This window comes from Ceratotherium simum, chromosome 32 (genome assembly GCF_057802395.1).
Source record: "Ceratotherium simum simum isolate JZ-2026a chromosome 32, ASM5780239v1, whole genome shotgun sequence".
Taxonomy (NCBI): domain Eukaryota; kingdom Metazoa; phylum Chordata; class Mammalia; order Perissodactyla; family Rhinocerotidae; genus Ceratotherium; species Ceratotherium simum.
In genome coordinates this window covers 19002706-19259883 of record NC_141931.1, presented here as the reverse complement: position 1 = coordinate 19259883, position 257178 = coordinate 19002706, and the positions used below count along the sequence as shown (strand labels likewise).

The following is a 257178-nucleotide window of genomic DNA, read 5'->3' as shown; positions in this document are numbered from 1 at the left end:
GTATTTTACAATGATTAAATAAAAGAATGTGAATTCTATAACAATTAGAATTACATAAATGAATAAAGGAACAGTGCCATAGTTTCATCATGAGGTACTCTCATGACAAAATTTCTCACTGGCAATTCTGCAGTTATTTGAAAACCTACATCGCATAAGACTTTGTGCCATAAAAATGAGTGGAACATAATTCCCAACTACAGCCTTGACTCCAGGTTAAGTTAAAATCTCAGTTACTTACTGTTGGTGTCTCAAAAAATGTTTCCACGACTTGGTTCACTTTTGCTTCTGAAGCCATTCCCCTTCTGTTAACAAAGAATGGTAATGCAACTGGGTTTGAACTCTCCCCAATGAGTAGAAGTCTTCTCTCGAGACTTCAACAAAGTAAACAGCACTGTCGTAATTACGCACCACTGTGGGGGCCCACGCGCGCCCTCCAGTGGTGGTCTCAGGGATGCCACAGCTGTGGGTTGGTCTTCAGGACAATGTCGAGCTGGAGAAAGTGGCTTTCAGCTCCTTAGTGTAAATTAGGTCACCAGATTTTTTCTGTGAAGGGCCACATGGTAAATAGGGCTTTCAGGCCATATGATTGCCACTGGAACAACTAACTAACTGCCTTTTGTAGCATGAAGCAACCACAGGCAATTCATGAACGAATGAGTGCGGCTGTGTTCCAAAAAACTTTATTTACGGATGTTGCAATTTGAATTGCGTTTAATTTTCACACATCACAAAATGTTCATCTTTTGGTTTTTTCCCCCCAAACATTCAAAAATGTAAAAACCATCCTTAGCTCGTGGGCTGTACAAAAACAGGCAATGGGCTAGATTTAGCTCGTGGGCCGTAGTTGGCTAGCTCCTGCCTGGTATAAGATATGACTGGTTTCATTTGACACTTATAACCTGAAGGAAAGGCCATCATATTGTCTAAAATAATTAAACTTTTCTGGACAAAGAGCCGAGGCACTGGTACAGTAAAGGCAGGAAGAAGTATCTGCTTCGTGGACTCCGAGTCAGCTGACGTGGCCACATCCAGTATCTTTTTTTCCCCGTGGACTCTTGGCAATATATACACACATATGTACACGGAGGAAATGGTTTTTCAAATTCTAGATAAAAACACAATCAGTAACAAAATTATGAATACTTATTTACAAATAAGACATTTTCCATTAGCATGACAGCTTTCATGATAAATTAAAGTCAGCATAAAGGAATATGTGCAATTTTGCATAAGTAATAAAAACATTCAAACTATCAGTGTCCTGATAGCAGGAATAAATGCCACTGGGCATTTCTTTCGACTTGAGCACTTTGCTTTTCCTCACATATCCTTGCTGTTGCCGAGAAGAAAGGAGTTTGTGCCGCAGCAGCGAATCCTTGTCAGTCAGGGGTGTGTACTCCTTCAGAGAGCACACTCGATGTTTGCACAAAAGTTTGCTTTTGAACCAATCCACTGACCTGTTGCAGATTCAAGTACAAACCTGTGTGTGTACTGATTTGGCAACTCTGCTTCTAGAGAAATGAATGTACTAGTCACCAGTACGTTTCACCTCGCTCTACTCTCAAACATCCACCACTCGTCACTGAGTCACAGAAGCGGTGACTCCATGCATGTCCTCAATGATATCACGTAAGGTGACATAAGTAAAGAGTTTCCAAATGGATCCTTCATTCCGTTACACAGACAACAAGACCACCACTTCATAAACAGAAATGCCGCAGTTTATCTCCACACAATGGCAAAGATTTCCTTACACAATTCTGTGACTGCGGTTCAGTCCATAGAAGAACAGTCCCTTTTTAGAGAGTGGAAAAATACCTTCTCTTCATCAAGAGACAGCCAAAAGTGTGAAAATTAGAGGAATGTGCTCCTTGTACCCTTTCATCCCTCCTACAAATAAGTAAACAGTGGAACAAAGGATAAATCTTAATGTTCTAGCTAGAAATGTGGACTACTGGTCACATACGAATGTTTTTTCATCTTTTCTGATTGTTATTGACTACATCGATTTCACTTAAGTTGTGCTTTTATTTCTTCTTTGGAATGGCAGTTCCATAAATCATTAAATAGAATATTAACAAATGACGGTGTCAGAGTTCTAGAAATAGAAATATCCATCTATTGTAATACAAGTCCAACCTAAAGGGAGGGAAGAAATAGAACAGTAAGAACAGGTAAGCAAGGAAATTAAATTATAATGTAGTAAAACAGATCTGTATTTTTAAAAAGATACTAAAAATATAATCCTAAGGGAAGTGAATATGAGATTTCTTGGTAAACTTATTAAGTTTACAAAGGGTATATCAACTTCACTTACCTTTTCAGAGTCTGTTCCGGGACACCTCCAGTTGTACAAGTAATACTGTAAATTGCCATCTCCTATACCAAACTTGAGTTTTTCCAAGAATGTCTTGTTTTCCATCAAATCTAGTGCATTGAATACATCAAATCCTTTCTGCCAATGTAAAAAGGATTTAAAATTTAAAATTTCAAAGGACTAGCGTGTTTTCTAGATTACGTATTTCAGTATAACATTTAATTCCTCTATGAATATTCTGAATATGCATTTATAATAAGGTTTAATGTCTGCCATATATAGTATAGGTTAAGAATTCAGTTCAAAACTGTCTTAGAATACTAGAAGGGAATCTGAGGAGTCAGCAAGATTAGCTAGAAATGCTGAATCAAAAAAGGTAGTATGGGGCCGGCCCCGTGGCTTAGCAGTTAAGTGCGCATGCTCTGCTGCTGGCAGCCCAGGTTCGGATCCCGGGCGCGCACCAACGTGCCGCTTCTCCGGCCATGCTGAGGCTGCGTCCCACATACAGCAACTAGAAGGATGTGCAGCTATGACATACAACTATCTACTGGGGCTTTGGGGGAAAAAAATAAATAAAATAAAATCTTTAAAAAAAAAAAAAAAAGGTAGTATGCTGCCTAACACTGACATAAAATAATCCATTAAGATTTCAGAAGATATTTTGTCCCTATTTTAGAAGGAACAGTTGCCTAGATGGCTCCATCTCCAGACCTGTTAGTTATTGGCCTTTCTAAGTTCTGACTTAGCTGAAGCTACAGCTAAGAAGCCAAAGTTGTAAAGACTTTAAGTAGGATATCTGTCTTGGCCTGATAATGTGAAATAAATTAGTAAAATTTTATTAGTAAAAATTGAAAGTCTTTAAAATGTTACATAATAATACTATACAAAATGTGATTAGATGCAGCAGCTAAATTTCTATTTCTCTGGGTTTTTACCTTAACTTTTTACTGGCCTTTTTTGGAAAGTAGTTCAAAATGAACGATAGGATCAAGGAATCAGAAGATCACGTTGATTTTGGGATCCAAGAGTAATCGATTTTTTTAAAAAAATGTTTTCAATTACTAAATACTAGATAAATGAAAGGAAAACACTTTTGATGTGTTCCCAATTTCTTATGAACAATATTTTCTCCTATTTGATAATTATATCAGAATGTATCTGTCAGCTGATTTCAATCTCTTTTCCAAGGAAAATGTTTATTTGTAGCAAGAATTTAACAATTATCCTAACTACTACACTGAGGCAATAGAAAAATAATGTAAATATAGTAAGGTGCGATTTGAATTTAATTCCTTTCATTTTAAATTCCTTTAACACAATCCTCTTAATTTTAAAAATAAAATTTAATTTTAAAATTCAGAGACTATTTAGTTGAATCAAAAAATGTATTGTTGGGGCCGGCCTGGTGGCGTAGTGGTTAAGTTTGCCCGCTCCGCTTCAGTGGCCCGGGGTTCGCAGGTTTGGATCCCTGGCACAGACCTATGCACCACTTATCAAGCCATGCTGTGGCAGGCATCCCACATAAAATAGAGGAAGATGGGCATGGATGTTAGCTCAGGGCCAATCTTCCTCAGCAAAAAGAGAAGGATTGGCAACAGAGGTTAGCTCAGGGCTAAACTTCCTCTCACACACACAAAAAACGTATTGTTGCTAATTATTCCCTACAACACAAACACTCATGTATTTTCCTTATATCATGGGATCATGTATTTTTCTTACATTCCCTATGTTATAGATTTCATGTATTCTTATATAAGATTTAAAAGTTTCTAATTTGTATAAAATGTCTTTTTGGTTATGCTGCAATAGAATTAATGATGAAAACAGCCACTAATAAAAAACTCTTATAAAATTCTTCCTTTGATTGATGATCAATAGTAAAAAATATATCCCAAATAAATTCCAGCCATGTGGAAGAAAATACAGTAAGATGTTTTATATACTTCAATGTACATATTTGGAGAAACACATGGGACAAAAAGGAGTGAGTCTCTCACCAATTTGGCTATAATGAGCGCATCATTCATGAGGTCCAGCAGGGGCGTCTCCGTGTGAATGTTGTAGAAGGAGTAGGCAGCTTTGAGGCTCTTGTGAGCAGGGTGGTGCATGACTGTGGAGGGGAGTGTGTAGAAGCTCAGGAAGTCAGTTAGTTTACCACTGGAGTTCTAAAGAACAAAGGTAATGTCAGGTAAATGCCTCCTTGAACAAATTTCATCCATGCATTTAAGCTAACTCTTTGATCTTCGACTTGAACCATAACTTTCTGTTAGAAGGAAAAGCAACAACTCACACTTCTCTCACAGCAGTCTGATTCAGAGCCCCTCAGAGTGTGTTGGGTAGAGCCTGAGAAAAGCATGGAGTTGTTCCTTAGCCCAGGCGCTAGTCAGCAATTTGCATAAAGTTCTTAAGTAGAATGTTCTAAAAGGAAAGCATCCCTCGGGTTGACTAATGAGTCTGTCCAGACTTAGGGAACAGTGATAAAAGAAGACCATTGTTGGGCTGCCCCCGTGGCTTAGCCAGCACTCCGCTGCTGGCGGCCCAGGTTCGGATCCCAGGCACGCACCGACGCACCACTTGTCCGGCCATGCTGAGGCTGCGTCCCACATACAGCAACTAGAAGGATGTGCAGCTATGACATACAACTATCTACTGGGGCTTTGGGGGAAAAAAATAAAAAATAAATAAAAGAAGACCATTGTTTCTGCAGAAGTAAGAGCGCTAAGGATAGAAGGCTGCCTTCTCCAACTAAACGACACTGTGTAATATCTCACATCTTCTTGGCATAAGGCAAGAATTTTATCAACTTTAAAGTAAAGTTGGATAGTGTCTGGAAGCTGTTTTTGAGAAACTTGTGAAAAGCATTGGTACTGCACCAAAATATACATGTGTGAATAACTGAGAAAATCTGAAGCTTTCAAAAATCAAAAGAGACACAAAAGATGATATTCATTTCATCATCACTGGTATACCCTTAGATACAAGAAATTAGCCAGTATTGTTTGGGTTGTTTTAATTAGCCATGGTGGCCTATGCAGTTTGCATATAATCCAAACCATGACATATCTGAATGATATAGCTGAGGATGCTAGACCACATGCATGCCATTAATAGTATTTCTTTCAGCAGAAAATTCCAAAAGGATGGATCATCTAGTTTTTGAGCATTTCTGATTTATTAAACCTTTTTTTCAGACATTAAGGAATTGAAGACATTAAGCTGAAGTGATTCTCTACTGTTCTGTATTAGCAGCTTAGTATTGAAATGAATTCAAGACCTAAACTTTAAGCTTTAATAAGGATTTTCAACTTGAAAAATACCATAACAGAAACTAAACACAAAAACAAAAAACTCACTGTATGGGCTCAATAGTAGAGTGGAGATGACAGAGGACAGAATCACTGAACTTGAAGAATTCAGTAGAATTTACTCATCTGAACAACAGAAAGAAAACAGACTGAAAAAAAAAGAATTAAGTCTCAGGGATCTGTGGGGCAGTAACAAAAGAGCCAACATTCAATCACTGGAGTCCCAGAAGGAAAGGAGAAAACTTGGGGCTGTAAGAGTACCTGAAGAAACAGTGGTTGAAAACTCCCCAAATCTGGCAAAACTCACACAGTACATTCAAGATGCTGAGTGAACCCTAACAGGATAAACCCAAAGAAACCCACACCAAAACGCATCACGATTAACTTTCCAAAAACTAAAAACAGAGAAAAATCTTGAAAGTAGCCATAGAGAAAGAATGCATTACCTACAGGGGAATAGCATTTAGAATGACAGCAGATTTCTCATCTGCAACCACAGAGGCCAGAAGGAAGCAGCACAACATTTTTTAAGTGCTGAGAGAACAGAACATTCAACTGTGAATTCTATATCTGGTGAAACTATCCTTCAGCAATGAACGGGCAATAAGGACATTCTCAAACAAAATACCCTTTCCCTAAAATGAAAACTAAAAGAATTTGTTGTTAGCAGACACACCTTTCAGATTGGCCAAAAGAATTCTTCAAACAGAAAGGAGATAATAAAAAGAAGAAATCCTGGAACATCAGGAAGGAAGAAAGAAGGATAAAAAGAGCAGAAATTTGGGTACATACTATAAACTATGCTTCTCCTCATGAGTTTTATAAATCTACTTGGTGATTCAAATAAAAATTATAACACTATCTGATACTCAAGACACGGATACTTAAAAGTTGAGAAAGGAAAGGAACATAAATGGAAGCCAGGTCACTTGAAGTGGTGAAACATGGGTACCAGAAGGCTGTGATGAGTCCCATATGGACATTGTAAGACCCAGAGCAACCATCATGAAAACTACACAACTACACCCAAATGCACTACAAGACAGGATCCCTGAAAAATGTTCATGTCACCCACAAGAAGGCAAGGGAAAAAAAAATAGAGGAACAAGAACCAGAGGAAACAAGCAGAAAACAAATAATAAAATGGCAGACTTAAGCTCTAACATATCAGTAATTATCAGATGTCAATGGTCTAAATACATCAATCAAAAGAAAGACTGGCAGAGTGGATAAAGAAACACTGCCCAACTATATGCTGTTTACAAGAAACTCACTTCAAATTCAATGACACAGACAGGCTGAAAGTAAAAGGACTGAAAAAGATATACCACGCCAACATTAATTTTAAAAAAGTAGGCGTGGCTATATTATATCCGATGAAGTAGACTTCAGAGCAAAGAAAATTACTAGAGACAAAGGGGGATTACATGATGATAAAAAGATCAATCCACTGGGAAGACATTAAGGTCCTAAATGTGGAAGTACCAAACAAGACCCTCAAAATACAAGAAAAACTGATAGAGCTGGAAGGTGAAATAGACAAACCTACAATTACAGTTGGGGACTTCCACACCCCTCTCATCAACTGACAGAACTACTAGAAAGAAAATCAGCAAGGATACAGGAAATCTGAATAACACAGTCAACAGGATCCAATTAGCATATATAGAACACCTCACCCCAACATAGCAGAATACACATTTTACACGCACATGGGACATTCACCAAGATAGACTATATAGGCCTAAAACAACCTCAAGAACCTTAACCGAGTTGAAAGTATAGAGAGTGTGTTCGCCAACCATCATGGAATCAAACTAGATCAATAGGAAATTGCTAAGCACGTCAAAACTGAACAACAGAATTCTAAATACTGCATAGTCAAAGAAGAAGGGTCAAAGTAAATTAAAAAATACATAGAACTGAATGAAGATGAAAATATGACATACCAAAATATGTATGATGCAGCTAAAGCAGTGTAGAGAGGGACATTTACAGAACCAAATGCTTACACTGTTGAAGGAAAGATCTCAAATCAATAACCTAAGTTCCTCCCTCAAGGAACAAGAAAAAGAAGAGCAAAATAAGCCCAAAGGAAGCAGAAGAAAGGAAACATTAAAAATAAGGGCAGAAATCAATGACACTGAAAATCGGAAAACAACAGAGAAAATCAATGAAACAAAAGCTTGGTTCTGGGCCGGCCCCATGGCTTAGCGGTTAAGTGCATGCGCTCCGCTGCTGGCGGCCCGGGTTCAGATCCCGGTCGCGTACCAACGCACCACTTCTCCAGCCATGCTGAGGCCACGTCCCACATACAGCAACTAGAAGGATGTGCAACTATGACATACAACTATCTACTGGGGCTTTGGGGGAAAAATAAATAAATAAAATTATTTACAAAAAGCTTGGTTCTTTGGGGAAAAAAATCAATAAAATTGATACAATGCTAGCTAGACTGATAAAAATAAAAAGAGAGAAGATACAAATCATCAGGATGAGGAATGAAATAAGGGATATCACCATAGATCCTGCAGCCATTAAAAGGGAATACTATGAACAGCTTTCCTCTTATAAATTTGACAATTTAGAAGAAATGCACCAATTCCTCAAAAACCACAAACTATTAAAATGCAATCAAAATGAAATAGATCATCTGAATAGTCCTATAACCATTAAAGAAATTGAATTCATTATTTTAACAAAAAAAGAATTCTCTAAGGTCAGATGGTTTCAACTGGAGAACTCTATCAAACATTTAAAGAATTAACACCGATTCTATACAATTTCTTCTAGAAAACAGAAGAGGAAGTAACACTTCCCAACTCATTTTATGAGGCCAAAAACCAGATAAAGACAGTACAAAAAAAAAAAAAAAGAAAGAAAGAAACTGCAGACCAGTATCTCTCAACAACTCAACAAAATATTAGCACTCCAAATCCAACAATGTATAAAAAGAATTATACACCATAACCAAGTGGATTTTTTGTAGGTATGCAAGATGCAAGGGTGGTCAAACACTCAAAAATCAATCAATGAATATACCATATCAACAGACTAAAAAAGAAAAATCATATGGTCATATCAATTGAAGCAAAAAAAGCACTGGAAAAAACCCAATACCCATTTATGATAAGAACTCTCAGCAAGTTGGGAATTATCTCAAATTGATAAGAAGCATCTACAAGAAACCTTCAACTAACATCATGGTGTAAGACTCACAGTGGAAGACTGAATGCTTTGCCCCTAATATCAAGAACAAGGCAAGGATGTCAACCGTCACCACTCTTATTCAACAAAGTCCTGGGAGATCTAGCCCCTGCAATAAGGCAAGAAAAAGAAATAAAAGGCATACAGATGAGAAGAGAAAAAATCAAACTGTCCCTATTTGCAGATGACATGATTGTCTATGTAGAAATACCAAGACAGCTACAAATACACTCCTGGAACTAGAAGTGATTTCAGCAAGGTTGCAGGATATAAGATCAACACAGAAGAAGCAACTGCATTTCTATATACTAACAATGAATATGCAGAAACCAAAATTAAAAACATGATATTATTTATAATCATTCCAAGGAAAATGCAGTATTTAGGTATACACTTAAGAAAACATGTACAGGATCTGGATGCTGAAAATTACAGAATACTGATAAAAAAATTTTTAAAGATCTAAATAAATGAAGATATACCATGTTCATGGATTGGAAGACTTGCCAATTCTCCCCAAATTAATCTATAGATTTAATGTAATTCTGATCAAAATCCCAGCAAGGTTTTTTGTAGACAAACACAAGCTTATTCTAAAATTTATATGGAAAAGAGAGGGAAATAGATTAGCTAAAACAATCTTGACAAAAAAGAATAAAGTAGAAAGAATCACTCTATCTGATATCAAGGCATACTACAGAGCTATAGTAATCAGAACAGTGTGGTTTTGGTGGAGGAATAGACACAGAGATCAATGGAACAGAATAGAGACTCCAGAAATAGACCACAATACAAAGTATTAATATTCAGCATACAGAAAAACTTTTACAAATCAAGAAGATTACAGTCAAAAAGAAAAACAGGCAAAATATATGAACAGCAAACTCATATAAGAAGAAATAAAAACAGCTAACAGATTTATAAGGTGTTCAAATTCATTAGTAATAAGAAAACATATAAATTAAAAACAAGATACCATTTGATACCCATCAGACTGGCCTACATTTAAAGTCTGATAATTCTCAAGTGTTAGGCTGGGAGGATCTAGGGCCTCTCATGCACTGCTAAAAGATACTCTGGTGAGCTAAGTGGCAGTCTCCAGTAATGTTAAAGATGGGTCTGACTCTTAAACTCAGCAGCTTGACTTCTAAAGTCTGTACCCTAGGGCAGCAGTTCTCAAAATGTGGTCTGTGAACTCCTGTGGATACCTGAGCCCCTTCAGAAGTCTGTGAGGTCAAAACCGTTTCCATAGCAGCACTGAGAAGTTCTCTGCCTTGTCCACCACGTGGACATCTGCACTGAGAATGCAGAAGCATGGTGGGTACCAACCACTGCCGGTGCCTCAGCACAAAACAAGGCAGCAGCACCAACCCTATGGTAGTCAGTTTATTCTTCACCACCACACCCTCACGGTTAAAAAAGGTTTCGCTTCGGCATGTCCTTGCTTAAGAATGATTATTTTTATTAACTCTCAACCCTTAAGAACACATCTTGTTAATATTCTGTGTGATGAAACAGGAAGTACGCACAAGGCATTTCTGCTGCAGCCTGAGACGTAGGGCTGTCTCCAGGAGAAGCCCTCAGGCAACTGAGCTGTGAGCTGAACTAGACACTTTCTTCATGGAACACTGTGCAAAAGCAGGACTGGCAAACTACAGTCACTCAGACTTGGGTATCTGGTGCTTTTCTAGAAAATGAATGCTGTGAGCCTATCGCTTCAAGGAAAAAACTGGCAGGATTTGTTGCCAATGATAAAATTTGAGCTTTCAGGTGCAAGTTAAAGTTTGGAAAAACCTGTATCCTCCACTGTGAGCTACATCATATACTTTTCTGATGACAGTGGTGGTGAAATCAATGAATGTGATTTTTTGATATTATACAATGAAACATCAATATAGGGAAGATCTATGTAACTCAGTCAACCAGTATTTTCTAAATGATCAATGTATGATGTTGCAAACTCAGACGCTGGTAAAAGATTCATTCAAAGGACAAGACAGACCAATGGATTTTCACCTAACAGAGTATATAAAGTTCATTAATATGATTTCAGATAGAGAATATCCACAATTATCTGCAAAGCCTATTAAAATACTCATTCTTTTCCATATCTTCAATGCTTCATGCGAAGTTTTTTTTTCACATACTTTAACCAAAACAATATATCACAGAATGCAGAAGCAGATGTGGGAACCAGTTGTCTTCTATTAAGTCAGACATTAAAGAGATTTGCAAAAATATATAACAATACCGTTCTTTTCACTAATTTTGTTATTTTGGAAAAGTTACTTTTCATACAAAATAAGTTATTTAGGTAACATGTAATGGGCTTATGATTGTTATACTGTTATTAAATTAAATAATAATATTAACAATTTTTGTTTCAATTTTGAATACAGTAAATATCTGTAGGTATAATCCACAAAAATAAAAGTTCTTTGAGGTCCTCAATGATTTTTAAGAGAGTAAAGAAGTCCTGAGATCAAAAACTTTGAGGGCCGGCCTGGTGGCACAGTGGTTAAGTTTAGCACACTCCACTTCAGCGGCCCAGGTTCACGGGTTCAGATCCTGGGTGTGGACCTACACCACTCATCAAGCCATGCTGTGGCAGTGACCCACATAAAAAATAGAAGAAGATGGGCACAGATGTTAGCTCAGGGCTAACATCTTCCTCAAGCAAAAAGAGGAAGATTATTGGCAACAGGTGTTAGCCTGTTGGCAACGGGTGTGAGGCCAATGTTCCTCACCAAAAAAAAAATAACTTTGTGAACTGCTGCCCTGGAGAAATTTACACAGGAGCACTAAGATTTCTGCACAAAGATGTCCACTCTAGCATTCTTTTAGAAACAAAAATTTAAGCACAAAGACTGCTCAGTTGTTCTCCAGAAACATCCTTTGTATTTACCCTGTCCGCTCCCACCATTACTGCCCTAATTTGGCCATAATCCTACATCCAGACAATGTCTGGCAATGCTGAAAATATGCTGCTGGCTCAACGCTTATGAGTGAATAGTGAACGGACCACTACAGCAGCTCCAACAGGCCTCCTCGCTCTCTTCTCTCCTCCAGGTACTTACCAGAGTAAATCCCACTTCTTAACCCAATCCCACATCAACCAAAAAAGCTTCTAAGTGAAATGTCATTTGAACAACAGATTTAAGCTTCAAAAAAAAAAGGTTTAAAAAGTGCTCTGTTAAATTCATCTCACCGATAATCAGAAAATCCAGACTGTTACTTCTCCTTCCTTCCCTTGAACAAGGGTTGAGTGAAGTGGCTGAATTATGCCATCTCAACCAAAGGCAGTTCAGTACCAGTCAGTTTTGCAAAACCAAAGGAATGTTAAACTTTGGAATGTGTCTACCTCAGATGAGGTCATCCAAATAGGCTTTTTCAAAACTGCAAAAAGCAATTCATCACACAGGTGACAACAGAAAAGTATCCTGATTTCCCATTAATAAGTGGTAAAGTGTGTTCTATCCAGGAATGAAAACTGTAAGAAGAAAATCTGGTTCTACCAAGGTGAGCAGAAATCTGGTACAGAAGCAGTGAGTCGTGGAAGAAGGAAAGAGATGGGCACTCTATGATCTTTCTAGACTCCACTGTACGTGTTTTCATACTTCTCTGTACTATCTTATCACCTTATCTTTACCTCCACTACAAACGTGTCAATAATGTGCTCCTGGGGGAGGAACCAGTGGGCAACTTCCTCTTCATCCATCACCGGGGCTAGATGAAACTGCTTCAGGTAAGTGTTGGTTAATTCTCGAACTGCTTTGATATCTCTCGGTTCCATCGGTCTCAAGCCTGAAGTCTTTGTAACCTTGTTAGAGTGAAAACAAAACAAATTGGGAAGTTTAAATATAAGAGAAGCAAAAGTACTGTGCACTAAAGCGTGGTCCACAGACCATCTGGACCAGCATCACCCACGAGCTTGTTAGAACTGCAGAGTCTTGGCCCCGCCACAGACCTACCATGTCAGAATCTGCAACTTAACAAGATTCCCTGGTGATGTACATACACATAAAGTTTGAGAAGCACTGAGTTAGAATATATGCTAGACAATGTGTTGTATTTTGGCTCTGTGTACCCGGTCATTGGTTGGTATCGCCCACGACCCAAACAACATCAAAGGGAACACTCCAAGTTCATCTATATCCCAATGCCGAGAATTTTAGCAGCCTACACGATAGGACAGAAGAATGTCTTCTGCAGTACTGTGCTTTAAATCTGCCCTGTCTGACATTTTGAAAACAGCTGAGAAACTTATTTTATTCAATGGCCCATGAAAAGGATGGGGCTATTTTGTTCTCATGAGCAACAAAAACAAAAGTAAATCATATTGGTGAGAATGGGAAGGCAAGCATTTCAGTATACTGCTGACTATTTTCTCAAGACGAATGGCTGGCTACCAAGGACTGGCTCTGGCCTCTCATGCCATCTTTTGATTAAAGGTGATCAGAACAGGTATTTGAATCCATTATTGCAGAGCATCACAATTTTTACATTAGGCCACAGGAACACAATAACCTAAAGGTGAGGACAGGTCCCCATTTGGATTTGTTCTAGTGCCTGTCCTCAAAAGAGCTCCAGACATCACTGAGCTCTCTAGGAACTATCCAGACACCAGACACCACTTGAGACCGAAGTGAGAAAGGCCACCACATCTGCCTGTTTTACAGACGAAAAATTAAAAACTTAGGGGGCTGGCCCCGTGGTCTAGTGGTTAAGTTCAGCACACTCTGCTTCAGTGGCCCAGGTTCGGTTCCCGGGCATGGACCTACCCAACTCATTGGTGGCCATGCTGTGGTGGTGACCCACATACAAAACAGAGGAAGACTGGCACAGATGTTAGCTCAGGGTGAATCTTCCTCAGCAAAAAAAAAAAAAAAAAAAAAAAAAAATTAAAAACTTAGAAATACAACTTCATTTCTCCAGTTCACTTGACTTTTTTTCTTGAAGAAGTACTGGATAAATTTTAAGTGATAAATAATGTGTATATAAATATTGCTACTGTACCTTTTCTGTCCTGAATTATTTCTAAATACTTTAAAATAAAGAACTGCCTCTAAAATTAGCTCATTGCAATGCCTGCATGCCCTACACTAGTAGTATGGCAGAAGCCCGAGATGGAAACCAGGATTTCATCCTGAGCACCGGCTCTCATGGATGTTAGTGGTTGTGCTGAGGCTTCTAAGGTTCCGTGACAAAGAGTGTGACTGAGTATTGATCAGTGGGGTGGGGAGATGGGAGATGCGTTCTTTGTATTTACAGACCCAACAGCTAAGTATTTACCTTGTGCCACTCAGTTATGACTTATGTAATCTATAAAGACATAGTAATGCAGCTAATATATATTTTACTAGTCTAATTTGAGAGAAATTAAGTCCTCAACATCTAGTAGAGAACTCATACTTCTAGTCTTTCTGTGATCTCAAAGCCAAGGGACCAGAAATCCCCAGGTCCCAGCTTCCATCCAAGGCTTAACCCTTCAGGCGAGCAGTGCACTAACAGCCTGGATATGCGTTGAAGGAATGAAATGAATGTCTAAGTTCTGTACCACAATTATTTAGCCAATAAGGTGAGGTGAAGGCTGCAGACATGGTAAAAGTCACTGGCAGCTCTGGAAAGATGACACTTCTACGGCCTGGTATTTATATGCCAGCCAGGCATGAAACTATATTTTTCTTTTGTTTCCCCTGAGCCAGCCAGTATTTGGTAGCATTTCTATACTGCAATTGATAGGAAGAGGGAACCTATGTGATTTCCAAATGCTGTTAAACGTTAACAAATATACATTTCTAAATGCTAGTAGGAAGACCAAAACCATATAGAATGTATACTATGGTCATTAAAAAAAATTATTTTCTGACATGAGAATGATCTCGATAAATTTTAATTTTATTTATTTATTTATTTTTCCCCCAAAGCCCCAGTAGATAGTTGTATGTCATAGTTGCACATCCTTCTAGTTGCTCTATGTGGGACGCGGCCTCAGCACGGCCGGAGAAGCGGTGCGTCGGTGCGCGCCCGGGATCCGAACCCAGGCTGCCAGTAGCGGAGCGCGCGCACTTAACCACTAAGCCACGGGGCCAGCCTCGACAAATTTTAAATAGCATTTCTTTCTTTCTTTTTTTTTGTTTTTGCTGAGGAAGATTTGCCCTGAGCTAACATCTATTGCCAATCTTCCTCTATTTTTGTATGTGGGTAGCCACCACAGCAAGGCCACTGACGAGTGGTGTAGGTCTGCACCCGGGAACCAAACCTGGGCCACCAAAGCAGCGCACTGAACTTAACCATTAGGCCACCTGGGCTGGCCTCAGCCTTTCTTAATATTAGACTGTTCTTTCTTTTGATACTGGTTCAGTTAACAATCAACAATATCAAGCAATTAGATTAATTAATGAAAGCAACAGAATACATGATATCTGTTAATAGAGAATATTCAGAAATAAAGACGAAGCTTGCCAACTTCTTTCTAGAGCAAAATATTCTTCTGCAGCACAATTCTCATTCATTGAATATTTATACCATGAAATCACCAAAATCAACATCTTTTGCCTAGCAGACATCCTTAAAGCAGCAGTTCTCAAATATTTTGGTCTGGGATCCCCTTTTATGCTCTTAAAAATTATTTTGTACTCCCAAAGAGCTTTGCTTATGTGGGTTATAGCTATCCATATTTATCATGTTAGAAATTCAGTTAGAAATTTTCAAACACAAAATATATACATGCACACATTCCAGAGCCTTTGGAAGACTTCACAGTATACTTGTTAGCAAATAAAAGTGAAAAATGCAAATTACATTTTAGCGTTATTATAAAAATAGTGTTGACTTCACGGACTCCCTGAAAGGGTCTCGGGGACTTCCAGGGGGTCCCTGGATCACACTTTGAGAACTGCTGTCTCAAGTCTCCAAAGGTCATAAAAATGGGTAGTAGAACTTAGATAAGGAAGACTCAGTCAAACAGCCTGTGTGGGCAAAGAGGAAGGGAGAAAGTATATAAACTTGGCCATTTATAAGCACTTAAACAAGTTTTTACAGAAGCATTAAAGCAGAAGAGAGCTTCAGACTATATTAGCTATAAAAAATATAAGGTTCCAGAAGACAGGGGGAGAATATTTACTTTTGCTGACTAACAATGGCTCATGTATCTGAGCCTAAACTTGCTTCTTTCTAACATTGTGAAGTCACATACTCTCCAAAAAACCTATAGAAGCATGACATAAATTTTAAAATGTAAAATAAACACTCAAATTATAGCTGCTGTCTTCAGGAAGAGGTGGGAAGAACGTTAAGCCTAGATAAAAATGGTATGCTGTGGCATAATCTGATAGAGTGGTAACGTTTTCTGCGAGTTCAATAAAAAGCAAAATAACATTTCCAGTAACTGAGAAAAATCTTAAATTTCCTAAGCAAACTCTGTATCACCATCAGATACACATTCCCATGATCCAACTAATATGCATTACTCGCTGGACTCTATGTATACTGAAATCCGTGTAACATCTGCGTATCGAGGCATACAGATAAAGTTCAGAGTTCTATTAAAAAACAGAAGCAGTGTTCTTCTCTGTCAAACTATGTGGTGTGAACTGTTTGGAGCCAAGATTCCAGAGTAGAGATGTAAGCAATGATTACGGTTATTTATTTGACTTAAAAAGGAGTAGGACATTAAACGCTAAAAAAAATCATCTACTGCTACCAAATCTCACGTGTCTTAGCATGTCTTCACAAGCGTGTCTTTCTTGCAACCCGAGAAAGATGCTGGCAGATTAATGTGACTCCTGCTTTTTAGCCACTTCAAATTCCTTCACCTTTAAAGTACTCAACCCCGCCCCCAAAAAAAATTCCAACTTGTTTGGAAATGCTCAACACCAAATTAAAAACAAACCGACGTGTGTTTAAAGGTTAGGGAAACATGTTACTCTTGAAGAAACCTTAGTCTTTTAGATAACAGTAGCTAATGGCGTGGGCTCTGGGATGGCTCTGTCCTGCCTAGAGGACTCTGGGCAAATCAATCTGGTGTTTCAATGTCCTCTTCTGTGAAATGGGGTTAACGACCTGCCCTCCTATGATTGTTATAAATAATAAACGAGACTACGGATGTTCAATGTCTAGCATAATGCTGGCCACAGTAAATGTTAACTCTCATATTCAGAAGTCCATGAGAACATAAAGCAGGCACTGTAAGCAGAAACAGTAATGATGAATCAGAAAATGAGATTGATCCATACAGCAAAAGTTGTATTCAATACAGTTCTTCACTTTATGCTTAATGGTACAAAACTGTTTGTCAACGATATGATTGCTAGCGGTGGTATCATCCACGTGGGCCCTTGTGAGAGCAGGTGGTCTGGTATATGCTGCATTGTCCAGCTTCTAACTCTAAAGGCAGACACCCAGGAGACCGCGGTCAGCACCTTCCGATTTTCCGACATCTGTACTTTCATCTCCTCTCCCCACTCTCTCTTTTTGTTCATATATTTGCTCTTCGTTTTTCTTTCCTTCCCTACCACTTAAAAGGAGGAAGGAAGACTGGAACATGCTGACAAGAGCTGTTTGGATCTTGACAATCGCCCTTTCCTGTCTGAACCTATGCTCTAAGGACTGCACAGCGAGATATGGGGTGGGACTGGGCCACGGTGCCCCCACAGGGGGTGTGTTAGAGGTGATGGCAGAAGCAGACAGATCTAACAGAGGAAATATGGAAGACTGGGGTCTGCATCCCAAGTCCTCCACTTATTAGTGACAGGCCCTTGTCTAAGTGTCAACCTCAGTCTTTTCACCTGTAAAATGGGGATAAAAAGTACCAACTTCAAAAGGTGGTTGTGAGAATATATTGAATAATTATGTGAGAGCACTTTATAAATGTCAGTTTATTGGGGAAGAAAAAGGCAGTCACCATAACAACATGGCTGGATAGGACTGCTCTATGCAAGTAACCTAAGACCACCATAACTAAGATGCTGAAGTGTGGCTTCACAACCACTGCCTGCCCAGTGATTTACTACCAACTTGTCTAAACTTTTGTTATCTATGAGTTGATTGATTCCTTTATATTCCAAAAATATAAAGGCTGATGGACAAAGTCAAGTTAAAAGTAATTTTAACAGGGGCCTGCCTGGTGGCATAGTGGTTAAGTTTGTGCACTCCGCTTTGGCAGCCCAGGGTTCACAAGTTCAGATCCCAGTCGCAGACTTAAGCACCACTCAACAAGCCATGCTGTGGCAGGTGTCCCACATATAAAGTAGAGGAAGATGGGCACGGATGTTAGCCCAGGGCCAATCTTTCTCAGCAAAAAGAGAAGGACTGGCAACAGATGTTAGCTCTGGGCTAATCTTCCTCATCAAAAAAAAAAAAAAAAAGAAACATTAAAAAAAGTACATTCAGCACCTTAAATTCTAATCATCCTGAATAAACTAATGATAGGTACTAAAATTCCTATTCTTCGTTCCATTTTAGGCAACCTACATGTAAGTGGGTGCTTTCCTTACACACGAGCTGTTTTAGGTTCAATACACTGCAATCTGGGGAGACCAAAGTAGAACAGCATTAGCCCCTAGCAAAAAAAAAGCAGGCACCCTTGAAGTTTTTATTTCAACTTGCATATAGCAGAGTATTTAATGACTGGCAAGGAGGACACTGAGAATAAATGGTGCCTGCAGAGGCGGTGTTTCATCCTAGCTGTGTACTGTGCCCCTTTTTTCTCACTGCCATTTGTGCTCTGTGGGACTCTGTCCCTCTCAGTCACTCTGGGTCTTGGCCATTAGCAGAAATTGTCTCTAGCTTCAAAAGAATACTGATCAGTAACTGTTGTCACGATGATGCTGTGACTTCTCTGAACATCTCCCTATTTCTCCATTTCAGTGTTCACACCTCCATGCTCTCACCTTCATTTCTGTCGCCCCCACTTGAGAGGCCTGCTACTGCTTCCCCAGGTCACGTGGACCCTCCTTCGTCACATCGCCTGCGGTTCTATGTTCCCGCTCCCTCCTTGGCCTCACAGAGAGGTGGTGAGTTCCTCAGTTCGAGTGCCCACTGTCTCAACAACAGCTAAGACAGACAGGAAGAATGTGCCTTCCAATCCTGCTGCCAGGTGGCGAAGCCCAAGAATGATGAGCCTGACATCTCCAGCATCTGGTTTCCTTCACCTTGTCTTCTCTCCTGATTACATTCTGCCTCAGGTCAGAAATTAGCTGATTCTCGACTATCATCAGAGAAAAGACATCAATTCATGTAGCCACTGAAGACGTGCATTTGGTAAACACACAACTGGCCAAAAGACAAAAGGAACGGAGTCTGCTGCCCCTAGGAAGGCCACCACAGTCCTCACCACTTTCAGAGGAACATGGGTACACTCCATGTGAATCCTTCAATCAAGTTAAAATACCTGCTAAACTACTCTGTAACAACCCAAAAGAAAGAACAGCTCTGACGAAATCAAAACTTAAAATAGAAGATCCCATCAGTGGCAGACAGATTCTAAGATGGCCCCCAGTGATGCCCACCTCCTGGTGTTCATGCTCTCGTGATCCACTCGTCTTGAGTGTGGGTGGGACCTGTAATCTGCTCCTAACCAATGATATATGGCAACAGTGACTGGATGTCACTTTTATGAATTGGTTATGATGGTGCTCAGGGCAAGCTACCCCAGGAGGCACCACTCTGGTATGCGGATTATTTCGAGTTGAAGACAATAAGGACTCAGAGAACTCAGGAAGAATATTTGAGTTTCCCCTCCCAAACTGCCTAAAGAATTTAAAACAAAAGATCTGTTTCAGGAAAGAGTTATTATCATGATGGCTGTAAAGATAATGTAGGATAGAGGTTACAATAGGAAAGGCACCAAGCCCCTTTTATCAAAAAACTCTCTCTCTCCCTGACCACATTATCTATAGATGACCCTGAGAAGAGTAGTCAGGCAAACATTTGCATTTCTATCTCCATGTGAGTTGTCTTCTTGCCCTCTGAGGTCCCAGACCACTACCCACCCCCAACACCTTCCTCGCCTTTAGCTACAATACTTAAGCGGGCAGCTTAGACAGAAGGACGAGTTGCTCATTTCTGAGTTTCTCCCATGTATACATGTTATTAAACTTGGTAATATTTTCTCCTGCTAACCTGTCTTGTTGATTATTTGGCCAGCCATAAGAACCTTAAGGGAAAGGGCAGAGGGGGATTCTCCCTCTCTCCCCACATTACATAAGGTTCTCACTTCCACCTTGCTAGCAGATTCTCTCTATAGGCTCTCTCCTTACTGGCTTTGATGAAGCAAGCTGTCATGCTGTAAGCTGCCCTCTGGAGAATCCCATGTGGCAAAGAACTGAGGTAGCCCCTGGCTGACAGCCAGTAAGGAACTGAGGCCCTCAGTCCAATTGCCTGCAAGGAACTCATGCCTTCCATGTGAGCTTGGAAGCAGGTCCATCCCTGGTCAAGTTTTCAGATGAGACATCAGCCCTGGCTGACATCTTGATGGCAGCTTCATGAGAGGCCCTGAAGCAGAGAGGCCTCAGCCAAGCTGTGCCTTGATTCCTGACCTAAAGAACCTGAGAGACTGTAAACGTGTTGTTTTAAGCTGCTATGTTTGTGGTAACTTGTTATGCAGCAATAGATAACTAATACACCACCCAAGCCCCAAATAAAGCCAAGACTTTTAAGCACATTTAAGTTTTCCCCTATTAAGAAACAACTTTTCAAATTGGGAATTAGCTGGTTTAAAAAGAGGATAATTTAATGAGACATTATTTCCTCTCCCAAGGTCTCTCCTGTAAACCTCATTCTTTAGTTCCATTGTGTTAAGATATCATCAGAAGCCTGAACTTTTCTTCCCTCTTACTTAACAGACAATAAATACTCAAAATTTTAAAACTTACATGTCTTGAGTTCAATCCCATCCAACCATAAACTGCAGAACTTAAAAAAGCCTTATAAAAACCAAACTGGTATTTCCAAATGAACGTCCCCACTTTTCCTAGCCCCTGAGTTCCGTGCAGTCTTTTTAGCTACATAGTCACGTCTTCAGACACATGGGCCCATTTTTAGACTCTTGCAAATAATTCTTTTCTACATTAAAAGCTTCAGTTGTTACAGCTTCGAAAAGCTGCAAATAATCTCTTACTTACATCCGGTAGTCTGTACAGCTTCATTGTTCTCTGTAAAGTCATATTTCTACTCAAGTGAGAAAATTTCACTTCGACCAATTTTCTGGGGTTGAGCGATCGATGCCAGTATCTGGAATACAATAAAGGTTTTAAAATTGGATTGATTCCTAACTCTCCACATTTTTCTGCTTTGTCTCAGCTCAGCTGTTACAGAGCATTTAATGAACACTTATGTTGTATGTGGTACAGGGCTGAATGCTGGTCTTCTTCCTATGCAATTATTTTATCAGTCATTTTTCACCTCTAAAATATGTCCTGCATTCCTAGTTAATGTTCCTTTGTGACTTTTCACCTCTTTCAGTATAGAGAAATCTTAAAATTGCAAAAGAAATATTAATAATGCTCAGTTTGCAAGTATTTAATGACCATCACTGATTTTAAAAAAAGTTTAAAAACATGAAAATATTCCCCCTCAATCAGCAGCCTTCACATTTATATAATGCAAACCAAAGAAAACAACTTCTTGAGAAACTAGCTTGAATTTCGTAAGTGATTCCAGTTTAGGTACTAGGGTGAATGATTTGTATGAAAATATACCTGTGAAGTCTTACTTATTCTGTTTATTTATGAATAATTTAATAGGAGATAATAGTTTTACAATTTTATCTTTTATACTATGTTTACCTGAAAATTCATCTTATTTGAGTCAACGGAAACAGTGGAGGGAGATCAACTCTTTCTGATGCTTTACAAACAGGTTAGTCAAGTGACACCAGATAAACAATTTTCTTCCTAGATTAACCTCTGAAAGCTTGATAAGATCAGATGAAGTCATAAAAACTGAGCTGAAGCCTTCTTCTTATTAGCAAACAAGTACCTCTGGGCTTTTCAACTGATGTTTATCAAACTTTTGGAATAGTTCCTAATAGTGCTGCAGAGCACATATAAAACTGAGTGTCGGGGGAGGAAAGATGATGGTATACACAGCACAGTTCAAGATCACGATGCCCTGGGTTTCCCCGAGGTAGAGACAGCAGTCATCTTTCCAATGGAAGAGACACAGAATTGGAGGTCCAGCATTATTAGCCTACACGTGGCTGTATGGTACACTGGAAGGAATACTGGGCTCCGTGGTTCCAGGTTCGAGTCTCCACCTCGGCTACCAACCAACTACACACTCACAGTAAGCCAAAATCCCTCTGAGTTACACATAAGGAGAAGGATACTTCTAGCAACACAGCAGGGAGGCTCAACGCGTGAGGGACAAGTAAGATGCAAGGTAAGGGTGTGATGCTATTACCTGCACGTGGCCACTGGCTTGGGAAGAACCACTCCAGCGGTATAGACAGCCTGGAAAATCCCTTCCAAGTTCACTCTTCTAGTTATTTCTCGAATTAACACTGGGGCTACCCGTTTTGATCTCAACTTCTTATGAACACAAAGAAAGTTGATTTCGACCATCTTCTTCACACTAAGAAAGATGTCAAAAATCAGAGTGAATGTAAGATGAAAACATTTAAAAAAATAAGACAACACCCATCAAATTTCAAGACTAAGAAACTGAAGGACCTCCTTTGATACAATATTTAAGAAAAATATTCTATCATTTAGACATTTCACAAACTCAGATAGATACACTATTCCCCGTACTCCCCTGCCAGAATGATAATAACTCTAGGCCATGGAAATGCATACCCCCTTGTTCTAAATACATTTTAGGACTTTGGTCTTTTATAAGTTTTCAGTTTAGAACTGGATCAGATGTGCTTCTTAAAGCTTCTATATCTGTTTTTCCTGTAATGTATACAATTATGGCAATAACTGGGTCACCCAGATGCAGAATCTGATAAGACATTGCTTTGGAGTATAATGCAGTCCCCAGGACCCCTGAGAGGTGCCTGGACCAGGCCAGCTGGTGCTCTTCTGAGCTAAAATAAACCTTCTAGAGCTTCAAAGCCCATCCCCTGCTCTGGTTCCAGATATGCAGGCTTTTTGTTTAGCACACAAAATTCCTTGGGATCAAACACTTTTAGCAATAAATAAGCTAACCCAATATATTTAAAGGTAAATAGACCTATTATGCTTGAGATCTTTGACTTTCTGGGCTTGAGACCTAGAGCAAAAAATGCTACAAACTTATCTTATGGATAGAAAGTTTTTATGCCTCCTAAACTTTTTTTTCAGTATTTTTTCTCCCAGAAATAAACCTGAAATACCTGTTTATGGCTTTGTTTATTCTGATACATATATATGTACATGTATATGCATATGTGTGTGTATACATATATAATACATATCTGTGTGTATGCATGTATGAGATTGTGGGAGAGTGAGCAAAAGAGATAGAAAGAGAGAGAGAAAGAAAAAGAGAACAATCCTTTTTTTGTTGTTCACAGTCCAAGATTTTTTTCATTAATTAATAAACCATATATACATATATATATTTTTTCTTTTTTTGGCAGGGCAAGATTCACCCTAAGCTAACATTTGTTGCCAATCTTCCTCCTTTTTTCTTCCTTTTTCCCCCCTAAAGCCCCAGCACACAGTTGTATATTCTAGCTGTAAGTTCTTCTGGTTTTTCTATGTGAGCCGCCGCCACAGCATGGCTACTGACAGACTAGTGGTGTGGTTCCACACCAGGAACCACACTGGGCCGCTGAAGTGGAGTGCACCGAACTTTAACTGCTAAGCCATCAGGGCTGGCTCAGCAAACTTTTTTTTTTTTTTTTTGGTGAGGAAGATTGGTCCTGAGCTAATATCTGTTGCCAGTCTTCCTCTACTTTGTATGTGGGATGCCACCACAGCATGGCTTCATGAGCGATGCAGATCCAGGATCTGAATTCACAAACCCTGGGCCACCGAAGTGGAATGTGCCGAACTTTAATTGCTAGGCCACTGGGCTGGCCCCTCAATAAACTATTATTTAAAGCAGTTTTAGGTTCACAGCAAAACAAAGCAGAAAACGCAGAGTTCCCATATACTCCTGCCCCCACACATATACAACCTCCTCCACTAGCACCAGCCTGCATTAAGTCATTTTAAAAGCCTATTATAATTGCAATTCTCAGAAAAGCAACGAAACCGACACAGGCAAACTTCAATACGTACCTGTCGTAAATCCGAATGTTTGCCGGGATGGCACTTATGAACCCAACTAGCTTTTTGTTCGAAGACACTCTGACCCCACAGTGCCACTGAAGGAGCCAGCCTGGAGGACGCAGAGCCCTGGAGTCAACGTGGGCAAGGAAAACAGGCGCCAGTTAGTGTCCGAGAAGACGGGGACAGACAGAGACACGCCAGCCCACCCACGGCTCACGCGGCCAGCGGGACTCACCACAGCAGGAACTCGGGCGAATAGTCAAAGCGGAACATGTTGTCATCATCTTCCACGTAGTTCTCATTCAACAAGGTGTACAACTCCTTGAGCTACAAGACCAGAGAGTGTCCTGTCTCTGGTGCTCAGAACCAGCCCAGAGGCAGCGCGTGTGAACGCAGGTGCTGAATGTAAAAGTGCTACTCACCACTTCAGCGTCACCCAAGTCTAAAGTGTCCCACATAAAACCCTGCGGCAGGGAATACGGCTCCTGGCGCACATTGTCTTTATCTGCCTCGATGGCCCCGTGGGATGTTATGACTTCATCTGGACAGGGAGAGAGAGAGAAACACAAGGAGAGAGAATATTCAATTACAAAGTATTCAAAATGGTCTGTGACATAAATCAAAATCATATTTAGGGTCCTTGGGTTTAATATGATCTTTGAAAATATGCTGTTGTTCCAGCCAGCTCTGGAGTGAAACAGTGGTAGAGAAGAATTGCTATGTCACCAATTAAATAAAGAGAGAAATCCTTTGTCATCTGATGACAAAGTGTATATCATGAAATGATAGTGAGTTCTCCGTCTCAATCCCTAAATTACAGGTTTATCGCCCAGTGCCACTGTAGACAACGCACGTTTGATGACAGCCTTGGAGATGTTGTCTTTTGACTCTGTATTTCAACAAACTGGGAAGAAAGGGCTGCATTGACCTCTGACCCCTCCCAGCAAAATCTAAAGTTTATTTCAGGACTGTTTACTTCTCTCCGCCTGGACTGCTGGCAGTGCTGTTCCAGTCATCAACGTCTCTAGCGATTTCCACAAAGGTGCCCTTTTCTGATTCCTTCTCTGCAGCTTCCCAGTGTGGTTGGGATAAAACCCAGGGGTGGGATAAAACCCAGGCTCCTGACCATGGCCACTGCCTGCCCAGCCACCCTCGGCACCCACCCGCTCTGCTCACAGGCTTCAGCCACGCTGACCTCCCCCAGGCGGGCCCCAGCTCAGGGCTGTCAGGGCTTCCCTCTGCTCACAAGGCCCCACCTTCTCTTCAAGTGGCTGGCCGCTTGAGTTTTTTCGTTTATACACTTAGACATCAATTTCTCACAGCATCTTTGCCTGATGAAAGCTTTTTCCTACCTGGAGTACGTCCTCCCGCAAACCCCCATCTAGCTACCATTTATCCTACTTTCCCACCACTGTGTCCCTGGGATATACTCCACTGCCTGGCATTTAATACCAGACACTCAACAATTATCTGCTAAATATTATTCAGCCATAAAAATGAAGGAAATCTTGCCATTTGCATCATGGATGGAACTTGAGGGCATTATGCTAAGTGAAATAAGTCAGACAGAGAAAGCCAAATACCATATGATCTCACTTACATGTGGAATCTAAAAAATAAAAAGAAAAAACAAAAAAGAACTTATAGACACAGAGAACAGATTGGTGGTTTTGAGAGGCTGGGGGTGGAGGAAATGGATGAAGGGGGTCAAAAGGTACAAACTTCCAGTTATAAAATAAATGAGTCCTGGGCATGTAATGTATAGCATGGCGACTATGGTTAATAATACTGTCTTGTATATTTGAAAGCTGTACTGTATAGGTAAAAGTTGCTAAGAGTAGATCTTAAAAGTTCTCATCACAAGAAAAAAATGCTGTAACCATGTGTGGTGATGGATGTTAACTAGACTTATTGTGGTGATCACTTTGCTATGTAGACAAATATCAAATCATTACGGTGTACACCTGAAACTAATATAACGTGGTATATCAATTATACCATACGGAAATACAATAAATAGACAGACAAAACCAGAAGACAAACAAGAGAACAAATATCCACCGAATAAATGACCCTCAGGTACAAGTTCTCAGCATCACAGACCCTTTTACAGGCAGAGTCACAGGGTCTGCACCAGCGCCAAGGGGAAGGTTCGTTTTCTCTCCTTTCTACTCCCTGACGTTGTTACTTCGTCTTATCTCCCCTCTACCAGCTCATCTCCATGTGAACACCTCAGGCTTCCACAAGTCAGCCCAAGTGGCCCGAGTCCCAGGTGCCCTCTAGAGTCCCTTCAGAGCTTTACCTAGGGCTTGGCTGTCCCACAACATCAGGGGACCATCCCATGTAAGCAGCTCCCAACGGCTGGCTGTGTTAGGCTGACCTGGGACACCAAGCACTCTGGAGAGAAATTGAGAAGCAGAGTCCCCCTGACTTTCCCACATTCCCCCGACCTCAGGCTCCCTCCTCCCCCACTAACCTGGATGCTGCCTTAACTGAGGTGTGTACTAGAAGTTCTAGGAGCTGGAGAATCCTGCAAGGATTTAGCGGAGGGCCCAAAATGTGGTGAGCACCTGAGCTATCTTCCCAGAGAGGTGCGCTGGGGTTAGGTGCCTGCTGGAAGCGGCCTTCCTCTCTCCAGGGCAGGGACCTAAATGCCACCAGCAGCTTGCCAAGCAGCATTCAGCTAAACCCGATACGCTCAGATCAATAAATCTACATCCCTTCAGCTAAGGGTCACTCAATTCCATCTCATTTAAAATCCTGAAATTCATTCCAGAGAGTCTTCCTCCACTCCCAAATACACTCCTGGAGCCTGAAAGAAAACCCAAGTGAGGATAAAGTCTTCCTTCTTTCTTTCACACTCTGAAGCTTGTGCTTCTGAAGCTGCTTGGGGTGGGCGTAGGTGGGAGATGAGTGGTGACTTCAAGTCTGAAAACCATTATTTGAAGGCAGAGAGAAGGCTTGCTCCCTGATTTAGATGTGATAAAACTGACTATTTGTACATAACCGGGGCTATTAAACAGTTTTGTTTTTGTTTTTGTTTTGTGAGGAAGATCAGCCCTGAGCTAACATCCTTGCTAATCCTCCTCTTTTTGCTGAGGAAGACCGGCTCTGAGCTAACATCTGTTGCCAATCCTCCTCCTTTATTTTTTTTTTACCCCCAAAGCCCCAGTAGATAGTTGTATGTCATAGTTGCACATCCTTCTAGTTGCTGTATGTGGGACGCGGCCTCAGCATGGCCGGAGAAGCGGTGCGTCGGTGCGCGCCCGGGATCCGAACCCGGGCCGCCAGCAGCGGAGCGCGCTCACTTAACCGCTAAGCCACGGGGCCGGCCCGTATTAAACAGTTTTGAATGGCAATTACAGATTCTGGAACCTGAACAATCAAGAAAGAAAAATATAGAAATAATTATATGATAATCTATCTTCATGCAAACGTAATACAAACCATCAAGTTTAGCTTGTAATACATTTAAAACATTTTTATGTTTCTTATGTCATCATCTTTTTTTGCATAACAGGAAAGAAGAACAATTAAATGATGTTCATGGAAACTTAAGTGGTAAACGTCTTAGTGAAACGCTGGGGCTGGCCCGGTGGCGTAGTAGTTAAGTTTGTGCGCTCCGCTCTGGCAGCCCAGGGTTCGCAGGCTTGGATGCCGGGCATGGACCTATGCACCACTCGTCAAGCCATGCTGTGGCAGGCGTCCCACGTATAAAGAAGAGGAAGATGGACACGGACATTAGCATAGGGCCAATCTTCCTCAGCAAAAAGAGGAGGATTGGCAACAGATGTCAGCTCAGCGCTAATCTTCCTCACCAAAAAAAAAAAAAAAAAAGTCTTAGTGAAACATGATGGAGCAGACAAAGCACTGAGGGAAGAGGCCTATTACGGAGACTCTTAGATGACCCAAAGCCCTCACGAGGTGGCCCGGTTCCCTTATACACTGGAATGTTATTGCATTGGTAATAATTAACACCAATGGTGAGTATTCAGAATCCTACTGTTAAGCAGCATAAAATTTTCCATTTCAGTGAGATTTAATAGGGCAAATTTTCTGCGTCTTTCAGAATAATTGAGATGTGAGACTGCTAAACATTTATGTATAGAAAAAACAACTCCATGAAGCTCAGAACAAAAACGGGGAGGAGGAGACTCCCTGTTTAGATATATTTTTAATATGCTAATGTTTCAAGTTTGGGGAAACTGGATTTTTTAGAGGGATAGGAATTACACTAAAACTGTTGTTACTAAAAACCAACGTCACTATCCCATATTTATATTTTAAGAAGAAAAATGTTACTTTTGTGTAAATTTCTAATCTGTGGTCTGAAAACAAATTATATAAGTCAAGAAGAGTGTCTTCTGTGTTTTTTGTTTCTTGTTAATCCAGTTTTGTTTTGAGGGGGAAAAAAAAAGGCAGAAAAGCTTACTCAGTTTGGGTACCGGCTGCGTGTCCCAAAACTGGTATCTGTGTTTGGCAGCCTCATCGATATTCCTGGCAGGGCCCTGGCATGCAGATAACAGCTCCATGGCTCTCTGGATATCCTGCAACTTCTGCATTGGAATGGTGGGATTCTACAAAAGCAAAGACACACAGACACAAAATATAAGGAAGCTGCCACTGCTCCCAAACCTGGGGCGGGTACACGTGCATCTGCCTTGGCGATTACAACATCACAAAACGAGCAATCCTCCTCTATGCCCGGTCAGGGCCTTGGGCTCAAGTATGCTAACAGATGAAAATATAAGCAAACGTTTTGTTAAAGATAAACAGCTTTGAGTTTTAGTGGGGCTCTAAGAGTTGGGGAAATCTAACATAAATCAAACCACCCTTTGCTTCAGTATCCCACCCACCTGCCAATGGCCCCAACCATTACTCATCCTGGCGGAGCAGCAAAGAGGAGTGACATGCAGTACATGTATTACTGTCACACAGCAGCCAGTCAGCCACTAGCCTTGGTTTCACTGTTAGGGTTAATGCTCTGCGATAGCAATGTGGGGACAAAGGAAATAACTTCTAGAATGGAAACCAGGCAGAGAAGGGGAATTTTAGTTCATTAAAAAAAAGAAAGAAAGAAAGAAAGAAATCTGAATGTAGTGCTGAGCTGGGAAAGAAGTCAATCAAGAAAGGAAATCTCCAAGGATGCCTTTCTCCTGGACCACACGCTGCCCACCCCCAACGCTGACGCTGCTCCAGAGACAAACCTTCCAACACGAAGAATGAGCAGTTTCCACTATGAACTCAGATCCTTTGCAACCACAGCCTGTTCTCCCCAACCGAAGTGTTGGAAACCGACCTCCTTTTCAAGTAAAACCTATTCTCAGGCTAAATACCTTTAAATTCTAAAGTTCCTTCCTCAAAGCCAATATTCCTGCCATCTCTGAAGATTCCCGGCTCTTTTTTTTGGAAAATCCCTCAAATAATGTAATGCAACTTGGAAAATGAGACTATACTTGAAATAAAAGAGTAATATAGTATATAGGACTGGATGTGGAAATCAGGGAGTTTTTCCGGTATGTGAAATAATTGATTTGCTTTAGAATTGTGATGCCACACAAAGAGCACTCTTCCCTGTGGTTCAGAAGCGGTTAGAAGGAAATTTCAGAGCCCTTGGGTTTCCTGTATGTCAACACACCATGGGCACCAAGGAAAGGTACCATCGACCCTTGGTGGGTTATAAACAGCAGCTCTGAACTTCTGCTCAATTTTGAACCTGAAGTCTGTGGTCTGGAGCAAATCTTTTACCCTGGGAAGCTTACCCGTTTCACAGTACAAAATGGGGTTTAATTAATACAGCCAACCTGTGGTTGTGTCACTTAATGGGTTTCTTTAGGAATCTTGCCTCTAAAATGATTGAAGGAAACAAAGTACTGGAGACTAACCAGAGGCAGGTTAAAGTCTTAATGTCTCCACTTAACAAGTCTAACAGCATCGCCCAGGGCTGCCCAAATTTTTGTAAGCTGTTCATCTTATATTTTGATTGAGGTCTAAATCATAAGGTCATATCTCAGTTACACATACTAATTTAACAAAATACTTTCGCTGTTCTAATTCATCGTATTTTTAGATTTTTCTTGTTTGGGTCTCTTTTAGACCTCCAACATAAAAGGAAATGATGTCTAGCAAAATGAAATTTACACCCATTTGAACCCCCAACAACACAATCTATGAGGAAACCTACAACTTAAATAGGAACTGAGAGCACAGCATATCAGTCCTAAGGCCTGAACATGCATCCACTTATCTTTAAAAAGGCAAAGTGGAACCCAGTCTTACAAAAATATACCTACAGGATCTGCACTGAATTTGTCATGCTAATTCTTCTTTCCTGATATTTGAGTTAAATCCTCCAACACTAAAATATCAAACTCAGACTTCTGTAACAAACGTGAATCAGCATCTTTGCTCCAAAGGAGCCAATGATATCCCAACTCCATGAAGAAGCCCTCGGAGTGGATTCCACTCAATTGAACTGGCCTCATCAGGTTGACCAGCAGTCTTTACACGAAATCACCATTCATGAAACAGTTTATCCCAATAGTCTCTATTTCCATGCTTTCTTAAAGCAGATTCAAGTAAGCACAATGCTCAAATCCAAGGTGACAAAGCAGTAAGGAAAACTCAGCTATGACAGACTCGTAAACCTATCCATTCACCTTCCGTAGGAGCACCACCTGGGGAGAAATGAATTAGTGTTAGGAAAGGTGAGCACGTCTATCAACCCCACGTTAGCATCCCACTATTATATTCCTAAGAGCCAGGCACGCCTCTTCTCCTCCTCATTGCTCCATGTGAATACTAAACACCAACTCTACTCTCTACCCATTATTTTCCAAATTTAATACCTTGGAAAAAATGTCAAGTCCCCTACCACTAAGAAGTCTCCAAGAATCCAGACAAATATAATTTTATTTTGGTTCTTGAGTGTAGACCAGAACAGTCTCTAAAGACAGTCCACTATAATGTACCGTGTCACCCAAAGCTGACATTAGCTTAAGGGAAAGAAGCCTTAGTTTTAAAAAACGCAATGGAGAAAAGCTCCCATTAAGACAATTTAGACAATTAAAAAAGAAAAGAATTTTTGTATCATATAATGCTACCAGTTCCTCCTGCCTGGGCTGGCTCTAGTTTCTTCTAAGTGACGAGAGGTGGGAGAAGGGCTCAAAATGACAAGGGGTACAGAGATGGGCAGAAGCTGATGGTGATGACAGAAGCAATAAGATGTCACAACTGCATGTAAGTAAGGCCGCATTTACCTGATGAAGCAATGCTCAGAAATGGAGAGAATATCGGGCAAGCTCATGGTGGACCTTGTATGAGTTACCTTGGAAATGATGTCTGGTGGACAGAATATTTATTACCTGAGAACCAAGCTGAAAAGCTAGGGAGGAAGATTCCACTTTCTTCTCACCCCACAGAGGCAGGCAGGGAAAAATTGGGGCAAACAATGCTCCTTCTCAGTGATTCTTGGTCCTTACGTGTAAACAGGTAACACCAACAAAAACTACCTGTAAGACTCACTTCATGTGATACAATGTAAACTTTGTACAAGAAAAAAACTTAAACCCCATAAAACCTGCATCTTGCGAATAATGGCCACGGAGACAGTGCTCTGTAATATAAAAACCATTTAATAAAAATGATCTAACTATAACCTCATAACAGCCCTGTGAGATGGGGAGAAGGCATCATCCTCATTTTGCAGATGAGGAGACAGGATTATGGGGGTGCAGAACCTTGTGCAAAGGCACACAGCTTGAGAGCTATGGGGCCAGGACTGAGCCCAGGATGCTCACTCCACTTCCTGAGCCCTTTCCACTACACCACGCATTACCCAGGACCCCAGGACAACTTATTTGGAGCTTTGCTGTTAGTGCTCAGTCGATTCCAACTCCCAGCACAGCAGAGGGGACCCCTGGCCGTTCCTGCGCCATCCTCTCACCATCGGGCACTACATCAGACAATGCTCCGCTGCTATTCATAGGGTTTTCATGGCCAATTGTTTTGGAAGTGGGCGGCCAGGTCCTTTTTCCTAGTCTGTCTTAGTGTGGAAGCTCCACTGAAACCTGCTCACCCTGGGGGCCGATATTTGAAATCCCAGTGGCAGAGCTTCCAGCATCATGGCAACACGCAGCCGCCACAGTATGACACCCGACAGAGGGGTGGTGGGTTCCCTGACCGGGAAACAGACCCAGGCCAAGGTGATGCAGAGCTGGCTTATTTAGAGCTACGACCATCAAAATATATCATGTCATTGTACTTCTAACTCTACCCCTTTTCACTGCGAGCTGCTCACACCAAGAGGGCTCTGTGCCTCCCTGGGCCCAGCACACAAGGCCTGTGTTCACAGCCAGGGCGACTGGGGTTGGCCCACAGAAAGGGGTGCCTGCCCTCTGCACCACCACACACACACGAGGCCGGCAACCTGCCAACACAGGGCCCAGCCGGACAACTTCTGCTTTGGTCTAAAATTGGTGTGTTTCTTCAGGGGGATCGTTGGGAGCTATTTCCCACCCTTCATCAAGATTGGCCACTGAAGACCGGTCCGATTCAAAGTCAACGTAAGACTTACCTGGGGCTGCTCCCGCTGAAATCTGCTGCCAGATGATGATGTGCTATTCAGGTAATTAGACAGACACCCAGAAAAATTAAAACGTGAATATATTCTGAACTAAAAGTCATCAAAGATTAAGTGTAACTTCAAAAAAAAAGAAAAAAAAACTAACGAGCTCACATGAGACTTTCTTCTAGAACTACAATCAACATACTAATTCACCGAGAAAGGGGCAAAATGCAGGCAGAATCCACACGCACACACAAGCACAGTATGTACCTCCTAGTTATTCGGGTGCCAGCGTCAGTTTGAGCAAGGCCATAAATACCTCCAGTTATAGTGGCATCTATACACAGTCACAACACAACCCTGATGACACCTCTGAGCTGCACAAACCCCTCTCGCACGCACAAGAAACCACAGAGGTAAAAATAAACCGGGCCTCTCACTTTTGAAGGCTGCTGGATTTTAATCTCCTGGGAATCCGATGCCGAGTCGGACTTGGTGCCTCCGGAATTCGGTTTCTCCTTTTTTCTCTTCTGTTTCTTCTTTTTCTTTTTGGCACCCAAATCCCCTCCGGGACTTCTGTTAGTAAATTCACAGAGGGTAAAACAACAACAACAAATTATTATATAAGATTAATCATCTAGAACAACACACATTATACACAGGAGAAAAAAACTATGTTAGGATGTGCAATGCTGTGATTTATAAGAATAGATGTATATATTTTTGATCACTCAGATGACCAAATATATATTTCTCATATATTTGCTCTTTATCCATGGTTCCCGGCTTACAGCTCCCAAAACTTGGAATTTCCTAAGCGATGAGAGCTTAAAGGTGTCTCATGTTAATGAGGTGACTTTTAGAAAGATGGGGGCTGGTTGCCAGTAGAGCCAACCATGTGATTAGAGAGTGGGAACTTTTAGTCCCAGCCCCCAACCTCCAGGGAGGAGAGAGGGGCAGGAGAATGGCCAATGATTTAATCAACCATGCCCATGAAATGAAGCCTCCATAAAACCCAAAAGGAGAGGGTTCGGAGAGCTTAGCTGGCGAAGACGTGGAGGTACTGGGAGAGTGGTGCACCCAGAGAGCACGGAACCTTTACGCCCCTTCCCACATACCTTGCCCTATGCATCTCTTCCATCGGGCTGGTCCTGAGTTATATCCTTTTATAATAAACCGGTTATCTAGTAAGCATAATGTTTCTGAGTTCTGTGAGCCACTCTAGTAAATTAATCAAACCCAAGGCTGGGGTCGTGGGAACCTCTGATTTATAGCCAGTCGGCCAGAAGCACAGGTACCAACCTGGGCTCTTGACTGGTGCCTGAGGTGGGGGGGTTGGAGGGGGTGCCGTCTTGTAGGACTGAACCCTTAACTTGTGGAATCTGATGCTACATCTGGGTGGACAGTGTCAGAAATGAGTTGAATTCTCTGACACCCTGCTGGTGTCCAAGAATTGCTTGGTGTTCTGTGGGAAGCTCCCCCTCTACACACACACGTGTTGGAATTGGGTCCAAGAACCCAAAACAGGATGTAAACGGGGAATGAAATTTAGTCAGATTAGGAAGTTAACAGGACAAGTAACTCAGAAGAATATTAGCCTACACTCAGTCATACTGCAGGGTGCTTAGATGTCAGTTAAGCAGAAAAATTGTGGCTATAAACCATCTTTATAACGGAAGTCAAATAGCCTTCACAGTTATCATTGCTTCATGGATCTACTTTACCAGCCTTTTAAGAGAGAGATACATGTTGTAAAAAATTCCATTATAATCATCTCTCGGGTACAACAAACCACTAATTTTGACACCACAGAACCAAAGAAAATGCTTCTCTGCAGAGGGAGGAATTCTTTCTGATAAAGACTTTTACAAAAGGGGCCGGCCCCGTGGCGTAGCAGTTAAGTTCGCATGCTCTGCTTCAGTGGCCTGGGGCTCACGGGTTCAGATCCTGGGCACGGACCTACACACTGCTCATCAAGCCATGCTGTGGCAGCATCCTATATACAAAAAAAAGTAGAGGAAGACTGGCACAGATGTTAGCTCAGCAACAATATTCCTCAAGCAAAAAGAGGAAGATTGGCAACAGATGTTACCTCAGGGCCACTCTTCCTCACCAAAAGAAAAAAAAAAAACATTTTTACTAGAAGGATTAACAACTAAAAAAACTCTACGTGAAAAAAACATTAACTGGTAAAACATTTCTGTTTGGAACCCTCGTCATCCGATGGCAGTCATCTTCTGAAAGAGCAAAAGGAAAAAAAATATACAAGGAGACTTAAATTTTCCATTTGTTTGGGCCTACTCTACACAGTATTCCCAGAAGGTAAATTAAAATTTAGAGTCAGAGATTATTATTACATTATTGCCTGATATAGGGAAAAGTGATGGAAACAATCAGTTCTGTTCTATTGTTCTCAGTCATCTCTATCTGTCCCTATTTTCTTTCTTGAATTTTTACTTAATTATCAAATACATATTCATCACACAAGACACAAATGTCATTAATATATATTAACAGCCTTATAACATTGTCCCTCAAAGGCAGCCAATAGTTTTTCTGGTATATATTCTTCCAAAATTGTCTTTCTTCTCTAAGCATGCCCTCGTTTTTACTGTGAATAAGTTTTAAACAAAAACTGAATCTTAAACATACTGTTTTACAACTTGCTTTTTTTCTCCTTCCACTTAACAACGTGTCTTGAACGTCTCTATCTTTTCAAGATATACTGAGCTACTTCATTTCTTTTTAGCAACTGGATAGCATTCCATCGTGTAAATATACCATTATTTTATTTAACCCTTTCTATATTAAAAATGCTGCAAAAAAATATTCTGATACATCTTTGTGCATTCATGCTAATAGGTCCAAAGGTAGAAATGCTAGGTCAAAGGGCATGCACATTTTTAGTTTTAATGGATAATTAAGACTGCTTTACTAAATACTGTACCAATTTCCATTCCATCAACAGTAAATCAGTTTCCAGTTCTGCACGGTAAAGAGCATGGAAGTTGCCACTCCATCCTAACAACAAGTAAAAAGCTGAATAGACCGAAAATTCAACAACTCTTCTTGGATCCGTAGAGAGAGGAGGATGCAGGGCAAATTGCCGCCCCCAAGACTGGACAGAGAGAGATGAAAACAAGGAGTCACAGAGTGAGAGGAGAGACTCACGAGTGGAAACTTCTGTGGGAACCAGTGCCGGGGTAGGAAAACCTGGACTGTAATTGATGAACTGCTGTGGGTTGAGTGTGGGCAAGTCTGAGAGTTAAAAACTCCAGGGGGACCTGGTCACAGGGGTCTCCCACACTTTTGCGAGTTTTACCTCCAGGAGCTCAACCAGGTGCTCAGAGTAAATATTGGAGAAAAATCCCTTTGTACTTCTGGCAGCTGGAAGGCAAGAGGATTCATTTTGAAATAAGTCAGAGTGCTCTGTTCTTAACAAGGCTTGCCCCCAGGAGAAACTGGTTAACCAGAGCCTAACCTGCTGGAGTGTTATCAGAGTCTACCTGACCTGCGGAAGGGAAATACCCAACTCTAGCCAGCTCTAGCCATCCTGTCCCACCTACGGGGGGAAGAAAACTAAGAAGCAAGTGTGAGGTTCACAGTCCAGAGGCACTAATTCACTAAAGACTGGGACCTGATCATAAATTATGGAACGCTTCCCCTCCCCGCAGCACCTCACCACATGACTAAAGGCCAGTTTGCAGAAGTTCCTTTTACATGGTACATCATGTCCAGCTATCAAGAAAAAGTTACAAGGCACACTGAAAGGCAAAAACACAGTTGGAAAAGACAGAGCAAGCATCAGAACCAGCCATGACAGGGATATTGGAATTACCAGACCAGGAATTTAAAACAACTACGATTCACATGCTAAGTGCTCAAATGGATAAAGCAGACAACAGGCAAGAACAGATGGGCAGTGTAGGCAGAGAGATGGAAATCCTAAGAAAGAACCAAAAAGAAATGCTAGAGGTAAAAAAAAAACTGTAACAGAAATGAAGAAGGCCTTTGATGGGCTTATTAGTAGATTGGACACAGGTGAGGAAAGAAGTTCTGAGCTTGAGGATATAGCAAAGGAAACCTTAACAGAAACTGCCAAAGCTGAAAAGCAAAGAGAACAAAGACTGAAAACGCAGAGCAGAACATGCAAGGACTGTGGGATGACAGACAAAAGGCACAACATACGCGTAATGGGAAAATCAGAAGGAGAAAGAGAGGAGGAACAGAAGAAATATTTGAAACAATAATGACTGAGATTTTCTCCAAATTAACTTCAGATACCAAACCACAGATCCAAGAAGCTCAGAGAACACCAAGCAGGATAAACACCAAAAAAACTACATCTAGGCATGTCATTTTCAAACTACAGAAAATCAAAAATAAAGAAAAAAATCCTGACAGAAGCCAGAGGAGGGGAAGAAAACACCTCACTTACAGAGGAACAAAGAACAGAGAACAGGAACATCAATTTCCCTACATCTTTGCCAGCACTAAAATATTACCATTTTTTCCATCCCTGACGGTCTTACAGGTAGAAAAAAATCTCATTGTAGCTTTAATTTCCCTTTATTTAATCAGGAGTGAGGCTACACATGTTTTCTTATGCTTATAGACCATTTATATTTTTCCATGAATTGCTCATTCATATCCTTTATTAGCTGTCTTTTAAAAAAATTGATTTATAGGGGCTCTCTATAAAAGCATGGATAGAACTTGTCATTTATTAAGTATTTACTTTGGGCACTTTAATCTCATTTAATCTTTGAAATAGCCTTATGAGAGAGATTCTACGTTATGCTTATATTACACTGTCTAGTTTGTTGTCTATTATTTACATTGCAAATACTTTACCCAGTTTATTTTTTAGCTCTCGGCTTTATTTATGGTCTCTTTTCCTGTACAGACATTTAAAATTTTTATGGAGTCTAATATTTAAAATTTTTCCCTTGTGGCTTCTTGGCTTTTAAATCTTGCTTAGAAAGGCCTTCCCTATTCCAAGATTACCTAAACATCTTTCTATACTTTTTTCCCTATTAATTTTATGCCTTTTGGGAATAAAAAATTTAGTCTTCTAATTCATTTACAATAAAATGTGTATATTGTGAAGTACTGTGTCCCTACTTTTCAAAAATATATTATAAATACAAGAAAGCCCTATTAAAACTATTACAGGGGTCACACTGTATTGTCCAAAGACTAATAAGCAGATATAATCAAAGAGGCAGACATGCCTGCTTATTGGATGCAATTACATAGTGAGGTCCTCTTTGTGCCAGACACTGCTCCAAGTGCAAGCAGTTTCAAAACATGTCCAAAAATTCTGATACTTCTCCCATCGAAAAGTGGGATTTCTTCCCCTTCCCTTGAATCTGGGCAGCTTGTCACTTGCTTTTAATGCAGCAGAAGTGACACTATGTGACTTTCGAGTCTGGGTCACAAAAGGCCATGCAGTTTTTACTTGGCTCCCTTGGGATGGTCATGCTGGGGGCAGCCAGGAGCCATGGAGGAGGTCCGACTGCCCTGAGATGACAGCTGGAAGACAGTGAGGTAGACAGTGCAGCTGAGCCCAAGGCAACCTCTGAGTACATTTGCATGAGAGACCCTGACACCAAACCTCTTAATCTCAAGTTTGTGTGCCCAATGCACAATAAGCCAATCACTGAGACATCAGTGTTTGGAGGTGGAGAAAGGTTTATTGGAATTGGCCAAAATGAGAAGGCGGGAGGATAGGTTCTCTCAAATCTGCCTTCACAAGAGAAGAAAGCAAGGGGTCTTTATAGAGCTAAGGGGCTTGGAAGGAGGAGTTTTGAAGAAACAGGGGAAACCCATGTTTCTTTCACTCCAGATAAGCCCCTGGGCAATCAGACTTCTGGGCCTCAAGGCAGCTGGGGGCTGGTTATCTGGTGGTCCTCACTTCCTTAAAGGCACGCTTTTTCTTCTGCAAAACAAGCTCATAAATCCTTGTGACCCTTGAGTTACTCCTCAGGTTAAACAAGAAAACAGCAAATTAACAAGAGTAGCTTCTTTTCATCTGTGTCTGTGTTGGGAACCAGGTCAAAGGGTAACCATGTTCTTACTGAATATTTACAGTAACCCTCAGGTACCCTGCTTCAACCCCAAGTGAGAAACGGCCTTTTCCAACTTCTGACCCACAGAATCCGCAAGAACAATAGAGCGACTGTTGTTCTATGTCACCAAGTTTGTGATGATTTGTCATGCAGGGATAAAAACTGGAATGGAAATTCGGCACCTGAAAACGGAGGTGGTCTGTGACAAAAACCTAAAACATGTGGCTTCAAGACCAGGTGGAAAGACCCTGAGAAGACTTAGCAGAAGCCTGAGGGCCTAGAGGAGGCTGTTGGTGAGGGCACAAAGGAAAATAAAGGAAATATATTGGAAGATCCAGGGAAGGAGACTCTTTGTTATGTAACAGAGGAACGGTTCATAAAACTGTAGCCAGAGATAATGTGGAAAGTAGAAAATGTACCTAATGAGCGTGATGATCTAACTAAAAGGATTTCTGGGCAGAGGGTTGAAAGTGTTGGCTTCTCCCAGCTGTCTGAAATAAAATGAAAGAGGAGAGATTAAGGAATGAGCTATTCAGTTTTTGAGTGGAATTTGGAGAAAATATAAACCCAGCCTATAACCCAATCTATAAACTTGCTAGATTCAAAAATACAACTGTTCCTCAACCCCAGCATCTCCAGAAGGCAAAGCATTTGCACATTTAAGAAATGGCCTCAGTGTAGCGGTTCAAGTTCAAGATCCCAGGCGCAGACATACACCACTCGTCAGCCATGCTGTGGTGGTGACTCACATACAAAGTAGAGGAAGACTGACACAGACGTCAGCTCAGGCTTAATCTTCCTCAAGCCGGCGGGGGCGGGGGGGGGGGGGTAAGCAATGGCCTCAGGGCAAAAAGTCAAATCTGGGGTGGAGCTGTAGGACCGTTAGTCAGGGCCTCAGGAAGACCTAAGGTGGTGCCTCACTGACCATCCCAAATAGACAAAAGGCCTTCTAAGTTTCTGAAGGATGCGTCCTGTATATCCTCTCTCTAAACAACGTGGCTTCTAAGAACCCTTAGGTCATTGGGCCTCACAGGGAAGCCAAGGGAGAGAAAAGCTTACCTCGAAGACATTTGTGGCCGGGGCTTTTGTCTAAACCCATGACATTTTTGAAAGAAGTACCTTGAAAGAGACAGAGCAGAACAAAACAAAAAGAAGCCTCTGGAACCCAGCCTTTCACAGGCAGGAAGCAGATGGAGGTTACTCAGGTGCAAACTCAGTTTTCTTTTAGAAGGATGACTTCAAGGCGGAACCAAGAGCCCCAAAGACAGAGGCAAGAGCCACGGAGAACACCTCCTAAAGGGAACGCGTGAACTCAAGTCAAGGATCTGGCGACATGTTACTGGCTGGAGTTCAGAAGTGCTGTGGACCACTGACTGCTGTGTGCTCTCTGTTTCCCCCTTTTTGAATGGAGATATCTATAGTGGCTCTCCTACATCTGTCCACCACTTCACAATGGGTGTGTGGGGAGCAGACGATGTATCTGCTCAGTTCATGGATATTCATATCAACCTTGAGGGGTGTCATCCATACCTAGACTTGGTTTAGATGATGCGATCCTGGACTTCAAGCCTACGCCTAATACATACACCAAAACATGACACGATTTTGGGGACGATCTTAGGGAGGGTAAATGTATTCTGCATGTGGGAGAATATAAATAATTTTTGGCCAGAAGATGGACTGTGGTAGTTTTCAACATGTCCTCAAATTTTTTAAGACTCCTTCCAATGAAAGATGGAATCTAGTTCCCCTCCCCTTGAATGTGGACAGGCTTGTGATTCACAACCAATCATTTACAACAAATGTGTCAATATGTGACTTCTGAGTCTAGGTGAGAAAAGGCCACACAGCTCCCACCCACTTCTCATAGAATGTTCTCTCCATCAGAAGACCTCGAGACCCGCCATGCTGGTGAGGCCACGTGTAGGCATGCCCGATAAGAAACAAGCTGAGCTCCGGCCAAGGGCCAGCCATGTGAGTGAGCCACCTTGGGTGTCCACTCCAGGGGAGCCTTTGGTTGACTGCAGCCCCAGCTAAAATCTGACTGTGACCACATGAGGGACTCCCAGCAAGAACCCCCTCCAACTGTGCCCTTTCCAAATTCCTAACCCACAGGATCTGTGAATGTAATAAAATGGTTGTTGGTTTGTTACACAGCAATAGTTACTGGAACATAAGGATACAACCACGAACAAAGCAAAGTCCTGTCCTGTGGAACATAGAGTCTTAAGGCAACAGATAACACACAGATGGGAGGCCTACAGGAAATTAAATGAGACAGGGCCTGTAAGTGTGTAGCGTAGTGGCTGGCATGGAGTAAGCCATTCAATAAATAATAGGTACTGTTATTATTACACACTTAAGCATGTTGTTTCCTCTGCCAGGACACCCTTCTTCACTTCCTGGTGAACTGCCTGTCATTCAAGATTCGGGCTAAGAATTACCTCCTCCTAGAAACCTTGCTCCTCCCCTAATCTGATTAGGTGTCCCTAACTCAATGATCCCCCTGCCATCTGAGCATCCTTCCATCTAGCACACTCTAAATTTGGTGTTCTTATCTGCTTTTTCCATTAGAGTGTAAGCACCTTAAGAACAGAATGTCTCTCAATTCCCTATAAAATGTGTGAAATAATAGAAAAATATATATATTGGTCTCTGCCCCTGCTTCTGGCACAGAGCTCCTAAAACCCTTGGAATTTCCTGGTTAACAAGAGTATCTTTTGCTCTAATGAGGTGACTCTTGGTGGGCTCCTGGATGAGGGCTGATCACCAGAAAGACCAAGTCATGATTAGAAGCTTGGAATTTTCAGCCCCACCCCCCATCCTCCAGAGAAGGGAGAGGAGCTGGAAATGGAGTTAATCCTTGATCATGCCTACACGATGAAGCCTCCATAACCATCCCAAAAGTACAGAGTTCAGAGAGCTTCTGGGTTGGTGAACACGTGGAGGTGCTGGGAGGGTGGCACGCCTGGAGAGAGCACGAAAGCTCTGCGCCTCTTCCCACAAACCTTGCCCTATGCATCTCTTCCATCTGGGAGTTCATCTGCATCCTTTATCACATCCTTTTACAATAAACTGCTAAACAGTAAGTAAACTGTTTTCCTGAGTTTTGTGAATTCAAATTAATCAAACCCAAGGAGGGGGGCATGGGAACCTCCAATTTATAGCCAGTGGGTCAGAAGCACAGGGGACAACTTGAACTTGCAATTGGCATCTGAAGTTGGGGGGGAGGGCAGTGTTGTAGGACTGAATACTTAATCTGTGGATCTGACACTATTTCCAGGCAGATAGTGTCAGAATCTTATTAAATTGTAGGAAGTCAATCCTACAGCTAGTGTCGCAGAATTGCTTGGTGTGAAAATGCCCCCACATCTGGTGTCAGAAGTGCCGTGTGTGTGGTAGCAGTGTGAGAGTAGAGGAGAAACACAGGAGGAGACCTGGGTTTTTCCCACTCAGATGTGTAGCAAACAGTCGTGCTCACCAATATTTCTGAATCTCCTCTCCTGCGGGCACTTGAAAGTATGGGGCATACACTTCATGGCCCCCTTGATGTCAGGCACGGGCGGCAGTGTGCTCAGCAATGGAGGATGAGTAGAAGGCACAGGTGTCCCTCCCAGAGGAAAGCATCTGAGAGCCCTTACACTTTCCTCTGTGCTGACTTCCCTCACTTTCCTTCCAGCTGAGCCCTACAGCCTTGACAAGATGACGGCATCAGGAGGTGACAGAGCCTCCTTCAGCACAGGCAGAGTCCCCCTACATGCATGCAGTGTAGGTGGGAGACAAACCTTTGCTGACTCATGCAACAGAATTGTGGGGTTGTTTTTTTACCACATCATAACTCAGAGTATCCTAACCCATACAAAGTGCTGGTCTTTTCATCCAATACCTAGGTCATAAAGAGACTCCTCTTTCTGTCGGTTATTCACATATTAAAATCATAAACTTTCAAATTCAGAATGGATAATTCATTCCTCTGGGAAGTCAAAATAGGAAAGGTACGTTCAACAAGGAGAAAACTGTTTAAGAGACAGGCGCTTAGCTACAGATTCATAGTTCCCTGTTCCTAATCCTAAAATAGAAAGTCATGCTCGTTTTCGGAGACACATTAAGACCCTGCCAAACGGTACCCTAGAGGTCTACAAATAGTAAGGCATTCCCACCCCCAAAATGAGCAGTTTATATTCATCAAATCTGAGTAGAATCCAATCTGTACTATTGTGGTGTTTATATTTAAAATCATCTGGTGGCCCATAAATATCTGACTAGCAATCGGACTTAAATATATCACAGCCAGATCCTGGAGCTCGAAATATGCCATGGGTAGTATGGTTTTGTGCTTGCTCTGCTTTGGGAGTCTGAGTATTTCAGGCTCTCCTCCCTCCATGCTCCCATGGCTGGCACCCTGGAAAGCAGCAAACTTGCTGTGCTGTGATTACGTGATTTATGTACGCATTTGTGTCGGGGTGTGGGGGATACAGAAGAAAGCTATTCATCCTTGTATCCCTAAGCTCTCTAATGCTTCAGTGCCTGACACTAGTAGATTTCTATAACAAATGTTTGTTGAATGAATGAGTGAATGATTCTGGCTCTTGAGGGGGCTCCAATCACATACTGCCAGGCAGTAAAACAGCTCTGAAAACTACAACTCTCTCTACCTGGGTGGTGAAGCCTATTGCAGCCTAGCATCATGTATTTACACCTGCTCAGCACTGTGCTGCGTGCAGGGAGGGTCGCAGTAACTGAAGTCATTGAGGACATGCCCTTAGGTTTGCAACCCAGGGAATCATTCCTCGCCTGCCTCAATCCTTTAACTGCTGCTGGTTATGGCTTTTCTAGAAATCATTTGACCTCAGAGCTTTTCTGTCCAATACACCCAGTGTAAAATATCTCCAAATTTCCAAGAAGCTTCCATCCAGAGGGATATAGACCAAGAGGTTAGGAATGGTATGGATGCCTATCCAACTGGATGGAAATACGTCCACCAATGAAGAATCCAGGAATTTTTGTCCTGAGTGTGACCCCATTTTTTTCTAAAACAGACAAATTAAATTCATGGAAGCTGGAGTGAATAGAGAGGCATAAAAAATAAAAACAGCAGACTATCTCACCCAAAATTCCTTAAATATGTTCATACCACCTATCCTGTAACTTACAGGAGACCTGCACAATGAAGTGTTCTGTTAAGTTACATTGTTGGAGTTAACTGATAGTACACACCAACCTCTCACTCAAACTGTATTATTAAAATTATACTATCTTATTTTGGTAAAATGGAGAAACTGCAATCATTTTTGTTAACTCTAGTTCACCAAGGCATTTTTTTTTCTTTCTCTCCCTCTCTCATCTGAACTTTAAAAACAAACTGACAGGGACCTACACTGCTGATGGGAGTGCAAACTGGTGCAGCCACTATGGAAAACAATACAGAGATTCCTCAAAAATCAAGGATAGAACTACCATACGATCCAGCTATTCCACTGCTGGGTATTTATCCAAAGAACGTGAAAACACCAATGCGTAAAGATACATGCACCCCTCTGTTCATTGCAGCGTTATTCACAATAGCCAAGACTTGGAAGCAACCTAAGTGCCCATCAAGGGACGAATGGATAAAGAAGATGTGGTATATACACACAATGGAATACTACTCAGCCATAAGAAACAATGAAATCCAGCCATTTGTGACAACATGGATGGACATTGAGGGTATTATGCAAAGTGAAATAAATCAGAGGGATAAGGTCAAATACCGTATGATCTCACTCATTAAGTAGTAGTAATAACAACAACAAACAAACACGTAGAGACAGAGAATGGGTTGGTGGTTACCAGAGGGGAAGGGGGGAGGGAGGAGGGCAAAAGGGCTAATTAGGCACGTGTGTGGTGATGGATTGTAATTAGTATTTGGGTGGTGAACATGAGAACTTGATGTAATCCATGCAGAAATAGAAGTATAATGATGTACACCTGAAATTTATACAATGTTATAAACCAATGTTACCGCAATAAACAAAAAATAAAATCAAAAAAAAAAAAGTGGCAATAAATTAACCATCCCCTCCTCCAAACTCCCAGACACATGTCATCATTATATAATGATGAGAAGCAGAACTCCCCAACCCTGGAATGAGGGAGAGCTACTTTTCCATTTCCCAGAAGCCTCCAGGAGACGAGAATTTGGGAATGGGAGCTGATGGGGTACCCCTTCACACTCACTAGGGTAACAATAATCGAAAAAGGTAACAACAAGGTTGGTGAGGATGCGGAGAAATCAGAACCCTCGTATCCTGCTGGTGGGAATGGAAAATGGTGCAGTCACTGTGGAGAACAGTCTGGCAGTTCCTCAAAATGCTAAACATAGAGTTACCACAGGACCCAGCAATTTCACTCCTAGGTATCTACCCAAGAGAAATGAACACATACATCCACAAAGAAACTTGTATGTGAATGTCCGTCCATAGCAGCATTATTCATAACAGCCCAAAAGTGGAAACCACCCAAATGTCCATCAACTGATAAATGAATAAAGAAAATGTGGTGTGTATATATATATACACACAATGGAATATTATTCACCAATTAAAAAAATGAAGTGCTGACACATGCTATAACATGGATGAACCTTGACTTTAGGCTAAATGAAAGAAGCCAGTCACAAAGGACCACACAGTGTATGATTCCATTTATATAAAATGTCCAGAATAGGCAAATATATAGAGAGAAAATAGATTAGTGGTTGTCAGGGGCTGGGAGGATGAGAAGGGTTGGGAGTGATGGCTAAAGAATGAGGGATTTCTTTTTGGGGTGATGAAAATGTTCTAAAACTGATTGTGGTGATAATTGCCTAACTCTGTGAATGACTAACTGTATACATTAAATGGGTGGATTGTAGGGTATGTGCATTATACTCAACAAAACTGTTAAAAAAATTGACAGGTGAAATTCCTATCCCCGGGGGTGGCAAATGATGTTAAGGCCCGAGGAGATCAAGAGTTGGCTATGGCTGCCTAGTGAAAATCTGTGCTCAAGAAGACTCTTCTTGGAAATCCATCGAAGAAAAACTGACTCAGACTCTCAGGGCTTGAGGTCGTTTACTGAATCACTGAACTTTAGCCATGGAAATCACACAGCCCTTTTATAGAGATCTCTTGGTCTTTAAGAACAGAAGTCCACTTCCTGCTTCCCCAAGAATTCATATGAAAGATCCACAACAAAGAGCCTCTCAATTTCGCTACCCCAGGAAGGACAGATACTTTCGTCTGTGTCTAGAAAGAATCTCTGCCATATTCAAGCCCCAAGTGTAATCTAATAAACTCCTTTCTCGCCATGGAAATGTCAAATATTTAATAAGAACATCCAGCAAATCTCTTTGAAGTGTCCAAGGATTCAACAGACAGGACTTGATGGAATGAACAAAGGAACATAGCCATGTAAACATTTTACGGATGTTCCAGGAGAAAACAAGCCAGGCAGGGACTCCAGCTGCTCACAAAATCCATCCCCTCTTTCTCCCTGGGCTCACAGCTGGACTATATCTCCCAGCTCCTTGCAGTCAGGGATGGCCATGTGACTGAGTCCTAGCCAGTGGGATGGGAGTAGAGGTGATGCCTACCACTTCCTGCTGGCCCAGTGACCCTCTTGGGTGTGGTCCTCTATGCTCTTCCTTCCTCGTGCTGACTGGACACAGGTGTAGGATGAGACACTAGAGGGACGGCAGAGCCACGTGATGTGAGAAACCTAGCCTCTGATTGACAGAAGAAAGGCAGGTCCCCTTGCCATCCATCTGAGCACCTGTCCAAGACTGTCATATGGATAACAAGGAAATTTCCATTGGATTCAGCAATCACACGCTGGGTGATTTTGCTATTTGTTATAGCAGCTTAGCCTATCATAACTAATACATTAATTTTAAGAGCAACATCAAAAGAGCTCAATTTATGGTATGTGAATCCCAAGACACAATTTTAGACTTCATAGGATTCCACCAGAGATCATATAGCTCCTCCCCACAAGAACCATTAGTAATTTGATATAATTACGTTATAATTTTTCCCCCTTGATTTCCAATTTCATGCATTGAAAATGGTGAGATTATAGGTGATTTTAATCCTCATTGTATTTTCATGCATTTTCTAAATTGTTTACAATAATCACAACACCTCTGCAACTAAAACCTTATTAAAATACAACAGAGCTCAAGAACAGACAAACAGATCAATGAAATAGGACAGACAGACCAGTGCCAACCACGCTATACAGGACCCTGAGACATGATAATGATTACATCACCAAGAGTAGCAAAAAATGAACTTATTTTAATAAAAGTATCAGAAAAATTGACTTCTTATACGGAAAAAAATAAAATTAGTTTGCAACTTCCCACAAATTACAGAAACAAATTCCAAACGAGTTCAAGACCCAAACTTGGAAAATAAAACCTTAAAACTGAAGGCAGGGCTTTTCGGCAGTTTCCTTAACATCTCTCCAGTGTCTAGAACAGCGTCTGGCATATGGCAGATGCACGAGTAAATGTCTGTTGAATGAATAACCAAAAGAGTAAGACAATGACTCCATAACATCAGTGAAGGAAAGAATTCCTTAAACAAGGACCCAAAAGCACAAACCACAGATAAGAGATGATAACTTGACTACATCCAAGTTAACTATTTTGTGGCAAAGGGATTACAAACAAAATTTTAAAGCTACAGAACAAGGGAAGATATTTATAAAACACATGATAAAGTATTATTAATAGCCAGAACATACAAAAAGTTCTTTTTCGCTTCACATTTTATCTCCAGCTTAGTAGAGAGAGAGAACATAACATCTTGGTCAGGAGGCAGACATTAGCTAGAGTCTGACCACCTGGTTTTGAATTTCTGGCTCCACTACTTTCCAGCTGTGTGACTTGGAGTATGTTACTTAACCTCTCTGTGCTTCAGTTTCCATAGCTGTAAAGGATGAAGTTCTCAATAAAGAGTATTACAACAATTGTGAGGATAAAATGAGTGAATACATATAAGAACTTAGTATAATAGTTGGCACATAGAAATCACTCAATGTTAGCTATTATTATGACAGTCCTGCCTTACTTTTTTTCGTATAACTTATTGCTAGCTAAAATTGTATTATTTATTTGTTTGTCTTCCTCTAACTAGAACATAAGATCCATAAAACAGTGTTTTCCTTTGTATTCTTAGCACCTAAAACGGTGTCTGACATATAAAAAGTCCTCAATAAATATTTTCTGGGTGAATGAGAAATCAATTAAAAAAATCAATAAGAAAAAGACAAAAAACTGACAGAAGGATGGGCTGAGGATATGAATTAGCGCGTCACAACAGAGGAAACCCTAACAGCCAAAAAAGTTAGGAAAAGATGCTGTACCTCACCAGCAGCAAGGAAAATTAAAATAAAACCACCTAAGATTCGACTTTTTATCCATTGATCTGCCAAACACTTTAAAGTCTGAGAATACTGGAAGAATGTGAGGAATGCTCATATACTGCTGGTGACATGTAAACTGATACAACCACTTTGGAGAACAACGTGGCACTGCTGCCACCGCCACCACCATCACAGCAGCTAACACTTCAGCGTACTTACTATAAGTCGGGCACTGTCTAAGCACCTTACAGATTTCAACCTGGGGCACTGTCTCAACAACTTTGTGAGGTAAGTCCTATTACTACTGCTATTCCCATTTTACAGCAGAGGAAAATGAAATATAAGGAGGTTGAGTAACTTGCTGAAAGTCACATGGCTAATAACGCAGAGCCAGGACCCGAATCCAGCCACTCTGGCTCCAGAATCCACGTAATGACTACACTATATTGCCTCTCGCTTATGCATTTCCACTGCCTGAACATCTTTTTAGATACTTATTGGCAATATTTAGGTCTTCATTCTATTCACGATCTTTGAATATTTTTTATTAGCCTATTTGTGTTTTAATGATTGTAACAGATCTTTGGTAGTGTGTGTGTGTGTGTGTGTGTGTGTGTGTGTGTGTGTGTGTGTTCTGTTTGGGATACCAAATCACTTCCCTAGAAGGAATGGCACTACAAGGGAGAAATAAATGAGGAAGTTTTGGTGCAGTTTATGAAAAACAGTAAAGGTGACCCAAAGGTGCATGGCAGTGCCCTGCTGACGGAAGAGAATTCACACCCAAAGCTGTGGGAAGTCAGCCAAGGCAGAGTCAGATTCTCGGGATGTACTGGCCACAAGTCCATCCTCAGGCTGGACCCGGGGCACCCATCTTACATGAGTGCATCACGTAGCCACTCAGCTCAGTAATGGATTTCACCTGCAGTTCAGGTTCTTGAATAAGTCACATGAGTGAGTCTGGTTTTGTCAGCGGCTCATCTATCCCTTCTTCATCCTTTTTCTCCCCAAGTGTAATGCACAATCCAGAGCCAACCTTCCAGCTGTCATCATCTGGCTTCCTCCTGACCTGATCGAAAGTAAGATTTCAGTGGCTTCATGGGTTTGGTAGCTGCATCCCTTTCTCAGCACGTTCCTTCTCCTCTTGGGACTGACGTAGAAAATACCAGAGGTTCTTCAAAGCCACACCACCTCTGGCCAAAGCAGTAAGTCACGGACAAGCCCTCGGAAGGCTCAGAGTTCAAAGCTGCCCCCGAAGATTACGGCCAGTGAGGGGCAGAGATCATTACAAACGGCAGCCAAGGGGGCAGGTGGCTGCAGCTACTGAGGCTGAAGCGCTGGGTAGAGGTCACGGTGGGACCAGCCAACAATTTCAATATTTACATGGGTGTTGGCAGCAGAGAGTGGCTGGCTCTGGGCAGTGGCTTCAATAAGCCCGGGATTCAATCCAGGCCTCGCTGGAGTAGAAGAACGTGGATGATGCCCTTTGCCAGCTTCTGGTCTACAGTTTCTTAACCAATCCTCCTTTTTCAGTTATTGGGTTGTTTCCAAGCTTTCAGTCCTTTCAACTCTTGCCATAATCTAAACGTGGGAAAAGGTATCCTACCTCATTAGCCTTCTCTTTCCACAATTATTTCATTATTACCAATTTTCACGCCTACTTCCCATAAAACCCAATTCTGATGAGTTAATATTAAATTTTAATAAAACTTGATCAATACTCATTGGCCAGAAACTAGTCTAGTGTGAATTTTAGTTTGTGAAGTAAGACCTGTCATTGCAGATAGCCCAAGATCAGAATAAAGGAGGAAATATTTAAAAGGCAAAACAAAATTTGTTAATATATCTTCAAGATCATTACATATAATTGAAAGACTAAATGTAAATTGTTCAGCTATTCAACAAACACATTTCCTAAAGGCTTAATTCTTTGCCTCTTAGGTAAAATTGTTCTGAAAGACGAAATGATGAACAAGAAGAAAAATTAAATTTTTAAAAAAGGCTTGAGAGAGTTGGCAGAGTATATCCTTTAAGATACTCCAAATTAGTGAAAAATTACCCTATTTCCTACAGCCTTTTCTCACCCATGCTCACAAATGTTTTCCTGATAAAATAAGAGACATACAGTAGCTCCTACTCATATGTTTTTTCTCATTTCTAGGTCTTTCAGAGTTTACTAAAGGCAGATAGTTAACAAGTCAAAAACAAATCATTTTTCTGGCTGAGATTCATTTCAATATTGTATTAGCAATTCAGTATTGGATTTATCATTGTATTTAATAATATTAATATGTGTCAGTAAAGTTAACAATTTGATGTACTTTTCAAATTATATTCCTATTTCTGAATTCCCTTGCACATCAAATTTTCCGTTTTCACTTCTCTTTTCTATATCCCGATGCTGATCATGGACCTAGGCAATTCTTTCATTAAAGGAATGTTCCATATTTAGATGAAATCCTTGTAGTTACAGCACGTGGCAAAATATGCTCTTCTCACCCAGAAAAATCTGGTGAAGAAGTAAGGGCTGAGATCTCATGGTGTGGAAGGAAATCTGCCATCTCAGACAGTTACATCTGGGAGGAGGGGCAATGAGGCTGCAACAGCAATAAGGTAATCAAGCGTCAATTCCTAGTCAGGACAGAGCTGTGGTGGATGCAGGTTAAGAGACTCCGGGAGACTGATGGCTCAGAAGGAGTAGAAAAAAGAATAGAGAAAACGTGACAGCTCGATCCAAGGGAGAAGGGCTGAGAGATGAGTCTGTGACATGTGACCAAGAGCAAAGGCCAGAAGCGAGACAGAGAGAAAACAGGATTGCAATGGACGTAGTCAAGGGTCAGGGGCCAAGGTGAGGCTGTGCAGGGGCACCTGTCACCGGGAATCACCAAGGTGAACTGGACTTCTCACACAGAGGGATACGACCTCCCAAATCCAGAAGGGAGCTAAAGGTCATGGTCCACTTTGGGGTGCTAGAGGAAAGAGACAAGGACATTTTTTAAAAGCTCAGAAACACCCTAGAGCTCAGAGAAATTGTCTAAAAGGAAAGGAACAAGTGGTGGTGCCGAGAAAGAACGGCTTCAATCTGGGACAAGCCAGGAGAGGAGGCAGGACTGGGGTCTCTTTTTTTTGCCAAAATTTCTCTTTTCCCCTTACCCTTGGGCTGTGATAGCAGAAAGTTAATGCGAGGAGCCCACTGGGGCCTGATGGGCGCCTAGGGCACAAGGTCTATGGTCCCACTATCCCTGAGGGTAGGGACCGGGCTCAGGATAAGGTGTATACTTGCTAAATCATAAGACTTGGAGAGCCAAACTCTTCAATTTCCCGATGAAGATACTCACATCCAGAGAAGTGAACTGACTATTCCAAAATCAAACTGAGAGTCAGTGTCAGAAGTTTCTTGATTCCTGGTTTAATACCCATTTCAACACACCACACTGCCTCCCTAAAACTGGTTAGCTAAGAAAGATTTTAAAATATTCATTAAAAAATATTCTGGAGAAGTAATATATATACAAGGATATTAATTTCAGCACAAAACATTGGAAACAGCCTTAGGATCCATTAACAGGCACAGATTAAATGAATAGCAGCACATCCATTCAATGACATGACATACAGCCTTTAACAAACGAGGTTGGTCCACGTGTTCTGATACATATAATGATTTCCAAAATACACTGTAAAGTGAAAAATGCAGGTACAGCAATGGTGGGGCATGCTACCGTGTGCACTGAACGCATGTGCAGGCACATGCATGCCCGTGTACGCGCACATTTATCCTTGTATACGTCTGGAACACCAGCAGAAGGACACGCCAAGAACTAGCAACAGTAGCTGCTTATGGGAAGCGAAACTCAGTGCTGGAGAATGAGACTTGTCACTGGATGCCCTCTGGTGCCTTTTGAATTTTGTACCATATGCTCCTACTACCTACTTGAAAAATAATAATTAAAAAAATAATGCTGTCTACAAAGACAAAGCTAACATACAGGTGTTATATTAGTCAGCGTACAGGTCAAACTGTGTGGGGTAGAGGCTCAATAACAGCAGCATCGAAACACAGGAGCTCACTTCTTTCCCTCTGGCTGTCAGCTCCCCGCGTGGGAGTTCTGCTGGAAAAAGGCCAGCCTCCCTCTGCCTTGTTCTCGGCCATCCCTAGGGTGTCTGCTGGCTTTACCTGGTCCCAGGTGACTTCCCCTGACATGCACATCCCGGCAGTGGGAGGGAAGAGAAAGACACTCAAGTGCCAAGAAAAAACGGTGTTGCTTTGGAAGGAGGGGTCCAACAATAGGGCGCTAAATAGATGATGGTGCCATACACGGAGCCGCACACTGGACTAGCCAGCCACCTCACAGGACTCAGGGGAAGGCTGTGCAATGCCCCGGAAGGTCTTCCTGGTATATCAAATGACAAACAGGAATTTCCAGGACAATAGAAGTAGTATATTTGCATTTTTATAAATATATGTGAATAGAAAAAGGTATATATGAATATACCAAGGCATCATCTTTTTGCTTGATGACACATTCTAATGTTCTATATTAAAAAAAAAATGATGTGCTTTTGCAAAAAGAACTTATTTTTTTATTTTTGATTTATTTTTCTCTTTTGGGGGGAGGGGAAGAGGAGGCAAGACAGAGAAGAACAAGAATTTTTTTAAAAACTTCATTTGGAAAAACAAAAAGAACGCTGCTTCCACTAGTTCCTTCTTTGGTTTCTTTAAAATGTTAATAAATACCCAAAGGGTAGTGAAGAACAAGTATCCTTCCACTCCAAAAAAAAAAAAAACACAAATGAAGAAACTATGGGAAATTATCCTATTAACTGAGTCGTCATCTTTCTCTGGGAAAGCGCTATATGAATTTGAACACTGAGCGAACAAGCCGTGGGAATAAAGGAGCCCATATTCCCCGTGTGCGTGTGTGTGTGTGTGTTTCAGCCAGTAACAGAAGCACCAACGTGCTAACAAAACAGAAACTGTAAAGTTAAAATCCCAACTCAGTTTGAGACCCCCAGCGAGTGACTGTGTGCTGGGTTTTCTCCTGTGGCTGGGAGAAAGCACTTCCGGCCTCAAGCGCTACATAGGTGGGCTGTCGAGCTGGGTACCAGCATGCTAAGTGGATTCCTCCAGCAGCACTCTCATCCAGAGATGCGCAATACCAGATTCCTGCACCCATTCTGGGAAACTGACTCTGCGGACGCCTGAACCATGGCAGTGCTCGGGGGCTGGGGGGCACCAGAGAAAGGATGCTGATATGTATGAGGCTACAGTGGGGCAGCTATAGAACTTGAACCAGAAAGGAGATGAGACAGCCAAGAAAGAAATGTAAGAGAAAAAAATCTTATTGCAAATTATATTGATGCTATCATTAGAAGTCCTTTAAGAAACCTAAAGAGAAACCCAAAGGGTTCTCTATAATCAAATTGCAATATTTTTTTAAACAAGGAAATATGTGGATTTATTTACTTTTTTTTATGTATATCAAAGAACAGGATGATTAAGCAAGGAAGAGTCAGAGACTGGGGAAAACATATTTCTTAAAAAATATGGCCATTCTATTATTTCAGGGCTGCTGAGCCTAACAGAATACCAGGCCTCCTCTGAATTTCATAGTACGTAGCAAGTCAATTTTGGGTCATCCCATCCATTCTAAATGTAAGAAAGAACCATATAAGACATACAAGGGGGACAGAAGGAAAAATATTTTGGAATATATAAATGTTTATTAATATCAGCAGCAATATCCAACTTAAAATTTCTTAAATATGTAAATGCCAATTCCCAGTGTATTTCTTTGTTTTTAATTGAGATATAATTGACATATAACATTATATCAGTTTCAGGTATACAACATCATTATTTGATATATGTATATACTGCTAAATATCACCACAATAAGTCTAGTTAACATCAATCACCACACAGTTACAAATTTTTTTTCCTGTGATGAGAACGTCTAAAATCTATTCTCTTGGCAACTTTCAAATACGCAACACAATATTATTAACTATAGTCACCATGCTGTACAGTACATCCCCAGGACTTATTTATTTTATAACTGATTTATTTACTTTTAAATTCATTGACATTTAGTGTTCCCATTACACTGGTGAATTTTGGCTGCAGAGGCACTCAAGTTGGTAATGTACAACATACGAGGAGATAAGCTTGAAACATTACCAAACTAATTACTCTTTATTTATTTATGGTCCATGAGACCACACAGATTAGTGCAAAGGCAAGAGTTTAGAGTCAGACAGCGAAAGGCCCAAGACCTAAGTCTGTATCTGAGATGCAGCCTTGGCAAGTTATTTAAACTTGGATAAGCCTCAGTCTCCTTCAAAAAATTAGCTATTATTTTACAGAACTGAGAGCCCAGAAATAAACCCACACGTCTATCGACAGCTAGTTTTTGACAATGGAGGCAAGAACATACAACAGAGAAAGGAAAGGGTGTCCAATAAATGGTGTTGGGAAAACTGGACAGCCACAAGCAAAAGAATGAAAGTAGACTATTATCTTACTCCATACCCAAAAATTAACTCAAAATAGATTAAAGACTTGAATGTAAGACCTGAAACCATAAAACGCCTAGAAGAAAACATAGGCAGTACACTTTTTGACATCTGTCTTAGCAGTATCTTTTCGAATACCATGTCTCCTCAAGCAAGGGAAACAAAAGAAAAAATAAACAAATGGGACTACATCAGACTAAAAAGCTTCCGCACAGCACAGGAAACCATCAACAAAACGAACAGACAACCTACCAATTTGGAAAAGATATTGGCAGATCATACATCCAATAAGGAGTTAATATTCAAAATATACAAAGGACTCATACAACTCAACAACAAAAAAACAAACAACCCGATTAAAAAATGGGCAGAGGATATGAACAGACATTTTTCCAAAGAAGATATACAGATGGCCAACAGGCACATGAAAAGAAGTTCAACAACACTAATTATTAGGGAAATGCAAATCAAAGCCACAGTGCGATATCACCTGATGCCCATCAAAATGGCTATTATTAAAAAGATGACAAGAAATAACAAGAGTTGGAGATGATGTGGAGAAAAGGGAACCCTTACACACTGCTGATGGAGTGCAAACTGGTGCAGATACTATGGAAAACAGTACGGAGATTCCTCAAAAAAATAAAAATAGACCTATCATATATCTAGCTATTCCACTTCTGGGTATTTATCCAAAGAAGAGGAAAACACTAATTCGAAAAGATATTTGCACCCTTATGTTCATTGCTGCATTATTCACAATAGCAAAGACTTGGAAACAACCTAAGGGCCCATCAACAGATGAATGGATAAAGATGTGCTACATAACATACATGGGAATACTACTCAGCCATAAAAAAGATGAAATCTTGCCATTTGGGACAACGTGGATGGACCTTGAGGGTATTATGCCAAGTGAAATAAGTCAGACAGAGAAAGCCAAATACCGTATGATTTCACTCCTATGTGGAAGATAAAACAACAACAACAAACACATAGATACAGAGAACAGGCAGGTGGTTACCAGAGTGGAAGGGGTTGGGGGACGGCAAAAGGGATACATGGGCACATGTATACGGTGGGATGGCAGCTAGACTTTTGGTGGTGAACACGATGTGGTCTATACAGATGTTGAAATACAATGATGTACACCTGAAATTTATGTTATAAACCAATGTGACCTCAATAAAAAATAAATTAAAAACAAAATAATAAATAAATAAACCTGAATAAGCCTCAGTCTCCTTCAGAAAATTAACTATTATTTTACCATGTTGGGTCCTATACAGCATAGAACACAACTAAGAATTCTACAACCCAAATCCTTTCAATTAGAATTGGAAAAAAAAAAAAACATCCTTCACATATTCCTAATGCACATAGGGGAAAATTTTTTAAATTAGAAGTTAATTTGTCAATGGAGATTAAGAACCACTGGAATCCTGGGCCGGCACCATGGTTTATCGGTTAAGTGCACGTGCTCCACTGCTGGTGGCCCGGGTTCGGATCCCAGGCGCGCACCAACACACCGCTTCTCCGGCCATGCTGAGGCTGCGTCTCACATACAGCAACTAGAAGGATGTGCAGCTATGACATACAACTATCTACTGGGGCTTTGGAGCAAAAAATAAATAAATAAATAAAATTAAAAAAAAAAAAAAAGAACCACTGGAATCCATTCAACAAATCTTTATTAAGCTACCAACTGTGCAATGTACCAGATATTGCAAGGATTGGAGGCTGCAAATGTGGTCTCTGCTCTCACAGTCTACCTGTGAGCAGACAGGTAGGCAGACGTCCATCTTCTGCAGGCGTGTTTGGAGATGCCAGCCTTTTTCACTGTCTTTCTCTGAAAACTATTTTGATCACAGACCTCAGTAAAGGTGTGACCCTAAGTGGCCATGTTGTACCCCACGACAATCCCCTCTTTCCACCTTCCCACCCTCTGCCCCAGCTGACTGGACCCAAGCCTTGCTGGCCAGAAACCAGTGAGATCCTTTCTGGAAAATCCAAACTAAGAAACAGAAACTAAGAAACTGACAGAAGGAGGGAGAAAGGGAGGGAAGGCTAGAGAGACAGACAGACCTTATGCTTCTCACCTTCTGGTCCCCAATGCTAATAAAGCTCATTCACACTTTATTTTGTGATAACCTACTGTATGTTTAAAATAAAACCCTCCTTTATTTGAACCAGTTTGTAGAAGATGTTACACACGCACATTCAACAACAGACACAAAGAACTCTGTTACCTACTTACCAGCCACGTGACCCTGGACAAGCCACTTATCTCTATGAGCCACAGCTTCCTTCGCAGTAAACAAAGGTCTGCGTGAGAAGACAACTGGGGAGATGGGGGGGCGGGGTGACTGGTGGAAAGGTGCCAGGTGAAGGATACGTTCAGTAAGGGCTACGGGCCTTTGACCGGGGTTATCACCCTGGGTTATAATGACCATGGGAGGCCTCATGAAAGAAAAGGCTCTCGGAGCTGGACCTTGAATTTGGAGAAGAGGTGGAGGTGGGCCGATGAAGAGACCACTCTCAGAGGGAGAAAGGACTCCCAAGAACGTTGCAGGCAGCTGAGGCCTACGGAGGGCACGGACTGTAATAAATCCTTTTAGTGAACAGTAATGTCTGACATTGAATCTGAAGTTGTTTTCTGCCCTATGCAATGATCAAAGAGATGAAAGACAGCTAACTGTATTCCACCCAGGGCCAAATGTCTAAGGAGAAATGCTAAAGGACCCAACGTGTTAGGAAACAGTGATGGGGGAGCTAGTGGCAGGACCACGAAAACCTCAGCTCCCAAGACACCCCATCAATACGTATGAGCTTGGGCCACTGTGTTTAGATATTAAAGAAGAGAGTGATCCCAGGAGGTCAAGGATGTGGAAACCCTTGGGTTATAGAAAGATGGGAAGAAAATCCTACAAGCTGCTAGACTACAAACAAGTCAAAACAAAGAAAAAGAAGATGGTTACCTATAAAAGAAAGAGAAGCAGATTGGCAGAGAAACATCTGTACCACTAAATGCTAGAAGAAATAAAACAGTGTTTATGGAGTTTGAAGGAAAATAACTTATCAGAGAACTACACGCACACCCAGGCTATGGTTTATGCATGAGGCCGAAAGAAAGGCAGCTTCAGACATAAAAAAATTCAGAAAAAATATCATCTGCATGCGCTAATAAAAATATTAAATGAGGGGCTGGCCCAGTGGCGCTGTGGTTGAGTGCGGTGCACTCTGCTTCAGCAGCCTGGGGTTTGTAGGTATGGACCCCGGGCACAGACCTACACCACTCATCAAGCCGTGCTGTGGCAGTGACCCACATACAAAATAGAGGAAAACTGGCACAGATGTTAGCTCAGGGCCAATACTCCTCAAGCAAAAAGAGGAGGATTGGCAACAGATGTTAGCTCAGGGCCAATCTTCCTCACCAGGAAAAAAAAAATTAAATGAGAAAGTACTCAAAGAAGAAAATGAGAGGGTGTAATTTATAAGGAATAGTGGTAATCAGTAAAAACAGTAAAGTGTCAGAAAAGTAAAGTCTAAGACGTTTTTGATACTATGGATGTCAATATAATGTAATAGTTAAGGAAAAAAAGTTTTAACAAGGGCAAAAATAAAGAAGCCACATGGAATTAAAATTCCAGATTATTTCAACAAAACCTATGAAATGTAAAGGAAGGAGAAGTCAAAACATCCAACACATTTTGTCTTGTTTGGTAGTAGAATATTCCGGACAATGGTTAATTTTTAACATTGATAGAGAAATACAGAGAAAAGCATCCTTGTTCAAAATTTTTAAATAGTTCCTAGAAGAAGAAAAGAAGGATACAAAGCCTCCAAACTACTAAAGAAAAAAAAAAGGAAAAATGAAAACTTGACATTCTGCAAATCACAAGGAAAGAATAAGGAAATACTTTGAGTACCACGAAAGCTTATAAAATTCAAAGGCAGGATATGATCTGTGCTGTCCAATATAATAGCCACTACCCACCCTGGGCTACTTAAATTTAAATTAATTAAAATTAAACAGGGCCAGCCCGGTGGCTTAGCGGTTAAGTGCGCGCGCTCCGCTACTGGCGGCCCGGGTTCGGATCCCAGGCGCGCACCGATGCACTGCTTCTCTGGCCATGCTGAGGCCACATCCCACATACAGCAACTAGCAGGATGTGCAACTATGACATACAACTATCTATTGGGGCTTTGGGGAAGAAAAAAAGGAGGTGGATTGGCAATAGATGTTAGCTCAGAGCTGGTCTTCCTCAGCAAAAAGAGGAGGATTAGCACGGATGTTAGCTCAGGGCTGATCTCCCTCACAAAAAAAATAAATAAATAAAAATAAAATTAAACTAAATTAAATTAAATTTAAAATCCAGTTCCTTAGTCACACTAGCCACATTTCAAGGGTCTATTGACCTCCATATTGGACATTTCCATCATGGCAAAAAGTTCTAGCAGACAAAACTAATACTCAGTGAAAAATATAAGATAACAAATGAGTCCATGTTAAGTATGATCCTATTTATGTTAGATATACACTTCTATATATATATATATATATATATATATATATATATATATATATATATAAACGTGACCAGATTAAACTGTCAATGGTGGTATCTCTAAGAAATAAGATGACCAGGGGGTTCTCACTCTCTATACACTTTATTGCTTACATTTTTAATAAGCATATTTTATTCTTATAATGAGTAAAAGTCATTGACATATTTTCAAATGGAATAACAAACCAATCAACCAACCTCCTTCTTGAACTTGGTACAGAACTTGGTTCCAGTCCCTGAACTAACCAAGTAACTGACTTCAACTTGTATATATTTTACTGTGTACACCTGTATTAATGAACAATTTCAAGATGGCACTGTCTGTGTCCCGTACTTAGAAATTTTCTATAGTTTCGCCAAGCTCTGGAAAAAGTTTGTTCCGGGCCCCAGGGCGATATCACCATTTCAGATGAAAGTCTGAGCAGACATGTGATAATTTCAAACTGTATTTCTTGAATTGAGAAGGTTGCTTGGGCAGAAGCTGTGAACACACCATTCCATTTAGATTTATATAGTTGATAGATCAAACTTCAGAAAGGGCAGCTTTGAATTATCCCTTAAATTTTCCATGACAAGAAAAATCTATTGAGAGTTATGGCAATTTTTTGCATCTCCCCACCGATTCCACACAGTTGATGAAGAAGTTCCCACAGGGGCCGGCCCTGTGGCTTGGCCGTTGAGTGCGCACGCTCCACTGCTGGCGACCCAGGTTCAGATGCCGGGCGCGCACCGACGCACCGCTTGTCCGGTCATGCTGAGGCTGCGTCCCACACGCAGCAACTAGAAGGATGTGCAGCTATGACATACAACTATCTACTGGGGCTTTGGGGGAAAAAAATAAAATAAATAAAATTAAAAAAAAAAAAAGTTCCCACAGCCAATCTCAACAATACACAGATCAAGTCAGAAGCAACAACATACCGCACAGAGAATAACTTCACTTTTTTTTCCTAAATTGGGGGTGAGAGAAGAGAGGTTATCTTCTTTGTTAACAGAATTCCAAAGTTTTAATTTTGCCAAATACCAGATCTTTAATTTTTCTAAGAAAAAAAATATATTAAAAATATCTACTGAAACTACTTCATATCTACCCCAGGGAATAACTTAGTCATTTATCTGCCAACAAAAGCATATTCAGGGACGGCCCCGTGGCTTAGCGGTTGAGTGCGCGTGCTCCGCTGCTGGCAGCCCGGGTTCGGATCCCGGCCATGCTGAGGCCGTGTCCCACGTGCACCAGCTGGAGGGATGTGCAGCTATGGCATACAGCTATTTGCTGGGGCTTTGGGGGAAAAAAATAAATAAAATAAAATTTAAAAAAAAAAAAAGCATATTCATATATGCTTATTTTATTCCCTATATAAATATTCTTGGTGGCTGCCTCCTATTCCACCATAGTGAATATGGAAGATAAAAGCTCTCAGAGGAAAGGAGATGAACAACATCAATTTGTCTAGGAAATATGCATTCTGAAAATCAGTGTTGGTAAAGCAAGGAGAGAGATTTGATTTTGTTGCCAACTTGAACACTAATTTTATTTGGGGCCAGCTGTGTGACCCTGTTTCCAACACTGGACAATAACTATGCTTAATGTGCGATGATAAGCTGAGTAAGAGATGATGACCACTACCCATGTACTGCACAAATGGAAAAGGTGCATATCAATGGGGCAAGGATAAGAAGATAGTTAAAATTAATTTTTATCTACGTAGAAAGTCTTTGCTAAGAAAATAACAGTATAAACAAGATTATCTTAGAACTTTTAATTAGCTTGAAAGTTTTCAAGATCCTTCAAGCTTTTTACAAAGACCTACTTACTTCTCCCAAATGTAAATCAAGTGTTAAAGCAAGTTATTTAAAGAATCTTTCTGGGTAATCCTCTATTACTCTAGCTCTAATTGCTGCGTATTGTTTGAAGATAATAAAACTACACTTCCTTGAATATAGTTTCACTCAGTAAAATGGACAATCCTTCTCCTCCCTCATGTTTTTTGGAATTATGAAATTTTTGTAGTGGTATGCCACTTGTCAACCAAAAAGCTAGACAAAGAGCACATTTTCCATGAAAAATGAGATATAAAGATAGCAAGATGCAAGTATTCTATCATACTTAAGCCATTGCTTTTAATTAAACATAAAAGCCACTGCTTTTAATTGAACATAAATATTTCATTCATGGTTTTTCAGCATTATCCACAAAATGAAATACTCTTCTTAGCCCATAAAGAAAATTCTATGAAAATGAAAGAAAAACCTACACAGTAATAGTCACATTTTGGGGCAAAATCATCTAATTGGGTATTTTGTTTTTATCTGAGGCCGTAGTTTTAACTTCATATGTCTAAAATAACTAGTAAATACATTATACTCAATTATGGGGGTAAATTAATTCCTTCAGGCCACAAGGGTACTATTTAGTAAATTATTGCTTTATGCACTGACCAATACCTAGTGGCTTCAAAGCGATAATTCACCTTTAAAAGGTAAAGTGTTTACCTACTCATTCCTCCAAAGGCTCATTATTTGTCAATTCATTTAAATTGGTGGAGACAAAGAGGCCAAGCATAGAAAAGAGGAGTCTTTCAAATTTTAACATTTACAAACTTGAGCTATTTAAGAAAAAAAAAATCTAGGTTTCTACTGAGCCATACCATCAGTACACGAGCCAAATGAAACACAATTACTCCCCCAAATTTGGCGCACATCATCTAAATCCAAATCCAAAAAAGTAGTCCCACAAGCACAGCAACTTGGATTTTGACTAATCTCCTTACATTTTAACAGACTACAATAAATCCATTATATCCACCTCTTCCCACTAGGAGCTGTTATCATGTTTCTGCTCTTGGTTATAACATTTCAGTCCCCTGGGCGTCTCTAAATGTTGAGTAACTGTGCTAACATATAATTAATGTGCTGATGCACAAAACTGAAGGCCTCTGAAGAGCGCATGGAGATGCCTTTGGGTGCTAATCCGGGAAGTTCACACAGCCCACGGGCTCCTGGGGACAGGCCCGGATTAATGGACCCAGAGATGAGTAATTCTTTGTACCATAGACATTCTTGACTGTGTAAGCAAAGAAGTACTAATGAAATCTTCAAAAGAATGAAGAACGATCAACAGAAATTACAGTGAAGAAGAGAAAAGTCCAGGGTCTCGTCAGAAAGATAATGGACAGATGCTGAAATTATCTGGGTAATCCATCATATTTGCATCTGGGTCCATTTCTGGCACTGGTGCTATTGTTTCAAAAACATATCTATATTTAGCTACCTATCACAGGCAAATTTCTATCACTGCATAAACAGAACTTAGGCTCAGATTTCTGTAGAATCTCCTTTCCTCCGTTTTCAAAAAATATTCTAGACTTGAATTATAACATTCGGTACTTGAAGCTGCCACTAAAGTACGTATTCACTGCAAAAATAAAAAAAGCAGTTCGCAAATGCGAGATACATTTAGTCAGCTTTTTTCTCGATCTCTTTTAATATTTTATAACACGTTAAGGCTCAGTAAAAGTTCCTTTCTTAGACAAAGCTTCAAACAGATGTTAGAATGCAAACGCTTTACGCTTTAAATCATCAATCACTTAAAGAATCCTCTCCATGAACTGAATAAATAAGCCATCTGCGACTAAGGCCTCCCTATCATGTGTTTAAGCTGACCCACTTGATCAGTCACCACGGTTTGCAAAATCTCACTTCTAAGGGGCAGCATTAAGTGCTCCGTGCCAGCGCATAGTTAGAATCCAACAGGGCGAAAGGATAATGTAAAGACCTCTCTTTATTTAACATGACCCCCCTGCCTCTAAGAACAGAACTTCAATACCACCCTTAACCGGAAGCAATCTTTTCTCCAACAGGAGGGCAAATCAAGTCTGCGAGGGAGAAAGGGAGCCGGTGAATGGAGTCAGAAACCCGATCAGGTGTTAAAACGCACGGTGCGTCTGGCTTTGGAGACCAAACACCAGTTTTGCAAGCAGGATCTGGACAGGTCTGCGGGAACTGCCCCCACGACAGAGCCGAAATCAGCGGATCGGACCTGCCCTAGAAGGCTCTGCAGTCACCTCGGGGGTGGCAATCCTGCGCAGCCCCGGGAGCGGCCGGCCCGGGACCCCCTGGGCGCCCCCTGCCTGGCTGGCGCGGAGCAGGGTGGGGGCCGCGGCCCGGGAAGCACAACTTTCCGCAGGTCCCCGCCAGCAGCGCCGAAACGAGCGGGGACAGATACCAAACCACTCCCCACCATGGGCTCTTCTTTTTTCTGGTGGCGGCGGCGGCTGGGGGAGGGGTGGGAGGGTCTGGAGGGACTTAAGGAGAGGATGACAAGGAGCAGAGAGAAGGACGACTTGCCACCACCGCGGCCGCCACAAAGGGAAGGGCGACGCGCCCCTGCTCGGTCCCACTGAGTCACACGCCGGCCAGGGCAGCGCGGCGCACCCGCGGGCTGGGCGGGCGGGCGGCGGGGATGGGCGAGGGCCAGCCGGCCGCGCGGCAGGTGACAGCGGCGTCGCCTGTCCCCGCACCTCCCCGCCCACCCCGGGGCCTCGCTGCACCGCGCCGCTCCACCCGGGAGCTGCGCGACCCGGACCTCCCCACGGTCTCGGGGCCGGACGACCCCCACGCGGGAGGCTGCCCGCCCGCGCCCCCGAACCCAGCGCCCGAGCGGAGCCCGAGATGCGCGCGGTGCCCGCAGCCCCGTCGCGCCCCGTGGCGCCCGCGCGCCGCGCGCCTACCCCTTGGCGTGCTCCGTCTCCTCCTCATTGTCCCCGTCTATCCCGCACGTGTCCTGGTCGTCCAGCTCCAGGCTCTGCTGGCTGGCCGCAGACTCGCTGTCCTCCGCCATCGCGGCGGCGCGGACCCGGAGGCGGCGCTCGGCCCGGGCGTGGGGCCGGCGAGGCGGCGGCGGCGGCGGCGCGAGCAGCTCCCTCTAGTGCCGCCCGCCGTCTCCTCGGAGCCCGGAGCCCGGGGCGCCGCGCCCGCCCACCCCGCCCGGCCTGGGCCCGCCCACCGCGATCGGGGCGGGGGCGGGGAGGCGGCCGCTCATCCCCGATGGCCCGGGGGTGGGGGCGCGGGTGGCAGTGGGGGGTGGTCTCGAGCCGCGGCCGGGCGCAGGAGCCGAGCTCCAGACCCCGCAGCCTGCACGCGCCTCACCCTTGGGCTCGGCTCTGAATGCAGCAACGTGCACACTCCAAATCCGAGTCTTCATTTTGGGAACACAGGCCACGCGATTTTACATCCTTAATGTTAGGAAGCGCTTTTACCCAGTGGAGGGATTTTTTTTTACTCAGGAGTAGGCGTGCCAATGATTTCCAGAAGCTTCCCACACACACACATATGTACACTTTTTAAAAATTCCATTTCACGTGTCTACATCTATCTTTCCAATACACTATAAAATCAAAGTCAAAACAGAGTGCTTCCAACCTTTCCACCTCCCCGTTCCAAAGATGCTGGAGCTGCCCCAGTTTTCGATGGACACCGCACACAGTCGGCTCAGACCAGAACAATCATCTTGAGGGAAATGGGGGCGTTGTCCATGATTCAGGGGGATTTGACAGTGTCAGGTAGGCCACTCTGGCTTCCGCAAGTCAAAGTCATGACCTAGACCTCAAGCAACGGAGTGGCTTTGTGGGCTGAAATCCCGTGTCTCCAGGTGAACGGAGGAGGGGCAGGAGGCACTCCATGGATTGCCCAATAAAAGGCAGGGAAGTTCAGACTCATTTGCTCTTGCAGCCTGCACACAGCAGCGCTTCCTTTGCTGTCCTGTAATGGGTGGTGTTCAAAGGTCCCGCCAGGCCCCGGGAAGGTTTTACAAAGGCAGTGGAAAGTTACCAGAAACTGTTCAATGAGGAAAGTGAGACTAGAAAAAGCTGGCTGAAATTGTTGGTGTGGGTCCTATTTTTGCAGAAGGTGTTGGGAGCATTTTGCGGCTTTTTTTTTCCCATAAGGGAAAAAATGCAACAAGACAGAAGTATCTAAAGACAAAAATTGCAGAGCGATTTCAAAGTTCACCAGCCTTCTGTCACTGACTGATGTTGAGCCAGCTAAGTTTCTGTCAGAAGGGCAAAGTTGGGCCAAAACACAAAGGAAATACAAAACTTTCACAATCACAACTATTTCTGAGGCAGAAAGTCCCACGTGGCCTCTGGCTTCAAACTTTAGGATAAAGGTGGATAGAGATGAGTGAGTTTCCTGCAGCTCATCCCTATGAACATGAGGAGTTGGATAACTAACCTGGTTGGGTAACAGCAGGATCCTGACCAGGAGTAAGTCTATCAGATCAGTCACTATAACCAATTGAAAGAGTTCTCTAAAAGAGTTTTAAAAAACAAAGCAAAGGAAACTCAGCAGACATATATTTATTTGAATGTTTGAGAAGCTTTGACTAAGACCATCTGAAAAAAGAATGAGAAAAATAATTCTGGAGAAATAGAATGAGGGCATCGAAAACCAGCTAAACACTAGAAAACGATGACAAACAGGGAACATCTGTTCCCCAGAATGGAAAGAAGTTGCCAAGACGTCTGTTCAAGACTAGAGTGAGGTGTTATATAACACCAATGTTTGTCATTATTAATCATTGGAAGGTGGACAAAGTTTGCCAATGACCCTGGAGACTCCTAAATCCTATTGTCATGTATAGAAACTCGCTTTGTTTCTAAAAATGTTTGCTTTTTTCCCCTGGTTTAATCCCAGAGTTTGTGGAATTGGAACAAAGTGGTACCTTCTAGAATCTCAGATCTAAGATTTATTTGGGGGAAGAGAGTAGTGTAGAATGGCTACAGTGTTCAAAGAGGCCCTTGGGAATTTCCTATGTTGTCTGACTCATCTCCTATTACAGATGTAAGACCATAGTTGTATAATTGGTCTTGTTTGATTTAAACTATTATAACTTTTTTGCTTTTTTAAAAATTATGGTAAAATACGCATAAGACAAAATTTACCATCTTAACCATTTCTAAGTGTACAGTTCACTAGTGTTAAGTATATTCACGTTGTTGTGCAAGCAATCTCCAGAGCTTTTCTTATCTTGCACAACTGAAACTATACCCATTAAACACTCACTCTTCAGTCTCCCCTCTCCCCAACCCCTGGCAGCGGCCATTCTACCTTCTGTCTTTATGAATTGGACTCTTCTAGGAACTTCATGTACATGGAATCAGACAGTCTTTTTGTGACTGGCTTATTTCACTTATCAATAGTTTGTTTGTTTGTTTTTCCCTTTCCTGCACTTTAAATTCCCACTGTTATGTTTTAAATTTGCCAATAAAGAGGGAGCCCACAAAACCCTAGACCTCCACCCTCCACTCCAATAAAAGCAGAACCCCAGGCCCATGTACTCTCTCTCTCTACCTGCAGCTTTGCTGTGTGGCCCCAGGTGTGCTGTGTAATTTCCAGGTCCTGCAAGTAATCAACCTTTATCTTTTCCAAGTTTCCTGATGGTTATGTCACAGACTAGGTGCCTTGAGAAACTCAAAGGTGGGTTTGGAAGCAATTAACTGTTTTTCCAATTTGTTTCTTTTCCTTTTGCGTGTTAAGGAGATATAACCACCAGCCATCCTGAAACTGACCAAATGAGGCATTCAAGGGAGATGTAACCACCAGCCACCCTGAAACTGACCAAGCCTGACTAACAAGAGCTAGGCCCATGACCTTTGCCTTATTTTTAATACAAAGATCTCTCCAGGAGGAGCTTAGGCCTCACTATGTGGAAGTATGTTCTCCAACTGAGCCTGTGAAAGCGAATCCCCGTCTCTCCCTTTTGGATATTCGTTCTCCAACCAAGTAAAAGTTCCTGCTTTCCTTTGTTTGGGGACGCCATGACTTTGAAAATGATTCCTCATGGCCTCCTATTTGCTGCAAATACACTTTACTTTGTGAGACAACTTCCACTGGTGTAGAGTCTTATTTAACTCACCAGGAGGTGAACCCACTTGGTTTGGTATCAGTTATTGCTGAAGGGCGTCTTGTAATCATAATAAAAACCACAAGGGCCTGTCCACCCACAACATTGGTTATCAATAGGCTGAGACTGGCACAAAACAATACTGTATAATAATATAATTAATAACAGTAATAATTATATTTATAATTATTATATCAATAATTAAATTGTGTATATGTTAATATATAATAATTATATTATTATTGTGCACTTTTTTCAAAATACTTTCCCTTATTTTGTTTTATTCTTATAGCTCCTCTGTTATGTCTCTATATTAAGTTATTGAGATTTCCCCTAATAGGTGACACCACCAGGCCTGAGGGAAGTGACATCCCTCACCTGAGATAAACACAGACACATCATTGGTGAAACCAGATCCAGACTGTGGCATCCTGACTCCCAGAACAGCACTGTCTCCACCAGCCCAGGATGCTATTCGGAGCCCTCACGTTTATGAACTGGGATCCACCTACCTGTGTGAGTGGTATTCCCTGTCGTCGTCAACTCTCATGCCAGCCTTTGTTAACAAAGGTAGTGACAGAGAAAATGTGCCCCAAGTTCCATGGCTGTTAGTCTTGAATACACAATCAATATCATAGTGCTTCGTCTGACTAGCTGGAAGTTCAAGTATATCCTAACGGCCCCTTCCAGGGACTTGAATAAAAAAGGAAACTCTCCCCCCGAGAAAAAATAAATGCACTTGGAGCGGAGAAACACAAGCCCCCTTGCAGGTACTGCCGGTGCTGGTTGGAAAGGGGGCCCTGGGGAATTGGCACATTGTTATTTGGTGAAGACACAGGACAAGATTCCATGAATGAGCCCTTATAGAGAAAGGGGGTTGCCCAGGGGCTTAGAGGATGTCACAGATCCATGTCCAACCGATTCTGCACACACATTCTGTTCAAAGGGTGCCTCTCTCTGGGTGGGTGAGAACAGCAGTGCAGAAACAACATTCTGCTCTCGTATGTGTCACAGCATCTCTGAAGTTAATGTCATCACTGAAGGTAAGATTAGGAGGCTCCAGTTTCACCACAGTCGGCAGCTTTACACTACCTCACTCACAAGAGCCCAATTTCACCGTCTGTGACCCAGTGCTCTGGTCTCGTCCTGCCCATAAGGCAATTAGAGTTAAATCCAGGAGTCAGAAGACCACTGGAGTGCTGTGTTCAAGTGAGAGCTACCCTCTTCCCCCTTCCTCCCTCCCTCCTTCTCCCCATACCCTACCTCCAGAAGCCTGGTACTAGGCGCTTTGAAATGTCTAGAATAGCGCATTCATCTTGCCTTTTGACCAACTGATTTGGTTTCTCCGATCCAAGCTCTGGTCCCTGTTTAAGGTTGAGAAAATAGGATTATCTTTATCTTGATAATCATTCTACAATGTCTATGTATATCGAATTATCATGTTGTACACTTCAAATATATACAATTATATTTGTCAATTATTCCTCAATAAAGTTTTTTTTTTTTTTTAAAGGTTGAGACATATGTAACAGGTGCTGGTGAGGATGTAGGGAAATAGATGTGCTCCTGCACTACAGGTGCAAGTGCAAGTTGATGCAACCTTTCTGGGGAACAATTTGGAAATATCTATTAAAATACAAAATCCCATGCTGGAATTTACTCTTTGGACATACTCTCAAAAGCTCACAAAGATATGTGTGCAAGAATATCAACTGCAACGCTATTTGAGTGATGGGAGATTAAAGGGACATCTCATGTTGTCTCAGAAGTGAGGCTACAGCCCCAAAGCTGAGAATAAGAGTGTATAATCCCTGTATCTGAACGACCAGCTAAGAGGTGGCAGGACACATTCAGTGGCTGATACTGTCCTACCTCCTTCAGCTTATATGAACCCAAGTGCAGGGGTTAGAGGACCACTGGAGTGCAGTGTCTTCCCTCCCCTGAAGCCAAATGAGTGGGCTCCAGAGAACCTCCGATGGAGGCTGAGTGTGCCTGCAAGAAGGGAAGGCGGACATCTCACCTGAGCTTGCTAAGATGCAGGGATGCACGGGCCCACCCGGGCACTCCCGTTGTTGCAGAGCTTGGTGAGAGAGTTCTGGGGAAAACCAGCTATATTTCCTCAGAAGTTTGAGAACAGACATGAAGATAGAGACCAGTCCTTGCTTCTTGCTTGGGTAATTTTGAAATACAAAGCTTGCTGGAGCAATCAGAGTTGTGTGCATGTCCCAAGGGCTCAAGCAGAAACCAGGAATAGTAGCTGGGTTTGAGCTATCCTGCTGGTACCCTGCCCAAGAGGGCGGCTGTCTAGCTAGAGGGACCTCAGAAATAATAAGTGTGATGTGTACAACCAGGTGCAGGGGCTGAGGGGAGAGATTAGAGATCAGCTAGCTAGGAAACTTTTGGGTTGTCCAAAAGATTTGCGCAAAAGCACCATGAAAGAACCGACATCTGGACACCTGCCGCACAGCGGGCATCAACAACCATGAGAAGATTATATCTGCACCAATTAAATAAAACAGCTTACATACACCATTTTGTCCTAATCCCTCTTCCCTCCCATCTGGACTCTGGAGAAGCCAGAGCCCCGGAGTGTGAGGAGATCCTGTGAGCCATGGAAAACGCCAGAACCAAGGGTGGGAGTGGATTTGGCATTGGACAGGAGATTGAAGATTTAAACAGAATGTGACTGGAGTGAACTTTTTTTTTTGGTGAGGAATATTAGCCTGAGCTAACATCTGTTGCCAATCCTCCTCTTTTTGCTGAGGAACACTGGCCCTGGGCTAACATCCGTGCCCATCTTCCTCTACTTTATACGTAGGACGCCTGCCACAGCATGGCTTGAGAAGTGGTGCATAGATCCGCATCCAGGATCCGAACCTACAAACTCCGGGCTGCCGAAGCGGAGTGCACGAACTTAACCCTAAGCCACTGGGCTGGCCCCCTGGAGTGAACTTTTTAAAACCTGAAGTGCCGAAAGCTCTAGAATCTGCCCAAGATATCACTAAGTGTGGGGGAAGGGAGACTTGAAAGAGTATGATTGAAAGTAGTGATTAAAGAAAATATACAACCATCTTATTTTGTAAAAACAAAAACAAAGCTGAAAAACCCTATGTATCATTTTATTTACTTGTAAGTAGTATATCCAGGCAAAAACAGTATCATTCTTTTAAGAAGAAACTGTAGATTGATTCAGAGTCCTGAACCTTTTTATTTGCATTTATGGCCAAGGAAGATTCACATGTGCTACATGAAGCAAACTTCAGTATGAAAATTGGTTGGGATTATAGCCTGGCTGAATTTGTGAAAACTCTGACGTGAAGAATGGTTGTGGAAATTTGTGGAAAGGGATTTAAGTCATACTTTTTCATTAGACACATCCATTCGCCCACAAAGATTTCTGAATGTGACCCTTCTTGCCCCACCCACAAGGACAGCCACTTCCTTGTTTGCTCGGCAGTGGAAATGGATTGGTGCTGAACCAACCACATCCTCTCCAACTCATTTGCCTCAATCTTCTCCCCTTCACGTAACAGGATCTCGCCTATTGGAGGTACAGCTTGTAACCATCAACAGAGTAAACTGACTTGACCCTTGAGAGAAACCACTCCATAATGTTGGAGCTGTTTTGCCCCCATAGCCTAGCTTTTAGAAAAAGAAACAAACGAGGCAAAAAACTTAAAAGCTGAGCCAGCCCTGATGGCCTAGTGGTTCAAGTTCCTCGCTTTCACCCCGGGGTTTGTTTTGTGGTTTCAGAACCATACCACCTGTCTGTCAGTTGCCATGCTGTGGCAGCAGCTCACATAGAGAACTAGAAGGACTTACAACTAGGATATACAACCATGTACTGGGGCTTTGGGGAGAAGGAAAAAAAAGAGGAAGATTGGCAACAAATGTTAGCTCAGGATGAATGTTTCCCTGCAAAAAAAAAAAAAAAAAAAAAAAATCTATCCCTGTTCAATGTGGCTGATAAAAGTAAAAGTGATTAAATAATGAATAATAATAAAAAAATTTAAAAACTTGTTTCCAAAATAAAGTTACATATACTTTTTGTTCTTTTACTCTTCCCCATCTGCAATCTTTCTATTTTCTTGGCAATCCTTTATTGAATGGACAACTTGAATGGTGTCTGGCATATTATCATAAATTCCACAGTAGTGGATGTATTTTTCAAAATGCTGTTCTATGCACGAGAGAGTATGTTTCTCTCTTTTGCAAGGCACCGTCTAATAAAAAAACCAGATTAGACATTCTTGGCATATCTGTGTCACTCATTGTACCTAAGAGAGTCCATCTGTAGTGAATAGATTTGTCTTTCCATAGTAATAGAACCAAAAAGACAGAGAGAATAGAAGTAAACTCCAGTGAACAGTGATGTGTGGACGAATGTGGAAATCACGTCAGGAAGATGATTAAACAGTATCTGATCATCCTGAAAATCTTGCCTTATATCAGACATTCTGGTGGTTTTAAGATCAAGTAATTATACCAAAAAAAAATAATAATAATAATAACAATGTCGTGCTTCTATATTGTTTTCTCCCTCCATGATCTCTCATTGAACATAGATTCCCTTACCTCCTACAACTGGGCTCAGTTAAAATGAAGTACATATTTTTTGTGTTCAAATTTTTATTTAGCAACCGTATGTCAGAAAAAACAATGCCTTTCTCAGGAAACTCGAATAGGGTGGTGGTTGAAAGCATGAATCTGCAATCGTTTCTGGCTCAGCTGCTTATCAGCTATGTGACTTCAGAAAAGTTACCTAACTTCTCTGTGCTCATATTTCTTCTTCTCGTAAAAAAAATAAAAGGTAATGATTGCTAACATTTATAGATTACTGAGCACTTTCTGAGCACACGTGACTGTGCCAGTAAATCGGACAGAACTTGCTGATACATTGGATGTGGGTGGACACGGAGAGGGAGCAAGCAAGGACGACCCCCAGGATTATTTTACACAGAGGTAGCTTTACACTGAGTCAATTTCGCTAAGCTGGAACTACATTTCCCAGACTTCCCTTTCCGGTTTACATAGGCTCGGAGAGACATTTTGTGTGAAATTTGGCAGATGGACGTAAAGCAGCAGCCGTAATTTTTTACTCTCTGAAGGTGGGCGCAGGGCACCAGCCAGCAGGGCAGCGCATGCACGTTGTAGCTCACCTTCTAGCTCACCTTTCAGGCAGTGGGCAGCACCGGGACCCGCAGCATCTGCAGCATCTCCAGTCTCCTCCTGCAGCTTCTCCAGGCCCTGGGCCAGGTGCACGTGCAGCTCTGCAGCGCAGGGCGCCAGCTTCCCCTGCACATCACCCTTAGCAGTGAGGCTAGAGTGGATGTTAGTTGCTTATCCCAGCTAGTTTCCTGGTTTCCGGTTGCCCCTCACCGGAGCCCGTTCTTCCTCGAAGCTTCCGGGTTGTCCTGGCCCTTGCCGCATGCACCTTCCCTTCCCAATTGCAAGGCTGACTGACCTGTAGTCACTCCAGGCTTTACAGTCGAGGCAAAGGCAAGATTCTGCAGAGACTTCTCCCCTAAAATTCAGCACCCACAATTGTGTAAGGTCTAACTCCTGTAATAAATCTCTTTTTTATACCACTCATAGACGTTCTGCTTTTCTGATCAAACCCTAACACAAGATGTCTTGTCTCTTGATATTCCAAGATTACAGTATCAGCAGTAGGCAAAAGCATTCATTGTGTTTTCAAAGAAGCTAGTTACCTAAGTTTTCCTTATCAGTGGGGCAGGTTCCTAATGATGCTGGAATAACCTTATTCTAAAGGATCTAGCTGGGGCCATATAAATACGCAAAGGAAAGCCATTATGCAAATGTATCACCATTCACAGAGATTTTACCTTGAGAAGAATGAGAGGGTGATACTGTTATTAAGCGTCCTTTAAACACACACACGCGCACACACACACACAGATAGGTTCTCTATATGATATTCATATTATTTTCTCAACAGAATCTAGGATAGTGGTTAAGAGCAAAAAGGAGGAGGGGAAGGGGAGGGGAGCAGAACAAGGGTGAAACATGGGGACCCCAATGAAGGGGTGGGCAGAGGTGGCCTGGGAGGGAGACAGTGGAACATACAGGTAGATCTCAGAGAACCACGAAAATGCTGTATAACCTAGGAGGCAAGAGACTTTCCAGAAAAGACCAACCCGTCAGTGGGGAGAGAAGAGCAAGGTAAGAACTAAACGTGGGGTCTTACTGAGAGCAGTTTCCAAAGAGCGTTGAAGCAAAGGCTGGACTACAGAGGGATATGGTGCCACTGGGAGGTGAGAACTTTAAGACATGGAGAGGAAAGAGAATGAAGAAGGAAATGGAGCTGGAGAGGTGGGGTTGAGAGAAAGGAGGCTTGAACATGTTCATGGGGTGGATGGAGAAGGAACAAGCTAGGGCGAAGATGGTGAGGTCCAGGAGAGAGACGGTTTGCCTGGAGGGTGTGGGAGAGGATTAAGTGAAGGCACCAGTAGACCATGGGCCCCCAACCCAGCAGAAACACCCTTTCCTAGAAGAAGGAACAATGGGGATGGGTGTCGCTCACCCCAAAGTCCTCCTCATCCCTCTTTCCCTCTTCCTCTGCCTGCCCCATGAATGCATGTGTCCATCAGGGCTCTGCCCTCTTCCATGCAAACTCTACACCATCTCCCCAGGCAAGCCCTAACCTCATCTGTTTCTGCATCAGCCTGTCTCATTCTGAATGTCCTACGGAGATCTATACCAACATGTCCAAAACTATCCAATCCCAGCTAGCCCACCCAAAAGAGAACATTCTGTAAGTCCCCCTTCATCCTCCTACATTCTCTAGCTGCATTAGTTATCAGTCTTAGTAGCACCACCATCCATCTAGTCAACTGAACTAGCAAATTTGAACTAGCAAATTGGCTGTTCTTTGCTACATGGTTCCTTTCATTCCCCCCACATCAACCATTTACCAAGTCTTACTGAGCCTATCTCCTAAATCTCAAACGTATTTTCTCTCCATACCCAGTGCATCTGCCCTACATCAGATTCGCATCATTTCTTGCCTGCCTCATTCCCATCCAAGCTACCCTCCATATTACTCTAACCGTCTTTGATAGTTTTACTCCCTTGCTTAAATCCCTCAATGGTTCACCACTGCTTTCAGGATAAAATCCAATCTCCATAGCATGGGAAACAAATCATTTAATTCCTCCCTAACTTGACTTTTATTTCTTCCTTACCTTCTCTGCCTTTCTATGTTTGGTGAACACGCCACACAGTTTCCCAGCTCAGAATCTTTGCAAAGGAATTTTTATTGTGCCTAGAATATGTCCCCCATAACCCTGGCAACATTCCCAATTTTGAAATCTTTCAAAGTCCGATTTCCATGGAATCTTCCTTGATTTTCTCCCTAGAGCTGTACTCTCTGCCATGCTGCCTCTGGACTTGGTATATTTTGTGATCATCATACTCTGTTAAATTATCTGTCCTGCATCTGCGTCTCCTCTGGACAGTGAGTTCCTTAAGAGCAAGATCCATTGTTAGTCATCTTCGGTGTCTTCTTTCAGGCACATAATGAAATTGTGTTGAGTTGAATTGCATTTAGATTCCCTCCACTGCTGTGGTCTTTCCCAGGAATCACATGCACAATTTTCTGAGAGTGGTGTGTGAGGGCTACTGAGCAGAGTGTTCCAGGGCTGGGGCGTAGGCTCTGGGGCTCAGCACATACAGTTCTACTTCCACTTGATGAGTGAAATACAATAGTATGTGTCAACGGCTGGGAGGCATCTGAGATGTTACCTGACTTGCAAGCTAACAAGTTAGCGTGTCACAGTTTTACTGCTTCTAGAAGATGAGATTCACCGAGATTCCTGGGTGAGAGAGAAAGGACTTGGTCTTACAGCACAGCAAGCAGCAAGAGCATCAGCGTGTTTGTGTCAATTCTCCTTGTCCCCAAGTCCCACAGGGGCAATGAGGATACATGGCTGCACTACTCAGGAGAAGAACCCTGAGCTTAGGGAACCAATTATTTTTTTTATTAAAAATTTTTAAAATTGTGGTAAAATATAAGTAACATAAAATTTGCCATTTTAACCATTTTTAAGTTCAGTTCAGTGGTATTAAGAATATTCACATTGTTGTCCATCCATCTCCAGAACTCCTTCCATCTTGCAAAGCTGGAACTCTGTCCCCGTTAAACATTAACTGCCCATTCCCCCTCCCCTCAGCCCCTGGTAACCACCCTTGTACTTTCTGTCTCTATGAATTTGACTTCCCTAGGTACCTCATATGAGTGGAATCATATAGTATTTGTCCTTTTGTGTCTGGCTTATTTCACTCAGCATAATGTCTTCAAGCTTCATCTATATTGTAGCATGTGTCAAAAGTTCATTTCTTTTTAAGGCTGCATAATATTCTGTTTTATGGATATACAGCATTTTGTTTATCCATTCATCCATAAGTTTCTTCCACCTTTAAGCTATTGTGGGTAGTGCTGCTGGGAACATTGGTGTACAAATATTTCTTTGTACCCCTGCTTTCCATTCTTTTGTGTCTATACCCAGAAGTGGAATTGCTGGGTCATATGGTAATTCCATTTTTAATTCTTTGAGGAACCACCATACTGTTTTCCCTAGCAGCTGTGCTATTTTACATTCTCATCAACAGTGCACAAGGAGTAACCAAATCTTTTATAATGGGAAGTAAGCATATCTGCCCACTGCTCCAAAGCGAGACACTATCTCTATCTGTTCGCTATTTAAATACCCTTGAAAAAATAGTCCAGAACAAAGGGCAGTCAGTGATCACTTGTAAGACATGGAGAAATGAGTGACCCATGGAAAATTGTCTCCAAACACTGTGTCTTACCTCCTGAACTCCATTATAATCTTCTTGAAGTCAGCAACCGTGTCCTACTCTTTCTGTAATCCACATCTGTAGTCAGTTGAACAGTGGTCCCTAAAAGATATGTCCATGTCCTAACCCCCGAAACCTGTGAATGTGCCCTTATATGGAAAAATGATCTTTGCAGATGTCACTAACTTAAGGATCTCAAGATGAGATCATCCTTGATTACCCAGGTAGGCCCTAAATCCAATGACAGGTCGTTCTAATAAGGAAGCAGAGGAGATTAGACAGACAGAAGAGGACACACAGGCACACAGAGCAAAGCCCACATGAAGACAAGGGTACAGAATGGAGTCAGACCATCCCAAGCCAAGGAACACCAAGCCAGGGGAACACCAGAAGCTGGAAGGGGCTAGGAAGGATTCTTTCCTAGAGCCTTCAGAACGACTGTGGCCCTGATGACACCCTGATTTTGGATTTCTGCCCTCCAGAACTGTGAGAGAATGAATTTCTGTTGTTTTAAGCCACCAAGTTTGAGGTAATCTGTTATGGCAGCACTGGCAAATGAATACAACATCGCACTTAGCAGGGTGCTGGTCAGTAAGTATATGGGAGTGCAAATCATTATAACGGGCTCAGGAAAAGACAAATTAAAGAATGCAAGTGCTGGGGCCGGCCCTGTGGCTTAGCGGTTAAGTGTGCACACTCCGCTGCTGGCGGCCCGGGTTCAGATCCCGGGCGCGCACCAACGCACCGCCTCTCCCGCCACGCTGAGGCCACGTCCCACATACAGCAGCTAGAAGGATGTGCAACTATGACATACAACTATCTACTGGGGCTTTGGGGGGAAAATAAATAAATAAATAAAATTATTAAAAAAAAAAAAGAATGCAAGTGTTGATCTTCATCCCTCCCATGGTTGATAAGCCATTCTCAAGAATAAATTCAATGGGTATGGTGACTTGGCAGACATTTCCATGGGCCATGCATATACCACAGAGGGCAGCTGGGGTCAATAGAAAGAGTACTGGACTGCATGGTGGAAGGTCAACAGGCATTCAAGGCTCAGACCCTACTAAATGTGTGACCTTTGCAAGCCTCTTAAACCATAGAGTGTCAGTTATCTTAGCAAGAAAATGGGACAATATGATCCACTCTACCTGTACCATATGGTTGTTAACGCTGTCCAGCTCATACAAGAAGCAGTGCAAGAGAAAGTTCTTTGGAGATTTTCAAGCACAACATAGATGTATGGAATTATTACAGGCCAGGTGTCATATTGAGCATGGCAGAGCTTACATTCCAGGGAAAAAGACTGCCAGTTTATCACCACCTATTGGTTTCTCAACCTTGTTGAAGACCAAAGGTTCAAATGGTCTTGTTTAGTGAGACAGATATGACTTCACAGAATTGCTGGTATGAATTTCCTGGAGGAGGTCGGCTTTGAGATGAATTTTGAATAAAAGGAAGAGTGCCTGGATCTTGGGTAGAGAGCAGGGGGCTCTGATGACATGTCAGAGGAGAAAGAAGGAAACCAAACATCTTTTGCATAGTTGGCAGGGAAAGGATCCATGAGTGGAACTGCGAGGTGATATAATTAGGATAATTTGATAAAGAGTCTCGAAATCAAATGTGAATAAATCGAATCCACTGCAGAAGCATCCACTGATTATGTTGTCCAAGATGCAGGTGGGAGAAATGGATTTAACTGCAGTGTCTTGAACCTCTTGTAAGGATCAGAGTCTGGAGGCAAAACTGCCGGTTAGTGTGATTTATTTCAGATGAGAAATGACCCCAGACTGTCCCAGAGACTCTACATGGAGGAAAAAAATCAAACACACAAAACATTTAAAAAGCAATAAAAATCCCCCAACACTTTAGCAATGAGCCAGTTGCAGGAAGGAATGGAAAATTATTCAGAGGTTCCATGCCTGAGGGAGAGTGACAATGACAATCAGATGATCTCGGGGACATGTGGTAGATGCTTACATGTAGTTAAGCATTTACAAGAGCTTTCTTGTAAATACAATGAGGCATGATTGCATTTAAAATTAATTCCTCACATGCCAGCCTTTGAATTTTTTGTATTTACTTTTACTTTGCATGTCAAGCTGATTTTTTTTACAACAAATATCCAAAAAAATTCAAGAGGATAATGTTCCAGGTAAGTGATGTCTTAGTTGGTTAACAAGTATTTATTGTGTATTTCCTCTGTAGGTGATAGAGGATGACATGAATGTGTATTTGCTGTATGTCAGGTATCGAAGCAGAGACTTTCTTATTTCTTATATATTATTTGTTTCATGTCTACAACAGCCCTGTGATGTAGGTATTATTCTCATTTTCCATTTAGGAATCTGAGCCCCAAAAAGATTGTGTAACTTCTCCACAACCGTGTTTTAGCAAATTCTTACAGCACTACGATGCAGTTGCCTGTTTTCCTGTTAGAGCAAAAACTTGCCTACACAATGTGCTACCCTCTACCTGTCACCAGCATCCACTTGCCCAAGTTGACATTGTAAAAGCCAGCAACTCACTCTCGCTGCCCTTCTAGCAGCTAGAGGTGGCACTATGACCTGTTTTGTCAATGAGACAGAAAGACGCCTCCTGCCAGCCATTGGGGGAATCTGAATGTGTGATGCATTCACTGAACTGCTGTAATTACCCTCCAACCACTTGGCAGAGGGGAAAGATGTGAAGAACCCGGTCCTCAACAGGGTCACAGAGACTCTGAGCTCTAGGACCACCATCTGCAGGCTTCTCGTTAGGGCAGAAAAAGAATCTCCTAGTGTCCTCGTATTTGGATATTCTGTTACTGGCAGCCGAGAGCATTCCACCAAGAGAGGCAGGGCAGGCTTGCCTCAGTATGCGTGAATTCTCACCACCCGCTTGGAGGGAGTGGGCCCTGCCCAGGTCACCGCCAGGGAAAACAGGGCAGCCTGCCGAGGGCTGGCCGGACTATTACACTGACCTGCATTAAAGCATCCACCGAAAGCGGGTTTAAAGATCAAATCAGATTCTCTCTTTTGGGAATTTGAACTGGAGATATAGGGAGATGGTTGTTTATTTAGCAGAGGAGGGAAAAATTGAAAAAAAAAAAGAGAGAGAGAAAAGAAAAGCAGAGTCAAGCGACAAGCTGAGTCATATCACCAGGGTGGAGTAATACACTCCGGTGACCGCCATCCATCCATAAACTCCTGATGCCCAGGAGGAAGGGATAACCAGAGGGGACAACTCACGGTGTGCGCCAGTTATCCTTGATCACGCCACGTTCTGTAGAGCAGGCCTGAGGCCTCAGCTCCTGCCTCAGCTGAATTCTGCTGTTTAACGATCCTCTGTTCTCAATTTCATTTTTACTTTCTGGGGAGAATTGGCTAACGGGGAAGAAGGTAAGTGAACCCACGCTGAGAGTACTGTTTAGATAAGTTAGCTCTGCTGTTCGCTCCTTAAGTGTGGAAGAGCGTTGGAAATCAGGCCTCGGTGTCAGGAGCTCCCGGAAGGCCTTGGATTCTAGGAAAACCCCTGAGATCTGATGGATGCTGAGGCCACTGCAACCCAGGCCAGGGACTCGTGGAGCACAGAGCAGCCTAGCCTTCCTCTCCACCATCACAACCATGCTGTTTCCTTGCCCCAACCCTATGACCTCATTTAACCTTAATTACTTCCTTGGAGCCCCCGTCTCCACATACGGCCATATCAGACATTAGGGCTTCAGTATATGAATTTGAGTGGGAGGACACACAATTCAGTCCAAAGTGCCGTGAAAGTGGTAGCCATGCCTGATTCACCTTTTAATCCCCCATCAGAGCACAGTCGTGACATACCACAGTGTCAATAAATGCTAGTTCAGGGAAGTCATGAATGAAATGACAGAGCTGGGATTTTAACTTGGGTCTTCTAACCACCAACTCAAAGGCTGGGCTTCATAGCTGGACATCCACGGGGAGTTAAAGGAGGAATAAGACTTGGCTTGCTCACTAGGAGCTTAATCTTGTTATGGTGGCAAGCTATACAATTGAAATAAATTATATTGTGAAGCACCATACCATGGTGAGTGGGCCCAGTGGGAAGTACAGAAGAGGTTCTAGAAGTGGTGGGGCATGAGCTGGCCCTAAGAGGCTGGTTTGCTTTGGGACTTTGCAGAGTACATGGGAGGAGAAGGAAGGACACTCCAGCCAGAAAACCTGGGGACCTGAGATCAGAGATGGAGGTCTGAGATTCAGCATGGTAGTCTAGGATGCAGTGAAGAGACCAGCTGGGCTAGAAGAGAAGTGCAACCTGGGGTGAAAGTTCAAGAATAATTGGGGTGGGAGGGACCAGACAGTAGGATGAAGATCTGGAGAGTTTTGGAAGATTCTGAATGAAAGGATGACATCTTAAAGTCTCAAGTTAATCTCTCCACTCAGAACAATAGTTCTGACATTTTAACCAACCATTTAAAAGTTACTAGAAAATGTAATCCTTTCCCTAGTAAAAGGAATTATTTCATGGCCATGATAATTAATGAGGAATAGCTTAGGAAAGATTTTTTTTATCATATGGATTATTGATGTGGCTGTGCAGAAGATGCTACCATTTTAAAGTTAGAAGTACACCCAGGGCCGGCCCCATGGCTTAGCGGTTAAGTGCGTGCGCTCCGCTGCTGGCGGCCCGGGTTCGGATCCTGGGCTCGCACCGACGCACCGCTTCTCCGGCCATGCTGAGGCCGCGTCCCACATACAGCAACTAGAAGGATGTGCAGCTATGACATACAACTATCTAGTGGGGCTTTGAGGGAAAAAATAAATAAATAAAAATTTTAAAAAATAAATAAATAAAAAATAAAAAAGAATTGAAGGAAAAGAATTATTAAAAAAAAAAAAAGGAGTACATCCAATACTCATGAAGAAATTTTAAGTGAATTCTTTATACAACTAAGTATATCTTTTCATATATTTTTTTCACAATATATCGAATTGTATAACACCCACAATCATGCTTCATGCTTTAATTTGTACTTTGTTTTTCTAAAATTATTTACTGTTTGGGACAAGCAAACTCATGGAAATCTTTCAGAGATCAAGCCCAACTCCAGCATGTTCATATATATATTTTTCAGAGTTTTCAAGAGAAAACTCTAAGAATAGTATATTTTTCAAAACAGCATATCATGCAAGGTTGCATGTTCAACGACACACAACTCCTTAGCAAAACTATTGAAAACCACACCTACTCTTGGGAAAATATTCAGATAGTGTGATAAAACGAACTGCCTCTAAATGTTAAGAAATTCAAAGCTTGAAGGCCACTGCGCTCCCACCCCCCACTATTTACAGTGTGCCATCATCTCCGTTCCCCAACACCTCCCATGGGGCCGCCCATGGAGACGGAGATGTTTGAAAATTATTGCTGAGACATTTAGAGTCTTTAATAAAATTTTAAATAAGCCAGAAGCTTTTAGGAAGTGTGGGTATTTGAGAAAGCTCCTTCTTAGGTGGGTATGTGTATGTCTGTGACTCTTTTAGTGGTCTAGCATGAAGAGAAGTCAGCTTTTTAATTTTTCCATTGCTTTAAGATTATCCTTTTTATTTTATTTTTTATTTTTTGGTGAGTAAGAGTGGCCCTGAGCTAACATCTGTGCCAATCTTCCTCCATTTTGTATGTGGGACACCACCACAGCATGGCTTGATGAGCGGTGTGTATGTCTGTGCCCAGGATCTGAACCTGCAAACCCTGTGCCACCAAAGCAGAGTGCATGAACTTAACCACTACGCTACTGGACTGGCCCCAAGATTATCTTTTTTGATAATGCCCATATTTAGTTAATTGGTTGGCACATTCATTCTTCTATTTAATCTTTCAACATTCAAATGCATACCATCACCCCAACTTTGGGCATATTTGGGGTTTAGGAAAATAACTATTGGGACTATCAGAGTCAAGCTAAATCCCCTGAAGCGTTAAGTTGAGCAGTCAGTTTTGGATAGAATGTTCTACATCCCACAATTTTACATCAAGCCCTTTCTGGCTTTCATTCCTCTTCAAATCAGTGTATAGTTGCCCTGCCAGTCTCTGCCCTTAGCCTCCTCCTTTCTTTCTCTCCCTTTGGGGAAAGTAAAAAGAAATGACAGCTGGTGTCACTGTACGTTTTGGAGACTCTTCCCCAGAGGGCAAGTACAGTATGAGAGAGAGTGAAGGTCAAGTTGACTGTGGTGAGGCCTCTGTTTGGCCGTGCTGTGGGTTCCACCGTGGCCCGAGCCCTTGACTGCCGCAGCTCTTAGCAGAGGAAGAACAGCCTGGTCCTCGCAAGCCCTGCTGCTGCTTTCAACACAGACTAGCCTGATGGATGGACAAAGAAGAGCATGTCTGGGTCTCAAGGAAGCTGCATTTCCAGTTCCCTTTCAAACTTCCGGTGAGCCATCCTTTCTCCTTAGGTAGAATATTCCAGTATTCTGAGTCAGGATACTGAGGGTGAGGATAGACAAAGACATCAGCTCCCACTTCCCTCCTGCCTCCTGCCTCCTGCCTGAGCGCTCCGTTTCCTAACCAGGCCCTGGCTCTGACTTGACGCTTGAATCGGGACTGTTAAGTCAGGGTCATTTGATTCCTGCCTGTGAACTGCCTGCTTCTTAGTTGACCCTCGGCTGACGTCTTGCATCTGGCTTTGATCCTGGATTTCAGAACTGGTACTGCTTCCTCCCTTCTGATCTCCTAGCCTAGATTTATTCTCCCTGCTGTTCTGGATTCTCAACCTGGGTTTCTGACAAGACAGGGCTGGGAAACATAACTGGTCCTCGGGAAGGGAGCGGGTCCTGGGCTCTGTGTGCAATCGGCTATTGGACACGGCCAAGCAGACGCCGTTTGGCTCTGAGGCTCCAGTCTCCTCAAGTCCTCCAGGTGAGCTGCCCCACAAGTGGCTGTACTTGGTCATGGGCTGTAGAAGGTCTCAAAGGAGCCCTTGGATGAGGATTTGAAGGCCCAGCATTATCTGGGCAGAGAGAAAGTGTCAAGGAGGCCACAGAAGGCCTGGAGCTTGCCTGGTGGCGTGAGCCGTGAAGGCCATCCTTCTGATTGGGGTTGAGTTGTAAACAATGGCTCTTCTTGCTTGTGGCTCCCCCCGCCCCCGCCTCAGGCTTATGCAAAGAAGGGACAGCTTGAGCCTGCACTGGCCCCTTCCCACTCCCGGCATCCTGGATTTCCACCTTTGGATTCCGTCAGAGAGCGGCATCCTGGATTTCCACCTTTGGATTCCGTCAGAGACAGTACACCATCCCATCCCCCAGGACGCTAGAGTCCCAGAAGACATTTATCTCACTTCAGCTTTATAAAATAATGCCCTTCATCCCCAGGGCGTCCCCATGCTCCATCTCCCCCTCCACATGACATGATGAGCAGGAGCAGGTCTAACCTGTCCCTCTCTCTAAGCGGTTCTATGACCCACAGTAGCTCGGAGTCTCAGGACCCGGACTTGCCTGCCCTGCCCCATCATGCTGAAGGGGTGTTCAGACATTGAGCTGGAGTATGTTTCAACATCTCCTGGAAGCTGGTTACTTCAGAACAGGCTTTTCTGCTTCCACGTATACCCTGAGGGAACTCTGTTCTCCACTACTGCTATTGACAGGAAGGGTCTACACATGGGGTTCTCCCAGACAACCCCTTCCCTGGGGTGTCAGGCTGCCCCCAGAAGAGATTGTGGGGGCGGATAGATCTATTCCTGCCTTGATTTCCCCTCCTCACTCAGAGCAGTGGCCTACTCACTGGTCTCATTTTGTTCAATCCTCACAATCCTTTTATTTCGGGGATCTTATAGATCTTTATTGTTATTTTTTTTTCATTTGTAATGGGTCCCTCCACAGGTTTCCCTGACTTTAAGTACTGCAGAGAAGGGATTGGGGTGTGAGTCTCCACCCCGAAATGGCCCTAAGCACCTTAGGTAGATGGGACCACTCCCTAGGAAGACAATTTTGCCAAGCCAAAGACAAAAGGTCCTTCTAGACCTTTCTCCCAGGTCAGTGGATGCTGCTTGCCTCACATTTATGCAACTTAAATGATTCTTCCAAGAATTAAAAAGGTCTAGCTAGGTTTCCACCTTTAGATACTACCAGTAAGTAGGAAATTTAAATAGCAGCTTCCACCTTTATAAAAATTTGGGTATAATGTCTTTCCTTCTGCTCATTGCCAGGGAAGGGATATGAGAGCCTCACCTCCAGCATCCAGGAGCTCTCCATTCTACATCTTATTTTCAATTCCTCTCTCTTTGACAAGGCAGAGAGTGTTCCTCATGTCTGCCTGTGAGTAGAACAAATCCTTTGGGCTGTGGGTCATTAGAGATGAGGAAAGAAGGTTTACTTTCATCAAAATTTTCTAAATTCCCTGTTGTACTGAGAGCTCACATCACACCTCACTTTCTTTTAAAATAACTGTGACAGTGTGAGCTATCACACAGCACACCCTACACACCCCTACTTTGGCATTTCTTAGAGTCGTAACGCATTAGAGGTGACTTCTGGGGGCTCACGTGAAGAATCTACAGACATTCCGTTTCCATTCTCTCTCATAATCCAAGTGACTGATTCAATTAGAGCGTTCTTGAACACCAGGCTTTAGAAAACTAACAAGCCTATTTATGACTATGCGAACAAGGAAAAGATAAAAATTGCAAATGAAAACTTTGGCCCAATTCTAATTTCATAACCCTGGTCCCATGGTAGAAGGTTCTCAAAGGTTGGACATTTCTCTTCAGGAAAGATGTGGTGGGAGAATGATACAATGATGTCGATGACTTCCTCAAGCCAGGACTTGGCTGGCCCTGGGACTTCACTCCCAGTTACTTTTTTTGTTCTTATGTAAGTTTGGAAAGTGTCAAATTGGCCCTCAAGATGTCATCTGAAGAAGTAAGATGTCTTTGCAGCAGCCCCACACGGCTCAGCCCTCTTAAAGAGCTGTTCTCCCAGCCCAGGTCCTTCAGAGCATCCTACTGGTTCTAAGGCTGGCACAGCAGACAGGAATGTCTTGTCTTGTATTGCCCCATTTATTTTTACATAGGTATACAATATTCATCGACACCAGACCTCCATACATTTCTCTGTACATCTTGTGCTGACCTGGACATTCCATGGAATGTCTTAAAACATTTCTCCTGAACCCTGAACATCAGCACGGCCATAACAATTTACAACAGGAAAAGCCCCAACACACAGGAAAACTGCTTTAGCTCTCATGTTTCTAACAAGGTGAGATAATCACAAACAGAACTTGGAAATGATCTGCTACACTTGACATTAGGATTGCGGACAGAGAACGCTATCACATTTATCTCTGTATCCCCAGGACTGTGTTTGGTGCTCATTGCATGGTTAGTACTTGAGAAATAACTGCTAAATATCGAATGATATTGCGTGAACTAAACATACAGTATTATTAGAGAACTTGTCCTCTACTGCTTCAGCCGTCAAGGATGTAGACATGTGGAAGAGGAGTCAATAGAAAGAAGGGAAAGATACAGATGGACTAAATCTAACTCTTATTCAACAAGAATTATTGCTTAACAGAATTTATCCACCTTCTCCAGTCAAGAAGGCAACGGGGAATAGTTAATGCAAATTCACTTTTTTGTGTGTGTGTGGGGAAGATGAGCCCTGAGCTAACATCCGTGCTAATCCTCCTCTTTTTGCTGAGAAGACCGGCTCTGAGCTAACATCTATTGCCAATTCTCCTCCTTTTGTTTTTTCCCCCAAAGCCCCAGTAGATAGTTGTATGTCATAGTTGCACATCCTTCTAGTTGCTGTATGTGGGATGCGGCCTCAGCATGGCTGGAGAAGCAGTGCATCGGTGTGCGCCCGGGATCTGAACCCCGGGCCTCCAGTAGCAAGGTGAGAGCACTTAACCGCTAAGCCACGGGGCCGTCCTGCAAATTCACTTTAAAAATAGCAACGTGTAGGGCCGGCCCTGTGGCTTGGTGGTTAAGTGCGCGCGCTGCGATGCTGGCGGCCCGGGTTCGGATCCCGGGTGCGCATCGAGGCACCACTTCTCTGTCCATCCTGGGGCCGAGTCCCACATACAGCAACTAGAAGGGTGTGCAGCAGTGACATACAACTATCTACTGGGGCTTTGGGGGCAAAAAAATAAAATAAATAAAAAAAAAAAATAGCAACGTGTAGAGGCCAGCCCGGTGGCGCAGGTGGTTGAGTGCTCGCTCCGCTGCGGTGGCCCAGGGTTCGCAGGTTCGGATCGCGGGCGCGCACCGACGAACTGCTTGTTAGGCCATGCTGTGGCCGCGTCCCATATAAAGCAGAGGAAGATGGCCACGGATGTTAGCTCAGGGCCAATCTTCCTCAAGAAAAAAGGGGAGGATTGGCATCAGATGTTAGCTCAGGGCTAGTCCTCCTCACAAAAAAAAAAAAAAAAAAAAGCAACGTGTAATTTATGCATAGATATTTTTCAGCCATTACTCCCCAAAATATCTTTGGTGTTGAATGCTTTGGGTAGATTATGCCAGAGAATCCATATGTAGGGCAAATAGCAAGGGAAATAGTTTGCTAGTTATATCAAGTTCCTGATGTACTGTCTTTGAAGGTCCTCAAATAATTCTATCTTTAAAGAATATCCATTTCCAAAGGGCTCAACGTGGGCTGGCTGGCCACTACTGCCTTTCACGCATGTAGGTCAACTATACGTGGACAGTGAAACCAGCTTCACTCTAACTTTCATTAAATCTGCAAGTGAGGAGATTGGACTGGGTGACCCAGCTGAGTCATCCAGCTAGATCTGGAAGCAGCGACCCTCTGTCTGCATGTTTTTCTCCTTATTCCTCTGAGTTGCAGCTTTGAGGTTAACTTTTTAAAATCCCTTAAAAGGCTCCATTTTAGTAACTCCTGCTTGTCCTAATCCTTCCTTGAGAGCCACTGTAGAAATCTTGCTGCTCCCCAGCGGATGCTGAGTGGACAGGCCCCCACTTCCTTCCTTCCTCTGGATGTGAAACCCGCTCCACAGGCAATGACATACCCTCCTCTACTACGGAGGACCGCTGCCAGCCTCCACTTCCTGCTTCTCTCCAGGTCTCTCCTTCTGATACCTCTTTTTAAAGCCTAACAGCACAACTACTAGCCAAGAACAAATCCTTGTTGCCACTGCCTAGGACGATGGTTTCCAAACATTATTATTTTTTAAAAAATGGAAATCATTTTAGAAAAAGTAATTGCACACAACCTCTAATATATAAATCAATAAAGATCAGAAAATCCTGTCCAGCTGGCTTGGCCTCCTACCTCACAGAGCCCCGGGACACTTCAGAATAATTTAAAAACCAATTGCTTAGGGTATTGAAGCAGCAGAAATTGTGAAAAAAAAAAAAATCAGTAAAAACTCTTCCTGCTTCATTAGTGGATACAAATGTATGGTAAAAGGAAGTAAGACCAACTTAGGCTGACTTTTAAGAGAGCGTTCTTTTTGTTCTTTCATTTTCCCATTCATATTTATGGAGGCAATATGACCTGGGTCAACCAAATAAAGAAAAAAAAAATTGGAGGAGGAAGCCAAAGACTGTGAGTCATACAGAACGATCTCTTTACCAGAACTAGGTCCAATTAAAAGAATGATGAACAGGAAATGTCCAATATCATCACACGAGGTTGAAGTTAAAGAAACAAACTCTTCTTAAGTATAGCAAGAATAGAGTCCACTTCACGGGCTTGGAACCAAAGCCAGAGAGCATGTCTGTTGCAGCCTTTCCATCTGGAACTATCTTCCTGTGAGCTGTACTTTATCCATTCCTAGTCCTTGGTTCATAGCCATGCTTCCATCTAGGTTTCTGCCCCAGGGAATTCAAAAGGATGACTTAGGATGGGGAGGCACAGCTACTCTGTCCCCTGCTTCTACGTGACAACCCACCATCCATGCGACCAGAGTCACTGTCTCTATCTTTACGAGTAAGAATCACGCCTCCCTCAAACCCTGCTCACCTCCCCTGCAAGATTTTCCTCTGCTGATGTGATGTAAAGAGTTTGGCTTTTTCAACCATATCAGACTCCAGATTTTGATCCTCTCAGATATCTTGAATTGCAGGCTCCGTTAAGACATTCGCTAACATCATATTTTAGCAAAATGATTTCCTTTTCTGGTAGCCTACAGACATCTCTTGTTAGGATCTTATGGAAAGCTGCAATAAGTAATCAATACACCACAACATCTCGAATTTTTCTACCAAATCTTGTGTTAGATCTTGACAGGCACATTGACTGAGACCCAGTTTATTACCACAATACAAAAGGACTGTCAACGTCCTAGCCCAGTACAGAGTTGTGTTCACTGTCTTCCACTCTGCTTACTTCACTTAGCCAATTTCACATTTTAGGGTCTGTTCCATGTAATTTCCCTCGTCACGGAACCAAATTTTACAGGTCAGGACGGAGCAGAAAACACAATTCAAACAGACTTAAATAATAAAAGGAATTTATTAGATCGCACTCCAAAAGTCCAACGGCATTGGATGGCTTCAGGTTTGGTTTGATCAGGGCTCCAATTCAGTTTTCTCTGTAATTCCTCTGGCTTGCCCTCCTGCTTTTTGTCAGTTGCATCCTCTGACTTCCTTCCTGGTAGTGAGATGACTCCAGCAGTTTCAGTTTTCACTGTACAGAAAGAGAGAGTTTCTTTTTCCTCCAGTAGTTGAACAAGAGTCTTTACTTTCATTCTAATTAGACCCACTTAGACCATGTGCTCATTCCTCAAGCAATCACTAGGTGAGGAGGATGTGTTTATGTTCATTATCTTTGGCCAAATCAGGGCCCACCTCTACAGTCAACCCTACCCAAAGCTACACAGCTGCTGTGCAGTATAGTCCGGAAGGAATGGACCATGTGCACTGTGCCCCTTGGAGAATCTGTGGACTAATGGGAACAACGTTGTGTTCTACAAATGTGGCTGCCAGTTGCCCACTCCTGTGGCCTAGGGATGGGGTGCGATGTGAGAGCAGTTTCCAGAGAGAGGGGCCTGGCAGGCAACTCCAGGGGTGTCTGCTATACCAAGAGAAACCCACATTCTCCTGCTTCTTCTAAAGGGCGCCCTAAAATACCATACCTGCCAACCCAATAGGTGCTTTTTATTACTGTGGAAACAAACTTCTTGGGAAGAAAAAAAATTTTTAGCAGCACAAAAAACTAAATCTTGGAATTTGAAAATCATCAATTGGTGACCATCTCAGTCTGTTGCCTGCCTGCTGATCATTTCTTTGATTGCCCATCAGATCTTAAGGCCAAAAGTTTTCTCGCTATTGTGATGGTATGGCTCTCGATATGCAAACTTATAGAAGGAATATGTATTTCTTTATTTTTGAGGGCTCCTAGATGTGATTCTGAGACCCAGGCCCCTGGATTAGTGGGAAATTAGATCTCAGTCATTATGGGGACACCTCCCCTCCCTCAAGATTGCACAAAGATGCCCAAGGGTCTTAAATGGCACCAGTGCATTGGGGTGCCAATTGGGAACTCCTTTGAGGTAGTCTTTCCTCATGAGTTTCTGCTGGACACTTGTGGTCTAGGTTTATATGGCTCCTCTTGGTCTAGCGGCACTATTGCCTCTGAGTCTGTTAGGACAGGGGCATCTTGGGCAAGACTGGCCACTCTGGTGCCCAGGGCCCAGTATCCATCCACATACCCCCTGCCTTCTCTGTCTTGTCACATTTTCAGCCTCCCTTACCCCTTCTCTCTACTGTCAATCTTTTAGTCCCTAAAAATATCATTCCTCTTTCTTAACGACTGTCAAAGGCATTGTTAACACAATCTCTTTAAATTAGCTGACGCTTTTACACGAGATGTGAACCTAGATGCTCCAAAGAAATGGAACAGATTCTACCTGCTTGGAGAAGAGTGGAAGAGAAAATATAGGTCACACCAGCATACCCAGGATGTCAGAGAAGTCTGACTTGTCACACAATCAAACACAACTTAAACTTTTTCTCCTGCTGTCCTTTGATGGGGGCGGGGGAAGTTTCCTCTGTCCATCCATTAAAAACTGTCAGGTTGGTGACATTTCTGGTCACTCTCAAGGAACAACAGTCTTACAGACAATTAGGTGACAAAATGAGTTTCATTTATTAATCAGAATGGTCAGTCCTGTGAGTAATCTTCTGCTTGCTTTGGTGTTAAATCTTTTCTCTTCTTCCCAAGTCGGGCTGGCCATAATGAGAACATGTGGTCAGAGAGGAGGGTTGTGGTCAGAGCCTCTCCTCCTGTGACTCCAGCCTCTTTGCTCACAGAGGTTTCTGCTCACTCCCCAGGGTCCAGCCCTGGGCATGAGGGCAGACAGCTGGAGTTCACCGTTTTATTTAAAGAAATCCTCCAAAATGCTCCCATTCTCTTTCATGACCCTTTTACAGTTCCCAGACATCGCCTTTGTCAATTCTGCACACCGACGCTCCGCTACACCAGCATCAACTTCTGCCCAAGTCCTTTCTCTTTCTGATTCATTCAAAGCATTTTTCGCAAGACTAACTCATTCTTGAGAGAATAAGGCTGAAGTTTGTAGATTCATCTGTGCCTGACCCGTCTGACATCTCTGAACTCTGTGCCATGTGCAGCTGCAACATTATTTAACAAGAGGCTCCCTCCTCTGGGCGTCCACACAGAGGCAGCTGAGACTCCACTCTAAAGAATTCCATGGCATGGTTTTCTCTAACAGTCATAACTTGTCTTCCAAAGATGCTCACTCTGATCACAACTTTAAGATCTTGGACAGTTCTAAGGGAGAAGCATGTGGACTGTACCTGTTAACTAACTATTCCCACAACCTTCTGGGGTTCCAGGGCTTCAGTCCCGCAAGGACCTACACTGTTCTTTCCCTTTAGTTTTTCTGTGTGAATTAGCCTAAACTCAGTCATCCCTCGGGGTGGGACAGTTTCCTACACAGACGTCAAAGTCTTACATCCTGTCTACTTGCACTGTTCATTTCTGAAATACATATATTTGTTTCCCCAGCAAAACTGTAAGTTTATTGGGAGAACCAAGGGTGAGAGCCCCACATTCCATGGGAAGGAGCCCACTCCTCTTGCATCACAGCAGTTTTACAGGGAAAGTTGTTGGAGAACATTCCACAGAAGCAAATGCTGTGGCTGCAGGACTTTGGGGACCTTGGACTGGTCAGGAGTTCCACAACCGGAAGCAAGAATGTGAATTTCCTATTCACATCCATTTTAAACAACTTAAAAACTTTTTTGTTTTTTTGTGAGGAAGATCAGCCCTGAGCTAACATCCGATGCCAATTCTCCTCTTTTTTGCTGAGGAAGATTGGCCCTGGGCTAACATCCATGCCCATCTTCCTCTCCTTTATATGGGATGCCACCACAGCATGGCTTGATAAGTGGTGCGTAGGTCCGCGCCCAGGATCCGAACATGCAAACCCCAGGACACCAAAGCGGAGTGCACGAACTTAACTGCTATGCAACTGGGCCGTCCCCCAAAACTGGGGCTGATTACACTTGGAAGGAGGAGCCAGATAGAGTCATCACCCTGTTATGGTCTCAGCTCTCAGCACACTAGTGTAGGAATAGATGACAGAAGTGCAGTGATATGATTTTATCGGGAGATTCTCACATTGAAATAATCAGGAGTGACTTTATCAAAGGAAACAAATAACGGATCATCATCCTCGTGAGTAATCCCGCTGAGAATGTGGTGACTTCATCCATCCATGAAGCATTTCTGGAATCCTGAATTCCTAGGGCAGGTCAATGTTACAGCCTCAGAGGACAGAGGAAGAAAAAAATATCAAGTCATACCAAGGCATTTTTCTAATTATCCCAAAGGTTATTCTCAAATAAAAAAAATCATCATTACTGTGGTATTGCTGAAAACCAAGAGATTCTGACTCACCACAGATGCCATCATCTGACAGCTAATGTCCCCAAGGATGAAGTTAAATTTCCGTGTGTGTGAAAGGATTCCTACCATTTAGTTAACACATCCATCACCTCACATATTTATCTGTTTTTTTTTTTTTGGTGAGAACGTTTAAATTCTACTCTCTTAGCAAATTTCAATTATACAATACAGTGTTAACTATAATCACTATATTTTACATTAAATCTTCAGGCCCTACTCATAGCTGAAAGTTTGTACCCTCTTACCAACCTCTCCCCATTTCCCCCACTCCCAGCCCCTGGCAACCACTTTTCTACTCTCTATGAGTTTGACTTTTTTTTTTTTAGAATCCACCTATAAGTGATAGCATGCAGTATTTGTCTGTCTCTGACTTATTTCACTTAGCATAATGGCCTCAAAGTCCATCCACGTTGTCACAAATGGCAGGATTAAAATTTTTTAATTAAATTAAAATAAATAATTAAGGTACCGTTGAGAAATTCAAGATGTTGTGTGGTGGTGAGTTCAGCTCTCTATCTTCTAGGTACATCTATCTAGGGTCTTAGGCACAAAGAATAAACATTCAAAGACACACAACTGGGGAACGGGATAGCTGAGTCCTGGCGAATAAGATTGGAAGTGGACCTCATCCTACTTGGTCCGTTTTCTCACCTATCTCTGAAGACTTTCACACTTGACTTTCTAAACTGAGCAGAAGTCTAACCTCCTCCTTGGATCTTCCCAGATTCTCCTTATCATCTTAGCCCTTAACTATTTTACCTCTGGATTTTGGTTAAGTCTACTGGGCTTTGTCTCAGCAGAAAAGGTAACTATTCTTAAAGGACAGCTGTGATTGACATTGACATAGAGAGCTCCATAAGGGGAGTGGGTCATATGTTTATTTTCTGTCCTATGGGCTTATAGTATAGTTAAGGCAACATGCAATCATAAAGTCAGTCACAAATGGATTTGTCCCCATGCAAGTTTATGGATGTCCCTGCCAAGGTGTATCGAAAGTTTGATGTAGGGCTACAAGGAACAAAAAAGATGAGTTAGTTAAGGAAAAAAGGAGGAAGAGGAGATTTTTAAAATTAATTAACGGGGGCCGGCCTGTTGGCATAGTGGTTAAGTTCTCGTGCTCTGCTTTGGCGGCCTGGGGTTCGCGTGTTTGGATCCCGGGTGCAGACAAACACACCACTCATCAAGTCATGCTATGGCAGCCCCCTATGTAAAGTAGAGGAAGATGGGCACGGATGTTAGCCCAGGACCAATCTTCCTCAGCAAAAAAAAAAAAAAAAAAAAAGCGGAGGACTGGCAACAGATGTTAGCTTAGGGCTAATCTTCATCAAAATAAAAAAATAAATAAATAAATAAATAAAATTAATTTAAAAACAATTAAATCAACCCAAACACGGGATTTAAAAGACAAGTAAATTAATTTAAAAACTCACTCTCTGTTAATCAGAAAATTTCTGCATCTTAGCTTTGATGACAATCTTTGTTCTCACTCCCTCCTTAATATCAAGGACAGAGACTGTGTTTTTGTGAACTGAGTTAGAGAATGATTTTGATTACTATTCACAAAATTCATGATTCTTATGTACCTTCTCTGTATCTATCATGGGAAAACACTATAACTCAAAGGCAGGGAAGTCAAGAATGCTCCTTAGTTATCATTTACAGAATGGAGAGCCTTTAAAATGTAGCAAAATGGGAATCTGTTGTTTTGTCATGGTGACTTACGATTGCTATTGTGGTGACTTACGAGTGTAGTACTTGCATGGCATGAGTTATCTAGGACTTTATGAAGAACATTTTCATACACTTCCATAGAGGTCAGGTTAAAAGCTTCTAGAAGTATACATTCCAGTTTATTTACCTTTTTATGCACAACGTGTCTTCAAATATCTAAGTCATAACGTGTTGGCACAACTTAATGCAAATAGAGATCCCATTTTCATTGACTACTTTATTTCAAGAGCTGACTGCCAGGCATAGAGGTGCTCAATTAAGACCACACGCCAAACTGGAAGTAACAGCCAAGACTTTAATGACTTACCACTTAGTACAAGCAAGAGGTTAAACAGGAAAAAGTGCCAGCTCCTCCAATGTTCCATTTTTGCCGAGGAATGGCGCCAGGCGAGGCTCAGTGGGTCAGCAGAGACGTGAGGATCATCTCACTACAGAGGAGGCCCGAGCAGGTCCTGCATTTCATGGACCCGGGGGCAGGGGGCACCTGCATCCTTGACTGCAAGTCCCCTTAGAGACTGTGTGCACAGATGGGGCAGCAAGTCTGGGGTGGGGAGGGCAGCCTTCCCCCGTGAGGCCTGCCCAGTAGAGCTGTGTAATTGCCTGTGGTTGGACCTGAAAAATCACCCACAGGTTTTCAACCAGGAGCAGGACTTCTCAGTTTATTGGGGCTACATCGGGCCTGTAGGATGTTTTATTTTGGGGCTCGGTTAGGTACTAGTGACAAACTTGAACTAGCTGAAAACAAAGGGGACTTTATTGGAAGGTTATTGGAACATTTTAAATAATGGAAGGAAGGGGATGAATAATAAAATGAAGGGAATGACGGCGATACAGTTGAGCTTTGGAAGCAACTAGAACTGGAGTTTTGAACACTGCCAGGACTCTCCTCTCAGCGTGTGTCACGTTCATTCTCTCTTATTGTGGCCTGGCTGTCTTAGGCAAAATGGGAACTTCTCTGGAAAGTTAGTGCAGTGGCTCAGATAATTAAAAAACGTGACGATTAACAACGTCAGAGTCTCGTATATGTAGCTCCACTTCCAGCCCTACCCTTCCCAGCTCTAGTTTAAAAAAAAAAAAAAAGACAGAGAACAACTCTGATTGGCCCCTATTTGGATCAATCACTGCGGTTGTGGACCAATCACTTTACTCCCATAGTGGAGACATGGCCATTGGGTTCCACCCTGTCTGGAATTGGCATCATTTCCAGAGAAGAAGGAATTATTAGCCAGAAAGAGGCACAGAAAATTCCTCTTTAAACACATGTAAAGAATTATCATTTTGGTATGATGTCTGATAATTTGAAGGAAGAAGGATTATTGAGAAAACTTAGTAAACAGCTTTTTGTCTGGCAAATAACTTACTTGTTTTATAAATAGAGGAAAGAGCGAAAGTCACTACATGCTTCAGTAACTTTGTTTTTATAACTTTTTAGTAAATTCATTTATCAGGCAGTGTTTCTTTTGAGCTCTTACATACATTGTCTCTCTTCTCTTTTACACACACACACCCCCACATACACCCCACTGTGCAAGTCTCAGGATATAAAATGAATGAAAAGACGAGGTTTCTGCTCTTAGAAGCAATTACATTTCCTCTTTCCCTCTTGATTTGCACCTTCGCTGTGTTAAAATTTTAATTGAATAAATAGCCCATATCATTAATTCAGTAAAGGTGTCTCTGGATATATATGTGCCTTTTCCAACCATAAGATTTTCCTGAAGGTCCAAATTTTATTCTAACAGCCCAATGAAAAAGTCAAGTTTAAAACACCGTTGTATTCTTAATAGACCAGAAGGAACGACTATAGTTCTAGTTCATATTGAGGGAGAGCTGATACTCACATAACTTCAAACTTCATTGCAGTTAACGATGATATCCTTGGCTATTTATTTTTTGATACTCTGTCTGATTCGAGAGGATCTAGCTTCAGTATTATAGAACAACCTCTTATAAAACAACTTTCACATGAGACTCTGCTCTCTGGCCAAGAGTTATCTCTGCTCTGTGATGTTCCCTCTCTGAAGATGCCTTCTCCAGCTTTCTTTCACCCTCCAATCCAGAAAAAGGCAAACCTCCTCCCTAAGAAATAGTTTACATTCCTCTTCTCTCACTCAAGAAAATGAAAATATGTCTTTCTGGCCTCCTTGAAGGGAAAATGAAATTGATCTCCAGTGCAATTTGAGCTCTTCTCTACTTCCAAGTAGTTCTTTTATATTCTTCAACAACACGCCCCTTTTGTGTGTCTCCTGATATCAAACACGAAATTTTCCACTACTGGCGTTTGATTACACTGTAACCTACTTTCTACCTTGTCTGGCCTTTAAGGAGTGACTAATCTCAAAGGACTGCAGAATTTCCCACCCGCGGGAGTAAGTACCAAGTTATCTTTCTAAGGCTCACGGGATCAGTAACCACCATGTTTCTTGAAGGAATTTATTATTATGTCATACTATTTGTCAAATTGTTAGCATTCTTGGAAATAAAATTTTTAGCGTTCCATAAGAAAATAACACTATTTCACAAGCATTGCAGGATGGCAGAGAGCATAGGTCCATACAGTAAGTAAATCCACTTCTCTACTTTCCCTGTCTGTGCAATGACAGAAGTATTGATCTCATAGCTTATGGTGAGACCAAATGACTGAAGGAGTTGACCATGGGAAGTGCTTAGAACTCTGCTTGAAACATGGGAAATATTCAGTGTTAGGCTGTTACCATCCCTGGAATTAATTTCTGTGAGGCAGCTGGGTGTGGTGGGGAGAATATCGGACTTCTGCGCAAAGTATCTGGGTTTCTGTTCAAATCCTGGGTCTTTACCACTGTTTGGGCAATACACTTAATTTCAGTATCTTTGGATGCAAAAGTGAGTTAACATCACCTGCTTTAGCTATAGGATAGGGCAGTTGTGAGAATCTAAACAAGACAATGCATTATGCAAGCAGCCTGTAAACACGAAAACATGAAAAATAACCCCTTCATGGGGTTATTATTACATTTTGTCTTTTGTGCTTTGGTTCCCTTATACAATTCTGACCCTACTTCTGATGTGTGGGGGTTTTCCAACACCACCAAGCAATTCTCCAACACCAGCTGGGTATCCTACAGTTTAACTCAATTCCAACACTATATACCTGGAAGCCACAGGTTAAGGGCTCAGTCCCACAAGACTGCCCCCACTTCAGAAGCCAATCAGAAGTCCAGGTTGTGGGCCGGCTCCGTGGCTTAGCGGTTAAGTGCGCGCGCTCTGATGCTGGCGGCCTGGGTTCGGATCCCGGGAGCGCCCCGAGGCACCACTTCTCCGTCCAACGTGAGGCCGAGTCCCACGTACAGCAACTAAAAGGATGTGAACCTATGACATACAACTGTCTGCTGGGGCTTTGGGGGGAAAAAAACTGAATAAATAAAAAAAAAAATCTTTAAAGAAGTCCAGGTTGTCACCTGTGCTTCTGACCAAAGGGCTATAAATCATAGGTTCCCATGACCCATTCCTCGGGTTCCATTAATTTGCTAGAGTGGGTCACACAGAACGCTGAGAAACAGTTTACTATCTAAGTTACCGGTTTAGTATAAAAGGATATAACTCAGGAACAACTAGATGGAATAGATGTATAGGGCAAGGTATGTGGGAAGGGGCGAGGAGCTTCCATGCTCTCTGGGTGCACCCCTCTCCCCAAAACTCCACATGTTCATCAACCCAGAAGCTCTCCAAACCTGGTCCTTTTGAGTTTTTATGGAGGCTTCATTACATAGGCATGATTAATTAAATCATTGGCCACTGGGCTCAATTCAACCTCCAGCCCCTCACCACTCTCCAGAGATCAGGGGCATGGGACTGAAAGTCCCAACCCTCTAATCACATCATTGGCTCCCCTGGCAACCAGCCCCCATCCCAAGGCACTTTCCAAAAGTCACCTCATTAATTTCAACTCTGGTGTGGCTGGAAGGGGTGTGTTATGAATATCCACAAGTTCAGCTCTCCATCTTCTAGGTATATCTGTCTAGAGTCTTAGGCACAAAGAATAAACATTCAAAGAAATGCAGCTGCAGAATGGGATAGCTGAGTCCTGGCGAAAGATTGGAAGTTGACTTCATCCTACCTTACTCGGGTTATCATCTACTGTATACAGAATGTGAACAGACGGCAGAGGGTACGGAAGAACACAGGGGATAGAGAAGTGGCCTGAGGAGATGGACGCACATAGGGCCAGGTGGCAGGAGATGGGGCCCTATTCCATGCCATAGCATGGCGTCCCCCCAAATTCATATGTTGGAATCCTAATGCTTGAGGTGATGATATTAGGAGGTGAAGCCTTTTGGAGGTGGTTAGGTCATGAGAGCTCTGCCCTCATGAATGGGATTCGTGCCCTTATAAAAGAGACCTTACAGGGGCCAGCCCAGTGGCACCGTGGTTGAGTTCAGTGTGCTCTGCTTCGGTGGCCTGGGGTTCCTGGGTTTGGATCCCAGGCGTGGACCTACACTGCTCATCAAGCCATGCTGTGGCAGAGACCCACATACAAAATAGAGGAAGACTGGCACAGATGTTAGCTCAGGGCCAATCTTCCTCAAGCAAGAAGAGGAAGATTGGCAACAGATGTTAGCTCAAGGCCAAACTTCATCACCAAAAAAAAAAAAAAAAAACCAGACCCTACAGAGATCTCTCACCCCCTCCACCATGCAAGGACACAGCAAGAAGGTGCCAGCTATGCACCAGAAAAAGGGCCCTCACTTGATCACGCTGGTGCCCTGATCTTGAACTTCTGGCCTTCAGAACCATGAGAAATGATGTCTGTTGTTCATAAGCCACCCAGCCTATGGTGTTTTTGTTATAGCAGCCTGAATAGACTAAGACACCCCATGTGTTCACTTACTACCTGCATGGGGAGGACACCTCAACATTTTTGGCTTCAGTTTCCTCCCCTGTGAGATTTAAGGCTCTTTTCTGTTTCACATTCTCAGGTGCTCTAAGTCCTGTTCATCCTGATGAGGTGTAAATGACTACAGGAATGCTTATCAGCATTAAACAAGTCACAATCACCGTAAAGAATGACAAAAACATTTACTGGGGCTTTTGGTGTGTATTTATATCCACAGCTTTGAAAATACAGTTTTCAGGGGGAAAAAAAAGCTTGCAATTTCTCCTTCCCCTAAAGAGCTCAGCTGGATCTCTCCCTTGGCTCTCACGTCAATTGCTCCTTGTCCTCCACTGCCCACCTTCCTCTCCTACTCCACGGATCATGACAACCATCATGCCCACTTCCACAGGTTCTCCGTGACGCCAAGGGCTATCATCAAATCCCAAAACACATTTGCAACTTGCTTTAATTATAATCTTAAAATAGCAAACAAAAAATCATGGAAAAGGTGTAAACTTCCAGTTACAAAATAAATCAATAAGTCACGGGGATGTAACTTACAGCATGGTGACTGTAGCTAATAATACCATATTGCATATTTGAAAGTTGGTAAAAGAGTAAATCTTAAAAGTTCTCATCACAAGAAACAACATTCTATAATTATATATGGTGATGGATATTAACTAGACTTATTGTGGTGATCATTTTACAAATATATAAAAATATTGAATCATTATGTTTTACACCTGAAACTAACATAATGTGTCGTCAATTATACTTCAATTAAAAAAAAATCTAAAGACAAAAAAAGAAATTGTGGAATTTCAAAATAGCTGAAAATCACCAGACAGTTCTATCTATAACTGTACTCATTTTTATCTCCTTGTCCTCCAAATACAGAGGTCTGCAAAAGTAAAATTTAAGACGGTGAACACAAGAAATTGTAGTTTATCATGTTGTGGCCTGATTATATTTAGGTTTTTATGATATATATCCTTTTTGGTTCTGGTTTCATTTCCTTGGGTGTTTTGTCTCACTGTTTTAGCATTTATCTGTGTTCGTTTATACTAAGTAAAATTCCAAAGGCACAGGGTCTCTGTCATTTAATGATCTGCCTACCTCCTGGCATGGTTTGAAGAACTCTCTTTCATAAATTCCTCCCAAGTCCTGCAGCCACACTTGAACCACGAGAAGGTACGTGGTTCTTTTCCCAGCGAACACTGCCCATCTTGCACCCTGAGTGACACTAAAGCCTGGCAGGCAATTGCACCTCGATTTTTCTGTCCTAATTAAGGGTTTCCACGTGAAGCTTCAAAAAGCAAGAGACCAGGTTTGGAGCCAGGCAGACCTTTATTGCTACTCTGGCTCCTCCTAGCTCATCGCATGCCGGAGCAGACGTACGAGAGATGACTTGAAATGTCAGGAATTTTGTGAGTCAGTTGTTAGACAAAGCCATGAAAAATTATATTTTACAAGTTTACAATTACATAATAATTTAACCTTAAAAACATAGTAAATAAATTAATTTAACTGAAAAGAATAATTTAAGAAACAAAGGTAAAAATCACTTCAAGCTCATCACTTCCTAATTATTTACTACAGTCCATTCTTGTTATTCGCAGGAGTTATGTTCTATAAAGTTGCCTCAAACACTGAATTAATGAATACAATGCTAGAACCACTGCTCCTAGGAGAAATACAGGGTTAGGTTCCTGTGAGCCTCTGGTCACAGCATTTTCATCAACCCATCAAGACATCACCTTGTTTTATGTGTGTTTCTGTTCAAAGACACCATATTTAATACATATTGCTGATATATTAACAGTAAACTCAAGGCCAAAAGCACTGAAACTCAGGCCTGAACCAGCTGATCTAACACACATATTTTCTCCGTTAGGCATAGTACAGCTTTCTTGGCCTTAGGAACACTAGATAGCACTTCAGTACTATGCTTGGGGGCCATTTTAAACAGCAAAATCACCAACAAAAATGCAGAAAATATGGCAATAAATAAACTGCACAAAAGGGACTCTTGTGTACAGTATGAGAGCTGAAACAAGAAAGCAGAACATTGCCTAGTTCAGCCTCAGCTGGGAACATGCCTGTCGGGCAACTCAAATTTCGCATTGCTCTGCACATGTCTGTGAATGACCACGAAGGCACAATGAGGAGTGGTTTGGGGGTTACAAATAAATTTTAGCCAAGTAGGCGGATTCGCAAATATGGAATCCATAAATAATGAGGATCAACTGTATGTTTGACGATGCTCTTGAGGTTCCTTACCTTTATCGTATCTGTTTGGTGTAAACAGAACTGTGTGCTACTGCGCCTCTCTTCACAGCTCTTGTGTGTAGTAATGTCACACTGGTTGCTTGAAATTGCCCACATGGGGAGTATTTACACCATGGAAACTGGCAAATGCTACAAATCAAGGCTTGATTTGTTGCATGTCTAGATTTAAGAAACTGACAGAGAAAATGTTAATAATGCATATTAAACTCAAAGTTGTATCATGTCTGGAGCCATTACATTGAGAATAGCACAAAAAACTGAGAAACTATTCTTCCAGAATTCAAAAGCTATTATCTGCTTCAGCAAAGAAGTCACTCTGTGATTGATGAATGAGTGACATTCTGACATGTCTCTTCATTGTTTCACTTTCATCTTAATCATTAATAAAAAAAAAAAAATCAATGTTCATGTCAGAACTACACCCTTTTTTTTTTTTTTTTTTTTAAAGATTTTATTTATTCAGTTTTTTCCCCCCAAAGCCCCAGTAGACAGTTGTATGTCATAGGTTCACATCCTTCTAGTTGCTGTACGTGGGACCCGGCCTCGTGTTGGAGGGAGAAGTGGTGCCTCGGGGCGCTCCCGGGATCCGAACCCGGGTCGCCAGCATCAGAGCGCGCGCACCTAACCGCCAAGCCACAGAGCCGGCCCGAGAACTACACCCTTTTGTCAATTGCAATAACAGGTTGGCTATGAGAAGAATCAGTGAAAGCATTCTGTGGGAAGCAATTGCCAAATGCAACTTACAATGGAGTATTACGTATTTTATTATGATTTGTAACTTGTGCCCTACGCCTCCCTCATCAGGAACACTTATAACTTAAATGCACTCATTGCCAGGGAGCTGGTTGTATAGGCAGCCCACCGCTGCTTCTAGCTGAGTGACCTCAATTACTTAACCACCCAGCCTCGGGGTAAAACAAAGAATAAATATATCTAACAAGATTTTGCAAACTGAATGCCCTATTGTTCCTAATATATTGTTTCCAGGGTAGAGACCTCAACAAGCATCAGTCTCCATCTCCTCACTTACCTTACCTGGAGGACAGAAGCGGTGTCTGGATCGTCCCTGTGCACCCATCTCCTCTTCCCAGAGCTGGCCCTGGACTTCTTTGGTCTAGATCAGTCTCCTTAATAGGCAGGTGGAAACTCACCACTAGGTGGCATAGGCAAGATGCCTTTGGTGGCTTTAGTTCTTCAGACACTATAATGGATTCGGAACACTGTGACATATTTTACCCTCATTGGGCTAGAGAGAAGAGAAATGAAATATTTAAAACCCACAGTCATGGTGCTCTGTCCAGACAATTCTAGTCTGGCGATCAGTGTTGGCACCCTGTGCAAAAATGTTAACCTCTGAGCCTCATTTTGGATGAGTGTAAAACAAGTTAAGCTTCGTCTTTGGCAGAACCAGTTCCCCTTTGGCAAACCCACTGCCTTGTCTTCCTAGGCACACAGTGTCTTGTGACCACTGCTGGCTGCTTGATACTTTCCATATGCATGGCTGACCCAGGTAGGTTGCACCTACTGAGGAGAAGTCGAACCTTCCCTTCCCCATCTTCCTGCAAATCTCCCATGATCAGTATTGACAGTTAAGGTGTTACCTACTTTTCAGAGGTAACATACATTGTAAACCAGGCTCTTTGGGAAACCGATGCTTTAAGGAGGTGATTGAATTGGCAGCAACCTGAGGCAGGGCTGTAAGGGCTGGGATCTCCCAGCATTCCCCAGTCACCTAAATCTGGCTCTGGGTATTCTTGGGGAGGCCATGTTTTCTTTGGAGGGTAATTGACCAATGGCCTTCACCTGGACTCTAGTGACATCGGCAAGCGTTCGCTTGCCACCCATTGGTGATAATGTTCCGTCTCTCACTTGTTAAACTACAGACTCCCATCCATTGAGATGCCTCAGCACTGTCGGGGAATCTCTTAACCGTTTTCTCTCTTAAAAGCAAAAGACATCAATATTTGAGAATTAGAATAATAAAAAATCAGCTTGATTAGTTTTCTGCCAGCATGGAATTCACAAATAAAGATTTTCTAAGGAAGCTATAAACACAGCTAGCTTAATTTATTTCCACCAGTCTGTTGTCTCCATTAATGATGTGGATGTATAGTTTTACACCTCTGGGATGATTCTGGTCATTTTAATGAAATCTTTTTGAAGCTCTCCCAAGGTGGATCAATACTGAACACAAAAAAGAAACATCAGTTTCTTGTAGGTGCAGACACCTCTCCCTCTCTGAAACAAAACAAAATGTTACCTCGTGTTCCTGAATGAAATTAGACACAAAGGTGGATTTTAAGGATTTTAACCCTAGGGCAAATTCCTAGGTGTCCAGGTGGTAGTCTTTGAATATAAGTCCAACAACTGGCATTCCAGACTGGTAAGGAATGAATAACAAATTCTTAATAACAACTTTAAAACAAAACATGGCTCAGAATGAATGGAAAAGGCCACCAAACGGTTTTTTTTTTCCTTCAGAGTTTATTTTGAATTTTCATTTTTGGATAACCAAGCAGCTCTTTAAGGAGAATGCACAGAAGAGTCATTCTGGCACTTTCGGATAGTACATAGGATTTATTTAATAGTCACATTCGGTCCACTTGCTCACTCCATACTCCATGTCTGGTGAGCAAAAGTCAGCCCATAGGATTCCAGAGTTAATATGTAATCGTATATACAAACAGCCAATGAAACCATAACGGCGGCTAGCGGCCAAAAGGATGGAGGAGGGACGGGGATCTCTAAGTGTCCTCTAGTCTATCTTCGCTAAACAGAATCCACGTCACACAGGAGAACTAGAGAGTACACTGCGTTGAAATGAGAATTCTGAGCACAAATTGGGCACTTGGCAGCATGCAGTATAAAGAAAAGGGGTATCATTTCATAACTATAAAATCCAGGCAGTTCAATTAAAGGAGTTAAGAAAAGCAAACAAAGCAAAATAAAGTGAGGGACTGTCTGCTGTCACTGTAAAAAAGGCACTTGGAGTGAATGGGACCAGAATTGAAGGACTCTTAGCTGAGAAAAACTTCAGTACAATTTCATTAGAAAGCTTGGATGTTAAGAGATGACACTTAGGAATTCCTGAAAGGAGACACCGAAATAAACCACCGAGAAGCAGAACAGATGAAAATCAAGGAATAAAATTTTTACAACCAAATTGTTTTGAAAAAAGCAAACCCCAAACGAAACCTAACCAAAGCAAAAATTGAAGCAAAGTAAGACCACGAAACAGCGATGCATAGCTTTCCTTTGAGAGAACGCATACCTCGAGACACTAGGTGCCAAGCTAATTTCTCAATAATAACTTCACAGGAGCATTATCATGATAAAATTGATTCAAGCAATGCAAAAAGAGTTTCATCTGTTCCCAGGATCTGAGGGAGAACTGAGGTTATCATCAAAACCTAGCAACATCACTTGTGGTTTTTCAGCGTCCTGGGGGGTGGACATGTCAAGTACGTGGAATGACATTCAGACACGGGGTTCACCTACGTTCACCACCTCCCTGGAGGTGCGGCCTCCATGAGCGCATCCTTTATCTGAGTAATAATTTGAATTCCTTTCTAACATTTACACAGCAAACGGTAACGCAGTAAAAGTCCACTTCCCACGGCTGCTGAGTTGGACCGCCTCTGCAAGCAGGTAAGTGCTTCCTTAAGAAAGAATTTTTGGCAATTTTGCTATATTCCACTGTCGGGTGGCTCTGCGACGGCTCATTTAATGTTAAATGCCATCAGGGGTCTCTCCTCCCGCTTCTGCCAAGGGCTCTTGTTGTCTTCTCCTTGGTCGTCCTCATCGTCTTCGTCCTCCTCGTCCTCGTGAGCAGATCGGCTCTGTTCGGGACTGGCTAACGGCTCCGGGGGGACATCCGCAGTTCGTTTTGTCGTCTCCTCCTGCAGGCTGGGCAGCTGGCCGCCGCTCCTCCGGCCGGAGCCGTCCAACAAGCATCGCAGGGCACTGTCATCGGGGGTACAGACGGTGGTGCCACGCTCACTTCCGCTTTGGTCCACGTCGTCCAGGTACACGAGCTGTGTGTAGGCGGTGCCGTCGGCAGCCCTCGGCTCTTTCTGCGGACGCTCCTGGACAGGCGGGTGGTTCTGCGGGAGAGACAAGGGGTCTCCTCTCCCCTTCCGGGCAGATTTTGGTTCATTCATATCCACGCCAGAATCCAAACTGGCATCATTACTTCCGTTCCTTCCAGCTCTTTGGAGATCAATGTAGGAATGTCTAACGTGCGCGTTGGACCTGCCGTCCAGGGAGACGAACCAGGCCCGGGGGTGTGGGAGTGGCTTCCCACCCCCAAGTTCCATGAGAGCCTTCTCAGTCAGGAGCTGGACCTCACTGTTCATCTGAGCCAAGGCCGCATCGTTCAGGGATGCTGGGATGGAGAGAGACTCTGACATGGACGCCGTCTGTGGGCTCCACTCCCGGGCGCCCGCATCCTGCAAGTGCTGCTGAGAGATTGCCTGGCAAGACAAGGGCTGGGCTTGGATCTGCGAGGAGGGGTGTGGGAAGATCCCTGCGTGAGGACTGGCCAGCTCAGCCTGCAGTCTCTCGATTTCCAGCTGCTGGTCAGCTGGAACGACCAGGGGCTGGCCCACATAGGAATGGTCCCCTGGGAGTTTCATATAGTGAGCGGGGATGACCAAGGCAGGCAATACTTTCCTGTAAACGCTGTCATTGACCTGGTCCACGGAACTACAGCAGATCAGCTGGCCGGGCCGCGGGAAAGATGTAGGTCTTTCTAGGTGGTCTACTGATCGCGACATCATACATTCGGTAGGTCTGCGGTCCAGCAGCTGTTCTTTCTCAGGAGATGAAGGCGCAGGGTACATATGTTCCTGAATGGTGAGCTTGCTTCCTGTGGAAATGTGGTGAACGGAGGCCTGACCGTCTCTGTCTTGCTTTTCAAATAAAGGCTGTGAGAGCATGGCGTTATAACTCCTCCTGTACTCGCTGTTGCCAGGGGACTCATAGCCTTCTCTTTCCATGGATTTCCTGGACTTTAAGGGAAAAATCTCAACCGACTTGTGGTAGTCTTTTCCCAACGTCCCACTCGGTGTCAGGTTGTCAAAGGAGATTTGGCTTTTGTCCTCTTCCTTCTGAGAGAGAAGCTCCTCCCGAGAGCTGAATTCCTGGGAGGTGCTGTAGGAGAGCTTCAGCATGGGGGTGTGCATGTCCACCTCTCCGTTGGAAGACATCATTTCTAAATGGACTCCGCTCATCAGCTCCTTGGTGCCCGGGGCGTCCGGGCGGCCGTGGCTGGTGACAGAGAGCGGGCCAGGGAATTCCGACTCCCGACGCGAGAACAGCAAGTTGATGTGCGACATGGAAGTTGACTGATCTCTTTTGGAACTCTCGAGGGCTGCGGGGAGCTGCAGTTTTCTGTGGTGTTGACGAGGTTTCAGGCACTTCCGCCTGCGATCAAAGATACAAATCAAACCCAAAGATTAAAGATTCTCGTAACAGTAAAGTTTTGAGTAAAATCCTAATTCTCAATTTCCATAGGAAGAAACGAGATAAGACAACTCATCAGCAGACAGAAGCCTTCTCACTCCACACCCTCATCCTTATTTTAATTCCGAGCAGCACAGTCGGCAGATTTTACCCCCAGGCTTTCATAAGTACATCCAAGTTATTCATTCAAAAGTGGTTACCCAAGAGTTGACAGTAAGCACTCTCGCAAACTGAACAGACGAGGCATCACAATAAGAATAGTTCTGCTTTGTCCTTGAGAATATCATCTCTCTCTCTGTTTCTTTTTTTTTTGGTGAGGAAGATTGGCCTGAGCTAACATCTGTTGCCAATCTTCCTCTTTTTGCTTGAGGAAGACTGTCCCTGAGCTAACATCTGCGCCCATCTTCTTCTATTTTGTACGTGGGATGCCGCCACAGCATGGTTTGACAAGCCGTGTGCAGGTCCGCACCTGGGATCCGAACCTGCAAACTTAACCACTATGCCACCAGGCCAGCCTAGAGAATATCATCTCTTAATCAGCATTTAGGAATAGTCTGAACAAATCATATGACAACTGTCAAATTTTTTTTTATAACTCCCCTTCTAAGCAACATTACACGCAGCAGCATACCTCCACGTCCTGTTGGTTCGTTTGCAACTTAGACAGTAAATGTTCAGTTCTTAGATACCGTTGCATGAGGAAAAAAGGACCTCCCTAGCAATGCTTGCACAAGAAATTCCAAACTAAAAAAGATACTGCCAAAACGGTAAAACTTTACCTGCAATAATACAAAAGGAGACACAGCAGAACCAAAAGAATGAAAGCCATTCCTCCTAAAATGGCCAAAAGAAACACCGTATGATACGTGGTGATGTCCTGCGTGACAACGGGACCTGGAAGGTCAGAAAAGGGCATTTTAGATTCGTGAAAACTTTTATATCAGAAGAGGGATAATTAACCAAGATCATAAGGTCTTTTTCTTACTCTCAACGGCTGGGGCGTGGAGCAGGGGCCAGACGAAAATAGCCTTTAGAGATGCGCTTGCAGCATCACCATAATTTCACTCAATGAAAAGGGATTACCACGACCATTACCGAAGCAGCTGTGGCCAGGAGCACTCTGAATACTCAAACACCAAAGGCAGGGTGTCAGGGGCCCTCCTCAGCCAGGGAGAGAGCCACATTCGGATGCATATTCAGCATTCTAAATGCGTGATCTTTGAAAAAGAAAATGGATGCATGATAATATAAAGAGTGGGACTCACACTCAGAGAGGTGGCCTGAGTATCTGGGAATTTTATACGGCAGGAGAAAAAAAAAAAAATCACAAGATTTTATTCTCGCTTTCCCTGGGCAGTCAACTATTACTGTTTGGAGAGCACTCTGTCTAAATGAATCAGTCGAGATACATGAAAGAAATGTACTATGACCAAAAAAACCCACAGCTTATTACAGAAGTGTCAAGCGTTTCCAAAATGCATTCCATTTTTAAAAATAAAATTTTCCCCCACAATAGCTTTTCAAAATGGCTAACTTTACGTGGTCACAGACCTCTCCAGAACTTACAGACGAGGTTGTCGGAGATAAACATACTTTCTTTTTAATTTACATTGTCAAGAATCCCGAGAGGTAGTTTAACTCAGACTCTTTATGCTCAATAGTCGTAAGAATCTACCTTAATGTTATTGACAATCGGTCTACAGCAACAAAGAAAACCTCCCCAAATTACAATATTTGGGCACTTAACGGTGTCCCGGTATCCTGGCAGAGCGCCAACAGCTGGGAAGGAAGGAATGTGGTTTTACAATATGTCAGAGTAGCATGGTTATGATTACTAAACACCATAAACACCTGTATACTTAGTGGGACTTTTGATATTCTAAGGGTCTTCAAAAATCTTTTGAAGGAGGCCAATCTCTTAAGAGCTAGATAAACCCAAGGAGGTTTACCAGTTTGAAAACAGTGACATTACTTAAGTTCAAAAGATAACAGCATTCTCTCCCAAATATAATTCACTTCAATGGGGTGGGAGGGTGGAGTTAATATTTACAAAAGTTGGAAAAATAATGGCCAAACTCTATCCGGCCTTAACCATTCAGAGAAATAATTTTTTTTTAATTTTTTTGTGGGGAAGATCAGCCCTGAGCTAACATCCGTGCTAATCCTCCTCTTTTGCTGAGGAAGACCGGCTCTGAGCTAACATCTATTGCCAATCCTCCTCCTTTTTTTCCCCAAAACCCCCGTAGATAGTTGTATGTCATAGTTGCACATCCTTCTAGTTGCTGTATGTGGGCTGCGGCCTCAGGATGGCCAGAGAAGCGGTGCGTCGGTGTGCGCCCGGGATCTGAACCCGGGCCGCCAGGAGCGGAGCGTGCACACTTAACCGCTAAGCCACGGGGCAGGCCCACAGAGAAATAATTTTTTACATAAAGACAACCCTCGCAGACATAGGCAATGTCTTGGCAGGAGTCACCAAGTCACATAAAAATCATTTCCAAATAACCGAAGCTTGGTCCTTTAAGTACTTAAAATGTTATTATTTTAACTTCTGCCAATGGAAAGCTTTATAAAATTCACAGCCATATTTCATTTCCTCCTTAAACAGAGAATTAAAGAGAAAAACCCTAATTATTTTCTTGTTGGTTTTGGGCCCATGAAAGCACAGATCGCTGTAATTTGTTTAATAAAAGTGATGGCTGTGAGGTTACCAATGCATCTGTTTCTACACTAAATGCCATCGAAGCTGGCCATGTACGCTTTTTATAGCTTCTTGTCTTTTCCTTCACTGCTAGGAAGCTACAGTGGACCTACACCCAGCAGTTCTTTCTCCCCTCTTTGCAAAAGTATCTACTAATCTGTCGCATGATGGGAAAACTGATAGCCATAGCTGTTTGAAATATATCTAAAATAAAAGTTAATGTGAATGCATGGGCTTTGTGGCCTCGACTTTGGATCGTAAGGAGTTTCTTTTCCCTCCTTCCTTACTCTTAGTCATAATCTAGATATTTCAGATTTGGAGAATGGGGCATTTCTGTAACTGGTTCATGCCTATATTGCTACAGGAACAATATCATAAGGGGAACTAGTACTCTTAAAACACAGATGTGAAGTGTAAATTTTCTCAGTATGGGAGTATAAAGCAAATGTGACAGATTTTCAACACCCGTCTAGGAATGGCTTCCATCAAATTAGCAACTTGGGGAGTCTAAGGGTTCCTTCCAGTGATGATTCCATTGCTAAAATATTCTGGATGACCATTTTGGAACTGCCTTCATGGTTAATTGACAAGAGACACCTTCTAATCAGCACGTTTTGATCTCACTCAATCACATACTTTATTCATCGGACTTGGATGTGCCTGACTTTTAGCTATGTCTACAAAAAATCAAAGGGACCCTCTGAGTATAAAGCTTTGCCACCAACGAAGAGTTCCCCTCATGAAGGCAGGCCAAGTGATGCAGACTCTAAAGGCATTTTGAGCAAGAGAAGCCATCACTGGAAATAATTATCCTAAGATGAGTATTTTGAAAAACAATTCTAGAATACTCATAGGGATAAACTAGGGCACATAGGTTAAAAAATAATAAACTTCCAGTTGCACTTTGAAAAACAGGAGTTAATTCTAACTCCTAAATGTAGATGATTATTCTTTTAGACACAAAGCCATTGGTTTGCTTTTTAAGCCTTTCAGAAATGCCAAATCAAGCTTTTTGCCCCAAGAAGCCTCCCATGGTGACTTTCTGCTGGGCCCTCTGTCGAGTGCCTTTCTCTACTTGTTCTCCTACACCAGGCCACAGCTGTTTCAGGAATTAGGGAGGAGGGCTGAACCGCCTCTGTGGCTCTAGATTAAGCATTCCCTATGGCAGCTGTCTGAGCAAAACAGAGACCTGAGACAAGACTATTTTCTATGCATTATTCTTATCCTAGATGGGCGAATTCCAACCAGAACTCCGCCACCCCCGTGAAATACCTTCGTTTCATCATTTGGTTTTCAGACTTGCAACCGTTTTTGAGTAAGATGTGATGGCTCTGCTTAAGTGTTTTTCAAAAGCATACTTGGCCTGAACCCTCAAAGAAATCAACCCCATCATCACAGGTGCCTACTTTGTGTTACCTGGGTTGGGAGGAGACATGGCCGCCACCCAGTAGCCCAACTGAGGGGCAATGTACGTCCACGTCAGCTGGCTGCCTTCCTGGTGCACGAGGCCCAGACCACTCTTCAACCAAGTTCCTGCGGGATGCAGAAAAAAACTTCAGTTATATGCACGCTAAACTCCTATTTAAGGCTTAAGTATATTGTACAAGTCACCTTAATGTCACGTTTACAACTCATTAGATAGGTGAGATGGTCCAATTGTCATCTAGGGCCTGCATACAACTTTCTGTAGATTCTTTTCAACTCCTTTCAGGAAAGAACTGAACAATTTTAGCTTTTCTTTGCCTGCATGATTAAATTACTTCCAGCCACTTTATCAAACGTCCCTGCTTCCAAACACATATAGTTTTAGCAGAAGCCTTTGGACTTTAGAAGTGGAATAAAGATAGCTTGATAGGGGCTAGTGGAAGTGGAAAAAAAAGGGGGAAATCCAGTGCTGTTCATATTCTTTATCCTCAAGCAAATACGTGAATTTCCTATTGGAATCAAAAACTGGTTACATCAGAATTACTTAGGGAAGTTTTAAAAAATATATATATTCTTTGGTCCCATCTTTGCAAATTCTGACCCAGTAAGCTTGGCTTAGGTGAGTATTTTAAAGAGCTTCCAGTGGGTTCTGATAGTAGGAAACACCGAGTAAGTCCAGGTCTGTGCTCTCTTTCAGTTTCGTTTTAATTAGTTTTTAACATTAATGAGAACCTACCATGTGCTGGTTAGTCATAGCAGATGTGCTTATATACGTTATCTATAATTCTCACAACAACCCGACAGAGTAGGACTTCTTTTCCCTTTTTGGATGAGGACACTGAAGACTGGGGAGCTACACAACTCTTCCAAGGCCTCCCAGTGGTAGAGAGCAGGGCAGCAGCAGACCAAGGTCCGTCTGTCTGTCCGTCCTCAAGGTCCGTGCTATTTCTTCATTCCACCCTGCTGCATTTCCTATAAATCTTCCCAGGGTTTGATACTTTTTCACTTTGTAAGGTTTCCAGGAGCAAGGTTTCCATCGCCCAAGGTTGCTTGGCTGTCACCTCTCTCACCAGCCGACAACCTCACTTTGAGGCCGTGATGGCAGAAGGCGGCACTGGAGAGTGCTGGCCGGTCCCTCTAAAGGCACGCGCACACCCGCCCCACCCCACCAGCACGGAGACATCGGTCACTTACGCAGGCCTCCTGCTCTGCCTCACTGCCCGCAGTGCTCCGCTGCTCGGCTCACCCGCATAGTCATCTACCACCTGAAGTGGCCACGTGTGTAACCCTGTCCACTGGAGGCTGAAACCCAGCCACAGTGCACCAAATATTCTACCCCGTGGTCTGCAAATCCTTGCCTTTCCTGTGTACACACGTCACTGAGGTGGCAACAGTGACAACAGTGGATTTCTTTTTCCCCTGAAGAAAGAAACAATACTTGGGGCTGCTTCTAGGGCCTACCAGTTGCCATAGCAACATTCAAATGTAGTGGGTGGAAAGGTGCCCGTGGCGATGCCTCCCATCACACACCTCCTCCTCTCCCCAGACAGCAGTGGAACAAAGGAGGAAGATGGGAGAGGCCAGGCGTCAGCAGGCGCCTTGCATTGTCTGACCTTCCCATGCAACAGGCTCCAGGGAGTTTCAATGTAAGTTAGACCAGAATATAAGCTGGAAGGCTTCTAGAATGAGTTTGAGAACAAGGATGCCCAGCTCACACTCATTTGCTGAAGATCACCAACCCCAGATGATGTAGCCACACAGAGCATCCTTCACTTCTCCAGGACTACCAAGGAAACAGAAACAGGCATCATCTGACATATGCAGCTAAGTGTTTGTTTGGTAAGCAAGTTTCCCTGAAGGTAGAGAACGGATTGTTTGCGACGGCTTCCAGTTTTCCCCTTGGGGATCCCGTCCTATTGAGCTCATGACTTATGCCACACCCCACACCCACACACGCTCTCCCAAATAGCAACCCCTATCAGCCAGGAAATGGCCGTGCGTTCTTTGGTTCGAAGTTTTCCCCAGATTAGATTCTTGAGTCACTGCTTTTCAAATGGAGCGGATAGTAGGTTAGGCTAACAGGGGCCCAGAGGAAAAGAGCTGGAAGCTTAAGTCCTGATTCCTGCTCACTCAAGGGTAAACCTCCTACTCGGATGCCTCTGCCTTCTACACAAGAAAATCAATTGGAAACAGACTTTTCAAATACCTCCCAGTGATATCTGGGGCAAGCCTAGTGGGTGGACAGACACACACACCACCCAGCAAACAAGTCCCTAGGTCCAGCCTGGAGGCCCCACGGTCTGGCAGCAGTGCTAGTGATGCTGGTGGAAGACAGAGGCGGATGCCTGAAGAACATACATCTTTTTTGGGAGCGTAGTGAGGAAGGAGTGCCACATGGGGTGGGCAGAGAAGGTTTTGGGGTGAGTTGAGCTTTGATAAGCAAGCAGGACCATCAGCTGGGGAGGTGGGGGAGCAGAGAGAAAGAGGAGGAGGGAATAGCGTGCACAAAAGCATGGAAAGTGTAGCAGAAAGGTTAAGATGCCCGGGGACGGATGGAGGTGCAGGGGGGCAGGAGGGAGGGAACAGCTGGGCGGGGGCTGAGAAGAGCTTACTGTCGACCTGAAAAGGGCTCCCAATGCCATTACAATGGGGGCCACTGGGACCTGTAAATAGAGGCACAGGTCATCAGAGCTTTTCAAACTGCTCCCCTCCTCTGCCTCTTCCCAGGTCAGTCCTCATAATGCACATTTTTTTTTTTTTTTTGGTGAGGAAGATTGGCTCTGAGCTAACATCTGTGCCATCTTCCTCTATTTTGTATGTGGGATGCCACCACAGCATGGCTTGATGAGCTGTGCATCAGTCCGTGCCTGGAATTTGAACCTGTGAACCCCAGGCCACCGAAATGGAGCACGCGAACTTAACCGCTGCGCCACCAGGCCGGCCCTCATAATGCACGCTTTTACCCAAGTCTATGACTTTGCCCACAACTGCCGCTCCCACCTCACGCGGTTTTTCTCTCTTCCAAGAATCTACCCATCTTTCAAAATTCAAGTCACACCACGTGTTTATCCCAAGTCCCTCCAGCACTCGGGGCTCTTCCCCATCTTGGCACTCCCTGGGCATGTCTTACCACATCATCAGTTTTCCAAAAACATACCTTGCTAAGTTGCTAACCTGTGGTCCTATGTCCTACCTCCTCTGCGAGTGTGGGCCTTGGTGTCTTATATTTCTTTTGTCTTCTTCTCAGCACCCACAAATATCCTTGGCGTAGGAACTCAATAGTACTTGAGAATGAGCAAAAGCCAGACGTCCAACCCAAAAAGTACTATCAGATGACCTTGTGGTAAAACCGGGTGTGGCTGGCAGGAAAGCTCTCTTTACGGAAGTGCGGTTAAGATCCCGGGACGCTGCCCTTTCAAACTCAAGGAACAGAGCCAGCTGGGAAAGAGGCGTTTATTTTGGCCCAAGTTTTCCGTAAAATGTACACATCTTCAGTGAATAAAGGGTGACACAGTCTTGGGATTCAACAATCATGCTGTTATTGGCAAAAGCCATTTCCAGGCTTTCTGTGTTTTGTGGGAGGAAATAAGCTACAGGGAATACAAGAATTAATGAATTGTGTACCAGAAACATATGCTTCTCATTACCGACATCCCGATGCTGAGGGATGAGGACGTTTCCCCCACCTGAGGAGCTGGCGCATGGAAGATGAGATTCCTGTACTCGTGGGTGGGGAACTGGGGCTGGAATCTTCCCCGGTCATCTGGACAGCAAACCAACAGGCCCCTGCACTCTATTCTGTTGAATAAGCTTATGTGACCACTGGACCTGCGACCAGAGTGCAAAGAGGGGACCCTCTCAGCCCAGTGGGGGTCTCAGGCACTGCTCAGGCAGAACAGGAGAGGGACCAGATTGCTCCTACCGTGTGGACCAAGGAAAAGTCCCACTGCAAGGCCTCCGCCTGTTCTCCTCCGGTCTGCCCGCCTGTCTGCCGGACGGGGCAGCCTCTGCCGACTCCTGGGTCAGCACAGCTGCCCGGAGGGCTGTCCTGCATGCTTGTCTCCTCTGTGCTGCAGACCCACTGCGGCCCCTAATGTCGGAGTGGCGGGCACAGCCGCTTCCTCAGACCCACTTCACTCCGGGCTTCTCTTCCTCCTTGCCCCACACTCCTCCTTCCCAGCCTCTTCCCATCACTTGCTTTGGGGGGCTGGCTACCGACTCCCACGGGGTCCTCCTCACAAGCAGGCAGTTGAGGCAGCCGCTGGGACATGCAGAGTCTCAAGGCGGGTCACCTGGTGAGGGTGTGCAGGCAGGACCCTGCGCTTCCTCGTGCCCCGCCCTGCTGGCCCGGCCAGGCTGCCACCTTCTTCATGCACAGCTGCTTCTGCACGGGGCGGCGCCAGCTGTGAAGGGGGTCTGTCGGAAGTAGGCTGGTGGCTGACCAAGGCCCACTGCATGTCTATTACTGGGACTCTATGTGTATAAGGTTATATAACAGTTCCTCCAGCGTCATGGGGAATGAAATTCTGCATTACTGAAATTTCTAGATCATCGGTTTTCAAACAGTTTTTAAAGAATTTGAACTCCTTCCTTTTAATGGAATCTGAAGCAGAAATTAATATATAAAACAGATAAAAGGTAATCTTCTCTGCATGAAGGTGAAGAGAATACCCCCACCCCCCACGGTAACCCCCAGGACACCTCCTGAACATGGTTTGGAAGCTCTTCTTCTATACAACTTAGGTCTTATTTGCCAAAGTTTGAAAAGGCAGTTTTATATAATTCTAAAAAGTATCATTTATTCCTGCCTTATAAAATTGAATATAATTTTGATTCTTCATGATAATTCAGGGTCATGATTATGATCAACTACAATGCCGGGTTCTAAAATACTGATGCCCTCAGGTCCCTGCTGAGGAACACAGAGTTGTTTGTTCTTCTACTAAATCACTAAATACTCCCACCCGCCCCATGTTTGTTCTTCCTTCCCTCCCTCCTTTTCTTCTTTTCTCCTTCCCTCCCTTCTTCCTCCCTCCCTCCCTTCTCCACTCTCTGCCTCCCTGGTATGTAGGTTTATCAGTGTTTCTATTATCAGCTCTGCTCTCTCACTACCAACCACCCCCAACTCCCCCCCGGGGCAGTCTGCTCTTGGGAACTAGACAACCCACATTATTAGAACTGTGTCTGGAATAATGTCCACAGGCAGTGTGAGGGACAGGGGAACAAACCAGATATTGAACCGTGGTATTCCGAATCCAAGTTCAATATTTTTTTCTGCAACACTACACCCTCAGATCAGTTTTTCTCTGGATTCTCATTCTCTGGAGTTAGACCTTACACAATGGAAAGATTTACAGATATTTTCAAGAATAAATACTTTGTTGAGAAATCGTCCTCATCTTTTGAAAATGTTAGTTATGTATTCAGCTGGCAAGGTTCATTGTGTATAAAGCACCCCGAGTTTTTAACTTGGAAGGTACATTTAACTACCATGATTATTACCCATAATAATTGACAGACAGAAAAAGATATGCCTTCTGCTCGCCTGTGAGATCTGATGGGGTGCTGCTTTCTTGCTGGTTACCAAGCAGTAACGAAATCACCTTTTATTTGCAAAATATAAAGAAAAAATGAGTTAAAAAATGTAACAAATGAAAAAATTCTAAAATATGAAAAAGGGCCCAAAACACATGTGTAATTTGAATACGCCCTATAGGCTCAGCTTTACCCTGCTTTTCCTGCCTGGCACACTTACTCTGCCTGGAAGCCCCTATTTCAGCCGCCACGCTAGCTCATCTTGGCATCTGGCAACAAGCAGAAAAACCTGATTATCAGAAGCACTACTGATTTTGAAAAGCAAACTATACGGGAAAACTCACACTTTAACATTGCAAATTGAAGCTGCCACCTTGCACCCTGGCCAATGTACAGGGACACGAGTCATTGCTCTTACATTGAGATCTGTTACCAAGTTGGACCTCAGAACCGTGGGCAGATAGAAGCCCAGCTTACGGAGGGCCAACTGACCGCATGGACGACTTCCCCAGCACAAGACAATCCTGAATTCCAGCTTTGCCACTTCTAGCTGTGTGAACTGAGGACATGTTGCAGCAGCAGAACTGAAGGTCCTTGGTGATCTCACTGAGCCACGGGAGCAATCCTGGAGCCAGCTGTTTCACATTTCTTTTTTTTTTTTTTTTAAGGCGGATTGGCCCTGAGCTAACATCTGTTGCCCATCTTCCTCTTTTTCTTTTTTCTCCCCAAAGCCCCAGTACTTAGTTGTATATCACAGTTGTAGAGTTGTAGCTCTTCTATGTGAGACGCTGCCTCAGCATGGCCTGATGAGCAGTGAGTAGGTCCGTGCCCAGGATCCGAACCCGTGAATCCTGGGCCGTGGGAAGCGGAACACACAAACTCAACCACTATGGATTTCTTTTGTCATGTAAATAAACGGCCTCATTGGTTAAGCACTTTAGTTGGGTGTTCTACCTTGAGCAGCTAACACATTCTGACATATTTTTCCTGAAAGAGGCTGGAATGAGTTCTACTGGGACTATACGCTGGGACTCATGAAAAAAATTCCATAGCCACCCGGAAAACCCATCTCAAAAAAAGTTCGAGCCAGCTCTGATGGCCTAGTGGTTCAAGTTTGGTGCCCTCACTGCTTTGGCGGCCCGGGGTTCGTTTCCTGGTCGAGGAACCAGACCACCCGTCTGTCAGTTGCCATGCTGTGGTGGCAGCTCACATAGAAGAACTAGAAGGACTTACAACTAGGATGTACAACTACGTACTGGGGCTTTGGGGAGGAAAAAAAAAATTCTACCAATCAAAAGATGAATATTGAATATTCACACTGCGAAATACAGCCATTTCTACTCCTACACCTAAATTTTCACTGCGAAATGTTTGGGAACATTTATGGTGAGAGGTGAGACACACGCATGACACAGGCATGAACGTGGACAACGGGAAGCTACGGTTGTCTCACTTCTTAGCTGCTGACTATGGAAATTCACCACCTCCTCCCTGGAGCTGTGGTGACTCTGGCTGAATAACCAGCATGATGTGGGCATTGACTTGCTTGAGGAAGAATCTTCCTAAGAGGTATGCACCTCTCAGATCCATAGCAAGTGCTGCTGCTACTTCTTGCTAGGTTTAATCACAGGGTCTCTCCTGCTCCCCGAACACGCTGGATTTCTCTAGAGACCAGAGGACTTACTTTCCAGGGCTTTCTACATTATCTTAAGCTCCACCCTCTACTATACTTTTCTACCAGCTATGCATATAGAAGTATCAGGATCCTGGGATGGGATCACTCACTAAAATCTGAGGATAAGAATCCATCAGCCCTCAGTCACATTCACCAGTATAGCAGAAACGGTGACAAATTCTACTTTTATGATATTGTGGAGTAGCCGTCTTTTTTTTCCAAATTAAAGTCTATCCCCTTGAACAGCTATGTTTTCTTCTTTGGAATTATTTTTCCATGAAATCCGTGAGGTGGAAACATTCTTTGTTAAATACATAGCAAAATATTTACCTGGTGGTCAATGATCTAACCATGCTTGTTGAAAGCAATCAAACTGAAGAGCAAAAGTTATGTGCAGATGGTTGAATTCTTATTGCTTCAGGCAAGTACATTTCAGGACTGGTTTAAACAAGAGTAAAATTAAGGGCAGCTCATTCTAACCAATGACCTTCTGTTCGAAGCATAAAATCACAGACACATTGAATCACTAGAAATTAAAACAAGAAATGAATCTGTATTCAGCTCCAACATGTTCTCTGGGTATTTTTAGGGTCATTTTTGGGAAATAGATTCTTAAAAATAAATTTAATCTAAGCAACCGATTTTCTTTTTCCCTTTAAGCTTTAGCTGAGCTAGCAAAAGACTTACTGAAACAAGTGTCAGGAAAGAGCAGTAATGGGAAACCATCAAGATTCTGGCAGAGTTATAGAAAGCTTATGCCTTAAATAAGTAGCCAGAAGTATTAGGATACATAATAGCACGAATAAAATTTAATGAGAGAATTCTGAATTTTCAAGAGGTATATATAAATTTCCAGAAAGTAGTATCAGAGTGCAAGCTAATTAGGCCCATATGGAGAGAAATTTTGTTCATTACCCACTAAACCCAATATCCATCCTGTAATTACATATCAGAAGGGACTGGGTGGGGGGAGCAGACCAGGATTGTGGGAGACACAGCCACTAATCCCCAGCATTAGAAAACTCACTCAAAATGAAGGACAGCGTAACAGAGAAGCTTACAAACATCTGGACAGATGTGGTAAGATGCTCTAATCCAGGGCTTGTGAACGAGCCTGTTCCAGTGGCGATCTTGTTGAAACACACATTCTGATTCAGTGAGTCTGGAGTAAAGCATGAGATTCTGCAGTGCTCACAAGCTCCCGAGCTTCGGACCACACTTTGAGTAGCAAAGCTCAAAATTATCTGCACTTTTGTGGGTGTGGCAATTCTCTCAGAAAACCCTGATGTCATTTCCCACAATGCTGCTGTGGTGCATCAACTGGGCGGCCAGTGGTGGAAGCAACTTCAGAAATATTTCTAATATATTTAAGAAATAATCTAGTCACTGGTCAGACGACCAGCCAGGAGTTGGCAAGCTCAAACTGCTACCAGATGCAGTGCACCCAGATTGGAAGGGCAGTGCTGTTCAGTGACCTGGCTGCTACTGGTGTGGCCAAACTGGTTCCAACCTTAAGACTTTTGCATTGACTGTTATTCTACCCAGAATCGCAAAGACATTCCCATGATAGGCTCCTCGGTGTCTTTAGGATCTCAGCTCAAATGTCACTTCTCCAAAGGCTCCGACCAGCCAATCATTCTCTCTGACACCACCCTGCTCAATTGCCTCACAGGACTTAAGCCACCTGAAATAAACTGGTTCACTGTCTGTCTCCTTCATTTAGAACAAAGGCTTCATAATTACCGTGACCTTCCCTGACTTGTTTTCTCATTGCTTTATCCCAAGAGCCTAGAATGGGGTAATGTCTGGCACCAAGAAGATGTTCAATAAATATTTGCTGAAATGAATAAACTGTTCAATTTTTAAAAGAGAAGCCAAGACAAATCCATGGGAAATCTTTCAATTTTTAAGTGTTGGCAGTAAATTAAAACATAACAAATGGACAAATGCCCCCAAATCAACTGTATGGGCCAAACCAGTCACATCTGAGAATGATTTGTTGTTTTGCATTCCCAGATTTAGTCCATTATTCAATTAAGCCACATTAAGTCTTGGCATAGAAGCAGGAATGCACAAAAATCTGATCTACTCGGAAAGGAAGGGGATTTACAGTCTGAAGGAAGTCGTGTTTTGTATCTCCCCTTTTACACTCCTAGGATGCTGTGCGTGTGCCCTGAGCACTTAACTGTGCTGAGTTTGGGCTTCTTTCTCAGTAAGAAAGACGGTAGCGCCCCACCTCCAGGGTGGCCTTGAGAAGACTGATGAAAAATGTTGGTTTATAGCAATATCTGTTCGGCTAATGAATAAGCTTAGCCAAGAATGAGTAGACACACACACACACACACACAAAATGATCCTACGCTTCTTCCCCTCCAATTTAGGGACAATTCAAATTGCACCTGTGAATTTGAAACGGCTGGGCTGCCAGCTACAGCTGCATCTCTGTGTCACATCGCAGAGCAAGCAAGGCTGCTTCTGTGGCCACCTCTAACGAAGCGTGGTGTGTGCAGGCTGGCTTTGCTCTGTGTGTGTTCTGGGTACATGCATGCACGTGTGCGCATACAAATAATTTTAAAGGGGTGATTCAAGAGAAGGGGCTAAAAGAACCAAGACGTGAAGAACTTCATACACGCCTAAGAGTGTGCTAGGTGCTTTACGTACATTATCTCTCTTCAGTCTCTCTTCACACAACCTTGAAAGGCAGGTATTCTATATCTCATTTTTGAGGCTAGAAATATTAGGTTCAGAGAAGTCAGGGATCTGCCCAGGGGCAGGCCGACTCCTAACATTTTCAGAACCCAAGGCAAGAATGTAAATGGAGATCCATATACAATACATCTAAATGTTTAAAAGTTATAAGGCAAGCGATCACACTGTTAAGTAAATGTGCCTATCTTCCCGCCATAACTTTATAATCACCCAAAGGCCAGGGTCGAATGCAGAATTCTTAGATTCCTCAGGGCACAGCTGGAACACAGAGGCACAAGGATTCTTGGTTTGCGACCTACGCCCTTCTCAACTCATCCTCAGCCTGTGCACATGGAATGTGGACTCCCAACTCACACGTCCAAGCTCAGGCCCCAGCCAGCAGCCAGTCCTTGGCCACCCCTGTGGCCTGGGGGTGTGCACATGGCATGTGTTATGGGCCACGAGGTCTGCCCCCAGGAGATGGACCTGAGGGAGAGGGCTTGGAAGCCAGCTTAGGTTCACTGGGGCAGGGAATTCCAGGAGAGGGTTCTAGAAAGGGGGGCTCAGCTTCTAGGGGGTCACATCCCTTTCGGTCAGGGATGCCTTATCCCATAGGGAAAGGGTACAGCTGGAGGAGGGTCAGAGTGAGGCCCTCCGCATGTGGGGCTTAGGGCAGGGGTCTCTCTTGCTCAGTCTCAGGGTGACACTGCCCAAGAGGCAGAGCTACTAAAAGGTGGAATTTTATTCCAAAAGGTAAAATGACCTAACTAAAAGGTTTTCCCAGTGATGTATATCTTTCCAGGAATACATCTCAAGTGTTGATGAAGCTTTGCTTAAAGCAGATACCAGGCCAGGACTATCTTGCACACCAATGACTTCCCGACCTGATTAACGTAGCAAACCACTTTAAAAAGAAAAAACACTTCCCTGGGGCCAGCCCGGTGGCGCAGCGCTTAAGGGCGTGTGCTCTGCTTTAGCGGCCCAGGGTTTGCAGGTTCGGATCCCGGGTGCGCAGTGATGCACCGCTTGTGGCGGCGTCCCATATAAAGTAGAGGAAGATGGGCACGGATGTTAGCCCAGGGCCAGTCTTCCTCAGCAAAAAGAGGAGGATTGGCATCGGATGTTAGTTAGGGCTGATCTTCCTCACAAAAAAAAAAAAAAAAGAAAGAAAAAAAGTCCCATGCAATGTGTTAACTTTATTTTAAAAATCATAATGTGTTAAGTATGTCCTAATATAAAAGAACTTATAGCTCTTACAAAAGTATAAAACCAAAACAAATTTATAAAAGAAACAGAAACAGGCTGTAAACTTCCAAAATAATATTCAAATTAAAAACATCAATTTAATGCCATACCCGATGACATATTACTGAAGGGAACTTGTCACTTGCAACATAAACATGACATGGATGGCCAGGGTGAGGCTTCTTTTGAGCTTGGCATGCCTGTGATTCGATTCTCCTACCACCCTTCTCCAACTGAACTTACCATGAAATGTTCCTCTTTCCACACCCTTCCATTTCACTTTTCCTCACTATGGTGAGGTTGTGTCCTTTCTGTATGAAATCTACTGCTGTTCAGTTCTCTTTAGTCCTATTCTATCAAATAGTCTATAAATGCAAATTCAGGCAACAAAAGCATCTGATGGTTTTAAATTCTGTATTGAGAGGGTGGGGGGAGGGGGAACTGGAGGAAGGTGGTCATAAGGTATAAACTTCCAGTTATAAGATAAAAAAGTCCTGAGGATGTAATGTACAGCGTGGTGACTACAGTCAACACTGCTGAACGGTATATATGAAAGTTCTTAAGAGAGTAGATCCTAAGAATTCTCATCACAAGGGAAAAAATATTTTTTCTTCTTTTTCTTTTGTATCTATATGCGATGATGAATGTTAACTAAACATTGTGGTAATCATTTCACAATACACGTAAGTCAAATCATTATGCTGTACACCTTAAACTTATACAGTGCTGTATGTCAATCATATTTCAATAAAACCAGAAAAATATTCTGTATTGAACCCAGAAGACGCAGAATATTTTTCATGTTAAGTTTTACAAGATTATTATCAAAACCAACACCCCAGATTTTAAAATCCTTGCAGACAATTCCTAGACCCCGAAGAAGCCCCCTGGGTTGACACACCTCAGTTTGAGAAAGATGGGATCTTACTCAGGAAAGCCTGGACATCTGGGATCTTCATCCACCCCAAGTCCCCGTCCTCGACGAGAGGTCGCTGTAAAGACCAAGGGCGCTGAGTTGTGAGGAAGAAGGGCAGGGCTACGTTGACGTTCAGATGACGGGCAGCCAGCCGGGCCCGCTCCCTGGTCAACACTTGACCTGTGCACCAGGGGACTTAGGTTCCTACTCTACTCAAGGTAAGAGGCATCACCTGTTCTGAACTTTAAGAGTCATTTGGAACTAGGAAGACAGCAATAACATTCAAAATAGGGAAAAACTGGTAGAGCATGGGTACCGACCATCAGATTGGATACCCTGGCACATACCAGCAACATGGCAGCCTCGACCGAGGCTGGGATATTAAATTTAAAGACCCGAGGACTTCACTGTACCTGTCCTTCTCTCTTATATCATGCTTCACCAAAAATGCACAAACTAAATATGAGCAGTGATGATATTGGCTGACATTTATAGAGCCCCTTACCAGGTACCAGACACTGGTGCAAGTACTCCCCATTCACAACAATTCTATGAGGCAGGGATGAGGACTATTATTATTCCCATTTTACAGATGAGAAAACCGAGGCCCCAAGAGGTTAAAGGACTTGCTCCAGATCACACAGCTAGTAACTTGAGGAGGAGCTAGTACTCAAGTCCCAGCTGTCTCAACTGCTGGGCTACACACAGCCTATATTCCATAAACTCCTGTTATTCATTGTGTATCATCCATTGCAATATTCAAATCTATAAAAAATATTTTTACCTTTTAATGACCCATTTCAGTGGAGATAAATGCAAACAAGACATTTAAAACACATAGCTGGCTCTCTGTATCCGTGGGTTCGCATCCATGGATGCTACCAACCGTGATTCAAAAGGCCTATGACGGTTGTGTCTGTGCTGAACACGTACAGATTATTTTTCTTGTCCTTATTCCCTAAACAATACAGTATAACAACTATTTACATAGCATTTACATTGTATTAGGTATTATAAGTCATCTACAGATGATTTAAAGTTTACAGGAGGATGTGCGTAGGTTATATGCAAATACTACGCCATTACGTATAAGGGACCGGAGCGTCCAAGGATTCTGGTATCCGAGCGGGTCCTGGAACCAATCCCCTGCAGATACTGAGGGAAGACTGTATTTGGTTCTGAAATAAACTACGGCAACTTTACCCTTCTAACTATTTTTCACCCAGGCTGATGCTAGAAGGAGCATGTTAGATGCAGTGCTTAAAATCCAGGCCAAGTGGCAGCAAAGCAAGAGGGCTCTGACGCTTCTGGGTGATGGGGGAAGCCAGCAGGAGGATACAGACTTGCCACAGACAATCCACAAAGTGAACACTCCATAAGTGATAATTAAGAGTTGACTGTAATGTAAGACACATTCTCTTTCAGGAGGAACATATTGATCTATACACTCAAGACCACAAAGTGGGCAACGGTCATTTGTAAAGCTTGCCAAAAACTGTTTCAGTTAAACTCAAGCATGGGAAATTCTAGCTCTATATAAAGTGACATTTTAGGAAAATTAAGTCTCTAAGAATAGGGTTTCAAAACAAAAGTGGCCCTGAACCACAACTACAATAGAGCTAATGTGATGGTTTTAGTCCCTGAAAATTCTCATTTTTTGGAGGGGGCTACAAACACAAAAGGCTTAACAATTCTTAAGAATGGACTGATATTACAAGATTGTTTTTTGAGTTGCTAGGCAACATCGAAAAACAAATGTCGTGTTCTGAGATCACTCTGCCTTCATTCTCCCCACGGGCAGCGCACGTGTTCAGTGGCCTTCCTCCACTCCACTCGGACAAGAGGAGCAGAACATCGCAACTGTGATGCTCATGGTCCATAGTGGCAGGAAGATACCAATCTGTGTCTCAAAAACAAATCAGTCTGTTGGCCATCTGGCAGCCGAGATCTCTGGCAAGACAAAGTTTTCACTGCACTGTCATCATTTACCCAAATTAAGTCCTATGCCTTCAGTGTTCTTTTCTATCTCTTACATTACTTTAATACATTTCTTTGTAGGTAAATTACCTTTTTTTCCTCCTACATATCTAAGAGAAGCCGGATTCACTTTTACAGACAATTTTAACATCTGAGAAAGTAGAGACTCTTTTCCTGAGAGTTATTTCTTTGTTTCTAAGAAACAGCCTTCACTGAGAGAAGACCTATTTCAGATAGCATCTTTCCTAAGGATATGTTGACATTACACTTAGATAGGTAAGCCTGCTTCCTTCCTTGTTGAGTAGCCCTAACGATTGAGTCTGTTCTTTTGAAAAAATTAAAGATGATGTGTATGGTTCTATAATTAACATCACACATATAAATATATCCTTAATTGTTAGAGAAATGAAGTCCCTTCTTTTATTCTAACTTTTCCCCACACAACGTAATAGAGTTCATTCAATCACTACACCTCAGTATTCCAATACGTCACCTTCCATCCGGACATGTGGCTCATGATATAGAGAAACAGATATGCCAGTAATATTATTATTTTCATTTGCTTAAAATTATAAACATAATTTAGTGCTTTAAATTATGTTTTAAAGCTTCCTCCCCTCAAAAAACAATGAAATGGAACAAAATCTTAAATCTCTATTTTAAATCAAGCTCCACCTTTAAGGGCAGGCTGGCTATAACTTACCTAAAAGGACTAGATCCATGAGCAGAGCATCAGCAGTAATGTTCACTCTCTGATGTGGAGACAAATCCACTACAGGCCATTATGAGTGGGTATTCCTGAGTGCCTGGTACATATGCACCATACACAATAAGAAGCTGGTTCAGCAACCACCATTTCTATAGCAACCCACACACTCCGCAGGCTGTGTTTTGGGAAGGCAGATAAAACTGGATTCTACAATGTAGCTTCACTCAGAATATGCTTTTATTTCAGTCATCTCATTAGAATGAGAATATTCAAGTCAAGTGATGATATAAGTTATCGTTAAACAGCAAAAACGTATCACATACAGAATCTTACATCTTGATTTCTTTGCCACTCAACGTCAGTGGGTCACTTTAGATTCAAACCACTGACCTGGTTTCCTTGTTCGCAAGTGACCATTCCCCAGGGCAACAAGTCAGATCGCAGTCTGACAACCCGGAATACCGGACAGCCATCTGCTGTCCCAGTTATAGGCTAAAGGGAGTAAATGCCTGTGAAAGCGAGCTGACATTATCATCTCTTACTGCCCAGACAGCCTCAGCTAAGATGTATTCACCAGGACCAACGAAACTTTATTTGCCAGACTGGGGAAGGAAAACCACTTCTTTCAAAGGTCAAAGTGGCCCCTGCAGGTGACTGATAAGAAGGTGTGTATATCCACTTAATCTCATTCCCTCAGACACACCTTGCCACCTGGGATACCGGAACTGGCACTGTACGCTTTTCAAAAGAGAGAGCATCACTAGATAATTGTTAGTTAAAGAAATTTGCTAATTCCTCTAAGGAAAGACTTATACTTACTCAACAGAGCCCTCCCTTGCACCAGAAATCAAGTCGAGTTTTAACATGATAGTTTTAGCACTGCATGTAAATGCAGCAAAAGTTTCAATTCTAGTATATGCGTTGCGCTTTAAAGAAAATCATTTTTACTGAAAGTATACATAACAATTAGCCAATTCATACTGTTCTAAATGCTAAACAAACCCAACTTATGTTTTAAGAATGTTACTCTATTGGGTCACCCTCCTACGATCATGTGGGTTGAAATATGGAGATGCTAATTTCTATAATGGGAAATTCTTCGCCTGTTCGAAAAGAAAAAATTAAGAGACAACTGTAGCCATTAAGAAAAAAAAAAAAGACAACCGTGATACATGGCGGCATCAAATGCTGACCCCACTCTAACGGTGTCTGAAAGAGAACAGCTCGAGGTCTGTCTCCTAAGAGTAAACTTTTAGTTTCCAGCAGTCATGGATGAAAGTATTCCACTTATTATTAAAATATGGGTCTATCTTTCAAATATAAGTCCCATGGAACTAAAAGAGCGTTTCATCTTTCTTTACAGAGTTTGAAATCTTGTCCTTTAACAAAGTTGTCATCACTCGAGCATCCTGGCCAAACGCCGGAGGGCTCCCTGGATAACAGCAAGATGGACTGTGACTGAATCCGGGACCCAGTTTGGACCCAGAGTCTAGAATATACTTGCATTCTAACACTAGAATTACAGAGCGTCTCGTTTGAAGCCATTTTACATCAGGGATCACAAAATTTTTCTGTAATAGGCCAGATAGTGAATATTTTCAGTTTGTGGGACATAGTCTCTCTTGCAATTACTCAGCTCCGCTCGTGCAGTGCAGAAGCACTCATCGATGACACACCAACAGCTGGGCATCGGTGTGTTCCAATGTCTTAGTCTGTTCAGGCTGCTAGAACAAAATAACACAGACTAGGTGGTTTATAAACAGCAGAAATTTATTTCTCACAGATCTGGAAGCTGGAAAGTCCAAGATCAAGGTGCCAGCAGATTCCGTGTCTGGTGAGAGCCCTCTTCCTGGTTCATGGATGTGGAAGGGGTGAGGGAGCTCTCTGGGGCCCCTTTTACAAGGGCACTAATCCCACATATGAGGGCTCTGCCCTCAGGGCCCAGTCACCTCCCCAGACCATCACACTGGAGATTAGGATTTCAACATGTGAATTGTTTTGTGGGGGGGATACACACATTCAGACCAATAAAACTTTATTTAGGGACACTTACATCTAAATCTCATATAATTTTCACGTGTCATGACATACTTCTCTTCTTCTGATTCTTTCTTTAACCATTTAAAAATGTGAAAAAACCATTCTTAGCGTTCAGGTCATAGCTTACTGACCCTGATTTAGGTGAAAAATTCTTAATGGATTCACAAATTGCTCTATTTGGCTGTTAAACACTTTGGAATTGCAATTACTTTGATTTACCTCAAAAGAAGATAATTTAAAGTGTTAAACTGGGTTGAAGTGATTATCATATATGAATTAATGGTAAATAGCAGCTAAGTATAATTAGTAAATAGTGTTATATGCTTAAGATGTGTTTCTACTTTTTTTTCCCTGATCTAATAATGCTGTCTTAGAACTCTTCATTTAACTGAAATAATTTAATTTCCACTTAAATGAGAATATTATTGATTAAATATAATAGTAAAAAAAAACCCTTATGAAATACATAGGCTTCTATTGAGTTTAAGAAATTAAAGAACATATGGTTTCTTTAAAATGTCCATGCAATCTTAAAGATAAAGTTTTCAGAAAACATATTTTAATTCATTTGATTACTTTTGAACGACTATCCAAATGCTGGCTTTTACCTGTACATACAATCTGTTATAGCCAGGAATTTGGCAGTTACATTTTTGACAGTAGATGCTAAGTTAAAAAGACCAATGAAATGGAAACAGATCCATTCCACAATGAAGACTCCCAAGGGCAAAAGGCTCAATGTCATGGGGATTATTTCAAGAGAGGAAACAGAGAATTGCACAACTTACGTCTGAGAGGCTTCACTGACTTCCCTGTTCTATTAATTTCCTATTGCTGCTGTAATAAATTACCACAAACTTAGGGGCTTAAAAGAACACACATTTATTTTCTTACAGTTCTGGAGGTCCCAAGTCCGAAATTAGCCTCACTGGGCTAAAGTCAAGGTGTTGGCAGGGCTGGCTCCTTCTGGAGGCTCTGGAGGGAGAATCTGTTCTCTTGCCTTTTTCAGCTTTTAGTGGCTGCCTGCATTTCTTGGCTTGTGGCCCCTCCTCCACTTTCAAAGTGCATCACTCCAATCTCTGCTTCATCATCACACTGGCATTTCCTGATTCTAACTCCTCCCATGTCCCTCTCAAGGACCACTGTGAATATAGTGGGCCCATCTGGATAATCCAGGAGAATTTCCCCATCTCGAGATTCTTAACTTAATCACATCTGCAGAGTCCCTTTACCATGTGAGGTAATATTCACAGGGTCTGGGGATTAGATGTGGAGATATTTGGGGGGCCATTATTCAGTCTGCCACATACATCAAAATTTTTTAAAAATAAATTTATGTTGTTTGTGAGCTGTAGACAAAATAAACTAATGAGAGCCAGGATGCTGCTTCTACAGACCTGTGCTATACTGTTAGGACATATATATGTATGAGTCCCTGGAGAAAGCTTCATCATATTAGGAATATAACCTTTTATCCCTCCAGCCCTTATTCATCCATATTCCAATATATTCATTCAGAAAAGAGGAGGCAGGAAGAAGTGGTGAAATAACAGCATCAGGACGGAAGCCCCAGGATGGAGAAAATCCAGTATAACTGTTCTCTCTAGACAAGAGCTCAAAGCGCCATCCTTTTATTAAATGTACATATACTTAGATAAGTAAAGGTAAATTCTATGCATATAGTCATCTTAAGTACAAATGTTATATCATAATATCTTAAACTACCCTGACTGTTAAAACATCTAAATGATCCTCATTTGATTCAGTCATTCAACAAACATTTTAGCTGGCCACCTAGCATGTGCCAGGAACTGTTCTTGATCATTAACTAGTCCTGTTCAAGATTCAAAGATATGGATGCAAGGCCATGTCCTCATCACATCCTTTTAGTACCACTGCAGTATGTACGACGTGCCCAGGAGGGGCTAACTGACTGTTCGGGGGATGGAGAAGGGATTTGAAAGGAGAGGTCCTGCTCACACAATGCGACAAGCTACGAGGGAGATCTCAGCACATCCAGGGAAGAGTAAATGGTGTGGTGTGGCAGCCACAGAGGGTGTGCAGAAGACAGTGGCTGCAAGTGAGGCGGAGAGATAGGCAGGGGCTAGCTCTGAAGAGATCTGTGTGCCGTGCAAAGGAGTGTGGACTGCCCCACAATGAGCCGCCTTGAAACAGTCTCATGTGGGGAAGTGGTCTGCGGTTTTGAAAGACAGTCCAAGTAGCAACACCAAAGACCTGGTGGAGGGAAGGAGAGGCAGAAGGCAGTCAGACAGCTGCTGGAACTGTCCAGAGAAGAGGGAAGAGTCTGAATCCAGGTGGAGGTAACACAGGAAAGGAGAGGAGAGGGTAAGTTTGGGAAACACTGCTTTGAATCAACATGACTTTGCAAGGGACCAGACACGGCTATGGTGGGGAGGTGAAGCAAAAGAATAAATTAGGGATAACCCTGAGGTTTCTACCTCAATACCCTTAGCCAAGAGAGGAAACACAGAAATGAACAGGTTTAGAGGCTGGAGTGAGGGGTGTCGATGAGTCTCAGCGTCAGGCACGTTGAACTTGAGTTTCCTGCAGAATATCCAGGAGCAGATGTCTAATGGACAGGCAGAACCACAGACCAGAGGATCAGACCTGGGTGCACAGGCAGCTGTGGGAGTGTGGGAAGCAGGTGCCCCAGACACTGCATGTGAAGTCAGTCAGGAGCCTGGCAGAGGGCAGAGCCCAGGGACTGGCAGACAGGGAGGACCCAGGGGGACACTGAGTCAGAGAGCCAAGGGAAGAGAGCCGTCTACAGAGGAAGGAAAACCACCAAATGCTGCAGAGACGTGGGAGAGGATGAGGGCGTCACCCAATTCCACAATCATGCAGCTGCTGGGGAACCTGGTGATGTTTGTTCAGGGAGAGTGGGGAGGGGGAAGTGGGATTGCAGTGGGTCCAGAAATGGAAGCAGCAAGTGGAGAATAATCTTTCAAGAAATATGGGCTAAAGGGAATCTGGGAAAGTGGTTTGGATGGCACAGTCTGGAAAACTGTGGGGAAACCTCTGTTGACTTAATAGCCTGCTATATGCCAGGCACTGTACTTAGCTTCTTACCATATTAACTTATTTACTCCTTGGCTGGTTAATTTTATGTATCAACTTGGCTAGGTCATGGTCCTCAGATATGTGGTCAAACATGTTTGCATGTTGCTGTGATGATATTTTTAAGATAAGATTAATGTCTAAATCAGTAGCCTAAGTCATAATGTGGATGGGCCTCACCTAATCAGTTGATGGCCTTAAGGAAAAGACTGACCTCACCCAAGGAAAAAGAAATTCTGCCAGCAGACTACCTTTGGACTCAAACTGCAACATCAACTTTTCTCTGGGTCTCCAGCCTGCTGGCCTGCCCTGCAGATTTTGGATTTGCCAGTCTCCACAAGTGCATAAGCCAATTCCTTAAAATAAATCTCTCTCCACACACACACACACACACACACACACACACACACACACACCGCCTATTGGTTCTGCTTCTCTGGAGAACTCTAATACACTCTTCAGAACAGCATTAGGTACTATTATTTTCCCCATTACATAGCTGAGAAAACTATGGCACAGAGAAGTTAAGAAACTTGACCAGGGCTACAAAGCCACTGGGTAGCAGAGCTGGAATTCCAATCCAGTGTGCCCCCAGAGTCCCTGCTCTTAACCACATGCTACACTGCCCCTTCTGAGCACTGACCCGGCGTGTCTGGGGCCAACCGGGAGGGCCAACTGAGAGAGGCAGAATAAACAAGGGAATGAGAGCCTCAGCCTCTTGTACAGACGAGAAACCAGGCATGAGCCATTTGCCCAAGGTGGGATTTACAGTGTCACAAGTAGCAGACCCAGGTTTTCAGGGTACAATGTGCATGCTTTTCCCTTCTCCCTCCTACTTTCTCTCCGTGCTTCTTTATCCACGTCCTCTCCTCCCTTCAGAATTCCTATGTCCTTCAGAGATACTCTCAGTCACACCCTCTCAAGCTGCTTTATCCTGGGAGGCCCAGGGCTCCTTACATTCTGACCATGACCACAGTGCCTCAGAAAACCACAAAGTCGTAGAGCATACATGCAGCAATAAAGCGCTTGTCTACTCAGTACAGGATATGTTACTGTGGCAACACAATCCATCCCACAACGCCAAGTGTAGCATGTCTGGTCAAATCAATGAACTCCACACAAATAATTATGGATTCTGTTAGCAATTATTTGGAAAATAAAACAAAACAAAACAAAACGCAAAAAACCCTCAAACTTCAGAAATCCCAACAGGCATTTATTTCCAAATATAAATTCCTAGACTATAATGTGACTACTCAAGGAATTAGATATCTTAGAAAATATATTTGATATCAAAAATCTCCCAAGAATACTTAAGCATAGTCTAACAGTTTAAAATTCTGAACTGGGTTCTCTGAAAACTGGTATTTTCAGACTTGACTTTCATGGGAGTGGGAACCAAAGGAATATAGGACCCAATGTGCCATCAGAATCCTAAGCACAAGCATGTGTTCCCATATTGTTATTATGAGTGTCAACTATAAAGTTCCTGGAGGAAGATTTGGAAATTTGTGTTAAAAGCTTTAGAATTTTGTACATCTTTTTGTGTATGTGTGAGGAAGACTGGCCCTGAGCTAACATCTGTTGCCAATCTTCCTCTTTTTGCTTGAGGAAGACTGGCTCTGAGCTAACATCTGTGCCAGTCCTCCTCTATTTTGTATGTGGGTCACTGCCACAGCACGGCCTGATGAGTGGTGTGCAGGTCCGCGCCTGGGATCCGAACCCGTGAACCCTAGGCCGCCAAAGTGGAGCGTGTGAACTTTACCACTATGCCATGGGGCCAGTCCCCTAGAATTCTGTACATTTTTAACCCAGCAATTCCACTTCTCAAATCTTATCCTTAGGAAAGAATCATGGCCGTGCATAAAGATTTAGCTACAAAGATATTTATCACAGCATTGGTGAGCACAGTAATGTTTTTTCTAATTGTAGGGGACTGAGCAACCAAATTATGACATCCATATAATGGAATCCGATGCACTCATTAATATTGACATCATGGAATAATAGTTAATGCTATGTTCATTACATATGAATGATTTTTAAAAGCAAGTTATAGAACAGTACATAGCATATAATCCCATTTCTGTTAAATATATATTTTGTGGAAGGCAGCCTCTAAGAGGGCCCCAGTGAGCCCCACCTTCTGCTGTTCACACGCCCGTGTGGTCCACCCCCCACGCTGTACCAATGCTGGGCTCTGTGACTAACAGAAGAGGGAAAGAAGCGAAGGGATGCCACTTTGACATTAGGTTATAAAACACTGTGACTTTCATTTTGCCCACTTGGGCTTCTGTATTTTTAGTTTATTTTTTATTTTCTCTCGGATCACTTGCTCCAGTGGAAGCAAGCTGCCATATTGTGAGCAGGCCTATGGAGAGGCCCATGTGGCAAGCAATTGAAACCTCTGGCCAACAACCAGTGAGGAGCTGAGGCCTCCTACAGCCGTGTGAGTGACACTGAAGCGTGCTCACCAGCCCCAGCTGAAGCTGGAGACGAGCAGAGCCCTGGCTGACAGCCTGACTGCAATCTTGCTGGAGATCTTGAGCCAGAACCACCCAGAGAGGTTGTGCCTGGATTCCTGACCCTCCCAAACTGTGAGATAACAGACGTCCACTGTTGTCTAAAGCTGCTAAGTTTTGGGGCAATTTGTTACGCAACAATGGATAGCTAACACATACATGCATAGTAAAATGACTGGAAGGATATAATCCAAAATATTACTAATGGTTTTCTCTAGGTGGTTGGATTCTGCGTAATTTTTATTTTCTTTTTTTGTACCATGTTGGCAATGTTTTTCCCTTTTCAGAAAACAAAAAAAGAAAACCACAAGACCAAGAGAGATCGTATATTCCTTCTAAAGAATAAAAGGACAAAGATTAGGAAAGTCAATTTTAGCTCTAATAACCTTTAAAGATTCTTTTTAAGTAAATTAGCTTATATGTGCAAGGAAAAAAAATAAAACTCCAAAGAGTGTGCCCGAATGGCATGGCGGAGTAAGCTTTACCCGCCAGAAACCATGCAATGTGCTATGAGCAGCAGCATCAAGTGACTTCAAGGAAAGGAGACTTGCACAGGCTTCTTGAAAGGAAAACTGAACAGTAATCAAGTCATCTGTTAGCCTATCACTGGCACAGAAGTCTTGCTTACCCAGTTTCTGGTCAAACCGCCACGCTGCAACGTAGGCATTGTGTCTCAGACTGCTCTGCGTGGCCAGGGGCACGGTGACATAAATGGGACCATCCACCAGCACCGGTGTTCCATCACTGCTGAGCAAGTGGACGCTGACAGCTGTGACCGGGGTCAGGTCGTACCTGGTGCCATTTCCTGGAAGCAAGAGGCATTCTCCATCACATGAGCACAAAGGACCCAGGTGGGTCTGCGGAAACTGTTTGCAAGAAAATAGTAACAGCTGCCATTTACTGAGTATTGTACCTCCCATACGCCACTTTACACACTTTAAGCACTTTACACACACAATCCTCACCATCACCTTCTAAGGTGGGTAAAATCCTCATTTTACACGTAAAGAAACTGAGGCTCAGAGAGGGCACTAAATGAGAGCTGCCTAAGGGCAATACCCTAGTTTGTGGCAGGGCTGGGATCCAAGCTCAAGTGTGCTGATCTAACTACTGTACTTTGCTGTCACCAAGGGCCTCAAAAGGGAAGGACTTGTGTATAATGTGAGAAGAAGGTGTGTGTGGAAATCCCTGAAACCGACTCCTATACAAAGGGAGCCACATGCATGTGTTAATTAATTAATAATCACCATAATGAAACAGATGTTTTAAATTAGAAACTGCTTAAACAAAAAAAGGTGAATTTCTTCAAGGCGGGCTTCAAAATATTCACTTACTTCTACGAAAAGTACAAGATTGAAAACTTGGACTTGAAATATTTACGAGTTATTTTAGTTGCCATTGTTATTTTGATCCGTTTAAAAGGAATTTAATATACCAATCACTCTACATTAGAGGCCTTTTATCCAAGCCAATGCTTTAATGACTGTCTATTTCACAGATAAATTAGGGAATGCTTATGAGAGCGATATTATATTTATACACTTAAGCAATCCATTTTAGAAAGATTTTTCTCCAGTGAAATATAGTATCACGAAATGTATTCTGTCATAATTTTAAATCCTTCCTTGAACACAATGACGAAAACACAGTGATAAAAAATTTAAGCTACATTAGAACCCAACCTATAGGATTTCTTGTTAACCTATTTATTTACTTACTTACCCATCAACTACCAGAGCTAATGCAAATCTCTGGTCAGTGCGAAATTTCACATTTAAAGTAAATCCAGTGAATTTTAAGAGTTTCAACAAGTTACAGCTAACCTTCGTAGAGCAAATATAGCTAATGACAGTAGCACCTTTTATAATTTATACCCATCTCTCTTTTTCCATGAAGGGAAAGGCATGGAGATGGGAATTTCATCAAAAAGTCCATGTTGGAACCACAGATTCGAGTTCTGAAATCTTTTAATCCAACCATTTCATTTTAGGGTTTTCTTTACCAAATTCAGAATTTACCATATTTCTGGCCAAAATATCTTGCGGATGGACACCTAAATGTGCCAGCTGCCCAAAGGTACAAAGAAGGCAAGCCAGGTCTACAGTGTATCTCTCTAGGTTCTGTTAGACTCTCTTGATGAGATACAACCTAAAACTACAGAGAAATCAAGGAACTTACTAGACTTTGTATAAACAACTTAGAGATAATGTTTTCAGTTAGCTGCTGCTTTCATCAAACCTGAGGCAGGATGCCCGAATAAGGAGGCAGCAAGTGGAGTAGAGAGGCGCTCTAGACTCATCATCCATCCTTTCCTCCCACTGAACTCTGCCTCTTGATTCCTAGGAAGGGCATCCCCATTGTCCCCACTCATCACCCTTCTACTCTCCCTTCCTATTATCTTGCACATTCCTGGCCCAGGAGGACCAGATTCACCCTAACTACTTACGTGGCCTCGGGCAAGTTACTCTACTCCTCTGGGGTCTGTTTTTCTAATCTGCAAAACTACGGAGGTTGGACTAGATGCTTTCCTGCGAGTCTACGGAAAGAAACAGACTCAGCTATAAACATCCAGAAGTAAGTACAGCAATGCAGAAAAGCGCATATTAATTTAAAGCAGTACGCCTTCGCTTAGAACATTCGATTTAATGTTCTTTTAAAACTTCTGTTTGAAGACACCGCAGGCAATTACATCTGCTTTCTTGAGGCTTCTTTCCCTTGTCAGTGCTCCGTGAGATGCCTGCTCCTACTCCGTGCTTCCAAATGACCCTCCCTCTAGCCTCCCACTTTCTTTATTCTGGAACGATTCATACTGTGAAGGGCTAAACTGTTTTCCTTCCAGCCCTTGTTATGAGACTGCAACTCCACACACAACACTGAGTTCTATACATAACGAGGCCTTTCCTTCCTGTTCCCTCTTGATGTTACCTGGCTCTCGGGATGTCTGAATAAAGACAGGTATCAGGCAAAAGCAGCAGGATGAGGGGGCAGCCCCAATGGACCACGGTAGGAGGCCTCCGACTCGTCACTTGTAACAGGAGGGGTTTTGCCCAGATTGCATCTAGAATTCTGTTCGGCTCTGCATTCTATTACCAACTCTTCTAGACTATAGGGAAATTTCGCACATGAGTCATTTTACTGACCTCTCTCTGTCTTCCTGGAGTTACTAGTAGAAGTAATTTCTTGAAGACCCCTCAAGAATGCCACAGAACAGTTCTGTGCTTCCTTAGCAACTAGAGGGGAGAGTGTGACGCTGTGAAGGCGCAGTGTCCCTGGCCTGCGTGTGTGATGCGGCTGTCCTATGTGAGGTCAGGAAGCTAGAGGACGGATGGGAATGAGCAAGTGAGGAAGTGGCCGAACCTCCACGTGGCTGTGTTTCTCTATTTACAACTCTGGAAGCTCCCTCTAAACCGGATACAACTCCCCTTAGGACGCTCCAAGGAAACCAGCCGTCGGAGCACTTTCTGATCACATCTGTGGCCTCCGTTCACCCTCCCTGAGCTCCAGTTACAACCTGTCATCTCACACAGGTGTGTGTGGTCCAGGCTCTCACCCTAAGCTGAAATCTCTTAAATGTGTTCTATAAAACAGGAGGTGAACAACTGTGGGGGGGCAGAAGAGAAGCTGTGCACATAGCCGAACTGGAGACGGGTACCTAGTGATGCGATGTTGGGGTGCGCAACAGAGGCCACGCTCCCATGCCCTCACAGTGCCAGTGAACACACCTCTGGGTGGCCACCTTGCCTGGCAGCTCTCAAAGGTCTGAATCTTCCTAGGTTAACTTTCAGTTATTTCAGTGGAAAAGAAGTTGGATGTAACCTTCCAAAGACCTTCTCTCTTCCCTCTGAAATAACAGAGTGATTTTAAAATAAAACAAACTCCTCTAAAATCAATAGTCCTATGTCTCCGTGTTCTTCCCCGTCGTCTCGGATTTCATAATTTATTCAGGAGCTCTTGGAAGCGGGGCACAGAGAAATTAATGAGCTCTGAGGAATGAGGTCGTCCCTCCAACTTAGGGTTTTATGGTGGTGCGCCATTTTGTCAGGGAGACTGGAAGGAGGTTTCCTGATGGTCTCAGATTGTAATTTATTATGTTTCCCCAAACAGTGCTTTTCTCTCAGGCTTGTGCATTTAAAGTAAAAGCCAACATTTTCTTTCCAATAATGTCTACTTAAGATGACTTTCATGCATCTGTCCAATGACCAACGGCTGGCATATTAATCACATCATCATCACGCAAAAATTAAAGGAGGAAGAAACATTTCTGAAAACAGGTACCACAGAGAGCAAAAAAGTAAATAACAAGTCACCCGGTCACCCTGATCCATAACCAGATGTTTATCAACATTCTACAAAACGGATCAGACATTTCAAGTTTAAAAGCTTTTTTGGAATGATTAGTTTATGTAAAGCACTGGACAATTAAGTGAAATTCAATAAAAGTGTTCCTGGGAAATGCAATAACTTACTCACCTAGCAGAATTGAACCCAGAACAGCCTCTGGATTTCAAGTTTATGTTGTGACTAGTCTACGGTGTCGGGGAAAAGAAGAGGGAGACAAGTCAAGACTTCAGGACTTCAGAATCCCACCATCCATTCACCAGGAGGACTAGGGACCACGTTAGCGCGAGCGCCCCGATGAACTGTGCCCTTGGACGTGAACGGAGGTAGAAGGCGCATGTCTCCAGTCTTTTTCTGATAAGGAATTATTACATATTTTCTGGCTGGTGGCTTTCAGTTTCTCTGATCTTTGAGCAATGTGTCATGCCCAAATAGGGTGATAATGACCGAGCTGACTTAAGAGGTCTGCCAGGAGAGGATTCAAATTCAACTTCAGAGCCTGATCATTCTTTGCCGAATGGAAGGCAGAGAGAGCAAGTGTGGAGAAAGGAAAAATGTGAGGAAATGCTGGATGGACACAGCCGGTAGACAACAGAAGCTCCTCCTGCCTGAACGCTCCATGTGCTGGTGGGGCGGGGAGTCCTGGTTTGCTCATCTCGGAATCAGACACAATGCCACCCCTGCCCCTCCCAGCCGTGACACGTGAGTGGGTGGGGCTGTGCATCTCTGCGAGGGCAGCCAGGCAGGCTGCTCCAATGACACACATTCCAGGGGCAAGCGGGTCGAGGCTGAGGACACAGGGGCAGAAAACCTCTAACTCTGATCTTACACTTTTAATCAATTTCAGTTATGAAAACTTTCCTGAATTGAAGAGCTCAGAGAAGGTGCTTAATTTAAGGCAGCTGGTACCAGCAGAAAGGCTCAAAGAGACAAATTCACGAAAATTCAACTCTGCAGTGGTGCAGACTGAATTCCTTAAATAACACAGTTTCGATGCACTTAAACTTGTACGAAGAGCTCCCCCCCACAACTTCGGTCCAGCTCTCTCCTTCATACCAACACTTCCAGCCACACGGAAAGATTCAAACACAGGAGCCCCTGCTGAAAAGAGAAGAGACTCAGATTACCTGTTCCATTTCCATCCAATCCTCGCAAATAAGGGAAGCTGTCCACCTCCACGGGGGAGCTGGCGGCCGTGAGAAAAGCGGTCAGGTCGCTGTAGCTGCTGTTCTCGGGCAACCTAAGGGCTCTCCTCTGGAAATGGACACGGGGCTGCGGCCGGGCACCTGCAGAAATCAACCCTGAGTTACCTCCCGCGGGAGCAGTTTCTGTTTTTAGAAAATGCAAAACCAGAAGTGCTTCTCCAAGGTTCCCCGTGCCTCCCCCGCCCCCACTCCTCCCCCCATCTCCGCCCATCCCCCATTCCCGCAGGACGCACAGATGTGACAACATGCTATTATGGGGACCGAAATAATAGCCCATTGTCACATTTGTTTTGACACAGGATGTTATTTAGGTTTTTAACAAAAAGCTTTCCAAGTTCTATTTGTGAGTGGTCTTTTCACTGCATAGCATTTGCCTGTGAAAAAGGGGTAACATTTTGGGAAAGTCCATGTAAGGGAAACAAGTAGATGACAATCTATTTTACACAAACAAGGCAAGAGATACCCTTTGATACTGTAACAAACACATCCTTCCGTGTTCCTGGTAAAATCTGGTTTAAGTCCACAGACCACAATGCAGCAGAGCAAGGGAATTAAAGGAGCAGCCTGGACAAGAATTACAAACTAGAGCCTGGCAGTAACGAGCCCTCCTCCTTCTGTGCAAGCTGCCACTGGTGTCCAGTCTACTCTGGCGGGTGCATCCTATTGCAACATATTATGTTGCAGGCTTTATGTTGAGACGCTTGAGATGACGTGAAGCGAGGTTCTCTTCCCCACACCCAACCCCTCCGTGCAGAAGGACCGTTGAGCCGACAGGCCCCACCAGACGGTTACCCTGTGACATCACCCACAGTTTCACTTTGCTCGAGATGTTGTTTTGATTGTCAAACCTGAACCTGTTTTTACCTAAGGCTGTGGCGACAGTCACAACCTGTGAAGGTGCTAAGTCATTTTGCACAAACCCAGCAAAAACAGACAAAAATGAATAGAAATGGGAGTTGTAGCACTTACCAAGAAAAGTACACATTTCTCCCAATTAAAATAAAGCGGTTCCTCAAAAGTGCTGGTCTGCCCCGACATTCTGGTCACGGCATCTCCTACCCCTGGCTTGAGGCAGACCGTGTTTTCCCTGTGGTTGGCTGGAGGCTCCTTCTCCCCAGTCCATGGCTGCCCTGGCACAACAGCCCTGCCCACAGCTGATGGTCTTTATACCTACTCCAGGGTCCCTTTCAACCCTGGATCAGAAACCTGTTTTTTTTTTTTTGCTGAGGAAGATTCGCCCTGAGCTAATAACATATGTGCCAATCTTCCTCTGTTGTGTATGTGGGTCGCCACCACAGCATGGCTGCGGACAACTGGTGTAGGTCCATGCCTGGGTACCAAACCAACTGATGTGACACATGCTGTGACAGCATGACATGAATACCTGTGTGCTCAGGAACCAAACACGCTCCCCACTGTGGAACACAGGCAAGACCTCTGCCTGCTGAGAGGACCAAAAAAACATCAGAGGAGTGTAAGGGTTGAAGCTATTCTAAACCAGAGTGTAAATAAAATCTAATGTGGGTATGCGTGGGGATGGGGGGGGCGGTTATGTTCTAGGTACATAAAGCCCATCTTCATGTACTAAAGGTGCTAAAATCCCACACCTTTCAGAAAGGGATGTGATTGGTGGGGATGGGAGGAAGGGGTGGACAGGTCTGTCGGTCTTCTCAGGATGCCTCTCCCACATTCCCCACAGCAGCTGCTCCAAAGTTTCTCTGTTCTTCTCAAACTCAGGGCTCCGTTGCCATGCCCAAATGCTCAGACCCTACTCTACTGAAAATACCAGGGCCACCACTTCCTCTCTCTGCACTTTAAACCCTTTCTTCCCTCTTCTCTTCTGTCTCTTCTGTCCCTGCTCTCCTCCAAGGTCAACCCAAGCATCCTCACTTTGGCTTATTTTATTGCAGGGCTCAGCTCAAGCAACTCTTCTTCCCTTCATCAATCATCTTTCTCTACGGGCTTTTCCTCCTCAAGCAGCAAATATACTCATTTCTTCCTCATCTAGAAAAATAACAAGAAAACATGACTTTAACTCTGTCATTCCCATAAGCGACTGCCTTCTCTCCATCCCCCAGCCCCCAGTGATGTGGCTTTTCACCCACAACACAGGCTGCCCTTGGAAATGTCAACTGAGGACTACAGAATCTGCAAACCCCACGACCACTTCCCAGCGTCATCCTCGCCAACCTCGTCACAATGGTCCACACTGTTCACCGCCCGCGCCCAGAATTCCCTCCTCCTTGGCATTTGTGGTCCTGTTCTCTGCTCTCTCCACAGTCAACCCGCTTTCTCCTCTGCAAGTCCTTTTTTTCTCCTCCTACTTCCAATGAAACAGTCCCTAAAGGGCTGCCTTCAGGTGCCTCTGCTGTCTCTGGACTGTCTCCTCTGACGCCCCTCCAGCGCTACAACCTCAGCTGTGACCTTCCTGTCCAGGCTGGGACTCTCTGCCAAGCTCCATGTCTGCATTTCCTCTGCCTTCTAGACACCTCGACCTGGATGCCCACCAGTCACTCTGATTTTAGACATCACCTACCTTCCCTCCCACTTAACAAAACCCCATTGTCCCCAACATCCACGTTTGATTCCAGGGCGTCGTCATCATTTTCCCTTTCTACTATTTTGCACATTCCCTCAGGTGCCAGGACTGGCCAATCTTTCCTCATCAACGTTTCTAGCATCACCTTTGCCTCCCCTCCTGCCTCCATCCTACACTACCTACATCACTCCTTGCCTCAACTATTATAAAAGTCTCCTAACCGGCCCCTGGGCTTCCCCTTACTCCTTTTCATCTACCGACCCATGGACTGTTCTAAAATTCCACTTTCCCTGCCCAGAAACCTTCATTGGATCTCCACCACTTAAAAATTAACAATGGCGGCAACGATTATAGACCAACATAGACTCAAACTACCACTCCACCTTTCACGTAAGTGAGAGGTGCAGAGTTCAGTGCTTCAGAATTTACGAAGTTCTTATATACATATTATTTCACTTAATATGTATAACAACCTCGTGAAGAGGGAACTCTCTCCTCTCTTTATGGGGGAGGAAACTGAGGCCCAGAGATGTTAAGTGACTTGCCCAAAGTCATTCTGCTTGTAAGAGGCAGAAATGGATTCTTTTAATTCTAACCTCGGTCTCCCTTCCTAGCACACCACGCCCACCTCAGAAGAGATGCTCCCTTATTGCCAGTCAGCTCTGCATGTCTGCACGACCCTCTGCTTCTCCGTATGCGCTCCTGCTTCTCTCCACGTCTGAAGCTCCCTCCCCTCGTCTCTATTTGCGTAACCTACACCCCGTCCAAGATGCATCTCAAATGCCACCTCGTCTATGTAGTCTTTCGTGATCCCACCTCAAGCTCTAAGCTCTAACTGTGTCTCACGTACAGCACTGATCTCTCTGTGCCTTGTGTTATATTTATTTGGATATTTGCACATCTCTTTAATCAGAGGTGCCATGAGAAGAGAACATGGGCAGCAGAACCACTTAGCTCTATGTTTAAATCCTGCCTCTACCACATTCCAGTTGAGTGACTTTGGGCTTCAGGTTGTTTATCTTTAAAATGGGTATGAATCACGCCTGCTCATCATATGGTTGCCATGATGCTGGATCAGAACACACACGCATGATGCCTAACAGTGCCTCCTGGTAAATAATAGGTGCAGGATGAGCAGTAATTTCCCACCTCTTCTCCCTTTTAGACAGAAGCTCCTTAAAAGCAGATATTCTGTGAAACACATCACACTGTGTCCTGTATACAGCTGGCACTCAACAATATTTATAGAACTGAATGTAGAGCTATACTGGGCAACTCACTCCATTCCAATAATGGTCTGTCTTACTTCTGACCAGGTCAGGGTTCCTCAAATCTCAGGAATGTTCCCCTTAACGTTTTGGGCCAGGTAATTCTTTGTTGGGGAGGAGGGCTGTCCTGTGCATTGCATGGCCATGTCTAACAGCATCCCTGGCCTCTACCCACTAGATGCCAGTAGCAGCCCCCAAGTTGTGACAACTAGAAACATCACCAGACATTATCAAATGTCCCTGGGGGGCAAAACTGCCCCTGGCTGAGAACCATTGCACAAGATACTCTGAGCATCCTCACAATGGTCCCAACAACATGTACCGAGAGTCTCCTCTGTAACAGGCACAGAAGATATGAAGAGGAAAAGAACAAAGGCTCTGTCGTCCATCCTGAACTTAAGAGTAGAGAAAGCAGTCATGGAAATGGCTTAATTATCACAGTGTTTTAGGTGCTAAAATAAGAGAGCTATGCTAAAAAGTACAGGAGAAACGTCAAGAGACAGCCACCAACCGTCCGGGAGAAAAGAAGTTCCACAGGTGCTATCTGTGAACTGTGTCTTGAGGCCACGCGGAGGCCGATGGAAGAGAGAGCACATCAGAAGGCAGGTCGAGTATGTGCAGGAAGCTTGAGGACTTCCGTGGGCGCCAGTGCAGGCTGCGTGGGGCCTGGGGCAGAGGAGGAGGCTTGTGAAGGGCAGGGTACATCCTGCTCAGGAGCGTGGACTGGAGGCGGTCTGCAGGGGAGAGTCTACGGGGGTTACTGGTATGGAAATGAACTCATCTCGTTTGTTTTTAGCCAATTCTGATAGCCAGGTGGGGAGCTACTGTGGGTGGAGAGAGGCAGAGTGATCAGGAGGCTGTTATGAAAGAGTTCAACTGAGAAACGATAAGGTTCCAAATAAAGACAGTGGCCCAGGGAATCAAAACTGAAGAGGCAGCTGGGGTTGAAAGCCATTTTTGGAATACGAGGAAGGCAGGGAAGTAAGAACCTGCCAAGGAGACTGAGAAGCAGTGAAGAAGAGATGGGTAGCAAGAGGGACGAGGAAGAAGAGAGATTCAAGAAGGAGGAAGGGTTAGGTTTGCACAGCCGGGGAGAAGTCAGAGGGGACAAGAACCAGAAAGTGGCCACCGGAGCTGGCAACTTGGTCTCTGTTGAACTCAGCATGAGAAATTCCTAAAGAACACGTGAGGCAAAGCAAAAGGGAGTTGGAGGCGTGCAATTCGCGAGGGCACACTTCTCCAGTGTCTGGGAGGGAAAGGAAACAAGAAGACTGGAACTTGAAGGAGAAATAGGGATTGAGAAGGGTTTCTCTTGGAATAGCAAAGACTTCGTAATTTGGGGAGCCGAGAAAGAACTAGAAGAGAAAAATGGAAGATTCAGCACAAATGGAGGGAGGTGGGAAAGGACGACATGAGGAATGGGATCGAGTGTGAATGGAAGGGGCTCATGGTTGGAGGGGAAGAACCACAGGAGGGCATGTCACAACATCTTCTTAGAAAAGGGGTAGAAAGAAGGCCACCGAAGGCATCCTTCCCTCCTGGCCTCCATCTTCCCTGTTGGCAAAGTCATTGCTAAGAGGAGGGCACGAAGGTGGGGTGGGGTGAAGAGTGCGGTGGAGAGCTTACGGCACCACCCTGGGGAACAGAAAAAGGACCGTCTAGGGTACAGTGAAGAGAGCAGCGAAGAGGCCCAGCAGAGGATGGAGACCACCAACTTAGGTGGTGCCCACAGGCCTGACGACAGTGTGGCTGTGAGCAGTCCAGGGCATCTTTATGGTACCTTCTTGTTTACCGACACCATGTTCTGAGTCAACAAAATGCCCCGTTTCTCCTGAGACAGCATGAGGGTCTGCTAGACGCTTCGGGAGCCAGAGCTTCTAGTCCCCAACATTCCAACAACTCCAGCATTATCATCTGTACCTTATAATTAATAATCTTGAGATGTAAACTTTGGAATCACCAGCAAACTCCTCCCCACAAGGTTTTGGTGTGAACGCCTTTTTCAGCAAAGTACAAAACACTCCCAAAGAAAATGATTCTTATAAAATAACTGACAAGCGTTCTCTCTTACCATCTCATCGAAAAGTTTAAAAGCAATTTGCTAGCATTCTGTGACAATGAGCACATTTTCAGATACAGCCAATGTTGGGAAGAATCCTGATAGTTAACCGATGATTAAGTTGCCCTTCCCCTTCGCCATACTGTTATCATAAGGCTATTCCAGACTTTCTTTATACAACAATGTCAACAATAACAACACGATTGCTTTCCTTATTTTTAAAATGAAAGGATCGTTGACTGCTAAGGCTGGTTCCATTGGAAACTTGCATTTATCATACACCTCGTATGTCTGATGGCACTCTACATAATCCCATATCTGATGAGAGAATAGTTTTATGCTGTATGTGGTCAGAATTGAAAATACATACCATACCTACAGAGAAGAAAACAAGTGGGAAATCTTTTTATTTTTCAAGGAAAACTCTCATTAACCACGAGTTTATTCTATTTTATTTGGTTGTAAATATTTCAAAACAGAAACTTCAGCTGAGGCCTTAAGCATCTGACTAATGAGAACATGGCCTCCTTCCCCTCCTCTCCTGTCTCCATCTCCCACCTAGTGGCCATCATTCATTAAATCTTTTACTTTATTGTCACATGAAACCAAACAATGGCATCACCCAAAACTATGACAACACGTGTGTGAAGCTTCATCACTGAACTCTCATCATATTACCTACTTTTTCTTTTTTGTGAGGAAGATCAGCCTGGAGCTAACATCTGCCAATCCTCCTCTTTTTTTTTTGCTGAGGAAGACTGGCCCTGGGCTAACATCCATGCCCATCTTCCTCCACTTTATATGGGACGCCGCCACAGCATGGCTTGACAAGCGGTGCGTCGGTGCACGCCCAGGATCCGAACCCCGGGCCACTGCAGCGGAGTGTGCATACTTGACCGCTACGCTACTGGGCCTGCCCTTTACCTACTTTTTCTGAGGAGAGTTTCATACATTATAACATCTGAACAACACACTAAGATTCAAATGGCTTACAGTACTTACATTTCTGATCAGGCAAGAATTTATTTATTTTTCTCCTCTGAATCCACTTGAAAAAATTTAATGCACCTACACTTGACCGGTCTGAGAATAAAAATTTAATCTATCATTTATAAATTCGGTATTATATTGGTTTTATTGAACAGAACTGCAAAGACCAAAAATTATCTCCAGATGGCTTTCCTTCCAACTGATAAGAAAACTTTCAAACAAGAACATCCAGTATTATTATTGCCATGCCTCAACTCTACTGAGACAAGGAAAAATACAACTGACAATTATTAAACTCATAAAGTAAGGTAAGTTAAAAAATTAACAAAATTTCTGTAATTTTAAAAAGCTGGAATGCAAGTGATTTTTTAGAAAGGGAGAAATGGTTCTTGGCTAGTTTCTGATGATGTACAGGAGAGAGTGATGTAACAGACTGAATACATTAACCATAACAAAAACTACCTGAATGATTTATGTCCTTGGGCTTATAACATGACCATGCTTCTCACTCCTTAGAGGGAGAAAGAGCTATTCAACCACTCTCTCTGCGTGTTATGTGTGCACATTGTGTGTGTGAACTGTCCTCTTCTTAGCAGCCACAACAAAGAAAATAATTGACCGTCGCGTGAGTAATCTATAGAAGAAGAGCAAAGAGTGGTGGGATTTGGACTGCTTTTTTAGATTCATTTACTCAATCATTCAGTGAATTGCTCATTGGGTACCTATCATAAGGCAGGTGTGCGGCCAGGCCCTGGGGGTGCTAAGATGAAAATGACACAGTCCTGGCCCTTCAGGTTTTGACATTTTAGTCGGAGAGATAAGGTATACTAGCAAATGCGGTAGAAAGGGAGGTATCAGAAAAACATAAAGACCCCACCTGGAGCGTCATTTTAATTCACCACTTCTGGTTACTGATAAGGACATGAGGGGCAATAAGGGAGATAGGGATGTGTCAGAATCCAAGTACAGGAGCCAGAGGCCATGGAAGGCACAGGAGTGCCTGGTTCTGGGCTCAGGGCAGCTCTGGGATGACATGGCAGGAGTGTGTGGATTCCACTTGAAACCTGTCCCATCGACGTGACTCTACTATTCCCCAGTCTGCTTCTCTCCGACCTGCTACCACTGGCTCCCTTTTCTTACTCATACTTTCTGTTCCCTTCTAACTTGGGCTCCTAGGTGGCCTGGCATGGTCACGGACCCAGTTGCACCTCATGACCATTCAGCTGAGATTCTCACCTCTCCTGGGTTCTTCATTTAATTCCGGTAAAAGGAAGAGAGAGAGAAGAGCTGATGGCTCCAGCTTTTCTCTTCCAGATGGGTCCCAGCCCCTGGCCACACTATGGACTGGTGACTCCTGAGTTGAGAGTCACACGATCTAAGCCCCTTGGCAGCTGAGGTTGAAGGGAATGACTCACATCTCCAGGGAAGACAAAGAAAAGACCTCCTGGAGGACGCGGCCTTAAAGCTGGTTTTGATGTCCAAGCAGGGCTTGAGGACAGATTGGAAGATGGGATGGACATCCCAGATGGAAAACAGAAAAAGAACTTCAGGTAGGCTAGAACACAATACATGAAGGAGAAGAACACTGAGAAGGGAGGTTGAGGGTAGATCATGAGGCCAGTGCACGCTGTGTAAGGAAACTGGATTTTATTTTACAAAGGGGCAAAGAGGAGCCATTGAATGGAGTAAAAGAACTGCAGTTCTGCTCCAGGAAGATTACTCGGGCAGTTTAATGAAAGGTGTATTGGAAATGAACTACAAGAGGTGGGAGGTCTGGTTCATTTCTCAAGTCCAGCTCCAATCCTAACTCAAAGACTGGAGACAGGTACACCAGTTGGGGCCATTGCAATGGTCTGAATGGAGACTCACCAGGGCGTGAGTAAGTGCACAGGCCATGGCAACACAAATGGGCAATACGCGGGCAGCAGAAAAGAATGCCCGTGTGGGCAAGCACAGGGGTCATCACTGTGAGATGACTTGGCTAGAGGGGCCAGGCCCACTGTGGCTCTACTGGCTTCATGGAGTACAAGAACGGGAGATGAAGGTCACACACAAAGGCTCCACAGGGAGATGGTGACAGCTCACCGAGGGCATATGATGCAGATACTGAGATCCTTCATGAACCCCCCCAGAGCCACCAGAGCAGACAATTAGGGGTCAGGGTTGGCGGGTGACAGCGAGGAGCAGAGGAGGCAGCGACAAGGTCTGGCAGCCACAATGGGGTAAAGTGTGGCCACAGCAATGGACCCTGTGGGCTGCAGTTTGGGCCCTTGGCACAAACACCTCATTAAGGTTAGCACCACTCCCAGGGCGAGAGGGACTGGGAAGGGATCCACATGTGGGTGCAATGGATGCCAAAGGCGCTGTGAAGGAGAGAGAAGAAGTCGACAATGAGAACTGTGGGGTCTAAAAGGTACATATGGAGGGAGAGGGGTGCAGGGAACCTGCTCTGTGGGAAACTGTGTGTATAAACACTGCCACCTCCAGCCCTTCTTACCAACAGCTACCTTCCAGACAATTGCGGCAGCCACCAGAGGTTCAGGGCCGACAGACTGTCCAGCCCTGCGTGTAAGCAGCTGGGATTTTATTCCAAGGACAAAGGGAAAACCACTGAAGAACGGAAGCAAGCCGACTTGATTGCTCTCACTTTGTGAAGACTAGACGAGGGGCTGGCAAGGGCAGGAATGGGACAACCAGCTAACAACCTCCTGTAGTTCTCTCGGGGGAACGGTGGTGTCCTGGATTTGTGAGGTGGCCACAGAGGGAGACAAGAGGCTCTGCCAGAGAACCAGACGTGAGGAGAGAGGAATCAGGGATAATTCCTAGAGTGTTGGCTGGAAGCACTTAGGCCATTGTTTACACCATTTATTGAGATCAAGAGTTGTGTGTGTATATGGTAAGTCTGAGATGCCCATCAGACATCCAAGTGGAAAGGTCAAACACGCAGCCAGCTCCGAGCCTCCATCGCAGGGGGAGAGACTGGGCTGGAGATAAGAAATTGGGAGTGTTCCGTGTCCAGGGAGCATTATAGCCACGGGTCTGTGAGGCCTTCTAGGGAGAGTACCAGAAAGAAGAACGCAGGCCCAGGACAGTCACTGGAGTGTCCAGAGAAGTGACCACGAGACAGGAAGAAAATCAGGACACGATGTCATGGAAGTGAAGGGAGGAAAGTCTCAAGAGAGAGTGACCACTCGTCTCTGCTGAATGCTGTGGGGAGGTCCAGGGAGACGAAGAGAGAAATGTCCTTGGCTTTGGCTGCAGGGGGCTGTAAGAGACTCTGACCAGGCAGTTGGTATGGAGCAACGAGGAAGGAACCCACATCAGAGTGTGTGGGAGAGGGAACGAGAGATGAGAAAGCAGAGCGGGGAGTGCAGACAAGCCTCCCACAAGCACAGCAGAGAAACAGGGCAGTGGCTGGAACAGAGTACAGTCAGGGAAGCACTTTCCAGAGATGCACAAACTTTTACACTTGCCCACAACAGAGTGGGAGGAAAGGGTGGTGCAGGAGAGAGAGGGAAAAACTATGGAGATGGAGAGATGGGATGCAGAGCACAAACGGAAGGACTGGCATGTAATGAACAGGACACTTCTTCCAGGGCAGCAAGGAGCAGAGGGCAGGGCTGGGGATTTGGGTGGGAAGGCGAAGGTTCTCGGTTTCTCAATGAAGTATGCAGAGATGTCATTAGCTGAGAGAGAGAATGTGAGTGCGTGCATGTGAGTGTGCACACAGGAAGTTAGAAGATAGGAGACAGTGCAGACATCTTGCAGAGTCAGAAAATAAATTACCAGGAAGTATCCTCTGTCCTGTAGGGCTGATGCCCACTTGAGGTCTGTGGTCACGACCAGATGTGCAATGAGTTGATGCAACTGTGAGGTTTCCTCCAGCCACATGCAGCTGTTCTGATGTGGCCATGAGTGGCTGAGGTCAACCAGGGTCAGAAGTTATTTAGTCAGGGGAGATGGCAGAGGGACACAGGAGCAAGATTGTTCAAGGTGTCCGCAAGGGGGCCATGGTGCCTAGGCGGGCGAGGGAGGCAATCCTGATGGTAAGGATGTGGTGGGTCAGGGCACTGGAGCCCTCAGTGGTGTGTGAGCTGTGGCAATGGGGTGGGAGGAGGGAAGGTGCTGGCTGCGCCTGGAGGGTGCATTTGCTGGAATGAGGAGGTCTAGGGAGTGACTGTGGAAGTGGGTGATTAATGAGGGGTAGAGGAAAAGCACCCCCGGAGTGGAAGAACAGCCGGGCGACCAGGTGGGCATCACCCATATGGATGCCAACATTCCCAAGAAACAATTACAGGAGCAGCGTGAACCGGGGAACCAGGAGCTAAAGTCGCGAGTCCAGGAGGAAAGGTGACCAAGAGACTGGTGGCGAGTGGTCCACACCTTCTAGGGAGCTGCAGTGATGGAAGGAGGAAGGAGGCGGGGTAATTTAAGTGTTACTGAGGTGCAATGAGAGACCTGCTGCGTGAAAATTCAGCTCCCACCTGAGAAGGTGCAGGGAAGGCTGTGGCCTCAGGGACATTTCAGACCAGGAAGGGGGCAATGTTCAGAGAAGAGGTGGAAGGGAGTTCGCTGAAGGTGTATTTGAGTCCCAGAGGACGCAAGGGCAGGCTCTGGGAAGGTGGGGGTTTGGTTCTACTGGACAATGTCCCTTTCTAGTCTGTATCCTGCGGCCTGGCTCTTCTCCACTTTTAAAGGCCCAGGGGCAGGTCCGCACCGCAGAGGCCCAGCTGCCCAGCTACTTGAGAACTTTCTACCCAAGGGTATGCTGGTGGACCAACATCTCGAGGAAAGGATGGGCAACTGAGAGAAAGCAGAAGAAAACTAACACAAAGGATGAGGAGGGCTAGTAAGATGACAACTAACTTTGAGGAAAATGTAGGCGGAGGAGAAGGACCAGTTAAAAGGAAGAGAAGCACTTCCAATTCCTGAGCAGGTGATGAAAGTGACAGTGGCTGCAGCCCTGAGGACAACATGTAACATGTAGTAGGCAGTCAGTTTTTTAAATTAAAAAATAAAAACATTCATAGCTGTGAAAAAGAAAAGATTCTTAAGGCTTATCGAAAAAGAAAACACAAAATACAGCGGCAGGGACATGTTGGTCAAACTCCCTGTTTTATAACCGCCAGCCCCCTGCCACATGGATACGGGCACAGCGACAACAGATCTGAGGAGAATGAGCAGAGTCCCAACCCGGCCAGTTCTGAGCAGCTGGCAGGCTCCACGTGCTCAGGCCTCAGGAAATGCTGAGTGGATATCGAACTCCAGGGCAACAAGAAGTCAGCCAGGTGATTCGTGCATTCCATCTGATATTTGAAGAGCTGCTGTCAGCTCAGAATTATACTCTGACTATCCTAATCTATACCCTGACACAAACAGGCCAGCATAGCCTGTCTGTATCGGGGACGTTCATTACAGCTGTTAGTCTCTTGCTGCTATCATTTCAACCAAAGGTCTTTATCAGAATTTAGCCCAGTGGAAATGACAGCAAGGTTACTGTCTTAGTGAAGAACACGAGAACGAAGCATAACCATTCCCTCATTTCAAGAAAACCACTATTGTACCCCATGTTCACTGCAGTATTATTTACAATAGCCAGACATGGAAACAACCTAAATGTCCATCAATGGATGAACGGATATAGAAAATGCAGTATATATATACATATAATGGAATATTATTCAGCCATATAAAAGAAGGAAACCCTGCCATCTGCAACAACATGGATGGACCCCGAGGGCATTATGCTAAGTGAAATAAGTCAGACAGAGAAAGATAAAGAGTGTATGATCTCACTTATATTCAGAATCTAAAAAAACCCTGAACTCATAGAACCAGAACAGATTGGTGGTTGCCAGTGGCAGGGGATGGAAGGTGAGGGAAATGGGTGAAGGTGATCAAAGGTACAAACTTCCAGTTATAAGATACATAAGTCCTGGGGAGGTAATGTATCGCATGGGGAGTATAGTTAACAATACTGTATTGTATATATGAAAGTTGCTAAAAGAGGGTAGATCTTAAAAGTTCTCATCAGAAGAAAAAAAAAATTCATACCTATGTGTGGTGAGGGATGTTAACTAGACTTATTGTGATGATCATTTCACAATATATACAAATATCCAATTGTTATGTTGGACATCTGAAACTAATATGTTGTATGTCAATTACATCTCAAAACTGGGGGGAAAAATCACTATCATTCAGTTGTGGAACAGTAATAGCAAAGCTAATTAAAGAAAAATTGGAAAGTACCAGGGCCAATGGGCTTAGGCTGGGGTGTGGTTCTAATGTGAAAGGATGCAGAGGACTCAGGGCTAGCTCTGCTCTCCCTCAGGGGGGAGAAAAAAGATAACTTATGGCTTTCACTGTGCAGATGACACCAAAATCTGTACATCTATTCCTGCTTTCTCTCCACAACTCCAGTCACACATGCTGCTAGACGCTTCTACTTATTTTCTCTTCAAACACATCTAAGAGGAGTGGCGGCATCTTCACCTCTGCGTGTTCCCACAGCCACTCAATAAAAAAGGAATGAATGAGTTCACCTCATTTGTCAATGCCCATGCGTGTGGTTACACAGAGAATGATTAGCGTAAAATGGTATTAAAGTGAAGGGATAAAGGAAATAGAAGACTAATCTGATGAAGTATTAAAAGCCAGGAAATATCATTCTCAATACCATGATTTAGATGGAAGAAAACTGATCTTCTCGGCACAGAATTACATTTGACACAAACATTATTCTCAATTTTAACCCCAACACCAACCAAAGAGGAGATGCCTCAAGTCTTCTGTGCTAGTGTCTCTGCAAGAGAGGTTAGAGGGTGAGGTCACATTTACACACCTCACTGCATGTGACATGGGCTGACAAAATGAGGGGATGAGAGAGGAAAAAGCCACATTCGAATGTCATGAACCTTCTTTTAGGGCAGATTTTTTTTTATTGTAGTAAAAAGCACATAATATTAAATTTACCACCTTAACCATTTTTAGGTGTACAGTTCAGCAGTGCTAAGTATATTTACATTATTGTGCAACAGATCCCTGGAACCTTTTCATCTTGCAAAACTGAAATTCTATACCCTTGAATGCTTATGAACTTTGACGAGTGACCCTGTACCCTGGTCGGTGAGGCCCAGGCAGGGGCCCTCTGAGCCCATGACGTGAATATACTCTCCTTTGGAGAAGAGCAGAGAGGCTCTGCTTCACAAAGCAGTGAAGGCCCTTCTTTTTTCCCACACACTTAAAGGCTAAGTGGGCCTATAAGAAACAAGATCACAGCCAATGGATAGTTTAACCAAAATTCAAATGTGCTGCACACTCAGAGGGACAACAGACGTTATGTCCAGCTCTGGGTAAATTCATTGCCATCACCACCCGACGATAAGCTATCCATCATAAGATTTTAGTAGCTGGCCCCAAAATTATTGTCACTTCTCTTTTTAAATACTCAACATACCTTGGAATCCTGAGACTATTTGTACAACATCTTCATACACCATGAGAGTAGCAGATCGTTCTGGAAGCAGGCCAAGGCTCAGTGAAGAAAATACTGCAAAAACAAAAATGGGTATAAGGGAATGCTGACACTTAAATCCAAATGTCCAATCTAATTTTTCCGGTACTCTGCATTCTTTGTATTGTCTGATTTCAAATCAATCAACAATACTGATTTTTGGTACTGTGACACAATAAGAAATATATATTTGGTCTCTGCCCCCGGTTCCTGACACGGAGCTCCTAAATCCCTTGTAATTTCCTGAGTGATGGGGGATCAGAGCATCTTTTGTTCTAATGAGGTGACTCTTGGTGGGCTCCTGGATGGCTTGAGGATGGGGCTTGGTCATAAGAAAGACCAAGCCGTGATTAGAAGCTTGGGGGGCCGGCCCCATGGCTTAGCGGTTAAGTGCGTGCGCTCCGCTACTGGCGGCCCGGGTTCGGATCCCGGGCTCACAGCAACGCACCGCTTCTCTGGCCATGCTGAGGCTGCCTCCCACATACAGAAACTAGAAGGATGACACACAACTATCTACTGGGGCTTTGGGGAAAAAAAAAACGAGGAGGATTGGCAATAGATGTTAGCTCAGAGCCGGTCTTCCTCAGCAAAAAGAGGAGGATTAGCATGGATGTTAGCTCAGGGCTGATTTTCCTCACACACACACACAAAAAATAAGAAGCTAGGAAATTTCAGCCTCACCTCCCATCCTCTGGGAAGGAGAGAGGGGCTTGAGATTAAGTTAATGATTGATTATGCCTACACGATGAAGCCTCCATGAAAATCCCAAAAGTATGGGATTCGGGGAGCTTCTGGGTTGGTAGACATATCCACACGCTGGGAGAGTGGAGCACCTCAACTCCACAGGGACAGATGCTCCTGCGCTCAGGACCCTTTCAGATCTCTCGACCTATGTACCTCTTTATCTGGCTGTTCATCTGTATCCTTTACAATATCCTTTAGAATAAACTGGCAAACGTAAGTTAAGTGTTTCCCTGAGTTCTGTGAGCCTTTACAGCAAATTACCAAACCCGAGGAGGGGGTCGTGGGAACCCCCCATTTATAGCCGGTTGGTCAGAAGTACAGGTGACAACCTGGGACTTGCGTTTGAAGTGGGGGCAGGCTTGTGGGACTGAGCCCTTAACCCGTGGGGTCTGCACTAACTCTGGGTAGTTACTGTCAGAACTGAATTGCATTGTAGGACACCCAGCTGGCGTCCAGAGAGTTGGAGAACTGGTTGGTTTGAGAAAAAAACTCCACTGGTCTGGTGTCAGAAGCACTGTGAGTAGAGAGAAAGGAAACAGTTTTTCCTTTAAGTACGATTAGCAAAAGACTTCCAAATGCTGCAATCTCTCACATAACAACTGTTTACCCTACAACGGTCAACCGTTTTTTACTCATTACAAGTTTTTAGTAAAGTGTTTGAATCTTTTCACAGTAGGACTATATTAACGTACACACTATATGAATGTAAATGTATACAGTTAGATATTAACATCAAAAAAAACTTTAAAAATATGGGCTCAGGTTAATGTGTGCCTCATGATAAAGGTATATTCCCCCCTATTCTGGGAACTAATAAGATGATAGAACTTGCGCTATTTTAAAATTCTTGTTTAAGTACCTGGACTTCCAACTGAAAAATTCACAAAGCCTACAAGTTTCTGGGTAGAACACGAATTTAAGAGAAAACAAATAAATGTATTATGGAATAATAATAATCACTAACATTACTGAACCCTTGCTAACATGTCAGACATTATTCTAAGTGCTTTAATTTGGCAATTTATTTAAATCTCAAAATAACTCTATGAAATAGGTATTACACGCCCATTTGACAGGTAAGGAAACGGGTTTATAGATAAGGGATTAACATGTCCAAGATCCCTCGGCTGGGGAATACTGAAACCAGGATCTGAACTCTAGGGTCTGTCCTCCACCTACTCAGACTCAAATTCTAAGGCCCCTAAGACTTCATCCAACCCAAGTCTCTAGGTTTAAAGAGGACGAAACTGAGGCCTACATAGGTAAAGTGACTTTCTGGGAAAATATCAGGAACGAGAAACATCGGATGCTAAGAATATCAATTACTTAGCACTGCTGGCTCTTAATAGCGCCAGAGGGGACCAGCGAGCTGGCCTGGGACATGACCCCTCTTTTCATAGACTCTCTACATAGTCAATTTATTTAGCTGCCACTATATGCAAGCCCAGTGCTAGATCCTGTGGAAAAGATCAATGTCTGTGCCTTCAAGGGCTCTACATTAGAAAGGGACTAGGACACACGACAAAGAGCTGTATCACAAGCAGAATGTGGCAAGTACCACGAGAAAGATAAGATGCACCTTGATGCTGTGAAAACAAACTGGTGGTTCCTCAAAATATTAAACATTGACCCAGCAATTCCACTCCAAGAGAACTGAAAATCCATATTCACACAGAAGCTTGTACACAAATGTCCATAGAAGCATGTCATAATAGCCAAACAGTGGAAACAACCCAATATCCATCAACTGATGGACAGATAAACAAAATGTGATCTATTCATACAATGTAATATTGTTCACCCATAAAAAGGAATAAAGTACTGATTCATGCTGCACCATGGATGGACCATGAAAACATTATGCTAAGTGAGACACCAGATACAAAAGGCCACATATTGTAGGATTCCATTTATCTGCAGTGTCCAGAAAAGGCAAATCCATAGAGACAGAGGGGAGATTCGTGGATGCCAGGGACTGGGGGGGACTGGGATATAGTGACTCAATGCTAATGGGTACGGGGTTTTTGGGAGTGAAGAAAATATCGTGGGATTAGATAGCGGTGATGGTTGTACAACCTTGTGAATTACACATTTCAAAATGGTGAATTTTATGGTACATGAATTATATTTCAAATACAAAAACAAAAAAAAGAATAAAGAAAGAATTCATCTTGGGAGTTCAAAGTTGGGAGAGAAATCCACACCAGGTTTGGGAGGGAGCATCAGGTAACGCGTGGGAGCCAGGACTAAAGGGAGGAATCTAACTCGGATAAATCTTGCAGAACCACTTCAAAGGTAAACAGCCTTCTTTAACAATGACCCCTTCTCCCAATGGCACTGGATACCTAATGGTCAGGAAGAAAGGACAGATTGTTGTAGCCATGTTGCCTGCAGGAAACAACTCATCCCCAAACTAGCTAGCGTTGCACTCTCTGCCTCTCCAAGTGCAGACACCTGGACCACCCTGTCCCCAAGAGCTCACACACATCCTGAATGGCACTCCCTGGGCCCTGAAAACCTCTGCGCTGACTGGTCTGGGGGTCTCTGAGCTCTGAAATCACCTGTGATCAGTCTCTCAAGATGTGTGTGCCCATCGCAGGGTGCTTTATAAACATTTCTAACCTACAACATTTGGGACTTCCGTACATAAGGCATCTGCTCTAGCAAACTGTTTCTCAAACAATAGCACTGAAATGCTGTCTAGTAAGAGCAGGAAGGCTGGGATGGGTCTTGCAGAGAAAATACATGGGCTAGATAAGCTTCCTTCAGGCATGAGTTATAGTGCTGTTGGCTGTGAGTTCAACAGTAATGAACAAAAATATATATTAAATGAGGTGTCTTTCAACAGAGCACACATAAAACAAGATGATGTATTGATCAGCTGACGAAAACGTGACCAGAGGCTCACAGGAGCTCAACCCTGCACTTCCCCTAGAAGTAGTGACTCAGTATTCACTAATTCAATGTTCGTGATGACTTTACAGAACATAACTACTGTGAATAGTGAGAATCGACTGTACTTTGTGCTGCTGTTCTCCCAGCAAAGGTGGAGTTGTGGTGTCCAGATACCATTTAAAACTTCTCTCCATTGTTTCCAGTGATTTCTCAGTGTGAAAAGAGGAGGGGGTCAAACATTTTCTTTAGATATAACCTAATAAAGATCATCTTTCCTACTTTGTTGGCTTCTCAGGGTTCTGTCCCACGTCTACTCCTCTCTACTCTTCAGGTGACCTCATGGTTTTGATTCTCACCTCAACACTGCTAATGACTCCCAAACCTCTTGAACCCCAGATCATTTCAAACTAAAGGCCAAATGCATCTAGTGTCCCAAAGGCAGCTGAAATCCAATCTACCTTACCCTAAACTCGTCATCAACCATGATCCCAACACCCATTCATTTCCTCCCATCTCCCCTCCCACCCTAGCACCTCCATCCATCTTGCCTGAGCAAGGGGAGAAGGGATGCACAGGGAGGAGGAAGGGGGCTTCTTTTAACCTCCTGCATCAATTGAATCAACTTTAGGGAGGTCTCCCAACCCCATCGCCCACCAGTTCTATCTGCTCTATCACCAGCCAGAAATCTGTGATTCAATTCACATTTCTTCTAATTCGTCTTTTCCCTTATATCTCTCCCATCTACTCCCCAAGGCTTTCTAGAATATTTCTCAGGTTTATCCCCCTTTCTCTAAAATTTCCCTAAATGATCTCCTCAGTTGTATCTATATCAACTCTACTTTCCATAGCTCACAAAGCAGTGGTCTCAAACTTTAGTGAACACTTTTGTCCACAAGAAGGGTGGGGTTGCTTGTTAATGCAGATTCCTGGGTCAACCTTCCCCAGACTGAACGGCTGAGTCCTGGAACCTGTATGTTTTTACAAGCACCTCCTGATGCTAATATCTATTCATCCTCAAGACCCAGCTCCCCACTCATCCCCTCCACGAAGCCTCCATTCACTCATCTAAGCTGGTTAACGTCCCTCTCCAGCCTCCCCCCACGTACACATGCACATATAAATCCATCAGAGTATTTATCCCATTAGACGGAAATGGCTTCTGTGGCTGACTTCATAACTAAACCGTAAACTCCCTAGGGGCAAGTTCTGTGTCTCTAGAGCTGTATTCTCAGTGCCTAGGGCCGTGTCTGGCACACAGTAGATACTTAATAAATAAAAATTGAACTAAAGAAAGTTTTGTGAATGAGGGTAGATGCTGGGGCTCCATAAGACAGGTGCAGCTGCACTAGCTCCCACATGTCCCAGAGGCAGCAGGGACCCTGGTGGAGTGCGTCTAGTGTTCAGTGGCACAGCGATGAGCACTAACATTGGGACTGCCAAATACTGTGCTGGGTGCTACATATTCACCGAGCACCTACCATGTTTTAGGCTCTGTAAGGTCGTTGACATATGTTAACTGCTTTTTAATCAGAACGACTCTACGAGGTGGTATTAGCTCCCTTTTACAGAAACTGGCATCAAAGCTAGAGGGGCTCAAGCACAGATTGGGAACCAGAACCCAGGTCAGTCGGTTTCCAAAACCCAACAGCCCCCACTACCCAGGCAGCATCTCCTCCAGCTCTCAGCCCATCCTTGTCACTCACCCAATCTTGGTGCCGACAGATGATGTGGCCAAGGCACTAGATGGAGCCTGAGGTGCGGGGACAAAGGGGGACCATCTGCCACTCCCCACCTACCCCATCCCAAGCTGAATCTGTCTCAGGCACCATCCTTGCCCCTTGTTGTGGGCAGACCGCTTTGAAGTGGTGACCGGTAATGCAATATCGTGATTTATAATAAGAAACATGTATTTGGTCTTGGTCCTGTTCGTGGCACAGAGCTCCGCAACCCCTTGAGTTTCCTAAGTGATGAGAGCGATAAAGGTGTCTTTTGTTATTCACACCAAGCCCCTTTCAACCACTCCACAGTTTATGTTCATGTAGTGATTTTTGAGAAGGCCCTAGACAACCACAGGATCAGGGCTGGGGAAGGGAGAGGGGCCGGAGGCTGAAACAAATGCGAATGGCCAAGGATTTAATCAATCATGCCTGTGTAATGCAGGCTCCATAAAAACCCCAAAGGACAGGGTTCAGAGAACTTTCAGGTTGGTGAAGACGTGGAGGTGCTGGGAGGGTGGGAGGCCTGGAGGAGACACGGAAGCTCTACACCCCTTCCCACATACCTTGCTCTATGCATCTCTCCCACCTGTTTCTTTAACAGCCTTTGGAATAAACCAGTAAATAATCTAGTAAGTAAACTGTTTTTCTGAGTTCTATGAGCCACTCTAGCAAATTAATTGACCCCAAGGAGGAGGTCATGGGAACCTCTGATCTACAGCTGGTCAGTCAGAAGCACAGGTGACAACCTGGACTTGGGAAAGGCACCTGAATCGGGGTAGGGAGACAGTCTTGTGGGACTGAGCACTTAACCAGTGTGATCTGAGGCTATCTCCATGTAGATAGTGTTGGAATTGAGTAAAACTGTAGGACACCCAGCTAGTGTTGGAGAATCCGAGAATTGCTTGATATATGGAAAAAACCCCACACATCTGGTGATCAGAGGTGCCAGAAGTGAAGAAGAGTATTGAGAGCAGAGGAAACACACAGGAGTGTTTTTCCTTAGCAGGTAAGACAGGGAAAAGAAGAAGACAGTCTCGCCATCCCTCCCCACTTCTTTGGCCAGCCTTGCTCTCAGGCCCACAGAACTGAGGGAAGAAGCTCCGCTCCAGAGCACTGCCTCGATCCCATCCTGCTAGTTATAATCAATAAGGTACAAAACAGCACGTTGGGGAAGTGAGAAGACACCCTAAGGCTTTGATTCCACTGTGTGCGTAGAATAAAGGGGAGCCCAATCAGCTTCATGCCAGATCCCACCTTTCCTTCCTATAACAGGCCCAAAAAGTCGAGACTAAACCAATATTTTTCTGATTCTCTGACTTTCACTTTCAAAATCGGACTCCATCACTTCCTGACCACGAGCTCTGTTCAGAGAAAGGTTAAGACCACCTTACCGGGGAATCGGATTGGCTTCCACGGGGCAGAGTTGGGCACGTAGGCATGCTTCGTGGCGGTGACGATCAACTGACTGCCCAGCTTATACTGGAACTTGACGAAGGCGACGCCATCTGTCCCCGAGGTGCCAGAGGCGATGGACACCTGGTTGGTGAAAATCTCAATGAGCGCGTCGGGGACGGGCTGATGGGTGCTGGCGTCACTGATGTGGACCTTCAGCGTGACCTCTGGAAGAAGGAGAAAGCGACACAGAACAGCTGCTATTAATGGGGCCACTTCAACAGTGATTCTATTATAACTGCGATAGGGGGTAGAAAGTGGGATAGGCTAAGAAAATCTAGATCTACATCCAAAATAGGAATCATTTTAACCAGGAAAAATTTTCTTCTTAGAGACCCCTTTTTACTTTACACGATTTCCTATTTTCTTCAAAACCAATGCCCGTCACCAACTGCTTTCCTCTGGCTCCTCCCTGCTCGCACCAACACATAATTGAGAGAAAAAGTCTATCCCTTTAAGACGTTGTGCAACAAACACAATACTCTTTTATCCCTCCCAGCGTTGCTGGCAAACACAGCCCAAACAAACAAGGCTGGGCTGCCCCAGAAGGACCCTGCAGGCTCTAAGATTTGCAGCCATATTCTTCAACAGTCCTGGTGACATGGAAACGGGCAACCCAGGCTCGCTGTGCTGGTAATCGTGAAGACTAGTCCAAAAAGTGGTCCAAAATATCTTTAAAGGGGAGGACCAGAAGAGTGGGAGAAGAGAAGGTGAGAAGAACAAAAGGATTAAAAGCAGACATTTGAAAAGACTGATGAAGTTGAGTTAGTAATATCGGCAAAAACAGATAATGAATGTGGGAAATGAATGGATTCAAATTGACGTTAAAAAATTAAAATGGGGGCTGGCCCCTGGGTGTAGTGGTTAAGTTCGGCGCACTCTTCTTTGGCAGCCTGGGCTCACAGGTTTGGATCCCAGGTGCGGACCTACACCACTCATCAACCATGCTGTGGCTGCGTCACACACACAAAATAGAGGAAAATTGGCACAGATGTTATCTCAGGGCGAATCTTCCTCAAGCAAAAAAAAAAAAGGGAGAAGACTGGCAACAGATGTTAGCTCATGGCGAGTCTTCCTCAGTCAAAAAAAAAAAAAAAAGGATAATTTTCATTTATTCATGCAAGAGATGTTTTCTGAGCTGCTACTCTGTGCCTAGAATTGTTAACTGAGCAAACTACAGTGGTGAAGAAAAGTGAGCAGAGAAGCAGGTGCTATGCCTGCGGGGACATGTTGTGCAGGCATGAGGGGAGTACTGATGGAACAGCATGTGCAAAGGCTCAGAGGCAAAAAAAAAAAAGCCATGCTTCCTGGAGAAACAGAAACAGGTTCTGAAAGCTGGATGGAGACTGTGAGGAGTACGAGGCTTAGTGAAAGAGAAGGCTAGACAGGCAAGTAGGCGCCAGATCATTCATGGCTTTAGAAGTGACCTAAAAGGATCATTCTCTATCTCAAGGGCAATGGGAAGTCACAGAGGAGTGGAAATCCAATTTGTTACAGAAACTTCTGGCTCTGGGTGAAGGACCGACCCAGGAGAGGCAAGACTGGGGACTAAGCATCCAGTTAAGAGGCCTCTGTAATAACCCAGGAAGAGATGGTGGTGGACCAGACTCCAGCATCATGGTGGACATCAAAGGACACCAATTCCAGAACGATGTTCCAGAACAATCAGAAGTGTATCCTGCTCCAATAAACCCCTTTTGCTTAGGTGTAAAGGGAGTGGATGGTGCTCAGCGACATACGTCCACTTGGCCACTCACAGGCACTCCCTGCCATACATTTTGAGCTGCCTCAGATCTGAAAGCCCTATTGGTGACTTGGGGGAGAGAGGTGGGGGCAAGGAACAGCAAAGAATTACCAGGTGACAGGGAGGCTCGCATTCACAGAACCTTTGCAGCCTGGCTCAGAGGAGAGATCACCAATGAGGCTGGCTGGGGGAGTGCCTGATAGTGAGCGGAGCGGGCAGCAGAGCTGGGAACTGCCCAGTGGCACATCTTCTAGAGTTCTAGGTTTCAATCTCAGCTTCACCAAGTTCTAGCCATGTGGCCCTGGGCAAGTTACTGATGCCCTCCAGGTCTCAGTTTCCTCATCTATAAACTGGGGATGATAACAACGCACGTCTTGACATTCAGGTGGAGATATTTAGCGTAAGGCCTGACAAAGGAAACAAAACACACGCTATGACCATTACATAATTCCAATCGCTATGCTTGAAAGCATTTGGTCATAAAGTGCCAGGAGGGGCACAGAGAAGGGAGCTGGAGGGAAGAAAGGAATAAAACAAAAACAGAGAGACAAGACAATCCTCTCAGGAGGTAATAACTGTATGTCCGAAGCTCTTCTTCAACTGGGACAACAGGTCGAGAAGAATTTCTTTTGGTTCAAGAACCTCCACCTTGGTAACTTGCCCACTATCTTAGGATACTAAAGCAACCTTTTCAACACTGCAAATTTCAGTTGTCAATCATTTTCTCACCCATTTTTTCATACACGTATGACAACACATGTCTGGACTAGACGACCATAAAGAACAGATAAAGAATTCTAGACCTAGGCACTGTAGATCTGTACCAGATAAATCTCTCAAAACCCTGTAGACAGAAAAAAAAAAATGTTACAGAAACGGAACTTGGCTACTTCATACTATAGAAGAAAACGAATGCCGAAGAGGAATAAAATCAACATCATGAAAATCAAGGAAATGCCATTACAGAATACATTTAGTCAATTCCTTCCAATCTAATCAGTGTTATCTTCATGCAAATTCAGAAGATGTACACCACACATGTGTTTTCTTACTGAACCTGGTCTTCCTGGTCCCCAGATGGTGTGCGAAGTTATAACATAAATGAACTCATCTTTCATTACATTCACATAACAGAAATCCTCTAGAACAGGGCAAGTGGGAAGGTGGCTTGGAGGGCTGCATTGATGATTTATGTCGTTTTATGGTAATACAACATTTATTAACAGTCGGGATGACAAGGTTTCTGCTCTCTCTTCACTGTTTGCTGAGAAGGCAAAACCAGCTGAGATTGGGAGAAAGTTAAAGGATCCATGAAGAAACAGAGAAAGAGGGAGTTCTACCATAATCAACATCCTGATTCTACCACTTGAATTTCTCCGAATACGGAAAGCCTAGTTTATGTTCTGCAATTGTATATTTTGAAAGAGATTATTTAGCTGCTTCTTTGGATAGGATAGGATGGGGGAAGATGTCAATATGGCCAGGTAATTATTACAGACCACTGCGGTATCATTTTTATAGAGTAACATCTAGAATTAGGTTATCCATTCAACAGCAAAGAAAATTATTCCTACCAGGCGAGTAATCTTATGACTAGGTGAGGCACGATTTACTAATGCTACTCTCATCTTGCAGATAAAAGGAAGACCCTATAAATGCCCCCAGACCTACATATGCATTAAGATGTGCCACGTTCCTTTGCTGGCCAGAATGCTCACGGATCCTGCTGAGCTGGGGTACCTGATGATTAAATTGAACCTGGGACATCATTCTTTTACTCCTTACCCTGCACGTCCATCACCAAGTTCTGCTAATTTTGATTCCAGAATATTTATCTCAAAGCAGGCCTTTCTTTCCCATCCTTGTTAACACTGCCCTATTTCAGGCCCTCACCATCTATCGCCCAGACTACACTGCTCAGCCTCTTCACAGAAACTGCCACTGTCTTCAGACCGGCCCCTGAAACCCCACTGAAGCCAGACGGGGCTATCTGAAATACCGATCTGACCACTTCCTGCCCCCCTTCAAACCCTTTAGTGCCCCCCGCCAAATGTGGCCAAACACCAAATGTGCTTGGCTGCCTGTTTTCGTATGGTCCATGAGCTAAGAATGGTTTTGACACTATCAAATGATTGAAAAAAAAAATCAAAAGAGTAACAGTTCATGTCCCATGAAAATTATCTGGAATTCAAATTTCAGTGTCCATAAACCAAGTTTTATTGGCACGCAGCCACACCCATTTACATACTGTCTAAGGCAGCTTCCGCATCACAACGGTGGAGTTCAGAAGGTTTGGACAGAGCTCATATGGCCTGCAAAGCCTCAACTATTTACTTTTGGCCCTTTCAAGACAAAACCTGCCCACCCCTGACCTGCAGCACACATTTCAAGGTCCTCCACAATCAGGCCCCAACTGACCCCCACACACTGCCCGCAGACCCCCAGACACTGTCCCAGAGTTTCCCCATTTCTTCCCTTCCTTCCTGCTGCTGCTGTTTCTTATCTTTGTGGGAAATTTCTTTCCACAACTTCAGCGTCATGTTGCTAACTGCTATTCAACCTTTAAAAGTCCTGGTTAAGGTTTATTCAAGAACACTGCTCCTGATTCACCAACCTCTCCCCACACTGGACAGGAGGCCCCTCATCTCTGCCATATAAAACTGTATATACACTGACACTGCTCCTTCTCTATTTCCATTTCAGTCAGTATTCATTGTAGGCTGACCACGTGGGTAGACAACGGACAATGGGGATCAGACTCTTGACCTTGAGGAGTTTTAGATATTAAATAATTACCAAGTATAATTACCAACTGGGAGAATGCCTCCAAGGAAAACTGGGTACCACAGGACAGCATAATGGAGGGGGGACCTACTTTCAACTGGGTGGTCAGGGAAGGCCTTCTGACGAGGTGTCATTAAGCTCACGCCTGAGGATACACAGGAACCAGCCAGGCAAAGAGGCGCAGGCAGAGAGGCGAACGCCCGGAGGTGGGAATGACCTGGTTGCTTGAACTGAATAAAACCCAGCGTGGAGGGAAATGCCAGAGTGCAGCCAACCATCCCCTAATACTGAGCTGTCCAATACAGGAGCCACTAGCCGCATGTGGGCATACACATTTAAGTTTAAATTAATTAAAATGAAATTAAACTAGAAATTGAGCTCCTCAGTCACACTAGGCACACTGCAAGCACTCAACAGCCATATGTGGCTAGTGGCTCCCATACTGGACAGCACAGATAGAACATTTCCATCACCCCAGAAAGTTCTATTGGACAGCGTGGATAATACATTACAAACTCTCATCTTCGAATCTGAGTAAAGAAATCACGGGTATCCAAATGGTTCGATGAACCCCTAAGGAAAATACATCTGAGTGCAACTCTGAAGCCGTGTCTCAGCAGCCCTTACAGATCTGACCTTCACTTGAAGTCCTCACAGTGACTTCAAAGGCTCTCTGTGTTCTCCACCCCCAACCCAAATCACTTCCCTGCCCTCATTACCTGCACCTTCCCCCAATCAGGGAATGGAGGAGGCCAGGGCTCTGAACACGCTTTGCACTGACTGTTTCCTTGCTTGGCACCCTCTCCCCCGACACCCATCCACACAGCTCACCCCCTCACCTCCTTCAGTCTCTGCTTACATGTCACCTCCTGAATGTGGCCTTTACTGACCACTAGCTATTTTTTAAAAACTTTTATTATGGAAATTTTAGACTACATATGGAAGTAGAAAGACTAGTATGAGGGAACCCCCCGCACTGATAAACAAGTTTCAAATATCAACTTTCTACCGTTCTTATCTTATTTATTCTCCCCCGCTTGATTTTTTTCCCTCTTTTCTTCCTTCCTTTCTCCCTCCCTTCCTTCCTTCCTCCCTCCCTCCCTCCATCCCTCCCCCACCCCCCATTTTTTTGCTGGAACATTTTGAAGCAAACCCCAGACATCATACAAGGTCACAGTACTTCCCCACAAACATTCCAGTTTACAACATATAAGGAATTTAAAAAAGCATACCCAAAATGCCATTATCATATCCAATCCCTATAACAACCTCTTTATATCATCTCATATCCAGCAAGTATTCAATTTTCTCTGATTGTCTAAAAACAATTTTTTTTTACAATTCTGACCGTCTCGCCTAAAATGTCAATCCTGACCTAACCCTGCACTTCTGATGTTATCTTGCTCTGCTTTTTCCCTCAGGCACGACACTTATCAATTCTAACATGTTATAATTTCCATGTTTATCAACTGTCAGACTCTTCCAGAATGTAAGCTTTGAGAGAGCTATTTTGTCTGTTTCTTTTTTCTTCTTTATTCATGTGTCCCAAGCACAGAGAACAGTGTCTGCCACATGGCAGGCACTCAATATATGTTGAATGAATCACTGAAACTAACAGGCTTCTCTGGACATCATCTGGTACAGGCCTAAACATCCCTGGTTTTTGTTGTTGCTCTATTTATTTCTTATTCATTACTGTTTTAAATAGATACTATCAAAATTCATTTGAGAAGCATTCAACAATTCAGAAAACTAATTAGTTGTACTTAATCAGAAATATTTATTGATCAGCTACTGTATGCTTAGTATGATACTAGGTACTGTGTGAGATTTAAAAAAGAAGAAGGAAAAAAGATATGGCTCCAGTTTTCAAGCAGTTTACAGGTTTTTTTTGGGGGGGCCAGTGTGTGAGGAGGGAGGAGGTGAGACCAATCCAAGTGCCAGAGTACAAAAAGGATGAAACTGGGTAAGATAGAGTAAAAAACATAGCTAAGAAGAGACTAATAAGGTCTGGAGTTTACAAATGAAAACAAAGAGAGAGAAAGAAAGAAAAAAGATCTGAAACTATCTATAGACATAGAGGTGATGTAGGGGTGACATTAAAAGGTTTAAAAAGGGGTACCCATGAGCCATACCGTTGAACTGGAATGGGTTGGCTATATGGGTACGTGCTGCATGACTATTGGCCCTGGTTATGGTTTATCGAGTTGGGAGAATGCTTCTTGGAAGAGATGAAAATTCAAGCTGAGACTGGAAGGATGGGTAGCGTGGCAAGATGAGTCTTGGTGGTGAACCCAGCATCTTCTGAACAGCCTTCCTCCATGTGAGTATGTTCCCACATCACATGTTTGGCCTAAGGTGGAAGCCAGAAACTTGCTTTCCCAGCCTCCCTGGTAGCTATGATGCAGGAATGGGCCTTGGCTCTGCTAACCTCATGCCATCGTGCTGGATTTTGATTTGGAAGACAAACTAGAGTGGGTAGTGGTGTCTGCACTCCTCAGGTTCTGTGCTTCCTGGCATGACACTGTATGGCTGAAGACCATCTCCTTGGAACTGCACCCACCTGGTTCTCCTCCCACCCTCTGGCCTTCCTTTTCAGTATCTGTGATGGTTATTTTTATGAGTCAACCTCAGTGGGCCACAAGATGCCCAGCTATTTGGTCAAACATTATTCTGGAAGTTTCTGTGTGGGTGTTTTTGGATAAGATTAACATTTAAATTGGTAGATTGAGTAAAGCAGATTGCCTTCCCTAATGTGGGTGGGGCTCATCCAATCAGCTGAAGGCCTGAAAAGAACAAAAAGGCTGTCCTCCCTCTAGGTCAGAGAATTCCTCCTGCCTGACAGCCTTTGAACTGGGACATCAGCTTTTTCCTGCTTGCAGACTCAAACTGAAATACTGGCTCTTGCTGGCTCTCAAGCCTGCCAGCCATTGGGCTGGAACTATACCATTGACTCTCTGGGGTCTCCAGCTTGCTGACTCACCTTGCAGATCTTGAGACATGTCAGCTTCCATACTCCCATGAGTCAATTTCTTATAATAAATCTCTTTCTATATACACATATTGTCTTGACATGAGTACAGCCATGTTTGGCCGCTCCATTGACCTATAGCCACCAGCACACAAAGAAATACAAAGCTGCCTTCTGTGTGGTGGGAACTGGCCTTTTCCCGGGAAGAGGCCTTTCTCTCAAGGAGAGAGTTGCAAGTTGTAACATTTCAAGGCTCTTGGAGTGTCGTAGCACGGGATGGACTGGCCATCTGTGCCAGGCTAAGACGATAACCAAAGAGAACAATGCACGTACACAACTACTGGGCTGGGACGTTAGCCAGGGGGCTCAGTGCATGTACGCCACTGATAACCATTTGTGCATGGAAACACTAAATGCTTGCTCTGCAAACTCTGTAATTGCTTACTCTGAAAATTATTGATGGTATAAAAACTGCTGGAAACTGAGACCTGATGAGAGTTCCACCTATGGGAGGGACACCTTGCCCAGGACGTGTGATCCTTGCCCAGCCGCGTAGATTGACAAGACTCTCCCTGCAGTGGGGCGTGAATGTTGTGAGTAATTGATTTGATGTGAAGTAATTGATTTGATATGAAGTAATTGATTTGATGTGTTCTCTTTTCGGTCAACCTGGTGTTTCTCTTTTGGGTTGATTTGTGTCATTTCTCTTTAGCCGATGTGGATGTTTTCCCTTTCCAGTCAAGCTGATGTTTTTTCCCTCTTAATATTTGAGCTATTCGGATCTGTTTGCAGACTGTCGTCTTTACTATGCTCTATATAATAAAATATACCTTCAGTCCATTTGTTTGGAGTGAAAAGTGTCTTTTACGTCTCCGATCAAATCCCCGAACCTCTCATAACACATATATAGTCATTCATTGCTTAACAACGGGTGGATACAGTCTCAGAAATGCGTTGTTAGGCGATTTTGTCATTGTGTGAACATCACAGAGTATACTTACACAAACCCAGATGGTACAGCCTACTACACACCCAGGTTATATAGTACTAATCTTATGGGAGCATCACATATGCGGTTTGTCGTTGACTGAAATGTTATGTGGTGCATGACTGCATACATCCAATTGGTTCTGTTTCTCTGGAGAATTCTGACTAACATAGTACCTATCACGGGTTCCAATTCTGCCTGCTCATGGTGAGTGGACCTGTGCTCAGGCCTCTTCTCACTACACACACTTACTCAGTGATTATTTCACAATCAGGAATTCAGCCACAGCCTCTAAAGCATTCTTCTCAAATTTTCATCAGCCAGCAGTAGGGTCAAGAAGGAAGAAACCAGCGCTCAGGAATTCTCCCTCTGCTATGATTCAGAGCTCCTTTGCTCTTGGCAAACTCAAAGAGCTGGTTCTGTGGGCACAAACTAGCCCATTTTAAGTAGTACAAAGAGCATCTGCTTTGTGGGTAGAAAACTAAACACTATCTTTCAGGCCAGCATTATCTTTTAGTCATTTCCTTTCTATCTGCCACAGATTTAGAAGTAAATGCAACAAGCCTTCCCCAAATTGTTGGCTTGAGAGAAGCGACCACGAAGTAGCAAGTTCAGAGCAAGGAAATGGCAGGGACAGGAGGAAGGAGTCACGGTACAGAGTTCACAGGCGCACGAAGAACCCCAATCAGGATTTTTTTTTTTTTTTTTTAAAGATTTTATTTATTTTATTTTTTCCCCCCAAAGCCCCAGTGGATAGTTGTGTGTCGTAGCTGCACATCCTTCTAGTTGCTGCATGTGGGACTCGGCCTCAGGACGAACGGAGAAGTGGTGCCTCGATGCGCACCCGGGATCCGAACCCGGGCCGCCAGCATCGCAGCGCGCACACTTAACCACCAAGCCACAGGGCCGGCCCCCCAATCAGGATTTAACAGAACTGCCTGCAAACAACAAGAGGCCACGTGGAAAATATGCCTTGTTTTTCCTTCTCCCCCTTCACCTTCCAGCAATAATTTACACCTTTAGTTATTTTTCTACAAATGACAGAATGCATTTATTTTATAACTTCTCATCCAAACTCCAAAACCAACACTCTCCATCTCTCTCTTACCATCACGTGCTGATATGTGCTTCTCCAGATCATAGAGTCCTTTGTGGTTTTCACTGGGAACAGAGCTAGAACAACTTCCACCTGCTCCTGGAACAGCCCACACCTCTCAGTTATCACATCTATTCCAACAAACTTGGGCTTCATCTTGGAAGGGAAAGTGAAGTTTGTGGACACTTTTTTTTTTTTTTTTTTTTGGTTTGTTTCTGGGACGTTTTTGGACCCCTCTGACCGTTTTTCATTCCCTTTCATATTCCCTCAAATTGGCCTTTGTTCTGGGATTTTAATTTTTTTCTTTCCCTTTGGTTTTTAGAGCTGTTGGTTTCCACAGCAACCCACTGTGTTGGGAAACCAGTATTTGCTGAGTTGGCCATAGGGGCCTGCAGAAAGAAAGTCCATTTCCACCACCAAGTCAAGCAAAGGCTTTTATCCCACGTTGCCTGGGACTCCCATGGCTGCCCACCACCAGGGAACACGGCGGAAAAGGAACCACTCGACTCAGCCTCCAGCACTACGATGAGCCATATTTAACCCAAATTCCGGGGAGTCACAATGGTTTTCCAACTCTTAAATAAAACAGTAACAAATTACTTGATCATTTAAAAATATTTCCAAACGGGAGGTTACTTTTAAAATGTTACCAGACCTTTGCTCTAAGAGATTTTGCCTCATATTACTTGGTGCTGGCATTTTACAGTATCAGTATATTCACAGAATTCCCACATCTTTATACAGCAATTACAGGCACATCCTAGGATGCCCAGCGTGTTAAGGGGCAGCTTTCTATCCATTTACTTTCTTTCTTTTATAAACATGAAAGGTTTATTTTACTTCGCAATCTGATGAAATTAAAATGCACATTGTTACATTAGAGTTTTCTTGTAATTTACTTTCTCCAGTCTCATACAGTGCATATGTACCTCACATTGTTCAATTTTATTTTCTCTCAAAAAACTCAATGAATCATGTCCTTCGAGCAAATTATATACATATTTGAAAAGATCTATACATAATATTACATATTGTATAATATTAGATATCTTCCATAATATTATACATTATATAATCTATTAATATATATTTGTTGTTAGTGATGTGGAGTGGATTCCAACTCTCAGTGACTCTGTGGACAGCAGAGCAGAACCCTGCCCTGTCTTTTTGCACTATCCTCTCACATTTCAGCGCTACATCAGACAATGCCCTGCTGCTATTCATAGAGTTTTCATGGCCAATTTTTTCAGAAGTGGGTGGCCAGATCCTTCTTCCTAGTCTGTCTTAGTCTGGAAGCTCCACTGAAACCTGTCCACCATGGGGGCGCTGCTGGTATTTGAAACAGTGGTAGCAGAGCTTTCAGCATCATAGCAACACGCAGCCGCCATAGTATGACCCCCGACAGACAGTGGTGTGGTTTCCCTGACCAGGAAATGAACACAGCCAAGGTGGGGAAAGTGCAGGATCTTAACCACTAGGCCAGCAGGGCTGGTTATTTACAATAATAATTATATACAATTATATTATGCATTAATTAATATATTATACATAAATAATAATGTTATATAATTATAGTTATATAAATGTATATAATACATTACATATAATGTATAATATAGCTCAATAAAAATCTGCTACAACTTGTACATTCCAGGACTCCCTTCCATCCAATTTCTAGCTGCACTAAAGGCAAGCCTTGTGCGTGTTTAATTCTAAAAGTAATATTCAGTTTGGTGTTTTTCTGCAACGACCAAGACTTCTGTCCTGTCACCAAGAAGAGAAGGGACAAATGCACACTTTAGAGGAACAAGTCTGCTGGCCTAAACCTCTCTATTGCTCTCAGGTGACAATATCTGATACAGGATTCCCACCCAGGCGGGGTTCTCCTTGTAAATGTGTCCCCTAATTTTCAGTGGAGGATTGTGATCTCTGTCCTTCCATTTGAGTTTCTACTCACTTGAAAAGGCACATGAGATAACTTTCTGCTGTAGCTCCTGAGAACTTAGAACCCCCTACTGTGCCTTTTTGCGTTCTACAGTCTCAGAGTATGCAACTGACGCATACTCTGAACCTCATGAAAAGATGGCTATGTGGTAGACTCAACAGTTACAGCCTCAGTTTGGAACAAGGAGAAGAGACCTTTGCAGGCAGCCAGTGAGTGCTGTTTACAGGGGCTGTTCCTGCGGGCTGTCCACCCTCTGTAGGGATGTGCTTTGAGCTTATTCCCGATCATATAGTCTCGACAAGCTCTGCACATAGCACATTCTCTTCCCTCTACCCCCTCGTCTGTCTGTCACTCCTATACATAAACTTCTGTCTTGGAAGGGCTGCCAGAATATCTCTGGGTCATAAATCAGTGGATTCCCCCCTCCTCCATAATAAATTTGTACGAGATCAAACTCATGATCATCCTGTTAACAATACTTTCTAACCAACATCACCAAGTTGCCAAGAACGTTGAAATACACAATAAATATTCACAGAAGTATTGCAATTAAAGAAGCTATGATATATACATACAGAATACATGATATATACTTGTATGACACTGACTTTCTATTTTTTTCCACTAACCAGATGCCTTCTTCCCCCTACTTGAAATACTCTATAATGGAAATAGAAAAGGTTAATAGTCAAATGCCAAAAGCCTCCTACAACTTTTGGATAAGGATCCTGTTAAGTCTATCCATTTACCATTAAGTTAACTGGCAGAAGTCATTCTCTGCTATTGCACCCGGTACAAAATGAGACTTCCTGGGGCTGGTTCCATATGCAGGTTATGCTATAAAAGGAACTATAAAGTGGCTACATTCTTGCAACTAACAAGGAGTTCTTTAGGTAAACATCCAGGATAATCTGAAAACTGCTGGATTTACCTGATTCAACTGCACAATTTACATATATAACCAAGTATTCTCAAGCAAAATTAATGACAGGATGTTCCTATGATCTCACCTAAAAAAGTTACCCAACAGCAAACTAAACTGACACAATTCCAATCCTCTATTACGAGGTAGCAGAAATTGCATAGATGCAGCTTTGAAGTACTATATGAAAATACGATTACTTATCTTGGGGGAAACTTCTCCAAAAAATGCAAACCAATTTAAAATAAAAGAATGCTTTAACTGTTCAAAAGAAATAAGAATTGAAGCAGCTACTGAACACCAAAATGATGCTAAATATAGCTAAAAAAAGCTGTGGTTCCAACTCTTAAGAACTTTTCCATAGAAATCAATGCATATATATAAACCTAACAATTATCCTCATTTTAATCAGATAAGGTAAAGTTTATAATGACTACCATGTGGAAATGTAAACACGGTAAATGTGTTTATAAGCGTCACACGGTATCCTTCACAATTAAACAAGAGAATTATGCTAGTGTAACGCCGTCGTGACGGGAACACCCACAAGTATTTATAAGATCTCTATAAGAAACTGCTTTAAAAGGCTTCTGTTTGGTTGATGTCTTAAACTTTTCACAAAGGCACAAAGTCCCCTTAAGAGAATCTGGAAGAATCTGGGAACTGTGAAGTTAATGAGCAATATTAAGTGTGTCTATAAAATTAACATATACACCTTAGCCAAGCTTTAAGGATCTGTTGGAAGATGCTAATGGAATGGCTGCCAAGGGAACCTGGTGGACGAAAAATTCTGTGTGTGTTTCCCATCTCCTTATACCTACGGATATGCATTTTTAATAATTTTTTGTCTCGGGCTAGGTCAAGAGCAAAAATATATGACATTTATTTTGAATAAAGAAGCCTTTGGATGTTTATTATTTAAAAAAAATTTTTTCAGCAAGTCATTTCTCTCTAGGAAGAGACCAGTTGGAAAGTGCTAAGTGGGAGCTAGCAGTGAGGAAGCTGACTCATTAATTACTTTTAGAATTAGAGAAAGGAGCAGAAAAGGCGAGCTGAAGTGGCTTGCTGGGAGGCTGTGAACGGCCCAAGTGTGTGAGGCTCTCTGGCACTTCAAATTTTTATGAAAGAAAGATAAAGGTCCTCGAAGCAGCTGAGGTTTAGTCAATGCAGTGATTAAATTACACATATGTGCTTATCTCTTCAAAGAGATAGAGATCTTCAGTAAGCTACAAGGAACCTATTATTAAATTTTTCTTTCCTGTTTTAGAAGAAGCTTAAATATCTTAGGGCACTTTTGGGTCTTTGATATGAAGATCCACGACTACCGGGGAGCGTGTATCAAATGCACTTTCGTGGCCAAATAGTCTGTGGTTGGTCTGGGGTTGGCTTCCAGGCTCCTCACTGATTTGTTGTGCGGTCTCGGGCAAGTCCATCAGCCACCTTGAGCCTCCATTTCTTCGTCCATAAAACAGGGATACCAACTGCTTTGAAAACACTGTAGGATTTGAGGGAGGACTCGTAATGATGTTTATAAGGTGTCTACTAGCACAAGGTCATTCCTGATCTTGTCTTCTTGACAGATCCTCTAAATTTCTAAAAAATTCCTCTAAATTTACCTGGGGAAACAAAATCTCAAAACCACTGCCCCCTCCAAAAGCCTCTCAATGGCAAGAGAAATTAAAAGAGGAAGATAGTATGCTTTTCAGAGCACAGGGCTTTGGACTCTGATAACCTATATTTGAGTCTCATCTCTCCACTAACTACTTAATGCGCTCAACTAGAGTTTCTCATCCACAAAAGAATGGAGGTGATGCCCCCCCATAATCATCTCAGAGAGCTATAGTGAGATAATAAGTGTCAAGTGCTTAGCATATAGCATAGCACACAGTGAGGTTTAATAACTGTTAGCCATTTTTCTGATTAGCCTATTATTTACCAACATTTGACTCTTAAATGAGGATCCCCAAGGGTCTTTAAAAAGTTTACAAAGGACCTCCTGAAAAGGTACACGGAAGGAGCTGACCACACCTGACTGGTTCATGGAAGATTCTTCTTTCTCTTTCACACCCAGCACTGACAATTCCCAAGGACACTGGGACTGGAGGAATAGGAGCAGCCATTGCTAGGAGAGAATTCTCCACGGGTCTCTTGCATCCCTGTGCATCTTGTGAGTGAGGCACTGACTATCCTTGGTTGTGGACCGTCTCTTCAAGGATGTTTGTTTAGTGAATAGCCATGCAAAACAGACAGCGTCTCCCTCTGAAGCAAAGGGCAACAAAAGTCTGATCACAATTCCAACGTGTGTTTGTGAGCCGGAGGTTTTCCCACCCCACCAAGAAATTCTCAGATACCAGCTGGGCATCCTACAATTCAACTCAATTCTGACAGTCTCTACCTGGATAGAGTGTGAGATCCCACAGGCTAAGGGCGCAGCTTTACAAGACTCCCTTTCTCCCATTTCAAATGCCAGTTGCAAGTCCAAGTTGTCACCTGTGCTTCTGACCGACTAGCTATAGATAGGAGGTTCCCACGACGCCCTCGTTGGATTTAATTTGCTAGAGTGGCTCACAGAACTCAGAGAAACACTTTCCTTACTAGATTACTGGTTTATTATAAAGTAATATAACTCAGGAACAGCCAGATGGAAAAGATGCATTGAGAGGTATGAGGAAGGGCATGGAGCTTCCAGGCTCTCTCCAGGTGCACCACTCACCCAGCACCTCCACGTGTTCACCTACCTGGAAGCTCTCTGAACCCCATCCTTCTGGGGTTTTATGGAGGCTTCACTACATAGGCATGATTGATTAAATCATTGGCCATTAATGATTGATTCAACCTCCAGGCCCCGCCCCCTGGCCCCCCCTCTCCCGCCCACCCCACCCCCGGAGGTCAGAAGGGAGAGAATGAAAGTTCCAACTCTCTAATAACGCAATTGGTTCCTCTGGTGACCAGCCCCATTCTCAGTTACCCAGGTCCAAAGGTCACCTCATTATCATAACAAAAGACACCTCTATCACTCTCATTGTTTAGGATTTTCCAAGGGTTTTAGGAGCTCTGTGCCAGAAATAGGACAAGACCAAACATATATTTCTCCTTATAAATCACAGCATCACAGGCAGGCATGCCTACTGCCCATTACAAAAGATTTGGGTTCCCTAAGCTCAGGGTTTCTCTCCCGTAACACACCCCATTGCATGTACAGGTATCACCTGGCTGTCTTTTGAGTTGCCCTGTGGCAAATGGGGCTCAGGGAACCGGGGCAAGAATGCTGATGTTCTGGCTACTGCTACTGCTGTGAGTAATAAACAGTCTTTCGTCTCTGAACCGAGAGTATTGTGTCTTCTACTAGCATCTATAAAACTGTGGCAGGCTGACTTATTAGCTTACAAGTAGGGAAGAATACCAGACCCTTCACAGTTCTTGACAGCCCCTAAAGAACTCAAGGAAGTCCAGGATTTATGAAGGCACTGAGGCAGGAAAGGAATGGGCTAGGGTCCTGGGAGAAGGGCCAGGAGAGTCAGAGAAAAAAGCAACAGAGACAAGACAGTCCCAAGTTTTGTGTAATGCCTTTTAGCTAATGAAGGTTTTTTTGCTTTTTTAGCAATAGATTTTCAAATTCTTAAATCACTCTTTATCAGAGACGACCAAAATTGCTCTTTTCTCTTGACAAATTCTAACCACTCCCACTCTTCACACCACCTACCAGCCACTCTGCTCCACTAGTGTCACATGGTCATTCCAGTATGTTCCACATAAGCCCAGCCTTCCCCACAGGACAACAGAGAAGAAGCAGAATCTGAGAGTTTTCCATGCCAAGCATTAGTGGGCGTTTTGTTTGTTCTTACAGCACTGATCATTTTAGTTCCCTTTTAAACTTTAAGAGTTGAAAAGCCATATTTAGGTCATCACAAGCAATAACTGATGAGTAGAATTAACATTATATGCTAATTGGGTTGCTAGCTGCTATTCATTTAACATTTGAAAATGTACATTTGTTTAGTGGAATACCATTTCTGCTTTTTTACATCTGTTTGAATAAATTCTGTATTAATAAGACAGCACTGTAAACTATGCTCACTCCTACATGTCACAAAAACTTACAATGTTCTGATTAACACCAATATTTATGAATTCTGATTGATAGGGGTTTTCTAAGAAATTTAAAACTTTTCACAACACAATTTAAATTTCCTGCTTCCTCTGAGGGGAAAAAAATCTGACTATTCTGAACAACAAAGTACTGGTCCTTGTGATTTTTTTCCATAGTGAACACTAACATACAATATTTTCCACACAATTTAAGTTTATAGAATGGTTCTATTTTCTTTTTTTGTGTGTGTGAGGAAGATGCGCTCTGAGCTAACATCCATTGCCAATCTTCCTCTTTTTGCCAGTCTTCCTCTATTTTGTATGTGGGATGCCACGAGAGCATGGCTTGACGAGCGGTGTGTAGGTCCATGCCTGGGATCTGAACCTGCGAACCCAGGACCATCGAAGTGAAGCGCATGAACTTAACCACTCCGCTACTGGGCTGGCCCCTAGAATGGTTCTTAATTTATGCCAAATAGATTAACATTTCACCTTCCAAACTTATAAATAAGCTCATGTACTTGCATCAATATCAATAGAGGGATTTTATTTTCCTCTCTTGCCTTGAAAAATAAAAATTCCACACTCCCCTTTACTGCCAACTCGATTAATAATTCTGCCACATAAAACGGAGATTACTTTTCCAAGTTGCAGTACAGAAGGTCTGCCATATTTTGTCTTGTACTTGTAAGTCAATGCTATTTTTAGCTCTCCTTCACAAGGGCATTGTTAAATGTCACCTGTCAAATGGGTCACAGATGTATATTCTATACTGAATAATCACTTGGCTCAGATGAAGAACTCAAAAGTAATTAGAGTGGCAGGGCCAACGATTACATCCCAAAGAGAGACCAATGGCCAAAGGAGTTGGGAATACAAGTGTGGGCAGAAAAGTCCACATGTGAAAGAAATTAAAGTGAAGTTCCAGGGCAGCCCACTGCTAACTGGCCTTCCTTGCACACTAGCCAGGGACAGAGTGATGGTTTACTCTATGAGCACCCAGGGGCAGCGTCTGGGGCTAAGAGTGCACCTTCCCACTGGGAATGTGAACCAAAAGAACCTGGGGATGGAGGAAAAGCAGCAGGAAGTGTCAGAGGCTTCAGTTCCACAAAGAAGAAACAGTGGGCTCTTGACTGTGCTGTAATCATTAATCCTTCACTTTATAGATGCGGAACTCAAGGTTCTCATTCAAGGTTACAGAGCTAGTTTGTAACAGTGATGGGCCTGGAAGGGTAAGTTGGTGTATGAATCATGGCTTTTTATTCTGTATTTTTGATGCTTTGATATCTTGGGGATTTGCTGACCCTGGAGGCACTGTCCTTCCTAGGGCTAGTTAATTCCTAGAGATAGCAAACTACTCTCTGTGAGGGCTCACCTGTGAGCACACCTTCATATGCAGACTAACAGATACAGAGCCCACACCCCCAACCACCTTCTTTATGGGGCTCTCACATTCCAGGCCACTATTCCCCTGCCCAAACCACCCCATGGCCAGATATCAGACAACTAGGGATAGCTCCTATGCCCCAGAGACCACTGAAATTATTCAAACCAGCCAATCCTAGCCCTGCCTAGCCTGCTTACCCTGCCCCACCTGTTCCTTCCCAAGAAAACCACAATAAAGCCTCTTGCCCACATTTTCCCCTTGCTCCCTCTGCCTCCTAACCGATCCTGGTGCCTCCCCACACGACCCCCCATGGCATGCCATGCCCCTTCCTTTTGAGAACTGTGAGTATAACAAATTATGTTTTCAATACCAATCATCTCCTGATCTGTTGGCCTCACCACACCCGAATAATAATAAAATCTATGTTTTAAAACAGTAGATGACTCAAGGTTTTTCCTGGCTGAGGATAAGCCATGAACAGAGTACTGGTATAGAACTAGTTACAGTTATACTTGCTATGAGGAAGAACTTTCTAAAAGTCTCGGCTGCATGAATAAACAGTACATTCCACATCACAGAATATACTAAGCAGTGAGAGGGGAAAATGACTTGTCAGAGAGGTATAATAGAGGACACAGTATTGGACCTGATGAACCTCTAAGTTACCTTCCAGACTCTGTGACAGCTGTAACATGACCAAATGGATCAGGGCAGCAAATGAGAAATTGGAGACTTTCAACAGCAGAGGATCACTGAAGATTTTGAGCAGAAGAGTGAATCTTAAAACAATACACAAAATGGACTGCAACGGAGGGAGATTGTAGGCAGAAGGAATAATGAGGAGATCCTGTTGAAGTCCAGTCCCAAGAACACAGCGAGAGGCTAGCTGTGCACACATGCGTGAGCACATAAGGGTGGGGACAGAAATCAGAAGGGTAAACCTGAACTTGAACAGACTCCCTCTCAACACAGGTAAAGAGAGAGGCCTGGGCAGAGGCTCTTAGAGGAACATATACTAAAATATCACAAGGGCAGGGTCTGACAGCCCTGTTGGGTGGGACCCACCCAACAGACCACAGTCCATGTATAAAATGATGACTACCTCATGGGTATCACTTTAGTGTCCACTCAACTGTACATTTCTTGCTAGTGCTGGTGCCTATCTTCACACTCAGAAGCACATCTATCCAAATCATTTGATTGAAGATTTTAAGTTATGGATTTAAGTTTACGTGTTCCACTGAGGCTACGACAGGTAAAGTATTTTTGGTTCTCCTTTGAAAGAGTCACATTAAAATATTAAAATTGTGCAGAGGAAAATGTTTAAATCATCCTGTCATCAAGATGAGTAAATTTAGAGTAATTTATTTAGCTTTTTTAGGATGAGATGCTCTTTCGAAGTTGATTGTCAAGCCCATCCGATTTGTGGTGAAGACTTTCAAGGAGACCCAGAAAATAGAAATCAGGGCAGTGGCAGAAAACTGCATCCTAAACACAATAATCTGCATACAGATACCCAACAATTATTCCCCATTCCCATTCTTCTGCTCAATTAGGTCATGTCTACCTTCTCATCGGAACTAAATTCAGCAAACATCCATCATGGCTAACACTCTGCCAGCTCAAGCTTCCAAGACTTTCCATCAGGCTACAGCAACTCTGGAGTGAGTCTCAGGATCCTTCCAGGGCTCTGGGTTGTGACGTTTGGTGGGAGCAGACACAGACTTAGATCCAGTGTACTGTTGAGGCGGTCTCTGTTGGGGAATCTTATTTCCTGCTTCCATGTGCTAACCCAGGAGTATAAGGATGACCACCACCCACACATTCTCAACAGGGCAAGTACTTTGACCTATTTTTCAGGAAGCTGTGAATCAGCACAAATTCTTCAACTTCCTACTCACTTGCCTGGTGTAGTGGGATGCCATATACACGGGCCATATTGGGACTGAACCCACGGCCCTGGTGGGACACATAGGGGGCTCTAAAAAGCTTGAGCTAATGGTCCATACACAGGATTAAATAGTTAAGACTTCACCCTAAACTAGGAAAGGACTTGAGGAAGACCCCAAAACATTAACATCCACCACCACAAAATGTGAATATATTCTTCCAATATTGTAATGTTTCCTTTTCAGTCAACCAACCAGTGAGTATTTAGTGCTTATTTAGGAGCATGGAAGCAACGTGAGGAAATGAAAACTTTCAATTATTAGAAAGGATTAGACATTTCTGTCATTCTCATGCTGTCTACACTCATGCATTAATCTTTCAGAATCAGTGGTTGTTAACCACACAATCCAAATGCAACACACTATACTCCACGTCCAAGTACACAATCAGAGTACACAGGATTTACTTAGAGAGGACATGTACTGTAATTAGCCAGAAAGCAAAACTGTCACCTCCTTGTGAAAGTTAATAAATGTTAGGGGGAGGTTCTAAAGAGAAAGTCTTGTAAATAGACAAACATCTGCTAACATTTAGTTTATAAAAGCAGAAAGTTCATTTTTAAAGATATGGAACAGCTCAGACATGTTATTGTGACAAAGCCTATTTTGATCAATATTTCCATAAATAACTGCTCCAGTTTTTCAACTTTAAAAAAACAAATATAATCTTAACATGAAGAACTATTCTTTGTTGCAAACCTTGTCCTACTTTAAACTTTGACTATTCCGTCTTCTCGCTCATTTCTTATTATTATCTAATTTGTAAACAGTAAGTTAATGAATGTAGAAAATTTAGACATGAATATAATAAAAGTTAGGGGCAAGCAGAAACCAAGTTTATCTTATTTTCTAATGCGTATATTTACTGAAATAATCAATATTCAAGTAAGCTGAACATGCTCACAACTCACAATTTAAAAGTCTCCTAAAGCAAACCACAGTATTCATAGTCTTGGCTGACAACCGCCCAAGTTTAAAACGAGATACATACTCAATAGTATGTGAATTTAAATCCACAAAGAAAACAAAATACTTAGAGGTGAAGAATCTAATTTCTAAATGCTTGTTTTAGGATTTGAAGGAAATCTGTATTTTTCTATGCCTTTATTAATTTTATTTTATTTATTTATTTTTCCCCCAAAGCCCCAGTAGATAGTTGTATGTCACAGTTGCACATCCTTCTAGTTGTTGTATGGGGGACGCGGCCTCAGCATGGCTGGAGAAGCAGTGCGTCGGTGCGCACCCGGGACCCGAACCGGGGCCGCCAGCAGCAGAGCGCGTGCACTTAACCACCAAGCCACGGGGCTGGCCCTACGCCTTTATTAATTTAAAACTTAGGAAACTGCTAATATTTTAATGCAGAACACTCTCAGTGATCACTAAACTATTTTTGCTTAATGACAGAGTAAATCTTTAATTAGGTGTAAAGAAGAACATACGGGTATGTTTATTTCTAAACTCTGATTTCTATCTCTGGCAAGTCTTTGGGGTTTGTTCTTAAGTGACAGATGTAAGATGTCTTTGGGTCGAGGACCATCAGTCTGACGGTAAGAGAGAGCTGAGCTTCACTAGCCAATTGTACTTGGTAGTACATTTTCTTTCTGGCCTTGAACGACCAAATCCATAAAAGAATGACCTGTTTCCAACTTCTGTTGCCATGCCTGCGTGAGGGCAGGTGTGGACTGAGGGAAAGAGTCGGGTGAGGGAGAAATTTGGTAAGAAAGAGTAACACAAAACTGATTTTTTAACAAAAATCTTATATATGTACTGGATATTACACTTTCCAAAAGACTACCACATAGGTTCTGTTATTTGATCTCACGACACAGAGCAGGCAGTGTCCTCAGTTTATTGCACAGGGAAGTGAGACCTGAAAAGCTTATGAATGCCCTAAAAATGGCAGTTGAGATGCAAACTGGTCCGGTCTTGTGGCCTAGCAGGGCAGTGCACTGTGACCCGCCTGGGCTGGCTCTGCAGAGAAGAGTCAGCCGGCTCCCTCTCAGCTACAGCCCTACACTAAAAGTTCTCCCCAACTGGCCTGTCTCTAAAATAAAACTTCCTTCTTGTATAAAGACGTGTTGGGTTCAAGCATCAATCTCCCAGAGATGATCTCTCTCCCTCTCCACCTCCTTGTGCCTGGAAAGCAGCTCTGTGGCAGGATGGACTTTAACCACCGGGACAGAGGGAGGGGAGAGAGTCCCAAAGGAGGGGCAGGTAGCCCTGGGCACAGGGAACCGAGGTGGACCAGACGGAGGGCTGCCCTAAGATCCTTCTGTTCTGAGCCTCTTCTCAGCTTTTCCTGCAGTCACAGCCCCATGATTCTCCCCATTCCCCCAAACGATATGCATTTACAATTATTGCCTTCCTTTTCAAAAACGGGCCACTTATTTTCCAGTCGGAGTCTAAGCATTTCCGTTTGAAAAGACTGAGCAGTCTTCTGTGTTTTTATAAACACAATATGGGACACGTGCATGCTTTCTGCCAGTGCAGGTATAATCACAACGTATCGTTTCAAAATTTTCCATTTGCATTTAACATCGCAATGAATTGGAATGGAGGAAGAAGATAGAAAAAAAAAATTAAATCCATATTCTTTTTTAATTATTTTTGACCCACTTGCTGCAAAAGTAGGTAATGGCATTTAAAGGCTCCAGTCTGCATGAAGTAACCTTGGCGTTCTCTGTGCAAATGCTTTTGTTTCCTCCTTTATACAGATGCGATCTCCCTCCTGCCATTAAAAATGGGTAGTAAATATGGCTTAATCTCCATTCATCCTGGGACTCCGTTAAATAAGCTCTAAAACACTGTTCTGGGGGGCTCAGACTGAAACCTAGGCTCGCATCTGCTAAGGCTGGTGCACTTTCTATTACACCAAAGCTGTCTGCGGTGCAAGGCCCAGACACTGCCTTTCAAATCTGACCAGATCAGAAGGTCACCAAAAAAGGAGATGGAGTCCCCTGCTTATAAAAGTGAGCTTCAAAGAAGAATGAAAAACAAAGTACGTTCCACGTTCCAAAGCAATATTCCAAAAATTCCAATATCTTTTGGCCTTAGACCCCCTTCTTTAAAATGCTATGCTGGAACTAAGTGAACGTGGAGCCTGCTCTGGCTGGGGACAGCACGGTGGCCTGGAGCTCCACCTTCTCTGAGACTCTCATCCGCCTCTCCACACCTGGAGGGCTGTGCCACGCAGGCTGAGGTTCGCAGAAGTGCCCTCTGCAAATTGAACTGTGACTTTTTAAAAAGATTTGGCATGAGAACGTAAATCAACTACCGTTCTGAGTGCAGCACTTTTTTATATTTGAGCGAGACGTTCTTGATGAAGTAAGCAGAGCACTGATTTCATTCTGGCGGGAGCTCTCTGTCTCCCGCATGCCAGGAACAGAGCACCGGTCTGGGCAGCCAGCTCCGGAGTCCTGGAGTCTAACAGCCCTGGATTAGGACGCGTTTCTTCCTCTGTGGAAACACATTTGGATTCCCACTCTGAACTGCAGGAGCATCTCTTCCACGCTGCTCTGCAGCAGGAGAACCTTCTCTCTGCTCCAGGTCTCAGTAGCTGGAGGAAGGGGATCAGGGAGATCCCAGTGGCCTCAGGATGGAGATTTCCAGCACCCGTGGCTGAAACGCCTCTAGTGTCCACCACCAGCTTCCCTGCCAGGACAACAGCCTATTCCATGACCGGACAGCTCTGGATATTAGACAGTCCTTCCTTTTCCTGACCTAAAATTTCCCCTTCTGTACCTTCTCTCGCCTCACTATGCTAACCAGGGCCTTAGGAGTCAAAGATTAACACCTCCCTCCTAAAGACCCAGCCTAGCAAGAATTTGGAGATGACAATCTGAACCACAGACTGCCTCTAAATCAATTAGACATACTTTAACAAGTCCACTTTATTATAATGAAGGAACTGATCTTTTTTTCTTTGCTGAGGAAGATTCGCCCTGAGCTAACATCCATTGCCAATCTTCTTCTTTTCTTCTTTTTTTGCTTGAGGAAGATTAGCCCTGGGTAACATCTGTGCCAATCTTCCTCTATTTTATATGTGAGTTGCTGCCACAGCATGGCTGACTGGTATAGGTCCACGCTCAGGATCCAAACCTGTGAACCCAGGCCACTGAAGCAGAGTGCGTGAACTTAACCACTACACCACCAGGCTGACCCCAGAACTGACCATTTTTAAAACACAGGAGACCCGGGCATTTGTAGATTTTAACTTTTGTGTTGTCGCACATTTCCAAGACTTTTGTGATAAAGAAAAAAATAAAATAAAATAAAGCACAGCCAAACTTAAAGGAAAATTAAGGGGCATAAATAAACATTCCAAAGGTAAAGAAAAATATGGCCCTTCCGGGTGCACAACCTCAGTCACTATTTACAATGTCATCTTTCATTTGGAAATAATAAAATACGATGTATTTATGGGAGCCACTTCAGGATCTGCAGCAGCATGTGATCCAAGGAGAACAAGGGTCCACATTTCCCGAAAGCGGGCGACTCGTTTCCTGCCAAAACAGAGCCGAACTTCTGTGAGTGCACACTCAGAGCAAGCAGAATTGCTTCTGTCCTATATCCTCGGTCCACAGAGCTGAACACGGTGACACGCAGGGATCTGACCTCTCCTCCCATTATTTTCCTGAGTCTTCTCTGTCTTGCTAGCAGATATTTCCTGTTGACAATGTGCTTCCCTGATCAGACTCAGAGAAGCCACTTCCACCGCCAAACCCGATGATGTGGAGGGTGGTACGCCAAGAGTCTGATCACACAGTGTATGGTAGGACGAATACCACCCTATGATTGGAAGGGACTTCAAAACAGGAGGCCACATCCCAGGGTATAAAAACAACGCCTGAATGCACGCCATCATCATCACTCAGATCTTGACGTTATTGGCAAAAAACAAAAGAGGAGAGAGATCCAGTTGGCATGTTTTAGAATTCGTTGCTGATTAACCAAACATTTGTTTTTAAAAACACAGTCGACCTGGGTATTTGCAGATTTTAACTTTTGTAGTTTTGTCTATTTGCAAGTCGTTTTAGGGCCAGCAATGTGGAGAAAACCGTAATTTGCCTGGGCTGTGAATCATGCTCACAGTATAAGGAGGACGGTTCCTGGGCCTGGCTGGCCAACTACCCGACACCACAGGCTTAATGTGGCAGTGAGTTCTCTGCGAGTATCAAGTGATTGCTGGGGAGAGTTCAACGGAGCTGGCACCCCTCCTCATCCTTGGGGCAGATCAAAGCATTTCATCTCAACCCCACAGAGGGGGAGCATGGCCTTGAATGGCCCGCCTTCCCCAAGAGCACCTATGCAATGCTCCTCTCTCCTCCCTAATGAGCCCAGGTAAGACAGCACAGAAGCAACCCCCCGTGAGCTGCTGCCCCACTGCCCTCGAGTGCAGGAAAGAGGCTGAACCCACTCCAACCGGGGCCCATCTCTCTCGTCTTCTTCTGGAATTGGGGGGTGTGGTGTGGACTGGCCTTGTCTTCCTCATATCACAATGGTAAATTCTCAGACTCTAGTTTGGAATTAGGGAAATAGGTCACCCTCAGGCCTTTTTTCTATTTTTAATTAACTTTATTGAGGTATAATTTAGATGCAAAAAAGTCCACCCATCGTTAAGTGTATAGTTAGATGAATTTTGACAAATGTATGCACTCATGTAACCACCACCACAATGCATATAAATGTAGAACGTTTCAATTACCTCCCAAAGTTGCCCTGTCCTCTGGCCTGTTTCGATCCATCAGATCCGTCTAACAAAGAAACGCAGAATGTTTCCACTCTGGAGCTATGCAGTTCTGCCCTTTACTAGCTGTGTGACTGGAGTGAGTTAGTTATCTATCTGTCTCGGTTGCTCTATCTGCAAAATGGGAACAGTAATAATATTTAAAACATTGTACTCTGTGTGTGACTTATATGCTGTGATAAGTGCAGAGCATTCGGATTTGTGCCTGGCACATAGCCAGCCTTCCGTGTCAGCTGGTGTTAATGTCATCATCATCATCACCATTACAAGAAATGGCAGAGCTTCCTTCTCTGCGACTGAATTTTCTCAACTGAAGGTGCTTGTTACAGGGCCCTGGAGAAATCACCTTTTAATACCACATTATCCCATTACTCTAACAGACTTAGTGCAAACACAGATCTATTCACAAAGGTCTCAGGAAACTCTCCTCTCAACTACAAGAGTTTATTTGAACTAATCAGGATAGCTGAGACCCTGATCACACCGCCCACCCACCTCTGTTTCCCTGAGTCTAACCTGGTGTCCCCTCAGTCCCAAGCTCAGGCCTAAAGAAGGTCTGACATCCTTTTTACTGGGGACAAAGAGGGGCTGGAGGGGGCGGAGATTTTTACCTTGTTTCCCCTGATCATCAGTGTAAGGCAGCAAATTAATACAGAAAAAGTAAAAGAAGCAGAAAGAAAAAAAAAATCCCATATATACAACCCCACCTCCCAGAGGCAACTAAATCTAACATTTTGGCATAATTCTTCTCAGGTTTTTTTTTTTTTTTTTTTTTTTGCCATTTTCCTTTACATAGAAAGAAGGTTATAGTACATGCACATTTTTACATTTTTACCTTAAATTTAGCATATAAATATTTTTCCTTGTCACTAATAACTTACATTAAAGATTACATAACATTCCATCTTACGGATATGTCATATAATTATTCCTTACTTTAGACTTGTAGGTTGTTTGCAGTTTTTTATTACTATAAATAATGCTATGAGTATCCTTTTAAAAATATTTACTTCTTTTGAACAACAGGCACTCCTTGGTTTACTGAGAGGCTGTATTTTCTGTTTACACCGCCTGGGCTGCCTCTGGAATGCACAGGCGTCACCCCAGAGGGTGGCTTCCTTCCTCACCGGGTCACTCACTCTCTATGCGTTGCAAGGACATGCTTTGGGGTCCTTCCAAAGTGCAAAGCTAGTATTTGTTACGTGAAGGGCTTCTATGGCCCTGCTCTTATGACGAGAACATCCTTTAAGTGATCCACTGCATTTGGCTCCTTGAATTCTAAGCAGTCTTTCCAGCTCTTAGGACCAGCCTTCCAGATGCTGACTTAGTAACTGAGGCAGGATGGACAGCTCCATCCAAAGGGGACTTTTTACCTCTTAAGACACAGGAACCTTCCTTCCTAATCCTCAACCAGAGGGAAGGTTTAAGCAGAATCACAGAGAAAGCTCTATCTGTGAGATACCATTTGTCACCCATCTGACCAGCAAAAATCGAAAAGCTGGATGATACACTGTGTTGACATAACTGTGTCAAAATGGGCACTCAGCACTCATTCCTGGTGGTGACATAAATTAGCATAACCCCTCTGGAGGGCAATTTGGCAATACCCATCAAAGTCACAAATGCACATACGCTTTGACAAGCAATTCTACTTTTAGGAATTTACTCCGCAGATAGACTCATGCATTCTGACACCATGTAAAAGAAAAGATGTTCTGCCCATCAGGGGTCCTGAAGCTGGCCTAGGTGACACAAGGAGGGAACAGTCAACCAACATTTGAGATACTCGGTGTCTAGCAAGAGAGTTGTCTAAACAGATATCTTCTGGGGGAAGGTGAGGAAAAATTACAAGGTTTTGACAGCTGTGTAGGGAAGAAAAACAGGCCTTGAAGATTCAAGGAAATGGGAGAGAGGAAGGTTATGCCAGACAAAGTGAAGGATGTATAGAGAGAAAGGCACAAGGGAAACAGGGAGCCCTGAGGGCAGGCAGGGCCGGGGAGGCCTGGAGAGAGGCTGCACGAATTGTCTGGAGACGGAGAGCAAAGCAAAAGTGGACGGCTAGCGAAGTGGGGTTGCAATCGGCGGCAGAGGATCTTAATGCCTTAGATAAGGTCTGCATTTATCCCGTCAGCCCGTGGTCACTCAAGTGAGGTGTGAAAACCACTTACATACATTTCAATCCAAAAAGGAAATCCGGTCGTATTACTATTTTATACAGATACACATGACATAATGTAATTTATAAATAAATATACACATTTAGGGACATATGCTCCATGTGATTGCTAGATGTATGCAATCAAAGAAGTGTACAGACAATCTCAGTGATAAGGAACACTGGAACTTTCTTAGCAGGAAAGTGACACGATTAAATTTGTTGTTGGACACCACGAACTCGAGATTCTTCCTCCTCAACTCCCAGAGCAAATGAATCTGGAGGAGGAATGGGATCAGGGAGGCCTGCGGGTGGACCTGAGGTCCAGCTCGGCCCTTCCGGGATGGGAGCAGCTACTCAGATCAGTGACCAAATCCTGCTGCCATGCAGAGAGGGGTCATGAAACCGGTTGCCTCTCTGTGGGAGCAGGCTGAAACACAAAAAGGCAGTTAACTCCCGGCCTCTTGCTGAGAAACCCATTCCCCTTCTTCCAAGCAGTCCGTGTCATCCAAGACAAGCCCCCTGGGACCCTGGGGGACAGGGATCTCCAGCTGACTCCCCCCCATCACATGCCACAGCTGGTTTCAGAATATCAATGCGGTCAGTTATTTTCAGGAGTTTTGAGGGATACGCAGTCTTCTTTTTCCTGTGTTGGAGCGTTTAATTTTATTTCCTTCATATCCTTCTAAGCGTGCTTAATATTTTAATTCTCTTCCCATCCCTTAAGCCTTTCCAGGGGTCTACGTGTGGCCACTGTGGAAGCACAGCACCCTGCCCACACACTGGGAGTGTGGAAACCCTCACTATTTGGGAATCACGTCTGTACTGTCTCTTCAGCAAAAAGTGAAAGATGAAGCAGTCCCAAACCGTTCCTGGGAAAGGAGGGACGTTCTGATTTTGACAGTCACAAGAGGAAAAGTCAGAGGCCTTTCAGTGTTTCAAGAGTGATAAAAGCCTTCAGAGGGGATGAAGGGAGAGAAGAACAAGAAGATCCACAAAGCCACCAGTGGGACATCCACTCCCACCCCCACTTCAGCATAAAGGAGACCATCAGGGTGTTCAGAGGACAACCAGGAAGGCTGATGTGTGGGTAACATGTCCAGAGGGATAGAACTAGACTCAAAAGGATGGTGAAGAGGTCTCTTCTATATTGAAGCCTGTGGATGGGTAGTTTATTGAACTGAGTCACAGAATCTCTGCCTCTCGTTTCCATTACTTTTTCATTCCAATAGAAAGCCCATGTTGGCCACAAAATAAATACGATAAATCTCCCCTAATTAAAAAGTAAGACATGGGGCCAGCCCCATGGCCTAGTGGTTAAGTTCAGCATGCTCCGCTGTGGCAGCCTGGGTTCAGTTCCCAGGCACAGACCTACACCACTTGTCAGCAGCCATGCTGTGGCAGCGACCCACATACAAAATAGAGGAAGACTGGCACGGATGTCAGCTCAAGGTGAATCTTCCTCAAGCAAAAAGAAGATTGGCAACAGATGTCAGCTCAGGGCAAGTCTTCCTCAGCCAAGGATTTTAAACTCATATGGAAAAAACCCTTTCTCAAAAGTGGAGTGGGAGTGGGAAAACCAATAAAAGCAAAAACAATTCCTTAATTAAAGAACTCAAGGAAGGCACAGAACATATACAAGAATTTTTTTTATAGCCTTATTCACCATCTGTAGCCCTTTTAATTAACACATGAAAACAGCAGGTAAAAATACTTACCTTTTTATTTTAGACCATTTCAGGCCATACAGCAATTATGCCCACAAGAAATCATCTTCTCCTAGTTCTACCTAAATAGCTATAGTAATATTGTGCTGAAAATTATCAGTAGAAGGTATGAAAGAGGTTAGGTAATTCAGCCAACTTTTAATTTGTCTAAGTCAAATGGTTTCTAGATAATGTATTTGAGAAGAGAGTTTAATGGTGATGGAATGTGGGCAGATGTTTGTGTTGGTCTTGGCATTCAAAATCACATCCCTGTCACAATCACATTGGTTTATTTTACAATTGATCTTTTTGTGGCCTGACTCAAGAAGGCCACCAAGTAAAAGAATTTCCTTATAACTGTATGTTCATTTGCTACTTGGGAAAGGTAATCCATATAATACATACTCTTTCAAATATTCAAAATACAATAGTAAATGCTTTAAATAAGAGATAAAGTAGCTCATATTTTTCCCTGTAGGACAATTTCTGCTTAGGAAAATGAGGGTAATCTGAAACTCTGGCAGAACCCAGGCCATAAATTAAGTAAAATAAACACACACCTGTGTTCAGGGGTCTTAAGAAACAAGCTCTTCTTTGCAAGTGGGCTGTCTGTTCTCTCATATTCCTAAAAGGACACTTGTCAGAATTACTTCTTACAAACACTTAAGTATGAGAAAGCCACAGTTTCAGCTTTGAGTCTTTGAGGCCACCTAATAGGTTTGTTTTACTATTTTTTCACTAAAATTATGACCTAGTTTCACAAATAGCGGATTCACAATTTTGTACAAGTTTCACTAAAATAAAAATGTTTTTGGCAAACATTAAACCACAAAGAAAAACCAAAACACAAACATTTTGAATTTTTCTAAGTCTAAAATTTCGATATATTCAAATACTAGCATTGTCAGTCAGAAACCCAAACCCTTTAATGAAAACAGAGAGAAAAACATCGATGCTTCAAAATCAGAATGGTTTGTGCCTTGAATCCAAAAGAAAGGCCTTGTTGACTGTATTTCATATCATAAGCTCACAAAACTACATAGCCCTAGCCCCTCTATAAGATGAAATGTTAGAAGAGAAATTGACCAGATAGTTGTTTTCAGCTCTGTAGTTATGCAAGGAATAAATATAGCTCTGATTTTTACCTTACATTATTTATTATGTAGTTGAGAAACAAATAGTAGATACTATTGCAGACTGTGAGCCAAGACAGCTACATATGATTATGTGCCATGGTGCAAAATTTTGCAGGAAATAAAACTCTAATGGTTATAATTCTTTTCACATGAAGACTAACTGTGTCTCTTTATGATCCAGTGGTAACCTCAGGCCTGATATGAGCATGGGTTATTAGATCTTTTAAAACCTTTGCAGAGATTAGAAGGCTGCAGAAAAATACCACTGGGGGTTAAAAACAGCTTTCTGAAATTGTTCTAAATGGACAAATAATGCTTTGCTTTCTTTGACAGCTGTTCAATAACTGAATACAGCTGGAGAGAGAGTCAGCTGCCAAGAGATTTCTATTTGGTTCGCTACCAGGTTTTCTTTTCCAGAATGCTTTCCAACACTCAAGCTAGTCTTATTCATCTTAAGTGCATTAAAAAAGATGATTCTTATTTTAATTTTTTTCCATCACGCTCCACCCGTGTTAGATAACGTAAACTGTGGATTTAAAGGGGAGAGCTTTAAGGTTAAGGTTATTCCACTCACCTAAACTTCAGCTGGACACAAGTGGAGATATGGCTGATTACCTTTAAGTTATCTCCATCAGGATACTGTACTCTTTCAAACCCACTGATCCCTAGTTGACACTATTAGTCACCACTGCCAAAACTGTTTAATAGTAACTTATTACGTTTCAAATCAAAAGCACGAGGATGGTAGAGTTCTTCCAGAAATAGCAAGTAAGCTGTCCACCAAGTGGTCTCCCAGAGTGGGATCATTCTGGTAGTAAATTCATCTCAGTGTCTGGATCTGGTCTTTAGCCCTGATGGAGATCTTGCTTCCTGATGGACTCACCTTTACCAGGCTGATAAGGACTGATGTATGAAAACAAAGTGCCAAAGTCTTCCTTTGCAATGAAAAATACACCTCTCCTTAAGTTGGCAATACTCTGATAAGATAACCAGTATATTGTCTCTTTGAAAGCAGATCAACCCAAGAAGCCAACTTATAATCAGAAATTTACTTGGTGGGCCATATAGAATTAGAAAAAGAAGAGCTAACTATAGGATTCAAATGCATAACAGCATCAGGCTAAAATAACCCAATGCATACACCTCCACAATCAGAACAGTCTCGTGAAACGGACTGTGATATCTTCTACCCTTTTACTTAAAGTAAGTGGGAAGTAATACAGTTGGTAGAAAAGAAGACGGTTTTAGGAATCCAGTGTGATACAGTACCTAGTCTAGTTTCCACAATTAAAAAAATCCTTCAACACTTTGTGAACATTTTAAAAGTAATAGCCACCTACTTGACAGGAAAAGCTCCTACTTTCAATACTACTAAAAATACAATGATGAAGTCCACATAGCACATAAACTATTTCAAAATGGAGTAACAAAAATGGAAAGGCTGGTGGTTAATCAATTTTGCTACCATGTAACTTTTAGCTAGAATTCTTGAAACTCATAAATAGATGGCAAGTGCAGCGAATGACAGCAAGATAAATCTGAGTCTTAATATCCACCCCAAAATGTGTAAGATTTGGGAAGGAAATTGACATGCATAATGTCTGGTTCGGATTAACAAGGAATTTAACACCTAGGCATCTACTTGTCACAGGACCAACCAGGACCCAACTTCCTCCTCTTCTCCATCTTTTCCTCAAAGAAGATGAAGTTATTCGAGCAGAGGAGTCCACCCCAAGCAGGGCGTGACTGGTAGACCATAAGTGCAATGCAGATCCTTTCCAGTCCTCAAATGACACCCTCTTGAAGAGATCCATCCTCTTTCTTCTTCGGGGGAAACATTCTTTACATATTGTAACCAAATATATTTTATTCCCACAGCATAACATGTTGTTAATATTCCAAATTTAAATCACAGTCTCCTGGCAATCAGCAATCTTTGCACTGTCTAAAGCATTTCTGGTGGCATTAACCCCCATCAACCTCTGGCCTCATGCACTACCCATCTATCATGCACACCCAGCTGAGATTTATGGTTTGTTTTCAGTGGTGGTTTGACTCACATTACACACATCTACCCAAGGAATGGTTAAGAGGTTTCCTATCGACAATCTTAAAATCTACTTAACCACCACTGACTATTAAAGCCTTAGATGCAAGGGTGAGAGGAAAAAAAAGTCCACAAAAAAAGAACAAAAACCCAAACCAGCCCATCAATATCCTTGCTGTCATGATAGGAACCACAATTTAGTCATGGATTTAATAACAAATTGCAGGCAGACCAACCCAGGCTAAATAAAGGCCTTTACACTTCGAATCACTCGCTGAGTAAAAACATCTGTGCCGATGCCTTCCCGCCAGTACTTGTCCCTGAATCCGAGGACTCAGAACACAATGGGAAAGCAACGGAAGTGACAAAACTTGAGAAAAGTGGGAGGCACATCACATAACACATCTGTCTAAAGATCAATAACCAATAGGAATAAACTAGTTAAAACTAAATAACAAGATGTGCTCTCCACTCCTCTCCTCCTTCCCCGATAGCTGGTGGTGTCCCATGTCACCTTTCTTGCAAGATCTATAAGCATAAAGCACTGTCTACAATTTCCAGTTTTTCTTTAAGTAGAGAGAGAACTTTTAAAGACACCTGAAAAGCAATCTGATGTAGAATCGTCTAGCTTTTAATGACGTCCCCCTTCCAATCTTTTTTAGTTGTTACACCCAAACCTTTCTTCAGTAGCTGGTCGTTATTGAATCTTTCCAAAAAACTCCAATTGAGTCTCACAAAAATGATAACTTTCTTTTCGCACTTATATGGCTTATGTAGTATTTAATTAAAACCAGCTAATTACAAACAAGTTCAACTGGCAATAACAGTTTGAGAATGAAATTCTCTAAACCAGCCCTCAGCTCCCAGGGCAGCACTGCGCAATGGACCAGGGGAGCCTGCCGGCCGTGCATCAGCCAGCCAAGGGTACCAACCCGTGTTCCATACGGGACACCATGATAAACTAAGGATGACTGTCTGCTTCATAACATAAACTGCCTCTTAGTTCTTTCAAGACATCTTACCAGATCACCTTTTTGCTCAAGACCCCTCAGACTCTGACCCAGCCAGCCTCATTCCCCACTCCTCTCAGAGCATTCCCCTCCCTCCATCTCCATTTCAGGGTCCCTCCCTGTCCATAGTATGGTGGTGCCTTGGCTCCAGCCTCCTCCTGTCCTACCCGCTCTGCTCTGTCCATCCAAACCCCACTGCCCTTCCAAGCCTGGCTCAATTCCATCTTCTTTTCGCCCCATATTTCCAGGCCCTTCTGCCCTCAACACCGTGTACCCCAAACACTTCTAGCTTACATCAGGGTTTTTTAACGTTCTGCTGGAACTCAGGGTTTCCAAAAGCTTACTGTGTTCTCTGGGAGCCACTGAGTAGAATTAAGCTTTAAGACTAGCTAAATCCCAGAACGTGTATCCCATTTCTTCTTCTCATCTCCAAACGACAAGCTCATCTTCACTCCTGGCAGAGCTTGGCCTCCGTGTCCAATCAGGCCAGGAAGTGAACGATGGGGGTGGACGCTGAGTGTGAATGCTGTAGGTAAATGCTGTTTTACTCTGACCTGGGCGAAGATGAGTCATAGAAAGTAAAAAGAAACTGCTCCCACAATCCCATCATTCTATCTTCTCATATTCGATTCTACACCATTATTACTTCAGACTCCTACTTGTAAACTACATGTCTAACTTCAATCTAATACAGATTAAACATATCTAGATCAAATCCCACTGTAAATACTCTAAGGACGCTCAGGATTAGGAAATCTATGATGAACTGTCCAGTAAAAGAATATTTTCCACTGTAGCTAATTACTCTCTAATTTATCTGTTGGGCAAGTTTAGATTATTCTATTTTATGTTCTATTAATAACTCATACTAGTCAACTGGACTCACATATGTTCTCCCTGCCTCCCGTGTAACCCACTGTTTCATTCATAGTTTGTTTGTTGAAATAGGCTCAGAAAGTAATTAAAAATAACTCTCAAATGGCTGTCTCTGGAGGCAGTGAGAGCTTCCTACTATTTTTGGGTTTTTTGGTCAGGAGGACACAGCCACATATGCTGGTTTTTTTCACCACTAAAATGTGGCAACAAATGTGTATGAAATGACTAGCCATCTCTTCCCCCAAGTACCGATCAAAAATCAACGTCAGCTCTAAGTTTCAGACGAAGCATTCCCTTGAAAAAATTAACTGAGATCAAATCACTAGGAAGTAGTACAGTCATGCGTCGCTCAACGACGGAGATGCGTCCTGAGAAATGCGTCGCCAGGCGATTCTGTCGTTGTGTGAGCATCATAGAGTGTACTTACACAAACCTAGATGGTACAGCCGACTACACACCTAGGCTCTAAGGTACAAATCTTACGGGACCACTGTGCGGTCCATCATTGATGGAAACGTCGTTATGCATTGCATGACTGTATGGTATGGTGGTCAAAAGCTCTGGAACCAGAATACCCGGGTTGAAATCCCAGCTCTGCCCCCGGCCAGCTGAGCAACCTGGAGCAAGTTCCCTCTCCATCCTAGACCACTTGCCTCAAGGGATGTTAGGGGAGTAACAAGTCAATGCACACACAACGCTTAGAGCCGTGCCTGGCATGACCTAAGTGGTCACCAGGTGCTAGCCACTATTATTATTTGCATGAGCATAACAAAGATTACCTAAATGATCATTCTGTCTGAGTAAGAAAACCTGCCTCAGAACACCCAGACAGCGATAACTACGTATACAGTGCTTAAATCTACCAGCACTTTTGAACTCAAGAAAAACCTTTTAAAAATAGATATTAAGTTATTGGTTTTCATCAGCAACTGGGCTTTTCTGAACAAGAGTAAGCAGGTACCTTGGAGTTTAACCCTCTAAGTATGGGAACAGTGATGCCCCTAAGAACAGCTGGAGCTGCTTGCTCTTCAGGGACCTTACTCCCCTCATGGAACAGAATTAGCCTAAGCTTGGGTCTTCCGGCACTGCGGCAGTATAGAAGTCTGGCTGCTCCCCCTCGGTTGAGGTTGTTACTTTTCCTTCATGGGCTTCCTTGATTTCTCACTGATTTTTGTCTCCAATCTCTTATCTAGCCCCGGGGACTTGGCAACCTGGTTTTCCAAAAGCTCAAGCCTTGGCAAGCATCTCCACCCCAAGTTTTAGTATCTAGCAACAGTAAGTATCCCCAGAGCACCAGCAGACTTGGCCTCTGACTATCAGGGTAGAGATCAGAAACCACATGTCCATCACCAAGCTGCTCCCTGTGACAGATACCATTATCTCGGAAAATATTCAAAACAACCCTGTAAAGAGGGTAAATACACGAAGAACCAGTGGCTCAGAGGTTAAGTAATTTCGCCCTTGGTCATGTAACAAATAAGGAGCATTGGCACAACCACTACTGTCATGAGTCACAGCAAGCGAGAGATTCCGACACGGCTCCAGGTGGAAAGAAGCCCTCGAATGCAGTGATGCACGAAGAGAGGCTGATGCTAGGGGGCAGAGCAATGTGAAACGCCAAGTATGAAATTGTTTTTTACAGATATTCATTTATGAGTTTAAAATATGTCTATTAATTTGAACTAATAACTAAGAGTTTATCAACAGGCACCCTGACCAACCAGCCATAATGAACAGATGGGGACCGCAGGGAGCCCTCTGCTGACTGGGAGTCCCTGATTTCCAGTGGGGGTTCTATCTGGGCCCAGGGGTGATATCCATGACTTAGATTAAAGCAACAAGCACAGCCCATTCGCCTTTGCCACCGTGATTTCTGTCTTGGGCACGTGACTTGAGCAGGTCCAACAAGAACGAACAGCAGAGATTTTTCTGGGGATGCTGGGAACAGGGGTACATATGGCCCTATGACCTACTGGAAGCCATTTTAGGATCACAAGGTGAGATCCTTAGGACAACGGCACCATGGAAAGCAAAGCAGATGGAGAAAAGAAACCAGGACCTAAAAGTGGCATTGCTAAGCCATATCAAGATTTGCCTGATGCCAGCACCGTGCCTTTTGGTTTTCTAGTTTCATAAACCAACACTCCCTTTATTGTTTAAGCCAGCTTTGAGTTGTATTTCTTTTTACTTGCAATCTAAAGAATCCTGTCACAGGATGTATTTAAGATAAAGTACTGTATTGCATAGGATAGCACTGCAATTCACCGAAAATAGCCTGTATGTTTAATTCACTTGCTAAACATGTTTCCCTCCAGAGATGGTAGGTATAACCAATCAGCTCAGTCTATTCCAGATTGAATTATTTTACAATATTGTCAAAATCACGATTCCCTAATATTTTTAAAGGTACACCAAGCCATTTCTTCGGGAGCCATGAAATGGGCAAAGGGAAGTGAAATAGAAAAAGCAGAAAAGCTTCCACCTAATAGTCCAGGGGAGAGAGCTGACAGATATTCAGATTCCACAGATTAGCACAAAAACTTCGTTCAGTCATTATTAATTAGATCACCCTAATAATAAAACAAGAGCAGCACACCAATCAAAAGCTTTTTGTTAATTCCTTCTGGCACAAATGTAAATGCCACCCACAGGCGATCTTTTATTAACCTTCTCCACTAATGCCCGGGAAGCACTCATTAAGAACCCGTGGCAGTGTGCAAAGCCTGTTTTCACACGCATGATCTCCCTGGAACATAAGGATATTCCTGTGGACTAGGAGGCGTTATCCGGCCTGGAATGCAAATGAAGAAACCGAGGTCTGCAAAAGTTGAGTACTGTCCTCAAGCTCACAGGACTAAAAAGTTGGAGAAGGCAGAAGTTGGAAGACCCAGGTCTTCTAACTCAAATCCAGAGGACCTTCTACCATTTCACTTTGTCTCTCCCAGACAGTTCTGGAACTATCTCTTGCCTACGAAAGTGAGTAGGTAGACACCAAAGAAGTCTTCCTCAGATGTCTCATAAGAGCAAAAGATTAAGAACCAGGGACTCCAGACAATCTAAAAATGGAACGACCAACATCTGAATACTAAAAATTAGCTCTAAAAACACACTCTTGCATCATACCCTGCTTTCAGCAGCCAATCCTTATCCCCACAGGGCACAGGATTTGGTTGGTACTTGGAATATCCCTAAACTCAAAAGACAAATATATGCTGATTACAGCACTGATTTTATATTTTTAAAAAATATAATTAAGATTCAAGAGCTCAAGTATTATTATCTAAGTATTATCCCTAAAAACTAGTACTAGCATTTTGAGGCACTTGTATTTTAAGCCCAACTTTTTAGAGATATAACCAACCATCGATTTGGTAGTTTCCCTTCTAGGACATGAGAGATAATAGTTGTTTTACTTGGAATTTCCTCAGTTTCAGTGATGCCCAATGGTTCCCTTTTATTCTTTTTAAGTCAGGGAGTTTTTATACTTCTCAATGCTGGCTGGGCTCCAGTAGAGATAGGGCCACATTCTTCCACAGACGGACAGATTCTGATGTGGGGGCTGCTTGCACAAAGCTCTCTGTTGTATGATATATGAATGGTTTCCCAATCTTATCGCATGGAAGTGATGGTACAAATACAGTCACGCGTTGCTAAGTGACGGGGACACATTTCGAGGAATGCCACGTTAGGCAATTTCATCATTGTGTGAACATCACAGAGTGTATTTACACAAACCTAGATGGTATAGCTACTAAACACCTAGGCTAGATGCTACTAATCTTATGGGACCACTGTTATATGTGCAATCTGTCGTTGATGGAAACGTCGTTATGTGGCACCTGACTATATAAAGTCTTCATATGCTAGACAGAACTTACCAACCTGAAATAACTAATGTCATTGACTAACTCATAACTGTAGCCTTTCCAGTACAAATCAAGGCATAAGGACTCACTGCCCAGGTTTGTAGCGAGTCCTGAGCATCCCAACTGCTCAGTTCAGCATTCTCTGTGATTTGATTCCATTTGTCCTCTCCACCTGCTCCCCTTCACAGAAGTTTCTTCAAAGTTCATCTGAGGAACGAGTAGGCTGGAGCAATGAATTTCAGCTAAGCTGTCTGGGTCTGGGTAGGAAGGGAACAGTCTGGAATTACTCTGCAATCTTACGGTGTTTATGGCAAGAAGAAGTGAACAGAATCTATTAGGGGATGTTCCAAGCATACGGACCAAACCCCCCCACCAACAATCTCAACACAGAGCTACACACCATACAATTTTCATTTTATCCTCACAACCAACCCATGAGACAAGCAGTGCAAGTCGCCATTTAAATCTCCTCTGGGCAGTCCCCAGCTGCTCTCCCGACAGCCCCCAAACCCCATCCTCAGCTCCTGGGAGAACTCTGTCCACCGTAGGCATCACCATCCTTCTGGAGCTCCCAGCTCCTGGGGTCTGGGACTAGGGGCCACTCGTGCTTTTAAAACTCTCTCCCTTGACCCCTCATACAGCTTCTCAACCTATCTGGTCACTGGTCTCCTGCTTTCTGGGGTATCCATTTCAAAGCTCAAGGTTGCATCATCAGCCTTCCTACCAGAATCACGAGCCAGGTTTTCAAATCTGCCTCCTGAATATCCAAAGCCCTTTCTCTCGGGGAGTCCCTCCTCCCAGATCTACACCTCCCAATTTTCCAGTGTGTTCCCACTGCTAAATACAGGCATACAAATTAATCCACCTAGCTGTTACAGCCCCATTATCTTGGCCTCAGCAAGACTAAGGTTTGCAGAACCTTTTGAGGAGCGTTTTAACAGCAGTTAAGATTTTTCTATAGCCCCTCCCTCCGTTTAATGAGAAATACAGCTCTAGAAAAATGGAAAATATTCTCTAACCTTGGATTTTAGACTTGGTTATGTGATCACAGAGGAGACACGATCATCTCCTTGCAGGCCATTTACTGGCTGGCAAATCCTCCCAGCATCAACGCTGCTCTAGGAGTCAGCGGCTATCTGCTATCTGAGGCTAGCAGCTCTTAAACCTTAAATAACTGATTTACAAAAACTTCAATGAATGAAAACATTTGGTGGTTAACTACTAATGTTATTAACCTTACTTTTGTTTATAATCTGCTGGAAGAGTTAACTAAAATTAACCAAATGCAACAGTGCATTTATAGAACATTCAAGATAGATTTAAACAGGCCAAACAAAAGTAAGATTTTAAATCCTCAAAATGGTGTTTCCCAAACCGTGTTCATAGGACATGATAGCTCTTGGGGTCGGGGGAAACGGGTGCACAAGTGCATCTCGGGAACCGTGGGTTAAACAAAGGTCATTTTCTTGATCGTGGCGCTAACTTGAGCCGTGAAAACCCAGGACTTCTAACTCAGTCTGAAGCCGTTTCTACCACATCATCTTGTGTTTCCAAAACACTTGTGAATGTGTTGCCTGCCTTCTGAAAACGGCTGAAAATACTTTATGCCTCAGAACTGTTCTTAGAAGGCTGTATGATTCAGAACCCACTGGCCAGGAACACGGCCTCCCAAAGTGTCTTCCAAGGCTCATCACGGATTCTGCAAAATCCTGATTCAGGATATGCAGGAAAATAGACTTAACCTCTCACACTGTGATGAGAATTCAACACACAGATCCAAACATGTTACCTCAGCTTAACAGTGCTCTCATTTATTTTATAAGGAGAAAATCATGTAAATTTGAACTAATAATAAACCAGATTAGTGATTGCCAGGGGGAGGGGCAAAATTGATGAAGGTGGTTAAAAGCCACAAACTTCTAGTTACAAGATGAGTAAGTCCAGGGGATGTAATGTACAGCATGGTGACTATAGTTAACAATACTGCATTGTGTATTTGAAAGTTGCTAAGAAAGTAAACCTTAAAATTTCTCATCACAAGAAAAAAAAATTTGTAACTATACGTGATGATGGACGTCAACTAAACAGTGTGGTAATCATTTCAAGGTATATAGATGTGTCAAATTGTTACATTGTACACCTAGAACTAATAGAACACTATATATTAATCATATCTCAATTAAAAAAATAATAAGCTTAGACAACCTAAGTGTCTAGCAATGAACAAATGGATTAAAAAATTGTGGATACACACACACACACACACACCATAGAATATTATTCAGCCATAAAAAAGAATGAAATCTTGCCATCTGTGATAATATGGACAGACCCTGAGGGCATTATGCTAGGTGAAATAAGTTACACAAAAAGACAAATACCATATGATACCACTTATATGTGGAATCTAAAAAAAAATAAAACAAAACAAAATCAAGCTCATAGATACAGAGAACAAACTGGTGATTGCCAGAGGCAGGAGGTGGGTGAATGGGTGAAGGGGGTCAGAAGGTAAAAGGAAAAAATAATAACAAACTTCCACTAAAAAAAGCTGCTTTAAAAAACCTATTTGCTTAATAGAAAGGTTTTATTGCTGAAAAAAAATAAATAAAAAATCATTATCCTAAAATATCTCATCAGGATTTTCAAACAGAAGGAAAACAAAACGTGGGCCAAAGGAGATTATTCAGTTGGAAACAGCAATTAAACATTTACAAGATGAGTGCTTCTATATAGCAATAATGTTGAGATTTGAAAAATAAAATGCTAAACTTGTTTTGATTCATAGCCTGAAAGTGACAGGGGATTTTCAGCCTTTTTTTTCATTTGTGTTGGACCCCAGAACGCATTCTTTGTGTGTTAACTTTTCAACAAAGGAAACAGTGTGTACAACTACATTTTATCTTTGTTTCCATCAAGATGGAGTAAAAGTGTATATATAAAGATAGACTGCTTTTTTCTCTAATATAGATTAAAAAGTGAAAGAGGAAGTAGGAATCAATTCCTAAGATTGATATTAAAGGTTAGGTTCATTTTTATCTTCTACTAGACTCAAATTTCTGACTTAAGTTTTCATTATTTACCTTGACTGGTGATAGAGAGAAATTCTTTCAATCTCTGCAATTGCACTCAGATTCTTATTCAACAATCAGAACTTAATAAAGCATCTGGTGCCAGGGGCCCTTATGAGTGACAGCTGTGACATCTTTGACTTATCCACGTGTCAACAACACAGTATTTTCTGAGGAAGAAGGGAGTAAGCATGAAGAGGATGTCCTTCAGAGCACGGTACCCTCCAAAACAGAGCTGAGAGAGAAGAAAACCTAGAGAGACAAACCAGGATGCGAGGCCACCATCCGGGGGTATCTGTCACCCAGGTTGACTTGGGTTATTGGTGTTTTGTGTATGTCTCTCCTGTGGCAAGGCTGGGCTGAAAAATAACTAACCCCACCACCCAAAAAAAATGAAAGAAAAGGAGAACCAAAGAAGGAAATTTTGTCAGTAAAATATATTTGCCCTCCACATCTAAGAGGTAGAAAACGCAGACCTGACACTCGGGGATCAGCGGTGGCCAGCACATGGGGACTGTGGGGTCCGCAAGAGGCCAGAGCCACATGCAGAAACATTTTCCGTGGACTGAAAAAACCTGCGTTATGTGTATTTCTTTGATTTTAAGACGTAGCTCTTCTACCCCATTTTAACATTTCTGAAACGGGGATGTGTTTTATAACCAACATGGGCCTAGGATGTGGTCGTGTCTGACCAGAATCAAGGACATACTGTCCACGCCCTCCCATTATTTTCAGCTCTATAGGAATATGGTTTTATGTTAACAAAATGCCAATTAAATGTGAAGGGTCAGAACACGCACAGGACCAACACAGTTTCTCTACTCAAAGATAATATGTATACAATGGTTATGGGGGGGGCCTACAAACCATTTTGATAAGAAACAGGCTCTCAAAGTCACTGTCTGGGGCTGACTTGCCAAGCACGGTGGAGGCTGGCAGAATCACGTCTACTCACTCACTCCTACAATGCACTTGAGCTCTGCTCGGGGTTCTCTCTGAACAGACCTGCTGTCTCCTCCAGGGACACGCTCACACCGCTCTAAGGGTCTTTGCCCCACACCCATGGGCAAGGTGAGAAATTAATGCTGGAAATAAAACCTCCCCCTGATGTTTCCTTAAGTAGACACAAGTTTTAACCCCTTCAGCCAGCTACCCTGAGAGCTGAAATCCTGGGGTTCCCAAGTCAGTGCTGAGCAGTCGAGGAGGGGTGCTCCAGAGGGCTGGCCAGCTGCTCTGAAAAGGTCCGAGTCTGGGTGCCAGGACCACAGCTGGATTTCAAGGTGTGAAGTCGGAGAGAACCTGCCAGCACTGGGCTTGGCTAGAATTCTTGCAGCTTTTGTTTCTCCAGGGTCATCAGATAAGTGTGTGCTATGGACTGAATTGTGTCCCCCCAAAATTCATATGTTGGAGCCCTAATCTCCAATGCCACATTTAAGTGAGGTCTTAAGGGCGGGGTCCTAATCTGATAGGATTGGTGGCTTTATAAGAAAAGAAGAGAGACACAGCTCTCTCTCTCTGTCTTCCCCGCCCCCTCTCCACCAGGTGAGGACGCAGTGAGAAGACGGCTTTGTATAAGCCGAATCAGCCAGCCCCCTGATCTTGAACTTTCAGCCTCGAGAGCTGTGAGAAATAAATTTCTGTGGTTTAAGCTACTCAGTGTGTGGTATTTTGTTACGGCAGCCTGAGCAGACTAGTTCAGGGTGCTAGCAGAATATCAATTATTTGGATAAGCTGAAGCCACAGCCCTGGACAGAAGAGACTTCAGGTTCCAGAAGAAATTTCCCAGAGGCCACCACAAGCACTTTGGAAACAGCTAGATTTACGATCAGGTTTGCTCCAGGCACACCTATCTTGGAGAACGGTTCAAAGCCCTTGTCTTGGGGTAAAGGGACTCATTCGTGGTTAAGTACTTTCGTTCAAGTCCCAGCTCTGACACTTAGGGTCACACGGCCCTAGGAAAGTTGCTTCCCTCTTCCTTTTCTCACACGTAAAATCGGGGTAACACAGCAGCATCAGTTCAGGATGCTTCTGGCTGCAAGTAGAAAACCTGGCTAGCTGTGGCTTAAACGAATGGGGTTTATATTTCTCAAGGAACAAGAAGTCTGGAGGCAGCAGTTGCTGGCAGAGCTCAGCTGCTCGGCGGTGTTGTCCCAAACTCGGGTTCTTTCCACGTTAACCATCCTCGGCATGTTGGCTTTTTGTCGCTTGCTAGTCAAAAGTCTCATGGCTGGAGCATGGGTCATTATCACAGTGTCCAAGCAGAAAGGAAGGGAAGGGGTGACACGGTTCCCTCTCCCTGTCACATGCCTGCCACCTTTCAGGAAGCAGAAGCTTCCCAGAGGCCCCCAGCTGACTGGCCGGTACTCTCACACCCAGAACCGGGTCCTATGCCAGGACGACCCTAACCCTGAGGCTGAGCCCCCCTACCCTGACACCTGAACAAAACCAGGGTTCTGCCAGCAAAATGAGGAGCACTTCAAACACTTTTATTAGTGTTTGAAGTGAAAAGTTACATGTAATAGGCTTAACACAGTAAATGTTGACTATTAATAAACTTAATTTTCATCTTTTACCAGAACTCAAAATTATCTGATAAACTACATTTCCTTCAGCGAGATGACTTGATGCCGTCTCTATACAAAAAACTCAGGTCTGTGTTTCAAGGACTCAGAGCAGGAATAATTGGAGGATGAACTCCAAAGGAAGAAATGCAAGCAAATGACATTCAATCTGTAGCTTCATACTAGAACTTTAAACTTTTCTGGTATTCCTAAACTACAGCTCCTATCACTGGATCTCTTTTTGGTGGCTTCAACTGGACAGGGTATCCAAAGAGTTTAAATACATCAAAGGCCTTTGGAAAATAGGAAGAAAAAAAACCCCAGCAGTTTAATTAGCAGTAGGGAAAAAAAAAAACCCAACCCTCTTTCAAGATTGTTATAGCTCACTTATCATGGTTTTAAATAAACTTCTACTCAAAAATCAAAACACTCTTCTTAGCAGGCATACAATATACATGGTGCAATTAAATATCTTCATTGAAACACTCACTTTGGAATTAATCCTAAGGTCTGATTCAGATGAGTACGATCTGATCACGAAAGTATCAAAGCTACGGAAACTGAGTGCTCACCTGGATCTCACATATTCAAAAAATAAATGTAGTACGGGGTAATGTTAACTGCTCTGTATTAAAACTGGTCTCTCTCCAAACACTAGCAGAATTTCATCTTGTTCTAATTCAGACCTGGAACAGCTGAGGAGAAAAATCACTATTTTGTATGTTCTTTCACAATAAGGATAAAAATAAAAAAATACTTATAATGTGCATGTCAGACTAAAAAACGAATGCCAATTAACAAAGGAAATAGCAATCAGCAAAAATTAATTATAGTTCTGCTTTTGCTTCTGTTGTCATGACTAATGATATTTTGATATTTTTTGCCTTTATTATACGTGTTAGCCATTTTTTGCCTTTATTATACTCGTTAATGCCCATAAATAAATTCACAATAGAGACCTAATATTTTATAAACCTTTTACCTGAAATCAAAATAAAGGAGACCAATGACATTTGTGAGGAATATACTCTGATAGTATTGAGCCCCCAAATTCAAATATGGCATATATTTTCTCCTATAAAACTCATACATTTAGCTAATAAGCATCACCTTCTAAAACCACTTCACTTCCATCCCCAGCGCCAACAGTTACCGTCTCCTTGGGATTGCTTTTTAATAAACTTTTAATTTTAGAACAGCTTTAGATTTACAAAAAAATTGCAAAGATAATACAGGGAGTTCTCATAGACCTCTCACCCAGTTTTCCCTATTATTAACATCTTATATTAGAATGGTACATTTGTTACAAGTAATGAACCAATATCCATACATTATTATTAAGCAAAGCCCATACTTGATTTAGATGTTCTTAGTTTTCCCTAATGTCCTTTTCTGTCCCAGGATCCCATCCAGGAGACCACGTCACACTTAGTTGTCATGTCTCCTCAGGCTGCTCTGTGCTGTAGCAGTTTCTCAGACTTTCCCTGTTCTGGATGACCTTGACAATTTTGAGGACGCTGGTCAGGTATTTTGTAGAATGGCCCTCAATTTGGGTTCTTCTGATGTTTTTCTCACGGTTAGACTGGGGTTATGGGTTTGGGGAGGAGGACCCCAGAGGTAAAGCACCATTCTCGTCACATCTTGTTCTGAATTAGAACAAGATAAAATTCTGCTAGCACATTCTATCGACATGGCTTTTTACTGCTGATGTTGACCTTGATCCCCTGTCTGTCTGTCAGGTTTCTCTATTGTCAAGTTACTTTTCCCCTCTTTCCACACTAGCCTCTTGGAAAGGAAGTGCACTATGCACAGCCCACACTTAAGGGGTTGGGGTCATGTTCCCCCTCCTTGAAGGCAGAGTATCCACATCAGTTATTTGGGATTCTTCTGTAAAGGAGATTTGTCTCTTCTCCTCCATTCGTTCATTCACTCACTCATTCATTCATTCATATCAGTATGGACTCCTGGATACTCAGAGTTAATTTTTAGTTAGAGGCAGGAAGGGATTTTGTCGTTACTTGTGCATGTGCAAAGGCCAGGGAGGATAGCAAGTGGACACAGGAGAGTCGCTGGCCTCCCTGAACGAGGCTTCTCTCAAACGCCGGGCTCGTGGCCCACAATGTCGAACCTTCTGCCACAAGAACATGACCGAGTTCTGTGTGTTGCAGAACTTTGGGCTCAGTCTGAGCAACCAAACTGCAAATGCTGAACCCACCGTACCCAAGGCCAGGCTGCCCATGTCAGTGCCCATCCTTGCCCTCATCCTCAACCCCACATTGAAACAGTCAGCAACTCACACATGTGACTTGCGTGAACACCCTGAGTCAGTATCCTATCAGGGCCAAGACCTGCAACCCTCTCTACAACCTCTCACACAGACCCGTGCACATGGTAGTGCATGCAATAAATGGGTTTTCAGTCTGGACAATGAATTTAGGAGAAACATTTCTGCCAGTCTTGATAGTGAGGATATTTAGACAGTGAAAACTGGGCATCGAGGGCACCTCCCTATAAAACGTGGCAGGTGACATAATGGAAGTTGCTAAGTGAGCCCACAGACAATGCCATTCAGAAGAGATGACAGCTGAGACAGGGCTAGAACAACAAGGAGGAGTGTGAGATAGAGAAGGGGGATGGATCTAATTCATAACCATATTGATATTTTCAACATAAATAAAGTCACTCAAAAATAAAGTCTAATGCTTTCAAAATCTGCAAGCCTGCTTATGACAGTAGATCGCAAACCTTCCAGGTGGCAGAACACCTAGAAGTGACGGTGAAATCTGCACTAATTTCCAGGTATATAAAACTTAAAATATGTTTACAACCTGGGGTAAGACAGACTTCACCTTATAAAAGGTGCTAATAGACTTCAGCAGCATGGACTACAAAAATTTATTGAAGGAAAATTTTTTTTTTTTTTGTGAGGAAGATCAGCCCTGAGCTAACATCCATGCTAATCCTGCTCTCTTTGCTGAGGAAGACCGGCTCTGAGCTAACATCTATTGCCAATCCTCCTCCTTTCTTTCCCCAAAGCCCCAGTAGATAGCTGTGTGTCATAGTTGCACATCCTTCTAGTTGCTGTATGTGGGACGCGGCCTCAGCATGGCCGGAGAAGCGGTGCGTCGGTGCACGCCCGGGATCCGAACCCGGGCCGCCAGCAGCGGAGCGGGGACACTTAACCGCTAAGCCACGGGGCCGGCCCTGAAGGAAAATTTTTAAACTATAATATTTTCCACTACAAACTAGGAAAAGTCCCCAAGTATTACATTTTTGGTATCAAAACACCTCTGCTTAGCTCATAAAAAGTCCTAACTGAGAACTGCTTGTTTATACTACTAGTTTGTGTAACAAATACTGTTTTCAGCTGACTGGAGGATTTACTTTAGAGGCCATTCTCTGTCTAAATCGCTACAAAAATCCAAATTAGCAAAAAATAATGAGGCTTCACAAGATAAATGTTAAAACCTTTGTTTAAGAGTTTCCTTATTTTTTTCAATTGCTGGCACTAGCCACTGTTCTATTTTCAGTTGAGTATACATTAATGAAGATTTACCATAAGATCCTTGGAACTATTTATGAGTTAAATGTGGAAGACTCTGCTCATGGTAAAAGATAAAAAAAAAGAAAGAAAGAAATGCCTTCAAAGCAATAGGAAAAAGTATCAAAGAGAGAAAAGGGATACCATTGTAGCACAGCAGAAAGACAAGCTGTGCCCAAGTCATCAGCTACCACCCAGAGATGGAAACACCCAGGAGATACTTGGAACTTCTGAGGATGCCCATGATATCCTCAGGCACATCACAGGGGCAAAGGGACCCTTCTGCAAAGGGGCAGAGGTCAGACACCACTGCCCCAAATAGAGGGAGGTCCAAAGAAATAATAATGATAATAATGATGATGATGATGATGATGATGATAATAATGATAATAAAGGGTCGGCTTCTATTCCCATCTGACTTCAGAGTCTGCCACCGTCAAAATATTGCTTGGACTAACCCCTTGACCCCAGTATCCGAAATGCAGGAGTTACTGACTGGATTTGTAGGCCCATCCCCAGAGACCCGGATTCTCTAACTAGGAGGCAGGGCCCAGGAATCTGCATATTTAACTAGCATCCCAGGATTCAGATGCAGGAGGTCCTCATGACACTTTTAGACACAGTGACTTGGGCTACAAATCGTAGGCGATCCACAGGCTCACTCCACCCTGGGAGTCGCCCCTCAAGACTCTGAGCAAGAGGACCAATTTGTTAGCCTAATTAGGTGGCACCCTGACTGTAAGAGGGTCTAGTCGCAGCCTGGTGCTGCCCTTTGTTGTGCAACTGGTAGGAAGTGTCACTGCAACAGGCCTCTATCAGTCAATACTTACATTTAATTGTACTCAGTTTCGCATTCATCATTTTAACTATCCCAGGTTAACACCACTAAAATTACATCAACAAACTGCACAGCATGAAGGACTGATGACAAATGGAAAATAAGCATGAATGCAGCTCCCATAACATTTTAACTCCAATTTGAGGCACTCTAGTACGCCAAGTCTGACCCTCTCCAGGCCCTCTTACCAATGATTTTAAAAATGTAGTCAACACACCCAAGCATTTCTGATCCTTTGGGTCACTACTGAAAGAGCTTGGAAGCCCCACCTTTGAGTCCTGGTGAAGAATTAAAACTGCCATGTATTTACTCCATAAGCAAAGGTTCTGTCACTGGTTTACCATTCCTCCTCCGCACTGGCACTCAGAATACCTCAAGACAATACACGATGCTGAAAGTCAGCAGGTCTCAACTCTGGGTGAATATCAGAATCAGAGGGAGAGCTTTGGAAAAATTACCTGTGGTCAAACCCTGACTCAGAAGCTCTGGGGTGCGTCCTGGGCATCAGTGTCGCTTTAAAATGCTCCCAGGTAATGAGGATGCCCACCCGGGGTTGAGCCCCACTGGGAATGCTTTTGTTCCTCCCAAGATTGTGAGCATCTTGAAGGAGGACATGGTTTCCCCGACTCTGCCTTACGAATGGAACACTCAATAAATCATTGCTGGGCCGGCCCCGTGGCTTAGCGGTTAGGTGCGCATGCTCTGCTGCTGGCGGCCCGGGTTCGGATCCCGGGCGCGCACTGGCGCGCTGCTTCTCCGGCCATGCTGAGGCCGCGTCCCACATGCAGCAGCTAGAAGGATGTGCAGCGGTGACGTATAGCTATCTGCTGGGGCTTTGGGGAAAAAAATAAAATTAAAAAAATAAATAAATAAATAAATAAATTATTGCTGAACTCAACTGAATATATTTACCTATCAGACAACTTCCATTTCTACAACTAGCAAGCAACCTCAGGGATGGAAGTCTAGGCTGCCATTTGTGATCTCATCTTCTCAATCATACAACATTTTAACACCTAGTGTCACACCTCCAGGTCAAAGAAGGCACAAGGAAGGAGCCTTCTTCTCACTGTGCCTCCAGTTTAGGGTTGAGAAGCATCTAAAAGTGGGGCTCAGGTTAAAGTGGGCAAAGGTAGCAGCTCTCCCAAACTACTGGGGTGTCCCTCTGAAACATCACCAGAACTGAAAACAAGAGCTAAAAATGGTTGACCCCAACAACCGCCTTGTGCTAGTACTAAGGGTTGCCAGATTTAGTAAATAAAAACGCAGGATGCCCAGTTATGTTTGAATTTCAGATGAGCGATAATTTTTTAAGTCTAATTATGTCCTGTGCAATATTTGGGCATACTTCTACTAAAAATTTATTCATTGTTTATCTGAAATGCCACCTAACTGAGTGTCCTGTATTTTATCTGGTAACTCGACCAGAAAGGGCCCCCAAATAAATTATCTAGCTTTGTTGCTTTGTGTTGCTTTGTTTCAGGAGAAAGGGATGATGGTATTACAAGATAAAGACATTTGAAAACCCTGTGTTTGCTCCCCAACAAAATGTTTTGGTATTCATCAGCATAGAGACTCTCTAGAATAAGATATAAGCAGAATATCCCTCTCTCCCAGTGACTTTTCAAAGAACTGAGTTCTTCAGCTCTGAACAAAGGACACAGCAGAAGTACAACTTGTGTTGTTGGCCGCAGCTGAGCAAATTTATCAAACAAAGGAAGCATTCAACTCACACTCTGCAGCACACTCACACACACAAAACTTCAACAAACTCGATGTAGAAACCAGAAACAGTGATGAAATTTTATCTGGCTAATCTCGTAATTATGAAGTTCTATTTCCTGTTTTTGCTCCTGCAAGAGACGGAAGAAAGACACAGAGTAGAAAAAGGGGTGAAGAGAAGGAAGAAAATTGGCATAATCGGATTTGCTCTTTCAGCAAACACTGAGGGAGGACCAGAGGAGTGGGGGACAGCTCGGCCTCAAGGAGAGGCAGACGGATTACAGATGTGTACACACAACTGCTCGATACAGGGCGGTAAGTGTTGGGATAGAGTTTTCTGCTGTACCCTCAGCACCTAGACCAATGCCTAGAACACCGAAGCATTCCATAAATAATTGTTGAATAAACAGCAAAGGTATTCACACAGACCTGGGGAGGAAAAGAGGGGACCAGAGATGGCTTCCCAAGGGGGATGACACCTGATGTTTTAGGAAGAGTGAAAGTGAGTTAGTGGGGCAAAAGCATTCCACACAGGAGGAGCAGCTGTGCAAAGGCACAGCAAAGTCAGAGTGCTGGACTTCCATGAGTGAAGACATCAGCAAACAGCTACAGCACAGGTCAGTGGTCAGGAGAGAGGTCTGCACTGGACGGAGATCTGGGAGTCCATCAAGAAGCCCAGTTTCAGCTGGAAACTGAAGCCCTAGTGTAGAGAGGATGCTCGGCGGGGTCCAAGGGTGGAATCCTAGGTCACATCTTCCTCTCAAGAGGAAGCGAAAGAAAGGAGGGAAAAGGAGACGAAGAAAGGGTAGCCCTAGCAGAAGAGCCAAGCCAGGAGAAGCTACAGCCATGGAAGCCGGGACACCATGTCACGGAGATGGAGGCACCAGCATCAAAGGAGAAAGCAGAGGATTGGGGAAGAATTGGAGGGTGAGCTAGTGGGGAGATTGAGTGTAGACAGCAGCTTTTCTGGTGATGGAATGGAAGAAATGAATAGTTCAAGGAGGCTATGAGGCCAAGGGGGGCTATTTCACAGTATGTCCCTATGGTGGAAGAGGCCTCAAGATCTGCATAAGATGAAGATATAGAGCCACAGGCCAGGAGATGCTGATTACACAGCTCTCGGAATGCTATGCGCCAGGACTAAGGGATGCCTTTTCTCAACTTTTCTCCTGACCTGGCTCTTATCTGGGTGAACGGTACTTCTTCCGAAGGTGAAGAAATGAACATTTCAAGACATAAGGAACTAGGGGACTCAACTCCATTCATTTAAAAACACAAAACAAAAATAAAAAAACCCCGTAATCTAGAAAAACAAGCGCTCACACACAGCTCATCATTTTACTGGCTCCTCTAAGGTCTTCTGGGACTCTGCAGGCAGCCAAGAATCTCCAGGGAGATAAACTACGATAAGGTCACTCAGGAATTCCGCTGCCTCAGCAGTGCCTGAACCATCTTCTTCACAGGGACAAAGAAGAAAAGGCAGCTAGGGGCAGCTGGCAGAGCCTGCGCTGTTATCTGGGTGTGGTGCAAACACCATGTCTTTTGAACAAAGCAACTCAAAGATCTAGTCACTCCTCACTCCTTAAAAAAATAAAAAATTATGGGGAAAAAAATCAGAGAGTCTACATCTCTGAGTAACGACAGTCAACTATTATTTCTTTAAACAAGCCCCAAACAGCAGGCAATAAATGAATTATCCAAGATGCCGTTTACACAATACTAAAAACCACACTAACATGAAACCGATCAAAATGTGCAAGCTTTACAGTTTGTCACAGTCACGCTCCCTCCATTTAAAAAGAAACAGTACAAAAAGGTAGTTCAACATCAGGTGCAAACTGGAACCAGGACAATATTGGTATTTCTGTTGCTCCGTGAAATAGTTCTCATCGGGTCAGAAATACACGCAGTAGGACTGCAGGTGGCCTTCAGGAAGATTAAAGATAACTGAACCAGAAGTCCACGATTAGGACCCCTGAGGGCTATGGAGAGTTTTTATTATGTACATAATAATAATATACACAGGGGGCTAGCCCGGTGGCATAGTGGTTACGTTCCCATGCTCTGCTTCAGCAGCCCGGGGTCTACGGGTTCAGATCCCAAGCACAGACCTACACACCGCTCATCAAGCCACGTTGTGGTGGCGTCACACACACAAAACAGAGGAAGATTCGCACAGTTGTTAGCTCAGGGCCAATCTTCCTCAAGCAAAAAGAGGAAGATTGGCAACAAATGTTAGCTCGGGGCCAATCTTCTGCAAAATAAATAAATGATATATACAATATAATAATGATATAATAATATTTTAATTGTATGAATGAAGCAACCAAATGAACACTCACCTAGAACAAGACGTGCAATCCCTTCCAAGTCCCACCCCAACACTTGAATAATGCACTAAATCAGCTACGTCTCCTGAAGCTGGGCTTTAAATAAGGTGAGCACGAATTTTCTAGGTAGCTTTCTTGAACTGAGAAGTTAAAAATCTAAGGGAAAAGTAGCAGCCTAACAGGGCATATGAAAGTAGCCAGACTCAATGGAAGGCGTCCATTGAATGCCTCCACCTGTCTTTAAACATGAGGATCCGATGGGCAGGGGAGAGCCTCACTATACTAAGGGTGGTCCACCAGCCAGCAGCATGGTAAGAGTCGCAGCATCTTAGGGGCACATCAGATCCCCTGAACCAGAATCTACATTTAACAAGACGCGCAGGGGATTCATACCCACACTGACGCTTGGGAAGCAGTGGTTAAAGCAGCAACACTGGCTGGCTTTCTGCATGGTCGCCCCACACCCAAAGGTAACATGGAGAACGAGCAAGGAGCCCCCAGTAGGTAGCTATCAAGTACTACTTTGATCATATTACATTTCATTTTATAACACTTTTTTGGTTTTCTTTACTTTTTCTCTAAAGTAACAGAGCTATTTTCCTTTTCTTTATCCACAAGCCTTAATGTTTCAAAGCAGTTTGGCTTCATGCTACCATCTAAAGTAATGCCACCTTTAAATTATGCACACTAATAGGGTAGGAGGAAATGGAAAATATTTTTCAAGTTCAATTTTAGATACAATCATAAAATTTTTTTCTTGTTTTTGTGAGAATTGTTAATTGACTCGTTAGCAAACTGGTGTTTTCACAGCCAGCCAGGAAGTCACTGAGAGCATTATCTAGAAAAATGACATGTAATTAGAACCACACAGCAGAGGCCAAGGCTGGTGCCATATAAAGCACAGAACAGGAATGCATGCACACAGTCCACGCTATAGACAGGCGTCCTACAACAGGCCTAGGTACATCTGTTTCCATCTGGAACAGCAGTCCCACTAACTGAATAGCTACTGCATCCACTACATTGTAAACTCTGGAAGACTAGGGCTCAGGAATCTGTTTTATACTGCCTGACAAACAGTAGGAGGACTCAATATATCCATGAATGAGTGAGTGAATAAATGAATAGCACTTAAATCCAGGTCTCCCTACAACTTGGCCCCTTCCAATTCCTGCAAAGGCAAGAGAATTAAAGAAACCTCCAATCCATTCCTGATTGCCTAGAAGGCACTCCCCACACTGAGATGTCTCTACCGTGGCCTCCACGAGGACCACTGGAGGGGCCTTTTCCCTTAGTTCCTTTAGTGGGAACTAATTTGCTCCCACCCCATCACTACAACAGTTAGCATCAGCTTCCTTATCTTGAACACTTTTAGGACTTGGAAAGATAAACACTGCACATTCAATAACCCTTATATAAACTAAGATCTGGGTGTAAGTGGCTATTTTCAACAATTTTTAAAGTCTCTTTCTTCTGCTGCTGAAACTGACTTTAAAGAGGTTGAACTTTCTGTACCCTTTTGATTGCTATGATGTGGACACTTTCCATTAACTCAATTGAAAAAGCAAGAACAGGAATGAGGAAAGTAAAGGAGATCAGTAACCAAGACAGCTAATTGTGTTCTAAATAAATTACATGAGATTAGCAGAGGAGGTTAAGGAAAGTTATGCTGGAAAAGCCAGACCCTTTGATGTTGGAGTATCTGGTTGAAGATTAAACCAACTCAGCAGAATAAATGGGAAAAGAGATTTATAATGATTTGGGAGAGGACGATAGATCAGACATGGCAACTGGATCACAGGCTTACAATAACACCCACTACTCATTATGCCCCCGTGGTGGGAGACATGAGTTTATTAGCAAGCTGAGCAACTCCACTGATAATTCTGCCAAAAAAAGAAAAAAAGCAGCTCTTTTTTTATTGCTTTATAAATAAATTCAGGAAGCTTGATTCTGGATGAGGCCATGATTCTCTTGTTCCCCAAAAAGCTTACAATTCACAGGGATGCTGGTGTGGCTCAGGGAGCACCTTCCTCCTCTTCACCGCATGATTAATTCTTAGTCTTCAAACTCCAGCTTGAAAGCCACTTCCCTGTGCAGCCTCCTGGCTGCCCAGTTACTCATTCCCTCCTCTGCATCCTACATGATTTGCTCCTACCTACAGTGCTTTCTGTTAATCTGGGCTTCCCCCAGAGGAGCTTGAGTTCTTGAAAAGCAGGGACTAGATCTTAATTATCTTTGGATCCCTAGAGCTTGAAACCATAAGAAGTGACTGATAGATTAAAGTGCTTCTACAAGGCAAATGAAACCAGGATCAAAATGAATAGGGAACCCACCAGCTGGGAAAAAATATTTGCAAACCATATATCTGACAAGGGATTAATCTCCATAATATATAAAGAACTCACACAACTGAATAACAAAAAAAACAAACAACCCAATCAAAAAATGGGCAAAGGAAATGAACAGACACTTCCCCAAAGAAGATATACAGATGGCCAATAGGCACATGAAAAGATGCTCAACATCACTAATCATCAGGGAAATGCACATCAAAACCACACTAAGATATCACCTTACACCCGTTAGAATGCCTATAATCATCAAGACAAAAAGCAGTAAATGCTGGAGAGGCTGTGGAGAAATGGGAACCGTAATCCACTGCTGGTGGGAATGCAAACTGGTGCAGCCTCTATGGAAAACAGTATGGAGATTCCTCAAAAAATTAAAAATAGAAATACCTTATGATCCAGCTATCCCACTACTAGGTATCTACCCAACGAACCTGAAATCAACAATCCAAACAGGCTTATGCACCCCTATGTTCATTGCAGCATTATTCACTATAGCCAAGACGTGGAAACAACCCAAGTGTCCCTCTACTGATGACTGCATAAAGAAGATGTGGTATATATATACCATGGAATACTACTGAGCCATAAAAAAAGACAAAATCGTCCCATTTGCAACAACATGGATGGACCTGGAGGGTATTATGTTAAGTGAACTAAGCCAGAAAGAGAAAGACAAACAGTGCATGATTTCATTCATACGTGAAAGATAAACCAACACACGGACAGATAGAACTGTTTGGTGGTTACCAGGGGCTGGGGTGTGGGGGGTGCACACAAGGGGTGGAGGGATGCACTTATATGGTGACTGATAAACAATAATATACAACAAATATTTCACAATAAAAAAAACACAAGTGACTGATGATGCCTACTTTCATTATAAATATGTGAGCTATGCTTGGTGGGCAGCATGACTGCTGTCCAGGAACTGGGTGGCTCAGATTGGAGAGTCCCTGTGCAGAAATCACGACTGAAACAGTGAGTGTGAGTGCCTAAAACAACTGAGAGATGCACTAAGAGGAGAGAGGAGGAGGTGTGTGAGACTACCACCTCCACGCTGTACCAGCGTGTGACTTCAAGCCACTTGTTTCTTTTTTCATGTATAAAAAGGAATAACATCTCTCCCGAATACCTCTCAGAACTATGAGGAGCAAAACAGATAACGGATCTGAAAGCACTTGGAAATCTGTAATAGATTATACAAATTTAAGATAATGTCAACATTTCAGTGGCAAAAGGTAAGGAAAGATTCTTTGTTGGATGGATGGGTGGGTGGGTGGGTGGATAAGACGGGTGGGTGGATAGACGGGGGGTGGACAGACGGGGGGGTGGACAGATGGAGGGTGGACAGATGGGGGATGGATAGATGGGGGGGTGAATGAATGGGGGGTGGATAGATAGGCAAGTGAATAGATGGGTGGATGAGTGAGTGGGTGGATGGATGAGTAGATGGATGGTGGATGGATGGATGGGTGGATGGATAAAGAGTGGCTCATCAGCCATGAAGCAGCTAACAGGAAGATAAAGTTAGGAAGTATCTAACTTCAAGTCTTGCCAGTCCATTTGCTCATGTAAACATCTCCCTAAGGATTCTGAGTTTAGAAATAGGAAGACATGAACAGGGAATAGCGCTACTCAATTAAGAAAATGTTATCTAGGGGTCGGCCCAGTGGCGCAAGTGGTTAAGTGCGCACACTCCACTGCGGCAGCCCGGGGTTCGCCGGTTCGGATCCCGGGCGCGCACCGACACACCGCTTGGCAAACCATGCTGTGGCAGCATCCCCTATAAAGTGGAGGAAAATGGGGATGGATGTTAGCCCAGGGCCAGTCTTCCTCAGCAAAAAAAAAGAGGAGGATTGGCAGAAGTTAGCTCAGGGCTGGTCTTCCTCACCAAAAAAAAAAAGAAAGAAAGAAAATGTTATCTAATGAGTGCACGTCATAAACAACACCCCTGGTCCAAAAGCTAGTAACTCTTTTCTCATGTTTACTTAGCATATGTAGTACTTTAACACATACTGATTTAGAATGCATAACTTTAACACTTAATATAACATCTAATAGATTTCCATCAAGACACTGAAAAAAACATTATAGGCAATGATTTTATTTTTAAATTTGAAAAGGCAAATGAGGTTCCAGATGGTAAAAAAAAACTTTCAAACAGTAGTGGGGAAAGTACACAGTAGGAGTCTTTTATCAATTTTAACTCTAAAAACCTAAGTTACAGCATAAGAATCAATTCTAAAGAAAATACAAAGTGTATGTTAAAAGCCATTTTACCATTTGCTCTGCCAAGAAGTGAGTGAGCTAAAAGGATCATTTTCTGAGTTTAATTTCACTAGGCAGTCTCTAGGTTTATAGCAAAGGAAAAAATGTATCCATAAAACTGTGCACTGAGTATATGCCCCGCCTGCCAAGAGAAGTCGTTTAAGAAGGAGAGACTTAATTTTGCTGCAGCCTTACTAGTAACATTTGGACAATCCGTGGGCTGAGGGGGCTCTGCACAGAGAGCCTGGAGAGAAAAGCCACATTTTAAAAGGGCTCCCTGTGCTCCAGCAGATGGGCTGTAAACTTGACCAGACTGCAGACACCGTGTCCTCCACTCTTACCAGTTGAATGCATTAAACTTTTCTATCCCTTTCCCATATGCTTTATCACACATTCAAAAACACATACAGCAGATGGGAAGTAACAAAGAAAGAGATTGATCAGCCGAGCAAAAAGGGAAAAACCTTCTTCTAAAGGAGGCATCTAAAAACCAATCACCTCCAACCTCTGATTAGATGGGAATATTTTAAATCATCAAATGACATTAAACACAAGTAAATTCTTTCATGCCATCCTTAAGAAGCAGACACGGCTCTTCTATTTGGAATAATAGACTCGCATTTACCTAATGCTATTCTGTTTCCTAACTTGGAATAACCACAGATGTTCTTAATATCAAAAAATATCGACAATAATAGAGTGACCAGCAGTTCTCAGAGGATGACTTTCTATCACGTTCAACACTGAATATATGTGGGGCTCGGAGGTTCCACATGCAGGAATCAGACTGAACGTATCAAATGTATCTCATTAACAACGAAGCAGGAAAATGTTCTAAGTTTGGAAAAAATCCTCTCCTTTTATAAAATCTGTATTTTAATATAAACAACAGAAGGGCTATGTATGCCACTAATTCTGTCTGCGTGGAAGTCCAAAGAAGCCAGGGAGAGGCTTGCAGAAAGTACCTTCACTAAAACGGTAACAGTATATACATCAGGGAAATTGCACACAGGTGCTACTGTTCTTTGCATGGATACAGTTTCAAAAAAGTAGGCGTCTCTGAAATAGACTAAAAGTCAGGAAAGGCCACATGAAAGATGAAATAGGAGGGAAAAAAGAGGACCTGACTCCAACACCCACTTCTTCCCCAATCCCAGTCATGGATCTCTGCAACAGCTCAATTCCATGAAATTCACTTGAAATGCCAAATGTATATTTATACAGGTTAAGGGCACAAGCAGGGGAAATAAGGAAACAATCATATCTTGTCCAAATTTCCAAATGATATACCCAGTCTTTAGGGGAGCTTTTTAAATCTCAAGGAATTTCACTGTTTACAGTAGATCACCTCTTGGTATGCTCAACTCTGATTCAAATTTCCTGACTTCTGTGAACAGATATGTTTAGAACTTTATCTTAACTTTTTAAAAAGGCTATTAGAATACTTTGAAGAATTGGCTCAATAAACTAATGACTCAAAAGGGTTAATAAAGTGTCCCAAGTAACTTCTAGAAGCTGCTTAGTCATTAAGAGATGCTGGTACTGGTTTGAGTGTATCCATTCTTGCACCTTCCAACTGGCATATACATTTAGGCTTCCTTTAAAGAGAACAGGTGTCGAAATAGTCCTATATAACCTCTAGCTTTGCATTCACAGTATGCAAATATTAGACCCTGGAAGGGTTATTTTTATTTTCTTTTTCTCTCGTATTCCTTCTCCATTGTGACATACAACATACACATATGCACACATGCATCATAGCTTATCTAGTAGGTATGTGATAAAGTGGTTCTACATGATGAGATGGGATATTAATTGAGGAGATAATTTGATCATGTAATAGACTTTAATAGAATACCAAAGAAATATAAAAGTCTGCATTAAAACATTGTTGAAAATAAACATTAACATAATGGTGAAATCTCAATTTTGATTTCTAACGGTGCTCCAACACTCTGCAAAAACTAAAGCCATTTATAGCTGGAAAAGGAAATGCATGCACTATGTTGTCTGCCTGTCTATCTATCTATCTAATATATATAAATCTGCCCACCAAAATGGCTAAAATTAAAAAGACTTGCACCAACAAATGTTGGTGAGAATATGGAGCAACAGAAAGTCTCACATATGTTCTGGTGGGAGTACAGAAAGATACAACCAATTTGGAAAAAGGTCTAGCAGTTTCTTATGAGACTAAACATTCACCTACCCTATAACCCAGCAATTCTGCTCCTAGGTATTTTCCCAAGAGCAATGAACACACACCTCCACAGAACAACCGTATAAAAATGTTCATAGCAACTATGTTTACAATAGCCAAAAGCCAGAAACAATGTGTGTGTCTATCAATAGGAGAATGGATAAACAAACTGTAGAATATTCACCCAGTGAAATACTATTCAGCAATAAACATAAGCAATCTACTGATAGAAGCAACAAATAGATGGATATCAAAAAATGCTATGGTGAAAAAAAGAAGCTGGAGTACGTACTGTATGATTCCATTTATATGAAGCTCTAGAACAGGCAAAAAAGTAATCTATGGTGGAAAAAATGAGAACAGTGGTTGCCTCTAAGGGATAGGGGCAGGGATTTACTGAGAAGGGGCATAAGGGAACTTTCTGGAATGATGGTAATATTCTGTATCATGATGGGATTTGGGGTTGCACAGGTGTATGTATGTCAACACTTAAGATTTGTGTATTTCCTTGTATATAAATTTTCCTATGAGAAAAAAATCATAAGCAAATATTTAACACTAATTAATGATATGCATGCTGCAGTATTTGGAGGAAAGGGCGCTGGTATCTAATACAAAGTTTAAAATGCATCAAAAAATAAGAAAGGTTAATGAATGGATAGAAGGATGAAAGAATTGATAGATAAGTAATAAAGCAAGTATAGTAAAATATTAATTGTAGAATCTAAGTGGTGAGTATGGGGTATTCACTGTAAAATTCTTTCAATTTTTTTGTAAGACCAAACATTTTCATGAAACAAGTTGAAAAAAATATGTTACAGTCCCATAATAACATCATTTAAAAACTGATTTTTCAGGATCATTGTATAAGCAAAGAGGAACTAAGAAGCTTTTTCCTTGTTTTCTTTTTTTGGTGAGGAAGATTAGCCCTGAGCTAACATCTGTTGCCAATCCTCCTCTCTTTTGCTGAGGAAGATTAGCCCTGAGCTAACATCTATGCCCATCTTCCTCTATTTTTTTTTTTTTTTGTATGTGGGACGCTGCCACAGCATGGCTTGAAGAGCAGTGCATAGGTCCGCGCCCAGGATCTGAACCTTCGAACCCTGTGCTGCCAAAGAGGGAGCGTGAGAACTTAACTGCTGCGCCACTGGGCGAGCCCCTAAGAAGCCTTTTTTTAAAGAGTGAAAAAGATTAAATTTTTGCAAGTAAGTTCAAATACCAAACAAATACCGGTATTTCACACTTACTTCAGAGTAAACAAAGCCCTCCCTTGATGCCATAGGAGAACAAGGGCATCTCATTATGCTTTAGAATCCAAACAGACCTGAAGGACAGTTCTACAAATAACCACATCCTTCCCTACCCCCACCTCTCCAATTGCTGGGTTCTAACAAGTTTCTCTTGTTACATAAACAGTTTGCCAAATACATTAATGGGCTTTGAACACAAGCCAGAAGATTCCCCCCCAGCCCCAGCTGGGTGTAACCCCAAATCCCACCCTGCTCGACTGGACCTCCCTCAAGAGCTCAGGAGAGTTATTTGTGCAAGCTTCTTATCGCTTCTACACATCTGGATCCCACACAGCACCAAGCACACAGCTTTGCTCTTAGGAGCTGCTCGGTAATTAACCGCTCAGAGTTGCTTTCCATGGTTCAAAGGCAAACAGAGACCACACAATGGGGTATTTTGGTCTTTCTTCATAAAAACGACCAGGCCCATCCAGAGCCCCTTATATATAATGGTAAAATGCCATGAGAATCCAAAGTGTGTGAAATTATAACTTAATCATTCAAGTCACAAAGCGGTATAGTCGGAGGGTGAAGGCTAGGCTGCCTAGTGTCACGCGCTGGCCTCTGCCACTTACGATGTGACTTTGGGTAAATGGCTTCACTTCTTTGCGCCTCACGTTCCTCTTCTATACAATGAGGCATATTCACACCTCGCAGGATTGATGTGAAGATTCAATGAGAGAATCCATCAAGGATAATGGATAATCCATCATGGATAATCCATCACGCCTGGCATATACTAAGCACCCAATGCATGTTAGCTAATCATTATTATTTCTTCACATCTAAGTGAATGAAGTTGAGCATGCCTGTCACTATTACACCGATTTAACATTAAATATAACAGAGATATCATAAACATTTACCAGTCAAAGAATTTAGTGAATCATGGGATTGTTATGGAAATAAACTTCACTTTCAGATTCTTGGGGTCAGAATACAAAAACTCAGGACCACTTTAAATACAGCATCTGGTATCGCATAAGCTGCTTTAGGTTTTCCTTGCATGCAAGGCCACGCTAGAGTTCTAAAGTCTCAGGGCAGGAAGGGATAGAGCAGTCACTTGTCCAGAACCTTCTTGGGACTTGCCGAGAGAATACCCTCAGCATCACCCTCAACCTCCCCCACGGCAGGGAGATCTGCCTCCCCATCCTTTCCGCCCACTGGAGACAATGTGACCCATCCTCTACAGTATGGCTGCAGCAGACAGAACGAGCCCCCCAAAGATGTCCACGCCCTCAATCCTGGAACCTGCGAATATATTATGTTAATGGCAACAGGAACTACAGAAGTAAATAAGGTTATGGACTTTAAGACAGAAAGACTTTCCTGGATTATCTGGCAGCCCAATCTAATCACATGAACCCTCAAAAGCAGAGAAGTTTCTCTGGTGGTGGTCAGAGATGCAGCAGAAGGAGAAACCCAAGAGATCTGACGTGTGAGAAGGATCCAGGTGCTGCTGCTGGTTTAGCAACGGAAGGGGCAAGGTGACAAAGAATACACGTGGCCTTAGGAGCCAAGAAAGGCTCCAGGCAGACAGCCAGCAAGGAAACAGGGACTTCGGCCTTATATCGGCAAGGAACTGAATTCTGACTACAACTTGAACGAGTTTGGAAGTGAATTCTTCCCCAGAGCCTCCAAAAAGGAGGACAGCTCTGCTGATGCTTTGATTGTGGCCTCATGAGACCCAAAGCAGAAACTCAGTGGAGCCGTGCTGTGCTCAAACGTCCCACCCATGGAAACTGTGGGATAATAATGGGTGTTGCTTCGAGCCGCTACATTTGGGGTAATTTGTGAAGGCAGCAATAGAAAAGTAATGCAATGGCCATTAAAATATCTGAGGTTCCCTAACAGGTCTCCCTGTATCCTTTTTTCCTCTAGATCAAACATTCTCTGGAACTGGACCATCTTTCACAAACAAGACTTTGAAGCTACCCATTTAGTTGCCTTGCTTTAAAAAACAACAACAAAATGCCTGGACTTTCTCCATCTGATGAACTCAGTTCAGCTACTCTGGGGCTGAGCCTCTGATGACCAGCCAGGATGAGGTCTTCTGTCGAGGGTTGTGTGAACACAGTGGCCTGCAGGTCTAGCCCAGCACTTGCTAACATCATGGATGGATAACCATATGAGATGGATAACCACAGCATACGAAGCCAAGCACCCTGATGTCAAGCTCTTCTTAGAATGTATTCTGGAGGGTGAATGGTAACCTTAAATCTGGCATCTAGGACCAAACACAATCCTTCAGGTATGGTCAGACCAGCACATGACACAGGATTACGTCCTGATCTGCTTTCCAGAACCACACATTCATCAAGGCAGCCCAAGACTACCCTGGCAGTTTTGGTTACCAAGTCACACTTTCTATTTATTCTTTACTTGACTAATCTTATAGTCACCCAAAAGATCTAAGTCTTTTTCCCACTGACTAAAAAAAACAGGTTTCTTCTTTTCTATTCTGCAATTTTGTTAACTTTAACTCATTTTACCGCCTGCAGAGATTTTTTTTTTTTAATCTAAATTTTGCAAGCCCCCTTGCTACTGACTGAATGTTCGTGTCCCCCCAAAATTCATATGTTGAAAACTAATCCCTAATGTGATGGTGTTTGAAGGTGGGGACCTTGGGAAGTGATTAGGTCATGAGGGTGGAGCCCTCGTGAATGGGATTAGCGCCCTTATAAAAGACCCCAAAGAGCTCTCTCACCCTTTCTGCCACCTGAGGACACAGCAAAAAGGAGTCATCTATTAACCGGAAGCAGGGTCTCACGAGACATGAAATCTGCCAGTGCCTTGATCTTGGACTTCCCAGCCTTCAGAACTGTGAGAAATGAATTTCTATTGTTTATAAGCCACTCGATCTATGGTATTCTATTACAGCAGCCCAAAATGGCTAAGCCATCCCCTCTTTTCACCTTTATTTCATAAGAGAGTATGATCAATATCCCTGCAATGTATTCATCCAAATCATTAATAAGATGGGCATGGATGTTGGCCCACGGCTGGTCTTCCTCAGCAAAAAGAGGAGGATTGGCAGATCCTCAGGATCTGCTCAGGGCCGATCTTCCGCCCCCCCCCCCCCAAAAAAAAAGAATAAGCAAGTGAAATGCTATTAATAAGATCTTAAGACCCAAGTTCCATGTGCTTTAATTCTCTCTGTTAAGATAAATTTCCGTTAGAAAATGCTTCCTGTCTACCCTTCTCTCTGAGAGGAGATATAAGCCATAATTGTGGTGCAAAGGAACCCAACCACCACCAGCTCTAGACCCAGCGGCACAGGGAGGAAGAGAAGGAACCTCATCCACTGAGACTGTGCTACTAATGACTGTTTGGAAATCAGAAGTCTTACTAATATGACTCACCTTAAGGACTGAGGATAGCTTTAATCAAAGTGTTCAGTGTCTTTAGTTCAGCTCTGCCAAAATTACATTAAAATTACATTAAAAGTCTTTCCCTCAATACGATTTCAATAATTTTTCTATTCAAATTCTAGGCTCAGAAAAGTAAGTCTAAGCAAATGAAATGTTCATTTGACTTGGAAATAGTTGTCTTTCCTCATTCAACTGACATTTCTCTATCCCTGGGGGTACAGCTTAAAACAAAACAAATAAAATAATAAAACAAACCAATCTTTTATAAACTCAGTACTTACTTTCTAGCTATCTTTTCCTAAGACAGCTTTTCCTATGGCATTTGCTACTTTCCAAAATCCCAAAAGACTTTGCCAGTTCTCATATTTGAGTTATGTGTTTACATGTTTTATATAAAATTAAGGGTTCAAAATATTTGATGAACATATTAAATCCCTATTGATCATCTAATCTCCCCATACAATTTAAGTAATCTGAGTTTCACCTAACTGTTTCTGTAATTATCATTCAGAGCATCAACTGACATTGGAAACTACTGTAGCACCAATAACGTCCAATCAATGCTGTCGCTGCTTAAATATTTGCTCACCAAAAGGAAGCCTCTTACCTAACTTACAACTTTTAGGAGCACTGAGTGATGTACTGCATGCATATGCCCTCTGAAATAAAACGTCCTGTGTCTCACTGTGGATAAATCCTTGAAATATCTAGAAATGAACATCACAGACAACTGACAGCTGGACTTGCAGTCATACAAGTGTTAGTGGGTTTCATCTTACTCCAAGAGACTCTTGCTAAATTACATAAAAAGTACCTTAGTGATGTCCTTCCTACTTGATTCATTTATTTTTCCATTTATTTTCCAATTGGATTGTAAAATATCAGATTGTAAAGACTTCTAAATAATCAAAAGCTTACCAAAAATATATTGTCCCCCTCCACACCACCCCTTTTTTGTCTCATAAGTATTCAGCACACTGTCTTTATACAGCAGACGCTTAATATTTAGGATTTCAAGAGCAGAAAAGCAACACATAGCTGTAGGTGAAGAGAAGTGAGGAGGTACAACAGTCATCCAGGGGACAAAGGATGGAACATTCTAGCTGGAGAAGACGATTTGAACTGGTGAATAATAGGAGATAAAGTTGGAACAGGCAGGTGAGGAAAGGCTAGACTTAATAATTTAGACTTCATATTCTGGGCAACAGGAAAATATTAAATTTTCGTCTGCAGAAGAGAGACACGAATAAAATGGTGTTTGAAGAAGGACATCATAAAAGAGAGCCTGGGTTGAAAGAACAGACTAAAACAGAGAGAGAGAAAGACAAGCTGTCTTCAGCAAGTACCCTATGAGGGTTAAGGTATGCATGGTAGTGAGAATGAAGAGGAATGAACGAATGGATGTTTATGACATATGATGGGAAGGTTATTTCGGATAACCCAGGTGGGCCCAATGTAATTACAAGGATCCTCCTAAGAGGGAGGCAGGAAGCTCAGTCAGAGCAGATGTGACAACCAGTGATACCTTAACATGAGGCAAGGTCATCAGCCTTAAAATAGCTGAGTGATTCCTTCCTTTCTCCATCATTTATCTACCTTTTGACCAAAGCCCTGAAATCAAGAAGGTTCAAGCTTCTCTCCATTCTTGAGTTTGGTTCCTCGGGAGGAGCTCATGCCAGGACACTTCATTAACCTTCTTCTCCCAGGCCATGAGGTTTGAATACCACGCCACTCCACCAAATAGCCAGTGACCCCTTTGGCAGCTGTTCTGGGACCTGCCCAAATTCTGCCCACACTGTTCTGTTCACATGCCCTCCCTCTCTGGGCTGCACTGAACTTAATTCTCTTTCTCCCAGTGAGATGGAAACTGCAGGAGACCAAGTAGTTTCATTCTTTCTGTACTCCCTAACAGGTGCAGTGTCGAGAATTATCCACGTGTTTCCATGCTGCTTCTGCCCTCTGCCTGCGTGGGGGCATCTTCAATTGTTCATGTGGTCCTGGCCTGGAGCTAATGGGACTCATCGGCCTAAGAGAGGCGGAGAAATATAAGAGGGGGTATTGAGTCTCTGACACTTGGGACGCCATTCCAAGTTGGAGGGGGTCCCCTATCATTTTATTATATAAAGGCATTGGGGGCCTATGGTGACATCCAATCACAATTTTCTTTTACTTCATTTAGTTACCAACAGATATATGTCTAGCCAGCCCTGGTGGTCCAGCGGGTAAGATTCGGTGCACTCACCACCGCAGCCTGGGTTCGTTTCCCTGTCAGGGAACCACCCCACCGGTCTGTCGGTTGTCATACAGTGGTGCTGTGTGTTGCTATGATGCTAAAAGCCCTGCCAATGGTATTTCAAGTACCTACAGGGTCACCCATGGTGGACAGGTTTCAGCGGAGCTTCCAGACTAAGATAGACTAGGAAGAAGGACCTGGCCAGGCACTTCCGAAAAAACCGGCCATGGAAACCCTATGAATAGCAGTGGAGCATTGTCCAATACACCGCCAAAGGTGAGAGGATGGCACAGAAAGACCGGGCAGGGTTCTGCTCTGCTGGACACAGGGTCCTGGGAGTTGGAACTGATGCCGCAGGACTAACAACAAAAATTTATGTTTCTACAAAGATTAGAGCAAAGTTTGAAAGCAAGTGAGATTCCTAAAAGTGGCTTTGGCAGGGATTTGGGAGGCTCCACATTCTCCTTGTAGGTGAGAATAATCCTAACTCTGGAAGGCACACACAGGACTTGATGCAGCTTGCTTATGAACAAGAGAAAAGTCACAGCCCACTGAGCTCATCTGGAAAAAAAAAATAGTTATTTTGGCAGTGGTAGTGGAGATCCCTGAGGCATTCTCCAGGGATCCCCAACATGGCTCCAATTTGCAGAATTTTGTTAAACAGATGCAAAAACTCCATGCACTTCTCCCAACGTTATGTTCAGTAGCTTGGCCCCCCAAACTGGTCCAGACTGGACCATTACCCTGACCGTACGGGTGCATCTCTTTTCACAGTTCTTCGGGTCAGGGTCTGTATTAGTTTCCCATTGTTACCATAACAAATTACCACAACTCAGTGGCTTAAGACAACATGGATTTACTATCTTACAGTCTGGGAGGTCAGAAGCCCAAAATCAGTATCATTGGGCTAAAGTCAAGGTGTCTACTAGGCAGCATTCCTCCTGGAGGCTCTAGGGGAGAATCCGTTTCCTTGCCTTTTCCAGCTTCTGGAGGCCACTTGCATTCCTTGGCTCCTGGCCCTTCCTCCAGCTTCACAGCCATCAGAGTAACATCTTCAATCTCTCTCTGTCATGTCAACTTCTCTGACTCTCATTTTCCTGCCTCTGTCTTATAAAGATCCTTGTGATTATGTTGGGCCCACCTGGATAATCCAGAATAATCTTCCCATCCGAAGATCCTTAACTTAATTAGCTCTGCAAAGTCCCTGTTGCCACGTAAAGTAATATATTCACAGGTTCCAGGGATCAGGACGTGGGCATCTTTGGGGGCCATTATTCCACCTACCATCAGGTCTGTGTGGCTAGAGAGCACCACTACCTCAGGTCACTTAACTTCTCTCGGCCTGGGTTTCCTCTTCTCCAGAACAAGGAGTATAAACTTGACCTCCAAGATCCTTCTGATATACATAAATGCATCTATTTTGATCTAAACACATCTATATACATGTGCTATATAAATGTACCTGTGAGATTTCCAACTGTATGGATTATAAGGTAGAGAAAGGACCTAAGGGGACACCCAGATTTCGAGTCTAGTTGATGGAGAACTTCAGGTATGCCGGGTTGGGGAAGGAGGCTGGAAGATGAGCAGTTTGAGGTAAACACAGTGCACTGAAATGGAGATGCCTAGTAGCTTCTTGAATATAAAGAAATAGAGCTAAGACACCAGATCAAGGCAAGACATGGAAAAGGTGGAGTCATCCAGATAAAAGGGTTTAATTATTGGAATCTGTAGAGATTAATGAATACTATAAGGGTAAATAAAAGAAAAAAGAACAAATGTTTGCAGACTGACTTGAATCTGAGAGGAAGAGGAGCTGCCAAATCATTTCAAACAGAGGCTTGATCAGAGGAAGGGAGAATCATCTTAAATACGATGATTGACCTGTTTAAGAGAACTTCTTATGAAGCCCTTTCTAAAGTGGTTAACTGCCTCAAATTTTGCCTATTTACAAGCTCGATTTTACAGAAATAATGCTTTTCTTAAAACTGTAGAATTTCTTTAAAAATTCTGTCACACTGTAGAATTTCTTTCAAAAACAATTATTTCATAGAATTAATTGGTCTACTTAGAGTGCTGAAGCTTAATTTCTAAAATACATTGAGTTCTACGTTTGCTGGAACTGAATAATTTAGCCAGAACTGTGGTCTTTAAAAATCCTGATGCCACATTTGGTGAAATCAAGTGAAAATGACTTGTTTACAATACTTCTCTGTAACCTGATCAAACTAGACTAGCATTATTGACATATATAGTAATTCCCATTAGACATGTTTCACAAAAAGTATAAAAGGTAGGCATCATCACAGGACATCTAGATTTCTGAAATATATTTTTAGTCAACTTTTCCTTCATTATATAGTATCATACATATCTGTTGTTTGTCCAACTTATTTCCATGTGTTTTCATTAAGTAGTATTTAGTAAAGTTACTAAATTAGTATTTACCAACAATAATAAAGATACACAGATTTAGAGAGAAATCAGTAATTTGTTCAAAATGAAGAGTTGATTAAAACTCAGAAAGTACTTTAATTTGCAAGCTATTAGTTTAGAAATGCATGCAGTATTTTTTTTTCTTTTGGTTAGGATTTTAAGCTAATAAGCTATAAATTACAAAGTATTATAGGATAAGTACAAATAGGGTACAAAAATAGTTCATAACGTCATTTCAAAGACTTTGCCAGAAACTCCCTAGGCATTGCTGTTGCTTCTGTATAGAGTTCCCACACCTGGGTTGCAATGAAGCCCAGCGGCCTCTGCAAGTCCAAGTCCTCCAGTTTCCCAAGATGTGAGCCCATGAGTTTTATTTAGATGTTAATGCTCTTAATATACTGTCAGCATAAGTCATGCTTGTTGGATGATCCCCCTGATAACTTACATTGCTTCAGGGTCTTTCAACTGATCCCAGTGTTCCAGTAACTGAAATTTGAGTTTAGCAAAGAATAGACCTCTCAGAGAGAAGAGAGACAGCCAACCATTCACCTCCAATGTTATGACAGATTGTAGGTTTTCTGAGATGAACAAAAAGTTAGCACATCGTTGCAAAATACTTTCCTATTCGATAATGAGCAGCAAAGTAGAGATCATACAATAGAAGTCTGAGCACCAAGTCCTTAACCTAGCTCTGACCTTTCTTTTGGCACACAAAGACAGAGTTGGGCTTCAAAAATACATCTCTATAGAATACATCTGCACAGCTCACTGCTCTTCAAGGAGAGGCCCCCTCTATCAGGCCGGCCTCAATGCACAGTTTGTAAGAGGTGAAGAAAAGTCAAAATTAGGCAATACTTCTGCATAACAGTTTCTATAAAATTCCCCCCCCCCCCGAAAATTAGATCCTACAAGCATTTTAGAGCAACTCAGACAAAAACACTTAATAAAAACATGCAGTCATATTCTAGAGCAAGTTCAAATTCATGATTGGCAAAGCCAAGCCTCACTGTGACAACTAACCGTTGCCTTTGAAATCCCTTTGCTGATTCAAAGCAGCTACAGTAAGAAGAGAGAATCTGAAGCCAAACATTAAATTTTATCTTGAATATATAAAGAGCAAAGTAATACCAAGAAATTTTACAGATGTTAGTTTCCTCAGAAGACATAATAAAGATCCACTTCATAAAGAAGATGTCATCTAGTCAAAGAATCTAATTAGAATACTATAGTATACGATACGTGTGTTCGAGGTCTCTAACTACTGTTTCCTAGGTGATTTCTAAACTCCGCTGGCGCACAATGTCTGTGTGTGCACAAGGCATATTCAAAGTATGATCCAAGTAACAGTTTCTACAAGAAAAGCAAAATTCTTACAAATTGGGTTTTGGAGAAGGTAATCACTGAAGTTTTCTTAAATTAAATCAAATGCATGCTAACAATGATAACCAGTTGCACTGTAGTATATGTATTAGCCGTCTTCAGTCCTTCACCCATTCAGCACTGACTATGTGCAAAACAATCTACAACGTGCTGTGGAAAATGGAAAGTGAAATCAGATACGGCATTTGTCTTCACTGTGTATGTGATCCAGGAGAGTAGAGAAGACAGCAATTAAAACACCGTTACAAAAACTGTCAGGATGGTTGTCAGAACTCAGTCAAGTGAAGGTGACCTTCCACTGTCAAACTAGTAACTGTTGATTCCCTTAAAAATGGTACTAGCCCAAAACCCAGATGCCAGCTACTGAGACCCTGACTTCTGGTAGCGCTCCTGGGCTCAACTCTTTAAAGAGCCATCCTATCCAATCAAGGAAGTAATCTACGGGGAATAAATATTTCAAGCTATTTGATCTTCCACTCAAACTATACCATATACCACGACACTCCTAGTCATGGCATAAATATCCTCAGAGGTTGACCATTTCTCACCCACTTCACAGATTATTCCCTTTCTCAGAGTTTCGTTACCCAATCTGATTTTGACCAGAAAAATCTCTGTAAAATGTGGTCTTCGACATAAATGTAGTAGGTGTTGTCATGACTCTTTTTTTTTCAGTTGAGGACATGCCTTCCCCTACTTTACGAGTGTATGAACTTAATGTATCTATATATTGTGATTTCAAGTGCAGAACAAAAAATTCAACTGTTCTTGGGAATGAACGGCTTCGTTGATACACAAATCTCATATTCACTAAAATAGCTGATCCAAAGAGCAGAGGAGTATTAATGAAAAAGGCTACAATTCAACACGGATGATCTAATGTCCTGATCTAACGTCCTAAACATTCGTTTCCCACATGACCAGACATATGGGTCTTTTTGTACCTTGTCAATGTCCCCCATTCCATAACATACATTACTAAATTTATGCACGATTCATAATGGTCATATTATACCATAGCTCTAGAAAAAGCAATGCATTAAAGAGACGGCAGCAAATGATACTGCAAGCAATGGAGATGAAAACCTTTCATTCAACATGTAGGTAACAAACCAAACCCCGCAGACTGTGGGTAGAACCTGCCTTTCCTGTCACAACATCAGGGGTGGAAGTCTATCCAGGGTTCTCTGCTCCCGGGACCCGGTTCTGATTATGTGATGTAAGGGGATGGGGCTGGCACGAGGAAAGGGCCTAAGGCAGGCGTGAGCAAGAGGACACTGAGATGGAGCGCTCCTCGTTCATTCGTCTGCAAGGCAGACTTTAAGAGGTGAGGACACGGGTAAGGAGTCTGGGGGTCTACAGGGCTGCAGAGAAACCCTCGCGGGCGACCTGAGAGGCTGGAGGGAGGCCTGGCGGCAGTGTCCTGGGTGGACGCAAATGCTCATCTGTGGCGGCCTCACTCACCCTTTGGAAAAGACAGCAACAGAGCACTGGATTTTGTCCCCACCAACGCGTGCAAAGGGAGCTTCAGGGTTCCCCCAAAATAAATCCTTATTTTAAAAACAAAAGGTAGGCTCGTGGCCATTCTCAGAGGCGACCACATTACTCCCAGGGTTGGAAAGCAGATTTGCAGAGGCCAAAGATTAGACAAAAGGCATGCGCTGGCGACATACGGACCTGGAAATTATTTTATTTTATTTTTTTAAAGTGATAAGGGCCTCCCCGTTCCAATTCTTTCTCCCCTTCCGGGGTGATTCCTGGGTCGCTAGGCAAATCCCTTAAGGCCTGAAAAAGACGTCGGATGGGGAGGAGGAAGAGACCCTGAAACTTTCCCAAACTGCGGCAGGCTGGTGGCGGGCAGCGGCCGGGGACCTCGGGGTCCCGGGGCGCAGGGGGCACCCCAGGGGCGGCAGCCACCCGCTCGCCCGCCACAACAAAAGGGCCGAGCGCAGCAGCCTTCGCGCTCGGGCTTCCAGGACTCGAAGCCCGAGGGGGGAGCGGGCGCGGCGACCCCGGGGAGCCCCTCTCGCCCGGGCGAAGGGGGAGATGGAGCCGCGTGTCGGTGTCGCGGCATAAAGGAAAGGACCTTCGGAGGCAGCCAACGAGCCAGCCGTAGCAGCAACAGCTGGTGCCGCCCGCACCCCCTCCGGCCCCCGCCCCTCGGGAGCATCTGCCCGGCACCTCGGCGTCCCCGGGCGGCGCTGCGCCCTCGGGAGCGCGGCGCGGGGGCTGCAGGCCCGGCGGCTGCGGCTGGGGCTCCGGCCGCCGCGACACAATGCGGCCCGAGAGCCGCCCGCCGCCGCCGCCGCCTCTGCGGCAGGCCCGGCCGACACAAAGCCCGCCGCCGCCGGCCCCCGCGCGCACCGACCTTGGGCTCCGGCGCCCGGCTCCCGCAGCGTCTTGGTCACCGCCTTCCAGACGTTGCAGCCCAGCAGGCAGAGCAGCAGCGCCGCGGACCTGCTCATCTCCGCGCCGCGGGGCCCCGGGCGGCTCGGGCTCGCCGACCACCGGGACGAGCGGCGCGTCAGGGGCGGCCGGGCGCCGCGCCTCCCTCCATGTCGCCTGGCTCCGCGCGCGCCGGGCCCGCCGCCCGATTGGCCGCGCCCCCGCCCGGCGCGGCGCCGGGCTCCGCAGCCCCCGGCCGCTCCCTCCTCCGCGCGCCCCGGTGGGTTTCCCCGAAGCGCCGCCGCCGCGCCTCCGCCAACTCTTTAACCCCTTCGCGTCCCCGCCCCGCCGCGGGCGGCGCCCAGGCCCCGGGCCCTGGTGCCACCTGGCGGCCGCGCGCCCGCCTGCGCCACGACGCCCCCCGTTTCACGCCGCGCGCCCGCGAGCCTCCCCAAAGAGAGCCGTGAACGCGACCTTTGGCGCCGAGGCCGCCCCAGCATCACCCCCATTCCCCGCTGCTTTGGAGAAAACACCTTCGAACCTGGTTAGCTGAGGGTCCTCAGGAGGCATTTGTATCTCAGGGTGTGGGCTCCCCGGTTTTCTTCAGTATAACGCCAACCTGCAGCTATTCGTGCCCCCATCCATCTATGCTCCCCAGGGTAGGTTTGACACCCAACGTTAAAGGTCAACAGGACAGAATCCTAAGCCTGTATGAACTGTAGTGGGCCCTCAGTGCTTGTATGTTGATGATGATCTCCATCATGATGGAAGATCTCCGCCATGATGATGAGTTGTGCTTGGATATTTCTAGAAGGTTCGGGTGGGGAGGAAATTTACATTTATTTGAGGCCCTACGTACTTTTCTTTTCACTTTTGTAATCACGATATATGATCCAGGAGGTAGGTCTCATCTGCATTTGCAGATGAGAACATAGAGGCTAAAGAGGGTTAAGGAATTTGTTCTTAGCACACAGCTGGTCAGTGGCAGAGCCAAGGTTTGAATAAAAAACCAGTCTGGCCCCAAGGTTGAAGCGCTTCACAAAAACCTCAGGCTTCCCTTAAGCCGAAATATACCCACCCCCACCCCAACTGCCCCTTCTCTCAACTGGCCCCTCTGTGTGCCTTCCTCCATACCACCCTCATGTCCCCTTGACTCTCTCCACCCCATCTCCCAACCAGCACTGCAGTGACCCTGGGACTCTGCGGGGGACGCAGGCTAACCGGGCTGCCCAGTGCTGCCTCCAGAACACTGGGCCAGGGGAGGGTTATTACTGTAATTTTATTAATTGGGCATTAAGGCATGGCAGGCACTGTACCAAAAAGAGAATGAAGGATGGCACTTGCCCAGTTGGCTTATAATAGACAAATTATTGTGAGACACAATAAGAACCAGGAGGTGGAGAAACCCATATGGGTTTTATTGTCACCCTCGGGACCAGTGCTACAATTAGTGCAAATTGTGCACCTGCACAGGGTGGCAGGTAGTCAGGGAGGCAGGAAGAAAACCTACAATTAGGGACTGCCTGATCCCTCCTCCTTCTGACTTCCAGCGTCAAAGCCTTAGGGTCATTCCAGGGTCCACCTCAGAGCCAGGGGAGGGAAGCAAATGGGATGACAGTCCCCCTCAGCCCTTGACTCTAGCTTGGGCACTAGTCCATAGGAGCACAAAAAGTCCAGGCCAGCTCGATTGCTGGGTGGAGGATGACTTTATGGAGCAGGGTGGTCCCAAAGTTTTCAAGTCACTTTCTTGGGGTGGAGGCTGCTTCTAAGAGAAGTGGCAATAAGCCTATCCCAGAATTGAAACTCCTCACTTCATATCTTTTGAGGATGTGGCTTTGTCAGGGATGTTGGTTATAACAGACAGGACTAGCCTGAGCAAAAATAATAATAATAATCAAGAACCAGGTTGATTACTAAGAGATCACATGGGACTCCTACAAAATCCTGGGAGCTGAAGTGTCAGGTCTCATGAGGGAACGACAGACACTATTATATTTGGGGTTCCTAATATATGCCACTCACTGGACTGGAGATACTCTGTCCCAACAACCTACTTGGGTAGTAGTATTATTTCTGTTTTACAGATCAGATCAAACTGAGGTTCAGTAACAAATAATTTGCCCAAAATATCTAGATCTGATGACAGCAAACTCAAACTCCCTCTACCAAGTTACCTCCAAGAATAAATTTCATGCAGATGATTCAAGTTACTTCTAGCTGTGTGCAAATTGTTTTAAAAACCTGTTCTAATCCCAGTAAGGTCTGAATCTAGTTAATAGTATCTAGTGAATAGTATCGTTCCAATGTCAATTTCCTGGTTTTGATAATGTACTGTAGTTATATAAGGTGTTACAACTGGGGGACGCTGGGGGGAGCTGGATGTAGGGTGTAAGGAACCTCTCTGTACTATTTTTATAACTTGTGAGTCTATAATTTTTTCAAACTAAAAAGCTTAAAAAGCAAAAAAACCTGTTCTATAGCATTTTTTCTAAGCTTATTCACTCAAAATACTGGTGTTTGTGATCCTAATATAGAGTTGCAGGACTTTTAAGAGTGAGAGAAGTCTTAGTAAACACTAAATGATTTGTCAGGTCAAGGCTGGGTCACCATTGTGACCGTAGATGCTCAGATATACTGGTTGTGATTGTGTGTCTAACAAAATTTCTGTGGGTGACATAGCACTTTAGGAGAAGTTTATGTGCCTCTGTAGCAACATTGAGGCTTATATAAATAGTTTCGGAACCACCGCCCCAGGCCCATTTTGCAGATGCCCATTTTGAAACACGAAGAGGTTAAATACTCTGAACGGTGCCCCCTGCAAGCCAGTCTCAAAGCCAAGAAGAGGGCTCCCATGAGCATTCCCTCACCACATGGATGTTTTCCAATTGCTTGGGTAAGAGGCTAAGAAAGTGCAAATTCTGCTAAATCATACAAACAAGTTCACCTGCATATGATCAGCCCAGAATTATGTAAGAATTAATCACTTTTCTCCTCTACTGGAATAAAAGAATATGGTTTACCTTTTCTCATGTTCCAATAATCCGACTCCCACTTAGCAACTGTGGAAAGAAAAAATCACTGTCTGAGAGGGAGTGTTTGCCGAACAATGGAAATTAGAAGTTTCTTTCCTTCTAGAACTTTTCCTGTTGCTCTTATTCAAGTCTCCCATTGTTTGACTGAAGATGAATTATGACTGCACTTATTTGAAATTGCTTAGAAGTTGCCTGACTGGGCAGCATTTGATTTCAATTTTCCAGTCCTCTGCCAAAAGCGATGATGCCATCTACAGAACTTTTCCTGTCTGAATTTTCCAGAGACCTTGATTTCAGAGGCTCTGTGTCAACGTTTCTTAGCCAGAGATTATTTATTCTATTGAAATTTTTCCTGATGTTGGTGCCCATGTGGTGGAGTTTTAATTGTCTGCGTTTACTTCAAGAGGCTTTGTCCTTCTTTCTGCCCTTTCTCCTCCCCGCTCCCAGCTCTGCCCCCCTGTGTCATCCCCTCTTCTGCCCCTGAGTAAGAAGCTGTCTGTGCACAACAAACTTATTGTGAGGTTTGTACAGATCAGGAAGTGTGTCATGGACATCCCTACTTATTTGCTGACGCTTTTATTAAAGTTAGATAAAATGTAGCTGTAGGTGGAAATTGTAGGGGCTCAGCATTTCTTCAGAACTCGTTTGCCATCCATTTGAAAAAGAAAAAGAAAAAAAAAGGTGAAGAAATTACTGAACCAGAATTGGTGTGTTTCGTTTAACCCTGCACTTTCTCCTCTACTGGGCCTCCGCACCCATATGTTTAGCCACAGGACTTTCCAAGATCTTTCTTTCAGACATCCTTCCCACCCCCCACCATCCCCCCTCAACCTCCTTTCTTTCATTCAGGTTGTTGGCCAGGAGATGTATCTTATTAAAGAAATAATTCAGTGAATGAATGTCTGATGTCAGCTTCATCTGAGAAGTTGCAAATGTACATTAGCCTACAAGAGTGAATCCCTGGTAGTGTAATTTCCCCCATATGACTGTTCTACTTCACGTGCCCCATAGTGACTACAGGAGTCTGGGACACATCAATAGGTCTTGGCTGTTGGAAAGAATATTCAGAGGCTAGTGGCTAACCGAGAATCCGGTTGCTTGGCAATACATTTTAGGTCAATGTTCTCTTTTGGTGAGCCTGTTCCGTTAGAGCAAGAAGTTTCAGCTCAACCCTTTGCTGGCCATTGGTCTACTGTCATGCAGTGAAGGAGAGCTCAAGGAGAGTGGGAAACGAAGCTTCCACCCTAACTGGAAGAAATGTCTGTCCCTGACTACTGGATCTGCCTTCAGAGGCTTAGAAGGAACATCAAGCCAGGAAGAAAATAGAAATTTTTGTTTCATAGAAAACTTAAGGCATTAGGAAAAAACAGGAAGATAATGGAGAAAATGGGAAAGGGAATTAGCATTCATCAAACTGCTGTTCTGTGGCTCATTCTGTACCTAAAACAGAGAGGAAAGCTTTCCTGTGCCAGAGGCCCTAAATTCCCTTCATCTCCAGTCAATTTTCAGGTTAACTCTTTGCATGGCACTTTCTTATTCTTTTCTTTTCCTTTCTGTTCATTTCCCCTCCGTTTAATTTTGAGGCTCTTGACCCAAATTTCCCTGCTGCCAGGACATTTCTCTTAATGCCCTAGTCCTGTTTAATTTTTAAAGAAAGGGTCTCGCCCTCCAACAGGCCCCTTCATTACAGGCCCCATAAACATGGAAATGGGGGTGAGGAGGTGATCTGTCTGGGTTAATAATACCAGCAGTTTAGATGCATTGACTTTGAATACATATGGCCTTGGGAGATTATTTTCTGTATAAAATGGGAGAGTTAAGTGGACTGTATGAAATCCCTCTGAAGTTTCTCTCTGATGAGTCTTAACCAGAGTGCATTTGGCTGCTGGAGTTCTCTTCTATTATCACCTTCTAAAGAGAAGGAGACTTTTGTGGACAAAAGGAAATCCATTGGTATATTTTAAAGTTTCATGAAAAGTTTAGTAAATATGTTATAGTTATATTCTTCTGAAATCTTCAGAAAGTAAACCAAAAAAGAGACACTCTCCCTCCAAAAAAAGAAAAAGACCAAATAAAAATCAGCCCAAGCTGGGTGAAAACCAATGGTTTTCTTCAAAAAGGGAAGAGGAGAGGAAAAATTCACTCCTTCATAATCCTTGAAAGGTCTGGTTTTATGTCTAAATATAGGAGTCCTTGGTTTCACAAATGTATTTTGTGTCTCAAATGTTTATTTGTAAGTCAGTGGCATTTCTCACCTAATGTTAGAAATTCTGGTTGTTAACCCCTCTGCCCAGTAATGTGTCTAAATGCAGGGAAAACAGTTCCAACCTAAATATACCTGAACTCTATTTATACTTTTGCCAAAGGGATATTTATTCCTGAGAGTAATGGGGTGGACAGAGAGAGAAGTTCTTCATGTAGGGAGCTGTAGTTCTTGGCATGATGGCTAATTTTATGTGTCAACTTATAAACTTGATAAACCTTGTTTCTGGGTGTGTCTGTGAGGGTGTTTCCAAAAGACATTAGCATTTGAATTGGTGAACAGAATAAAGCAGAATGCCCTCACCCATTGGGTGGGCATCATCCAATCCTTTGAGGGCCTGAATAGAACAAAAATGTAGAGGAAGGGTGAATTTGCTCTCTCTCAGCTGGGACATCCATCTTCTCCTGCCCTCAGACATCAGCGCTTCTGGTGATGGGGGGGACTCTGGACTGGGACTACCATTGGCTCCCCTGGTTCTAGGTCTTCAGGTTTGAACTGGAACTACACCCCTGGCTTTCTGGGCCTCCAGCTTCCAGATGGCAAATCGTGGGATTACTCAGCTATCACCTCAGTTCTGTAATCATGTGAGCGAATTCCTCATAATAAATCTCTATTTATAGCTATAAATAGAGTCGCACCTCTGTCTCCAAGCCCTCAGTGCTCTCTATTTCTCTGGAGAACCATGACTAATACACTTAGGAACTATGGGTCTTCTAATGATTTTGAAATCAAGAAGTGATAGATTAAAAACTTTAATAGCCACAGTGCGAAAGCTTTTCCATTTTCTGACCATAGGTTAGAGCCTCCATCAATAAGGGCTCAGTTGATGGAAAGAGAAATGTCTCTAGCTTTTTAAGGAGATGTTCTACAGGGATTAGGTGCTCATGAAATCTGTGTAAGGGCTGGAGGAGGGAGCTCCAGGCGAGGCCTCCAGGATAACCTTCCAGAACAGCACTGCCACCTGGGGAGCTGCTCCTGTGAGGGAAGTGAGGATGCGAACCCACACTGTTGCTGGGTCCAGGGACCAGTAGTAGTCTCTCTGACCTCATGCCAGTGTCCTTCCTGGATACAAGGAAGTTGCAGAAAAGACCAGAACTTCCAGGCTAGTGCTGGCCAGCGGCAGGGAGACAGCCCTGTCTCACTTTTGCTTCCAAATCTCTACCAACAGCATCTAATTGGCGGAACCGAACTCCCACCCAGAAGCCTGGCTGTGAGAAAGTCTGGAAATATCATTAAAGAAAAAAAAATCCAACTTCTGGAATGTACGATAGCATTCCAGAAGGAGGTGGCATAGACACTAACCACCAGTTTACCACATCACCATGGAGCCCTAGAACCTAGTGGTTGGATATTCTATCTTGGCTCTCACCCAAGTTCTAGACTCGAGGATAACTAAAAATATCCAGTGGCCCCTTTACAATAGTTTCAGGATCTTTTCTTCATTTTTGAACATGAGGTACAATGGTGGAAACTATGGGATGCTAAAACTCAAAGGAACTTGAAAGAACTGGTCCATCCTCTCTGTTTCAGAAATAAAGCAGAAAATTATACCAAGATGAAGGGTCAACTTAAAGTCACCTAACTAGGCTAGATAAGACAAGTTACCTTTGCAGAAGTGAGGAAGGCCCAAGAGAAGGTACCTCCAGGCCTAGCGTTTAAGGTGTAGTCGGACAGGAGAAGCTGGTGGAGAACTGAAGGCACCTGTGGACACTTGTGTGTAGGAATAATACTGTTTGATGTTCCTTCAGAGCATCAGCTTGGTCATGTCACCTCCTCAAAGATCCTTCTGAACATCCTATCTACAATATCCCTCTTCCTCCAAGTTATTGTCTACCATTTTATTGTCTTCCTAACACCTATCACTATCTAAGATGATCTTAATATTAATTGTTATTCAGTTTCTTACTGTTACCCTCACTCTCACTAAAATATAAGCTCTAGAGAACATGGCTTTTGTCTAGCTTGATGCCATATCTTCCTGGCATCTAGAAAAAATATTTGGTACAAAGCAGGTGCTCGATAACTACTGGCCAACGTGAAAAATCATCTCTTACCTTGAAGAACTATTTCCTTCCGGTTAGTCTAAATGTATCTCTGCTACACTGGATTGACTTATGAATTAGCAAGTATGTATTGAGTCCTTACCAAGGGCCCCAAGTTTAAGAAGGTAACTCCAGACCCTCTGTAGTCTGACCCTCTCCCACCTCTCTGATCTTCCCTCTCATGAATACTCTTCAGAGATCCCACTGCAGATAGGCAGGAGGCACTCTCTGGACCCTGGAGGGAACTTGAGCCTTCCCTCCCTGGAACCCTCCCATTCCTTCCTGTCCTTCAAGGTATGGTTCAAGTCACACCTCTGCTGTAACCTCCAAGCCCTCAGTGCTCTCTGGCAGGTAAATTTCACTCCATTCAGTAACTACTTTGTAGAGTTAGTTATCGTTATAATTACATGTTTCCACGTGTTGGAACAACTATGCACATAGGTTAGACCATGTATAGAAAAGATGAATAGCCAAATTCTAAAGTGAGTTGGGTCATCGTGGCCCAACATGCATGGAGTCTGTCTGTAACTGTCAAAACCGTAACATCTGGCGCTGTTATCTGGGAATGCTTGTGTGAACTTTTGACCTCTAAGAGTACACTATTCTTGAGTTCTGACATCAGTATTTAGGGTAAAGGTTTATGTATGCAATAACTCTCCAGAATCTTCCCCTCAAAAGAGGGCATCCTTCAGTCATTTAAAATAAACTCAAAATAATTGACCTGCAAATCTGAGCCTGGTATCTTTTCTACAGCAATGTCCTGTCTTCCCAACATACAAGCTCTTCCACATCTTTGTGGCTTCCTCGAATTCCCAGCAATGCCTTGCTCAGAGTTGACTTTCCACCCTGCCACTGACTTACCTGTTGGCTGGTATAAATAGGTTTAATTGATTGGAAATAATTCACATGAAATGTAAGTTGTCCTGGGGAATGCCAGATTTTGGTGCACATCTCATCTTATTCAAAAATTATTCTTTCAACTATTTTTAAAGAAAGGTGTTATATAACACCTTTTTGTCCAAATAAGATTTTTGTCTAAATAAAAATATTTTCTTTTTCTTTTATTTTTTTTTAAATAATTTTATTTATTTATTTCTTTTTCCCCCAAAGCCCCAGTAGATAGCTGTATGTCATAGTTGCACATCCTTCTAGTTGCTGTACGTGGGACTCGGCCTCAGCATGGCCGGAGAAGCGGTGCGTCGGTGCGTGCCCGGGATCCGAACCTGGGCCGCCAGCAGCGGAGCGCACGCACTTAACCGCTAAGCCACGGGGCTGGCCCTTTCTTTTTAAATAAATTTTTTTTGAGTGCCCATTCTGCAAGACCTAGGCATTATCTCCCCCACACCATTTGCTCAACCTCTCCTCCAAGAATCTACCCTTACCTGGGGGAAGGGTGTTGGCAGATCTATGAGCGGTGGTCCTGGGTATGTTTCCTTGAGGAGGATGATTTGTCTCCAGGGATGATGGGAAATAGGGACCTACAAAACTTTAGTCGAGAGGCAGGAGCGCTTGAAAGGGGAAAGGAATAGGGTACAAGCCACCTGGAAGAGCCCAGGTCCTCACTCTGCACATACTGACAGCTGACTCCCAGGAACCCCAGTGCAAAAGCATCCAATAGTAGCATAAAAGGTAAGATTCCTAAGTTTACAAAAGTATCAAACAGACCAAAAAAATCCCACGACCTAGTCTTTCCCTTCACCCACTCCAAAATGAATGCCTTGCTGAAAATATGACTCATCAGCTGGGAGCCTTATTCGGAAGCATCTCAGTATCTTCCCGTACATAACAAACCCTCCATATGCAGAGGCAGGTAGTCTGGTTGTTAAATGCCTGAGGGATGACTCCAGGCTGACTGGGCTTGGACCCCAGCTGTGTGACCCTTGGTGACTTAGCTCATCATTTCTTGCCTTAGTTTTCTGCTGTGTAAAATGGGGATGAAAATAATAGTACCTCTCTCCTAGGGTTGTTGTGTGGATTCGATGAGATAAAGGACGGAGCCTGGCTCATATCAGCAGCTGTCTGTATGTTTACTGGTCATTACTCCACTGCAGAAGTAGGCTTGTTATGATGACCAGAAGTTTCTTGGGCAGCGGTGGGCAGCGCTGGCTTTGCCTCAGACCCACCCTGTGAGCTGCTGTTGGGGGCTTCCTCGGGCACTGCAGGCTTTCACTCGTCAGATGAAGTGGAGATGGCTTTAACTGCTGTTATTTCCATAACGGGTGCTCATGTGCCTCAGCATAATCTTGGTCACAATCCCTTGTCTGGAGTGTGGACCCTACACGGATTCCTGGATGCCAGGGATAAAGGAAGCTGATGCCTCCTTGACTGATGCCTCCTTGAGGAGGATGGAAATTGATAGTCTCTGGGCTCATTTCCTGGACCTGTCACATGGTCCTACCTCATACCCATGGGGAGAGCCCCAGGTAGGTATAACGGGGCTGAGAGAATAGCAAGGCTTCCTTCAGCAAGGTGCAGGCTGACGGCTAGCCGAGAGAGTCAGGAGGGAGAGAGGCATTTGCCCCACAATCTGGAGTCTTTAATGTTGATTTATACCAATTCACATTTTTTCCCCAAAATAACTAAGTTGTCAAAATATGAGGATTATTTCCCTCTTAACAAAACCGCAGAGAATGAAACGTAATCTGGAATTGGTTTTTTAAAATAAACATCATTACGCAAAATGTTTTGCAAATTTAGACTAGAATACAAGAGAAAGAAGAAAACATTTAATTTCCTTGATGTCCTTGAAACTTTATGTGAAGTCCAGGCTAAGACTTGAAGTCTAGAGCAGGTACTCACGGCTGATGGAATCTTGAAAGTGATTCTCACAGCGTATCTAACCATGAACTTCCAAATCATTTCTATCACCCTTGTGTTTTGATGCCCAAACACTAACACACACACCATATAAAGTTATGGTCCAGTTTTTTTAAAAGCTTGCATAAGCATAAAAGATTTTAAAACCTGGGAGAGGTGGTGACCTGCTTTCCACTCAACATGAAAGAAATAGTACTTGCAGGTGAGAAGTTATACGTGAGTTACAAATATGCAAAAATAGGCATAACCACCGAGGACAGTGGGTGGGAGAAATCTTAACTGGGTGAATTGAATTTCAAATCTGTCCCAGAAGTTCTAGAATAAAGCTGTATACCTTAGGGCAAGCTGTTCAACTTCTACTCCATAGAGGCTGCTGCAAATGTGACTTGGGCACAGTACACAGTCATTGTTTTGCCTGTGCGTTATCCAAACTCCCTTCATTTGGTAATGGAACCCATATTTTCCTAAACAATCTACCCTTACTCTCCTCTCAGGCCAGGTGATTTAAAGCTAGCTCGAAGAGTGGACATGTGCTCCACGTCTGGCCAATCAGCCTGGTAGCGCCTCTCTAGCCACAGTAGAGAGACAGGACCATGATCTACTCAAAGTCAGACTAAAGTCCAGAACTTTTTTAAAAATTTGAGAGAGAGGTGGGCTTTTCCAACCGGAATTAATGAGAAGAAAAGATAAAAGATGGTAAGCTCTGGCAGCCATCTTGCCACCATGAGGTAAGAACCTCAGAGCAAAGCAGAACTAAGAGAGGGAGAGAGTGAGGTGAGCCCCTAATCCAGCCAGTATCTGAAGCTAGCTCTCCCTGCGACTTTTACTTGTTGAGCCAACAAACTCCTTTTTCCTTTAGCCATTTTTAATTAGGCTTTCCATACTTAAACCTGAAAGAATTTGGCTGATACAGTTGGAGAATAGAGACAGTGGATGGCCACGGTTTGCTGGTTCTGGATGCTGTCTGCAGGATCAGGCGGCATCTACCTAGCTTCTCAAAGCCCACCGACTGTGGTTGTTATCACAGTGAAGAAAAACTTTCCGGAAGACTAGACTCTTTCACAGAGGCACTTCTGGGATATTTCCCACGTGGATAAGCATACGAGAGAGACACAGCAGCAAAACCAGAAACTTTGGACGTTCTGGACAATCACTTCTTTATATCTTACTTCACATCAGGTGAAGAAAGTCCCTAAAAGCATGGAAATTCTTTGTGTATTAGATCCTAAATTTTTATTATCTTTTGAAACTTAACCTGCCTACCATCATTTTCTCTTTTTTGTTTATAACACAGGCGTCACAGACACTGATAGTGACAGATCTGCCTTTTCGCTTCCAGGGCGGGATCTTAAATGTTTTTGATGCCCAAATCTTTACAATCCACCACCACCACCTGTGAGTACCTTCTGGATAACAGAAAGGTAGTAGCCGCCTTTTTTGTGGCGTAAATCACAAAAGCCAGACCTAATTTGTAAATAGTTTAGAATTCAACCATTGCTGAAAACTAAATTTTTGAATGTGAATGTTATCCTGGCCAATAAAAATAGAAATCACCATAGAGGACTTAATTAAACATAATAAACAGTTCAGGCGGAACAGGAAGCTGATATTTTTCCTGTCTCCAAAGCTTCTATTACAGGAGAAGGAAGAGCTAATCAGCAAAGAACCAGGAACAGGAGGAGAATGGCGGACTAACAGCAAGGGCTGGGTGTCTGGCACTGGAGAAAAGCAAAGCCACAAATTTAATCCCCGTGGGGTTTCCGCCCACGCCTGGGGGGAGGGGCGGGGACTACAAAACTGCGCAGATCAGTTTTCGATAGAGTTATCATGGAAAATGGCAGAGTTTTTGGTTACAGCATTACCCTGGGATTTGCAGGGAGGTGTACCAAACTACTTTTTGGTGACAAGATAATACATATCAAAGAGTTTTGAAGACTGAAAAAAGTCAAAGCAGGGAAGGATATTATGTGGAGAAGGGGGAGGATGAGCATAGAGAGAGAAGGAGAAGGTGGAGGAAGGATCACCAAGAGAAGTGTTCTCTTGAACTGTAGTGAGTAAAGGACTGCTCATTAAGAAACGAAAAAGAAAATGCACGCCACTGCAAAGACTAAAATAGGGCCGAGATTTGTAATAACTTAGAAGGACTCAGTATAAAAGTGGACAGAAGATTTCCATAGGATTTTACAAAGATCCAAGCCCTTCCTCCCCGACACAGAATCTCACGAAGTTAATGATGGGTGAGATGGGAGTGAAACCAGCAGGGCACCACCTCTTCCCACAACGCTCTAGACGCCCACATGTCACAGGACGTTTGAAATGTGGCCCTCCTGAGAAGACGATCGCCCTTTGCCAGCTACAAGGAGGCTGGGGTTTGAAAACGGATCATTTTCTGCTTTCCTGGAGCCCGGGCCTTGTGCCTCTCCCCCACAACCTGAAGATAGCCGCTCACATCTGCTCGGCGCCTCCCCCGCTGAGCGCGCCATCTGTCCCCGGGAATGAGAGGGAGGCCTGGTGGCTGGGGAGCTGCCGCAGATAGGGCCCCACAACAGACTCGGGGGCCTACTGATGAGGAGCAAACCCTCGAGAACTCCTCGTGCTAAGTTGGTCGATGTTAAAAGTATGATTAAAGGAGAAGGGATAAAAACAACATTTTTCCTATCATTTCGGCTTGTCCCTCAAGTAACCATTTGTGCTGAGATTCTGAGAGCTGAAAGGGGGGGCAGTTATAAAGAGAACAGGGCTGGAGGCAAATCTGTAGGGAAAAAGGACAGAATGAGATTTAACCACTGTGCTACATGGTACGTTTCCTTATTGCTGTGTGAGAAATGTGGACAGATCCAAGTAAGGATCCTGGGAAGGATCTGATAGGAGCCAGGACCATCTAGGAGGAAAAGCTTTCTATGGCTGACCAACAAGTAGTTAAATTTATACATAAGAATGAAGATGAAGATATGTACTGAGTTATGCTAAGAGAATGGAAACAATGTAAGAGGAAACCAGAGTTTTAAGCAAGTTTTCAAGATGGCAGTAATGCAAATAACCAAGGAAATAAAATCGGGGTGAGAAATTTAGGTTTAAACCTCCAGCAACTAAATTAAAATAGAAGTCATAGCTCAGTTGGTTAGTACATTAGGAATTATTTTTCAAGAAAGTAATTATAATATTCACTTAGAATTTTCTGCAACTTCTCTCTTCTTGGGAGAACTGGAGACAGAGACTCTGTGCATGACTTTTGCCAAGTTACTTTCTCTTTCAGACTCACTTTCCTCATTCTGAAAAACAAGATGAAAATAATAACTACCTTACAGGGCTGTGGAAGTGATGAAATGTAAGTGTGTATGGAAAAAAAGCACTTTGCAACCTAAAAGCTTTAAACAAATGATAATAATGACAGTAAACTCTGGTATTTCAAATTTTCTTTGTCCTGCTGGAGTCACATCCATGGGGGTCATGACTTCTAGAGTAAATTTAGGAATTAGGTGTTCACTTTAGATGCCCCTAAACATTGGCCATTGGGGGATTACAGACATCCACCCTGGAGTAGGCATGGGGAAAATTCTGAAACGAAAACTCACTGTGGGTTGTCTAGGTGGTTGTCACTGGTAAACGATGATGTCTGACCCCAATTCACAATATTTATAATATGAGCTTAAAATAAACATGGAAGGACAGTATGGTCAAACCAAAGGGGCTGTCATCAAAAGATGAGTGGCAATGATCAATATAGGAGGAGGGAGGGTACCACCGTCCCTCCAGTCGCTCAGGCCAAAACCAGTGAGTCACAGGGAGGGGAAATGCTTGTTATTGTTTAATGGGAACAGAGTTTCAGTTTTGCAAGATGAAAAGAGTTCTGTGGATGGATGGTGATGATGGTAGCACAACAATGTGAATGTACTTAATGCCACTGATCTGTACACTTAAAAATGGTTAAGATGGTAAATTTTATGCTATATGTATTGTACCACAATTTTAAAAAATTATGAAGAAACTCCCTTGATTCATCTTTGATTCCTACATTCATTCATTGAGAAGATGAGATAACGTGAAGAGAGATTTTGAGAGGATGGGAGATGAGGTTCTGAAGTCAATGAATATTGATGCAACTCTTTTGACCCCTAGGCTGGTGACCCAGAAGCAGAGGTGTTTCTGAGAACCAGGTTTTTTCTCCCTCAGGTGATGCCTCCAACATAGCTTCTGTCACCAGATCCTCTATCCCACCCCCATGCATTCAAACCTTTGGCCCAGGGCTAGCAGCCCCACTTCTCTTCCCTCAGTTCTGTGTGAGAGGAGTAGGAAGCAGAGAGGAGAGACATTTAGAAGCTGAAAATAAAAGACAAACAATCCAGCGTTAGTCTCCACAACAGAATGATGTGACTTGCAGCGATTTTCCAGGCGTTTCTGGATAACAGGAAGACTTATTATGATTTTATAAAGACTCTAGAGCCTCACATGCTGGATATCCTGCCCCTGATGGTTTCATTGTTAAATAGAAGCAGAAATAAGCAAGGGAGTCCTCTGGGAGCAGGATTAAGGACTTGGCCAGAAATAATTTCCCAAATACTGTGTCAACAGGCGATAGATAACACAGGATTCTCATCCTGGCAAGTCCAAAGCTAAAAATGAAAACAAGATAAACCAAAGTGACAGCTGACCGGGAAACCAGTATGAAAACTTCCCATACTTTAGTTTTTGAAAGCTGCTTTCTAGAGAGGAGCTACAGGATTCCACGTTCACAGCTGTTGCTAACACCAGAAACTGCAGCGGCCTCGGGCATTGGCAGTGGAAGAAACTTTTGCCTTTTCTTATGGTCCACAAGGAAGCAGAACATGAAGGGGGTAGTCCTTCCGGATGCAGCGGCTGATCCTGTAAGAGGCATATAGTCATGCCAAACCATGAGGTCAGAAATGCCTGTGACTTGCAAATGGTTAATTACTTTCAAAGGGAGGATAAGTTGGAATAGCATTTCAAGGATGTTAAAAAGGTGTGTGTGTGTGTGTGTTTTAATTGTTTACTCTTGGTCCAGTAATTCCCCTCAGGAATTCTTCTTGTGAAAATAATCAGTCAAGTCCAAGATGTTTTTACAGCATTGCTTATAACAGCAAAGAAAAAAATTGGCGATAACTTAAATATTGTCTTGATTAAATAAATTATGATATTCCCATACAATGGAATACTATGAAGGCATTAATATGATGTTGGAAATCTATTTCTTGATGTGAAATGATACATATAGCAACACGTATCAATGCTTCAAGGAAAGTATATAGACTCTTCCTCTCTCAGGAATTTATCTTCAAACAATAATAAAACAAGTCCAGGATGTTTTAGTACAGCAATGCTTATTGTTACAAACATTGCTGTAACATGAAGCTCTATTGAGACTGGTTAAATATATTATTAATATAACTATATCATGGAATATCATGCAGGCATTAAAATTATGCTGCAATTTATAGATGTTGCCTAGAAAGCTAACTGCAATATTAAGTGGAACATTTACAAAATAGTAATTATTGTATAATGCTATCTTAGTAAAAGTAAAAATATCTATACAAAAAAAGTGTGTATGCATGTACACACACAAACACACACACACACACACCCACAAACCCTAAATGTGTAATAGTAGTTATCTCTGGATGGGTGGGATTTTTAGCAATTTTTTCTCTTTTTTTTGTTTGTTCTTATGATGGGACTGTATTATTTTTGCAGTAAGAAAATTCAACAATATTTCCACGATTGTTTGAAAAGGCACACAGTGACAATATTTAAGAAGTCATTCTAAACCAGTGTTTCTCAACCTTTTTTTCATTAACACTCGCTAAGGAGCTTTTTTAGACATTTTTTCCTAACTACCCCTGCCATGAAATTTTATTGCCCCATAGATAGTGTATATCTGTTCATGTATCGTATGTGCATCTGCTTTATACATGAAAAGAGTATGAATTTTCGGTCCTCAAGAACCAATCCCCACCCCCCCATCTTGGAGGCAATATTGTCCCTTGTTGAAAATTATGTTCTAAACGAAGAACAAGAGTGCAGAAACTTACTTAGCCATCCTAAGTCATCCTAAACTTACCTAGATCTTCCATTTCATTTCTTCTTTTGCATGAGTTATTTTATTCTTTTGCATACACACGCAAACCACCACCTCAGTGTTCTACTGTCCAAATTCTGTTCAACAACCAGCTTTTCTGAGAGCCTGAGGGGTATAACATGAGTCTGGTGGACTCGTACATTCTGTCCAATCTTGCTCCCTGTTTCTAACATGTGTTATGCCCAATAACACCCCCAGTACAATTTCTGCATCCTACTCTCCAGCAGAGTCAGCTTTCCAGGGAGATCTGAAATCTACAGGGCAGGCCATCAGGAAGAACAGGCTGGAACTCTCAGGCATCAGCTGAAGCTCTGTCCTCAGGCAGACTTTCTTCTTCTTCAGGGAAGCCTCAGCTTGGCTCTTATGGCCTTTCAGCTGAGTAAATCAGGCCCACTCAAATTATCAAGGATAATCTCCCTTACTTAAAGTCAACTGATTATGGACCTTAATCACATCCACAAAATACCTTCAGAGTAACACCTAGATTAGTGTTTGAATAACTGGGATTGTAGCCTAGCCAAGCTGACACAATAACTGACCATTGCAGTTCATCCTTGTCAACTTGACACCCATACACATCTCCTTAAACCATACTTAATCTCCAAATAAAGACAGTAACATCACAGTTCCACCTAATGGGATACAACTATGATACATTGTGTACAACCAAAAACGCACTAAACCTTTCCCCAGAAGAGGAGGCAGAGTCCTTGCGTGCTGTTCACTCTTCTCTGTTAATACTCTCTTAACTTAAATACTGTGATATACAAAGTTAACTATTATCAATACATCTTATGTTAGATGATAAGGGAAAAGAGAAGGAAGAAAATATTTGTTAACATATATACAAATATATTCATATCAAAGTAAATAAGAAACACATATCAATTATGTCATCATTTCTCTGACTGGTCATGTGATCATAGCTGGTATTTATAACTACCTTCTTCCACCATCCATTCCATATTTTCTTTACCCTCAGCAAGCACTCAGCTGGCCATAGTTTTTTGTCTGGTGAAGTGACCCCAACTTTCATTCCTAAATGGTCTGGACCATTAGCAGTCCTCCCTGAATTGGGTTGTTGTAATTTTCTTTTTTTTTCAATATCATTACACCTTTTCCCCAGCTTTATTCAGATATAATTCACATATAACATTGTGTAACTTTAAGGTATACAATGTGTTGATTTGATACAGATATATTGTAATATGATTACCACCACAGCATTAGCTAACACCTCCATCACTTCACGTAAAAGTCAGACAGAGAAAGACAAATACTGTTGTAATTTTCGATTGACTTTTATCACTGGACATGGTGGTACTAAGGGATCTCCTGTTTTTAGACATACTCTTCCTTACCTCCATTGTATAGTAGCAACCCAACTCCCCTTGGTAATCAGGATCGATCACCCCAGCCAGTACCATCACCCCCTTCTTTACCTGTTGATTCAGAGGTATGAGGAGCTCAAAGTGACCTGATGGCAGTCTCAAATTCTAGTTTAGTGGAATCACTGTTGTGTCACCTGGTGGAAAAATGGTACCTTGACAAGTGGGATGGGAACATCTGGGTTGATGCTTCTGAAAATCTTGAATCTTTGTATTTCCCTGAACCCTCTGAATTTGTAGAAGTGGCCACTTTTCTCCATTAAGGGCTGATGTCTCTCCGTGGAAACTCCACCACTGAACTAAGTTGCATGGGAGAGCCTGAAGGACGTTCAATTCAACAAGGAGAAAGGAATGTACCGTTGTGAGCGGCCATCCAACTGGGAGACCATGGGAGAAGAAGCTCTTAGACAACTGGGCTCACTGAGAGCGATGGGGATGATGAAACACTGACGTCAGAGGGACCAGGTGGATGCATGTAGCCATCAGGAGCCAGGTGAGCATGATGATCTCAGTGAGCAGTAAGATCAGAGTAGCAGCAGCGTAGCCTGGTTCCATGCTTGTTCTAGAGTGGAAAACCAAGGGCCAGATCTGGTGTGTGTCTTCCTTTGGTCCAAGCCTGTGACCAGGCTCAAGCTCTAAGAGTATTCCACCCCTGATATCAGAAGTAGGAGCCTGTTTGCCACCAGTTCATCCCCAATATTAGAAACAAAGGCATATTTAATTTTTGCCTCCTTCTTCTTCTTCATCCTCTTCTTCTAATAATATTGATAATAATAAAAACAACAACAATTGCTTTATCTTGATTGGGAGATAAAATATAATAATTTTGAGAACTAAATCACTTTCGCAGCAAGTCAGCAATGACCAGAAAAGTTTGGTTAGGGCCGGCCCCGTGGCTTCGCGGTTAAGTGCGTGCGCTCCGCTACTGGCGGCCCGGGTTCGGATCCCGGGCGCGCACCAATATACCGCTTCTCTGGCCATGCTGAGGCCGCGTCCCACATACAGCAACTAGAAGAATGTGCAACTATGACATACAACTATCTACTGGGGCTTTGGGGAGAAAAAAGGGGGGAAAAAAAAAAGGAGGATTGGCAATAGATGTTAGCTTAGGGCCAGTCTTCCTCAACAAAAACAGAGGAGGATTGGCATGGATGTTAGCTCAGAGCTGATATTCCTCACAAAAAAAAAAAAAAAGAAAAGTTTGGTTAAATTTCATTTTTTAACTCATAATATATAAACACATTTTAAAAACTGACATTTGTTCTGCTTTCCACATCTCCCAAGGAGAAATGATCACAACCACAACTTTGAGAAATTCCCTGTGCATCTGATGGAGGAGGGAAAAAGTGAGGGAAGGGACTGAATTATCACAAAGCAGTTTCTTTTGGCCCTGCCACGGAAAACCACAAGAATTTGCCAGAAGACAATCTTCCTGAGGGACTAACTCACTGCTCTTTTTCCTCTCATGCTCTGCCTTTTCCTCCATTCATGGTACAAACATTCTGTTCATATGCTCTCTGATGCTTATAATTGCAAGCTATTTCTATGAAAGGGTTGAAGAACCCAATTAGTCACAGCACTCTCTCCTCTGGGCTCTGAAATTAAGAATACATATGAGCTTTACTGTTGGGCTTGGTCCTGTGGCCAAGTGGGCTTCTTGCTGTTACTTTCTTAAATTGAACAAACTCGCTGGATCCCAGGCAGAGGGTGGGATGACTACAGGCTGTTCCCACAGAGGTGGGTCTACTTCCATGTACATTTTGATTGGAAGAGGCAGGACTGAAAGGTGGATAAATGGAGCTTGCAGAGGAGCACCACCCAAGAAAGAGTCAAAGAGATGTCCCTCTAGGAGTATCTACTTTTACTGAGTTCACCAGTCCTGAAGAGAAACATGGAAACTCAGTCTCCCAGCACCTCACCAAACACAGCGAAGAGCCAGTGAGAAGAGGAGAGAAAGCAGCAACTTTCTCCCCACTAGTTCCCTGGGAAGGTGGGGGGTCTTGGTAGAATTTCCTATTTTATGGGCCAGCAGGAACTTCAGAAAAGGAAGAAGATGATCCTCCTGCAGCATACAAGTGTTTCTGTATACATTTTATCCATTCGTTCATTCAACATTTGTTGAAGTTTTACTTTGTGCCAAGCTTTATGCTTAATGCAAGTGATCCAAACACAGACAAGACAAAATACGGCTCATCTGTTCACCATTTTGTAATGTAACGTCCCACCTCACCCGGCCATCAACTCGCAATTCTCTGCAACCCCAAATGCTAAGCCTGCAAGTATTCTGAAAGGTTGGAGGGCATGGGTGTCTGAAAGCATGCACATTACTGTCCTACCAAAAAAAAAAACAAAGCTTACTACTTTGTGTAAGAAACAAAGTGACTGATTTCACAAATATGGTACTCTGAAAGAAAATAGGGTAAAGTTCCAGAAAGAAATACATACAGAAGGAAAGTGAAGGAGACCTACCAACAGAAGGGAAAAGTTGAGGTTGATGGGACAGTGGGAGAAAAAAAATAAAAACTAGTAAAAACTTACTACTGGTAGGAAAAAACGGCAGGCTGGACTCTTGCTGGTAGTGACATCTATTGTCTCCAAACTTTATTAATTCCTTTTTCAGCACAGTAAAATAATTGATATATATACAATTATTATTGTATATAATTCATATACATATATAATGTATATTATTGTATATAATAACACAATATATCAGTGTGTGTGTATATGTGTGTATTATATAATGTATGTATAGTGATTATCCTAATACCAAGAAAAGACTAATTTCTTTAGAGTATTTTTGTTTTCTAAAGGAGTGTATAATGTTTTAAGAAGTTTTCTATGAAAACTATTTTAAAAATAGAGACAACTTTCATTTTGTGGAATATATGCTCATCTAAAGAATTTATTTCCTGACTGGGCTGAAAAATTAAATATCACTGTACATGGTCCACCATGGGGTTGGTCTTCTAAAGTTCCCACTGTTCTGTAGGAATAAGGAAAGTTAAATTAAAAATAAACAGTAGAAGTACTAGAAGAAAAAAATAACTGCATTTTTATAATCTTGGGAGAGTAGGGGTGGGAGGTTGGGGGAAAAGGGCTGTTCGAAGATGTGGCAAAACTCTGAAGTCATAAGGGAAAGATTTAATCAATTTTATTATATAAATACTACTATTTCTGTGTGACTAAAATTCCAGCTAGAGGGGGTTCCTATACCCGTATCAGCACTGAGTTCGAATATTTCAACTATGTAAAAATGCTTAGAAATGAATAGAAGGGAAAATAAAAATAAGATCACATGGCTACCTCTTGATGGTGAGTATGGGTAATTTTTTATTTGTTTATATTTACACTCAGCAAAATTTCTGAAATGACAGCATTAATGTGAAATAAAATTTTTACTTCCTGGGTAGATTTGATTGACATATGCTTAAAAACTGTTTCCACAGCTCAGCCTTTTTACAGCCTTGAAGTTGATTTGGGAGAAAATAAAACTTGGTGACATAAGGCATGAGCCCATAATTAGGCCCATTATTTCTGATAGACCAATTCTATAGCATTAAAATATTGAGCTGAGCTAAGATGTTCATGAAATTTATTCAAACAAATGAACACCATTATGGCAAGGTATGCAAATATCCCTCTAAAACTGATACTGATAAAAGCAAAATTGATGGCTTTTTCTGTATGATTCCTGTCATTTAGGAGAAATTAAACTTAAAGTCACTTGGGAACAATGTTTACTTGTTAGTAGTCAAAGAAGTGCAAATTCAAAAATAAGGCAATACCTTTGCCTATCAACTTGTCATAGGTTTAAAATAAAGGTAATCCTTTTGTTTTTGGGGCTTTTGTGAATGGGCCCTCTCATCCTCTGATCACAGAGAGATAAATCAGGTCTACTTTTTGGGAAAGCAATTTGACATGAGAAATCAATACTTATACAATAGAATCCTAACTATATAAAAAAATTATATAGCAAGGTCTTACAAGAATACACACCAAAGTGTTAACAGTAACCATCTCTGAGTGGTGGGAGTAAAGATATTTTAATATTCTTTTTAATTTTTAAAAATTATTTTCAGGCCCAGTGGCATAGTGGTTAAGTTTGTGTGCTCCGCTTCAGTGGCCTGGGGTTCACAGGTTCCGATCCTGGGCGTGGACCTAGGCACTGCATATCAAGCTGTGCTGTGGCAGGCGTCCCACATATAAAGTAGAGGAAGATGGGCACATATATTAGCCCAGGGCCAATCTTCCTCAGCAAAAAAAAAAAAAAAAAAAATTTTCACAGCAAACAACTAGAATCTACCCAAGTGCCATCAACAGGAGAAAGGATGAATAAACTGTAGAATATCCACAGAGTGGACTATCATAATGTAGTCAAAATGAACTATTATAATGACATGTAACTATATGGCTAAATCTTAGTAATATTGTATTAAATGAAAAATTAAGTTAAAAAAGATTGTGTCTAGCAGGAATCCCTTTTTTACATTTAACAATATTTAAAAACATTAGAAGTATATATGTGTGTTAGTCAGGGTTCTCCAGAGAAACAGAACCAATAAGATGTGTGTATATATAAAAAGAGATTTATTATAAGGAATTGGTTCACGTGATTATGAAGGCTGGTCAGTCCAAAATCTACAGGGTGGGCCAGAGGTTGGAGACCAGGAGAGACGATGTTCCAGTTCAAATCTGAAGGAAGTCTGCTGGAGAATTCCCTCTTGCTTGGGGAGACCAGTCTTTTTGTTCTGTCCAGGCCTTCAACTGATTGGATGAGTCCCACCCACACTATGGAGGGCAATCTGCTTTACTCAAAGTCCACCAATGTAAATGCTAATCTCATCCAAAAACGCCCTCACAGAAACACTCAGAATAATGTTTGACCAAATGTCTAGGCACCCTGTGGCCCAGCCAGGTTGACATATAAAATTGCCCATTGTAATGTGTGTATGTATGTGTGTGTGTATATATATATATATATGACAAATATATATATGACACACGTATATATAACATATATATATATAAAGGCAAGAAAAATATACAAAGACAAGCAAGGTAATGATAGATACTAATTCCTGATGATAATCACCTCAGCTGGGAGGAGGCAGGGAGATGAGCTGGGGAGGGGACCACACAGGTGGTGGTCGGGGTCCTAACTCTCATTTCAGGCGGTGTGTTCATGAATGATTATTACATTATTAAAAATAATAAAACAAATACCAGCAGACTGCGCTAGACCAATGATGAGCATGGTTGTCAGGAACCAAGGATTAATCAATCCCATTCTGTGCACTTGAGGTCACAGTTTTTTTCTTTTGTATTTTTCTGAATTTTCTAAATTTTCTGCAGTGAGCATGTATCTCTTTTTTAGCCAGATGAAACCCCTAATATGTTGCTTTTTAAAAATCCTATGCTACATAAGTATGTTTATTGGTAAATATCTAAAATTCGGTATTTGAAATTCTGCCCTTTGTTTCATAGTTCATAAAAATACCATCAACACCTGGAGGCTGGGGGCTGCCACCTGTAGTGTGTATGGGGAGCAGGCCAGTGGACTAGGTCTTTCTGGTCCTCTGTTCGATTCATTAAGCTAAGCCCCTCACGCTTCCACAAAAGGGCTACATCCTAGCACCTATCATTGTCACTGCTCACAAGGGGCCCAAAAGGTCTCTCACACACTTCCCTGTCAGGGCCTTTGCAGGGGCAGATGCTAGAGAATCCCAAATCACTATCCTTGATCTGCTTATAACACTATACAGAGGATACATCTACTCCTCAAGACTGAAAGGAAAAAAAATAGAAACAGAAGTAAAAAATCACGAGTCTAAGATAACAAAATCATAACCATGTAGCAAAAAATACAATTTCTTGGGGCCAGCCCCATGACCTCGTGGTTAAATTTGGTGCACTCCACTTTGGCAGCCCAGGTTCAGTTCCCAGGCGCAGACCTACACCACTTGTCAGTGGCGATGCTGTGGTGGCAACCCACATACAAAATAGAGGAAGATTGGCACAGATTTAGCTCAGGGTGAATCTTCCTCAGCAAAAAACAAAACAAAACAAAACAATTTCTTCCCAGTTCAGGTTTCCAGGAAAAGCATAAAGGAAATAGGAAGGATGCATACATATTTTCCTTGAGTCCTTTCTTTTTAGCAAAAGTTAGCCTCGCTCTCTCACACAGGTGTATGCATTTAAAACAAAAGACGCATAAACGATACAACTTGATTTTCAAATCATTCTTCGTAAATGGGTCTGTGTGCGGATGTAAGAGAATTATGGAGCCCACAAGAGACAGCAACTTACATGCAAAATGATGGTTCCCACTGGCAATTCTTCTGGAAATCAAGGAATTAAGAATATCCATTGCATCTTGGGGACCAGTTGCCTCTGGGTGCTGTGTTTTTCAGGAGATCTAGGGCAGTCAGCCACGGCCAAATGAGATCTGCCATGGTTGGGGCCACATTGGAAGACCTAATCCATTTGAGCAAGTTAACCTGCTTTTAAAATAAAATCTCAGATTGTGGTCACTTGGGTGTCAAAATGGGTTGATGGTTCAGCTCTCCAGAGAGGAATTACACTTGCTTCTGCTGGTGCCTTTTTAGAAGAAAGTTCCTGGCTTGTGGTTTTCCAAACTACAAATAGAGTGAATTTATGTTCCAGACCTTTGTGCAGGGCTTCCTGTGGACACAATGATAGGGGAGCCACCCTCCCTCTTATACTCACAGTCATGTTTCCTTGCTATTGCCCCTGCCAGGACAATGCCTTTCTCAATGATGCTTTCTCCGAGGCTAAAGCACTGCATGATCTGTGGGCGGGGACGGGAAAGTTATGACCTGACTTCCTGCCCCGCATGAGCTCTTGGCTTTGTCCCTCATCTTCTCTGTTCTGAGTCATCCGTTATCAGTAGGTGCTCCAAGGTAACAGATGGCTTCAGTATCCCCCTGCCCTAAATGGACTTGTGTTCCTGCTTTGTTCCTGGTCTTAGAAATTTACCTCACGATCTTGTAAGTCATTTATGCATGAAAAGGGCAATTTTTATTTTTGACGTAGCATTTTTAGTGCGAAGGTGTCAGGCTGTCTTGTCCATAGCATATTTCCAGAAGCTGAAGTACTTACTCCTTAGATATATTCTTTTTAAAATTCTGTTGTTTTCATGATTATGAGCACCATGGACTTCTTAACGTGCTGACCTAGGAATTGAGGAAATAAAGAAAGATGGCAGCTGGATGAGAAAGGGTCAAAGCCCAGGGGGATGTGAGCAAGAAGCAGTGGACTCTAGAGTTACTAGGTGGTTGGGATAGTTGGGTGGTAGCCATGTAATGTGTGAGTGTGTGTGTGTGTGTCTGTGCATGTGCATGGGTGTGATGCAGGAGGAGGGGGAATGTCTGCAGCCAGAGAGCAGATAGCGGATGTCAAGTTCTTAGAAGAGAGCCTGGCAATGTCGCTGTTCCACAAAGGGCAGCGACTGGGCTTATTTCAATCATCTGAGTGAAGTGGCACTGGTGCTCAGGAGGCAGAGAGGTAGAATCTGCCATAACCTCAAGAAGGTGACAGGGGGCCAGATGAAGTCACCTTAGAAGGAGATGGGGAGGTGTGTTTGGGAAGAAACAATACAGCATCTAGCAACAGAGAGACAGAGGAGGGTCATGGAAAACATACTGAATTGGACATCAAAACACATGCACTCAGCCTTGGATCTGCAACTAGCGAGACCTTTGACAGGTTGCTTGATCTCTTTGGATCACAGAGTCCCTTCTAGCTTCAACATTCTGATTCTGTGATTAGATACGGGAAAGACAAGAAATGGTGGCTACAGTTGTTTTTTCGGTGCATGAGATGATAGCATTTTTCATGTACAGTAT

The 257178-nt window shown here is 43.1% G+C and overlaps 2 protein-coding genes across 5 annotated transcripts; both read right to left on the bottom strand.

Moving 5' to 3' along the window:
• Positions 1-671: 671 nt before the first annotated feature.
• On the bottom strand, positions 672-64018 carry NMT2 (N-myristoyltransferase 2). Of its 4 annotated transcripts, XM_087420795.1 has the most exons (13): positions 63871-64009; positions 33042-33177; positions 32611-32653; positions 28468-28612; positions 24458-24576; positions 24271-24362; positions 24045-24161; positions 22237-22407; positions 20958-21066; positions 12482-12652; positions 4318-4485; positions 2321-2458; positions 672-2142 (listed from the first exon to the last, which is right to left on the bottom strand). In XM_087420795.1, exons 1-13 carry the CDS (start codon positions 63896-63898, stop codon positions 2122-2124), a joined length of 1458 nt encoding a protein of 485 aa, XP_087276921.1. In that variant the 5' UTR covers positions 63899-64009; the 3' UTR covers positions 672-2121. The 4 variants fall into 4 exon arrangements, with proteins under 4 accessions (XP_087276921.1, XP_087276919.1, XP_087276918.1 ...); XM_087420793.1 differs by lacking the exon at positions 32611-32653 and having other exon boundaries at positions 63871-64018; XM_087420792.1 differs by lacking the exon at positions 32611-32653 and having other exon boundaries at positions 672-1108; positions 63871-64018.
• Positions 64019-103059: 39041 nt separating this feature from the next.
• Positions 103060-231936, bottom strand: FAM171A1 (family with sequence similarity 171 member A1). The gene is made up of 8 exons (XM_087420791.1): positions 231655-231936; positions 159215-159442; positions 152410-152502; positions 138017-138175; positions 133180-133356; positions 110158-110274; positions 106823-106937; positions 103060-106004 (listed from the first exon to the last, which is right to left on the bottom strand). The coding sequence occupies exons 1-8, from the start codon at positions 231749-231751 to the stop codon at positions 104300-104302; spliced, it is 2691 nt and encodes an 896-aa protein (XP_087276917.1). The 5' UTR covers positions 231752-231936; the 3' UTR covers positions 103060-104299.
• Between the last annotated feature and the right edge of the window lie 25242 nt (positions 231937-257178).

What these genes read in the sequence shown, in the direction of transcription:
- NMT2 (XM_087420792.1), bottom strand. Translation starts at nt 63,980, where the DNA reads ATGGCGGAGGACAGCGAGTCTGCGGCCAGCCAGCAGAGCCTGGAGCTG. An exon ending in AACATTCGGATTTACGACAG is followed by an intron (nt 22,408 to 24,044) that starts GTACGTATTGAA and finishes CATCTTTCTTAG; the next exon opens with TGTGAAGAAGATGGTCGAAA. An exon ending in AAGCCAGTGGCCACGTGCAG is followed by an intron (nt 21,067 to 22,236) that starts GTAATAGCATCA and finishes ATTGTATTCCAG; the next exon opens with ATACTGGCATCGATCGCTCA.
- FAM171A1 (XM_087420791.1), bottom strand. Translation starts at nt 231,751, where the DNA reads ATGAGCAGGTCCGCGGCGCTGCTGCTCTGCCTGCTGGGCTGCAACGTC. An exon ending in GCCGGGCGCCGGAGCCCAAG is followed by an intron (nt 159,443 to 231,654) that starts GTCGGTGCGCGC and finishes TCCTTCTTCCAG; the next exon opens with AGGTCACGCTGAAGGTCCAC. An exon ending in GAAGCCAATCCGATTCCCCG is followed by an intron (nt 152,503 to 159,214) that starts GTAAGGTGGTCT and finishes TTGTTTTTGCAG; the next exon opens with TATTTTCTTCACTGAGCCTT.